This window comes from Thalassophryne amazonica, chromosome 6 (assembly GCF_902500255.1).
Source record: "Thalassophryne amazonica chromosome 6, fThaAma1.1, whole genome shotgun sequence".
In the NCBI taxonomy this organism is placed as follows: domain Eukaryota; kingdom Metazoa; phylum Chordata; class Actinopteri; order Batrachoidiformes; family Batrachoididae; genus Thalassophryne; species Thalassophryne amazonica.
The window spans coordinates 38,723,072-38,966,864 of record NC_047108.1 but is presented as its reverse complement, the minus strand read 5'-3'; the positions used below and the strand labels follow the sequence as shown (position 1 = coordinate 38,966,864).

At 43.0% G+C, this 243,793-nt stretch overlaps 4 protein-coding genes across 9 annotated transcripts in view; 2 read left to right on the top strand and 2 right to left on the bottom strand.

The window, feature by feature from the left end:
- Positions 1-3,781: 3,781 nt before the first annotated feature.
- LOC117512062 (zinc finger and BTB domain-containing protein 39) lies at positions 3,782-23,389 on the bottom strand. Its single transcript, XM_034172020.1, has 4 exons — positions 23,272-23,389; positions 16,069-17,347; positions 14,993-15,346; positions 3,782-5,044 (listed from the first exon to the last, which is right to left on the bottom strand). The coding sequence occupies exons 2-4, from the start codon at positions 17,308-17,310 to the stop codon at positions 4,064-4,066; spliced, it is 2,577 nt and encodes an 858-aa protein (XP_034027911.1). The 5' UTR covers positions 17,311-17,347; positions 23,272-23,389; the 3' UTR covers positions 3,782-4,063.
- Positions 23,390-40,680: 17,291 nt separating this feature from the next.
- Positions 40,681-151,836, bottom strand: agap2 (ArfGAP with GTPase domain, ankyrin repeat and PH domain 2). 5 transcript variants are annotated; one of them, XM_034172018.1, is made up of 19 exons: positions 151,538-151,830; positions 98,149-98,207; positions 87,894-87,981; positions 81,158-81,243; positions 80,910-81,045; positions 71,448-71,582; positions 71,240-71,361; positions 69,812-69,970; positions 69,613-69,687; positions 68,196-68,300; positions 60,044-60,224; positions 55,290-55,415; positions 55,041-55,175; positions 51,808-51,867; positions 51,264-51,415; positions 51,004-51,094; positions 50,639-50,861; positions 44,440-44,719; positions 40,681-41,327 (listed from the first exon to the last, which is right to left on the bottom strand). In XM_034172018.1, the coding sequence occupies exons 1-19, from the start codon at positions 151,698-151,700 to the stop codon at positions 41,121-41,123; spliced, it is 2,583 nt and encodes an 860-aa protein (XP_034027909.1). In that variant the 5' UTR covers positions 151,701-151,830; the 3' UTR covers positions 40,681-41,120. The 5 variants fall into 5 exon arrangements, with proteins under 5 accessions (XP_034027909.1, XP_034027906.1, XP_034027910.1 ...); XM_034172015.1 differs by lacking the exon at positions 151,538-151,830 and adding an exon at positions 106,128-108,125; XM_034172019.1 differs by lacking the exon at positions 51,808-51,867 and having other exon boundaries at positions 151,538-151,836.
- Positions 151,837-177,096: 25,260 nt separating this feature from the next.
- Positions 177,097-205,896, top strand: tspan31 (tetraspanin 31). Of its 2 annotated transcripts, XM_034172013.1 has the most exons (6): positions 177,097-177,274; positions 184,543-184,710; positions 184,898-184,978; positions 191,746-191,886; positions 199,516-199,626; positions 204,304-205,896. In XM_034172013.1, exons 1-6 carry the CDS (start codon positions 177,212-177,214, stop codon positions 204,376-204,378), a joined length of 639 nt encoding a protein of 212 aa, XP_034027904.1. In that variant the 5' UTR covers positions 177,097-177,211; the 3' UTR covers positions 204,379-205,896. The 2 variants fall into 2 exon arrangements, with proteins under 2 accessions (XP_034027904.1, XP_034027905.1); XM_034172014.1 differs by lacking the exons at positions 184,543-184,710; positions 184,898-184,978.
- Positions 205,897-239,157: 33,261 nt separating this feature from the next.
- The window catches only part of march9 (membrane-associated ring finger (C3HC4) 9), a 67,274-nt gene continuing 62,638 nt past the window's right edge, over positions 239,158-243,793 (top strand). The window contains exon 1 of the mRNA XM_034172012.1: positions 239,158-239,169. The gene's annotated coding sequence lies outside the window, so the exon portion shown is untranslated. The remainder of the gene's footprint in view (positions 239,170-243,793) is intronic.

Below are 243,793 nucleotides of genomic sequence, written 5' to 3'. Positions count from 1 at the left end.
CAAACAGACTGGACCTTGAAACCCCGCACAAAACTTACCGAATGACCAAAGATAGATGATGTTTTCCCAGGTGGCTTGCTTACATCATAATCAAATCAAAGATATGATGCAAAACAGGTTTTGTTCAATAGCTGAATATTCTGGCTTCACAAAACATAAACAAAAGAAATTCCACCAGTTTTATGACTGTGCCCCCAGACCAGTTACAAGAAAAATAATAATAACAATAATGGAATCACTCAGCATTGAGGGCAAAGCTAGTTTGGTCTATAAATATTTGGACAGTGAATTTTTGTTTCTTTATATATATATATATATATATATATATTTTTTTTTTTTTTTTTTTTTTTTTTCTGACATTTTACCTCTGTATAATTCAGCATTTCATTTCAAGCAGTTGTACAAAAATGTCACATTAATCATTTAAAAACTGCACTCATTCTTAGACACAGTCTATCTATTTTCAGAGCCCATAAATAACTGGACAAACTAAATCAGGGTTCTTTTTTATGCAAGTCATTTTTACAGCCAGTTCTCTTTAGACATCAGGGAATGTACACATATTTCAAAGTCACTGACTATTTCTCTGACTTAATTTATATCAAGCGACTGTGCAAGAAAGAATCAAGTGAGGAAAGCCACCTAGGCTTCTGCAGCTGACATTGGAGAAACTGAACATGCAACTTCATTCTGATGATGAATGGATGATTTTCTTCAAAAGAAGCCATGAAATGTCAGGTAAGTTTCCCTAAAGGTAAAACTGACCTAAAAGAAGGTAGAGCAGGGTGCTAAACGGGATAAGGAGTTGGGGTACAAATGCGTAGACTTAGTTTGTCTCCCAGTCACACTACCTGTTTGTGTCCTTGGACAAGATACTTCATCTGCATAGTTTCAGTCCACCCAGCTGTACTATAGCTCGGTACCAGCCTTGGCTAGGGAAGTAACCTGAGACAGACTGGCATCCCATCCAGGAAGAGTCACCGACTCATCTGCTTCACATTACAGACCCCAGAGATAAGTACACAGGCACCAAAGGGTCTCAGGCACCATACAGAACTTGACCTGATCGGTGTTCTTGTTTGAAAATCTTTCTCTGTTCTGCTCCAGTGGGAAGCTGTGACTGGTGATGCAACAGACAAAGACTGTACGATGCAGCTTGTCTGATCACAGACACAGAAGCCTTTCACTCCTTGGTGGCTTTTCCTCACTAGTCTTTTTGTTAATCAGTTTTGAGAACTGCCTAGTCCAGACAGATTTACCAAACAGTACCATACTTTTTACATTTCTCAATAAAGTTCAAGACGTGACTTGGAAATGTTCATGTGTCTTTCACCTGACTTGTCTCAAGAAAACTCTCTGTAAAAGTGATTGTAAGATTGTAAGATTATTTGTAAGAACAATAATCCTTATATTTAATTCATCCAATTACTTACGGGCCCTGAAAATGGAGACACTGTGTATGCAAATGATCACAGTTCCTAAATGATTAATGCAATATTTTTTGTTCAACCCCTTCAAGTAAAGCTAACGGTGGACAAGATGACCATATTTTAATTGTTTCATTTTAACTCTACTGTCACTGTCACTGTCCAAACAGTTAGGGATCTGACTGTATGGAATCATGTTGTTGTTTGAATTTCTAAAAATACAAATGACTCTGAAGTTAAGTGAGTTCTTACAGACCTTAACGAGCTGACGGACTCGATTAATTGAAAAGAACCATGGAGTCCAACAAAAGTTGCCACTGAAACAATGGAAGGGATATTTAAGTCCCCAAATAATCCAACAGAATGTAGGAAAACATGTCTGTTGTTCCCAACCAGCTGTTTCCAAAATATTAAGTGCAAACAATATCATTAATGGCACCAATTAATTGTAGTTTGTTTGAGGTAAGTTTCACAGAGCCAGAATGTTCAGCTCAGTGTTTCCTCTAGGATTTTCATTAGCAGCGGATGCAGGGCAGACTGCACTCTCCAACTCATGTACAACTAACTAATGTTTTTACACTATTGACGGTTCCCAGCATCACCTGTACTTGTCAGCAGAGGAACAATAGCTGTGGAAATGTGCATACGGCAGCCAGGGTTTTTGCATGACGCACCGCACATGTCCATGGTCATTTCACTTTTGATACAGCTGAACATTAGCGTGGAGACGGACATACGAGGGCTGTCAATAAAGTAACGGTCCTTTTTATTTTTTTCAAAAACTATATGGATTTCATTCATATGTTTTTACGTCAGACATGCTTGAACCCTCGTGCGCATGCGTGAGTTTTTCCACGCCTGTCGGTGACGTCATTCGCCTGTGAGCACTCCTTGTGGGAGGAGTCGTCCAGCCCCTCGTCGGAATTCCTTTGTCTGAGAAGTTGCTGAGAGACTGGCGCGTTGTTTGATCAGAATTTTTTCTAAACCTGTGAGACACATCGAAGTGGACACGGTTCGAAAAATTAAGCTGGTTTTCAGTGAAAATTTTAACAGCTGATGAGAGATTTTGAGGTGATTCTGTCGCTTTAAGGACTTTTCACGGTGCGACACGTCGCGCTGCGCTCTCAGGCGGCGTCATCAGCCTGTTTCAAGCTGAAAACCTCCACATTTCAGGCTCTATTGATCCAGGACGTCGTGAGAGAACAGAGAAGTTTCAGAAGAAGTCGGTTTCAGCATTTTATCCGGATATTCCACTGTTAAAGGAGATTTTTTTAATGAAAGACGTGCGGACGGATCCGCGCGTCGGGACGCAGCCGACGCGGTGCGGCGGCACAGGAAAAACACCTCCGTGTTGATAACCATTTGTAAAATCCAGGCAGCTTTTGATGGCTTTCAGTGGAGTGAGTATATGAGAAATTGTTTAACAGGCAGGACATGTTCCAACTTGTCCTTAAGGCTTCCAACAGAGGTGTTTTTCCTGTGGCGGAGCGTCGCGGCGGCTGCGTCCCGACGCGCGGACCCGTCCGCACGTCTTTCATTAAAAAAATCTCCTTTAACAGTGGAATATCCGGATAAAATGCTGAAACTGACTTCTTCTGAAACTTCTCTGTTCTCTCACGACGTCCTGGATCAATAGAGCCTGAAATGTGGAGGTTTTCAGCTTGAACAGGCTGACGACGCCGCCTGAGAGCGCTGCGCGACGTCTCGCACCGTGAAAAGTCCTTAAAGCGACAGTCTCACCTCAAAATCTCTCATCAGCCGTTAAAATTTTCACTGAAAACCAGCTTAATTTTTCGAACCGTGTCCACTTCGATGTGTCTCACAGGTTTAGAAAAAATTTTGATCAAACAAAGTGCCAGTCTCTCAGCAACTTCTCAGACAAAGGAATTCCGACGAGGGGCTGGACGACTCCTCCCACAAGGAGTGCTCACAGGCGAATGACGTCACCGACAGGCGTGGAAAAACTCACGCATGCGCACGAGGGTTCAAGCATGTCTGACGTAAAAACATATGAATGAAATCCATATAGTTTTTGAAAAAAATAAAAAGGACCGTTACTTTATTGACAGCCCTCGTATGCCAGGTTTTTGTGCATACGCAGCCTTTGTACATGAGGCCCTGTTGAATATTTAAATCGGAGAGTGAAATGTTAGAAAACCAGCACCATGGCAGCACTGAGCGGTGCCTGTTAGCTCTCCTCACTTACAAAATAGAGTGAGACTGACTCTGTCAGACACACAAGATGGAATATTTTATAGAAAACCTTACCAGGTGAACTGACAAATGTACTTCTGTAGAGTATTATGATCCTGGGTTTGTTTTGACGTCAGCGCGTGTGCTGATGAAGTATCTTTGTGCCCGCTCATCTTACAGAAACCAATGTGCACCTATCAACGGCAACAACAAAATGTTTCTTGAGGAAATGGCAGCTACTGAAATAAAATTATTTTGTGTCACATTTGTGATTATGTTTATGTGCACAGTAACTAAGCTGGGTGAACATCTGCTACTGGTGGTGATTCCACAAGTTCTGCCAGGTTGACTCAGTGAAAAGCTTTAACAGATAAAGCCCATGACATTCCGCAGTTCGTGGTCCACAGCAACCACACCCAGTGAGGGTGAAGAGGCGGAGCTGATCAGGTGTCCACAGCGGGCAGCGGTTCTTTAGAGTGGTCATTGTACATGAACGTCTGTTCGATGTTGAAGTCTGGGGGCAGATGGTCCTTGTGGATCTCCATATGTGACGACACTAGTTTCACTGTGGAGAAGTAAAGGCCGCAGATGGTGCAACGGTACATGAGCGCGCCGGCGTGCGTCTTCAGGTGGCAGATCATGGTGGAACGGCCGCGGAAGAAGCGCAGGCACACCTTACATTGGTAGGGCTTCTCCCCCGTGTGGATACGGAGGTGATAGGTGAATTCCCCTGAGTGGGCAAAACGTTTTCCACAGTAACGACACCGGTACCATTTCCCACGGGCGCCTTCTGATGTGGCACCTGTAGCCACGCCCCCATCCTGCACTGAATTCCCATTGGTCAGGACTCCCGAGGACAAGCTGTGGACTGGGCCTTGAAAATACTTGTCTGGTATGCTGAAGCCCATTCTGACACCCAAACCCAGATTGCTAATTTTAACGAGGCCTCCGATCTCATGAGGAGAAGAGGAGGAGCAGGAAGAGGCAGGGCACTCTGGAGACTGGTCAGGTTTCCGTTTGCCCAACCTGCTCTGGCTTCCAGCTCCTCCACCGGTGCTCAGAGACTCGGTGGTGTGCAGGCTGAGGTGGTACTGAAAGGCAGAGGAGGACTGGAACGTCTGAGGACACAGAAAGCAATGCAACTCCTCCACTCCTGCTCCTGCTGTGCCTCCTCCAACTTTAGACCTCAGGGCCGACTGCTCCCTCTCCTTAGCCGATGCCTCTTCAGCGTGCACAGTCATGTGCCTGTCCAGAAGGGAGCGCTCTACGAAGCAGTGGGCACAATGTGGGCAGGAGAACACAGGCACACAGAGGTGAGTGAGGGCGTGCCATAACAGGGAGCACAGGGACACCTGGGGAAGGCGGCACACACCACAGCTCAGGCTCCGAGGACACACGTGGCCCAGCATGTGGTCTCTGACAGACTGGAGAGGACGACCACACAGGAAAAAAAAATAAAATTAAAAATACATGTGCGAGAAACTCCTGCCAGCAACAGTGATATATTTTGTATTTCTAAGTCACTTTTTTTAATCCAAGGACAATTTGCATTTCATCATGTTTTGTGAAACAAACAATCCACAGATATAAAGCTACAGTATGTAAGATTTAGTGTCATCTAGTGGTGAGGTTGCAGATGGAATTATGCCGTTGCTAGTCATGATTTTGTTTCCCTTTACCTTCTCACGCTTTGGCGATGATGATTTGTGCACCCTTGCATTTTCTTGTAATAAAATATGTATGATCCTCCATTTTCCAAAAAAACAAAACAAAAAAAAAACCCCAAAACAAATAGAATTCTAAAACTTGCTAGGCTGCATTCCTTTTTTCCCAGTCTTCCAGCTGTGCTGCAAAATGCAAAAGGTGGCTCAAGTATGACCCTTTTAATCTACTGTATCAATATGGCTCTCCAACATGGCAGCCTCCATGAGGGTACCCACTCCCCGTGGATATGAAGGGCTCATTCTGAGCACATGAAAACACATCGATTCATTGTTGCAGGTGAATATGCATGAATTAATATTTACTTATGAACGCTACATTCCATTTACGCTAACCAACGCTCCTAAATCCTGCACACTGTAGCTTTATATTTCATATCACTAAAGGGACTCTGTGTTGTGGACGTGTCCCTGTGACATCACAGTAGTGGACAAAAATTAAAGAGGATCACATACCTGAAAGCATAAATGATGCTTGATATCTACTACATTCTATTGAAAAATGTGAAGATATTAAAGGATTAAACTTTATAGAAGGATTATATATTATACATTATATACAGACAGTGTTGCTACTGTTACTTTGAAAAGTTAAAAGTTATTAGTTACTTTTTACTTTTACTTCATTAGCAGCTGTGGACAACTTGTTGGCAGCTGCTGAATGTAACTAATAAAGTAACTAGTACTCTAACTTGGTTATTTTTAAGATTGAGTACTCAGAAAAATAACTATTAATTACTTTGCTGATTACTCAATTTTAAGAGTAACCAAGTTAGATTACTAGTCACTTTATTAGTTACATTACTTATTAGTTACAAGTTGTAGGCAGCTGCTAATGAAGTAAATGTATAAAGTAATTAAAAGTAACTTTTCAAAGTAAATGTGGCAACACTGTACATAGAGACTCAAAGTCCTATCCGGTGTCGCTGACTGAACGGTCCTGTTGTGTGTTGGGGGGGTTTGGCTGGACAAGGTTGGGTTGTTTTGTGTTTATTTTCCTTCCCAGGTGATTTGGGGCTGTTCTCTGAGGAAAACGTGCTGCAGAAGAGTCTCTCTCCTCTGTTACGATGATTGGCTGCACCTGTTGCATTCTCGTGCGGCTCTCTATCAGGACAATCCACGACACCTGTGATGTTCACGTGCAGATCTGAGGACTTCCAGCTAGTACCAATGTAGTGATGAAGAACTACATTTAAACCAGCAGTGAGTTGAATAAGATTGCCGGAGAATACGACCTTGGGACGACTGTGTGGGGACGCTGAGGGCCGTTTCAGAGTCTGACATCGCGCCTGTGAAGGAGGACGAGGGTGAGAGGCAAACGTTGTCAGCACACGACAGAGGTGAATATTCTGAAAAGTTTATCCATGAATGTAAATTGGCGTTTATACGCTGCTGTAAGTAATTATTGGTGTAAATTGGTTGGCGTGCTCCTCACGGCAGTGGCGTGCGGATTAATGATCCTCCACTAGCTGTGAGCAGCAGCCTCTTTGAACTAAGTTTGAAACCAGACCTAAACATGTAGCTGATAAGTTTGCCTCTAAACAATATTTCGTAGTAATAAGTGTTGAATAATCTCATCTCTGTTCCTCCTTCGCAGAGTACAGTCTGAGAAAGTCACCTGGGGGGGGGGGGGGGGGGGGGGGGGGGGGTGCTGGTGGAACTCCTGAGTCCTGAACGTTCGGACTCCGACTGTTGAGACGCTGAGAGAGCACGCCGCCTTTTCACCTCACCAGAACTTTAATTATTTAGTATTTCATGTATAGCACAAAGGGAGAAAAATAAATGTGTTTTCTTTTTGGAACTGCTTCTGATTATTTCATGCTGGGTTCAGTCAGATACTGGACCGCTCCTCAATCCGCGTCTTATCCATAACAGGTCCCCCCTAAAAATCAGTCTGCCTTGCCTTCACTGCACATGCGTCAGCTGCGGTTCACCGATTATCACCTCCTTTCTGCTTAAAACTGCACTCCAGTCATCATCTATCTCAGCAACAGATATCTGAAGCTTTTGTACAACAATCATCTCCACATAAATTCAGCATTATTTCATCATAAAAGACAGAGGAAGCGATCAGAGCGCCACAGCAACCAGATGAGCTGCTGCTGATACGCTCACTGCGACTGTCATTTCAAAGCTTCAGTAGGGACTCACCGATTATCATCTCGTTTTCTGCTTAAAACAGCCTTGTTTTTGCTTAAAACTGACTTAATAATCATAATCACATTATTCCCTTTGATCGCTTTGGGTGAAGAGAGTCTGACTCGGATGAGCTGCTGTGGTCTCAAATGACGCATGTGCAGTGGAGGCAGGGTGGACAGATTTTTAGGTGGAGACCGTTCGGTCTGCGACACCAGCTTTAAAATAAACATGTTTACTCCAAGAAGAAAATAGCAAACACTCATGCAGTGAAAGCCAACATTTGTGTGATTATATTACACTAGCTGAGTTACCTGTTCTACGCATGGGTAATAGAGAAGAATTTTAGCCATGTCATTGTATATTTCATGTCACTTTAGTTAAGGTGCAGTAAGTTGCACTGCATTGTGGGTATGTTGTCATTATTAATATTCATAGAGAAATTTGTGACATTCATGAGACTCAAGTGAATGATGATAAAAGGTGATAGCATGTCAATGCTCTGATGTGCTGTACACACGTACATTTTAACTGAAAACATGCACGCTTCAAGTGGCACACTGTGCACGCACTGGTCCATTCGGATTGTAATTAAAGTGCACCCTAGCCAGCCGCAACTACGTAGTAAGTAAAGTGTGATGCTTGCTACCTGACGTGAGTACCACGTGAACTGTGAAAATAAGGGCTCCAGTGAGCGGGTCATGATGTAATAAATAAGGCTGACTGTGTGTATGTATGTTTGCACACATATGCATTTAAGGGCCCCAGTGACCTCCCCCTTGGTGACCCCAGTCACTATAGCAAGTTTGGTGTCAACTGCTTGAGTACTGTGGTTGTACATAGCGAACACACACACGCACACACGTGGTCAGCTTTACATATTAGATTTTGTGAAAAATTTGAATAGTGTTTAGTATTTTTGGGTAAAACAGTCAATGTTATTATTTCAGTGGAATGTTAAGTAAATTGATTTTCTACCACATAAGACTGCAAACAGTCAACAGTTACTTTTTTCCTTGCAACTGCCTCCGTTTGCTCGGAGTCACCACAGTGGATCCGGTACAGATCCACATTAGGCCGGATGCCCATCCTGTCACATGTCACATATACAGTGCATCCAGAAAGTATTCACAACACTTCACTTTCCCACATTTTTTATGTTACAGCCTTATTTCAATATGGATGAAATTCACTTTTTTACCTTCAAAATGCTACACATGTACAAAAAGGTTTTTTTTTTTTTGTTTTTTTTAGATTTTTGCTAACTTATTAATAGTAATAATAATAATAATAATAATAATAATAATAATAATAATAATAATAATAATAATAATAAAAACTTAAGAACTCACACACACCTAAGTCTTTGCCATGAAGCTCAAAATTGTCTACATATAAGGTCCCACAGCTGACAGTGTATATCAGAGCACAAACCAAGCATGAAGTCAAAGGAATTATCTGTAGACCTCTGAGACAGGATTGTCTTGAGGCACAAATTTGGAGAAGGGTACAGAAACATTTCTGCTGCTTTGAAGGTCCCAATGATCACAGTGGCCTACATCATTTGAGGCACAAATTTGGGGAAGGGTACAGAAACATTTCTGCTGCTTTGAAGGTCCCAATGATCACAGTGGCCTACATCATCTATAAATGGAAGAAGTTCAAATCCACCAGGACTTTTCCTAGAGTTGGCTGCACATCTAAACTGTGTGATCGGAAGAGAAGGGCCTTACTCAGGGAGGTGACCAAGAACCCGATGGTCAGTCTGTCAGAACTCCAGCATTCCTGTGTGGAGAGAGGAGAACCTTCTAGAAGGACAACCATCTCTGCAGCAATCCACCAATCAGGCTTGTATGTTTGAGTGGCCAGACAGAAGCCACTCCTTAGTAAAAGGCACATGGCAGCCCACCTGGAGTTTGCCAAAAGGCACCTGAAGGACTCTCAGACCATGAGAAACAAAATTCTCTGGTTTGATGAGACAAAAATTGAACTCTTTGGTGTGAATGCCAGGCGTCATGTTTGGAGGAAACCAGGAACCATCCCTACAGTGAAGCATGGTGGTGGCAGCATCATGCTGCAGGGATGTTTTCAGCAGCAGGAAATGGGAGACTAGTCAGGATTGAGGGAAAGATGAATGCAGCAATGTACAGAGACATCCTGGATGAAAACCTGCTCCAGAGCGCTCTTGACCTCAGACTGGGCGACAGTTCATCTTTCAGCAGGACAATGACCCTAAGCACACAGCCAAGATATCAAGGAGCGGTTTCAGGACAACTCCGTGAATATCCTTGAGTGGCCCAGCCAGAGCCCAGACCTGAAACTGATTGAACATGTCTGGAGAGATCAGAAAATGGCTGTGCACCGATGCTCCCCATCCAACCTGATGGAGCTTGAGAGGTGCTGCAAAGAGGAATGGGCAAAACTGCCCAAAGACATGTACACCAAGCTTGTGGCATCATATTCAAGACGACTTGAGGCTGTAATTGCTGCCAAAAGTGCATCAACAAAGTACTGAGCAAAGGGTACATTGCCATGCTATGTATTTATGTACATGTGATTTCTTTTTTTTTGGGGGGGGGGGGGGGGGGGGGGGTTGTAAATTTGCAAAAAAAAAAATTCAAACACCTTTTTATCTTGTCATTATGGGGTGTTGTGAATAGAATTTTGAGGGGAAAAAATGAATTTACTCCATTTTGGAATAAGGCTGTAACATAAAATGTGGAAAAAGTGAGGAGCTGTGAATACTTTCTAGATGCACTGTACATGTACTGTACCATGAATTTAAGAAAAAAAAATTGCATTGTTAGATGCAATTGTGACCCATAATTATTTCAAAGCAAGTGTTGAATTGTTAAATATATACGCCGACTCAAATCTTACATCAAACCACACGTTTCTTAATTTGTCAGCGTACCACAGCTGCTGAAATGCAAGTATATTAGTGGTGGACATGACTAGATTATCACCATCATTTAGACAAGGTGTGAGATTCAGCCTGATATACTGGCATGAAACAAGTACAAATCTTTTCCATCCTGCAAATTTATATTAAAAATGGGCTAATGTTATTTTTGCTGCTCAAATTTGATTAGGATTTTATCTTAATAAAGACAGCAGTGTGGAGACGTAACAGCGGTGCAAAGATTGTCAGAAAACTCCAACTAAATAATTGTGCAGTTATTCTATTATTTGTAAAGTTTCATGTTGATTGTTGTAGTGAGAATTTTATAGTTTGTTAAAGTTTCATAAAACTTATGTCCATAAGTGATGGTGATGTCAAAATTAAGTAAACTTGTAGCACCATAATGTGGTCACCCTAAAAGGCACTTGTGGTGCTGTTGCCATCTAGCGTTACAATTTGCTTAATTGGACAGCGCAGTCTCGTTTGAGAGCGGGCGCTAAAGGGGCAAAATAAGACGCATATGACGTAATTTCTCTACTTCCGAGATCAGAAACACAACACTTTCTCTGAGTTTTTACATGCAAACAAAGTGAAAAAAATGCAAAGAAAAAGTGACGATGCAGTGGAAAGTGGACATGTGTTGCGGTTTGTTTATGACCTGGAGCTCATTTGCCTCGTCTTCCCTTCTTCACTGGGAGCCGAAAAAACTGCACTTTTCGCGACTGGTTCGGTGATTGCAGCCGAAAACAAAACAGTACACCATTTTCCCGTGTGAAGTTATGCTGTATATATATTGTGCAACGGGTGTGGCTGTCCCCATAAGTGGTCATATTATGCAGGGTTCAATTGAAACTGCGCTGCCCTATTTCTTGTTTTTTTTTTTTGTTTTATTTTGTCACTCCACAGCTGTGATTGCACACAAGCACCTCGACTTCTGTTTCAGAAATGTTTTTTCCTGCTCTTCCTCTCTGTACCTATGATGAGTCCACACCTTTCATGCTTCAAGTGTATGTTTGAATGCAGCGCCGCCGTTCGGCATAAGCAGACTACGCAGCCTGCGTGGGGCACCAACCATGTTGCACTAGTTTGCAGGACCTCCAATTGACAGAAAAATGTGTTGAAATTATTACATTATTACATTTCAAAATCAGTATGAATTATTTATGAATAGGCCCATCGTTTTTGTCTTTAAACATCGTGTAGGCCCCTACCCCATTACTTAATTGGGGCAAATAAACAGTTTTTTTTTTTGCCTAATATAAAGCCCCCATCCACCCCCGCCCCGATTCCCTGAAATGGTACAGCCCTGTTTGCGTCTTTCTCTGTTCGCTGTGTCGCCTAACCAGGGTTGCCAGATGTGACGATTTCCAGTCCAATAAATGCTCAAAAATGCATGGAGGCACTAAATCTTGCGCAATTTGAACTGAATTTTAAAATGTGTGTGGCAATTCTATATAAAAAACTCGTCTGGTGCCATATTTTTACCCTAAACAAACCAATTGGATGGGAAAACACCCAATCTGGCAACCCTGCGCCTAACTGACGTAGCACTGCTAGCCCACATTCAATTCTGACACGAGACGACAAGTTGCCACTATGCCACAATTAAACAATGAAGCGACAGCAGGAGTCTGGAGCTGAAAAATGGAGGAAAAAGAAACAAAAAGATGATGCCCGTGCATCCCTTGCTGGTAAGTACGTGTTAAAGGTTTAAATTGTTTTGATTACTTAATGTTCAGCTAGGTTGCGTTGGCTTTGCTGATTTGATGTAGCTTTAAACGCTAAACTAATCTGGATATTACAAGGCATGTGGCACGTTTGCAAATAGTTGGGCAGTGTAGTTTGAAGATTTTGAGTGCCTTATAAGTCAACAAAGTTCTAGTTAGCCGTCAGTGCACTACTTAGGTCCAAATCTATTCTGCCTGACAACATGATCAGACAGCAACTATAAATGTATTTAAATTTATAAATTTATACTTATTATAACATTGTAAATGTTCATTGCTATATGTGTATTGTGTAATGTGAATTTTAATAAATAGTAACGGTTTGAGTAGAACCTTTGTGTGTGTGTGTGTGTGTGGGGGGGGGGGGGGGTTCTCTTGTATGGGGGTGGGGGTCTCCCTAACCAGTTATGCTTAGGGCCTCCAAAACCTTAGCAGTGGCCCTGTTTGAATGTCAGCCTACAATAATTTACAACAGGCTACTGATCCTGGATTCTTTCAATTTGAAGACAGGACTGTCTGCAGGAGGGAACCTGATTCTACAAATATCTTAATTTAGAACTTATGGGACTCTAAAAATAGTTCCAGCTTAAAAAAATACACTTTCAGCCAGAAATCTGTGCTTGTTTCAGAGATATGCGTATCCAAAATTGGCTGCACAGGAACATATGTAATTCCTGAGTGTCAAAAACAGGCACAACACCCCTTTTTTAGGGCTCTGTCACACCTTGACGATTCAGCCAGCGTATACCGACCGTATTAAAAATGTTGGCATACGCTGACGTGTGTATAATAAATTATGCAGCTGTCACACTTTTACGATTTATCCACCGTATGCTGACAGTCCCGTTTCCACGGAGTGGTTTGGGTCGGTACTGCACGGTATGGTACGGATGGGAATAGTTGTCAGGCTTGGTTTGCATTTCCACCACCGGTGAACATTTAAATACTGATGAGCACATCATCAAGCCCGCGTACACTGTCACGAAACATCTCTTCTTCACCTGGAGGCAAAACAGTAATTTAACATTATTTTATTTTTGTCTTGGTGGATCACGGGATTTATTTTCATCGCGTGCAGAATGCTGGTGAGTGGACTGATGGCTGTGGTAAACGCTGCTGTGAATGAATGAATGAATGAAGCACGGTGACTCGACTTTTAAAGTGCCGGTCGCAGTCTGATCGGTTCCCGTCTGACTGATCAGACAGGGCAGCAATATAAGCAATATAAGTCTAGTAACCGTGGAAACCTTGGGGAATCCCCCTGGCAGATCTATGTGCAAGCATTCTATGGTGTGCCATGAATCATATGAATGCAGTGTGTGCACACAATTAAAATGAAATTGTCATTTCAGCACAAGAAATGCACTGAGGCGCCACAAAAGTTCAAGCCATGCAATGTGACACGATGGACGCGAATGAAGCGACGCGATGACCAATTAGGGACTGGAAATGTAGTGACATGGAGATGTCTGGAGTTTATACTTGATATGAACATGTCCTGTCTCTGGCAGCCAGCCTGTGAGCAGGACTTATGTCCCTTTTGTCCTTTATTTCACAATTATGACAGAGTTTGAGGGGAGAGCGAGCAGTAGCACCGCAGCAGCGGCAGCAGCCGTTTTTTTTTCCCCACGTGCGCACGCGAACGAATTGTCCGTGAAGATTATTTTATTTATTAACTACACAGATGTATAATAAAACAAATGGTGACTGGTTTATAACACAATTATGACAGAGTTGGAGAGAAGAGCGAGGAACTGCAGCGGCAACCTTTTTTTTTTAAATTGTTCACATGTGCGCGCGCGAATGGGACAGGAGGTCCTCAAACTGCATCCTGGAGAGGCGGAAGTACCGCTGAAAGCGGCCGTCATCCAGACGCAGCTCCTGCAGCAAATAAGGAAACTCCCCAAATTGGGAACGTCTCATGAGGATGTTGTGAACCCAGGGACGGCGCGCTGGCAACGTTTGTCAGCTTTCCACAACAAATGGAGCACAGCAACTCGCTCCGTGTGATCAAGGTCCACCATGTTGACTTGACTGACAACTGGAGCCGGTGAGCGGACTGGAAGCTCCTCCTATTTGATGACGCATTGGGGGGAATTTCTGCAGCGAAAGCAGAGTGACACACCGGGCAATGGTGGTGCGTCCATCGCCAGGCGAGAGACGCAAATTTGTGGCGTCACGTGTCGTGTGGTGTAAACGCGGCATAATGGTATGCTTCAGTGTCTCAAACATGGACGCTCGCAATAGTCAATGTAATATCTTCCATAGTTTGAGCATACACAAACTTTAAAGTTTAGTGTCACTGTCTGTTGTTTGACTATAGCCCAGGTCTGGGTGTCCATGACAACTGCCACAGAAAATTTCAGGCCTCTAAGTCCATTATTTGCCGAGATATTCTACTTTGAACATGGGTCCAGAAATGATGGCCATAATTTTTGCCTAAAAAAACGGCAGACCACATGCACATTAAATTGGCCATATCTCAGAAACTACTTGGCCTGCAGGCCTCAAACTTCAAATTTGTTGTTCTTAATAGTCTGGGAATATTTTATTAAAATTTAAAGAAAATCTGAGACAAAGTGCATGAGGCCCCTCAAATATTCGTTGAATTGACATGGAATGACCCGTAACAAAAAAGCTTGACAGAAAAGACACTCGCAGATGGCATTCAATATATCTTTTGGGAATACCATGAGAAACCTTTAATTTGTATCAGGATGTCTTATGATTTGAGTAAACTGTCACAAGTGCATAACCTCTTATGCAAAGTTACTGCATGTAGGTACGTGCACTGCATATTTATGCAAACACAATTAACCGATTCAATTCTTTTGACCTTACATCTGCAAAAAACAAGATAAAAATCCTGCAGACCGGAGTACTGACCTGGAAGTCTTTGCTGAGGGTTTTGTTGCACACTGCACACTGCAGCTCAGAACCTTGGCTGCTGCTGGTTAGCGCCACCTGGGGGATGGTATAAGTGGAAGCTGTCTGACGGTGGTGACAGAGTAGCTTCTTCTGACTACAGAACTGTAAGTGACACACGTCACAGGTGAAAAGCTGCACCCCGACATGGACGAGGGAGTGGGTGACACCAGCGTCTCTGTCTGGGAAGGAAGCCCCGCACACCCTGCAGAGACCTTGCTCTGTGAGGTGACTCTCCCCGTGTCTTCTGACGGCATCAGGCTTTGCTGGAAACAGCGCTGCACACACTTTACATGACACCATGCTGCCTGTCACCTGGAGGAGTGAACAAATTCATGCCTTTTACATGTTAACTGCTTATTTTTAGAGCCCAACCCATATAGAATCTTTTGGGGGCCGATACCAATACTGATATTTGGGACAAAAAAATGTATAATACCAATACATGCTGATATATACAAAAAAATGGAAATGAATCCTAAAATTTCATTATCAAACTCTTATGACAAACAAATGTAATTGAGGCTTGATGTTCACAGTCTAAACACGAAACGTACGCAACTTTGACGGCACCATGCTGCTTTCACTTGAACTGGTAGTCACTGCGTCCCATCACTCAGCATTTACATAAAACAAACTTCTCATCTATTTTAGCCACGCCTAGCTGGTGGCATAGTGACCACTTTCTTGTCACTGTATAATGCTCACTGATTGAACATGGCAGCTGGTCACTTTGTCACCATCTCTTGTAGCTAATGTGGCCAAGTGGTGATGAGGGTCCCAGGCTTGCTTGACAGCATTGTTTTCAATGCTGTCAAAACTGCTCTCTGCTGGACAAGGTAAATAATGACATCACTTCTAACATCCAAAGCCTTTTACTGCTTTGTTTATTCAGTAAAATAAAAGTTTTCATATAAGCAAAAATAATGCCAATACCGACATGTTCGTGAAAGGCTCATATTGGCTGATATTATCGGCCATCTGATAAATCGGTCGGGCTCTACTTATTTAATTGATGAAAACATTAAAAATACTACCTCGCTACTGGAGTTCCCTCTCTCGCCGTTCTCCACACATACAAGGTCATCTTCATCATCCTCTTCATCTCCCTCCTCTATGTAGTTCTCGTCATCGCTCAGCTCGATGATCTCACTTGCTAGTTGCCTCCACTGCTCCTCGTCTGCTCCCTCTAACGTCCTGCTGGTTTGAAGCACACCTCGTTCCTCCTCATTTTCTCCAAACATAAGTGAGCTGTCCTGCTCCGAATTCCCACCCTCCACTGCTCCCACCTGCAGGCTCTCCAGTGGCTCTCTTGATGATGAGGTAGGAGTGCATGCCTCAGTTCCAATCTGAGCTGAGGAGTCAGGGAAGGAGCAGGAGTCAGACGGTGCAGGGTCACTGCTCTGAGGCTCTGTGCCCCCTGTGCTCTCTGGACCTGTTGTTTGATCATTTCTGTCGCCTTCATTTCCCTCCTGTTTGTCTTCTTCCAGCTGTTGCTCAGTCTTCAGTTCGATCACAGCACCCGCGGGACGTACGCTGTCATTGTGACTGGCATGGCTGCTGGTTGAAATGCTGCGTCTCCGTGACAGCTGATCTGCTGTCATCAGTCCATAGCCCACAGCAGACCCGACATCTTCTGCCTTCAGATCCAGAGACAGAGGATCAGTGAAGCCTTCACAGTTCACTCTGGGTGTCCTGGCTTGAAAAAGCGGTGAGGGAGCAGCAGCAGGGGTCGGCGCAGCAGATGGACCAGCTGATGAAGACAGTGAGGAGCAGGAGGCAGCAGAGGAGCACACAGATGAAGCTGACACAGACACAGCCATGGTGGAAGCAGCAGGCACTGCGACCACGTTCGAGTCCAGAGGCAGCTCGTCAGCACTGTTCTTACAGTTTGCCGACACAGAGGCCTGCAGGTCAGGAAAAGTAGTGTGACAGGCCTTGACGAGTTCACTGACACCCAGCCGCTCTGCCAGCTCGTACAGCACCCCGACATCAATTAGATCAGTCAACACATCACCAGTGTACACAAACGTCAGCACCTTCTCAAAGTTGGCAGGGGAAATAAACTCCAAAGAGACCGCTGTGGGGGAGGTCGCCGGACCCTCGGCAAACAAATTACGGAAGTACGTCCCAGAGCAGGCCAGCACGGCACGGTGGGCTGCAAATGTACGGTTGCCAACTTGTAGCAGCACATCACAGTAGTGACGTGACTGGCGACAGCGGTTGAGCTCAGTAAGAAGGCTGGAGGCGTGTCCGGGACCCTGCAGCCGGATCCTCATTCCTGCTGATGCTGCTGATGTGCAGGTGACAGTCCAGCTGAAGAAACAGACAACACAATCACTACATCAGCACGTGCAAGATGAATGTTTGAGAAGCAAACTTTGGTTTTGAATATACATACTTTCTGATTTGTGCTTAACTTTAGCCTGCCATTGTCTTTCTCAAACATTTTCTTAACCCACCACAGTTAGAGTGCTCTTTCCCACAAATTACAATTAACTTTAATCAAATCTTTCATCCTAACAAAAAGAGGCCACTTTAACACTATTAAAAATTATCACTGTATCACTTCACTTCACTTTATTTGTGTCCCCCATGGGGCAATTAGTTTTGCAGCTTGAGAATACATTAAAAGCACATGACACACAGAACACATATCAGTACCATGGTGCAGCATCACAAACAATGAATGTGTCAATCATTCACAGTTATTGACTGGGTCAATTAGTCATGCAAATCAATTAATTCTAAGCAGCTTAATGTGCACACTGCAGGAGACCAATTACAGATTTATTTTTTACATCTGTCAACCATTCATGTACAAGATACCAGTTTGCAACCTATTACTACTAAACTCAGATTACATGCTACTGACCAAATTAAAACCTATTTAATGCATCCTGATTCCGATTTGATTTTTGGAACCACTTCATGCTACATTTTGCTTACTGACAAGTAGTTCTTAGACAACCCCTGCCAAAAATTATGGAATCACCGGCCTCGGAGGATGTTCATTCAGTTGTTTAATTTTGTAGAAAAAAAGCAGATCACAGACATGACACAAAACTAAAGTCATTTCAAATGGCAACTTTCTGGCTTTAAGAAACACTGTAAGAAATCAGGAAAAAAAATTGTGGCAGTCAGTAACGGTTACTTTTTTAGACCAAGCAGAGGGAAAAAAAAAATATGGAATCACTGAATTCTGAGGAATAAATTATGGAATCACCCTGTAAATTTTCATCCCCAAAACTAACACCTGCATCAAATCAGATCTGCTCGTTAGTCTGCATCTAAAAAGGAGTGATCACACCTTGGAGAGCTGTTGCACCAAGTGGACTGACATGAATCATGGCTCCAACACAAGAGATGTCAACTGAAACAAAGGAGAGGATTATCAATTATTTATCAATTATTTTTTTCCTCAGAATTGAGTGAGTCCATATTTTTTTCCCTCTGCTTGGTCTAAAAAAGTAACCGTTACTGACTGCCACAATTTTTTTTCCTGATTTTTTATAGTGTTTCTTAAAGCCAGAAAGTTGCCATTTGAAATGACTTTAGTTTTGTGTCATGTCTGTGATCTGCTTTTTTTCTACAAAATTAAACAACTTGAATGAACATCCTCCGAGGCCGGTGATTCCATAATTTTTGCCAGGGGTTGTATGTCCATACTCAGAATATTGTGGGATTTTTAGGATGTGTAACATGAAAGCAAACTCAACCACATTTAAGTGTTAAACGTCAACTACAAACCAATAATACACAATAATCACCTTTAAATAAATAAAAGGAGAAACTCATCCATATTCAAGAAGCTAGTTCAAGACTCTGTCTTTGAATCTGTATAGCGCACACAGTGTAAAATATAGGCCTAGAACACAAATCCATTTGGGCTGTGTCCAAGTCTTTGTCACTATCTTTAAAGACATGTGATCTGAGTCCAAAGGTGAGCACAGTGTAGGGATGGATACTGTTAAGATTTAACGGTATTACTATTCTTAACACTACTACTTAACGGACTGGTACTTTAACAGTATTCTTATAGGTACTTTTGCTTTGAGAAAGAGTGCCCTTCCACACACCACAATAACAAAGTATATCATTAAAAGTTACAGAGTTTAGCATTATTCTGATGAGATTAGTTTATATGAGGAGGTGAGTCATGTAATATTTACACTGAGAATAGCACAGGATAAGAGAGCTTGCTATAAATGACAAGAGTGAACAAACAACCCAGATGCATGGCCATTACATGCTCATTATTCATGTGATCCTATCACAATCCTGCAAATATTAATCATCCTACAAAATCCTACTACTTATCACAGAAAAATACACAGGTATCTTTCATTGTTTCAGCATCACCACCCTCCACACCAACAACTGTATGGTTGGGTGCACACAATAGATTAGGGTATGAACAAAATTTAATGGGCACGTTTGTTGTCAGAATCCCTCTAATTATCACTGACAGATTTTTTTTTTCTTCAAAGTTTAAATCCTGACGCGCTGATATAGCGTGTCCATAGAAAAGGAGGCTGTAGAGCACCAGTTAGTAGCACTCATTCATGTCCTGCACAGCAGCTTAATTAGCTGCTGTTCTACTAAACATCACATAGACCACATTATTAAGAAACACTAATTTATAGAGTTTTATTGTTTGTTTTAAAATGACACTGACTTCATCAGCACATATGTCTGTTGTGAAACAAGAGTTACTGAGAAGGACTTAAAAGCACCAACAGATAGCATGAACGGTGTGAGAGCGTTACTTGAGAATCATGTGCAGTGCAAAAATATATCTGAAGGTTAATGTCTGACGTTTTACGATGGTACAAGTCAAAATCTGTTGACTGAGCAACTCCACACATTCTGACATCTTCAGTGATGAAAATAAGTATTTGAACACCCTGCGATTTTGCAAGTTCTCCCACTTAGAAATCATGGAGGGGTCTGAATTTTCATCTTAGGTGCATGTCCACTGTGAGAGACATAATCTAAAAAAAAAAAAAAAAAAAAAAAAATCCAGAATCACAATGTATGATTTTTTTAATAATTTATTTGTATGCTACTGCTGCAAATAAGTATTTCAACACCTGAGAAAATCAATGTTAATATTTGGTACAGTAGCATTTGTTTGCAATTACAGAGGTCAAACGTTTCCTGTAGTTTTTCACCAGGTTTGCACACACTGCAGCAGGGATTTTGGTCCACTCCTCCACACAGATCTTCTCTAGATCAGCCAGGTTACTGGGCTGTTGCTAAGAAACATGGAGTTTGAGCTCCCAGATTTTCTATTGGGTTTAGGTCTGGAGACTGGCTAGGCCACTCCAGAACCTTGATATGCTTCTTACGGAGCCACTCCTTGGTTATCCTGGCTGTGTGCTTTGGGTAATTGTCATGTTGGAAGACCCATCCACGACCCATCTTCAATGCTGTAACTGAGGGAAGGAGGTTGTTCCCCAAAATCTTGCAATACATGGCCCCGGTCATCCTCTCCTTAATACAGTGCAGTCGTCCTGTCCCATGTGCAGAAAAACACCCCCAAAGCATGACGCTTCCACCCCCCATGCTTCACAGTAGGGACGGCGTTTTTGGGATGGTACTCAGCATTCTTCTTCCTCCAAACACGGTGAGTGGAATTAAGACCAAAAAGTTCTATTTTGGTCTCATCTGACCACATAACTTTCTCCCATGACTCCTCTGGATCATCCAAATGGTCACGGGCAAACTTAAGATGGGCCTGGACGTGTGCTGATTTAAGCAGGGGAACCTTCCGTGCCATGCATGATTTTAACCCATGTCGTCTTAGTGTATTACCCACAGTAACCTTGGAAACAGTGGTGCCAGCTCTCTTCAGGTCATTGGCCAGCTCCTCCCGATTCCTCACCTTTCTTAGGATCATTGATACACCACGAGGTGGGATCTTGCAGGGAGCCCCAGTCCAAGGGAGACTGACAGTCATGTTTAGCTTCTTCCATTTTCTAATAATTGCTCCAACACTTGAACTTTTTTCACCAAGCTGCTTGGCAATTGCCCCATAGCCCTTTCCAGCCTTGTGGAGGTCTACAATTTTGTCTCTGGTGTCTTTGGACAGCTCTTTGGTCTTAGCCATGTTAGCAGTTGGAGTCTTACGTGCTTCTAATTTATAATAATAAGTGGAGTGGAGGTGGACTTTTTAGAGGCGGACTAACAGGTCTTTGAGGGCCAGAATTTCTGGTGATTGGCAGGTATTGAAATACTTATTTGCAGCAGTAACATGCAAATAAATTACTAAAAAAAATCATACATTGTGATTTCCAGATTTATTTATTTTTTAGATTATGTCTCTCACAGTGGACATGCACCTAAGATGAAAATTTCAGACCCCTCCATGATTTTTAAGTGGGAGAACTTGCAAAATCGCAGGGTGTTCAAATACTTATTTTCCTCACTGTATGTCAGATTCTGACATCTTCTATTGAAAGCGATGATTGACATAACTGAAACAGAAAGCCCATGCTGTGTGCATTCATGTGGATGACAATGCTGCAAGCATTTAGGGGGGTGGGGGTGGTCATGCTCCTGGATAGAGTAGTGAAAATGCATGTACCATAATGCCTGAGCCTGTTGGTACTTTGGTCTTTAACAATTTAGTCCCTTTATTCATGGGCATTTTGTTGGTGAATCATGAAATTAACCAGGCACACGGCTCTGTTGCATTGAATGAATGGAAGTGTAAGTTGTGGAGAGGTTTCCTGGTGGGCAAACAGATCTGTGTAGACAAGGCAAGTGAGCATCACCTGGCAAAAATGACATAATAATGGAAGTTTCTGTGACAGCTGGAAATACCTAGGTGAACACTGCATCCTTTAATGCCTATTACTACTCTGCTGTGTGAAGACTGTCCACTGACCACTGTGCATGAGCCATGCACATAAAGTACAGCTGTTTCAGCTAGTGTGAGATGGTTCTCACCCACGTAGATGATCCCATCTGCCAGCATAATTTTTTTTTATATAAATTATAAGTTGTTCATCTGTTATGTGCACTATCTGTGTGCTGTGATGCAGGTGGAGTGATCCTTCTTTGTCTGTTATAAGGTTGGAGTCTGTGATTAATGTAAGTAATGCGTTTTAGTATCAAACCATAGGTTGGTATGCATCTTAATAATGTATTAAACAGACACATTTTTGTGTAAATGTTTAATGTCTGGAAAATGTCGCAATGAAAAATGAATCCTCCCCTGTTCATCCACCCAGTGTCCACACAGCCCCAGCAGTGGGAAGGACGTAAAGCAGCATTACAACATAGTACACACCAGAGATATTATAGTGGCATTTTTTCATTAGTTATTTTGTAATCAAGCGTCTTTCATGTTCCTATCTGCGATATTGTGCTTTGGTTTGCTCAAAGTGTTTGTATTGTGAACCTGCTTAAAGTACATCTGAGTGCTGTGCTCATAAAATACCGCATAGTCACTGTGATATACTTTAGATCTGATTATATGTGATCTAAGGTGCAAATCTTTTCTTGTGACCGATAAACAAAAACTGCCAGCTTTGCACCTGAACACACCTCATTTTTTAGATGAAGGCACCCCTGGGTGCATTGATGTCCCATGTGCACAAGTACATATATTATGCAGCGAAAATTGGCACTGGGGGTGAAAATGACAACTGTGTGTAGAAACTAAAAGTGACACGTGTTGTGTACTGCTTTGCTTATGGTGTGAAATTGGAAACATAATATGCCATCTATTTTTTTTAGCTGTTAGCAATAATTTTCCAATCGATAAACACTGATCATTTTGGTTCTAATTTTAAGCCTTTATTTACCACACTGATTTATTCTCCAAAATTTGAGACTTGTGTCATATTTCAGGTGATGTTTTGAGTCTAAACTACAATAATACATTAAACAAAAATTTTAATTGTTTTATCCACTAATTCTTTGTATCTGCTTTTAAAAACATAAATCAGCAGTACTGTGTGTTGTAGTTCTATTTGTTCTTACATATTTATTACAACCATTCAAATTCTTTGGAAAGGTTTTTTTTGTTTTGTTTTGACCATAAATAATAAAGAGATATTAAAGAGTGGAGCTGGTTGAAAGTGGTGCTGTGTTTAAATGTGAACGTAAACGGCAGCGATTGAAAGGGTGCTTTAAAAACTACCAACAACGAATTCAAACATTTTAATATTTACCCTACAAAAAGGTAAACCTGTGCCTAATGCACATCCCGTGTGTTCACTCTTACTCACCCGGTAGCAGAGGATTAAGTGGACAGAAACAGTTTTATTTTCACACACAACACGGCGCTCATCAGCTCACAAGGAATGTTTTCATTAGCATTTTGGTCGCACGTCGCATGTTGGTGACGTTTGTCAACAAAGCACAGCGCACGCGCCCCCTGCTGTGTGAACGCGTCAGTACATCAAAGAGTCTCAAACAAAGTGAAACGATTTTAAACTCACACGCGCTCATCTCCAACCGCTTATCACGATTTTAAACTACAACCCCAAATCAGAAAAAGGTATGGCGATATAGAAAATGGGTGGACGTATGATCCTTACAATTACTTTGACTAGTTCATTACAGACAGTGTGAATACAAGGTATTTGTGTGTGTGTGTGTGTGTGTGTGTGTGTGTGTGTGTGTGTGTGTGTGTGTGTGTGTGTGTGTGTGTGTGTGTGTGTGTGTGTGTGTGTGTGTGTGTGTGTGTGTGTGTGTGTGTGTGGTTAAATTCAATTCATTTGTTAATATACATATATTCCTACCTTTCAGACTTGTAAACCCCCCCCCAACAAACCTGGGCCAATTGAAATTTATTCTAAATATAACAATAAAATCACTTTTGGATCCAGTTTTCATTAGACAAGTCCATAAACGTTTCCAATTCAATGAATCTGTCTTGGACTTCATTTATATCAATCAATAATCAATAATCTGCTTCTTCTTTTGGCTGCTCCGTTAGGGGTCACCACAGCAGATCAGTCATTTCCATCTCACCCTGTCCTTTCTATCTTCCTCTGTCACACCATTCACCTCCATGTTCTCCATCACCACATCCATAAACCTCCTCTTTGGCCTCCCTCTTCTCCTCCTACCGGGTGGCTTCATCCTCAGCATCTTTCTCCCTATATAACCTGGGTCCCTCCTCTGCACATGTCCAAACCATCTCAATTGCACCTCTTTGACTTTGTCTCCAAACAGTCCCACTGAGCTGTCCCTCTGATATATTCATTCCTATTCCTGTCCATTCTCGTCACTCCCACAGAGAATGGTAACATCTTCAGCTCTGCCACCTCCAGCTCTGCCTCCTGTCTTTTTGTTAGTGGCACCGTTTCTAAACCATACAACATAGCTGGTCTCATTACTGTGTTGTAGACTTTCCTCTTCATTCTTGCAGATATTCTTCGGTCACAAATTACTGCTGCCACCTTTCTCCACCCACTGCCTGCACTCTCTTATTCACCTCTCTACCATTTTCATTTCATTTCATTTATATAGCGCCAAGTCACAACACAGTTGCCTCAAGGCGCTTCACACAAGTAAGGTCTAACCTTACCAACCCCTAGAGCAAGCACACAGGCAAAAGTGGTAAGGAAAAACTCCTTCTGATGATTTGAGGAAGAAACCTCAAGCAGACCAGACTCAAAGGGGTGACCCTCTGCTTGAGCCATGCTACCAACACAACTGACAAAACGAAAATCCAGGAAATTTTGGGAGTCCATGCTGAAAAAGCAACAGTCTCATGCCTGCAACAAAACTTGCAAGACAGACCAGAGACCAATACAGCAAAAGAGAAGGAAAACATCGAGTGGAAAGATGGAAACTGTTGTGTGGGCTGCTGAAGAGGAGGTACTGCTGGCCCACCACCACCAGATCGCGCCCTGCGTGAAGTGCGGGCTTCAAGCATGAGAGGGCGTCATAGCAACCGGGAGTGACAGCTGTCACTCGTTATCAGCACCAGCTGTCACTCATCCACATCACATCACCACCACCATAAAGGCCGGACTGCAACTCCACCTCCCCGCCGATAAATCAGCTATCAGAAGAGGTCATTTCTCTGCTGAACGTGAAACTGCATTATAGTCTGGACTCTTTTTGCAGCCGTATTCCTGTGGTGTTCCTAATCCGTTGGATTGGCGTTAGGTGTGATCAGCGACGGCTTCGCTCCACACTCCATCCAGATAAGTGGTTAGACAGGAGCTGCACGAGTGTGTGATTGGAGGTGGAGGTACTCCCTCCCAAAAGAATACAGACTGTGGGATTACTGAGTGTGCAAACTCACACTCATCAATACTGTTTTTCTGTTCTCTGCTAGCAGTACCAGGTCTGACAGTGGGAGACGGTGACCACCTGGGGACCCAGGACTTGGCGGCTCCGGTGTTCTTCAGATCCGTTGGCGGTGAAGGCCGTGTGGGATCCGGCTCAGCTCAGGACGGATGTCTCCTATCCTCAAGCCTGCCCACACGTCACTCAAATCTGTAATTCGGTGGTACCTAAACTGTGATTGTCTGTATTTCGTTGTGCACTACAACATTAAATTGTTAGTTTGGCTTATCCATTGCCCGTTCATTTAACGCCCCCTGTTGTGGGTCCGTGTTCCTACACCTTCACAACAGGATTTCTCGGCCGGCGTCATGGATCCCGAGGGGCGTCAACCATCGCTTGAACAGCCAATGGAAGGCGTCAGCAGGAGGTGTGTTAGGTGAGCTGCAGCAAATCTTAACCGCTTTCACTGCTCGGCTGGACTTAGTCACCGAGCAGAGTGTGATCCTCAATCGGAGGATGGAGGCTCTCACCGCCAAGGTGGAAGCGCAGGCCCAGGGCGCTGCTGCAGCACCTCCCCCTGCTGACCGGAGGCCTGAAACAGACATTCCGCTGGTCATTCAACGAACCCCCCCCACCGTCCCCTGAAGCATACATTAGCCCTCTGGAGCCGTATGGAGGTTGTGTCGAGACGTGCGCGGACTTCTTAATGCAGTGCTCGCTCGTCTTTTCACAGCGTCCCGTCATGTACGCGTCAGACGCTAGCCGGGTGGCTTACGTAATAAATCTGCTTCGAGGAGAGGCATGCGCCTGGGCTACAGCGCTCTGGGAGCAGGAATTCACGCTCCTAACGACATACGCCGGGTTTGTGAGGGAGTTCAGACAGGTGTTCGACCACCCTCATAGAGGCGAGACCACTTCAAGCGTGCTGCTGTCGATAAGACAGGGGTGTCGGACCGCGGCGAAGTATGCAGTTGACTTCCGCATCGCGGCAGCGTGAGCCGGCTGGAATGCTGTTGCGCTCCGCGCCGCCTTTGTAAACGGACTGTCTCTGGTCCTTAAGGAGCACCTGGTGGCGAAGGACGAGCCGCGGGATTTAGACGGGCTTATCGACCTAGTTATACGGTTAGACAACCGATTAACAGAACACCGACGGGAGCGAGATGAAGGGCGTGGTCAGGCACAAGCCGTCCCTCTTCCTCCCGGGTCCGAAAGGGAGCCGACTTCCCCACGCTCCACAGCCAGGGTACTCCACATGACGACAGCTCCCCCTGCTGACGTTGCTATGGAAACGAGCAGGGCCAAAAGGCGATCAGATCAGAGACAAAGGAGGCTGGTCCGTGGGGAGTGTTTTCACTGCAGCTCAACCGAGCACACGCAGAAAAACTGCCCCAAACGGTCAAAACAGCAGTACTTGTCCTTAGAGACTGGGCTAAGGGTGGGTCATAATACCTACGTGGGGATGCCCCGTAAATCTGCACGCATCCCAGTCACGATCCTGAGTGGGGATCTGACCCTTCACGCCCCAGCACTGGTAGACACGGGGTCAGAAGGGAATCTGCTGGACAGCACATCGGCAAGGGAAGTCGGGCTCCCTCTAGTGGCTCTACCTTCACCTTTGAAGGTACGGGCACTAGATGGCACCCTTCTTCTATTAATCACACACCAGACACAACCAGTGACATTGGTGGTGTCTGGTAATCACAGGGAGGAGATCGTGTTCTCCCGGGTGATTTTGGGTTATCCTTGGATAATAAAACACAATCCCCGGATTTTTGGCCGTCTGGGGTTGTGGCTCAGTGGAGCGAAACCTGCCACCGGGAGTGTCTCGGATCCTCGGTTCCGCCTGGTGTGACAGCTAGTGAGGAGGTTAAAATCCCCCCCAATCTGACGGCGGTGCCAAGTGAGTACCACGATCTTGCTGATGTTTTCAGCAAAGATCTGGCGCTCACCCTTCCCCCGCACCATCCGTACGATTGTGCAATTGATTTGATCCCGGGCGTTGAGTACCCATCCAGTAGGCTGTACAACCTCTCACGTCCGGAGCGAGAATCAATGGAGACCTACATCCGGGACTCATTAGCTGCTGGGCTGATCCGGAACTCCACCTCCCCGATGGGTGCTGGTTTCTTTTTTGTGGGCAAGAAAGACGGCGCACTCCGTCCATGCATTGATTACAGGGGGCTGAACGAGATCACGGTTCGCAACCGATACCCTCTGCCCCTGTTAGATTCAAAGTTCACACCCTTGCATGGAGCCCAAATATTCACGAAACTGGATCTTAGGAATGCGTACCACCTGGTTCGGATCCGGAAGGGAGACGAATGGAAGACAGCGTTTAACACCCCGTTAGGTCACTTTGAGTACCTGGTCATGCCGTTCAGCCTCACTAACGCCCCCGCGACGTTCCAAGCTTTGGTAAATGACATCTTGCGGGACTTCCTGCATCAGTTTGTCTTCGTATATCTGGATGATATACTCATCTTTTCCCCGGATCCTGAGACTCGTTGCGCATGTACGTCAGGTCCTGCAGCGGTTGTTGGAGAACCGGCTGTTTGTGAAGGGCGAGAAGTGTGAGTTCCACCGCACATCTTTGTCCTTCCTGGGGTTTATCATCTCCTCCAACTCCGTCGCCCCTGATCCGGCCAAGGTAGCGGCGGTGAGAGATTGGCCCCAACCTACAAACCGTAGGAAATTGCAGCAGTTCCTCGGTTTTGCTAATTTTTACTGGAGGTTCATCAAGGGCTATAGTCAGGTAGTTAGCCCCCTGACAGCCCTGACCTCCACTAAAGTCCCCTTCACTTGGTCGGATCGGTGCGAAGCCGCGTTTAGGGAGTTGAAACATCGGTTCTCGACTGCACCAGTTCTGGTGCAGCCCGATCCTACTCGCCAATTTATAGTTGAAGTGGATGCCTCTGACTCAGGGATAGGAGCTGTGCACAACAGAAACAGCACAAAAGAGCCAGACGTTTCCAAGAAGAACTCGAAAAGGAATACATCGACAAAGATGGATCAATGCAGTGGCTAAAAAATGGAAAACTTGGTTTTGATGGAGAAAGAATTCTGATTGGAGCACAAGATCAGGGACTTCTAACAAATGGCTTCAAAAAAATGGCAGGGATCTCACAGAATGATAAATGCCGATTCTGTCATACAGCTGTTGAGAGTGTAAACGATCTAACTTCAGCATGCCAGATCCTCATGGCAGATGGGCATTATACATCCAGACACAACAAGATCTGTCAATATCTCCACTGGAAGGTCTGCAAGGAACTGGAGATGGAAGTCAAAGAACATGTCTGGGAGCACGAGCCAGCACCAGTCTCATCCAACGGAAAAGTAACGGTCTTCTACGACAAAGAGATCCCAGCAGGAAGACACATTGAAGGAGGTGCAATCAAACCTAATATTGTCATCTGGAACAAGCAAGAGAAAACAGCCAAAATCATCGATGTGACAGTCCCCAATGACTACGGCCTGAATCGAGTGGAAAGGGGAAAGATCTCGAAATACCAAGACCTGAAAAATGACCTACGAACAACATGGTCATTGAAAGACATCAATATCATCCCAGTTGTGGTGGGAGCAACAGGCCTGATGAAGAAGAACCTGAAGAAATACCTTGAGGCAATCCCCGGTCACCCAAGTGCACATGAGGTGCAGTTGTCTGCAATTAAGGGAACGATCACCATCTTGAAGAGAGCCCTCGGATACAATGCCAGATCTGGTTAGGATAACTATAGAGCCTAGGGTGCAACTTTAGACCCCAGGTTTGGGGCCCATTGCATTCTACTAAAAAGACATCAAAGATAAATGAAAAAGCAAAAGTGGTAAGGAAAAACTCCTTCTGATGATTTGAGGAAGAAACATCAAGCAGACCAGACTCAAAGGGGTGACCCTCTGCTTGAGCCATGCTACCAACACAACTGACAAAACGAAAATCCAGGAAATTTTGGGAGTCCATGCTGAAAAAGCAACAGTCTCATGCCTGCAACAAAACTTGCAAGACAGACCAGAGACCAATACAGCAAAAGAGAAGGAAAACATCGAGTGGAATCTGTCACTCTTAATGCACATCTCACCGCTGTCACACTGTCCTTGTACATATCCTGCATTACCTTCACATACTTCTCTGCCACTCCAGACTTCCTCATACAATACCACAACTCTTCTCTTGGTACCCTGTCATAAGCTTTCTCTAAATCCTCAAACACACAATGTAACTTTTTTGACCTCTATATTTCTCTATCAGTACTCTCAGAGCAAACATTCCATCTGTAGTGCTCTTTCTAAGCATGAAACCATATTGCTGCTCACAGATCATCACCTGTTTTCAAAACCTGGCCTCTACTACTTTTTCACATAATAATTTCATGCTGTGGCTGATCAACTTTATGCCTCTGTAGTTATTGCAACTCTGCACATCACCCATGTTCTTAAATCTAGGAACCAGCAACACTTCATCTCTACTCCTCAGGCATCCTCTCACTTTCCAAGATTTTATTCAGCAATCTGGTTAGAAACTCCACTGCCATCTCTCCTAGATATTTTCATGCCTCTACTGGACTGTTATCTGGACAAACGGCTTTTCCACTCTTCATCCTCTTCATAGCTGCCCTCACTTCATCCTTACTAATCTGTTGCACTTCCTGATTTACTCTCGCCACATCATCCAGCCTTTTCTCTCACTTCTTTTCTTCATTCATCAGCTCCACAAAATATTCCCTCCACCTTCTCAACACACTCTCCTCGCTTCTCAGCACCTTACCATCTGCATCTGCATCTTTTACCACTCTAAGCTGCTGCACATCCTTTCTAGCTCAGCCCCTTTGTCTACCAATCGGTACAACTCCTTTTCTCCTTCTTTACTGTTCAACCTCTTGCACAGCTAGCTATATGTTTATCTGAACGACCATTTAATAAAAAGGAATGCTGATATTGCCAAGAAAGCCAGATATTTACGGAAACAAAATAAAATACAGAATACATGGGTTATGAACTGTAAAGTATACATTAAACTTAAAGGTACACCTGAGGAAGCTAAGGTATTAGTTATCAAAGACATAGAAGAACTGAATAAATATGAATGAGGATAAAACTGGCTTTTTTTTGTGCTGGTTTTGGGTTGATTGTGATTATTGATAAAAATCTATAGATAACATAATGACCATTGACAGTGATCAGTTTATTTCAGCCCAGGAGCTCGGTTTGGAAACATTTACTCACTGTAATTCTGCTTTCCGCGCCTTTGGACTTGAAATCGACCCTGACTCCTTTTTCACTGAAAAAATAGTATGACAATGTAATTATTTTACAGAACAACAACTCAAAGAGTATAAAATTAACAATGGGGCCTTTTCAATTATACATTTTAATAGTAGAAATCTTCTTCGGAAAATGTCCAGTATAAATGATTGTTTGTCAACATCCAAAAAAGCTCTTCAGTTATTGCAATCTCAGAAACATGGCTAACGGATGATAAAGATTTAGTACATCTGGACAGTTATGAACTGTTTCTAGTTAATAGGCAGAGGAAAAGGGGCGGAAGTGTAGCACTGTATGTAAGGTCTGATTATAACTGCAAACTTGTTAACAATGTCATTTACAGTGGACAATATTATGGAATGCGTTACTGTGGAAATCACAACCATGAATTCTAATAATATCATTGTTAGCTGCATATACAGAGCTCCTGGAGCAAACATTGATTCTTTTGAAGAAATAGTCATGCCAACATATAACAAAATCAATAGAAATAAGTATTTATTTGTCTGTGGAGATTTTAATGTTGATTTTTTGAATCCTCACAATCATCCACAAACCACCTCTTTCATAAATTCCTTATACTGTTTGGGATTATTTCCAACTATCACTCATCCAAGCAGAATCACTGTTAACTCTACAACCCTTATTGACAATATTCTATCTAATGCTATATCTGGTAATCTCACAGCAGGAATTTTGGTAAGTGATATTAGTGATCATTTGCCAGTTTTCACTGTGTTTGCATCACAGGGTCATAGTAGTAGTAATCACCAAAGTGAACTAAAAACCTTGAGGAGAACAGTAACACCTGTAATCATTGATAACTTTAGGGAGGAATTATTGCGCCAGAACTGGGACGAGGTGCATGTTGATGATGTTGATGAATCTTATAATGCTTTTATTTCAACTGTCTCCAGGTTATATGACAAACATTGTCCTCTTGTTCACAAAAGGCACAGATATTGTCACAAACCATGGATAACTAAGGGACTTCAGAATGCATGTAAAAAGAAGAACTTGTATAAACAATTTATAAAATTAAGAACAAAGGAAGCTGAAACTAAATAAAAAATATATAAGAATAAATTAATTAATATTATGAGATTTTCTAAGAAAAGATACTATCGTGAGTTACTGGATATAAATAGAAACAACATCAAAAACACATGGAATATTATAAATGAAATAATAAATAAGAGTAAAAATGTTAGAGATTATCCTTCATTTTTCATTTAAATAGTAACAATATGATTAATGACAACAAGTCTATTGCTAATGAATATTTTGTTAATGTTGGGAAAAATCTTGCTAGTAGTATTGACTCATTGAATAACAACTTCTGGGTCAATAATACATCATTTAATAAATCTATGTCAATGTTTATTGGTGGCACTGATGAGAGAGAAATAACTGATTTGGTGTATGGTTCCAAAAGTAAGAAATCGACTGATTTTAACAGTTTGGATATGGCTTTATTGAAAAAAAAATTATTGATTGTATAGTGAAACCTTTCAATTACATTTGCAATTTATCACTGAGCACTGGTACATTTCCCTCTCAAATGAAAATAGCCAAAGTAATACCTCTGTTTAAATCCGGTGATAAACACAGCTTTTCTATTTATAGACCCATTTCACTTTTGCCACAGTTTTCCAAAATTTTAGAAAAAATTTTTTGCTAAGAGACTGCAGGACTATTTATCAAAATACAACATACTCTGCGAAGAACAATACGGATTCAGAAAGTCTCGGACTACATCACTTGCTGTGATGGATTTGGTGGAAAATATAGCGACTGCAATTGATAAACAATACACAGTAAGCATTTTCTTTGATTTAAAGAAAGCATTTGACACAGTTAATCATGGAATACTATTATCTAAATTGCAGCAATACGGAATCAGAGGTCTTGCATATGATTGGATTAATAGTTATTTACATGGTAGATTTCAGTATGTTCACTTTAACAATATCGATTCTGAACTCCGGGAAATTACGTGCGGTGTGCCGCAGGGATCAGTATTGGGTCCATTGTTATTTTTACTGTATATTAATGATATAAACTGGGTGTCGAGATCACTGTGGTGTGTCCTCTTTGCTGATGACACAACTGTGTTTTGCAGTGGTGATAATGTCGAACAGCTTCTGGACATGGTGGAGAACGAATTGGGAAAGTTCAAGGCTTGGTTTGATGCTAATAAATTGTCACTCCACCTTGGGAAAACTAAATGTATTATATTTGGAAATAAACAATTACCTAAATTTAAAAATGTGACTATAAACAATACGGAAATTGAGGTAGTAACAGAGAATAAATTCCTTGGTGTTATAATTGACAATAAACTAAGTTGGAAAGTATATATAAACTATATTAAATCAAAAATGTCCAAATCTATTGCCATCTTGTATAAAGCCAAAGACACACTATCAGGGGAAGGGTTACTTACATTATACCATTCATTAATAGCACCATACATGACATATTGCAAGTGATACACCTCATCTGAATCTCCCCAAGTAACTGATTGATACAAAGTCATTCCAGCAGTACCCAAGGACTGGTTGAAGAGAACTAGTACCAAAGATATTGATTTGTTTCCTTAGTTCACTGATGTCACAACCACACAATGAGACAAGAACCAACAGAACCCTAAAGACTTGAACATGGTTTCTCTCGCAGATACTGGCAATGCCAAACCTTTCTGTCCAGAGACGTCATAACTCCAGAAGGCCTTATGAGGGTTTTTCATGCTTAAAGGCTGAGTATCCAGAATCATGAATGTCACACGTAGCAGCTGTACATGCCCACATTATGACATCACCTCCACCGTACCTCACAGATGAGGCAGATGCTTCTGACCTTGAGCAGTTCCTGTTTTTGTGGTTGCTAAATGGTTCACATCTTGCGGTAAAGCTGCATTTCATCTTGATTATTAACTTTGTCATATATATCATACCTCCTGTAAGGTGTTCTTGATCTGGCTAACACTCTTTATCTGTGGTATTCTTGGCCTTTTTATGCTGCTAAGTTCACCTGTGCATTTTTTAAGTTTTAATAATGATTTGCTATCTCTGATGGCTTTGGGTTGGTTGTTTTAGCCCAGCAGTGGGCAACAAGGGCCAATACACTGCAGGTTTTCCTTGCAACCAATCACCTCAGCAGGTGAGTTGCTGATGAGCTTCTCTCCTGAACATAAACACCTGATCATTCATCAAATGCTGAGGTGATTGGTAGTAATGAAAACCTGCAGAGTCTCTGTCCTTCATGGCACATGATTGCCCACCCGTTTTAGGCAGATGATGGCTTAAGCCCTGGTACCACCAAATAATGAAGGATGAATAATGACCCACGCAGCATGTTTTTTTTTTTCCTGTGAGATGGTTTATTCAACTATCGTGGGAGAATGGTGGCTCTGAGAGGCTCTCAGAGGCAGTATATTCGGTTAGCAAGTCTCATCTCTGAGCGTGGCACTAATTTCAAGATGTTCAAAATTTAGCTCAGTGTGGGGCAGTTTATGTGCGAGTTACTACGATGACTAACGAGGATTATAGAGGCATGTGTGTGGTATGGGTGAGGCTGCCAAAAGCCAATTATCTGAGTGCCTGGCAGCTATGAGGACCTGAGAGGCTATTTTTGGAGCGGCTGCCCTCTTGCACATACAATTCCACCTGCTTTGTGCGCCAGATGCTGTATATAATTTGGTTTTATTGTGGGAGGGCTGGTATTCATTGGTTTATATGCTGCCATGACCTACCGGAGAATTGGCAAGAGGGCTACTACCAGAACTACGACCCCTCACCTGTTCGTCATGATTAATGAGTTGGGCAAGGTGATACATTCTCAGACTGTGTTAACCCTTGAACTCAGATGTAAGTGGGATAACACATGTACGTCTCGCAAAGGAAGATGTTGGAGACCAGGGAATACTCATAAATTGGATTTGGTTGGTCAGAGGAGCTGCAAATGTGTTTTCGCTGCTCAACCCTAAACATGGCAGGCTTATCAGCCTCCGAAGGTCAAACAGCCCACTGTTTTCCTCCAGAAGAATTTCTACGGCCTTGGTGAACCATTCGGCTGCCCTCTTATCTTTTGCCCTCCCGGACAGTCAGTCTGATGTTGTCAATGCAACTCCAGACATTATGCACACACTGACAGAAACTGATAAAACTCATCTGACTGATACAAACTCATCTCATCTGCACTCATGAAACACGCCCCATCTCCCCCCCCCACCTCTACCACTCCCCCTTTCCTCCACCCTGCCGCTCTCCCCCAGCTCGCGGCTATTTGGGACACTGCTGCCCCCCATTGACATTGCCTCAATTCGGATGATGGACTGTCTTCAGGTTTAGCGCACATAAACAATCAAATGTATCTGTATGGGTTTTCTAATTCTGATGTGTGCCATTATTACGTTCAACTTGTAATAATTGTGGATTAATTGGATTTTTGTCTGAGGTGATTGGGTGGGAAGAAATTTCATTACACTTGTTGTAATGACAATAAATTTATCTATCTATATAAAATAATTATTTTGTAGCAGATGAATCATTTTCTGGCAAACATTGGATGTTGAAAACACCTCTAATCGCTTCTGGAATCACAGAAGACTGTTTCATCTGGATGGTTTTTTCCACTCTTTCCCGATCCATGAGGAACGTATTTTGGAACAAATTAAAGGTAACTATTTTTAATGTTTTTACAGCTTGGTAAAACAGTTGCATGTTCATTCCTAGCTGTAAAAGTATGTCTATAATAGATTTAATATCTTGTTAATGGATCAGATGAGCTCTGCTGTGTGTGCGCACTGATGGAATGACTGGCACCCAAGACGAGCATTTATGCAAAACGCGAGCTCGCAAAAGAGTGATTTTGCAGTGAATAAAGGACGACACAAAGTTAAAAGTTGGGTTATGGTGTATAAGTGGCTGTGTTAAACAAAGCTACGAAAGAAATAACGCTAGTGAAGCCATGAGAAGGAGCACAGAGCTGCAACACAGAACAAGAGCGCGCAAAAGAGGGATTTTGCAGACATAACACAAAGTTAAAAGTTGTATCACGGACTGTAAGCTGTGGAAGAAATAAAGAATTTTTTTTGTGGTCACAGAGAGCTGGGTGAATGCACAGAATGGTTGCATTTGACTCTGGAACATAGGTAGCAGCCTGCATGGTGCACAACCGGCCAGTGTCGTGCCAAAGTAGTTATCCCCATCAGAATTTATATGCAGGAACGTGCACTCACTCAGGGCAGCGTCTTTTTTGGACTGCATTTAAAAAATGTGACAACATCTTGAATGAATGCTGTGAATTGAAAACCCACACTTTAAAGGGACCAAGTGTGGGAGGGGTGGAAGTTTGACCCAAACCAATGCCTAAATGTGCATCATATGTGGCTTGACGTGAATCATACGACACGAGCCACTCGAGGTTGGACGGGGCTCAAATAACAGGTCTCTCGTGGCTCACTAGAGGCACATGCGAGGTACAGAGAGGCACATAGAGGTGCCTTAATAGTGGATACGTGATGGCTTAAAATGTGGATCATTCTTCAAATAATTGCTGACACACCCATGCATGGCTCATTATTCATGGATTATTATTCGGTTGGACCGAGGTTTTAGGGTCCTATTTCACTAGGCTGTGACAGCCTATGAACAGCAATTGTGAGGGATATCGCTTGATTTCATGTGATGTTTACTGTTGTGATGCTCTTCCCTTGCTTCACTTGCAGGGAGTTGCCAACATCGTACGTGGATTTTTAATTTTTCAAAGTTGGCGAGGCAACAAGGCTCCTCCCAGTGTGCACCCAGAGCCATCGCTGGTGTTGTGCAACTCTCTGAATGTACTCACTGTGACTCCTGACATGAGGGATTCATGAGAGAACTGTGGTGCTGGGCCACACACATGAGGTGCAGGGAGTACGCCACAGTAGCAGCAGAGATGATCTGAGAGGAACATCCGCTTCTGGAAGTTGCCGAGCTGCTGCCAGCCTGGCCACAGTTGCAACGGACACCAGTATTTCTGAACTTATGCATTTAATGTTTCTTTTTGTTTAGATGCACAATTCTGCAGGAGCAGAGTGCACAGCACTGTGTCGCTTTTAACTTTTTTATCTGGAGCTCTCTCTGTCTCTCCCTCTCCCCCCTCTCTCTCACGCCCTCTCTGAGGATGTGCGGTGGGAATTCTTTGAAGTGCTTATGAAGCAATTCAAAGCAATGAGCACAATGAGCATGAACAGGGATGAAATATGACGACATGCTTTAATTAAACTACACACACTGCTCAGATCCAGCTCCAACAGTGCACATATGTGTCATTAAATGGAGAAAATCTTTCTCTTAAAAGCCGTAATGGGGAAATGTGACATCATATGTCCATTAGAGCCAAAATGCAGGAGGACGGAAGCACTACTGGAGATTGCTGTGTCATGGAGAAGAAGCTATTCCAGCGCATGAGCGATCGTGGATCTCAGATCCGACGGCAAAAGGATCGTATAAGCGGTGAATTACATACTGTACATGGAAGATAGGACAGTAGATCCAACAAGGACATCATTCTGCAAGTCAGTGAGGGCGCTGTATGTGAATAATTATTATTGTTTAGATTTCCTTGTCCTTACTGGGTTCAATTTAAGGAATTTCCATAGTCTAGTCACAGGATAATAAGAGCTGAACACTTTGTAAGCAAACATGTCATTGTTTCAGTTGCGAGTGGCCACTTCAGTGAGAACCAATAGCAACAATGTCGCTCATTCGCGTGTTTGGTCACTAATTCGCATCTCCAACTGCTCTCCAACAGTTGCGCCCAGTGAGATAGGACGCTTACTTTACTGACAGTGACAGCTTTTTGGAGGTCATTGTGTCAGCAGCATCACATTCCAAATGTAGATGACATTTGTAATCAGATCCAGACCTTTTACCTGCTGACTTGCCAATGCAAAAGAGGGCACAGTGCTCCAACTCCTTCTTCCTTCCTAATGATGGAAGAAATACCCTCAATTTAAACCTGAAAGTTTCCATGTTGAGCTCAAATTGTTGTCTTAGTTTCTGTCATTATTTCTTTGTTCCTTTAAGTAATGTTAATACAGTTTAATTTTAATTGTTGCTTGGATCATATGAAAGGTGGTACCCAAATAATATTTAACTAGCGTGTTATCCGTGGGGATCCACAGGCTCTAGATTGGGTAGTGTTTATAAAATAGGTTGCTGACATTTTTCCAGGGTGGTAATAAATTAAGTAATTAAATTAATTTTTAGAATCCTGTTAATTATGCAATTTTTAATGTTAATTTACTGTCTTAATGTATTTATAAATTGTTTAGGTTCTTGATATCATATACACACTATTATTTTATTTTTACTTTTATTTTGTCATTTGATTTTTAAATGGACCACAATGTGTCATCCATGTATTTTTAATGTATTTACAATTATATTATGTACTTACATTGAACTTACTAAATAAAACCACTCACCACACTCACGCTTTTAATAAAAAGATGACTTACCGCCCCTTGCTGGAATGGTGTGTAATTCCAGATCCATTGTTCCATTTTCACGTTCATCCTTGACCCAAAATTCATAAGCATACCAAACGGCAAATGTCAGCTGTCCAGTTTCTCTGTGATTGAAGTTGCACGCACGCACACGTGCACAGCTGCTGTAAGCAGGCGCTTTTAATTTGACAAACAGAGATGATGGCAGAAGACATTAAAAACATTCCACATTTCATTAATGGTACCAACATCAGACTTAACTCACTCATGGTAACAGCAAGACAAGACTTAACTAAACTGACTAAACCAATTGAGCTACAAAAACACAATGAAAAAAATCAATAACATTAACAACACTGTTAAACTAACATGAACCATAATAACACCATTTAAATCCCCCAAATCTCAAACTTCCATGATGCATTGCAGCACAACGTCCATTGTTTACTGGTTAGCAACATTTCCTGTATATTTGTTTTGTGAATTGTTTTGTAATTTGTGTTAGTAGTGTCACGGCCCTCCCCTGCCTGTTGTGGGAGGCTCCCCACGGCAGGCAGGGGTGGGGCTGCTTGAGTGGTGGCATATTCACTCTCTCTGCTCTCTCCCCACCAGGTATTCCGTTTGGTTTGTCCTTCAGTTCATTTTTTGTTTTAGTTACTTTTGGTTTTCACACGCCAACACATTTGCACCTACATATTCATGCGCCTTCATGCACTGCATACACCACTGATTCTTACTTACATTTGCATGCCTTGTATTTATGTTGCATTTTATTATTATTGTTAAATAAGCTATTTTAATTGGCCTGAACCTTTTGAGTTATTTCCCCCTCCCAGCTAGTTTGTTTGGGTTGTGCCATAGAGCCAGGCTTGTTACACTTGTTACCCTCCCACAACAGGCAGGGGAGGGCCGTGACACCCCCCTCCTTAAAATGAGGGTACTACTCTCATCCAAACAGGCCTATGTACATAAGACCCAACCAAAATAATACCCAAATATTAAGTTAAATTAACTTTAAATCCCGGACGAGCCCCCACCTGTAACAAGCCTGGCTCGAAGGCAAGTCAAAACCCAAACAAACTAGCTGGGAGGGGGAAATAACTCAAAAGGTTCAGGCCAATTAAAATAGTTTATTTAACAAACAATAATAATAAAATGCAACATAAATACAAGGCATGCAAATGTAAGTAAGAATCAGTGGTGTATGCAGTGCATGAAGGCGCATGAATATGTAGGTGCAAATGTGTTGGCGTGTGAAAACCAAAAGTAACTAAAACAAAAAATGAACTGAAGACAAACCAAACGGGTTACCTGGTGGGGAGAGAGCAGAGAGAGTGAATGAGCACAGCACAAACAATTTAATAGCACAGGTGCCACCACTCAAGCAGCCCCACCCCTGCCTGCCATGGGGAGCCTCCCACAACAGGCAGGGGAGGGCCGTGACAGTAGCATGACCCAAGCAGAGGGTCACCGCTTTGAGTCTGGTCTGCTTGAGGTTTCTTCCTCAGAGGGAGTTTTTCCTTACCACTGTCACCTGTGTGCTTGCTCTGGGGGTTGGTAAGATTAGACCTTACTTGTGTAAAGTGCCTTAAGATAACTTTGTTGTGATTTTGCGCTATATAAATGAAACAAAATTGAAATTTAATTTCTCCAAAAATATTTGTCCTATCAACTTTCAATTTTCACAGCATTCATCTGTGACCCAGAATAAATAAGCATACCAAACGGAAAATGTCAGCTCTCCCTGGTTTTGCATGATTGATGCCATACGCATGCATACATGTACGCACGCACACACGCACACAGAGGACACTTGGCTATTATAATATATGTCATTACAGTATTGTGTGTCTATTTGTATTAGACTCCAGTAAAATGTAGTCGACAATACATTTTGATGTACTGATACATTGTGATTTGGCGCTATATAAATGAAAATAAATAGAAATTGATGTAGACCTGACATGAAGCAAACACAATTATGATAATACTAATTTAAAAAAAGGATTTTATTTTGATAACCACTTTTTCTTTTTGCTCATTTTGGGATTCACACATTGTGTCAAAAGTCATAATGACACCTGTAACCTCTTCATAGTTCACTGGAAACTCATCGAATAGATCTACACAACAGTAATATGAATGTTACATATGCTGATGCTGTCATGTAGTTTTTGGCTGTCCCCAAATCAAATGTTTATAGTACATATATGGAATCATCTGCTTATTGATTTATGTTCACGAAAAGTAAGAAATTATAAAAGACAATGGAAAAAAAAGTAATATATTTTCAAAACTACCAGTAAGAAATCACTTTAAAAAAATCCTTATTGTGACATTTCAGTTGTCTTCTTAACATATGCTTAACATGAAGTACATATGCAGTACAGGTACATTTACAGAATATTAAAATGCCATACGAGTATCTTTGATCAGTGAGAGTAACACTGACATATTTCAAACCATTCAGTTTTTTTTAGTCTAAGTAGAATACCATAATTATCTCAGTTAATTTCTTACTCAAACACATTTAATACTGGCCAAACTGAGCACAAATCTGCAACGGGCGCACACAGCTAACAACATGACATATCATAGGTTAATGTTTTATTCGTAAATCAAATAAAAATAACTGTTTTGGTCGCAAATCTGAATGACCTTTTGGATGCCTGGGTTCTCTCACCACAGTGGGCTCACAGCCACCCAGTGCTGATTGCTCTCTCCACTTTCACAAATTGTTGCTTTTTCATCATCACAGCTGGATTATTGCACTTCTTTTTGCAGGAAGTGAAATGAGAGCAGATAGGCTGTCTGCTCAAAAATGACAGATGAAAGCTACAGCGTTCTAACTTGAGTCATTTTTGAAATGAGGTGAACAGCAACATACTATTTCAGCAATATACCTGTCTCTGACAAACTGAGTGAATATTGCTTTTAAATTGCTTGATATGTTATTCAGTCTTTAGATTTAGTATCATTTTCTACAGTCCTGCTCAGAGCCGTGTGCCACCTCTGTCCTACACGGATTTCTGAACTACAAATGTCCTCAGGTTGCCACCAGCCCGTGTATGGTAGCTATGATACTCGTTTCCTGGAACTGGTCCGTCCCAGGCTGGCAGTGCTGGACCGGCGAGAGAGGACAGGTGTGGCGGCGGTGGGTGATGTCTCATTGGAACAGCCGTGCTGGAGCAGAATATCCATGCAGCCCTTGCTCCCGGTTTTTCTAGCCAACATCAGAGCGGTCTGGCCTTGGTTATCTTTCACTTTGACATCGATCCCGTACTGCAGAGAGTGAGATAGAACATAATATTTACTATAGTGGTGCTTTTTGGCTCATGAAAAATTATGTGTAAAGCAAATATGTGTGTATGTAACTGACAAATCAAAAATTTTGCTTTATGTTCATGTTTGTTTCTTGTATTGCTTTTGTGTTCATGTTTGATTTTTTGTGTTGCTTTATGTTCAGTGTTTGTTTTGTTTTTTGTTTTTTTTTGTATTGCTTTTTGTTAAGGTTTGGTTTTTTGTATTGCTTTTTATTCAGGTTTGGGTTTTGTATTGCTTTATGTTCATGTTTGTTTTTTTTTTTGTATTGCTTTATGTTCATGTTTGGTTTTTTGTATTGCTTTTTGTTCAGGTTTGAGTTTTGTATTGCTTTATGTTCATGTTTGGGTTTTTTTGTATTGCTTTATGTTCATGTTTGGTTTTTTGTATTGCTTTTTGTTCAGGTTTGAGTTTTGTATTGCTTTATGTTCATGTTTGTTTTTTTTTTGTATTGCTTTATGTTCATGTTTGGTTTTTTGTATTGCTTTTTGTTCAGGTTTGAGTTTTGTATTGCTTTATGTTCATGTTTGTTTTTTTTGTATTACTTTATGTTCATGTTTGTTTTTTTTGTATTGCTTTATGTTCATGTTTGGTTTTTTTGTATTACTTTATGTTCATGTTTGTTTTTTTGTATTGCTTTTTGTTCAGGTTTGAGTTTTGTATTGCTTTATGTTCATGTTTGTTTTTTTGTATTGCTTTTTGTTCAGGTTTGAGTTTTGTATTGCTTTATGTTCATGTTTGTTTTTTTGTATTGCTTTTTGTTCAGGTTTGAGTTTTGTATTGCTTTATGTTCATGTTTGTTTTTTTGCATTGCTTTTTGTTCAGGTTTGAGTTTTGTATTGCTTTATGTTCATGTTTGGTTTTTTTTTTGTATTGCTTTATGTTCATGTTTGTTTGTTTTTTTTGTATTGCTTTATGTTCATGTTTGGTTTTTTGTATTGCTTTTTGTTCAGGTTTGAGTTTTGTATTGCTTTATGTTCATGTTTGTTTGTTTTTTTTTGTATTGCTTTATGTTCATGTTTGTTTTTTTGTATTACTTTATGTTCATGTTTGTTTTTTTTGTATTGCTTTATGTTCATGTTTGTTTTTTTGTATTGCTTTATGTTCATGTTTGGTTTTTTGTATTACTTTATGTTCATGTTTGAGTTTTGTATTGCTTTATGTTCATGTTTGTTTTTTTGTATTGCTTTATGTTCATGTTTGTTTTTTTGTATTGCTTTATGTTCATGTTTGTTTTTTTGTATTGCTTTGTGCTCATGTTTGTTCTTATGCCCCACGTGGCGCTTGCCGTCAGTTCGTCTGTCCCTCGGTCCGTCTGTCCAGCCGCAATTCATTCGCCGCAACGTAGCTCGGCACCTGTTGCTTGCAAAAACTTCATATTTGGTGGGTACATGCCTTGGAGGAGTACTTCGCATGGTTCAAAGGCCAGTGACCTTGACCTACTTTTCAAGGTCTCCAGTGGTCACAACTGTAAAATCCTTCGCCGCAACGTAGCTTCGCATCTAAATAAATATTATGCCAATCTCCAGTTTTTTCATTGTATATCCCAGTTTACATCAAACACATAAGGCTTCAACCAAATACCCAGCCCATACCAGTATATATTACTGTACTTTGCATGGAAAATAATACTGCGCGCGGGGCATTTTGTGATGAATGTCTGTAGTTATGCATTGCTTTATGTTCATGTTTGTTTTTTCTATTGCTTTATGTTCATGCTTGGTTTTTGTGTTGCTTTATGTTAATGTTTGGTTTTTTGTATTATTTTTTGTTCATGTTTGGTTTTTTGTAATGCTTTATGTTCGTGTTTGTTTTTTGTGTTGCCTTATGTTAGGTCTTTTGTATTGCTTTATGTTCAGGTTTGGGTTTTGTATTGCTTCATGTTCATGTTTGCTTTTTTGTCTTGCTTTTGTTAATGTTTGTTTTTATGCCCCGCGGGTCATATAGCATCCAGGTTGTCCCTCTGTCCTTCCATCAGTTTGTCTGTCCGTCCGTCTGTCTGTCCGGCCGCAATTCGTTCGCCTCAACGTAGCTTGGCACCTATTGCTCGCAAAAACTTCATATTTGGTGGATACATGCCTTGGAGGATTACTTCGCATGGGTTCGAAGGCCGGTGACCTTGACCTACTTTTCAAGGTCACCAGTGGTCACAACTGTCAAATTCTTTGCCGCAACGTAGCGCCGAAGGATAATACTGCGTGGCGGGGCATTTCGTGATGAATGTCTTTAGTTTGTGTTGCTTTATGTTAGGTCTTTTGTATTGCTTTATGTTCATGTTTGGGTTTTTGTATTGCTTTTTGTTCATGTTTGTTTTTTTGTGTTGCTTTTTGTTCATGTTTGTTTTTTTGTGTTGCTTTATGTTCATGTTTGTATTTTCTTTTGTATTGCTTTGTGTTGATGTTTGTTTTTTACTGACCTCTGCCTGTTTTTGAAGTAAACCCCTTTTCTTATCCCATGCCTCTGTGTGAGTTCAGCATTTGTGTCCTATCTTTTTGTTACCAAGTTCACGACACAATTTGCATTTTCATTCACAGCCCCCACTTGCTCCTCTGCACGACAGGCATGATGGTCTGAAAATAAGGTGCGTTCAGACGCAGACAGGTGTTTTAAGTTTTACGCTGGATGCTCTTCCTTACGTTACTCCACATTTCATGGAGAATGGACAGGGTTAGCCTTGAACCAGGAAATTTAGGCTCTGCCCTGGTTACCAACCTCTGGTGGTCACCAACTTTCCTTGAATTACACATTTTAAATGTTTTATTCATTTTCTTTATTTTACACATGTCTCAATTCATTACTGAAAGACTGCTCAGTAATTTATTCTGTAACTACAAACTATTTCATGCGAATACACATAAAGGACTTACTTGATGCCACTTCCCCAATATTTGGTCAAAATAACACTTTTTTTGTCCAAAGGACTTCAAAATACATGTATGTATGTATGTGTGTGTGTGTGTGTGTGTGTGTGTGTGTGTGTGTGTGTGTGTGTGTGTGTGTGTGTGTGTGTGTGTGTGTGTGTGTGTGTGTGTGTAAAAAGCAGTGTCAACATGAACAAAAAGGAGAAACTCACCCAGACGAGCAGCTGGGTCATGACTACATCTCCAAGTTGACAAGCAGCGTGCAGGGCCGTACGAGGCAGAACGGGTGATGTGTCTGGATGAGCGTTGATCCGATCCTTGGTGCTGTGGGCCAGCAGTAGCAGCAGTCTGGGCAGATCTCTCTCAGTCACTGCAGACAGCAGCCACTTTGGCATGTTGTCTTCTAGCTGCTGATTGCCGCTGGCCGGGTGAAGAGCTGCCACAAATGCTCGTTGTTCATACTTTGCTCGAATCCACGATTCTCGTTCCTCTCTTATAATATAAACACACACACGACAACTGTCAATGAATAGAAAAAGAAATACAACAATATAAATGTGCTTAAAAGAAACTTATTCTTCCAAATCTTCCACATTCAACACACATGCACATCAGGGTCCACTGGGACCCCCACTGATAGATCTGGGATCCTTCGCCCAGTATATGAAGTCAACCATCACAGATCTAGGGGTTAAAGTGGGCACAGATTTGAAATTTGAATCGTCATATCAGGGCAGTTGTTAAATTGCACTTTTTCCACTTGAGACAGCTGATCAAAATAAAGCCAGTTATTTTGGGGCAACACTTTGAGACATTAATCCATGCCTTTGTTACTTCTTGGCTGGATTACTGTAATTCATTGCCCATCTTCAGATGGTGCAGAACGCTGCTGCACATCTTTTAACCGGCAAACATAAATATGAGCACACTTCCCCCATTTTAGCCTCACTACACTGGCTGCCCATACATTTTGGCTGGATGTCTAGAAACATCCTACTTTTAAACTCTGATAAGACTGAAATGATGGTTCTTGGTCCAGAGAGACATCAGCATCAATTTGACCAGCTAACGCTTAGCCTAAGCTCATGTGTCATACATCACACTGAAAAAGTGAGGAACCTTGAGGTAATTTTTGGTGCTACAATGTTCTTTGACTTCCACATTAGAGATATTATGAGGACTGCTTTCTTCCACCTTCAAAATATAGCGAAGATTCATCCCATCCTGTCTATGACTGATGCTGAGTGTTATGTGTCGGACGCAGCCCGGAGAACCGACCAGCGTTTGAAGGACCCAGTATAAAATAAGCAGAGCACGGTACAAAGGATAATAGAGTTTAATAAACATAACAGTGATGTGAAAAAATATAAAAGTGCGCGGTCTGGCGTGGTGGATTGCGGTGCGCTCCCAGCAGCGCTAACGGTCCGGAGCCAGAACCAATTCGGACCCAAGGACCCCGCCGACACCCCCCAGGTGGCCGCGACAAACCGAGTCTGTGAAAGAAGGAATCATTATGTGAGTCCACACTCAACACACAGAGAGAACGCTCAAAGGTGCACAAACAGCAAACACTTCCTGGCTTAATTACTAATCAGCTTCCCACCCTGCAGGCATGGAACACCCTGTTCACAAAACTCCACTGCAGAGGAAGCTGATTACACGACCAACATACAGCTCAATATAATAAGGTGTGAGGGACACCACATTTACTGACTGTATAAATATTAGTCACAAAATCTAACGTACCTCAGGAAGTGTGCTGACGAGCGTGAGACCTCACCCCCTCCTCTTTCACAGACCGTGCATCAAACCTGGACGTTCTCTGCATCCACTGATGATGAGATGGCTCCCGAGACGACGATCTCACCCGTCTGGTCACAAGGTCGAGTCTCTGGCAAATACACACTGTGTACTCCAGTCTTAAATGCCACCATGTTCCAATCCATTGTAGATGCACCACAGCTGTGAGTCCTGACGAGCCGCAGGTGATCAGCCTCAGGTGATCAGGGTGAGGTCCTGATAAACTCAGCTACACAGCCACTCAGTCCCAAATGCAAGCCACCTGGAAGGAAAAACAAAAGACAGGACAGAAAACAGAAACAAAAGGCAGCCAGGCCCCCCCAGCCACACAACACTGAGACCCTGGTTTGTGTGTTTGTCTCTTCTAGATTGGACTACTGGAATGTTCTATTTTCTGGTTTACCGCAGTACAGGATTAAGGGTCTCCAGTTGGTTCAAAATGCTGCTTCCAGACTTTTGACAGGAAGCAGAAAGTTTGACCACATTACACCCATTTTGGCATCTCTTCACTTCCTGTCTCAGTGAGATCAGATTTTAAGGTTCTGCTGCTAGTCTATAAAATTATTCACGGACGAGCCCCTCCCTACCTAGCTGACCTAATTAAATTTTACGTACCGGCCCGGGCTCTGCGTTCTCAGGATGCAGGACTACTTTGTGTCTCTAGGGTGAATAAAAAGTCTGCAGGACACAGTGCTTTCTCTTATCCTGCCCCTGTTCTGTGGAATGATATCCCTGCATCAATAAAACAGTCAGATTGTGTGGAGACTTTCAAGTCCAGCATACTGGCATAGTATGCTACTATGCTTTTTACCCTTTTAAATTCATTTTATTAGTAAACAGAGCGTGCCGCAGCCTCAACTTTATCTAAATTCTGGGTGTTTTAGTGAAGGTTAGGGCTAGTGGCCAGCGATCACCTTAGTATTTCTTCGTTTTTTCTTGTTGCTTAATGCTGACAAATTATACTGTTTCTTGTCTTTCTGATGCCTGATTCTGTTTTTTCGCTCTGTTTGAGGTGCGGCTCCATCCAGAGATAGGTGTGGTGTCTACTTCTGCAACCCTCCCATCCTGTACACTGGCAAAATTTCCTGCATATTCGTTTTGTAAATTGTTTTGTCAATTGTTTTGTCAATTGTGTTGGTAGCATGGCCCAAGCAGAGGGTCACCGCTTTGAGTCTGGGCTGCTTGAGGTTTTTTTCCCAAGTCATCAGAGGGAGTTTTTCCTTACCACTGTCACCTGTATGCTTGCTCTGGGGGTTGGTAAGGTTAGACCTTACTTGTGTGAAGCACCTCAAGCATAAAGCAAGAGGTCTAGAACGGAAATGGCATCGTTCAAAATTAGAAGTATTTCACCTTACGTGGTGTGATGCTATCTTAGACTATAAGCATGCATTATTGGCTACAAAGCGGACCTATTACTCTGATTTGATCAACAAAAACAAGCATAACTCAAAGTTCTTGTTCGACATGGTGGCAACACTTTTGCGTGGACAACCACCTGTAGTTCGCTCTCCTTTTACTGCACAAGATTTCCTGAATTACTTTGGGAAGAAAATAGAAGACATCAGGTTAAACATATCCCGGGATGCCTTAACCCAGCCACTACACCCTGCTATTGAGGTGGGCGCCACTACTGAGGTATTACCTAGATTTACAGAATTTGACAGTATCTCACTAGGCATGCTGACAAAACTCGTAATGTCAACAAAAAGCAGAACCTGTTTATTTGATCCTATACCAACAAAACTGTTTAAGGACCTGAGGCCCATGACTTAAGAAACCTAATCTTGACCCTAGTGTATTGACAAACTATCGGCCGATATCAAATCTATCATTTTTCAAGTGGTTACGCGGCAGCTCGTAGACTGAGAATAATCTTTTTGAGACACTGCAGTCTGCTTTTAGAAAATATCATTCCACAGAGAAGGCTCTCACTAAAGTGGTGAATGATCTTCTGCTTACAATGGTTCGGACACCACTACAGTTCTGTTGCTGTTAGATCTCAGTGCTGCATTTGATACAGTGGATTATCATATTCTACTTGATAGGCTGGAAAATCATTTTGGGATTACTGGGAGTGCCCTTGCATGGCTGATGTCATACTTGACCAGTCGTTCTCACTGTGTTTTGTACAGTAACACTACCTCTAACCTTAGTTACATGAAATTTGTGGTTCCACAGGGGTCTGTCTTAGGCCCCCTGTTTTTGTCCCTTTATATAGCACACCTTGGGCACATATTGCAGCGTTTTGGGGTTACCTTTCACTGCTATGCAGATGATACTCAGTTACACATGCCGATAACTGCTGGTAATCTCTTTCACATAAAATCCTTAGAAGATTGCCTTGCAGCAGTGAGAAGTTGGATGTCTAGAAACTTCCTACTTTTAAACTCTGATAAGACTGAAATGATGGTTCTTGGTCCAGTAAGACATCGGCATCAATTTGACCAGTTAACGCTCAGCCTTGGCTCGTGTGTCATACATCACACTGACAAAGGGAGGAACCTTGGGGTAATTTTACCTTTCACCTTAGGGACTACTTTGTGTCCCTAAGGTGAATAAGAAGTCTGTGGGTCACAGAGCTTTCTCTTATCATGCCCCTGTTCTGTGGAATGATCTCCCTGCGTCAATAAAACTGTCAGATTCTGTGGAGACTTTCAAGTCCAGACTTAAGACGCACTTATTTTCCCTTTCATATGGCTAGCATACTGGTACACTTTTGTTTTACGCTTTTTACTCTTTTAATTCATTTGTTAGTAATTGGAGCGGGCCGTGGCCTCAACTTTACCTAAATTCTGGGTCTTTTAGTGAAGTTTATGGCTAGTGGCCGGCGATCACCTTAGTATTTCTTTTAATTATTTTTGTTGTATTTTGTTTCCAATTTTATGTTTTTTTGTGAATTGTGTCTTTTATGATGTTTTTTTTATTTATTCTTCTGTACAATACTTTGGTCCAGTATGTTTTTTAAAAGTGCTTAACAAATAAAGTTTGTTGGTAAATATTCATTTGTAGTTTATAGAGTAGGGTCCTTAAGTATTTGGAAAGTGGCAGGATTTAGTTTTTTATGTTGACTCCGTACACCACCAATGGATTTGAAATAAAACAATTAAGATGTGCTTGTTGTGGAGATTGCTAAGTTGTTTAGCTTTAACTCAAGATGTTTAAGTAAAAAAAATCAAAATAACCATTTGGGAATTACAGCCATTTTTATAGAGGGTCCTCCCTTTTCAAAGCTCATAATAATTAGACAAACTAAGCACGAGGAACATTGTTAATGGAAATCATCAGTTTTACCGCCAGGTTTCCTGAGACATGTCAGGGGAATGACACATGAACAATGACTGAGTGACTGTGCAAGAAGACAAGTGAGGGAAGCCACCAAGCCAACCACATAGTATAGCTCTGTCAGACTAACAGGCGTCTGTGGCTTTGATTGTAAAACTGTGCTGAGTGCAAAGTATATCTGATGACTCACCAGTTGTACAGCTTCACGGTAGACTGGAACAAAGAAGGATTTTCTTAAAAGGAACATTTGAAATTTCAGCTCATTTGCCAGAAGGCACAAGGGAGGCTTGAACTTAGAATGGATGTGTTTTCTTATATGAAGATCCTTCTCTATTCCACTGCACCAAGAAGCTTTGCACTGACCACAGTTTCTCCAATCACTGCCACAAAATCCTAAGTCTCATTCAATTGTCACGGGTGATTTGATGGCTTCCCTCACTAGTTTCCTGATTGCACCGTCACCCAGATCTTGCGATCTGCCTGCTCCAGACAGATTCACCATATAGTGTCAGTTTATATTTCTTGATGTAAATGAAGTGTAAGATATATTCAGAGATGAAATGTTCATGTATCATCACCTGACCTATGTCAAGAAAACTGACTTTTAAAGTGATGCTTTGTATCAACAATACTTATACTGAGTTTGTCTAATTACTTATGCGCTCTGAATATGGAGGAACTATGTATATAAATGGCTGTAATTGCTTAATGTTTATTGCAGTATTTTTGTTAAAACCACAAATTAACGCTAAATACGGTTGTTCTCAAAAGTTTACATACCCTGGCAGTATATATACCTGGCAGATGTGCCTTCTGGCAATTTGTAGCTAAACTTTCAGGTTTTCTTTTTAAGAAAATCCTCCTCTGTACCACTTCATCATGAAGCTTCAATTTCTCTTGTCTGGTATAATGGCTTTTCTACCACCAACATGTGAATGCAGCATTACACATAACTTTAAAAGATTGGAGGTGATGGTCTAGTGGTTAAAGCGATGGGCTTGAGACCAGAGGATCCTAGGTTCAAATCCCAGCCTGACCGGTGTGTAGTGGGTGAATCGGGGTGAATATGAGGCACTGATGTGTAAAGCGGTTTGAGTGTCTGATGCAGATGAAAAAGTGCTATATAAATGCGGTCCATTTAATGAGCTTGTTTGTCAGTTTCTTTCATTCTCAAAATTGCATTTTACTACAGACAAATGTGATAGTGTATGTTTTTGTGTGTCTTTCGCACATTTTAAAATCAGGCTTCTGAGATGAAAATAAAGGTCCTTGTATCCTTGAATGTTCTGGATTTGTACATGAAGACTGTGGTCAGTGGGTGGTACTCACCGTGTTGCAGTAGGTGTGGGTTTGGTCCTGCCCTGGGTGCAGCTCTCCCAGATGCTGTTTGCCCGGTGGTTTCCGATGGCAGCCAGGACTTGTGTGAGCTCTCCAGGCCAGTCGTCCAGGTCCAGTGAGCGTACACGAGACAGATGGGTTCCCAGATTGCGGTGGATCCCTGAGCACTCAATGCAGATCAGTGCACCCAGGTTGAGACTGGCCCAAGTAGGATCTGCAGGGAAAAATGCACCAAAAACAGACTGCTGACAGGAAGAATGGTGGTATTAAAGACACATGACTGAAGAGCAGAACTAAGTGCACGTGTGGTTGTGAAATCAGAACTGTGCTGCAGAAGTTGACATGGTAGAACTCACTTGGTGCTTCGCAGTCCACACACAGACTGTTGCCCTTGGCGTTACGGATGGCCTGCAGGGCCACGGCCTCGCTCTGACTGCTCCTCCTGGCCTACACACATTCCAACACACAATCACTGATATTAGCAGGACACACAGAATTTAACCCTCAACCACGGCGCATGGGACAGAGACATTTATGACATGTACTGAACATGGTGCTTATTCCCACAAAACATGCAAATCCTTCTTCTAAGAGTACAAAACAAAAGTGAATTTACCTTGTTTCTGCCGCTTTCACATGACTGCAGACTCGCCAGGATCTGGCTCTCTATAGCCGACACCCAGGAGTCCCTCTCCTCCAGAGTCTGAGCCTCAAAGTGCCATGTCTGCCCGGTGAACGACACAATGATAAAATCTGCATTCTCCTCTTCTGCAAGGAGAAACAAAGTCCACTGAAAATGTGCATATATGCACACACACACACACACACACACACACACACACACACACACACACACACACACACACACACACACACACACACACACACACACACACACACACACACACACACACACACACACACACACAGGCAGAGAACTCATGGTGCAGCAACGTAATGAATGTTATTAATCTGTGGACAAGAAAAAATCAACAAAGAAACAAAAATGCGAACTTGATGGGAGGAAGAACTCTAAGTTACGTATATAATGAGTGCAATTCAGTGAAACAGTCAAGTTCAGGATGGAGGTAGGATGTGACAAAAACACAAAAAGAGAACGCATAAGACAGGGTTCCGGCTCCATCGTCCTTGTTTGTTACCTGTCTTATTAATGTTTCTCAAGCTACCAAAGCTCTTTAATTTCCACATTTTGCGTTTGGCTGCAAAGCGAAAGACAAACACAGGAGAAGGAAAAAGACAAACATAGAAAGTTAAGAATAGATTTCCAGAAAAAGAAAAACCCCTCCAGTTAACAAGGAGAAAAGTGTCAGGAGATAGTAACAATTTAAAAAACAACTGTGCAGGAATATCTACATTATTTAAATTTGTAAACAATGCTTTTTTTTTTTTTTTTTTGCTGCAAGTTTTTTACTGTAACATTTCCCCAGAGAATCATGTGAGAGGTCACTGCAGGAATCAGACACTCCTCTTACTTAAAAAAGCCCTGGAAATACACTCTTCCAAAACCAATATTTATGTTTTATTAATGCCTTTGCTTTCAAATAATTAATTATCTGACATGAAGGGCTTTGCCAGGATGTGGGTTTTAAACACTCTAAAGCTAAAGAACTGAGCTTCTTAAGAACCATGAAAGCTTTAATCTGGCCTGAAATAGGAAATATTATTTTGCAGTGGAGTTGTAGTAAAAGGTACATGAAGCAAATTTTTAATCTTTTCCATTCCGAGATCTACTTGTATGAGCTTTTCCTGTTTTTTTTGTTTGTTTTTTTTCTATTTCTTCACACTAGCTATTTTAATATACCCTTAAAGGAAGACCTGTACAGGTCATTTTCCATAGCTTGTAGTCACACATGCACATCTCCTGAATTTACAAATTTGAATGCTTTTATTGCAAAATAACCGCTGTAAAAATAATGTAGCGAAGTAGCTTATTTATAAAACCCAGTGAGCAAGTGCACAAGCAGGGTACATTTAACTTATTTGTTATGTGTCCTGCATAAAAGTTGCACAAATTAAAGTATTCCTCTAGCTGTTGCCAACTGCAACCTCAATTCCAATGAAGTTGGGACGTTGTGTAGAATGTAAATACAAAGCAGAATACAATAATAATTCAACTTATATTCAATTGAATACACCACAAAGACAAGATATTTAATGTTCAAACTAATGGCTTTTGCCTTACAATATAAAGCACCTTGGAGCAACTGTTTGTTGTGATTTGGTGCTATATAAAAAAAACTGATTTGATTTGATTTGATCAACTTTATTGTTTTTGTGCAAATATTTGCTCATTTTGAAATGGATGCCTGCAACACATTTCAAAAAAACTGGGACAGTGGCAACAAAAGACTGGAAAAGTTGATTTATGCTCAAAGAACACCAGTTTGGAACATTCCACAGGTGAACAGGTTAATTGGAAACAGGTGAGTGTCATGATTAAGTATAAAAGGAGCATCCCCAAAAGGTTCAGCTGTTCACAAGCAAAGATGGGGTGAGGATCACCACTTTGTGAACAACTGCATGAAAAAAAAAATAGTTCAACAGTTTAAGAACAATGTTTCTCAACATTCAATTGCAAGGAATTTAGGGGTTCCCTAACCCTAGCTGCAAGGTTTCCTATAGAGCTGTGCAAGCAGTGTTCTGACATTAGCAAATTAGCATTCTTAGCTAAAGTGGCGGCGCTGGGTTAAGCATTAACTACTTTGATTTGTGCAGCTTATATGCGGAATGCTAACAGAACTGTCGCCTCAGCTATGAGTGAAAAGATGATCCCATAAAATGAGTGCAAAATTGTGTGGACTTTCCAAACATTTGCATGTTGGTTTGGAGAAAGTTTTGCAGGTGATTTACTAAGATTAATTTTGCACATGACAGTGGGTGGTAAAATGACAGGCAGCAGTATGTAAATGAGGATTTTGTGTGTGTTAATGACTGTAAGCACAAAATGAAAGTCAATCAGCCACTTGCAGCACACAATAAGACAGACACACATTTTAACTGAAAATGTCATTTACTGTATATGTGCCAAATTGAAAAATGAATGTACCCTGAGAAGGATTCCACGGAAAACTGAGGTGTGTGGCACAAGACTGGATTCAGGAATTTATTGTCACCTTGCTGTAAATAGACTCAGCATCTGTTTCTTGAGTTTGGATACTGTGGTGAGCTAGGATATAGATACATTTATTATGATCATTATTAACATCATGATTAAACTGTTGGTTTAAGACACGGATCTTCAAATTCAAGTTCCCGTGATGGAGATGTTTTTCACAGCACGTGAACTGACTCCGGAATTAAATATATTCTCTTCACATTCATATAACTGGAGAGGATTTAATATAGTATGAGAATCACTTTTTGTATGCTATATTTGTAGCTGTTGCTTTCCACTTGTGCTGGCGTATGCTAACTGCTGTCAGCCACTGTGCATGGCCACTAGAAATTGATGTTTAATTGTGGCATTTTCTGTATTAACCCTCAGGGGTCCATGGGTTCAGTGATGAGTCTACATCAATAGTGTTTATGTTTCTGGACCTCTAAGGGTTAGAGAAAATTATAATGTGAAAATAAAGAAATGCATATCTAAACAGCTCACAGGGACAAAGTGAATCAGATTCATGCCTGTCTGCATTGCTCACACAACACTGGGCAGGTTAGCGCTAAGGTTTCAAATGTGTCTCAGCCTCCGAAAATGCTTTTAGCTTTGATAAATCATGCTGCGTGTGCAAACCTCACCTATGTGCATGTTCAACACCCATAATATTGTGAACTCGTGTATATTCATGAAGGTGAACGTGTTAAATGAACAATAATATATTTGTGCATTTGAAAGACGCTATCTTCAGTGTACACTGATAGTAAATCAGCATGCATTTTATAGGAATATTGTTTCTACATATTTTTACACACGCACTCCTTTTGTAAATCAGACATAGCAACCTTTGTACAACCTTTGTACAAACACTGAAAAAAGTTGGTAATTTTGATGATACAGTGTTATAATGTTCCATATAAGTCAGTTTGGGTGCAAGTGGCCGAAATAAATTTGCATTTGCAGAGAAGCCATAAATGAATAAATGGAGGTGCTCGTGCTCAGTCACCAGCTTCACAGATAACATGCAGTGTCGCTACACCATTTTTATGGCAGTTATTTTGCAGCAAAAATGTTCTAAGTTTTGAATTCTTGAGATGAAAAAGTGTGAGTGGAACTCATAAAAATAACCTGTACGTGTTCATTCACAACTTTGTAAAAATAGCTTCATTGCTTTCTTTTGTCTTTTAAACATGAATCAAAAAGCTATATTAATCAGAGTCCTATCGAATGTACTTCTAATGTATAAAACTAAAGCTGCAATCATTCTAACGTTACCTTCAGCTTGCCCAACAGCAGCGTCTCCTTTTTGATTCATGCTTTTCTTCCTCCTGTTCTTCTTCCTGTCACTCATGGGAGACGATTGGCCGGGATCTTTTGCAGCAAAAGGACTAGCTGTTCCTTCAAGGGCATCTGGCGTGTGGGTGTAGAATAATGAGTCATGTATGACAGCAGTTTACTGAAGTGAGCTACAGTATTGTCCAGCTGGTGGCGCTGGCTGGAATGTTTTCCTTCCTGCATACTTACCAACACTTTGTACTTTAGTGGACAGTGATGAGGGACAGTGCTGAAGTCCCCTGTCTCCTCCTTGAGGGGACAAACTACCAGACCTGTCATCAGCGACAGACAGCGTGGCTGGACACAACTGAGGAACTAAGAGGAAAAAGAACAGAGAGTGTGTGTATATTTATAAAACTAGGCAGAGACGTGTCTGTGTAAATTCATGTTAATTTATTGAGGTGAAAATGACTCATGCATGTTACAGTTTGCGCTCGCATCATCAGAAAATTATTTCTCATAGTCTCTCAAACACAGAGCTGCTCTGAGGAGAACCATGACAGAAGACCACAAAACCAGAAGACATGCTTTGGTCCCAGAATTTGTCTGGTAGTCTGCATGTGCCTCAGAATATTTTGTTTTATAATTTCTGTCAAGGAGGTTATGTTGTCATTTGTCTGTCTGTGTACATATGTCAAAGAGCAGTTGATTCAGTTTTGTTTTTGATCTGGATCAAGGGATAGATGTTGCCTACTGCTCTCTGGTCCTTGAGGTTTGATGTTTAATCCTGATTCTGCCTTTCATCTTACATTTTTGATGCAGATTCCTTTGTTCTTGTAATCAGGACTGTGGATTACTTCAGTATGCAGGATCAAAGAGTCAGATGTCTACCTTGACATCATAATCCAGCAATCACAACCTAAAATATTAATAACAATCAAAACTATTTTTTGACAGGTGTGGTCCTTATGGAGTGGATAAATGATCTGAATTTTGTTAGAGGCTTATTTGAAATTAAAAGGGACTGTCAGCACAACATAAAATTGTATTTGGAGGACAGTGGCTGGTCCTCCCACCTACTGATAACGTCTTTAGGGTGGTTGATGGTGAGATTGGCCATTTAGATGCTGTAAAACACCTGGAAAACAACTTGTGTTTGTGCACCACCACCTTCCATTAGAGGGCAGCACGTGTTATGAAAGAAATAAGGGAAAGCTATTTGGAGTCTCATCTCTGGAAAAGATGACACCACAAGAGAGCACCAAAGGTTTTGCATTTGGAGGGTAGAAACTAGTGAAGTGCTGAGGAGCTCCACGGGATATTCCACTTAAGTGGGCGAGTGGAAGCTCTGAATTGCAGTGGCTGTGCTCTCTGCGGTTTGCACACCTTGAAATGGCTAAAGCCTTGTGGTTGGAGGCACCTGCTTCTAGTCTGGTTGCCCCAGTGGCAGTTTCTGTGGCAGCTTTTGATGGTGTCAGATATCACCCTTGTCAATGATGTATTATGAGGCCTAGAAATTCTCGAGGTGTCTTATTTGTTGTCTCGGTGTACGCTTTGACCCAGTTGAGTGGCACATCTGTGTGGGCGACATTTTACCTGCAGCTTCACTTGTTGATTGATGACTACGCCTGAGGTGATATTCTACTGATCATGGGTGATTTCAAGGAGACCACTGACAATTACAGAGCAAATTAAAAAGACTGTATTGGTCCTTGTGGGTCAGTTAGTCCAGTGAAAACGGAACAGTGCTCCTTGACTTTGCAAAAAGTCAGGGGCTATGAGTTGCTGGATCACGGTTTGAACATCCAGAGCAGCACTGCTGGACATGGTATTCTAATGCCACTGTCGCTGACCGAACGGTCCCCCCTAACAATCGGTACCCTCCCACGCCCCCAGCCTTCACTGCACATACGTCATTTCGGACCACAGCAGCGCCATTTCTGATCGTCAGCAGCGGTATACCAATTATCACCTAATTTCTGCTTAAAACTTCACTCCAGTCATCATCTATCTCAGCGACAGATATCTGAAGCTTTTGTACAACAATCATTTCCACATAAATTCTGCATTATTTAATAATAAAAGACAGGGGACCAATCAGAGTGCCACAGCAGCACGTCTGAGTCTGACCTGCTGCTGTGGTGCCTACGTCATTTCGGAGCATCAGTAGCGATTCTCCGATTACCACCTCGTTTCTGCTTAAAATTGTCTTTAGAATGATTTAAGAGGTTTTAATTTGTCATCTGATGGTTAATAATCACATTATTCACTTTGATCACTTTGGATGTGGAGAGTCAGACTCAGATGTACTGCTGTAAATGACGGATGCGCAACAAAGGCAGGCCGGACCAGTTTTTAGGAGGGACCATTCAGTCGGTGACACCGGCAGTACTGCTAAGGAGACTGATCATGTTCTTGTGGGAAGACACATTTGTTCCAGCCTACCTATGACTGGATTTGAGGTCTGGGTCAGAAAATGTGACATTTGTGTGAAAAAAATCCTGTAGTTTCCACATGCACAAATCTTGTGAAAATATGGCAAAAAATTAAAGTCTGAAATTAGTCCTTTACTGTGTTTCTGAATGATTTATGCTCCAAAACATGCAGAAACACAGATATTTCTTCTGACAAAAATTTGGACGGATTCACGTGTAATCATCTGTAACTTGAAAAATATGTACTATGTGTTTTTCAAATTCTGATTATGTGTTTGTATTGTGTTCTACTTATATTAACAGTTTCTGAAATTTCATCTCAAATTTCTGTGATTGAGACAGAATGTTCCAGCAGAAGTCATGTGAATTTAGTTTGAATATAAAATCTTACAATAAGAAGAATTTTACTTGGTACTTCACTCCGCTCTGGTCGTCACCATAGCAACACGCAGATCAGCTGTGTTTTGACAGGTGAATGACAGAAACACGATAAAACATGGATTTCCAAGTGAATTTTAATATTTTTGACCAAAATAAAATGTTTGAAGAATGGAAAGAGGAGGAGAGCAGACAAGAAGAACAGCAAACCCAACAGCGTAAAGATTTAACATCGGACGAACTAGACAAGATTGAAGACGGGAAAGAAGAAGAGAACGGTTCTATCCTTGCAGGCAGCCGGAGCGCTCCGCATCAAAACAGCAAGCGTAGTTTCTGGACCTGTTGCCAGAGTTGGCTGCAGCTCCACAAAGCAGAGAGGGGGCAGTGTGAGTGGCCCGCTGCGGTGCTTAGCGAGCCCACAGACACGGTAAGCGCATCAGAGACAAAATATCTTGAGACTGGTATAAAATAGTCCCAAATACTTACGCATTTTTATCAAGTTCTGTTAACTTAAATAAATATTTGTGTGTTAGCTCACTGTGTGGGACCATGGTATAAGCAGATTAAACAATGAGAAGCCACATGCATTATACGGTTTGAATGCACTTCTGCGTCGTGCATTCAAACCGTATAATGCACAGCTTCTCGTTGTTTAATCCTTACACACATGCACACACACACACACACACACACACACACACACACACACACACACACACACACACACACACACACACACACACACACACACACACACACACACACACACACACACATATATATATACTGTATATATGGGCTACAACAAGTTTATATTATTTAGGCATAATATTTGATCACAGAAGAGATGTTTTTTTTTTTTTACAAAATTGTTACCATTTCTGCAAGGTAAACGCTTATCATACAACCTTTGTTCCTGTCAGCTGAATAAAACAGCTGAAGCTGCAGGAATAGGTTTTAATGGAGTTTCCAACACTTTAAATTAAAGGGTTTATAGGGATTTTATTCATATTGTGGAGTGACTTTTAGAAGCAGACAAGCCAAAGTGGAACAGGTCTAAACGTGGAGGACGCCCGCCTGGAGAATATTGCCAACTTTCTGAGGATGAAAAAAGGGCGTATCATTGGCATGCAACTCAGATTTGCAGAAGCAATGCAAACAAATCTAAAAACCTCAAGTCTGCAGCTTCTGTAGCAGAAACACCCTCCACAGAACAGCAGCCTATGAGGGGACAACCTCCCTTAAATAACACACCTATGAGTCCTCGCAGCCTCGGGAAGAGAAAGAGAAAGCTGGTTTCTGCCAACAGACTCCAGGAATCTATAGCTAAAGTGAGGCAGAAGGCTGCTGAAATAAGGTGGCAAGTGGAGTCTGCAGAACCACTGCCTGGTACCTCAACTTACAAGGGCAGCAGCAGTGGACAGGAACAGTCTACTATGCAAAATCACAAAGGCAGTCACGTACAGACACCTTCTTTAATTAGAAGACTAGTTGGTTTGATTCCATCAAATCCTCTGGACAGCTTGGATATGTTTTTTTCAGTATCTGCCTCACTCCAAAGTTCCAGACTCAGATTTGCTTTCAGTAAGCTATCAGTTTATGGGGACCCTGTAAACTTGTAAACGCTCCTCAATAAAAGTGCTGTAACGTTTTCTTTCTGAAAAATGAACATAACCACCATGGCATGTCAATAGAGGGCATTACAATGTGAAATTGCAGTCACACAGTCATACTGATGTCAGCCGCCATGCTCAAGTACAACTTAATGGTGATAACAAGGGTGAGACAGGTGCGACCCTCTTGTCCAATTGGGATAATACAGTCAGGGGGCTTCAAACGTATGGACCGTGGGCTGCTAAGGGTAATCATCCAGATATGAACTCACAGTATGGACTGTCAACTTTAACTTGGCTACATCTGGTACGATTGCAAATTACAACACTTTTTGTGTGTTATTCCAACCCCCCCCCCCTTTTTTTTTTTTAAAGATCCAAAACTAACCAGACTGTTGGCTAGTGAATTTCCTTGTCAGCAGTAGCAGTTGACTTTTGTGTCAGATGTCCTCTGGAGTAATTACACTCAAATTAAAGCTGACAATTTGTGTTGAGGGACCAAAGATAAACATACGTATTTTCAACATCCAAATGTTTGTGGTTCCAAATGTAAGACAAAATAGTTGCCAGAGAGTACCTGTATTGGTGCTATCAGCAGCAGTCAGCTCCTTACTCAGCCCATTAACTCCAGGAAGTGAACCAACGGGAACAGGCGAGGGGCACGAGGGGACAACTGCTCTGGGAGGACGTTTTCCAGGAACTTTGACAGTCACACGCAGCAGATCGATATCCTTCCCGTGGATATTCTGGATGTAGTCCTGCAACCAGCACAGTATCACACAGCTGACATCTTCACAGACAGGAAGATGAAAAGGTTATTAAAATCCTAGAAACAGGTTTGGACATTTAGTGTTTCCAGTGGTGTCTGTTTGCCAATAAGTGAGAGACCTCCATGAGAACCCCTTGTTTGTGTATCTGTCTGCGCTTACACCTGTCCTTCCAGTCAAACATACTTTCAGTGGATTTCCTTCATACTATGAAAACTTCTCATCTGTGCACGTAGGAGACAAAACATAACAGAAAAGATTTTGATAAAATTTCAGAAAAACCGCCCCTGTAATGGTCCTGTAATTCTGGAGTCAACTTTGGTGACGGACAGATGTCACAAGAGTTGTATCTTCTTCGTTGTGTACTTATGATGTATGATGCTGGTGCTAAATCGTGATCTTATACATGCTGTGTCAGAATTAGAATAAATGGCTGTTTGACAGGGATCACAGCAACATTTTAATGGGCTTCATTTATAGTTCAAATGATATTAATACTGATTCCTGTCATGATGTGCATTTATGACCATAAAACAATCAACTTGTATACTGTCACTTGTGATCAAGCGGCAAACCTCAATCACATATTTTGACCCCAAACCGTAAATGAAATATATTACAGTTCCTTGACTGGCGTGTGATCAAATGCCCAAATTCAAAGCAGAAATAAAACATGTTTACAGCCTAAAAACAGTTTTGGTCTCCATAGATAGTTTGCAGACATTAGACCTTGATTCTTACAATGTAGGGTTACACTGTTTTGAATTAAGGGCAAAGGTCAAACAGAGTTCCAGAAGGCATCTAAAATGGTCACCAGTGTGACTAACTTTTTAATTATTTTGTGACCTCCATCCATCCATCCATCCATCCATCCATCCATCCATTTTCTTCCTCTTTATCCGGAGTCGGGTCGCGGGGGCAGCAGCTCAAGCAAAGCCGCCCAGACCTCCCGATCCACACACACCTCCCCCAGCTCCTCCGGGGGAACCCCAAGGTGTTCCCAAGCCAGCCGAGAGATGTAGTCCCTCCAGCGTGTCCTGGGTCTTCCCCGGGGCCTCCTCCCAATGGGACGTGCCCGGAACACCTCTCCAGCGAGGCGTCCAGGGGGCATCTGGAAAAGATGCCCGAGCCACCTCAACTGACTCCTTTCGACGTGGAGGAGCAGCAGCTCGACTCCGAGCTCCTCCCGAGTGACCAAGCTCCACACCCTATCTCTAAGGGAGCGCCCAGCCACCCTGCGGAGGAAACTCATCTCGGCCGCTTGTACTCGCGATCTCGTTCTTTCGGTCATGAGCCAAATCTCATGACCATAGGTTAGGATGGAACGTATATCGATCGGTAAATCGAGAGCTTTGCCCTCCTACTCAGCTCTCTCTTGACCACAACGTTCCGATACAGCGACCGCATCACTGCAGATGCTGCACCGATCCGTCTATCGATCTTACGCTCCATCCATCCCTCACTCGTGAACAAGACCGCGAGATACTTAAACTCCTCCACTTGAGGCAAGGACACTCCACCGACCTGAAGAGGGCAAAGCACCTTTTTCCGGTCGAGAACCATGGCCTCGGATTTGGAGGTGCTGATTTTCATCCCGGACGCTTCACACTCGGGGGAGGACCAGTGTTCACTCAAAGCCTGCTCACAGGCGAATGACGCAACCAACAGGCGTGAAAAAACTCACGCATGCGCACGAAGGTTCAAGCTTGGCTGATGCAGTCACACGTGATTCAAATCCATAAGATTATTGCAAAAAATAAAAAGGTCCGTTACTTTTCTAACACACCTCGTATTCTGAAAAACGGCCCAAAAAATATCAAGTATACAGCCAGGGTGTGTAAACCTTTGAGCACAACTGTGTGTATATATATATATATATTAATTATTAAGATCCTGTTGTCTTATTTGAAATTTGTACATGTTCAGCGAAGCCCCTCTATTTTGTCCCGTTATAATTTCACAAAGACCACAATGGAAATAAGCGTTTATGCTTTATTGTGTCATCTGTGTATCACTCACTCTGTATGTTTATATTGATGTTGCAGAATAAACTCAGTCAATAAATCAATCATAAACAATATTTTATGTACATTTTAATGGCGTCTGCAGGAGGTCGTGTGTGTTTGCGCATATCTGAGCTTTTGAAAAGACGCATCTACATGCTGACGTCTGTGAGATTTCTTGTAAATCACTCCAGAGGTGTTGTTAGACTACAAAAACAGTGTTTTCTGTTTTAGAAGTGTTCATTTCTTGCTAGCTTTTACATAATATATGAGAAACATGTTAGATTTACACACAAACGCAGTGATTTCAGAGCGGGTTGAATTAGCAGCCAGACAGAGACTAGCCAATGACATCACAATGCCACTGTACTCTGATTAGCTGCCCCCCCCCCCCCCCAAAAAAAAAACCAAACAGATTTGCATGATTCATAGCATAAAAATAGGAAACAGAATGTGATCTTTTGACCTATTACAATAGGTCAAGGTCATCCATCTTTGAACTTTTCCAAGGTCTTGTCCCAAGAATGTTCCCAGTGAATTTAAAGACCCTGGCAAGTAGTAGGACTGGACTTCTATTGATCACAGACAAACGGACAAACACAAAGCCTTCTCAATATCCGATGCCCATATTTTGCTGGCCTCGGGTAAAAATGATTTAAATCAGTGAGTGAACAGCTAAAAAGTTACTCTCTAATTCTATCCTAATCTAAGTGTGATTGCTATCATTTGGTGATCAATAAACTATTTGAATTATCTGATTTTCCATGCCTGTGAAAACCTTGCTTCCAACACAAGATTTTGTTGGGCTGAATTCCTTGATCAAACTGACCAGAATATTTGTAAATCCACAATTCACACCTCATCTTAACCTCTTACAGTTCATCTAGTGTTGTGATAGAGAGATGAATTCATTCTGTTTTTATTAAAGTGTTCACAAGTTTAATTACCTCCACTGACAAAGTTGGAGGAGGTTACGTTTTGCCCCTGTTTGTTTGTGAACAACCTGGAGCCCACAATTTTTCATATATCGCTATGATTTTTTTTTTTTTTTTACTGTAGATTCATATGCTGATAGGTTATAGGTCAAAGGGCAAAGTCAGGAAAAATCTTGGAAAATTTGAAAAATCCCTATCATATAATATTGAACTAATTTTCAAAAATTCATAACTCTACCAAAAAAAAAAAAAAAAAAAAAAAAAAAAAATCAAATTTCTTTCATATTTGAGAGCGTTATGTAGGATGGTATCCTTTATCGACTGTCAAAGTTTGATCTGGATCTGATCCACATTACAAATTTTGTGGCCACTTAAATTTAACATTGAAAACCCCATTTAGTATACTAGCATGTTGCCTGTGGGGATCCACAGGCTCTAGATTGAGTAGTGTCTATCAAATAAGTAGCTGACATTTTTCAAAGGTGGTAGTAAATTATGAAAAGTTTCTATAATGAGCTGGAATGGAGTGTGAGTCCAGAATGTTTTTAGTACCTTAGACCTCAACAGCTTTTAGAAGAAGAATTCAAACCTTTTATTTCCTGTTAATTACATATTTCTAAATGTTAATTTACTGTCTTAATGTATTTATAAATTGTTTGGGTCCTTGTTATCATATACACACTATTATTATTATTATTATTATTATTATTATTATTATTATTACTTCTATTTTGCCTTTTGATTTTTAAATGGACCACAATTATGTTCTTACGATATTATGTACTAACTAAATAAACTCATGCACGCACACTTTTAATATATAGATGATTTACTGCCGCCTGCTAGAATGGCGTGAGAGTCCAAAATGTAAATATCAACGTCCATTGTTAAGGGCCCCTTCACACATAACATGAAAGACGTAGAAACTGGAAGAAAATCTGCGAACCAAACACAAAATGGGGAACCATCGTGCGCATGCATGAACACAGTGTGAGCAGCTGGGACATGTTGCACTACATCATGCTGCTGATGTGGAGAAAAATAAAATAAAAAACAGCTGTATAATTAGTGAATATCACTAGGATGATATAAATAATAAATAAAAATGGATGCAATACAGAACCCCGTGGTTAAATAACTCTGGTTAAATAAAAGATAAATGCCACTCACGAGATTCAAACCTGCAATTTACAAAAGCTCTGATTACCAGACAGAACATTTACCACTGCACTACAATTACTGTCTTATAACAGGAGGGTAAAATGGCTAAAATCAACAAAGAGACTAACACATTTAAAAAAAAAAAAGTGAAAATGCCGTGATAACTGACCAAATGGCGTTTGTTACAGCATATTTCTGCTGATATGTGACTGAAAGTGGTGCATTTGTCGCACTGTTGGCTTGTCATATAGTCCTACGGCGCACCGCTCATAGGACACGTGTGTCCTGTCAGACAGATGTGACATTCAGATCATCTGCTGTGTGTCCACATGAACTGATGGTTCGTTTCAGCTGGGACAGTCTGTCATTGTGCGTGCTGTGCGCTCTCTCCAGCCCGTCGCAAAAGCGATATATATTTTTATGTATTTCCACGTGAGGACAGCAAGCACACACATGCATCACAGTGGAGAGTTCGGTACGTGTTCTGCAGCTGTGACATGCACGCTTTTATTTTTACACACCCCCAAACAGTCACAATCCTGTATTATTGTGTGCCTGGAAAAGCTTTTACAAATGGTGGCGGAATACATCAAATGCACTAGCCTTCTCACTCATGGAAACAGCAACGTGACACTTAACTAAACAGACTAAAACATTTGAACTACAAAGACACAATAAATTAATACCAATAACAATGTTAAACTAACATGAACCACAAAAACATTTAACACCCCAAAACCCTGAACTCCCATGGTATATTGCAGCACAATGTCCATGGTTCGCTGTTGTTAGCTAATATAGCTAATTTCTCCAAAATACGAGGTCTGTTAGAAAACTATCCGACCTTTTAATTTTTTGCAAAAACTATATGGATTTGACTCATGTATGCTTGCATCAGCCAAGCTTGAACCTTCGTGCGCATGCGTGAGTTTCTTCACGTCTGTTGGTTGCGTCATTCGCCTGTGAGCACGCTTTGAGTGAGCAGTGGTCCACCCCCCTCGTTGGATTTTTATTGTGAGGAAAATGTCTGAATGATTTGGAGCTTTGCTGCATCAAATTTTTCCAGAAACTGTGAGAGACAGCCAGGTGGAAACCATTCGGAAGATTCAGACGGCTTTCAGGGACGATTCTATGGGGATCACACAGATTAAGGAGTGTTACAACCAGTTTAAAGATGGTGGACAATGGCGGAGGGCAGCCGCACTCCGAGCGGCGATTGACAGGCTGAAACGACCAGATCATTTCCAAACTGAACGCTGTGTTGATCTGGGATGTCATCTGACTACTACAGAAATGACAGAAGAGGTGGACATACCACTTTTTCGGCACATTCCACTGTTACGGGAGTTTTTGTCATGAAAAGACATGCGGAGGAATTTGCGCGTCGGGACGGAGCCGCTAATGGCGCGGGACAAAAAGCAACGCCGTGATGAAGCCTCACAGGACATGTTGTGGCATATCCAGCTCGTCCACAATTTCTCGGATAGTCACACGACTGAAAAGCCACCGAAAGCCGTCTGAGTCTTCCGAATGGTGCAAGAACTGGGCATGTTACAACATGTCCTGTGAGACCAACACGGAGGTGCTTTTGTCCCGCGCCATTAGCGGCTCCGTGGCGAATTCGGCAGCTCCTCTTTCCATGACAAAAACTCCTGTAACAGTGGAATGTGCCGAAAAAGTGGTAAACTGGTTGTAGCACTCCTTAATCTGTGTGATCCCCATAGAATCGTCCCTGAAAGCCGTCTGAATCTTCCGAATGGTTTCCACCTGGCTGTCTCTCACAGTTTCTGGAAAAATTTGATGCAGCAAAGCTCCAAATCATTCAGACATTTTGCTCACAATAAAAATCCGATGAGGGGGGTGGACCACTGCTCACTCAAAGCATGCTCACAGGCGAATGATGCAACCGACAGGCGTGAAAAAACTCACGCATGCGCATGAAGGTTCAAGCTTGGCTGATGCAAGCGCACATGATTCAAATCCATATAGTTTTTGCAAAAAATAAAAAGGTCGACTAGTTTTCTAACAGACCTCGTATATTAGTCCTATCAACTTTGTTGTGTGGGCCGCCAGAAGAGGAGGTACTGCTGGCCCACCACCAGAGGGCGCCCTGTCTGGAGTGCGGGCTCCAGGCACCAGAGGGCGCAGCCGCCTCACAGAAGCAGCCAGGGTGACAGCTGTCACGCATCACCTGCAACAGCTGTTACCAATCATCTGATCGGCAGGAGTATATCAGCAGGACGACGTCTCCACCTCTTTGCCGAGATATCGTTCTACCTGGAAGGTAATGTACCTCAGCTGACTGTTTTGACAGTATCCTTTGTGACTTTGTGCATTATATTGTGGACTGCTTTTCCAACGAGAGGTGGAGGTAGCTTTCCTGCCGTACTGATTCCTGGGTGCAAACGCATCCTCAGTTAATTGCTTTTTGTTCCTCGCCAGCAGTACCAGGTCCGACACGCGGAGGCAGTGGCCACCTGGGAGTTCGGGACTTGGCGGCTCCAGTATTCCCGGGGTCTGGTGGCGGAGGAAATCGTGTGGTTCCGGTTCTGCTTTGGACAGGCGTCTCCTATCTTCGAGCCTGCCCACACGACACCTTTGTGAATTGACTCTTGTCTATTGTTGCAATCTGTTGTATTTGTTGTGCACATTCACAACAGTAAAGTGTTGTTATTTGACCTATTCCATTGTCCGTTCATTTGCGCCCCCTGTTGTGGGTCCGTGTTCCTACACTTTCCCAACAAACTTTACGTTTTTGCAGCGTTCATCCTTGATCCAAAATACTTAAGTATACCAAACGGCAAATATCAGCTCTCCCCAGTTTCTCCGTGATCAAAGCCATACACATGCACATGCACACACACGTGCACAGAGGCCACTTGGCTCTTATAATGAAGATTTTACATTATATCTTAATCAAACATGCCCCAGTCACTCTCATGTTTGAAAGTGAGTTCCAGCTAGTATTAAAGATATTTCAGCAGCGGTCTTGAATCAAAATCAATTTCAATAGATCAAGGGTGATGTAAAAAGTACTTTGTAATAATACTGTATAATTCAGTGAAGATTTTACTTCTTTCAAGGAAGTTTTGTTTTATCTTGATAATGCAGTCGATCTGACCTTAACTGAGGGCAGAAATGATCAAAAGGTCAATTAAAAAAATGAAAAAGGTCAATTAGTTTTTGGGCCAAACGTGAAGGTCTGTTTTACTAATTCTCGGCTTTGGCAGTTTGCTTTCCAGCTGAATGAGATATGTTGATATGAATCAGATCTGATTCAGCTTGCTCCATAAATGCAGATTAACTGGATGTAAAGTCACCAAGCTACTGATAGCTGCTAAAAGTGCTCATCAGTGCTAACATCGGTCACATATCAAATTTAGTAACGTGAAAATGCCATGCGATCTAATTACTGGCGCAAAGATTTCTTACATGATATGATAGTACCATTAAGTGCACAGCAAGCCATATTATTACAGATATTTGTGATGCATTGCTCAGTCTTCCTCTCTGATAGCGGAGCTCTGAGGAAAGATCACTGGAAACCACACTGTTAGCAAAGAGAAAAACACTGTGAAATCTCATTATTTTTTAATTATTACAATGTATCGGGGTCACAAAATTTATTTTCATTTATTTAATTTGCGTTTGAGCAACTTTTATAGAAAAAGGGGTGGATGGATGGTCTTTGGCGGTGGCGGGGGTGGGAGGGAGAATTCACTTTAATGTGTTACAGAGCTATATGAGGTGAATACGGCTTGTGTTGCTGTTTAAATGTGGCCCCTCTGCCGTGAGAACTGTCTCATGTAGTTGCTGATGGTACGTTGTATTTCACTGCTGTATTGATTGTGGTGTTGTCTTACACTGGAGCTGGAGTGGTAAGACAACGTGCCATTGTTGGACAGGGTGACATATTTCTTCTTCCACTCTTTATTCAGAGAGCTCCCACTTCTCTTCCAGAGGATGCTCTGTCAATAAACAAAAACACAACCAAGGTCACTGCACTTGCAGCGAATAACTCTGTATCCTGACTGCCTAAATTTAGAATCGGCACAACAGAGTTCATCTTTCAAAGTATTGTAGAGTAAGACAAAGAGGGCTCAGACAGCAGTAGCTGAAAGCACTTGCACAGTATTAATAGAAAACCCTTGAGAAAGGTTGAAAAGATCTACAAAAAAATTCTGTACTGCTTATGTAAGAACAAAGAAATTACATTTTGTTCAGCTTCTTCCCAACTTGCTGTTTGAATTTGTACTAAATCCAGCTGATAAATCCACCAGAGCGTTCTAAAAATAAAACAACAAAATATTTCAAAAGCTAAAAGAATCATTCTGTTTACCCTAGAGAACGCCGCCTGTCCTGTCAAGTTTATCATTGCAGTTTTTTGCTTTTTTGCTTAAATAATAACAGTATTGTTATTGCCAGGGTTGGTGGCCAAGTGGTTAGTGCACATGGCTTCAGTGCGGAAGGTTCCCAGTCCAAACCTCACTCATGCCGCACTTCTCCATGTAATGTGGAGTTGCGTCAGGAAGGTCATCTGGTATAAAACTTGTGCCAGTTCATCATGCAGACCCACCTCGGATTTGCTGTGGCAACCTGAGCGCAAACAAGGGAGCAGCCAAAGGGACTTACTTACTATTAATAATATTGTTGTGGCTCTGTGCAATAATTATGCATGATGATGCGTATTATTGTGTGCCTGGAAAAGCTTTTACAAAGCAGACTGTCTCAGTAAATTGTTAAAGAAAACACTCAGATATCAGTACAGCACACAATAAATAATAGGTTACAACTGTTCTGATATCAAAGAAAATAACTTGTTCAGGTGGGCAGGTCATTTTAGTGCATGAACTCCTATCATCATTAACATGGACCACAAACAATCCTGTTCATTTATTAGACAAAGTTTCCTTTTTATGATGTTATTTCTCTTATAAATCTTTTTGTTATGCATACATTTGAGGACAGAGAGACTAGACATCAGTCTATCTGGATAAGATGCACTTCTAACAATGTGTGCATTAAATTAATAAAATGTGTGATCTGTTATGCTCATACAAATTCACAACTTCCTGAATGTGCTTCACAATAAAAGCATTATTATTATTATTATTATTATTATTATTATTATTATTATTATTATTATTATTATTATTATTATTATTAGGCCACTCGCTTGGTTGTTGGCATCACCACCAGTCAAAAATGAACGTATGGCTTTTGACACCTGGATCAATGGGTACATCAAGGAAAGGAAAGAACTTGGAATGTTAATCTGACCTGTTTAATAGGAGTTCCCCGTATGCTGCTCAGGTCACTCTTAGCATCAGCAGCTTTCTTATCCGAGTCCCGGTTCTGAAATTAATCCAACAGCAAGGACACATTTAAGAGAACGAAAGATTTCAACAGCCAGTGTGGAATGGAATGAAATGACAGTGAGAGATGACAGGAAATGAAAAGATCTGATGCAATAACTGACCTTGAAGAGAGAAGGTCTTCTGTGGGGGATGTTCTTCAGGGAGCGGGAGTTGATACTACTTCCCCCCTCTCCCACTGGGGCAACACGCAGCTCCCTGTGACCGACCACAGGGGTGGACGGAAGCGAGTAGGCGTAGCCACTACTGAGGCCATTACTGGCCTGAGAGGAGGAGGAGGGAGGGCAGCAGGGTCAGGAGGTCAGGAGAGATGGGAATGGAAGCGTGAGGAGATAGATGAAGAGAGAGAAAGTGGACCAAAAGTGCCACAATGAGATGAAATGGATTTACCGTCAAGGGTAAAACAGGTCTGATCAATGTGGCTAACGATCGACTGTGAATGTCTGAGGTGTCGATAGGTGTGAATATGATGCTCACAAGTTGAAATGGATGTAGAGGAAGTGATTGACTGTCCTGAAGATGCCACATAAAATGAAATTTCGTTGTAACATATTATTTTTACCCAATAAATCGTACAGATCAATGCGATTAACCACCAAAACTGTCTCAGTGGAGGACAGTGAGATCAGCTTTGTGTGTCTGTGTACATCAAATACTTCAATGATTTGAAAACTGTAGTCACTGTAGTACATCACCAAAGCTCATTATTTTGTCAATAAAACACGATCCAATTTTTTAATTCAGATTCAATTTTTTTATTCTTTTGGTCTGTATTTGTGGTCATACCTGTTTTGATTTATTTGAACATTTTACACAAATTCCAGCTTTACTTTAATAATTCTTTACTCTGGAGAACGACGCTGCTGTCACACCTGTCCAAGTTTGGTGCTGTTTGGCATGAAGCTACAACTTGAAGCATTTTGGCCGATTTCGCCAAGCAGCTCTTACCTAGCTGTGTTCTGTGGCCAGTGTCCCGAGCAGGCACACTGCTTGGCAAAAGTTGAGAAAAGTTTTGTTTTGTTTTTTCTGGAGCTTGCTGGATTCCCACCCACTGACACTTGGCACTGTCTACATTCAGCTCTAGACAGCCTGATAGAGACCAGGCACAACTTGATCGAGCACCAGATCCACACCAACTTCATATACACATTGCCCTCATATCTTGCCGTAGGGTAAGTTGTAGACTGTCATCTGCTTCATTCTACAGTATCCAGAGATAAGCACTGGCATCAGTGGGCTTCAGGATCTATATGATACTTATCTCAACTAGGAGTTGAGTTGACCAGCTTGTGCTGATCTATGCTGAGCACCATTCTGTCCCCCCAATCAGGAGACACATGAGCCATGCTGAGGCATTGGCAGGGAAAACTAGGTGCCCAACTCAGTTAGGTGTAACCCATAACCATTTGACACATTTTATACCTGAGAATCTCGCTGGATGAATTCTCCAAAATGGCATGTCCTTTCTTTAAAACATCGCACCTGTTCAGTCGAATGACCACGTTGCCTATTGAAGTATCACAAGATGTTACCTGTCCAGGGAATGATGCTGATCCAGGTGTGGAACCTCCAGAGTGACTTGGGGAGTTGGGAAGTGACTTGCAGGAGGCAAGCAGTGCTGCCTGCTTCTTCTGGGCTACAATCTTCTGGGCAGCTGTAAGGACAGCAAGCAGCCATTAAGCTAAGTAACCAATCATATGAGCCACTGCTGACTTTTCAACATGGTGACCTCTTACTCACCCTCTGAAAACACTCGATCAACGTTGAATCCATAAGTGGCACAGGTTTCATAGAACAGAGAGTGACGCACATCAATACACAGCTGCCTGGCTCGTTGGTCCTCAATCACACGAGGGTTGGTGCTACTGATTTTATCTGAATAAGAAAGTAAAATACAGAGATTTCTAAACTATGAGAGACTGCAAGTAATCATACACTGATTTATTCAGATTGGCTCATTGTCAGCAAAGATCTGAGCTAATGTCCAATATCTAATGTCCACGGCGGAAAATGTCACTGCAATGAGTCAGCATATGAATTCTAACTATAATAATGCACATTCAGCTAGGTTTATTATTTACATTCAGTGTCAGGGGTGCTTGAAGGTCAGAAGTTGGAACTATGAAATGTCAACATCCCACTGGAAATGCAATATCACCATAACTTCAGTAAGGATGTTCAGTTATCACCGGAATAATTTCAGTGATTCTATGGTACTGACTCATTCTTGTCATCAGGATGATCAACACAGTTCTGTCACACACACACACACACACACACACACACACACACACACACACACACACACACACACACACACACACACACACACACACACACACACACACACACACACACACACACACACACACACACTCATTTTCAACCACTTAGTCCATTTAAGGGTCATGGGGGGCTGGAGCCAATCCCAGCAGTCATAGAGCACGAAGCGGGTTACACCCAGGACAGGACGCCAGTCTGTCACAGGGCCACAAACAGACAAACAAACAGATTCACTCGCACACCTATGGACAATTTAAAGATTCCAATCCACCTAACCTGCATGTCTTTCAATGTAGGAGGAAACCGGAGCGCCCCGAGGAAACCCACGCAAACACGGGGAGAACATGCAAACTCCACACAGAAAGGCCACAGGTGGGAATTGAACCCATAACCTTCTCGCTGTGAGGCAACAGTACTAACCACTAAGCCACCGTGCATTTTGCAAAATATTGCAAAATATTGTACTCTGTATTTTAACCCCAGTACACAAAAAATATATAACTACCTTTATGTGAGCTGATTGTGTATGTCTGCAGCCGATTTCATATCCATTTCAACATTATTTTGAAAAGTACTCTTAAAGTATTAAAGTATATCTTAAAGTAAAACACTAACCCTAACCCTTTATGGTACATGACTCATTCATAGAAGTCTACTTCTGTCAAAAATCACCAACGATATAACTGAAAATCTTAGCGCCCCGTCACACATAACACAACGTTGGGTAAAAGACAGAAACTGGAAGAAACTGGAAACATTTCACCTGCTGTCAGGAGGGACGCACACTCGTGTTCGCGCGCACGAACACAATGCGAGCACGAGGAAAGTCACGCACACAGCAGCACCACAATTTATAATACTTCCTGTTATGAAGTGTGGACTAAGACTCGCCTAGTCGTACACCAGGAAGTAATGAAATGACGTGGATTAATGTTCACCCTTTTATGTTTTACATGAATTACCTGATGTGCTCCTCTCTTGAAGACATCAGCTGGGCTCTACGCATGTGAATCTTGTCACTGACAACAATTTGATACACATCTCCAGATACTACCAGCGATACTATACATGTAGTGATACATGATGATACTGACGATACAATGTGATACGATTCACCCCTATTCCCGATTTGATGTGATTTGATCTGTATTTGATGGCGATTCAATTCCTCACAATGTGATACGATGTGATTTGGTGTGATACGATTAAGGGTGGGTATGATAAGATTTTATCGATATTGATGCCATTATCAGTTGCGCTAATCGATCTGATTCTTTATTGATTCTCTTATCAATACCTCTTGTGAATTTTCTATGTACTAACAGTAGGCTTTACAGGTTTTCTATGTCAACAACATTTTATTGAGTCTGAAAGTGAATAAAATTTATCACTAGATCCTTGATCTCTGGACATAAATAAAAATCAATAAAATATATACATGGTCATTGGATCCTTGATGTACATGGTGGATCTCTGGACATAAATAGAAATGAACAAAATCTGTATTTTCTCAAAAGCATTTCCTTTCAGATTTTAATGACACAAATGTAACTCCATAGACTGTGAGCCCTTCAGCTGACTGCACATCAGGATTTAATTCATAAAAAAATGGGGGACATCTCATTTTGGGGGGAAAAACCCCCCTGTTTTGGTCAGTTGTAGTTCTATTGTTTGTATTATACAGTGGTGAGTCCAGCTAACCAAAAAGTCAGTTTCGATAACCGTTAATCCTCTAATTGAAAAGTTAACTTTTATAAAGCTAAGCTGATAAACCCCCCAAAATTTAGTGGAAGTTACAGCTAAAAGCTAAACTGATGACTTTCAGTATTGAATTCAGTACACTAGCAGCTACTGACACAACAACGAGTCAGCGCTTCTGTCTCAGATCAGCATTTTCTCAGCAAAAGAGACCTGGTGACCATAAAGAAAGGAAGAGAAAAAAGATAATTTCTCTTCACACCATACAGACTCGCCGGCATATCACACAAGTCATGCACAGGCAGACAGTTTTGACTTATAGTTAAAATTACTGGCCAGTAGACGGCAGTGTGAATACAATTGCTGCCACACATTCACTAAAAATGCAGAATCCACTTAACAAACCGAATTTTCAGTTTCGGCTTTTTTTTTTTAACAAATGAAAAAAATGACATACAACCCCAATTCCAATGAAGCTGGGACGTTGTGTGAAATGTAAATAAAAACAGAATACAATGATTTGCAGATCCTCTTCAACCTATATTCAGTTGAAAGTTGAATACACCACAAAGACATATTTAATGTTCAAACTGATAAACTTTATTGTTTTTGTGCAAATATTTGCTCATTTTGAAAAAAGCTGGGTGGTATGTTTACCACTGTGTTACATCACTTTTCATTCTAACAACACTCAATAAGCATTTGGGAACTGAGGACACTAATTGTTGAAGCTTTGTAGGTGGAATTCTTTCCCATTCTTGCTTGATGTACGAGTTCAGTTGTTCAACAGTCCAGGGTCTCTGTTGTCGTATTTTGCGCTTCATAATGTGCCACACATTTTCAATGGGCGAACAGGTCTGGACTGCAGGCAGGCCAGTCTAGTACCCGCACTGTTTTACTATGAAGCCACACTGTTGTAACACATGCAGAATGTTGCTTGGCATTGTCTTGCTGAAATAATTAGGGACATCCCTGAATAAGACATTGCTTGGATGGCAGTATGTGTTGCTCCAAAACCTGGATGTACCTTTCAGCATTGATGGTGCCATCACAGATATGTAAGTTGCCCATGTCTGGTAACTTTGCACTGGTAACAATCTGAATGGTCTTTTTCCTCTTTTGTCTGGAGGACATGACGTCCATGATTTTCAAAAACAATTTGAAATGTGGACTCATCAGATCACAGCACACGTTTCCACTTTGTGTCTGTCCATTTCAAATGAGCTTGGGCCCAGAGAAGGCGGCGGCGTTTATGGATGTTGTTGATGTATGGCTTTGGCTTTGCATGGAAGAGTTTATCTTGCACTTATTGATGTAGCGATGAACTGTGTTAACTGACAATGGTTTTCTGAAGTGTTCCTGAGCCCACAGTAAGATCCGTTACACAATGATGTCAGTTTTTAATGCAGTGCCGCCTGAGGAATCAAAGGTCACAGGAATTCAATGTTGGTTTTCGGTCTTGCCGCTTACGTGTAGAAAGTTCTCCAGATTCTCTGAATCTTCTGATTGTATTATGGACTGTAGATGATGGAATCCCTAAATTCCTTGCAATTGAATGTTGAGAAACATTGTTCTTAAACTGTTGGACTATTTTTTCATGCAGTTTTTCACAAAGTGGTGATCCGCACCCCATCTTTGCTTGTGAACAGCTGAGCCTTTTGGGAATGCTCTTTTTATATCCAATCATGACACTCACCTGTTTCCAATTAGGTGTTCTTTGAGCATTCATCAATTTTCCCAGTCTTTTGTTGCCCCGTCCCAACTTTTTTGAAATATGTTGCAGGCATCCATTTCAAAATGAGCAAATTTTAGCACAAAAACAAAAAAGTCTATCAGTTTGAACATTAAATATCTTGTCTTTGTGGTGTATTCAATTGAATATAGGTTGAAGAGGATTTGCAAATCATTGTATTCTGTTTTTATTTACATTTCACACAACGTCCCAACTTCATTGAAATTGGGGTTGTATTTACAAATACAGATTTATTTGTAAAAACCCACCACACATTTCAGTAAGTTGTGTGTTATACCGACCAACCAACCACTCATGTCAGGAAACGAATTTACCCATAATGCATTGTGGCATGTGTGTCTAAACTTTAAAACCATCAAGATTAGTGCATTACTTTAAAACTAAAACATAAAGCTGATATTTTCACTTTGTAAAACGACAGATGTGACATTAATTTCAATAACTTGTCCGGAATTAGTTTGTTTAAAATTATAAACCATAAGTCAAAACTGTCTGCCTGTGCATGATTTGTGTGATATGCCAGCAAGTCTGTATGGTGTGAAGAGAAATTATGTTTTCCCCCTCTCGCTCTCTTTCTTTCTCTTTGGCAGTCAGTGCTCCTTTGCCTGCAGAAGATAGAGCTGTACCACACATATAGCTGTCTGTCTGCTATAAATCATGTAACAGGCAGGTACTAAAATCTTTGATTTCAGACTTCACAAATGTTTTTAACTGTTAAGCTTTATTCACTATGCAAAAATATGTTAGTGGTCTAACAATGATCAGAACTAAATTTATCGGAAGCAAATTGATGATTGTGTCCCGAACCGTCCGTGATATATTCAATGTGCCTTGGAAAAAATCGATGCAAGCAGGCAGCGAGCGATGCAACACGATTCAACCTGTCAATTGAATCAATGCACACTTGCATCGCCCATGTTTGTATCTCGATACCGATTCATATCAATTAATCTCCACATGCCTACCAGTCTCCCGTCTCATGAGGAGTCGGCTCTCATCTCATGAAGACCTGGCTCTTGTGTCATGAACGCATCTCCCGGCAGGGCATGTCAAGCGCGCAGTGTTCCGCTGGTGACCACGTTCCAATGTGATATGTGTTTTAATTATTACAGTGTTGGAAATCCTGCAGTGACACGTGCCTTGTGGTGATTCTCAGCATAGCATGATTTTCATCAGCATTGCGGTGCACTGATACGGTGCGCTGATGCAGTGGTCAGCTGAAGCAATATGTTTTAATTTATTTCCACCTGAGGACAGCATGCCGACGTCTGTGCCTCACAGCAAAGATATGACAGGTCATATCCTACAAGCCAGCACAGGTGTTCCCCAGCAGTGACTTGCAGCACAGATATCTGAACAGCTGCACATCGCAGGGGGACATGCCCACCTTCTGTTGCTTTGTTCTGTGATTTTAATTTAATGTATGTATTATTAGTTTTTGTCCTACATTTGTCTGATGTCTGTGTCTGTAATGTAACACCTTGCGTGCACGGTCACGTCCAGCTGTCAGTCAGTTGGCAGTCAGCTGACAGACACTGTATGTCCACAGCAAAGCGAACAGACATGAATGAGTTCACACCTTTATCCTTATCCTTGTGTTTTATTTAATTTCCACTCTTTCTGTCTGTCATGTAAGCTACAGTTTACGTGATGGCAGGGACATGAGTCTGCCCGGCTGGCTGTGCTGCACATTCAGATGCTGGCCGGTCCTAATGAGGGTGTGAACGCCCGCACAAACATGTGCATTGCATATTCACCAGCTGAGCTGCAGTACACAGCGGCCAGCCTTCCAGCATCACACTGCGCTGGACAGCGACTGAACTGCGGGACCCCCAGCCACAGCTGATAATGTTGGATTCATGGTGTGTGTGTGTGTGTGGGGGGGGGTGCTCAGCACAGTCACAATCATGGGGCACTTAGACACTTTTCACAGACAGTTCAAATGTGGTCACCTGCTGTCTACTATCGTGCCAGCTGCATGAATAGCCACGCCTTTTCTAAGTGCCTGGCGAGTGGTGTTAGATGTTCTGCAAAATTTCTACTTTTGAATTTGAAATTAAGAGATAAAAAGATTTGAATTGATGCCAAAATGAGAGACAGTGCAACTAAAAAAAATGTGCAATAAAGTGAAGCTCTCTCCAGTTGTGGAAATGTTTTGAAAACATCAGTTTTGGAAACATCAGGAATCATCATCTCATTTACTTGGTCCGTCTGTATGTAGGTAATCACTGAAAATAATTTTAAAGAATTTGCTGGAGATATAGGATTTTGACCAAGGAAAAACAGAGCCGTTTTTGAGGTGGAGCCACATGCAAGCCCAGGATAGTTTTTGAATTATTGTTTCAGTGGTTTGCATGGTAACTGTACACTGGGGAAATACACCACTGTCACATCAGCACAGTTAAGGACAGACAAACAGAGGACTGCTGACCTCAGTGGTTGTATGCACTCATGTGTGCAGCACATTTGTAAGATAATTATGTGGGAAAACTCATTTCCCCAGATCCTTGAATGGACAATACATTACCTAACAATGTGGTCATGTATATTACAATAGCCAAGTGGCCTCTGTGTGCGTGTGTGTACCTTCGAACACAGACAAACAGGGGAGAGCTGACATTTGCTTTTGGTTTGCGTATGTATTTTAGGTCAAGCATGAACGCTGCCAAAATGGAACGTTGACAGAACTAACATTTTATGAAAAACTACAGATATTAGCTAACAACACTGAACAATGGATGTGGACCATTACATTCTGGACTCACACTCCATTCCAGCAGGAGGAGGTAATTAATTGATCTACATATTAATAACCAAGTAGCCTCTTTGTGCATGTATGCATGACTGTGTATGGCTTCGATTATGGATAAACTGGGGAGGGCTGACATTAGCTGTTTGGTATGCTTATATATCCGATTGAACATCTCTGGAGAGATCTGAAAATGGCTGGGCACGATGCTCCTCGTCCAACCTGATGGAGCTTGAGAGATGCTGTGAAAAGGAATGGCCAAAACTGCTCAAAGATAGGTGCATCAAGCTTGTGGCATCATATTCAGGAAGACTTGTAGTCTATGGGCCAAGAAGGTTTTTGGTACTTCTTAAGGTGATGAAATGACATTTAAAATCCAGCCTCAGTGTACCATTGCCTACACAAAAAATGTATTACAGCCATCCCAGGGTGGCAGCTGTAGCCAGGTGGGGGTCAATGAAGAATTACACAGAGGTCAAAATGTAAAAATGCTCCAATCATCAGTCATCACTCACTCATCTTCAACCTCTTATCCAGGTTCGGGTTGTGGGGGAAACAGCTCCAGCAGGGGACCCCAAACTTTCCTTTCCTGGGCCACATTAAAACCTTTGACTGGGGGATCCTGAGGCATTCCCAGGCCAGTGTGGAGATATAACCTCTTCACCTAGTCCTGGGTCTTTCTCTGCGTCTCCTCAAAGATAGACGTGCCTGGAATACCTCTCTAGGGAGGTGTCCAGGGGTGTCCTTACCAGATGCCCAAACCACGTCAGCTGGTTCCTTTCAACGCAAAGGAGCAGCAGCTCTACTCCGGGCTCCCCATGGATGACCGAGCTTCTCATCGTATCTCTAAGGGTGACACCAGCCACCCTCCTAAGGAAGCTGATTTTGGCCATTTGTACCCATGATCTAGTTCTTTCAGTCATCACCCAACCCTCATGACCATAGGTGAGAGTAGGAACAAAGATTGACCAGTAGATCAAGAGCTTCACCTTTTGGCTCAGTTCCCTTTTTGTCACAACAGTACAGTAGAGCGAATGCAGTATCGCCCGTGCTGTGCTGATTCTCTGGCCATTCTCACACTCCACTGTCCCCTCACTCGTGAACAAGACCCTGAGGTACTTGAACTCCTTCACTTGAGGCAGGACCTCACTCCCTATGCAGAGTAGGCAATCCATCGGTTTCCTGCAGAGAACCCCGGGCCTCAGATTTAGAGGTGCTGATCCTCATCCCAGCTGCTTCACACTCAGCTGCAAACTGATCCAGTGAGTGCTGGAGGTCACAGGTTGATGAAGCCAACCGGACCACATCAAAAAGCAACGATGCGACCCTGAGCCCACCAAACTGGAAACCCTCCTCCCTGCCGACTACGCCTCGATATCCTGTCAGGATTGGTGACAAGGCGCAGCCCTGGTGAAGGCCAACCCCTCACCGGAAATGAGAAACTTACTGCCGAGCACCCGAACACAGCTCTCTCTTTGTGAGTACAGAGATTGGATGGCCCTGAGAAGGGACTCCCTCACTCCATACTCCCGCAGCACCTCCCACAGTATCTGCTGGGTACCTGCTCATACACCTTCTCCAAGTCCACAAAACACATGTACTTGTAGACTGGATTTGCATACTCCCAGGAACCCTACAGGATCCTTGTGAGAATGAAGAGCTGGTCGGTTGTTCCACGACCAGGACGGAACCCGCATTGTTCCTCTTCAATTAGAGGTTCGATTATTGGCAACTATCATTAAAGTTGCTCGAATTTCAGTAAAAAATTATGCAAAGTATTGTTTGGGTTAATAGGGTTCTATAAAGGAAGAGTTTGCACCATCTGCCATGCTTAGTTATCATAACAATTATATGTCACATGTCATAGAATCCGGCAGCATGTTGGGTTTGTAGTTAGCACTATTGCTTCACAGCAAGGTTATGGGTTCGATTCCCACCTGTGGCCTTTCTGTGTGGAGTTTGCGTGTTCTCCATGTGTTTGCGTGGGTTCTCTCTGGTTGCTCCGGCTTCTTCCAACATCCAAAGGCGTGCGGGTTAGGTGAATTGGAAACTTTATAATTGTCCATTGGTGTGCATGCGGGTGTGAATGTGTTTGCTTGTCTATATGTGGCCCTGCGACAGACTGGCGATCTGTCCAGGGTGTACCAATTAGGTCATCATTGATGACTGGCTAATGGACTATTGCTGCCAAAGGTGCATCAACAAAATATCGAGCAAAGGGTGTGAATACTTCCGTACACGTGATTTCTTACTTTTTTATTTTTAATAAAACTGCAAAAAATTACCCCCCAAAAGACCCAAAACTTTTTTCTTATTTTCATTAAGGGGATGTTGTGAGTACAATTTTGAGAAAAAAAATTACTGCAGTTTGGAATCAGGCTGTAAAACAAAGTGTGGAAAAAGTGAAGTGCCATAAATACTTTCCAGATACAATGTAAATTGATCAACAAAATATTTGTGATTGATTGGTATGAATTACTTCAAAATGAAATCCCACAGAAGTCATATGATGAAGTCAAACACAGTGAAAAGCCCCATTACAGACATATATATTTACTTGTACATTTATTCGTGGTGGGACTTTAGACCACTTTTTGCTGCCCTATGACGCAGTTACTTTGTGCTTCCACACAATCATACTGCAAGGGCACTCAAATAAGTGCAATTATCATCTGTATTGACATGATGTGGGCGCTGGGTGTGAATATGGTGTACTGACCTTGAGTGCCGACCACGATGACTGGGATGTCTGTGCGGTGCGTGCTGAGCTGACTATACAGCTGATAGATCTCCTGGAAGCTGGCTTCATTCTCCAGACTGAAGACCAGGATCACTGCATCGACCCAACTGCTGAACTGTAGGAAAAGGACGACGAAGGATGATGTTAGAGTCACTGACCACAGTGTGTTGGATGATCAAACCTGGAGCTATTCCATCTGCATACAGCTTTCTCTTTGTAACACAGACCTGTGCATCAGGTGCTCCTGCTTCCTCCCGGATCAGTAGTAAATGATTCTGTCCGTCCACCAGTACTTCCTTTTTGTACCTACCACCTGAACACAACAACGACAGTCACATTATTCATCAGCACAGCTGGTGGCACCACAGCAGAGAGGAAACACATCACAGACCAGGCCAGCAATCTTAGATTCTCCCAACAGTTAAAGAATAATAGTACTAATACTTACATATGGGTAACTGATCCTATGTTTTAAAATGAAAGCTTTTCCTTACGGTGCTGCATCTGACATTATTTCTGTAATCTAAATATATTATATAAACTGCTTTTGGTTGCTTAATGTGATCATATTTATGTAGATTTAATTTTTTTATTTTCTCCTGTTTCTCAATAAGAAACAGAAGAAAATTATGTTATTTGGACACATTCTGGTCATGTGATTGTGATGTACATATTGAAGTCATGTTTCCCTTTTTTCAGTGTAGCAGCATGTTGGACCCTTCTTTTAGCCTCCCCAGGTGAAATTTGCTTCTGCAGCCAATCTACCTTCAAGACTTTTGCAAAAATTAGACTATTTAAAATTCAAGTGTACTTTGCATATTGAAACATTAAATTAAATGGACAATTGGTGCTATAAAGAGCACTTTATACAAATACTTCATGAGAAGTGTGTATAATATGAAACACTATTAAAAACAAATTATGGTTACATTGGTAGCTGTAGTGCTGTGCAAATGTTGTAGGGATGTTAACTGTGGTCAACACATTTGAAAAATGATGAAAAGCTTCCTTCATTCTTCAGCATCTTCTTCTTCTAATACAGTTGTGGTCAGATGTTTACATGCATTTGTCATGGGCATGAATGTCATGGTAATATTAGGCTGTTAATGATGTCCTTGAACTGTTCTTTTGCCAGGGTGAAATGATTGTACAGCATACATTAGAATTACAATTCCTTTATTGTCACTGAACAGCAGAGCACGAGGAAATTTGGATGCAACTCTTAATAAGTTAAAAATATAACGCAATGCTGAAATACCTTCAGCCGTATGAGCATTGTCTTCTTTATATTTTGCAGTTGTTTAATTGGTATCCCAGTGCAAACTATATATAGTAAAACTTACCTAAACTGTTATTGTATAAGCCGGGTACTTGCACTCAGGACAAAAGCAAATGTCCTAATGCTTTTGTATGGTTTTGCATGAAATAAACACCATATATAACAGATTTTGTATAACGGATTTTCGCTCACATCAGACAAAATGTCCCATCCGATCACAATGTATTCCATTAAAAGACCCTCGCATGTACTGGACAGAGCAGTCTGGACATGCCCAGTAACAGAGGTATGAAATTAAGCGCTGACACTCGCCGATTCAAGGAAAGTGGGTACCGTATTTCCGTGATTAATTTTTTTCAAACCGTGCTCAGACACTGCTCCTAAATGAGGCAGGGCCTAATTCAAGGCTGGTATGATTATTATTTCACATATATCTCTGGTTGTGGCGAACCAAACTGCTTTAGATCAGAGCCCTCTGCCTGGCTACAAACTCTCCCCGGAGCCTGATGTGCACCTGCTAAATGGAGGGCACCGCAAAGGGCTGTGATTTGCCACTTTTACGTTTTCGCTCCTAAATTCCCTGTCATATTTTAAAAGTTTTTTTCAGTGCACCAGCCAATTTCATTTCAATCATGGATCAAATATGTTTGCAAAGTCCGCAAATATGATCAACTTCACAACAAGCAGTCAGAAAAAGACACTAAATGACTTGCAATTCATGGAGGAAAATTGTACATACCATATTGTTGGTTTGGAGGTTGATGTTTGCATAAAGAAGTGGAGGTAATTGAGGGACAAATTAACCCAGAATAAGCCACTGTCTCTGCAGCAATTAGCATAAAGATGCGACAGAGAACTTTAAAGGGTCACGTGCACATCGACGTCATTGCATGGCCACAGAGTTATGGAGCTGGAGAAGCATAAATCAGTCTTTAGGATGTTAAGGTGCCATTCTACAGGAGACTTAGAAAAAATGGATTTTGTCTGTTTTGTACATACAGTATTGTGGATTTCGATTATAACGGACAAAATTCACTGGTTCACCTAAATCCATTATTTGAGTTTTACTGTATACGTGGTCTATTAGAAAAGAAACAGACCTTTTTATTTTTTTCAAAAACTATATGGATTTGAATCACGTGCGATTACATCAGATAAGCTTGAACCCTCGTGGGCATGCGTGAGTTTTTTCACGCCTGTCGGTTGCGTCATTTGCCTGTGGGCAGGCTTTGAGTGAGGAGTGGTCAACCCCTCCCATCTATTTTTTCATTGTTTAGGAATGGCTCAGAGACTGCCGCTTTGCTTGATCAAAATTTTTTCAGAAACTGTAAGGCACATCCAAGTGGACACCATTCGAGAAATTCAGCTGGTTTTCGGTGAAAATTTTAAGGGCTGATGAGAGATTATGGAGTGTTACTGTCGCTTTAAGGACAACCCACGGAGCCGGAGGGGGCGCCGCGCTCCGAGCTGCCATCGTCAGCCTGTTTCGAGCTGAAAACTTCCAAATATAAGCCTCTGTTGACCCAGGACGTCGTGAGAGAACAGAGAAGTTTCAGAAGAGGTCGGGATCAGCAGTTCATCCGGACATTCCACTGTTAAAGGAGATTTTGTAATGAAAGATGTGCGGACGGATTCGCACGTCAGCAGGCAGCCGCTCATGGCCTGGCGCCACAGAGAAACACCTCCGTGTTGATAACCATTCGTAAAATTCAGGAGGCTTTCGATGGTTTTCAGTCGAGTGAGTATCCGAGAAACTGTTTAACAGCTGGGCATGTTCAAACTTGTCCCGTAACGCTTCCAACGGATGAAAAAAAAGACGGGAGGGGTGGACCACTCCTCACTCAAAGGCGAATGACGCAACCAACAGGCGTGAAAAAACTCTCGCATGCCCACGAAGGTTCAAGTTTGTCTGATGTAATCGCACGTTATTCAAATCCATATAGTTTTTGAAAAAAATAATAAGGTCGGATACTTTTCTAATAGATCTCGTATATATAAAAAATAATTATAGATTTATTGTTATTTAAATATTTATTTTAATAATTAAGATCCTGCTGTCTTATGTACAATTTGTACATGTTCAATTAATTAATTTCACAAGGACCACAATGGGGTTTATGCTTTATTGTGTTACCCATGTATCATTGATACATTCACCTCCATATGTTTATATTGAGGTTGCAGAATAAACTCAATTAAACAATCATAAACAATATTTTATTTAAGTTTTTACAGCATGTGCATACATGAGCTTTTGAAAAGACTGGCAACTAGTTTTGAATTAGCAGGCAGTTAGCGTGCATGTTGACGTCCGCGAGATGTCTTCTAAATCACTCCAGAGGTGTTATCAGGTTACAAAAACAGTGTTTTCAGTTTTAGAAGTGTTTATTTGTCAATAGCTTTTACATCATATATGACAATGCGGTTATATTTACACAGAAACAAAACCGTTAGCAACTAGCTGGACGAAGCAGTGACGCTATCACGCTAACGCCCGCAAGATGTCTTGTAAATCAGTCCAGCGGTGTTATAAGGTTACAAAAACAGCGTTTTCAGTTTTAGAAGTGTTTATTTCTCTCCCGCTTTTACATATTATATAAGAAATGTGTTATATTTAACTAGAGATAAAGCTGTTTTGGAGTGCCAGAGAGACCAGCCAGTGACATCACGGTGGCGCTCTACTCTGATTGGCTGTCACCCCGTCCCCCCTCAAAACAAAAACTAATTTGCATGATTCATAGCATAAAAAAGAACAGAATGTGGCTTTTTAACCTCTTGAAATACCTCTTAAAATAGACCAAGGTTAGCCATCTTTGAACTTGTCCAAATTCTGTGTCCCAAGAATGTTCCCTGTGAATTTCAAGACCCTGGCAGTAATAGAACTGGACTTTTGCTGAGCACAGACAGATGGACGGACAGACTCAAAGCCTTCGCAATAATACAATAACATGCTTGGAGGGCGGTATGCATTTTCAGAGGCCCGATGTCCATGCCCAGTCGCCCAAAATGACTGGGCATGGACGTTGGGCCTCTGAAAATGCATACCACACGACAACAGCATGTTATTTGCATTATTATCACTTACTGAGATACACAACACATGGAATCACATTAACAATATTTCTTTTTAATCATTTCAAAACACACGACACCCAGCAAACACGCATATAAAAGTTGGCTCACTTTAACTTTTGTCGTGTTGGCTGGCGTGCACTGCTCTCCAAATTCGCCAGTGTGTCCTTTATCAAGCTGGCTGTGGCTGCTGTTCATTGTCATACTATCCATGATAAAATCATCTGGAATATCCATATTGGGACCAACACACACTTCTCACCTTTTCATCTTTTCCTCTGTGGACAGTTCTTGGGCTGCACGCCATGACATCATTTGTTTACGCACAGCGGGCGGGTATGCCGATACTCGTTCACTGCTTTGAGGGGGTATAGCCAGGTAGCGTTGATGTAAATCTACGCTACCGGCCTAGCAACGCCTCGATAAATTGATAATAATGCCTAATATTTTGATGGCCTCGGGTAAAAAGAGAAAGAATGATAAAAGTAAAGTAATACAGAAAAAATATAAAAGTAATATACAAATATATAAAAGTAATACACAAATTGTAAATGTATTGCAATTTTGGCAAACTGTGCAAGTATAGCAGACATTGGCAAGTAAATACACATTGTGGCCCACAATACCCTCATCATTAATGATTTAAAAAAACAAGAATTGGGTGCACAAGTTTGAATTTATTTTGAATCTTGCCTAATCCACAGGGTCAAAATTATACATACAGGCTGAAATATATGGGTGATTCTTTAACTACAGGCACTATTGGCCTTGTAAATGTAATTTCCACCACACCATTGCCTTACAATATAAAGCGCCTTGGGGCAACTGTTTGTTGTGATTTGGCACTATATACATGTGCTCTGATGTCACTGTTTATACAAACTGTTTAGGGACATTACAGTGTTGGGGTGGAAATTACGGCAATAGTGTGGGACAACTACATTTTGTTTAAAAAAATCACAACAGTTGTATGACACTGAATACCCCAATTATGTTTTGATTATTTTACTGATATTTTATTCAGAGATATTTTAAAACATTAGAAAAAATGTTTCTTTACCATTCATTTTTATCATTGAGATCAAAAGTCTGGGTGTGGGACAAGCACAAAACGGCAATATTTGCATATAATGATGCTGAAAAAAAGGTGAAAAAGTCATCATAGACTACTAGAACAAATTTCTTAACACACTTTCATTGTAAAGATAACTATAAAAGTGTGAAATTTCCCCTTTTTTCTGTTTTTCATACAATATGATCAAAGGACATAATAAGTGCCCGTAGTCTAAGAATCACCCATATACAAACATTGATTTAAATATTTTAATAAATGGCACTGAAGGTTCTACAATGTTTTTTAACATGACAAGGCCAAGGCGTAATTCCTCATTAGTAGTAGCTAATAGTAGTAGGAGGAGGAGGAGGAGTAACAGTTTCTCTTTGCCAGCATGAAAAGGGATGTGTTTGACAGCACTCAATGGACTGACCAATACTCAGAACAATGGGAAAGTCCAAGGAACTCAGTGAAGCTCTAAGAAGTAGAAATGTAGAGTTATACAAGTTGGGAAGGTCTCTTGCAGATCATCAGTTCAAACAACTGTTTGTAAGTAGTCGGATGTGTCACCACTTTGACAAGGTCTTGAATAAAACCCAAAGTGTCACCCTCAGATGAGAGGAAATTTTTTAGGATTTTCTGGAACAACCCAGCAGCCACTAGTGCTCAGGTCTGTCATGAACCGGAAACTACTGGAACACCAACGTCAGTGTCCACAGTGAAGCGGGTTTTACGTACATCGCCATGGACTGAGAGGGTGTTGATCAAGGAAGAAGCCCTTGCTTCAACATTGACACCTTCAAGGTAGAGTGAAATTTGCAGCTGCCCACGTCGGCTAGGTTTTATGGTCAGATGAGATACAGAACTATTTGGCCACAACAACTAGAGGTATGCTTGGAGGAGCAAAAATGAACACTGTACCTACCAACTGTCAAACATGGTGGTAGCATCATGCTCTGGGGCTGTTTTGCTGCCAATGGTACTGGTGCATTGCACAAAGTGGATGGAATAATGAAGGAGGACTATCACCTCCAAATTCCTCAATATCATCTCAAATCATCAACTACATGGTTGCACCTTAGCCACAATTGGGTATTCCAACAGGACAATGATCCCAAACACACATCTAAACTGGTTCTGGGTTGGAGGCTGGATTGCTGGTGGATTAAGAGCAGGTGAGGATGTCAGTAAGACAGACAATTTCTACACAGACATGTACTAATTCAGTGAAGTAAACTGTTACTTTCTAAATTATTTCACAGCAGCTATGTTCTAAAAGTGATAACATGGTCAGAATCCACAGTATTTTGTTGGAATTTTGTTGCAAAAGAAAAACAAAGTAAGAGAGATGGTCAAGGTAGGTACACAGTGTGTGAGTGCGTGTGTGCGTGGTCTCACGTTCACCTTCTTTCAAGAAATAAACCAAACATAATTTTAAGAACCACAAAATATTTTTCTCTCTAGATAAGAAACTAAATCTCTTACATCATTTATAAGTCAAACATTTTTACAAATGCAGGAAACCCATGGACAGTCATTTTCTTTTCAGATTTCTTACCGTCAGGCTTCTCAAGTGCAAGATAACTGCCTGTGATGTATTTGTTCACCAGCGCTGACCTTCCACTTTTAAGACTTCCCAGAATGCCCTGAAAAAAGATGGAGAATGAAATATTATAGCATAAAGTTGATTTTTGGGGTTTGGGTATATGCAGGATCACAGTAAAGTAACAAACACTGTGAAGTGAGTAAACACCAACCTTTGGGATGCACATCAGTTTGGCCTGTCTGGCATTCTGATTGATGGATAGTCAGTTTTAGTTCTGTGTATTAAGGTGGGCTCAGATTTCATGAATGGCCTACATTTTTGTGAGTGGTCTCACAGCAAGAACACCTTGCCTCAAGCCCAATGCCTTAACCACTAGACCATCACCTCCTCTCTCCAAATATCCCTTCTACAGGTTTCATTTGTATTGAACATCCATCCAGCCATCCATTTTCTATACCCGCTTACTCCAATTAAAGGTCACGGAGTGGGTGGATCCTAAAGTGCCTTTCACACCGCACGTGCGATCATTCTGCTGCATTCGCTCGTATTTTTTGCAAAAGTGGATGCGTCTTGACTCACAAAGGTGATCAGACCTTAAAGAAAATAGCACAGTGCTGTTTCATGTTTCTTTATAATTTAAGAAATATATTTCTTCACTTGTCCCACATGAGGAACATTTCAACATTTGTTTTGCAGAAAATCTTGTAAATACTGATGCACTTCAGAACTTTCAGTGATGGAGCTGAACACCAAAACCTGAAGTCCAGAAGGAAGAAGAGAACATCTCTGCTCTTCAAAATGTGAGGAAAGTGTCTCCAAAAACTCCACCAAGAGGTTTAAGCTGCAGAGGAGACCTTCATCTGGTAAATGTCCTGAGTCCAGCTCACCTGTCACCTCTGAAAACTCACACCTGCTGCTTCAAAATAAAACAAAGGCTTTTTAAAGAGCAACAATTTTATTATTTGAGATAGCGGTTTCCTTTTATATTTTAACATTAAATTAATGAATCATTAAACATGTCCATGAAGTCAAAGTTCAGTCAAGACACTTGCACAGGTAGAAGCCCCATCTCATTGTGTATATTTCAAAGCATTTACAATCACTAGAATAGCCATATTCATATTTTAGTAATTACTCTGTTCTGATTACCACATTACAAGCAATCACATAGTCAATGAGGATGTAATTAAACGTGGAAGTGACTAAATGTAAAATTACTTCATCATGAGGTTTATGTCACATTGATAAATCCTAATTAACAGACACACTGCAGTCATTGTTACTGTACATCGTCTCTTGTTGTGTTCATAACAAATATTTATATTTATTTACGGTGTCTTTTTTCCTAGTTGAAATGCAGATATGAATGAATGAATCTACCAGACTTAAAAATGTACACATTACTTTTCATACCACTTTATTTGTTGAATTCAATATCATGTTAATGAAGAAATAATCTAATCTGAAACAACAACAACGGACACGTTATGGTTTTAATTTACAGATAAACACCAAAGATGTCTAAAGAATTTTTTCTTACTTAAAGCTATTTTAGTTAAAAGTTGCTAATTTAAGAATCATGTTTTAACTTCAAAATGTACAGTAATCAGAAATTAATTAAGGTAAAAAGAAAAAAAAACATTTGTAAGGATTTACTTTATAAAACTGCTCTGTAAATTAGGAGTTCTGATGCTCCTCTGATGCATTTCTGCACTCTGTCATCTTATGCTTCATTTCTATTGGACACGCAAAGCTATGTCACAGCGCGCAGTGGTGAAAAATGAATTGGGTTGAACTTTGACAGCGGTGAGTTTGATATCAAGTGGTGGTGTGTGCTCCCGGCGGAGCATCGCGCAAGCTCGGTTCTCATTGAAAATAATGGTTTTTTAGAGAGATGTGCTCGCTTGGTGTGAAAGGCCCCTTATCCAACAATCTCAGGGTGTGACGTGGTGCACACTGGACAGGATGCCAGTCTGTTGCAGGGCCTGTGTTGAACACCCACAGAAAATCATGCATCCTGACTCCCTTGACCAAGATCAAACATGACAACTGGTGAAAAAAGGCACCAGCAATGTAACCAGAAATGGTTACTTTCACTTTTATGCACACGTTTGGTCTGAAGTAATAATTACACAGTACACATTCACTTCAAATTCAGAAGTGATTTATACTCTTCACTGAAATTGCCTGTCTGGCATATCATTCTAGAGAAACTTCTGTTTTCAATGCCCACAATTATCTGTTAACACCTGCATGTAGACATCACAACATGTACATATCAGCATAATAGGCGTGGGACCTCAGCCGAGTATTGGCTTGTTTTAATTTGACATTCTACTGGTAACATTCAGTAATAAACACCTTTTGCTGATGTTTCTCCATATGTCTGGGTAAGAGGTCTAAATTCAGAAAGATCTCTGTGAACCACAGGATTTGGATGAATGTAACAAAGAAAAAGCTGTTGGTTCAGATGCTGAATCATAAGGGCCGCTCAAAAATTTGAATATTGTGAAAAAAATTTTGTTAGTCAGTTATTTCCAAAAGTGATTTTTTTTTTTTAATAAATTCTAGTCTCATCTACTAACATAAACAACAGGTTGGTCATTGTTCGCAGTATCCTACAGCAACCTAAACTCCTGATGGACATTTATCATTAATGCAAGTACAACAGAGTTTTTCAAAGAGTCACACACACACACACACACACACACACACACCTTTAATCACTTATCCAAGATCAGGTTTACGTGGGAGGGCTGGAGCCTATCCCAGCAGTCATCTAGCACGAGGCGGGGTACACCCTGGACAGGACGCCAGTCTGTCACAGGGCCACATACAGACAAACAAACACATTCACACCCACACGCACACCAACGGACAATTTAAAGTTTCCTATCCACCTAACCTGCATGTCTTTGGATGTGGGAGGAAGCTGGGGCACCTGGGGGGAACCCACGCAAACATGGGAGAACATGGAAACTCCATACAGAAAGGCCACAGCTGGGAATCAAACCCCATGACCTTCTCTCTGTGAGGCAACAGTGTTAACCACCAATCCACCATGCTGCCTGCAAAGAGTTACCTATAAACTAAAATGTTTCAGGCTACAGGCTACAGCTCCACAAAATAGAGAAATAATGTATCTCAAAATATTTGAATACTTAATTTCAAATTTGAATACCTCATGGTGAGTTAAGCAGTATAAATATCATGAATATGTCAGTGAGCTTCAGAACACACAACCACAATCATGGGGAAGGCTGGTGACTTGACAGTTTTCCAGAAGACATTCACTGAAACCCACTGCAATCAGGGTAAGCCACAGGAGATCATTGCTGAAAGGGCTGGATAGAAGTGTTCTAAAATCTCCTGGTAGATGGCTGCATTGACTTTGGACTTTGGAAATGGCTGAAAGAGTGCTGTATCAAAACATATTCATGGAAAGTTGACTGTAAGGGAAACATACATTAGCAAAAGTTGCACAAGCAACAGGAATGACCACAACCTTGAGAAGATTTTCAAGCAACGCCAATTCAAGAAACAGGAGATGGACTACAAGTGTTGCATTCCTAGTGTCAATCCACTCCTGAACCAATGTCAGAAGTGTCTTATCTGGGTGAAGAAGAAAAGAACTGGAGTGTTGCTGTTTGTTTTATCAAGTCCAAAGTCAACGCAGCCAGGAGATTTTCGAACACTTCCATCTGCCTACAAGTTTTATATAGTTGCCGATTTCCTTTTCCAGTAGGACTTGGCACCTGCACACAATGCCAAAACTTAACTGCCTTGCTGACTATGGAATTACTGTACTTGACTGCCCCCGTAGACAATACCTCCGATTGGTCCAGTGAACCAATGGAAATAATTTGACAAGCTAATGCTTAACCTAGGCTCATGTGTCATACATCACACTGACAAAGTGAGGAACCTTAGGGTGATTTTTGATCCTATGCTGTCCTTTGACTACACATTAGGGGTATTACGAGGACTGCTTTCTTCTACCTTTGAAATATAATAAAGATCGTCCCATCTTGTTTATGGCTGATGCAGAGACCCTCTCCATGCATTTGTTTCTTCTAGATTGGACTACTGCAATGTTCTATTTTTTGGTTTTGTTGTGAAAGTGTTGGAACACGGACCCACAACAGGGGGCGCAAATGAACGGACAATGGAGGAAGTCAAATAGCACTTTTACTGTTGTGAAATAAGCACAACAAGCACGACAGATCACAATAGAAAATAATAAAGTCAATTCACAAAGGTGTCATGTGGGCAGGCTCGAAGATAGAAGACGTCTGTCCAAAGCAGAACCGGAACCACACGATTTCCTCCGCCACCGAACCCCGGGGATACTGGAGCCGCCAAGTCCCGAACTCCCAGGTGGCCACTGCCTCCGCTTGTCGGATCTGGTACTGCTGGTGAGGAACAAAAACAGTTAGATGTGGGTGCGTTTGCACCCAGCAACACGGATGGTGAAAAAAACCACCTCCACCTCTTGTCAGGAAAATGTGAGTACTTATCAAAAAAAGGGTTCAGTACAGTCTCCAGCTGCAAGTACTCACCAACCACTGTCAAAACACAAGCAACAAAGTCACTGTCTGAAAGACAACACAACGGCTGAGTTCGTTACCTCCTCGGTAGAACGATATCTCGGCAAAGAGGTGGAGATGACGTCTTGCTGATATACCGATGCAGATCAGATGAGTGGTGACAGCTGTCATAGGTGATGAGTGTCAGCTGTCACCCCGGCTGCTCCTGTGAGGCGGCAGCGCCCTCTGGTGCCTGGAGCCCGCACTCCAGGCAGGGTGCCCTCTGGTGGTGGTGGGCCAGCAGTACCTCCTCTTCAGCGGCCCACACAACAGGTTTAGCATGGTCCAGCATTAGGGGGCTCCAATTGGTTCAAAACACTGCCGCCAGACTCTTGACACGAAGCAGAAAGTTTGACCACATTACAAGCATTTTGGTGTCTCTGCACTGGCTTCCTGTCTCTGTGAGATGAGATTTTAAGGTTCCTCCCTACGAGGTCTGTCAATAAAGTATAGGTCCTTTTTATTTTTTTCAAAAACTATATGGATTTCATTCATATGTTTTTACATCAGACATGCTTGAACCCTCGTGCGCATGTGTGAGTTTTTCCACGCCTGTCGGTGACATCATTCGCCTTTGAGCACTCCTTGTGGGAGGAGTCGTCCAGCCCCTCGTCGGAATTCCTTTGTCTGAGAAGTTGCTGAGAGACTGGCGCTTTGTTTGATCAAAATTTTTTCTAAACCTGTGAGACACATCGAAGTGGACACGGTTCGAAAAATTAAGCTGGTTTTCGCTGAAACTTTTAACAGCTGATGAGAGATTTTGAGGTGATACTGTCACTTTAAGGACTTCCCACGGTGCGAGACGTCGTGCAGCGCTCTCAGGCGCCGTCGTCAGCCTGTTTCTAGCTGAAAACCTCCACATTTCAGGCTCTATTGATCCAGGACGTCGTGAGAGAACAGAGAAGTTTCAGAAGAAGTCGGTTTCAGCATTTTATCCGGATATTCCACTGTTAAAGGAGATTTTTTTAATGCAAGATGTGCGAACGGATTGCAGCGTCGGCTCGCAGCCGCTGCAACACTCCGCCACAGGAAAAACACCTCCGTTGGAAGCCTTAAGGACAAGTTGGAACATGTCTAGCTGTTAAACAATTTCTCATATACTCACTCCACTGAAAGCCATCAAAAGCCGCCTGGATTTTACAAATGGTTATCAACACGGAGGTGTTTTTCCTGTGCCGCTGCACCGCGCCGGCTGCGTCCTGACACGCGGACCCGTCCGCGCAAAGCGCCAGTCTCTCAGCAACTTCTCAGACAAAGGAATTCCGACGAGGGGCTGGATGACTCCTCCCACAAGGAGTGCTCACAGGCGAATGACGTCACCGACAGGCGTGGAAAAACTCATGCATGCGCACGAGGGTTCAAGCATGTCTGACGTAAAAACATATGAATGAAATCCATATAGTTTTTGAAAAAAATAAAAAGGACCTATACTTTATTGACAGCCCTCGTATTTTAGCGGACCTAGTCAACCCCTACGTACCGGCCCAGGCTGTGGATTCTCAGGGCGCAGAGCTACTTTGTGTCCCTAGGGTGAATAAACAGTCTGTGGGCCACAGAGCTTTCTCTTATCATGCCCCTGTTTTGTAGAATGATCTCCCTGTGTCAATAAAACAGTCAGATTCTGTAGAGACTTTCAAGTCCAGACTTAAGATACATTTATTTTCCCTTTCATATGGCTAGTATACTGGCATAGTATGTTACTATGCTTCCTACCCTTTTAAATTCATTTTATTAGTAAACAAAGCAGGTCTCAGCCTCAACGTTATCTAAAGTTTGGGTCTGTTAGTGAAAATTAGGGCTAGTGGCCGGCGATCACCTTAGTATTTCTTCTGCTTTCCCGTGGCTTAATGCTGAGGGATTATACCTTAAGTGTAGTTTTTCTGGCCGACTGATTCTGTTTTCTTTTTCTATCTGCCGAGACGCGGCTGGATCCATGTGCTGGATTGGATGATTTCTGTGGCAAACACAGGATGGACCCTGCTGTAGGAACAGTTCCAATGAGTGACTCAGTGTCCCCGATGGTGGACTGGACACCTGCATGGACTTTCATCAATTGTTGTTCTGTTGTGTTCTTTATTGTAAAGATTTTTGGTAGAATGGCCTAAGCAGAGGGGCACCCCTTTGAGTCTGGTCTGCTTGAAGTTTCTTCCTGAACTCATCAGAGGGACTTTTTCCTTACCATTGTCGCCTGTGTGCTTGCTCTTGGGGTTTGTAAGGTTAGACCTTAAGCACCTTGAGGCAACTTTGTTGTGATTTGGTGCTATATAAACTAAATAAACTGAACTGAAATGGAACATTTTAGATTATATGTAATGAGTTTAGAATACAAAAAAATCACTTTCTAAAAAAACTGACAAAAATATTGAACTTTTTTCAACTATATTCTAAGTTTTTGAGATGCACTTGCATATATTTATATTTTTAACGTAATATATTATACTATGCTCAACAGTACATGTGCTTCCAGGGAGGTTCTGTCAGCTGACACACACATGCACACCCTACTCAATTACTGAACTGGCTGTAGCAGCAACACAGCGGAAACAAAGCTGATACATGTTGTGCTGCAGCAACTCAGCAGCTCAGCCACCACATGCATATGCATATAACCAAGCCGTGTAAAACGGGTTCAGTCAGCTGGATGATTCTCTGTGGATGGTTCATGTTCAGCCATGTCTGTGTTGCCAACATGTATGACAGGATTGTCACTAGCCTACCGTGACCATCAGTAGGACAAGTAAATATACTACATGAAGATGACAGAAGGTTTGGGGTGTAACCACAAATTCAGGAACGCCTTTGAGGCCTTATTTGCACTCTCAAAGACCCTTTTGTTTAACATGTCATAATATGACAATTCATGTTTACTCACCTCCAGCAAAGTGGACATGTTTTTAACCCTGCCATTTTAATTGGTTCTCTGTCTGTATTTTAGAAGGATTATTCAAAAACCTGCTGAAGCAGGTTTAAATTTGTTTTGTTGGGAGGGGGGAGAGAAGCCATTAAATATACTGCATTTTCCTAAATCGAGGCCCCAGGATTTTTTTTTTTTTTAACACTTTCTGATTTAGAATTGTTATTCAAAAAAATGAATTCATTTAAAAAAAAATGCTGAACCTATTAAGCTTAGTGGATGGGAGGGACACTGGGCCAAGCTAAATCTCATTAAATTTTGGAGTGGATCCAGATAATGGACTGGCTGCAGAAGTTGTTTGTCAGCTGAAAAAGACATGAACAGATTTCCGTCACATTTAGTGGAGAGGTCAGCCTGTGGTCAAGGAAGAGTTTATTACATTTTGAGCCAGATGTAGACCCAGGATCATTCTGAATTCATATTTTTATTATATCTACCACTGATGTTAACAGTATTTATGTGTTGGTGAAACTGTGCCCCAACTGTACTTCAATTTGTTTAATTACAGATAAACAGAGGACTGGTGGGCTTTGGCTGAAGTATGCACTCTGGGTGCTTCCTAGTTTTCTAACTGAACTGATGTTATGTTCACATTACCAGATGAAGTGTCTCATTTTTTCCCCACCTGAGTGTCACAAGTCTGTAAAAATCCCATTTTCTTTGATGTCCTAGATCTAGTTTATGTCAGACTGTGTTGGTGTGTGTGTGTGTGTGTGTGCAAAGGGTTTTCTTTGAGCCCTTGCCACAGCTGTGAGAGTCTAGCGTCCACCCATAACTAGACAGGCAGTCATTAGTGTGCAAACCTGCACTCACCGGCCACTTTATTAGGTACACCTGTTCAACTGGTTGTTAACACACATAGCTACACAGCCAAAGGCCAGAGTACTTCAGAAAACTGCTGATCTACTGGGATTTTCACACACAACTATCTCTAGGGTGTACAGAGACTGGTTCAAAAAAGAGAAGGTATCCAGTGAACGTCAGCTGTATGGACAAAAATGCCTTGCTGATGTCCGATGTCAGAGGAGAATGGGCAGACTGGTTGAACGGGCAACTGAATGATGCCATCATGTCAATATGGTCCAACATCTCTGAGGAATATTTCCAACACCTTATTGAATCTATGCCACAAATAATTAAGGCTGTTCTGAAGTATAAAGGGGTGCAACCTATGAGCAAGGTGTACCTAATAAAGTGGCTGATGAATATACATCTAAAACCAAAACTACCTGCTCATCCACTCAAAAGGAAAAAAAAAAATCATGAGCTATCATCTTATCCCAAATGTTCATAGTTCATATTTTCATTCAGAACCAACATTTTCAGCAAATGTACAAATCAGTAGTAAAATGGCCCTTTTTCCCCCTAAACTTAAAGATCTGCTCCACAAAGTGTGTTTTTTGGAGGTGTTTCTTTTCACAGCACACTGTGTGACATATGCAATGTCACCATAATACTTTTCTCACAGTGTTCTAAGATAGAGGGCAGATTTCTTTGGAATAATAATAATAATAATAATAATAATAATAATAATAATAATAATAATAATAATAATAATAATAATAATAATAATAGAAAATTAGAAAAACAATGAATGCAACTGCTGAAATGTAAGAAAATCATGTTACTGTTAATGATGTTTATTTGATGCTTGATGACTTGAGGAGGAGACGGTGTTCCGGTTGGAAGCGAGGAAACAAATGGATATCTTTTTTTACAAGGAGCACATAATACAAGATTTATCTTCTTTCCGTTCCTTTTTGTTCATGTAAAATGGTTATGTAAGTAGGTAATGAATGAGTGAAATGACATGAATTAATAATAATAATAATAATAATAATAGAGTCCAACGATCACAATGACACATGGCTGATAAGACAACCAAGAGGTGAAAAACAGAGTCCCAGTAAAATAGACTACAATCAGCAATATTGGTCCCCACTCTTGGGGCCACCCTGTTATGTGAAAATGCTCCAAAATTTAGTGGCTTTTTCCTTGGTCCATGCCCCACCTCTCCACCAAAGTTTATAAAAATTGGTCTAGTAGTTTTTAAGAAATCCTGGTGTATGTCATGGTGTTTTTCAATATTTTCTATTTGGCAATGCCAAAGGCAGTAGGGGTGGGAGCAATATTGTAACAGATTTGTCTCAACCCTCTCCTTAAGGTTGATGAAAGCTATTTCATTATCAGCCATATGTTGATTAGTCTTAACTCCAACGATCCCTTAAACCAATTTGTGGATTTTAATGAAACTTCACACAATGGTGGCACAAAACATGAAAATATGAAGGAAGTTCAAGATCAACTTCAGTTTATTCTTTGGCTAAAGGGCAATTTGCGTGATGAAGACATGAAGGAATAAAGGCAAATAGTTGGTCTTCGAAGGGGTCATAATTACACTTTGGTTGTAGTTATCTCCACTTGCCTACAGGTAATGCATGATTATAGAGGATGAATGAACCCACCCATTCATCTCCACTTTTGCTGTTTACCACAGAGAATAATAATGTATAAACAGATCTGTTGGGCTCCACCAGTTTGTTAATTCAGGTATTTCATCACAAAAAATTTACGAGCACAGATATAAAATACATGCGTGCAGAGTGGTATAAATTTGAAAGCTTGCTGTCAGATCTCTAGTTTTGTTTTTGAGTCATTCTGCACATAAACCATCAAACAGACGCAGGTGTAAATGTGTTCTCTTCAGTGGAGGCAACGAAATCCAGTAACACAATCCAGTTCAGTTCAGTTCTGCTTTTTGTCTTACCAGTCTGAGCTCTGGGATGGATCTGCTCAAAGTCCACTCCTGGCTGTTGGAAATGTGTACTGCAAACAGAGACAAACAGTGAGTGAGTGATGACCCAGAGAGATTCATGTTTCTCAAGATGTTGAGTTAAAATGGCCTATAGGACAGCAGTAAATCACAGAGCTGCTGTTAATGAATTTAACCTTTCAAGTCTCAGCAGGAATCCAACAAAGTGCAGCTACACCTCTCCTTATCCACTTGACTCTCCTTGTCTCCTAACTGACTGACAGCTTTGTGGTAAGGACCATATACAACCCCTGGCAATAATTATGGAATCAGCGGCCTCGGAGGATGTTCATTCAGTTGTTTAATTTTGTAGGAAAAAAAGCAGCTCACAGACATGACACAAAACTAAAGTCATTTCAAATGGCAACTTTCTGGCTTTAAGAAACACTATAAGAAATCAAGAAAAAAAATTGTGGCAGTCAGTAATGGTTACTTTTTTAGACCAAGCGGAGGGAAAAAAAAAATGGAATCACTCAATTCTGAGGAATAAATTATGGAATCATGAAAAACAAAAGAACGCTCCAACACATCACTAGTATTTTGTTGCACCACCTCTGGCTTTTATAACAGCTTGCAGTCTCTGAGGCATGGACTTGATGAGTGACAAACAGTACTCTTCATCAATCTGGCTCCAACTTTCTCTGATTGCGAGGGAAAAAATATGGACTCACTCAATTCTGAGGAATAAATTATGGAATCACCCTGTAAATTTTCATCCCCAAAACTAACACCTGCTTCAAATCAGATCTGCTCGTTAGTCTGCATCTAAAAAGGAGTGCTCACACCTTGGAGAGCTGTTGCACCAAGTGGACTGACATGAATCATGGCTCCAACACGAGAGACCTCAATTGAAACAATGGAGAGGATTATCAAACTCTTAAAAGAGGGTAAAGCTGTTATGTGTCGGACGCAGCTCGGAGAACCGACCAGCGTTTGAAGGACCCAGTATGAAATAAGCAGAGCACGGTACAAAGGCTAACTGAATTTAATACATAACAGTGATCATAATAATAATAAAAGGTGCGGTCTGGCGTGGTGCGCTCCCAGCAGCGCTAATGGTCCAGAGCCAGAAGCTGTTTCGGACCCAAGGACCCCGCCGACACCCCCCAGGTGGCCGCAACAACCGAGTCTGTGAAAGAAGGAACCATTATGTGAGTCCACACTCTACACACAGAACACTTAAAGGTGTACAAACAGCAAACACTTCCTGGCTTGATTACTGATCAGCTTCCAACCTGCAGGCATGGAACATCCCGTTCACAAATCACCACCGCAGTGGAAGCTGATACATGACTAACATACAGCTCAATACAATAAGGTGTGAGGGACACCACATTTACTGACTGTATAACTGTTAGTCACAAAATCCAACGTACCTCAGGAAGTGTGCTGACGAGCGTGAGACCTCACCCTCTCCTCTTTCACAGACCGTGCATCAAACCTGGACATTCTCAGCGTCCGCTGCTGATGAGATGGCTCCCAAGACGACGATCTCACCCGTCTGGTCACAAGGTCGAGTCTCTGGCAAATGCACACTGTGCACTTCAGTCTTAAATGCCAACATACTCCAATCCCTCCAGATGCACCTCAGCTGTGAGTCCTGACGAGTCGCAGGTGATCAGGGTGAAGTCCTAACAGCCTCAGCAACACAGCCACTCAGTCCCAAATGCATGCCACCTGGGAGGAAACACAAAAGGCAAACAAACCGGCAGCCAGGCCCCCCCAGCCATACAACAAAAGCATCACACAATGTTGCAAAAGATGTTGGTTGTTCACAGTCAGCTGTGTCTAAACTCTGGACCAAATACAAACAACATGGGAAGGTTGTTAAAGGCAAACACACTGGTAGACCAAGGAAGACATCAAAGCGTCAAGACAGAAAACTTAAAGCAATATGTCTCAAAAATCGAAAATGCACAACAAAACAAATGAGGAACGAATGGGAGGAAACTGGAGTCAACGTCTGTGACCGAACTTTAAGAAACCACCTAAAGGAAATGGGATTTACATACAGAAAAGCTAAACGAAAGCCACCATTAACACCTACACAGAAAAAAAACAAGGTTACAATGGGCTAAAGAATAGCCCATTGTGGACTGTGGATGACTGGATGAAAGTCATATTCAGTGATGAATCTGGAATCTGCATTGGGCAAGGTGATGATGCTGGAACTTTTGTTTGGTGCCGTTCCAATGAGATTTATAAAGATGACTGCCTGAAGAGAACATGTAAATTTCCACAGTCATTGATGATATGGGGCTGCATGTCAGGTAAAGGCACTGGGGAGATGGCTGTCATTACATCATCAATAAATGCACAAGTTTACGTTGATATTTTGGACACTTTTCTTATCCCATCAATTGAAAGGATGTTTGAGGATGATGAAATCATTTTTCAAGATGATAATGCATCTTTCCATAGAGAAAAAACTGTGAAAACATTCCTTGCAAAAGGACACATAGGGTCAATGTCATGGCCTGCAAATAGACCGGATCTTAATCCAGTTGAAAATCTTTGGTGGAAGTTGAAGAAAATGGTCCATGACAAGACTCCAACCTGCAAAGCTGATCTGGCAACAGCAATCAGAGAAAGTTGGAGCCAGATTGATGAAGAGTACTGTTTGTCACTCATTAAGTCCATGCCTCAGAGACTGCAAGCTGTTATAAAAGCCAGAGGTGGTGCAACAAAATACTAATGATGTGTTGGAGCGTTCTTTTGTTTTTCATGATTCCATAATTTATTCCTCAGAATTGAGTGATTCCATATTTTTTCCCTCTGCTTGGTCTAAAAAAGTAACCGTTACTGACTGCCACAATTTTTTTTCCTGGTTTCTTATAGTGTTTCTTAAAGCCAGAAAGTTGCCATTTGAAATGACTAGTTTTGTGTCATGTCTGTGATCTGCTTTTTTTCTACAAAATTAAACAACTGAATGAACATCCTCCGAGGCCGGTGATTCCATACTTTTTGCCAGGGGTTGTATGTTCTGACTTTGGCAAGTTGTTATTTTAGCTGTCTATCAAATCATTAGAGTTAAAAGCAAATAATAAATATGAGCTCATTGTGCCGACCGTCAGCTTTAATCTGGCAGTAATTACAGCACCTATTGTATGTGTCCAGTTCCCCGTTCTTACTGAAACAAAAGTAAAGTTGGCCACTGTGCTGTTTCATGGTCAGGTGTGCCTTACTTCCTCATTATTTCACTGAACGTAAGAGGCGCAGAGTTCATATCAAGTATTTAATATACAGTAGTGTTCAGAATAATAGTAGTGCTATGTGACTAAAAAGATTAATCCAGGTTTTGAGTATATTTCTTGTTGTTACATGGGAAACAAGGTACCAGTTGATTCAGTAGATTCTCACAAATCCAACAAGACCAAGCATTCATGATATGCACATTGTTAAGCCGTGATCACAACCTGCCGTACTTGCACGTGCGTGCAGTCTACTTGCAAAAACGTGGGCTAAATTTGGAGATCCATACGTCGTAAGTACTGCCTCAGTAGGAATTTAGGAGCACGCAGACACATGCAGACACGCCATAGAGGTTTTAGTGCATGCAGAACATTCGCTGTGCTCAGGCTGCGGATTCACCAGCAGTACAGATGACGCACGTTGTGAGCACTACCTCAGTACGGATTCAAAGCAGCACATTTTCATTCAATTACTATTGAATTAACCAAATCCGTACGGAGGCAGTAGGCTACTCACCACATACTATGGAATTAAATTGTAGGTATCAGATCTTGAAGATTGTGATACACATAAACTTGGACTTTATTTCCAAACTTCAGCAACACAGACACTCCACACCTTCAGTCTGATAACTAGCTGTTAACAGTTACAGCTGATAACTAGCTGTAACTTTGAGGCAAGTAAACACTCGTACAACTGACCGCTGCAGTCTGGACATGCTCATGCATCGCCGACGCCGAAAAATACCTGCCGCTCTGGTCCCACTCATAACACACACATCAAAAGAAAACTGTCTTTATCCTTACACTCCTAGAGATGTGTGTTGAATGTACTCCCTCTCTCCTCTTGCTACTGCCTCCGTACATTTTCACAAAAACGTAGTGGCCGTGGCATCCGCAGAAAACATACGGCGAAAAAAAAAACGCACAGTGGGTTGTGACCGGCACTTTAAGGCTATGAAATTGGGCTATTAGTAAAAAAAAAAGTAGAAAAGGGGGTGTTAATTTTGTTGGTTTGGAGTCAAGATTTTGCTTGTTTACTAGTGTGCTTGGGGTCGTTGTCTTGTTGAAACACCCATTTCAAGGACATGTCCTCTTCAGCATAAGGCAACATGACCATGAGTATTTTGACATAAGCAAACTGATCCATGATACCTGGTATGCGATATATAGGCCCAACACCATAGTAGGAGAAACATGCCCATATCATGATGCTTGCACCACCATGCTTCACTGTCTTCACTGTGAACTGTGGCTTGAATTCAGAGTTTGGGGGTCATCTCACAAACTGTCTGTGGCCCTTGGACCCAAAAAGAACAATTTTACTCTCATCAGTCCACAAAATATTCCTCCATTTCTCTTTAGGCCAGTTGATGTGTTCTTTGGCAAATTGTAACCTCTTCTGCACGTCTTTTATTTAACAGAGGGACTTCTTGCAAATAAATTAGCTTCACACAGGCGTCTACTTACGGGTAACTCCAGACTGTCTTTGATCATATTGGAGCTGACCGCCTTTGCCATTCTGGTTATTCTTCTATCCATTTTGATGGTTGTTTTCTGTTTTCTTCCACGCGTCTCTGTTTTTTTTTTTTTTTTTTTTTTTTTTTTTTTTTTGTCGTCCATTTTAAAGCATTGGAGATCATTGTAGAATGAACAGCCTATACTTTTTTGCACTTGTGTATAAGTTTTCTCCTCTCCAATCAACATTTTAATCAAACTACGCTGTTCTTCTGAACAATGTCTTGAACATCCCATTTTCCTCAGGCTTTCAAAGAGAAAAGCATGTTCAACAGGTGCTGGCTTCATCCTTACATAGGGGACACCTGATTCACACCTGTTTGTTCCACAAAATTGATGAAATCACTGATTGAATGCCACACTACTATTATTGTGAACACCCCCTTTTCTACTTTTTTTTTTACTAATATCCCAATTTCATAGCCTTAAGAGTGTGCATATGAATGCTTGGTCTTGTTGGATTTGTGAGAATCTACTGAATCTACTGGTACGTTGTTTCCCATGTAACAATAAGAAATATACTCAAAACCTGGATTAATCTTTTTAGTCACATAGCACTACTATTATTCTGAACACTACTGTATATCTGGCTGTGAAAGACAAAAGCCACCAAATTGTCCAGTTATTTTTCATTATGTAAAAATCAGAGGCCACAAGCACAAACCTCTGCAAATCCTCTAGTTTTTGAAGTAGTTTTGCTCCAGTTAAAGCTGGCGTGCAGTGAACACATATGTTTTATAGTGTGTTATGATTGACAGTTAAAACATTTTTTTTAATTCTGTGTTTTGTCATTAGTACCCATAATACAACATATTACTGCACAACCATATACACATGAAATCACTGGAAGAATTCTGGTTTGTGTCACATATTCAGTGCTAATGACATGGCTATCCTGAGATCGTCAAACGCTGGAGGACTGTCTGTCTGCAAGGCACATTACAAATTTTGTTCAGTGCATTTCTGCTCAAATACTCAAGGAAAGAACAGAACTAACTCCAAACAAAGAGCTCACCACCAAACCAGAGCTCTGCATAGCCCAGCATAGCAATATGTTGCAATATAGGTCATGACAAAAGGCTGAATGTCCAAATGTCCAAATAAATATGGACCTAATTCTAAGTTGCAGTTGATATTCAAAGATTCGAGCTCGTTTGTAGAAGTGGACCAGGTCAGTCGTGAATGAAGCACACCCTCACAGTGTCGTGCACAGCTGTGCTCGTGTCACCACGCACTGTACTGTAAAAGTGGGTTGTCCCTTCACACACACACACACACACACACACACACACACACACACACACACACACACACACACACACACACACACACACACACACACACACACACAATGCAATGTGAACCTCCATCTGTAGCCTGGTGGAGAGAACAGAGCGGCTGGAGGGAGGCTGTGATGATTCATAGATGCGGTGTGTGACTGTGTGACAGCTCCAGCTTTGTTCTGAATTTATGGAACACTACAGCCGTACTACACACACACGCACGCACACACACACAGAGTGCATACACACAGTGCATACATTTTGGCCTGTCTGCCTTAAAGCTCTCATTGTGTGTTGGATCCTATCAGCAAGGTGCTGCTGCCAAAACTGATCCAACATCTATGCAGAAATCACACATGATCCCCAACAACATCCAACACACTCCAGCTGCTAATCAAGCTGCTTTTTTTCTTGACTTAATTCTTTTTGGAATTCAGTCAGAATCCTCCCTCTGTCAATGCACGGTCAGACGCACTTCCTCTTTCTCCTCCTCCTCCTCTTCCCACCCCACAGCCCTCCGTTTCATCAGACTCTGCCTCTGTGCAAGCAGCAGTTCTGCCGGTTGCCATGGCAACACTTCCTCCTGCCCTGAGTGTGTGTGTGCATGTGAATGTGTGTGTGGTCTCGCTACATGAGTGGGTCCTCAGTGTGCACGTGTGACAGCGTGAATAGACAATGAGCAAATGAACACACAACACACGCGTGTTTGTGAAAGAGGCGCAGTGTCGGCCGGCAACACGCTGCAAAGAATAGTAACTAGTAACCAGGCGGCGTAGAATCTCCCCACATGAGGCCGGGTGGAATTTAAAGTGTCAGATGATAAACAGGATTAGAGATGTTTCTGATTGGCTAGTGTGTGCTTGCAGATCTCCTGCTGGATGTGGCTGTCTTTTCCACTCGGACAGGTTCCCGCTCCTGGAGAGCAATATCAGCTGGAGCAGCCTCATTATGAGACGTGAACCCCCTGTGAGTGGGGTGTGGGTGTGGGTGTCAGCACAGAGATTAGCCCTGCAGCAGTGTGAAATAAACCCACGCTCTGAGGGGATTTACATAAAGACAGTCCATCATTATTCTGTTCCCACATCAAAGAACTTCCTTCTTCAGTTTACAGACATGCGTGGGTCCACAAGGATGTTCCTCAGCATGTGATCTATTGTGGGTGGAGTTATACGGCCCCACCCAGTACCAATTCAGATTAAACAGATGCCACGGCACACATGATGCTTCAGATATGAAGTAGTTTATAATCTTACATTGAAAGGAACAGGTCGCTTTCAGGGGCAGATCAAGTTTCAGGTGAAGGGGGCATGGGTGCTGCCAAAGATTTTGGGCCCCATGAAAAGAAATCTTACTGGGCCACCCCTCATATTATTTTGTCAGTATTATAATTGTATTAGGGGCCTCTCTGGGGCCCTGTCAATCATGGGCCCCTGGAATCCTTATTCTCTCCTTTTTGGCACCCCTGGAAGGGGGCTTGCGTTGGCTGGGTGTGCCTGTTTGCATTTTAAGACAATAGGGTTTTTGTTTTTGTTTGTTTGTTTGTTTTTGCTTTTTTACAATGCCTCATATTATACTGCACCTTTTCACTTAGTCACCTTGCTTTTTTGTGCGGTGGGGGAGGGGCAGTGTGTTAAACTGAATGATGTTACTGTGTACTGCCTTCGCAGTGGGTAGTTTTTGTACTGCTGTACTAGACTTGAATTGTCCCTCAGGAATAAATAAGTTTTGTTAAAAGCTAAATACTGACTCTCTACACAATTTTAATTTTAAACACTGGAAACCCTCTAATTCTCTATGCAGCAGTAGTTGTCAATCAGCATTTTCCCACATTTTATTACATCTTTGGTCAGTACCTCAAGGAAGGTGGGGTTACACCCCCCCACCCCACTAATCCCACCACTGGCTTTAGACTTCACAATTGCATGCGTATGTGACCTCCTACCTTCCTCCTCACTCGAGTCTCTCTGTATATACACGGGGGGCGCTGTGGAGGACGACCCCACTGTCCCCAAGCTGCTCTTTGTGAAAATGCCACTGATGAACTTGAGCATCTTCCTGTCCTTAGCAGAGCCTCGGTTTCCCTGCTGTGCTTCCCTGGCAAGGCCGATTTCTTCAGACAGGCTGTTCAGATCGCTGTTATCCAGCGTGCGACTTTTACCCTTTCGTGGAGGTTTGGAAACCTGGTTAGCATGAGCAGGCAGCGACGTGGAACCCGTCTTTAGCCGTTCCTTCCTGGGAAGGTCTATCATCATGGCAGCTACTCCACCTCCAATCTCAAGCATTGTTCTGGTCTCATCTTGCAGGTCGCGCCACGCGTCGGGCCTGCTAGCCTCGGCCCACGAGGCCCTACAGGGGCCTGGAGAGCGTGTAGACACACGGCAGTCTTTACGGTCGAGACTCTGGGCTGAAGTAGGACTGCGCTCTCTGCCTTCCCTGGAGTCTCGGCCGCGGGAAGCAGCGCTGCTGTGAGACTTCAGCAGACTCACAGGTCGCTGTCCCACTGGACGAATAGGGAGGCTGGTCCTGGTCGGGGTTCGGATGGAGTCCATCACCACCTCTGTGGGCGGCGTGGTCAGTGACGGCGGTCTGCATTGCTTTGCGTCTGGGGTGGAAAGTGTCTTCTCTGCTCTTGTTAAAGGGGCATCTGCAGACTCTGTCTTCTGAATCAGGGCTCTCTCAGAGGATAGGGGAATTGTGAGGTTGCAAGGTGGTTTGTCGCTTCCTTTACTTGGAAAGATGACAGTTTTGTCTTTCAAAGGGCTTAGAGATTTTCTTTCTCCATCTTTGAGTTCTGTAAACCTGATAGCCTTCACGGCAGCTGCAGCATCTTCAGTACTTTGTGGATGTCTTGGAAGCACACCACCTCCATTCTCAGCCCGTGCAGGAGCCTGACCTTCACCTTCAGCCTCCACTCTCGCCCTGACTCCTTCTCCTGGTCGTCCTCCTGGCTCTGTCCCTGGACCGCTTCCCGCCCCCTGGTTGCTGCTCTTTGCCTCTCCTCCATTCTCCTCCACAGCCTCTACCTTGACCAGGGTGAGGGAGATGAGGTAGGTGGTGCGTTGCTGCAGGGTGCTGCCTTCACTCATGTGGTCAGACTTCAGTAGAAACACGGTGGATGAATGAAACCAGGCACAGCCACATGAACAACCGACGGTTTGCAAACGAATCTGACAGCACCGCAGAGACAAAAAAACAGCACGCAGGGAGATTAAGTTTCTCCTTAGAAAATTCAGCAGGAGAGCAGCTGCTACCTTCACCCATCCCCAGAATCCTTAGTTCTTCCTTTCAGATTTTATTGTCATGCACTGGCTGTAATTTTCATTTTGGAATTCAGGTACAAAAAAAAAAAAATTCTCTACTGCTGACAACCTTCAGCACACTGTCAGCTCTTTTGTTCCTAGAAAATCCATCTTCTGCATCCGCCAGCAGCTACTCAAGCAAATAAATCGTCATTATTGTTCCCGATGCCTCGTTCCTGATTGCAATTATTTACTTGACCTGATTTTTACGTGCACCACCCCCCGTCTGACATGACCATCAGTCTGGATTCTTCACTCTTCTTGTTCCAGAGCAAAAATCATCATTCAGTTCAGCAAAACAACCTCCCCGCATTATACGTCATCAACAACGTGACAAAGAGCAGCTGTGAAATGAAAAAAAAAAAACAAAGATTCATTTTAAAGAATGATCACTGTCGCCCCCTAAAAGCAGCATGCACACCTGGAGCCGTGTGCAGTAGTCCAGTGCGTATCACAGCTTCTCATTCTGAGCTGCACATGTGTGACGACAGCAGCATCAATTCAGAGCGCACTGTGGCGGGAAGGACATGAAGACAATCAGGATGAGAAGCCAGCAGAAGCCCGGAAAGATACCTGCAGGTGCACGCGTGAGTCAGGGCGCGTCCTCGTGCTGAGTCCCAGATCGCCTGCATCCTCTGAGCACTGAGGGGGGCCACCGCTCAGACACAGGTTCAGCGTGCCTAAAGTGCACGTACATGCACAGCTCTTCTGGCTTCTTCACTGCATCTCCTGCTTCCTCTTCACGCCCCTCCTCATCTCAGTCCACACAATGCAGGAGCAGCCCGCATCCTTTGCCTCCTGTATTTTCTCTCTCTCTCCGTCTCTCCCCTCTGTCAGACTGTGCCGGGTCCCTGCTCTTTATTGCTCATCCCTCCCCTCTTTTGGTGGTGGTGGTGGCGGGGGAGTGCTGGTGATAAAGGAGAACTGCACACAGGCTGGAGTAAATGAAAGGAGACCACAGGAGGAAAGACCAGTGGTAGAGAGGACAGAAGAAGAGGTTAGTCAGGAGTGGAAAGCAGTAAAAAGGAGGGATGTATATTTGTAGGGAAAGAAGACACTCAGGAAAGAGTGATTTTTTTTTCCCCCCCTAAGTGCCTATTGTACTGCTTCCAGGATTGTATTATCAAATCCATCCATCTGTGTGCCTCCGTGTGGCTCCTCCTCAGTAGGAGGCTTGGCTTGTTTGTTGCTAAGGTGTTACAATCTTCCTGGCTCCTGTTGGCACAATCATCACTTCCCTGTCCTTTATTCCTCCTCCTCCTCCGGCATATTGTGTATGGCTGTCGCTCACTGGATGTCAGTGTATGGAAATGGTGTTTGTGTCTCAGTGTCACTGTGTGCATGTGTGAGGGGAAGGATTCTTATTGATCTGCAGCCTATTGGCTGCTTCAGCATGCGGTCATTAGCAGAAGAGGGTAAACTGTGGACTCACAGCATGTAATCAGCTGCTGCATGAAGGCCTGGGAACATACTGGACATCAAGAGCTGGGCCACAGAATGACAAAACTACCAGTTTAGCAGAGCTGATTTTGTGTTGTGCTGATACGTCCACATTATGTGGGGGAAAAATAAGGGTATTATTCAACAAGCTAAGACAATCAAGTACTGTATGTTAAACAGATATTAAAGTTTCCTCCAGAAATACCCCAAACAATTTGAGATAATGTAACCTCAAATAAATAAATTAATAAGGCAGCATGGTGGCCCAGTGGTTAGCGCTGTTACCTCACAGCCCAAAGGTCCTGGACTCGCTTCCCACCTGGTTTTCTGTGTGGAGTTGTTCTTCCCGTGTTCATGAGGGTTTCCTCCAGGTGCTTCGGCTTCCTCCCACTTCCAAAGACAAGCATGTTAGGTGAATTGGGAAGTTGAAATTGACCATAGGTGTGAATGTGTTTGCCTGTCTATATGTGGCCCTGTGATAGACTTGCATTATGTCCAAGGTGTACCTCACCTCTCAACCTATGAATGCTGGGCTAGGCTCAAAGTCCTCTGTGACCCCTAAAACTGTACGGCCTTTCAAATTTTTAATTTTTTTTTTTCTTTGGCACCACTATAATTTTATTAGCCTTTAAATAGGGGATTCATAATATGACATTGCAAATATGATGGAAAATTGCAATGTCTAGAAAAAATTAATAATTATTTCCCCTGAGGGGGGAAATTTAAAAACAACAGACAACGTTGAAGTATTTCTGGTAGTGAAAAATACAGCGATGTCATAGATCACATGGAGGCTTCCCCTGACTTGCAAGAGGGATGCTGGGAAGTACATGGTGACAGCCAATCAGAGTAGAGCTGCACAGTGATGTCTGCTGGCTGCTCTCTTGAATAAAATAATCCAACATGGAATAAAAAGTTCCGAAACTGCTGATTTCTATATGAATCTCTTTCTCATAGGGTTGGGTATCGAGAACCATTCTTTTGAGTATCATTAAGAAATGATTCGATCCACCGATATCAATAGCCTTTTTGCTTAATGATTCCCTTATTGGTCCTTCAGAGCAGCCGTTGTTTTTGAGGGTGTTTGTCGGGAAAATGATCATTCCTATACGTTGATTACAGACCCTGCAGCGGCTCTGTAATCAACTGCTTCTGCAGCGCGACACCACTTTGAAGCTTGAACCAATGAAGCAGTGCTTCGATTCACTGGCTCGTGGTTCTTTGATTCGCTGCTCTTCAGAAATGGCAAGTCCGTTTCTTAACCCCTCTCAAAGCCATTAAAATATCGTGAGTCATTTTTGTGTGGATTAAAGTTACTAACTGGGACTCATGTCTTGTTGCAGTCAAGAAATGACAATCGTCCTCCGTTCCGTTGGTACAGCTCCAAATGCTGCGCGGCTCTCTGCCGAGACAGAGTCCGGCCAGAATGAATAATTTCAAAACGAATTGCCGCTTTAAATAAAATGACACCTCTTACAAAAGTTGTAATAGAGACAATAAACTACAATTGGCTAAAATGTGTTTTTTTTTCCTCCCAAAATGAGACGTCCTGCATTCTTTATAAATCACTTCCTGACATGCAGCACAGCCAGCTGCAAGAGTTCAACTCAGATGTATGGAAAGACATTCATGTCAATAATGTCTGAAAGGAAATGCTTTTGACAAAAACTACAGATTTTGTTTATTTCTATTTATGTTCAGAGATCAAGGATCCACCATGTAGAGTTTATTATGTCCAAGGTTTAAGGATCCAGTAACCAATTTCATATTAATTTACTTTAAGACTCAATAAAATGTTGTTCATTTTCAATTTAATCAGCTTATAAAGCACCAAATCACAACAAAAGCCATCTCAAAGTGCCTCACATAGAACAATTCAACATAAAAAATTTAAATAAATAAATAAAAAACAAATACATGATTAAAAACAGAAGTAAAAGAATAAAACAGATAAAAATAAAAACTATTCATAAAAAAGAGAATAAAAATAGGCTTTAAGTCTTGACTTTAAAATGCCCATGGACTCTGACTGCCTCATGGTTGCAGGAAGACCATTCCACAGAGCGGGTGCACGATAAGAAAAAGCTCTTTGACCCACTGACATAGAAAATCTGTAAAGCCTACTTTTAGTACACAAAAAATTCACAAGAGGTATCGATAAGGGAATTGATAAGGAATCGGATTGATAAGCGGAATCGATAATGGCATCAATACTGATAAAATCTTATCGATACCCATCCCTACTCATATATTTTGTGAAAGTTAGCAAGAAATACATTCTTCTAAACCTAAAAACACTATTTTTAAAACCAGATAACACCTCTGAAGTGATCTACCAGAGATCTTATGAATGTTACGGCCCACGTACGCGCTTCACACAAGGTCAAAGGTAACTTCTGGTCATTTCAAAACCTCATGCATGTGCACATCCTCCTGCAGATGAAGTTAAAAAGAAACAAAACTTGATATGGAATCCCCCGCAACCAGCTAAATATGTTCTCAACATTAAAAGAAGATGTAATTTTGCAAAGATTTTATAATGCTCGGATTTCAGTAAAAACTAAATTTTGTCAGTTTTAATAGCAGATGAACATTTTCCAAGGTCAAATCCAGTGTTTTCCATTTCTTACCTAGACAGTCTGTCTGTCACAGCTTAGCAGACTGCACATGAAACAGAGAGATCCCACACTTGTGAATGTGAAACAATATGTTTTGTCAGTTTGACCAGAATGTGTCAAATGAGGCTTTTCAGCCGTATGTGAGACAAAAATTTGATCTTACTGTGGAAGATGATTATTTACTTTGGGGATTCAGAGTAATCATTCCAGAAAGTCTGCAACACAGGTTACTTTCAGAGCTACATGACAGCCACCGTGCCATGGAAAAAATGAAGTCCTTGGCTGGAAGCTTATTGTGGTGGCCTTAACTGGGTGAAAATATTGAGAATGAAGTAAATCAGTGTGATATCTGCAAACCTCAGCATAGTGTTCCAGCTACAGCACCAGTGCACACATGGAAGTGGGCATCAGGTCCATGGGAGAGAATACACTTGATTTTACAGAGTCCAAGAAGCAAATCTTCCTTGTGGTGATGGATGCGTTGGCCTGAAATGATCCATATGCAGACTACTACCACGTGCAAAACAATCAAAGTCTCGAGAAACCCGTTTTCCACTTTTGGGTTGCCTAAAGAGGTGATAACTGATAACGGACCTCAATTAATTGCAAGTGAATTTGAGACATTTCTGAAGCTGAATGCTGTTAAGTAAATCAAAACTCCATCCTACCACCCAGCCTCAAATGGATTGGCAGAGAGGCTGGTGCAAAACTTTAAAAAGTCCTTAGCCAAAAGTAGAGCACTTGATGGTATGTCTTTGCAACACTGTATTGCAAATTTCTTGTTTGGTTATTGAAATATGCCACATGTGACACTGGAAAAACACCAACAGAACTGTTTTTGAAAAGACAAGTCCACACCAGGTTATCTTTGCTGACACCAAATTTCTCTCAATTTATCCAGGATCCACATGTTCAGACACAGTCAAATGGGTAGACTCAGGAGTTTCTCTGTGGGATAAGCAGGGCTACAGGGGAAACTACAGGGGAGGAGAGAAATGGGTGAATGATGAAATTACCCAGGTTCTGGGTCCTGTTACGTATTTGGTGTCTGTAAATGGAACTTGTATCAAAAGACATGTGAATCAATTATTGGAGGAAAAGAGAAAGAATGTAAACTCAGAAAACATTGTCAATGATGTTGATGATTTTATTACATCCACCACGGACGTAATAAAATCATCTGCGTTTACTTATTTATTTATCATTTGTCTGTCTCTCTGTCTTTTAGCAGAATTACATCAAAACTACTGCACAGATTTTGATGAACCTTTCAGCACAGATAGATATTAGGCCATGGAAGACTCCATTACATTTTGGAGGTTTCATTTTATATAGGCTTTGAAGGATTATTGTTAGCAGGATTACATAGAAACTACTCCACAGATTTTGATGAAATTTTCAACACAGACGTATCAGGCAATGGAAGACTCCATTAAAAATTTTGGAGGCAATCTGGATCTAGATCCAGATTCTGCATCAAGATTTTCCTTTATATAGGCTTTGAAGGATTACTTCAAAACTACTTCACAGATTCTCAGCAAATTTGCACCACATATAGATATTAGAACATGGAAGCCTCCACTGAATTTTGGAGGTGATCCAGATCCAGATTGGTTGACATCAGAAATCTGTGATTGCTCTTGTCTTGCTTATGATTTTGACAATGGACTGAAAGAGTCAGAGGATGAAACTAAGGAAACTGTCAATGAAGAGACGATTGCGGTTTCCAGTAACGATGTTCCTCAGGGTTTGGTGGACACTAACCAAGCACTGGAAAATCCTGTGGGTACACAAAGAGTGGAGCACCCAAACAGGAAGGTGCGTTCTCCACAACAACACCTGGTCTTGTAAGGGAATGTTTTTGTGTGTGTGTGTGTGTGTGTGTGTGTGTGTGTGTGTGTGTGTGTGTGTGTGTGTGTGTGTGTGTGTGTGTGTGTGTGTGTGTGTGTGTGTGTGTGTGTGTGTGTGTGTGTGTGTGTGTGTGTGTAAAGAAATATATCAATTGTTTCATGTAATGGAAACTGCACATGTACGTGTAGGTACACAGGTTCAGTTTGAATCTACAGGGGATGACTGTCTGAGGGTGCAGTAACTTGTGGTTACCTGCAGGGGCGCTAAGCACCTCTATAAAAGGCTGTGACTGCCAACAGCACAGCGCAGAAGTAGGTGGCAGTCGATGAGACCATTTGGTTGTTTTGAAGCTTATAAATTAATGTTCGCTGTTCCACTGCAAGTTCATCGTTCTTCCTGGGAGTCCAAACATATTTCTGTTGGACACGACAATAGTCTCAATAAACTGGTGGACGACAGTACAAGAAAGTTTTGGGATCACTTTCCACTTGGCCTTTCTGTGTGGGGTTTGCATGTTCTGCCCGTGTTCACAGGGGTTCTTTCTGGGTGCTCCGGCTTCCTCCCCACATCTAAAGACATGCAGGTTAGGTGAACTGGAAACTTGAAATTGACCGTAGGTGTGAATGTGTTTGTCTGTATACGCTGTATGTGGCACTGTGACAGACCGCCGTCCTCTCCAGGGTGTACCCCACCTTATGCCCTATGACTGCTGTGATAGGCTCCAGCCCCCAGTGACCCTTGATTGGAGAAAGTAGGTATAAAAAATTAAAGAATGACAAATTAGCACGGAGAGGGTAAAAAAATCTGAAACTATTGTATCTCAGCAGGCAAAAGTACGTTGATCCAATTAATTAAATAGACGTCAAAAATATGTTGGATCTGAAAAATCGATTAACAAAGATATTCAGCGATGCAATATAATGTTCAGCTTATAATAAATTGTTGTGTGGGCCGCTGAAGAGGAGGTATTGCTGGCCCACCACCACAAGATGGCGCCCTGCTTGAAGTGCGGGCTTCAAGCACGAGAGGGCGTCAGAGCGACCGGGAGTGACAGCTGTCACTCATCATCCGTACCAGCTGTCACTCATCCACTACTCATCACCACCACCATAAAGGCCGGACTGCAACTCCACCTCCCCGCCGAGAAATCAGCTACCATTCAGGTAATATTCTCTGCTGTACTTAACACTGACTAATAGTCTGAACTTCTTTGCAGCCGTTTTCCTGTGGGTGTTGCCTTATCTGTGGGATTGGCGTTTGGTGTGATCAGTGACGGCTTCGCTTCACACCCCAACCAGATAAGTGGTTAGACAGGAGCTGCACGAGTGTGTGATTGGAGGTGGAGGTTTTCCCTCCTAACTGTATACAGACTGTGGGATTACTGAGTGTGCGAACTCACACTCATCAGGACTGTCTCTGTTCTCTGCCAGCAGTACCGGGTCTGACTGCTGAAGACAGTGGCCACCTGGGGCGCAGGGCTTGGCGGCTCCGGTGTTCTTCAGCTCCGTTGGTGGTGGAAGCTGTGTGGGATCCGGCTCTTCTCTCGCCAGACGTCTTCTATCGTCGAGCCTGCCCACACGTCACCTGGTGTATAATTGACAGTCCACCATATTGTTATTGTCTGTACGTCGTTGTGCGATTCACAACATTAAATTGTTACTTTTGGCTTATCCATTGTCCGTTCATTAACGCCCCCTGTTGTGGGTCCGTGTCACGACACTTTCACAACAGGATTTCTCGGCCAGCGTCATGGATCCCGAGGGGCGTCAACCATTGCTTGAACAGCCAATGGAAGAGCGAGGTGCACACACGCCAGCAGGAGGCGTGTTGGGTGAGCTGCAGCACATCTTAACCGCCTTTACCGCTCGGTTGGACTTAGTTACCGAGCAGAGCATTATTCTCAATCGTAGGATGGAGGCTCTCACCACCCAGGTGGAAGCGCATGCTCAGGCCGCTGCTGCAGCACCTCCTCCTGCTGACCGTGTGCCAGAGACAGACATTCCGCTGGTCGTTCAACGAACCCCCCCACCTTCCCCTGAAGCATACATAAGCCCTCCGGAGCCGTACGGAGGCTGTGTGGAGACGTGCGCGGACTTCTTGATGCAGTGCTCGCTCGTCTTTTCACAGTGTCCCGGATGGCTTATAAATTTGCTTCAAGGAGAGGCACGCGACTGGGCTACGGCGCTCTGGGAGCAGAATTCACGGCTCCTAACGGTTTACACTGAGTTTGTGAGGGAGTTCCGACAGGTGTTCGACCACCCTCATAGAAGCGAGACCGCTTCAAGCATGCTGCTGTCGATACGGCAGGGGCGTCGGAGCACAGCGAAGTATGCAGTCGACTTCCGCATCGCGGCAGCGCGAGCCAGCTGGAATGCTGTTGCGCTCCACGCCGCCTTTGTAAACGGACTGTCTCTGGTCCTTAAGGAGCACCTGGTGGCGAAGGACGAGCCGCGGGATTTAGATGGGCTTATCGACCTGGTTATACGGTTAGACAACCGATTAACAGAACACCGACGGGAGCGAGACGAAGGGTGTGGTCAGGCACAAGCCGTCCCTCTTCCTCCCGGGTCCGAAAGGGAGCCGACTTCCCCTGGCAGCGACTTTCCCTCCGCTGCCAGGGCTCTCCACGTGACGACAGCTCCCCCTGCTGACGTTGCTAGGGAAACGAGCAGGGCCAAAGAGCGATCAGATCAGAGACAAAGGAGGCTGATCCGTGGAGAGTGTTTTCTCTGCAGCTCTACCAAGCACACACAGAGAGAATGCCCCAAACGGTCAAAACAGCAGCACTCGTCCTTAGAGACTGGGCTAAGGGTGGGTCACAACACCCACGTGGGGAGACCCCGACGATCTGCACGTATCCCAGTCATGATCCTGAGTGGGGATCTAACCCTTCACGCCCCAGCACTGGTGGACACGGGGTCGGAGGGGAATCTGCTGGATAGCAGATGGGCAAAGGAGGTTGGGCTCCCTCTAGTGGCCTTACCGTCACCATTGTCGGTGCGGGCACTAGATGGCACCCTTCTTCCACTAATCACACACCAGACACAGCCAGTGACATTGGTGATGTCTGGGAATCACAGGGAGGAGATTGTGTTTTATGTAACACCTTCTACATCCCGAGTGATTTTGGGTTTTCCATGGGTGTTAAAACACAATCCCCGGATTGATTGGCCGTCTGGGGTTGTGGTTCAGTGGAGCAAAACCTGCCACCGGGAGTGTTTAGGATCCTCGGTTCCACCCGGTGTGACAGCTAAGGAGGAGGTTTTAGTCCCTCCCAATCTGGCGGCGGTGCCAGCCAAGTACCACGACCTTGCTGACGTCTTCAGCAAGGATCTGGCACTCACGCTGCCCCCGCACCGTCCGTACGATTGTGCCATTGATTTGATACCGGGCGCTGAGTACCCGTCCAGCAGGCTGTACAACCTCTCACGTCCGGAACGCAAATCAATGGAGACCTACATCCGGGACTCGTTAGCTGCCGGGTTGATCCGGAACTCCACCTCCCCGATGGGTGCTGGTTTCTTTTTTGTGGGCAAGAAGGACGGCGGACTCCATCCATGCATTGATTACGGAGGGCTGAACGAGATCACGGTTCGCAACCGATACCCGTTACCTCTGTTGGATTCAGTGTTCACGCCCCTGCATGGAGCCCAAATTTTCACGAAATTAGATCTTAGGAATGCTTATCACCTGATTCAGATCCGGGAGGGAGACGAGTGGAAGACGGCATTTAACACCCCGTTAGGTCACTTTGAGTACCTGGTCATGCCGTTCGGCCTCACCAATGCTCCCGCGACGTTCCAAGCATTGGTTAATGACGTCTTGCGGGACTTCCTGCATCGGTTTGTCTTCGTATATCTAGACGATATACTCATCTTTTCTCCGGATCCTGAGACCCATGTCAAGCATGTACGTCAGGTCCTACAGCGGTTGTTGGAGAACCGGCTGTTTGTGAAGGGCGAGAAGTGTGAGTTTCACCGCACTTCTTTGTCTTTCCTGGGGTTCATAATCTCTTCCAACTCCGTCGCCCCTGATCCGGCCAAGGTTGCGGCAGTGAGAGATTGACCCCAACCAACGAACCGTAGGAAACTACAACAGTTCCTCGGTTTTGCAAATTTCTACCGGAGGTTCATCAAGGGCTACAGTTAGGTAGTTAGCCCCTGACAGCCCTGACCTCCACAAAAGTCCCCTTCACCTGCTCGGATCGGTGCGAAGCCGCGTTTAGGGAGTTGAAACGCCGGTTCTCGACTGCACCGGTTCTGGTGCAGCCCGATCCCAAGCGCCAGTTCATAGTTGAAGTGGACGCCTCTGACTCAGGGATAGGAGCCGTGCTATCCCAGAGTGGGGAGTCCGACAAGGTTCTCCATCCATGTGCCTACTTTTCCCGCAGGTTGACCCCAGCTGAACGGAACTATGACATCGGCAATCGGGAACTTCTTGAGGTGAAGGAGGCTCTTGAGGAGTGGAGACACCTGTTGGAGGGAGCATCGGTACCATTTACGGTTTTCACGGACCATCGGAACCTGGAGTACATCCGGACCGCGAAGCGTCTGAACCCCAGGCAAGCCCGCTGGTCGCTGTTCTTCGAGCGTTTTGACTTCCGGATCACCTACCACCCCGGAACAAAAAACCAATGATCTGACACCCTGTCCCGGGTGCATGAAGAGGAGGTCAAGACCGAGCCGTCAGACCCCCCTGACACCATCATCCCCGAGTCCACTGTCGTGGCCACCCTTACCTGGGACGTGGAGAAGACCGTCCAGGAGGCCCTGACATGGAGCCCGGACTCGGGGACAGGTCCGAAGGACAAGTTGTACGTCCCACCAGAGGCCAGGGCTGCGGTCCTTGACTTCTGTCACGGTTCCAAGCTCTCCTGTCATCCAGGGGTGCGAAGGACTGTGGCAGTGGTCCGGCAGCGCTTCTGGTGGGCGTCTATGGAAGCCGATGTCCGGGAGTATGTCCAGGCCTGCACCACCTGTGCCAGGGGCAAAGCCGACCACCACAAGGCCCAAGGCCTCCTCCAGCCTCTGCCCGTGCCTCGTCGCCCCTGGTCTCATATTGGCCTGGACTTTGTCACGGGCCTCCCGCCGTCCCAGGGCAACACCACCATCTTAACGATAGTGGACTGGTTCTCCAAGGCGGCCCACTTCGTGGCCCTCCCAAAGCTCCCGACGGCCCAGGAGACTGCAGACCTCCTGGTCCACCACGTCGTGCGTCTGCATGGGATTCCATCAGACATTGTCTCGGATCGTGGCCCTCAGTTCTCCTCCCAGGTCTGGAGGAGTTTCTGCAGGGAACTGGGGGCCACCGTCAGTCTCTCGTCTGGGTACCACCCCCAGACCAACGGGCAGGCAGAGCGGACGAACCAGGAACTGGAGCAGGCCCTCCACTGCGTGACCTCCGCGCACCCGACGGCCTGGAGTGACCATCTGGCCTGGATCGAGTACGCTCATAATAGCCAAGTCTCATCTGCCACCGGCCTCTCCCCGTTTGAGGTGTGTTTGGGGTACCAGTCCCCATTGTTTCCGCTAGTGGAGGGAGAGGTCGGGGTGCCCTCGGTCCAGGCCCATCTGAGGAAGTGCCGTCGGGTGTGGTGTACCGCCCGCTCTGCCCTGCTCAGAGCCCGGACGAGGGCTAAGGCCCATGCAGACCGCCGGCGTTCCCCGGCCCCTGCATACCAGCCCGGGCAGGAGGTCTGGCTATCCACTAAGGACATCCCCCTGCAGGTGGAATCCCACAAACTCAAGGACAGGTACATCGGACCATTTCCCATACTCATAGTCCTCAGTCCGGCCGCAGTGAAGCTGAAGCTGCCAGCTTCACTGCGGATACACCCCGTGTTTCATGTGTCAAGACTCAAGCCCTGCCATACCTCACCACTGTGTGCCCCGGGACCAGCGCCGCCTCCTGCCCGGATCATCGACGGGGAGCCCACGTGGACAGTACGCCAGCTCCTGGACGTCCGTCGAAAGGGCCGGGGGTTCCAGTATCTGGTGGACTGGGAGGGTTATGGCCCCGAAGAGCGCTCCTGGGTGAAGAGGAGCTTCATCCTGGATCCGGCCCTCCTGGCCGACTTCTACACCCATCACCCGGACAAGCCTGGTCGGGCGCCAGGAGGCGCCCATTGAGGGGGGGGTCCTGTTGTGTGGGCCGCTGAAGAGGAGGTATTGCTGGCCCACCACCACAAGATGGCGCCCTGCTTGAAGTGCGGGCTTCAAGCACGAGAGGGCGTCGGAGCGACCGGGAGTGACAGCTGTCACTCATCATCCGTACCAGCTGTCACTCATCCACTACTCATCACCACCACCATAAAGGCCGGACTGCAGCTCCACCTCCCCGCCGAGAAATCAGCTACCATTCAGGTAATATTCTCTGCTGTACTTAACACTGACTAATAGTCTGAACTTCTTTGCAGCCGTTTTCCTGTGGGTGTTGCCTTATCTGTGGGATTGGCGTTTGGTGTGATCAGCGACGGCTTCGCTTCACACCCCAACCAGATAAGTGGTTAGACAGGAGCTGCACGAGTGTGTGATTGGAGGTGGAGGTTTTCCCTCCTAACTGTATACAGACTGTGGGATTACTGAGTGTGCGAACTCACACTCATCAGGACTGTCTCTGTTCTGTGCCAGCAGTACCGGGTCTGACTGCTGAAGACAGCGGCCACCTGGGGCGCAGGGCTTGGCGGCTCCGGTGTTCTTCAGCTCCGTTGGTGGTGGAAGCTGTGTGGGATCCTGCTCTTCTCTCGCTAGGCGTCTTCTATCGTCGAGCCTGCCCACACGTCACCTCGTGTATAATTAACAGTCCACCATATTGTTATTGTCTGTACGTCGTTGTGCGATTCACAACATTAAATTGTTACTTTTGGCTTATTCATTGTCCGTTCATTAATGCCCCCTGTTGTGGGTCCATGTCACGACACTTTCACAACATAAATGTTAAAATGAATAAGTAGCTTGCCTGCTGCTTTGTGCAAATAAATACATACACTTCCTATGGGTTTATGACAGAAATTAAAAATAGATCAAAATACACGTGAAGAACCTAACCATATTTCAATGTCATATTCAGGCATTGTTACAACATCAAGAGATTGATGTTGGAGTGACACTGATATCATATTGATTGATGCCAAATGTAATATATCGGTAACCAAAAACATTGTTTGTACAATGTCACCGTGTCCACAAAGATTTTCTTCTGTTTACTTCTCATCCTTAGCAGTGGTTTCAATATTTGATGGTAAGTCATCAAAAGTATACGAGATGTTGATAATAGTCCCAGTTGACTGAGGAGATTGAGCCACGCCTGTTATGTTCTCAGTGTAGAGCTAAACATCACAACTACGAGTATGTCACGGTAAAACCACATAGTTAACATATTAGAGAAGTACAAACTTGTAGGAGTTTGATGTTACAGTATATCTAATTTCTGGGCCAGCGACATGCCAACTAAACTAAATAGTTGTATAAACTGCAATTGTAGTTACTAGACTACACTACACTTTAAGTCATTTCTTGATGGGAATCCATTATTACCTTTAACAACTAAATGCAAATACATCTATTTTTCAAACAGTTTATACACTGGCATGGCAGAACTTTGGATAGTTTTCTCCTTTTACCCAAAATATGCCCATTAGGTTAATCTCTGACTCTAAATTAACTGTAGGTGTGAACATGAGAGTGGGTTTTTGTCAGTCTGTATGTGTTCGCTCTATGGTGGACTACCAGTCTGTGCACGGTGCACCCCACCTCTCACACCGCTCAAATGTCCCCTTAAGCCCTAATGTGATAAGTGGTTGAAAATGGGTGGATGGATGGGTTGGCTAATGTGCTGTAATAGTGCTGTTGATTTGGATTTGTGGAATTTGTATCACATCCACAAAGTTGATGCAAGTCCCCTCCCCACCTTTTTTTTTTTTTTTGCTAACCTCCTACATTGACAGAACAGAAATGTGAGAGCACATAACAGATATGGAGACATGCATCAACATTTTTGATTGTTTTGGGGATGATGGTGAATCTGGAAAACCTCAAGGTCAGTTTAATCTGCCACTCACTCATTCAGAGCGACTTTGCTTCAGCTGAGCGATAGATGGAGACGGGTCATGTCTTGTTCCAAATTTCCTCCCTCAGTTTTGCAACTACAATTGCCACTTTTTTGTCAGTGTAACTGGACTTGCTGAAGGCGGCACGGTGGCTTAGTGCTTAGCACCGTCGCCTCACAGCAAGAAGATCATGGGATCGCTTCCCATCTAGGGCCTTTCTGTACTGAATTTGCATGTTCATTGCATGGGTTCCTTCCGGGTGTTCCAGCTTCCTCCCACTTCCAAAGACATGCAGGTTAGGTGAATTAAACTGACGGTAGGTGTGCATGCAGGTGTGAATGTGTTTGTGTGTATGTGTGGCCCTGCGATGGACTGGCGTCCTGTCCAGGGTGTACCCTGCATTTCGTGATGGCATCACAAAAAGTAAATTCATTTATGGTTTGTGATATTGTTACAAAAATATGGCGCTTCTTTTTGATGGGAGAACTAATTCATTTCATGACGGGAGCACAAAATATGGAGTGACGCATGGGGTCTGGAGGGTTATGGTTAGGGTTCGAGGAAGGGGAAGGGACAGGGTTAGAAATAGTAAGATAAATAAATAACATGTCATGAAAATGTCACTCATTTCGTGACAGCAGCACGAAAAAAAGCTTGAAACGCGAACTATGTTGACATTTTATAACCAAACTGTTCATAAGTAATCATGTGGAGGGAAGGGGGTACCGAAGGGGTAAACACTTGCATTTTGCTAATGTTTGAGACGTAGCAACTGGCACAGTGTGACTTCAGATGTACTCAATATTCCATTCAAGGGATCCTGTCATCTGGACTAAACAATGCGGTCAGCGGTTATGCGTCACAACAGGCATCTGACTGCATAATGTGAAACCTTGTGTCAGTACGCCAACGCCGTTGGAAATAGAATTTCTCAACACATATTTTTCTCTTTGTTCTGATTAAGGTTAGCTTTAGAGCTGAGGTTACCAATAATTAGAATCATATTTAGGGACTGTGGTATGTTAATGTCTGCATCACAATTTGATGCATACCTGTTGTGTGGGCCGCTGAAGAGGAGGTACTGCTGGCCCACCACCACCAGAGGGCGCCCTGTCTGGAGTGCGGGCTCCAGGCACCAGAGGGCGCTGCCGCCTCACAGGAGCAGCTGGGGTGACAGCTGTCACTTATCGCCTACGACAGCTGTCACCAATCATCTGATCAGCAGTGGTATATCAGCAAGACGACATCTCCACCTCTTTGCCGAGATATCGCTCTACCTAGGAGGTACAGTACTCAGCCGACTGTGTTGTCTTTTTGACATTAACACTTTGTTACTTTTGTGCGTTAAATAGCAGACATTCTTCCGACGAGAGGTGGAGGTGGTTTTCCCGCCATACGGGCTGCTGGGTGCAAACGCACCCACATTTAACTTTTTTTGTTCCTCGCCAGCAGTACCAGATCCGACACGCGGAGGCAGTGGCCACCTGGGAGTTCGGGACTTGGCGGCTCCAGTATTCCCGGGGTTCGGTGGCGGAGGAAATCGTGTGGTTCCGGTTCTGCTTTGGACAGACGTCTCTTATCTTCGAGCCTGCCCACGTGACACATTTTGTGAATTGACTTCTTTGTCTATTGTTGTAATCTGTTGTGTTTGTTGTGCTTATTCACAACAGTAAAGTGTTGTTATTTGACTTCCTCCATTGTCCGTTCATTTGCGCCCCCTGTTGTGGGTCCGTGTTCCTACACTTTCACAACAGGATATCTCGGCCAGCGTCATGGACTCCGAGGGGCGTCACCCGGCTGTTGAACGACCAATGGGAGAGCAGGGAGCGCAGGCGTCTGCAGGAGACGTGATTGGTGAGCTGCAGCACATTCTCACCGCCTTTACGGCTCGGTTGGATCAAATGACTGAGCAAAACATCCTCCTGAACCGCAGGGTGGAGGCTCTCTCCGCACAGATGGCGGCGAGCGCTCAGGGCGCTGCTGCAGCTCGTCCTCCTGCCGACCCTGTGCAGGATATAAACGTTCCAGTGGTGGTTCAACAACCCCTCCCACCATCCCCTGAAGCATACATAAGCCCTCCTGAGCCATACGGAGGTTGTGTGGAGACGTGCGCGGATTTTCTTATGCAGTGTTCGCTCGTCTTCGCACAACGTCCCGTCATGTACGCGTCAGATGCTAGTAAAATAGCTTATGTGATTGCTCTGCTTCGGGGTAAAGCACGCGCCTGGGCTACTGCGCTCTGGGAACAGAACTCACGGTTGTTATCAGCATACACTGGGTTTGTGGGGGAGTTCAGAACAGTGTTTGATCACCCTAACAGAGGAGAGACCGCTTCAACCGTGCTGCTGTCAATGAGACGGACGCGAGAGCGCAGCCGCTTATGCAGTCAACTTCCGCATCGCGGCTGCGAGGTCCGGCTGGAATAACGTTGCGCTCCGCGCCGCCTTCATAAACGACTGTCGTTGGTTCTGAAGGAGCAGCTGGTAGCTAAGGAGCAACCGCGGGATTTAGATGGGCTTATCGATCTCGTTATACGGTTAGACAATCGGTTGGAGGAACGCCGTTGGGAGCGAGGCGAAGGACGTGACCGGATACGCGCCGCCCCTCTCCCTTCCGGGTTCGAAAAGGGGCCGCCCTCCCCACGCTCCACACCCGCAGCGCTTTGTGGGGCAACAGCTCCCCCTGCTGACGTTGTTAGGGAAACGCACAGGGCCAAAATGGGGAGGCTGATCCGTGGAGAGTGTTTTCTCTGCAGCTCAACTGAGCACACACAGAGAAACTGCCCCAAATGGCCAAAACGACAACACTCGCCCTTAGAGACTGGGCTAAGGGGGGGTCAAAACATTCAAGTGAGACACACACAAATTGCCACACGACTCCCAGTCACAATCCTGAGCGGGGATTTAACCCTTCAAGCCCGAGCACTGGTGGACACGGGGTCAGAAGGGAATCTGCTAGACAGCAGATGGGCAAGGGAGGTAGGGCTCCCTCTGGTGGCGCTTCCGTCGCCGTTGCAGGTGCGGGCACTAGATGGCACCCTCCTCCCTTTACTCACACACAAGACACAACCAGTAACTCTGGTGGTGTCTGGAAACCACCGGGAGGAGATTGAGTTTTTTGTAACTCCTTCTACCTCCCGCGTGATTTTGGGCATCCCATGGATGTTGAAGCACAATCCCCGGATTGATTGGCCGTCTGGGGTGGTGGTTCAGTGGAGCGAAACCTGCCATCGGGGGTGTTTAGGATCCTCGGTTCCTCCCGGTTCACAGGCTAAGGAGGAGGTCAAAGTCCCTCCCAATCTGACGGCAGTGCCGGTTGAGTACCACGATCTTGCTGACGTCTTCAGTAAGGATCTGGCACTCACCCTTCCCCCGCACCGTCCGTACGATTGTGCCATTGATTTGGTTCCAGGCGCTGAGTTCCCGTCCAGCAGCCTGTACAACCTCTCACGACCTGAGTGCGAATCAATGGAGACCTACATCCGGGACTCATTAGCTGCTGGGCTGATCCGGAACTCCACCTCCCCGATGGGGGCAGGTTTCTTTTTTGTGGGCAAGAAAGATGGCGGACTTCGTCCATGTATTGATTACAGGGGGCTGAATGAGATTACGGTTCGCAACCGATACCTGTTGCCATTGTTAGATTCCGTGTTCACCCCCCTGCATGGAGCCAAAATCTTTACTAAGCTGGATCTTAGAAATGCGTATCACCTGGTTCGGATCCGGAAGGGAGACAAATGGTAGACGGCATTTAACACCCCATTAGGTCACTTTGAGTACCTGGTCATGCCGTTCGGCCTCACCAACGCCCCCGCGACGTTCCAAGCCTTGGTTAACGACGTCTTGCGGGACTTCCTGCACCGATTCATCTTCATATATCTGGACGATATTCTCATCTTTTCTCCGGATCCTGAGACCCATGTCCAGCATGTACATCAGGTCCTGCAGCGGTTGTTAGAGAACCGACTGTTTGTGAAGGGCGAGAAGTGCGAGTTTCACCACACGTCTTTGTCCTTCCTGGGGTTTATCATCTCCTCTAACTCCGTCACCCCTGATCCGGCCAAGGTTGCGGCGGTGAGAGATTGGCCCCAACCAACAAGCCGTAGGAAGCTGCAACAGTTCCTCGGCTTCGCTAATTTCTATAGGAGGTTCATTAAGGGCTACAGTCAGGTAGTTAGCCCCCTGACAGCCCTGACCTCTCCTAAAGTCCCCTTCACCTGGTCGGATCGGTGCGAAGCCGCGTTCAAGGAGTTGAAACGATGGTTCTCTACTGCGCCAGTTTTGGTGCAGCCTGACCCTAGCCGCCAGTTCATGGTTGAAGTGGACGCCTCTGACTCAGGGATAGGAGCCGTGCTGTCCCAGAGCGGAGAGACCGATAAGGTACTTCACCCGTGTGCCTACTTTTCACGCAGGTTGACCCCGGCTGAACGGAACTATGACGTCGGCAATCGAGAACTCCTTGCGGTGAAAGAGGCTCTTGAAGAGTGGAGACATCTGTTGGAGGGAACGTCCGTGCCATTCACGGTTTTCACTGACCACCGGAACCTGGAGTATATCAGGACCGCCAAGCGGCTGAACCCCAGGCAAGCCCGCTGGTCACTGTTCTTCGGCCGTTTTGACTTCCGGATCACCTACTGCCCCGGGACCAAAAACCAGAGATCGAGTATGCCCATAACAGCCAGGTGTCTTCAGCCACCGGCCTCTCCCCTTTTGAGGTGTGTCTGGGGTATCAGCCCCCGTTGTTTCCGGTGGTTGAGGGAGAGGTCGGTGTGCCCTCGGTCCAGGCCCACCTGCGGAAGTGCCGTCGGGTGTGGCGCACCGCCCGTTCTGCTTTGCTAAAGGCCCGGACGAGGGCAAAAGCCCATGCAGACCGTCGGCGGACCCCGGCCCCTGCGTATCGGCCAGGGCAGGAGGTGTGGTTGTCCACAAAGGACATTCCCCTGAAAGTGGACTCCCCCAAACTACAGGACCGTTACATCGGTCCCTTCAAAATCCTTAAGGTCATCAGTCCAGCCGCAGTGAGGCTTCAGCTTCCGGCCTCACTGCGGATCCATCCTGTTTTCCATGTGTCCCGGATAAAGCCGCGTCACACCTCACCCCTCTGTGCTCCGGGTCCGGCGCCACCTCCTGCCCGGATCATCGATGGCGAGCCGGCTTGGACTGTGCGCCGGCTCTTGGATGTCCGTAGGATGGGCCGGGGCTTCCAGTATTTGGTGGACTGGGAGGGGTATGGACCCGAAGAACGCTCCTGGGTGAAGAGGAGCTTCATCCTGGACCCGGCCCTCCTGGCCGATTTCTACCGCCGCCACCCGGACAAGCCTGGTCGGGCGCCAGGAGGCGCCCGTTGAGGGGGGGGGTCCTGTTGTGTGGGCCGCTGAAGAGGCGGTACTGCTGGCCCACCACCACCAGAGGGCGCCCTGTCTGGAGTGCGGGCTCCAGGCACCAGAGGGCGCTGCCGCCTCACAGGAGCCTACGACAGCTGTCACCAATCATCTGATCAGCAGTGGTATATCAGCAAGACGACATCTCCACCTCTTTGCCGAGATATCGCTCTACCTAGGAGGTACAGTACTCAGCCGACTGTGTTGTCTTTTTGACATTAACACTTTGTTACTTTTGTGCGTTAAATAGCAGACATTCTTCCGACGAGAGGTGGAGGTGGTTTTCCCGCCATACGGGTTGCTGGGTGCAAACGCACCCACATTTAACTGTTTTTGTTCCTCGCCAGCAGTACCAGATCCGACACGCGGAGGCAGTGGCCACCTGGGAGTTCGGGACTTGGCGGCTCCAGTATTCCCGGGGTTCGGTGGCGGAGGAAATCATGTGGTTCCGGTTCTGCTTTGGACAGACGTCTCTTATCTTCGAGCCTGCCCACGTGACACATTTTGTGAATTGACTTCTTTGTCTATTGTTGTAATCTGTTGTGTTTGTTGTGCTTATTCACAACAGTAAAGTGTTGTTATTTGACTTCCTCCATTGTCCGTTCATTTGCGCCCCCTGTTGTGGGTCCGTGTTCCTACACTTTCCCAACACATACCGACTAGAACCTGATGATGTGTGAATTCCAAAAATGATAACAATCAACAATAAATAAATAAAATGAACAAAACAACAAGCAACTGCTGCAGAAACGCTGTGTGCATCAATAACATCCTGCAGTAAATATGATTACACAGCCATGGTTTGAATTATTAGCGGGTGTAATTTCATGTTAATTACTCTCTGATTAAAAAAAAATCCTTGATGTGAAATCAGACGATGCCCATCACACAGTGCACCACTTTCAGCCTCCCACCATCCTCTCATAATACACGGTCTGACCGTCCACCTGCTCATTTCACTGCCCCCCCTCCCTCACACAGCCAGTGAGAGGCCAATAACTACTCACACTGAATGCAAAAGACTTCTGACAGCTGCCTTTGGCTCAAGGGGAAACACACAACCTGAGACAAAACCACAACTGCAGCCTCCAAAACACAAGCACTGCATATTAAGCAACAGATAGGCAGGCCAAGCACAACAGTGCTCCAAACCTAGAGAGAGAGTATGTGTCTGTGTGATGGCACGACACGCCCATGTGAGTCCAAAGTGCATGTGAGGTTGCTGCAGCTTACTGTGCTGCACTGTGAATCTAATTATTGTGAAGGAGACACCCACTAGGAGGCAGAAAGCAGCATGTCTGCAGGCTTTTTACAAACACGCTCCCTCTTCTTTCTCTACATGACAGTTGATGGAAAGACTCACACACGTGCACATTTCTGTTGACACCCACTGCTGGGTGCTGTCAGATGGACAGTAGCCATGAGGGCAGCGGTCATGCCGGGTGATTTTTCATTTCTTCTTGACTGCGAGCTGTCCTCGCCTCCCTCTGCAGCCCGCCACGCCAGCCGTTGCTCACATTTAAACGGCTTCGTTCAGATCCCTGGAGCATCTTACGCCCCTTTTTCCCCTCCAGATGTTATCACTTTTTTTTTACTGCTTTTCTTTGGAACATTTAATTGACTTAAACAGAGGCGGGTCTCACTTTAACACCAGTGAGCTGTAAACTCACAGATCCAGAGCCTGTGGAGGAGAGCCAGTGTTCTGATCCTCACCACAGTGCTGCTGACACGCTGCTCCTCAATATGCAGTCAGAATGAGTGGAACTGCTGTTAGAAAACAAACAAACCTCAGCCTACATGCAATTTATGTTTCACAAATCACAGCCTTGGTTACAGGTTCTGCATTCATTTACTCAGTGCACGAGCCTCCCTTAACTCATATATTCTGATGGCTCCCATAGGAGGGGTGGACAGATCCATTGCTAGAGGAGTGACTGGGTGGAGAAACTGTAGTAGAATTAAAGATTAATTTACCTTATGCAAACAAAAAACACGCTGAAGCACTCTAAAACCATAGTTATACTTTAGCCCGGGTACTTCACGGTTTGCACACACATTCAGTGGCGTTTCTTGGTGTAGGCAGCCTAGATAGGTGCCCAGGGTGTCATCCCACCACACAGTAAATTTGTCAGAGTAAAATTTACTCTGCTGGGATAACATTTGGTCCCAGTCCAAATAGCGTTAAATATACTCTATCACAGTGCAAAATCAACTCTATCACAGTGTAAAATCAACTCTTATGATTTGACAAGATGATAGAGCTGATTTCACTCTATAATAGAGTGTATTTTACTCTATTTAGACTGGGAACTAATGTTATCCCGGCAGAAGTATATTTTACTCAGCAAACTTTACTGTGTACTACCATCCGTTATTGCAAAGAAAGTGTAACAATCACATGACCTACTATATATGGGCTGCGCTATTAATCACAATCACAGTGTCATCTCGGCATCAGCATCTCTGGCTATATTATATTATAATTGTGAAAGGGTGTGACTGAAGTGAATAAATAAATGATTTATCTTCACACGCTGCACTATATTCGACACACTGTGTGCTGTACATTTCATGCAAGTTTGGTGAGAAAGATGTCTCAGTGTGGAGTTTACTGCCTTCAACATGTGAAGCCTCAATGTTCTGCTTTTTTCTTTCTTTTTTGTTAAATGTTCCACTCTGCTGAACATTGAATGAGTGCATTAGTCAAACGGCTGCTGATCACTTTTCTCAATAAATCGCAATAAAGTAATTTTACAATGAAGGCAGCAGTACAAGAACTGTCACGAAAAATGTGATTTTGTTGTGAGAACAGCGGACTCTTGCACTGAAACGTGCACAGTAGGGTGGTCCTTATTTTGCAAAGTTTTGAAATTTAATACTTTGACCCCCTGAATTGGTTCCAGTTGATGAGAAAACATGCTGTGTAAAATTTTGTTTGTACAAACTAATTTTTAGAGGTTGCTCAAAAGCATTGGAATTTTGCTATTTTCATGCTATACAACGCGATACAAACTAAAGCTTGAAAATCACCTGTGGAGACCATCTAGAATTTCTAAGTGAGCGCCAGGAGGATTCATCAGGACTTTTATGTTGTTTACAGTGTTGCCACAGTTACTTTGAAAAGCTACTTTACTAGTTACTTTTTGAGTTATTTTATACAGTTTATTACTTTATACTTTATATACTTATGCTTTATATACTTTAGTTACTTCATAATTTTAGCCTATCCCATTTTGTAGTTATTTCATACACTTACTTCATTAGCAGCTTTATGCAATTACTTTATTAGCAGCTGCCTACAACTTGTAACTAATAAGTATTGTAACTAATAAGGTAACTAGTAATCTAACTTGGTTACTCTTAAGACTGAGTAATCAGAAAAGTAACCCTGATATAAAAGGTGGAAATTGCTACATCACACAGCAATACCACCCATTTATTTTATACTTTGACCTGCTACATAAATATGTTAAAATACACTTAAACATAGTTTTGTTGATTAATCTTTGATAACAAGGTAGAATTGCAAGACCATATTGCAATCACAATATTTCCCACAATATGATTTTTAATACTCAAATCAGGGAGCTCTAACCTGAATTGAATTCAAACACATTAAGCAGAATTGTGTTGTAGTGTTTGTCATCCACAGCCTGAGATTATGTCCTTCATACAGGGTGTTCAACTGCCTATGAACACACTTAGAGGAGGTGATGATCTGGTGGTTAAAGCATTGGGCTTGAGACCAGCAGATCCTCCATTCAAATCCCAGCCTGACTGGAAAATCACTAAGGGCCCTTGAGCAAGGTCCTTAATCCCCTAGTTGCTCCGGGTGTGTAGTGAGCGCCTTGTATGGAAGCAGCCTCACATCGGGGTGAATGTGAGGCATTAGTGTCTAACACACTTTGAGCATCTGATGCAGATGGAAAAGCGCTATATAAATGCAGTCCATTTACTTAAGCCGGTTATTCATTCATTATCTAAAGCTGCTTAATGTCAGGTTTTAGCCCTGGACCTGCCCAGAATCTGGTTTTGTCCCCCAGTCTCTGTCCATTTCCCTGTCTTGGTCCTTCTGTTTAGGTCTGAATGTTTGTTTTCTGTTTCTTCCACTTTGGTCTTGGTTTTATGATCTGTTACGCTTCAGCCATGTTAAGTTCTGTCCTAGTTTAGTCTCAGCTTTTTATTTAGTCATACTGTGTTATCACATTAGGTTTTGAGGATTATGTCACACATCAGCCACCTATTGAGTTCTAGTTTAGTCTTTGTCTTATTTTCTGGTTATTCAGTCACTCTGTTTTCAGCACATTAGTCGCTCAGGTTTTTCTGTACACTCCTGCCACATGTTGAGTTCTTCTCTAGTTTAGATCCAGCCTTTAATTTTCTGTTCTGTTTCTGCCTTTTCATTTGTTGATTCTGTTTCTCACTTTTGGATTTTAGGAATTGTTTAACATTTGTTCTGTCACATTCCTCTTTTTGCTGCTTTTGTCTGCCACGCCCACCTGTCACTCCACTCTTGTCTCACTCAGCCACGTCTTCTTTCCTGCACCTGCATCTCATCATGCCCTGAGTATCCTCTGCTTTTAAACCCCTTGTCTTCCACAGCTCACTGCTAGTTCGTTGTGCATATTGCCTCATTCCAAGCCTCTCGTGTTTTCTGCCATAGTCTGATTTCTTGCCGTGTATGACCTTCACCTGTTTTGACCTTGCCTTTTGCCTGAGCCAGTTAACCTGCTTCTCTGTGCCTGAACCCTGCTTGTTTTTTGACTCTGCTTTTGCCTCCTCCGATACACCTGTTTGCCCGTGCTGGAACTCTGCTTGTTACTCACCACGCCACCGCCTCACGACTGTCTGTACCTCCGCCTGCCTGCTTGTGACCCTGTGTATGGACCAGAGCCTGTTTTTTGAATTAAACCTTTTTCTAAATCTGTCCTCTGAGCCATGAGTCTGCATTTGTGTCCACCTGCCTGTCGTGCCAAGTCCTCACAGTTCCTGACAATTTAATTACAGGTCGCGTGCAGCTGGAGCCTATCTCAGCGCTCATAGTCTATCTGTCACATAGACAAACAAACATATTTGGCACTCACATCTCCGGTCAGATTAAAGTTTCCAGTTCACCTAGCCTGCATGTTTTTGAAGTGGGAGGAAATTGGAGCACCCGGAGGGAACCCACACAAACACGAGGAAAACATACAGAAACTCCACACAGAAAAGACCAGGTGGGAAGGGATCCCAGAACCCTCTTGCTGTGAGGCCACGCTGCTAACCACTAAATCACCATAATTATTAAACAGAAAGTTCAGTTTTTTTTTCTTTAGTTTTATTTGTGGGGTTTTTTTGTTTGTTTTTTTTTTTGCGTCTGTGTACTTTTAATGAACCTGTCAGATCTGCAAATATTACTTGATGAGAAGATTTTATCAGTCCCTCCAGGCTTTTATGGTCGTTTTTGAATTGTTTGGGCCTAAAATGTCTGACATCCTGGGGGGTTTTCTTAAAAAATGAATTACAGTTAATGTTGTAGTAAATGCTTTTTTCACTGAAGTTGCAGGAAAGTGAAAATTGCATAAATAGTGGTGAATATTATTATTTTTGTTAATTTTATACAATGCATTCAAAATGATCCCCAAGTACTATGAGTACTATGCAGAGTACAGAGTTATAAACACTTCATTAACTGGTGTTCTTCAGGGATATGTTCTGGCTCCTACACTGTTCAATGCTTGCATGAACTGGTTGCCGGGTAGGGTTTTGGGCATTGACTTAGGTGTCTTCTCCGAGCTCCTCCCGAGTGACCGAGCTCCTCACCCGATCTCTAAGGGAGTGCCCAGCCACCCTGCAGAGGAAACTCATCTCGGCCGCTTGTACTCGCGATCTCATTCTTTCGGTCATGAGCCAAATCTCATGACCATAGGTTAGGATCAGAACGTAGATCGATCGGTAAATCGAGAGCTTTGCCCCCCTACTCAGCTCTCTCTTCACCACGATGGTCCGATACAGCGACCGCATCACTGCAGATACTGCACCGATCCGTCTATCGATCTCACGCTCCATCCGTCCCTCACTCGTAAACAAGACGCCGAGATACTTAAACTCCTCCACTTGAGGCAAGGACACTCCACCGACCTGAAGAGGGCAAAGCAGCTTTTTCCGATCGAGAACCATGGCCTCGGATTTGGAGGTGTTGATTTTCATCCCGGACGCTTCACACTCGGCTGCAAACTACCCCAGTGCACGCTGAAGGTCCTGACTTGACGAAGCCAACAGAACCACATCGTCCACAAACAGCAAATACGAGATTCTGTGGTTCCCAAACCAGACCCCCTCTACACCCTGGCTGCGCCTAGAAATTCTGTCCATAAAAATAATGCACAGAACCGGTGACAAAGGCGGAGGCCAACATGCACTGGAAACAGGTTTGACTTACTACCGGCAATGCGAACCAAGCTCCTGCTGCGGTCGTACAGGGACCGGATAGCCCTTAGCAAAGGACCCTGGACCCTGTACTCCCGGAGCACCCCCTACAGGGTGCCCCGAGGGACACGGTCGAACGCCTTCTCCAGATCCACAAAACACGTGGACTGGTTTGGCGAACTCCCATGAACCCTCGAGCACCCGATGGAGCATGTAGAGCTGGTCCAGTGTGCCGTGACCAGGACGAAAACCACACTACTCCTCCTGAATCCGAGGTTCGACCATCGGTTGAATTCTCCTCTCCAGTACTCTGGAATAGACCTTACCGGGGAGGCTGAGGAGTGTGATCCCCCTAGAGTTGGAACACATCCTCTGGTCCCCCTTCTTAAACAGAGGGACCACCACCCTGGTCTGCCAATCCAGAGGCACTGTCCCCGATCGCCACAAGATGTTGCAGAGGCATGTCAGCCAAGACAGTCCCACAACATCCAGAGACTTAAGGTACTCAGGACGAATTTCATCCACCCCAGGAGCCCTGCCACCGAGGAGCTTTCTAACCACCTCGGTGACTTCGGCCTGGGTAATGGATGAGTCCGCCTCTGAGTCCCCAGTCTCTGCTTCCTCTTCAGAAGACGTGACGATGGGATTGAGGAGATCCTCGAAGTATTCCTTCCACCGCCTGACAACATCCCCAGTCAGGGTCAACAGCTCCCCACCCGCACCGTAAACACTACTGGTGGAGAGCTGCTTCCGCCTCCTGAGGCATCGGACGGTTTGCCAGAATCTCTTCGAGGCCGACCGATAGACCTCCTCCATGGCCTCCCCGAACTCCTCCCAGACCCGAGTTTTTTTGCCTCTGCGACCGCACGGGCTGCGGCACGCTTGGGCTGCCAGTACCGGTCAGCTGCCTCTGGGGTCCCACCTACCAACAAAGATAAGTAGGACTCCTTCTTCAGCTTGATGGCATCCCTTACTTCTGGCATCCACCACCAGGTTCGGGGATTGCCGCCGCGACAGGCACCAGAGACCTTGCGACCACAGCTACGAGTGGCCGCATCGACAATGGAGGTGGAGAACATGGTCCACTCGGACTCCATGTCTCCAACCTCCTCCGGGATCTGGGAGAAGCTCTCCCGGAGGTGGGAGTTGAAGACCTCGCTGAAAGAGGGTTCTGCCAGTCGTTCCCAGCAGACCCTCACGATACGTTTGGGCCTGCCAGGTCTGACCGGCTTCCTCCCCTCCCAGCGGATCCAACTCACCACCAGGTGGTGATCAGTCGACAGCTCTGCCCCCTCTTCACTCAAGTGAAGAGGGGGCAGAGGGGGCATTTGTACGACTACAAATTCGATCATCAACCTCCGGCTCAGGATGTCCTGGTGCCATGTGCACTTATGGACACCCTTGTGCTCGAACATGGTGTTCGTGATGGACAAACTGTGACTAGCACAGAAGTCCAACAACTGAACACCACTTGGGTTCAGATCGGGGAGGCCGTTCTTCCCGATCACCCCCCTCCAGGTCTCACTGTCGCCGCCCACGTGGGTGTTGAAATCCCCCAGGAGAACAATGAAGTCCCCAGTTGGTGCGCTATCTAGTACCCCTCTCAGGGACTCCAGGAAGGTCGTGTACTCTGCACTGCCGCTCGGCCCGTAGGCCGAGACAACAGTGAGAGACCTGTCCCTGACCCGAAGGCGTAGGGACGTGACCCTCTCGTTCACTGGGTGAACTCCAACACATGGCGACTGAGCTGGGGAGCAACAAGCAATGCAACCCCAGCTCTCCGCCTCTCCCCGTGGGCAACGCATGAAAAATGAAGCGTCCAGCTCCTCTCCAGGAGTTGGGTACCAGAGCCCAAGCTGTGTGTGGAGGTGAGCCCAACTATCTTTAGTCGGTATCTCTCAACCTCCCGCACAAGCTCAGTCTCCTTCCCCCCCACCGAGGTGACATTCCACATCCCAACAGCCAGGGGCTGTGAGCATGGACCAGGCCGCTGGGACACTCAACCTCGACCGCCACCCAATCCTCTCTGCACCCGATCCCCATGGCCCCCTCTGCAGGTGGTGAACCCACAGGAGGGTGGGCCCACGTCGCTCTTTTGAGCTGAGCCTGGCCGGGCCCCATGGGCTAAGGCCTGACCACCAGGCGCTCGCGCGCGAGCCCCAACCCCAGGCCTGGCACCAGGGTGGGGCCCCGGCTCTGCCATACCGGGTGACGTCTCGGTCCTTGATTTTTTACTGGTCATGGAGGTTCTGAACTGCCCTTAGTCTGACCCGTCACCTAGGACCAGTTTGCCTTGGGAGACCCTACAAGGGGCACAAAGCCCCCGACAACATAGCTCCTAGGATCATCCGGGTACGCAAACTCCCCCACCACGATAAGGTGGCAGCTAGAGGGGGAGTGGCCTCCATCATCCATAAATGAAAGAACTTCAAATCCACCAGGACTCTTCCTAGAGCTGGCCGACCGTCTAAACTGAGCAATCAAGGGGAGAAGGGCCTTCGTCAGGAAGGTGACCAAGAACCTGATAGTCACTCTGTCAGAGCTCCAGCATTCTTCTGTGGAGAGAGGGGAACCTTCCAGAAGGACAACCATCTCTGCAGCAATCCACCAATCAGGCCTGTATGGTAGAGTGGCCAGATGGAAGCCACTCCTTAGTAAAAGCCACATGGCAGCCCACCTGGAGTTTACCAAAAAGCACCTGATGGACTCTTAAAGAAACAAAATTCTCTGGTTTGATGAGACAAAGACTGAACTCTTTGGCGTGAATGCCAGGCATCATGTTTGAAGGAGAGCAGCACCATCCCTACAGTGAAACATGGTGGCAGCATCATGCTGCGGGGATGTTTTTCAGTGGCAAGCACTGGGAGACTAGTCAGGACTGAGAGAAAGATGAATGCAGCAATGTACAGAGACATCCTGGATGAAAACCTGCTCCAGTTTGCAAACAGAAAGTATAAAAATGAGCTATTAAAACAAGGAAGAAAGCTGAAGGGCTCAGATGTATATTTGAATGAGCATCTGACAAAAAACAAATGCTGATATGGCAAGAAAGGCTCAACTGCTTAAGAAACAAGGGAAGATTCAAAACACTTGGGCACAAAATTGCAAAGTCTTCATTAAACTCAACAGGACACCAGAAGGTGCCAGGGTGATAGTCATCCGTGACATCAATGAACTGGACAAATACAACTGAAGAAAAAGTAAAACAAGGAAATGAACAAAATCTGTGAACAGAATACACAATTATGACAGAACTAATCAGACTCCAATATGTCCATTTGGAGATAATGAACAACAACAAACAACAAACATCATGGATAGTCAGTGGCGGCACCACGGGGGGGCTGGGGGGGCTTAAGCCCCTTCAATATTGAGCCAAGCCCCCCCTCAGCACCCGCAATAATTCTGCCAATATTGTGAATAGCGACTGACATATTTGTGGATCTCAACTGCAGTTTTGCACCGAGAATGTCTCAATATTGCATAACTGAGGAACTAAGGTTTATTCCATGCATTGTCTTGAGCACCATTTCAGCTAATTCAGTTTGTATACCTATGTGCAAGTTTACTGAACTTGCAATCATTCTAAGTGATGTGTGTGTGCATTGATACCACATTTTAGAGGGGCACGGGTGACTAAAACATATACCTTGGTATTTATAAAGCAATTTACTATATATGATTCATTTCAACGGAGCCCCTCCAACTTTTACCCCTTTTACCCAGAAGTTTGTACGCCAATTTTCATAATATAAAAGAATACCTGAGACATTTTAATAATCCATTTAATATCATAGCTGTGTCAGAAACCTGGATCAGTGAGGAGAAGGGAGCAAATTTTGAGATGGAGGGATATGAATTTAACTATGTGAACAGAAAGAATAAAAATGGAGGAGGGTTGGCAATACATGAGGATAAAAGTCTAAGGTACAGTAGTGTTCAGAATAATAGTAGTGCTATGTGACTAAAAAGATTAATCCAGGCTTATTGTTACATTGGAAACAAGGCACCAGTAGATTCAGTAGATTCTCACAAATCCAACAAGACCAAGCATTCATGATATGCACACTCTTAAGGCTATGAAGTTGGGCTATTAGTAAAAAAAAAAAAGTAGAAAAGGGGGTGTTCACAATAATATTAGCATCTGCTGTTGACGCTACAAACTCAAAACTATTATGTTCAAACTGCTTTTTTAGCAATCCTGTGAATCACTAAACTAGTATTTAGTTGTATAACCACAGTTTTTCATGATTTCTTCACATCTGCGAGGCATTAATTTTGTTGGTTTGGAGCCAAGATTTTGCTCGTTTACTAGTGTGCTTGGGGTCATTGTCTTGTTGAAACACCCATTTCAAGGGCATGTCCTCTTCAGCATAAGGCAACATGACCTCTTCAAGTATTTTGACATATCCAAACTGATCCATGATACCTGGTATGCGATATATAGGCCCAACACCATAGTAGGAGAAACATGCCCATATCATGATGCTTGCATCACCATGCTTCACTGTCTTCACTGTGAACTGTGGCTTGAATTCAGAGTTTGGGGGTCGTCTCACAAACTTTCTGCGGCCCTTGGACCCAAAAAGAACAATTTTACTCTCATCAGTCCACAAAATATTCCTTCATTTCTCTTTAGGCCAGTTGATGTGTTCTTTGGCAAATTGTAACCTCTGCTGCACATGTCTTTTATTTAACAGAGGGACTTTGCGGGGGATTCTTGCACATAAATTAGCTTCACACAGGCGTCTTCTAACTGTCACAGCACTTACAGGTAACTCCAGACTGTCTTTGATCATCCTGGAGCTGATCAATGGGTGAGCCTTTGCCATTCTTGTTACTTTTCTATCCATTTTGATGGTTGTTTTCCGTTTTCTTCCACGTCTCTGTTTTTTTTTTTTTTTTTTTTTTTGTCCATTTAAAAGCATTGGAGATCATTGTAGATGAACAGCCTATAATTTTTTGCACCTGTGTATAGGTTTTCCCCTCTCCAATCAACTTTTAATCAAACTATGCTGTTCTTCTAAACAATGTCATGAATGTCCCATTTTCCTCAGGCTTTCAAAGAGAAAAGCATGTTCAACAGGTGCTGGCTTCATCCTTAAATAGGGAACACCTGATTCATACCTGTTTGTTCCACAAAATTGACAAACTCACTGACTGAATGCCACACTACTATTATTGTGAACACCCCCTTTTCTACTTTTTTTACTAATAGCCAATTTCATAGCCTTAAGAGTGTGCATATCATGAATGCTTGGTCTTGTTGGATTTGTGAGAATCTGCTGAATCTATTGGTACCTTGTTTCCCATCTAACTATAAGAACTATACTCAAAACCTTGATTAATCTTTTTAGTCACATAGCACTACTATTATTCTGAACACTACTGTATAAAATCGTTGAATGTATGACAGTAACTGTTGATGAACTATTGGAGTGTATTACAGTAGAAATTTATTTTGACAATTCAAAAAATGTTGTTGTGAGTTGTGTGTACAGAGCACCAGGATCAGATATGGAAAGCTTTAAAAACTGGATGGAAAGTATGTTCACCAAATATACAGAAAAAGATATGTTCATATGTGATTTTAATATTAATCTTCTAAACACCAAAAAACATAACATGACAGGAATTTATCAATTCAGTGTATAGCATGGGTTTATATCCAAGAATTACTAAGCCAAGCTGAATTACTTCATATTGTGCCATCCTAATTGACAATATATTCACAAACATTATGGAAAACAGCATAAAGTGTGGGCTTCTGGTAACTGATATTAGTGACCATTTACCTATCTTGGTGGTATATTATTGTTCCAGGCAGAGGAAAGATGTAAAGAAATTACAAATATAAAAGAGTAAAAACAGAGGAAGCAATGCAATCTCTAAACAAAGTTTTAATCGCACAGAACTGGAAGACAGTACATGAGGCAAAAGATATCAATATAGCCTATGATGAATTTCTCAATGTATTTAATCTTTTATATAATAAAAACTGTCCTGTAAAATGATACAATAATGACCATAAATACAACAACAGTACAAGCACAACCTTCCTAAAAGCAGCTGATGAAAAAGAAATCATAGACATAGTAAGAAATTTCAAAGATAAACCATCCACTTGATTGGAATGGCATAGACATGAATACAGTAAAATACTAAAGGAACTGCGAAGCCACTAATCCATATTTGCAACCTGTCTTTTTAATCTGGTGAATTCCCCAACAAAATGAAAGTAGCAAAAGTAATACCATTGTTTAAATCTGGAAATAGACACCATTTCACGAACTATAGGCCTGTTTCTTTGCTCTCCCAATTCTCCAAGATACTAGAAAAACTTTTTAATTACAGACTGGATATATTTATTGAAAAACATCATTTGTGACTGAGAATCAACATGGATTCCGAGCAGGCAGATCAGCAGCACTGGCAGTCATACAACTAATAGAAGAAATCACAAATAATGTTGACAATAGAAAACTTGCTTTGGGTGTATTCCTTGATTTAAGCAAAGCTTTTGACACTATTGATAATAAAGTATTATTAGACAAAATAGAGAAGTATGATATTAGAGGGATTGGGTTGAGCTGGCTGAGGAGCTATCTAAGAAACAGGAAAAAATATGTACAAATGGGTGAACACAATTCACACTACATGGATATCACTTGTGGGGTACCACAAGGGTCAATATTAGGACCTAAGCTGTTTATTTTATACATCAATGATATATGTAATGTTTCAAAGTTATTGAGATTTGTACTGTTTGCAGATGATACAAATATTCTTTGTTCTGGTGGGAGCTTGCAGCAGATTTTGGAGCTGATCACGACAGAAATGAATGAAGTAAAATTATGGTTTGACAAAAACAAATTATCATTGAATTTAGAGAAAACAAAGATGATGTTGTTTGGAAGAAATTCCACAAATGTTCTAGTAGACCTGATTAGAAGCAATACACCCATAAAAAGAGTATACCAAAATAAATTTCTTGGAGTGATCATAGACAGCAAAATCAGCTGGAAACCTCATGTAACGCATGTTAGATAAAAACTGGCAAAATGCACTGCAATTCTGGAGAGGACAACATACACACTGGACTATAAAGCATTACACCGACTCTACTGTTCATTATTTTTACCATATCTGTTTTACTGTGTGGAAGTATGGGGAAACAGCTACAAAAGCACCCTGCAGCCACTATGCATACTACAGAAAAGACCAATAATGATAATAAATAAAGAGAAATACAGAGAACATACCAGCCCACTATTTGTAAAATCAAACGTCTTGAAGTTTGTTGATTTGGTCGCCGCGATGCTCCGCCACAGGAAAAACACCTCAGTTGGAAGCCTTAAGGACAAGTTGGAACATGTCCAGCTGTTAAACAATTTCTCATATACTCACTCCACTGAAAGCCATCAAAAGCCGCCTGGATTTTACAAATGGTTATCAACACGGAGGTGTTTTTCCTGTGCCGCCGCACCGCGCCGGCTGCGTCCCGACGCGCGGACCCGTTTGCACGGACCCGTCCGCACGGACCCGTCCGCACGGACCCGTCCGCACGTCTTTCATTAAAAAAATCTCCTTTAACAGTGGAATATCCGGATAAAATGCTGAAACCGACTTCTTCTGAAACTTCTCTGTTCTCTCACGACGTCCTGGATCAATAGAGCCTGAAATGTGGAGGTTTTCAGCTTGAAACAGGCTGACGACGGCACCTGGGAGCGCTGCGTGACGTCTCGCTCCATGGGAAGTCCTTAAAGCGACAGTATCACCTCAAAATCTTTCATCAGCCGTTAAAATTTTCACCGAAAACCAGCTTAATTTTTCGAACCGTGTCCACTTCGATGTGTCTCATAGGTTTAGAAAAAATTTTGATCAAACAAAGCGCCAGTCTCTCAGCAACTTCTCAGACAAAGGAATTCCGACGAGAGGCTGGACGACTCCTCCCACAAGGAGTGCTCACAGGCGAATGACGTCACCGACAGGCGTGGAAAAACTCACGCATGCGCACGAGGGTTCAAGCATGTCTGACATAAAAACATATGAATGAAATCCATATAGTTTTTGAAAAAAATAAAAAGGACCTATACTTTATTGACAGCCCTCGTATACATATACCTACATACCTACACATACATATACATACATATATACATACACACAAACATACATACACACACACACACACACAGACACACACACACACACACACACACACATATATATATATATATATATATATATATATATATATATATATATATATATATATATATATACACACATACATACATACATATACATACATATACATACACACATACATACATACACACACACACACACACACACACACACACACACACACACACACACACACACACATATATGTATATATATATATATATATATATATATATATATATATATATATACATACACACACACATACATGCACCTACATAAATATACTTACACCTTCATACATTCAAATATACACATACGTACCCATTTCTAATTTAAACAGTCCCTATAAATCAAATCATATTTTTACCTTATGATACCTAGACATGATGTTCTTTTTGAGTAGTTTCTTGAATCGTACTAAGTTACCACACATTCTAATCTCTGCTGAACATTCCTTCCATTTCTTCACCCCAACCACAGACACACAAAAACCCTTTATATTTGTTCTTACTGATGGTTTCATAAAAAGTGCACAACCTCTTAAACTATAACTGGGTTCCCTCAATCTGAACAGATTCTGGACACGTCTCAGTAAGGCTTGGTTTTTCGCACAAAACAAAGTTTGAATTGTGATATAATCGACCAAATCTCTGAATTTTAATAAATTTAAAGACACAAATAAAGAATGTTTATTGCATGATAATTTATTGATAACTCGTATGGCTCGTTTTTGCAAAAGAAATATTGGATTGATGTTTGATTTGTAGGTGTTTCCCCACGACTCAACACAGTATGTCATATATGGTACCATCAGAGAATGATATAAGGTAAGTAACCCTTCTTGCGGCAGTGCATCTTTGGCTTTATACAGAATGGCAATAGTTTTTGACAATTTCGATTTGACATAATTTATATGTGATTTCCAGCTAAGTTTATTATCAATTACAACACCTAAAAATTTGTTCTCTTTTACTAGCTCAATTTCCTTATTGTTTATTGTTAAATTTTTACATTTGGGTGCCTGTTTATTTCCAAATATAACACATTTAGTTTTCCCAAGGTGGAGTGACAACTTATTAGCGTTAAACCAAGCCTTAAACTTTTCCAGTTCTTTCTCCACCATGTCCAGAAGCTGTTCAAGATTATCACCACTGCAAAACTGTGGTATCATCTGCAAAAAGAACACATCTCAGTAATCTCGACACCCAACTTATATCATTTCTATACAATATAAACAACAAAGGACACAACACTGAACCCTGCGGCACCCCACATGTGACTTCCCTGAGCTCAGAGTTTGTATTATTAAATTGAATATACTGAAATCTGCCATGTAAATAACTAGTTATCCATTCATATGCCAGACCTTTGATACCGTATTTCTGCAGTTTAGTTAATAATATTCCATGGTTAATCATGTCAAACGCTTTCTGCAAATCATAAAAAACACCTACTGTGTATTGTTTATTGTCAATTGCAGTTGCTATATTTTCAACAAAGTCCATCAAAGCCTGTGATGTAGTTCGAAACTTTCTGAATCCATATTGTTATTCACTTATTATGTCCTGCTTCAATAAATAATCATTCAATCTTTTAGCAAATTTTTTTCCAAAATTTTGGAAAATTGTGGCAGGAGTGATATAGGTCTACGAGGTCTGATAGAAAAGTATCCGACCTTTTTATTTTTTTCAAAAACCATATGGATTTGAATCACGTGTGATTGCATCAGCCAAGCTTGAACCTTCGTGCGCATGCGTGAGTTTTTTCACGCCTGTTGGTTGCGTCATTTGCCTGTAAGCAGGCTTTGTGTGAGCAGTGGTCCACCCCTTTGTTGATCCGGGATGTCGTCTGACTTACACAAAAATGGCAGGAGACATGGACATCAATACTTTTTCGGCACATTCCACTGTTACAAGAGTTTTTTTCATGGAAAGAAAAGCGGACGGATGCGCCACCGTGCCGTTCATGGCGCAGCACAAAACCACCTCCGTGTTGGTCTCACAGGACGGCTTTCAGACGGCTGTCGGTGGGTCAGTCGTGTGACTAACCGCTAAATTGTGGATGAGCCTGGACATGCCAGAACATGTCCTGTGAGGCTTTATTATGGTGTTGCTTTGCGCCATGCGGCTCCACAGCGACGCACGGAATTCCTCCGCACGTCTGTCTCAATGTGCCAAAAAAGTGCTGATGTCCACGTCTTCCGCAATTCCTGTGCTAGTCAGAGGACGTCACGGATAAAACACAGCGTCCAGTTTGGAAATGAACGGCACATTCCACTCTTACAGGAGTTTTTGTCATGGAAAGAGGAGCGGAGGAATTCCGCGCGTCGCGGCGGTGCCGCATGACGCAAAGCAACGCCGTGATGAAGCCTCACAGGACATGTTCTGGCATGTCCAGGCTCATCCACAATTTCTCGGTTAGTCACACGACTGAAAACCCACCGACAGCCGTCTGAAAGCCATCTCAAAGCTGTCCTGTGAGACCAACACGGAGGTGGTTTAATGAACGGCACGGTGGCGCATCCGTCCACTTTTCTTTCCATGAAAAAAACTCCTGTAACAGTGGAATGTGCCGAAAAAGTGCTGATGTCCACGTCTCCTGCCATTTTTGTGTAAGTCAGACGATGTCCCGGATCAACAAAGCCTTCACGTTGGAAATTATCTGGTTGTTTCAGCCTGTCGATCGGCGCTCGGAGCGCGGCGCGCTCTCAGCAGCTGTGGGTGGTCTTTAAACTGGCTGGAGCACTCCTTAATCTGTGTAATTCCCATAAAATCGTCCCTCAAAGCCATTTGAATTTTCCGAATGGTGTCCACCTGGAGGTCTCTCACAGTTTCTGAAAAAAATTGATGCAGCAAAGCTCCAAATCGTTCAGACATTTATTTGCAATAAAAATCCGACGAGAGGGGTGGACCAGTGCTCACACAAAGCCTGCTCACAGGCGAATGACGCAACCGACAGGCGTGAAAAAACTCACGGATGTGCACGAAGGTTCAAGCTTGGCTGATGCAATCACACGTGATTCAAATCCATATGGTTTTTGAAAAAAATTAAAGGTCGGATACTTTTCTAACAGACCTCATATAATTAGAAAAGGTATGTTTGTCACCAGTTTTAAACAGAGGTATTACTTTGGCTATTTTCATTTGAGAGGGAAATTTACCAGTACTTAGAGACATATTGCAAATGTAACTGAACGGTTTAAAGGAATAAAGCCATATCCAAATTATTGAAATCAGTCGATTTCTTACTTTTTGAATCATGAACTAGATCAAGTATTTCCCTTTCATCAGTACCACCAATAAACACTGAAACAGACTTGTTAAATGTTGAATTATTTACCAAGAAGTTATTAGTCGATGAATCAATTTTACTTGCAAGATTTTTACCCACATTAACGAAGTATTTGTTAAAGTGGTCAGCAATGGACTTGTTGTTATCAATCGTGATGTTGTTATTAATATGAAAAAATGAAGGATAATCTCTAGTAGTTCTATTCTTATTTATTATTTCATTTAAAATGCTCCATGTATTTTTGATGTTATTTCTACTTTTGACAAGTAACTGACTGTAATATCTTTTCTTACTGAGTCTCATGACGTTGGTTAACTTATTCTTATATGTTTTATATTTACTTTCAGCTTCCTTAGTTCGTAGATTTATAAATTGTTTATACAGTGAGTTTTTCTTTTTACATGCCCTCTGAAGTCCCTTAGTTATCCATGGTTTATTGCTGTATTGACTTTTGTACACTTTGTCAACAAGAGGACAGTGTTTGTCATATAACCTGGAAATAATGGAAATAAAAGCATCATATGACTTGTCAACATCAACAACAAAAACATCTGACCTGTTCTGACTTGATAAATCCTCCCTTAAATTTTCAGTTGATTCAGGTATTACTTTTTACTTTTTACTTCGATACTTATAACAGCCCTCCAATGCAAAAACTGAGAAAACAGGCAAATGATCAGTAATATCACTGACCAGTAGTCCCGCACTAAGATTACCGGATACAGCATTGGTTAAAATATTGTCGATAAGAGTTGTTGAGTCCATAGTTATTCTGCTAGGATGAAAGCTGGTTGGAAACAGTCCCAGACAGTACAAGGTGTTTATAAATTAGGTGATTTGTGGATTATTGTGAGGATTTTAAAAATCTATATTGAAATCACCACAGACAAATAAGTGTTTATTTCTGTTAATTTTGTTATACATTCCCAAGACAATGTCTTCAAAGGTGTCAATATTTGCCCCAGGAGCTCTGTAAATGCAACTAACAACCATGTTTTTGGAGTTTATAAATGTAATTTCTACGGTAACGCATTCCATGATGTTGTCCAATGCAACGCCTCCGCCCCTTCTCGTCTGCCTGTTAACCAGGAACAGTTCATATCCATCAAGATATACCAGATCTTTATTATCCTCAGTTAACCATGTTTTAGAAATTGCAATAACTGAAAAACTTTTTTTGGATGTTTTCAAACAATCATTAATACTGGACATATTATGAGGAAAAACTTCTACTGTTGAAATGTATAATTGAAAAATCTTCATCTTTGATTTTATAATCTTTGAATTGTTCTTCTGTGAAATATTTGCACTGTCGCACGATATTCTCACAAAAAAAGGAATCTGGATCATTATCAGATTCGAAGGGGCGGTTAGCAGAATTATTATAATTAAATGTTTCTAGGCAGAGCTCCTGGCCAGAAATAAACAGATCATTTTCCTTGGTCATTATATTCCTCTTGTCTCCGGGTGTAGATGATGTGGATGAGTGGGTTGCTCCAGTCTGTCTCATGGTGCTGTGTTGTGTTTGAGTCCTCATACCTCAATAAGGTATGAGGTAATCAATTTGTCCTTTATAATTTTATCACTAATCATGCATATTCCATGGAACTGACCTTGATGGGTTTTTAGTTTTTTTTGTACTTGTAACAGGTCTGGATGCAGCAGCCTCTGTCATGGTTCATTCCACATACCTTTGTTTCTTCACAAAGAAAAACAAGGAAGTGAGTCTGGTGACGTGCAGCTTAAGGTGTTGCGTAGGGGAAATGTTATGACTGCTTAAATTCGCAGGAAACAATGATAATTGGTCAACTTTGTACAAAACTTCCAGTGATTAGACATGACTGTACATTTGCGAAGAACTCACAGATACTGGTTGAATTTGCGTTAATTGTTGCGATCGCAGCATTGCAACTTCCTGGAGAGACATGTTGCATTAGTGTAAAGATTTGGGTGTAGTGAAATTATAATGGCATTTGTGCATGCGTGCGTGTGGCAGGGGGTGGGGGACTGCAGGTGGAGTTGAGAGAATAGAGATCTTGTGGTGTGTGTGTGTGTGTGTGTGTGTGTGTGTGTGTGTGTGTGTGTGTGTGTGTGTGTGTGTGTGTGTGTGTGTGTGTGTGTGTGTGTGTGTGTGTGTGTGTGTGTGTGTGTGTGTTGGGGAGGAGCTTGCTTGGTTTAAAATCTTGCCTAGGGTGCCAGAATGGTCACACCACCAACTGACAACCCCAGTTTGATTCACTGGGCCCTATCTTGACAGTCTGTGGTGCAGCTGCTATAATCTGTGGAGCAGATGCTTTTGGGTCACGTCAGAATCACAAGCAGCACAAAATTTGCGTACAAGGTTGTAGGTCGTAACGGATGCACTCAAGGCCCACTCAGTTCACTGAATACTTATAAGTACTGAGAGACTGTATTGTGAAAATCAGTACAGCTTCTTTGCATCCTATGTAGATTTTCTCAAAGCTTTGGAAAGATAGAGAATTTGCAGGATTCCCGTGCTAGTTGCTGAACCCTACAGCACTGGCACGTCTTCCCAATGAATTCTGCCATTCCTCAGGGATGTGTTCAGGCTCCTGGGCTTTTCAGTGCTCACGTGGTCTTGGTGTGAGGTAAGGTCATGGAGTCCAGTGACTCGGATGCTGAATGTTGAATGAAGGTTCACTGACCTTCATCTGCAGATGATGATGTGATTTTGTCTAATCAATGAATGTCTATTTGTCTATCTGTCACATAGACAAACAAACATATTTGGCACACACATCTCCGGTCAGATTAAAGTTTCTAATTCACCTAGCCGGCATGTTTTTGAAGTGGGAGGAAGTCGGAGCACCCGGAGGGAACCCACACAAACACGAGGAGAACATACAGAAACTCCACACAGAAAGGACCAGGTGGGAAGAGATCCCACAACCCTCTTGCTGTGATTACATGCTGCTAACCACTAAACTACCATAATTATTAAACAGAAAGTTCAATTTTTTCCTCTTTAGTTTTATTTGTGGGGGTTTTTTTGTGTACTTTTAATGAGCCTCTCAGATCTGCAAATATTACGTGATGAGAAGATTTTATCAGTCCCTCCAGGCTTTTATGGTCGTTTTTGAATTGTTTGGGCCTAAAATGTCTGATATCCTGGTGGGTTTTCTTAAAAAATAAATTACAGTTAATACTGTAGTTAATGTTTTTTTCATTGAGGTTGCAGGAAAGTGAAAATTGCATAAATAGTGGTGAATATTATTATTTTTGTTAATTTTATAAAATGCATTCAAAATGATCCCCAAGTAAAAATAAAAAATACATAAACATACTAAACAGCAAATGTCAGCTCTTCACAGTTTGCATGTGATCAAAACTGCACACACGCATGCACATACATAGCTTTTTGTCTTTTCTGCAATCTGCTGTAAGCAGGTGCTTTTAATTTGACAGAGACTGTGGCAGAAGACATTGAAAGCACTACATACTTCACTTATGATACCAACATGACACTTAAGTCACTCATGGTAAGAGCAACATAAGACTTATCTAAAGTGACGAAACCAATTGAACTACAAAAAAAAAAAAAAAAAAAAAAAACAATAACACTGTTAAACTAACATGAACCACAATAACTACATTTAAAACCTCAAAACCCCAAACTCTCATGGTGCATTGCAGCACAATGTCTATTGTTTACTGGTTACCTAAAATTGCTAATTTCTCCAAAAATATTTGTCCTACCAACTTTCCGTTTTCACAGTGTTCATCCTTGACCCAAAATACATAAGCATACCAAACAGTAAATGTTAGCTCTCCCCAGTTTTTGTGTGATCGAAACCACACACACACACACACACACACACACACACACACACACACACACACACACACACACACACACACACACACACACACACACACACACACACACACACACACACACACACACACACAGAGGCTACTTGTCTATTATAATATAGATGGAAAGAGTCTGCAAACTATTGCTTTTGCACTAGTCATGTTCAGATAATCTCTGCCCTATAATCCATTAGCCCAATCATCCCTGCAGTATAAATTCTTCCCAGTATCCACACCACAGTTTCCAAACTGACTTTGTGCTGATATTGTGCCATAGTTGTCTCACCTTGTCTAATTGCAAAGTCACCGGTAGATCAGTGACTTTTTTTTTTTTTTTTATTTAAATAGGGGTTTTCTTTTCCCTTTAGATATAATGTGTTATTCCCAACCTTTTCCAATGTATTAAATAAAAGGGGGCACTAGGCACATTAAGAAGGCCAGCCAATCACTCTCCGTTTAATGTGCAATTTATGGTCACCATTTATCCAGACCTCAACCCAAAATTGCACTGAGGCAAGAATCACGAGGAAACTCACACACATATGAGCAGAACATGCAAATTAATCCTGACAGATCCAACCAGCCACAGAAGTGGCCTGAGGCCCATTGGTGCTGGAGCTTATTTGCACCTGCTGTAGCGTGAAGCAGACAAGAGTCTATGACTGCTCCTGGACGGCCATGTTAGGTTCCCCAACTCTGGCCAGTAGCCACTTACAGCTGAATGGACTAAGACAGTACTACAGAACCCAGTATGAGAACTAGAGTCCACACTCCCAGTGCTGCCTACTAAACGTGAATGTCCCTTCATGGACAGCGACATGACACCACTTAACCGGGCAAAATATTGCTGAACTGCCCGGATGCAAATGTTTTATGATATGCGAGTGAACACACATAGAAAAAAGCTTGCAAAATGCCTGCTAAAATATCGTTTAACCTGGATATCGAGCCAGTAAAATTAATTTACATTAAATTTTGTAAGGAAAGTATTAAACTTACCCTGACACCCACACATTCCCAAATATTAGTGTTGAAAGTTCCAAGGATCTGATCTGTTCCAGCAGCAGCAGAACGTCTGCTCGCTGAGACGTCCTGCTGCTGACAGCTCCTCAATCAGGGCTGCTAATTTGTGGCCCGTTGGCCACATTTGGCCCATTCTCCTTTTGTCCGGACAAGGGCGGACAGAGTTAAAATTTGAATTTAAAAAAATTGGTGTCCTAAGATCTTCCAGCAGTAACTGGACGGATTCTGACAAAAAATATGTGCATTCAACTGTGCTAATACAAAAATCTATTGTTTTCACCCATGCAGTTAGCAGCAGGGAGGCTAGTGATGCTCAAACTGAGTGATCTAGTCTGTGGATATTCTTTAATATGTTCATCTTTATATATGATATACCCATTCAGCGGTAAAAGTGATACTTTTGTCATGTACTGTATGTTATCTAGTGAATTTATTTATTAATTTGTAAAGCAATGATCAAGCTTTGCAGAGCTGTGGTAGGATCACAAAAATAATGAGCACATTATTTTAGGGTTTGAAAACACCTGTCATTTTTCTACACCATGAACCTTGCAGTTTGAGGATTTTATTTTGTCAGCAGAAAATAATTCCAGACAAAGAAGAGGAGTGCTACAGTAATGGTGTGACAGATTAACAAGAAGATGTGGGAAGTAGCAATATAAGGAAATGATGTAAAACAGATCAGCTTCATATGTAAAAGCCCTGTTTGTCTGAAAGGAAGTGGCTTTGAGGGCAGTTGCAGATTGGCAGACAGGAAGTAGGCCGCACAGCAGGTCTCATCCTGCTGCCATGGCGATGGCTGCTGAGGGATGTTGTCATTGACTGTCTGTGTCCAAAGGCAAAGCGCTGAATAAAAGCCACTGCTCACCAGCGGCCAGGAGGCAAATTTTACAGTTCAACTCAGAGTGACACAGGAAGCTCAGATGATAACATCTCTTACATACACATCGTGTTTTCCCACAAATCTAACGTCAAGGTGAAACAACCTCAGCACTGAAGCTTCACACAGGAGTGTGACGCTTTTTCCTGTTTATTATTACGCACAGAATTTTGACAGGTGCTAAAGTCAAACTCTGCTAATGTTTAAAAAAACAAAAAAACAAAACAAAACAGCAGAGTCATGCAGAAATACTCTGAGGTCCATATGCTTTTGGAAATTGCCTCTTCTTTTTTGGGGGGGCTATTAGAGCTGAAAGCCAAGAATGAATATGAGCTCAAAGACTCCTGGTTTTAACTTGTAATTACATACAAATTAGGGGACAGTGTTGCAATTACAGCAATTCTTGTGTGTGGACCTCCAATTTTAAGGGATGAAAACAAATGGGGCTGAGTGCTGTCATGACTAGTTGTGTGTCATTCCCACATTAGTTCACTGCGTTTTACACGTCACTTGGATTTCAGTGAAATCAATCACTGAGAAAAGTAACAAATACAGCAGGCCGTTGTCAAAAGCTGAGTGCATCAAGGAGCCTAGTGAGGGAAGCCACCAAGGCATGTACACTGAAAAAAAGAGAATAGTTGAACCAACTTAAATGAATTGTTTCAATTAGTAACACCAGAATGATTTAAGTTGTTTGAATTTCAGTTAGTAAGATAGATCAACTCTAACTTTCAAACAAAAGTTCAAGCAACTTAATTCATTCAGATTTTACCAATTGAAACAATTTTGCTTTATGTTAACATACACTAAAAAAAGAACCAACTTAAATTAACTGTTTCAATTGGTAAACCTGAATGAATTAAGTTGTTTGAACTTAAGTTTGCAAGTTAGATCAACTCTAACTTGCAAACTTAGGTTAAAAAAAACTTAATTCATTCAGGTTTACCAATTGTAATGCTTTTGAAAGTTGGTTCAACTATTCTCTTTTTTTCCAATGTAGCACAAGAAAGCCATTCCTAAAAATAAACCATAAGATTGCCAGAAAGCAGGCAACAACAGGCAGCAGCGTTGAAGAAAAACAAGCTCACCTTGAATACTGTGGAGGCAAACTTTGAGGCCTGAACGCAGCTGTGGATCACCAACTCTTTCAAGTTGCTTGGACAGTCTGTTGATTGCACTCTGGACAGACTCGTGTCTCTTGATCTCTGCTTTTATTGCGGTTGAGTTGACCGATTTGCTGTTGCTGTTCATCCTGACATGTGACGCTGTAGTAAACTGAAGCAAAGCGCCTGCTTCAGCCCATTTGATCTCCTGGCTGCTTGCTCCAGAGATGAACACCAATTCAAGGCACACACCAAAAAAAAACCCAAAAAACAGTGTCAGGGTGTTTCTCTCTCTCTCTCGTTTGCTCTCCTGACCACAAAACTCTGCTCACGACAAACTGTCTCAGTTTCCTCTGCACATTTGAACTGAAATACTTCCTGATTTCATACTATGTTCTTACACAGCAGCACCGCCGGCTCTTCCTCCGAGTTTTCACTGTGCTTTCACCAGCAAATTAATATTTTGCACTGCATTGACAGTTGATGCATTTAGGCTGACAATTAGAGGAGAGAAGAATTTTACCTGTGAAGTATTTTATACCAGATGTCCTGTAAGCAAACATCTGCAGAAGATGTTTAAATGTGTGATGTTTCTTAGTTGTGTGAGTAACAGAGTAAAACACAGAGCGACAGCGGCTCACAATGAGTTTTTTGTTTGCCAAGGCTCATTCTTTCATCTGTATTTCCACTCAGAACAGCAGCAGGATGTCACAGATTGGTTTTGCCTCTGAATTTAGTTTACAGCATGCAGCCTATTAACCCTGAAGGAGCATTTGCCTTATCTTATTCCTTGCACTCTGGAAAACATTGGATATAGTTATTAGCATTTTTATATTGCATATTTATATAACGGCTGAGTGGATCCTTGTCATTTGATTGGTGGGTTGTATGTCACTTGACATGGATTATTCGTACCATTTGCCGCTGTGTTTCATTTATCGTGCAATAGTTATTTTTAGTGTGCAATTTTGGTGCTATATGAAATGTGCAATTGCATGCCCCGACCACCGCGCGCGCTCACACTATCGGGGGCGGTGTTTAACAGGTATGACAGAAAATTGATAATGTAATCTTTGCCTTTTTTCTCCCTAATTTTTGGTCTTCATTCTCCAAATCAAAGATGGCCACCATCCGCCATATTGTAAACTGGTGTTTCAATGGTTAGTACAAACAATTGCCCACCCTCCCCAAAGTCACGAAAGTCCTGATCTCAAAATGACCCATCTAATGAAATTTGCATATATTCATGATTTCAGCAACAGTTGTGGAGGATTACATGTTAACTTAGGTTCTTATGCTTCATTTCTGTCATGAAATCCATTTACTCACAAAACCTGGGGCACGTTCAGAGTAAACGAAGCACTCCAAGACCCTTTGAATATTCAGTTGTACTGCCTGTGCACCTTAATTACTCATCCGACTCTGCATATTCCCCGATCTCACTTTCATTGTCACTGCTCTCACCATTGCTATCATCTGGGCAGTCAGAAAGTTTGAGCTTCTTGGGCAAGGCAGAGCTGGTGTGGCACACTGGTTTGCACTTCCCATTTATGATTTCCCACCCATGGCCAATTGACTGATGCTCTTCTAAGTTGTAATGGAGTTGGCAGTAGCTGATGAAGTTAGTTCTTCCCACATGTTGATTCAATGTGTTATCATCGGGTGAAAGACGGGCTGTACTCTTTCTTCATTTTATACCACTTGGAAGCTCTGGCCTGTCCACAAGCACCATCTGCATTCTCATCATAGACCTTTGAAAGGACAAATGCTTTCACATCAGCTTTGATATCGTCCTGTAATTCAAGACTTCCCAACTTGCCCATGAAGCTCTCTAGTGTCTGGATCATTCACACACTCTACAGCAGTTTCCTTTTCCTATGACCATAGAAACCCGATGTGTGATCACTACCTTTTATCACATGGAGAGATATTATAATATTTGCGACATCCTCAGAGCATGGCATGACAAGTGACTAAACCATCCTTGTGTTTATTCAGCAGATCACCATGAAGTTGATGTGAGACAAACACAGAGACTAACCACCAGATCAGTCCCATATCCAAAAGGCTGATGTAGTCCTATGGTTTCTCAGGAACTGGGTGTAGCTTGAATTTGTACAACAGCTTGCTCTTACAGGTTTTTTTTTTGCATTGAGCCATCTACACTGTAGACTGACAGGCACTCCTCAGTAACTGGCCATTCTAGAACTGACTCAAGTTTGAACATACCTGATCCCTCTGTAAGGTCTATCAAGGTAGCCAACCCAGACTTCTCCATCTGGGCCACTTTCATGGGTGTACCAGATGGGCTACAGACATGGTCTCTTGCAAAATTCAGTCTTTAATTCCTGTGAATTGTTGCAGTGAGAGGCTGGGCCTTCGTAAAAACATGCTCCATTAGATCACAACTCTATATAACTCACCAAAGGCCACAGTCACAACTAATGAGATTACCACTCAAAGTTTCACATTGGAAAGAGGGACGGGACAAGGCTGCCACCACCGCCACTCACCATTATTATTCGCAATATTTATTGAACCACTTGCGGCTGCAATACGTCAGAACACTAAGCTCAAGGATATCAACTCCTCAATGTCTGACCATAAAATCAATTTATATGCTGATGATATCATACTATATCTCCAAGAACCCTCAAAATCACTACAAGAACTATTTAAACTGATTACTACTTTCTCACAACTATCAGATTACTCTATTAATTGGTCAAAATCAATGATACTTCCTTTAACAGAGGATTCATGGAATCCTTCACCCCAAGATCCACACTATACCTTTCCCACTGGCAAAATGAAGTACCTAGGCATAAACATCTCTTCTAAATTAAGAGAGCAGGCCCATTTGAACTTCACCCTACTCACTGACAAAATCTGTAACGATTTGAAACGATGGAACAACCTCCCCATCTCCTTATTAGGACATATAGCAACTATCAAAATGAAAATATTACCACAAATTAATTACCTCCTTTCAAGAATTCCATTCAAACCCACAGTCAAATGGTTTCAGTCTTTAGATTCGGCCATTTCAAAGTTTTACTGGAAAAATAAAAAAGCTAAAATTAGTCTAGCTACTTTTCAGAAAAATAAATCTCAAGGGGGTCTAGAGGCACCACATTTTCTACACTACTATCTGGCTAACCAGATACAATACTTGATCAGATGGATTCATCCCAATCCAGTCCACAGCTCCTAGATTGATTTAGAACTGTTAGACTGTAACAACATCAAACTCTTAGATTTACCCCTTTATTACTACTTCCATTAAACGCCATGAATGTTTTAAAAATCCATTGATTTCTTCCACTCTGACTGCCTGGTGGAAAACTTTAGAAATTACAAACTTACTAATGGAAATCTGTATAGAGGCTCCTATTTGGTACAACCCGGACTTCAAGATCAATAAAGCAACTCTTCATGTCAGCACATGGGAACAGAAAGGAATCATACACCTTCATCAACTATTTCAAAATAACAGATGCAGAGGTTTGGAGTTATAGGAGGAAATTTTATTCATTACCATCAAGTAAAGTATGCTGTGATGTCAAAATTTCAGATGCATCAGTGCCCACCAGAACCACCCACATTAGTGACAGACATCAAGAACCTCTTCCCAATAAAGGTATATAAGTTAACCCAGGTTAAAATGGGGGGTGGACTTCCTCCTCACCTCTGACCCTGACCACTGGACACACATTTCTAAAAAACACATTTTCAATGACAAAAAATACCAACTTAAAACTCATCCAATACAAAATTCTTCATAGAACACACATTACACAATATAAGATGTATAAAATGGGCTTCTCAGACTCTGATGTTTGCTCACAGTGTGAGCTAAACACCATCAATACCTATTTTCATGCCCTTTGGCTCTGCTCACCTGTCCAGTGTTTTTGGTCAAAAGTCAGTAAAAAAATTGGCCTCCATCTCAGGATATAGAATTCCCTTATCCCCTAAATTATGTTTACTTGTATGAAGGGTCAAAGTTTTTTCTGTAATACTTCCATGTCCTTCTTGATATGAGGCAGCTCCCCGCAACTTTCAAAGAGTAGCTCTGTAGCTTAGTGGTAAAGTCTTTGACTGGAAATCAGAGGTTTTGAAAGGTGTGAGTTCGTGTCCCAGGTAGTGAGGTTTTTTCTTTTTTTTATTATTCCACATAAACAGCACAATGTGGTCCCACAGGTACCAGCTGGTTCCACATAGGCAGCGTCATGTGGTGCACCTGTTACTGTTCCTGCTCGACAGACGTGCACGAACTTTCACACCGGGTTCGTGCACTCTATGGAGTCGGACAGCAGGTTCCCATTGTGCACAGCAGCAGGGAAATGGGAGCGTCCGGAGCCAAAGCGGTGCAAAGCGCATCTGAAGGAGACAACGCAGGAGACAACTGCCAAACCTCTCACACATTGCTTCTGTTCTGTGCACCTCAGCAAGCAGGGGCGCCTGCCTGCAGCTGCAGGGAGCTCCAATTTGCCAATTCCACACCCAGTGATATGATAACCGCTTTGCGGCACAGATGATTTTTTTTTCAAGTGCTCATGCTGCCCTCCCATATGTCACAAAAAAATGCCGCCCCGGGTGACTGCCCAGTTCGCCTGTGCCAAAAACCGCTACTGTGTAACTGAATGAGCATTCGGGTGAAATGAATGTTGACTGTTGCATGCATTGTAATACATAATTATTGTAGTCTTTTACAAAAATCGTATTTCTTTAAACTTTTAAAATTCTGCCTGTTGGGATCTGAAGAGAATCTGTACATTTTAAAACCCTTGTCATGTCTATGTGTGCATCCAAATGCACAACAACCCGGTGTCACCGACCGAATTGTTCCCCCTCAAAATTGGTCCGCAAAATCGGTCCACCCTGCCTTCACTGCGCATGCGTCATTTCTGAGCGTCATCAGCGATTCATCTATTCTCACCTTGTTTCTGCTTAAAACTGCACTCCAGTCATCATCTGTCTCAGCGAAAGATATCTGAAGCTTTTGTACAACAATCATTCCCATATAAATTCTGCATTATTTCATAATAAAAGGGGGGGGGGGGGCATCGGAGCACCACAGCAGCACATCTGAGTCTGATGTGCTGCTACTGCACGTGTGTCATTTTGGATCGTCAGTAATGATTCACCAATTATCACCTCATTTCTGCTTAAAATGGACTTTCTGTTGGGAAAGTGTAGTGACACGGACCCACAACAGGGGGCGTAAATGAATGGACAATGGAGGAAGTCAAATATGAACACTTTACTGTTGTGAATCGCACAACTCAACACAGCAGATTACAGAATAGGTGCAAAAATCAATTAACAAAGGTGTCGTGTGGGCAGGCTCGAGGATAGAAGACGTCTGTCCTGAGAAGAACCGGAACCACACGATTTCCTCCGCCACTGAACCTGGAAAATACTGGAGCTGCCAAGTTCCGAGTCCCCAGGTGGCCACTGTCTCCGCGTGTCGGATCTGGTACTGCTGGCGAGGAACAGAAACAATCAGATGTGGGTGTGTGAACACCCAGTTACACTTATGGTGGATATTCCACCTCCACCTCTAACACAGTAAGAGACTGAGGGCTACTTAGTTGGACGTGCATCACTCGTCACGTTTCCCCACACTTAGCGTCCCGTTAACAGTAGGCTCCTCAGGAACTCCTGCAACAACTCAGAGAATTACGTGTTTTTTTTTAGAACAACAGCTGAGAGTATTACCTCCGTAGGTAGATGATATCTCGGCAACGAGGTGGAGATGACGTCCGGTCTTTATGGAGTGAGATGATGTAGAGTAGATGGGTGACAGCTGTCAAGAGATAATGAGTGACAGCTGTCACCCCCAGTGGTGTCCGTGGCGGCAGCGCCCTCTCGTGCCTGAAGCCCGCACTTCAGGCAGGGCGCCCTCTGGTGGTGGGCCAGCAGTACCTCCTCTTCTGGCGGCCCACACAACAGGACCCCCCCCCCAACGGGCGCCTCCTGGCGCCCGACCAGGCTTATCCGGGTGACGGCGGTAGAAATCGGCCAGGAGGGCTGGATCCAGGATGAAGCTCCTCTTCACCCAGGAGCGTTCTTTGGGTCCATACCCCTCCCAGTCCACCAAATACTGGAACCCCCGGCCCATCCGACGGACGTCCAAGCCGGCTCCCCGTTGATGATCCGGGCAGGAGGCGGCGCCGGTCCAGGAGCACAGAGGGGTGAGGTGTGGTGAGGTTTGATCCTTGACACATGAAAAACCGGGTGGATCCGGACTGAGGATTTTGAGGATTTTGTATGGTCCAATATACATGTCCTTGAGCTTCGGGGAGTCCACCTGGAGGGGGATGTCTTTCGTGGATAGCCACACCTCCTGCCCGGGCTGGTAAGCAGGGGCCGGGGATCTCCGGCGGTCTGCATGGGTCTTTGCCCTCGTCCGGGCCTTCAACAAGGCAGAACGGGTGGAGCGCCACACCCGATGGCACTTCCGCAGGTGGGCCTGGGCCGAGGGCACACCGACCTCTCCCTCCACCATGGGAAACAATGGGGGCTGATACCCCAAACACACCTCAAATGGGGAGAGGCCGGTGGCAGAGGACACCTGGCTGTTATGCGCATACTCGATCCAGGCCAGATGTTCACTCCAGGCCGTCGGGTGTGCGGACGTCACACAGCGCAGGGCTTGCTCCAATTCCTGATTGGCCCGTTCTGCCTGTCCATTGGTCTGTGGGTGATACCCGGACGAGAGGCTCACAGTGGCCCCCAGTTCCCGGCAGAAGCTCCTCCAGACGTGTGAGGAGAACTGGGGACCATGATCAGAGACGATGTCGGTAGGTATCCCATGCAGACGGACGACGTGGTGGACCAGGAGGTCTGCAGTCTCCTGGGCCGTGGGGAGCTTTGGGAGGGCCACGAAGTGGGCCGCCTTGGAGAATCGGTCCACTATCGTGAAGATGGTAGTCATGCCCTGGGACGGCGGGAGGCCCGTGACAAAATCCAGACCGATGTGGGACCAGGGGCGATGAGGCACAGGAAGTGGCTGAAGAAGTCCCTGTGCCTTCTGGTGGTCTGCCTTGCCCCTGGCACAGGTGGTGCAGGCCTGGATATATTCCCGGACGTCGGCCTCCAGGGACACCCACCAGAAGCGCTGCCGGACCACTGCCACGGTCCTTCGCACCCCCGGATGACAGGAGAGCTTAAAACCGTGACAGAAATCCAAGACAGCAGCCCTGGCCTCTGGTGGGACGTATAGCTTGTTCTTCGGCCCAGTTCCGGGGTCCGGGGTCCGGGCTCCGTGCCAGGGCCTCCCGGACGGTCTTTTCCACGTCCCAGGTGAGGGTGGCCACGATAGTGGACTCCAGAATGATGGGCTCCGGTGGATCCGACAGCTCAGTCTTGACTTCATCTTCATGCACCCGGGACAATGCAGCCGATCTCTGGTTCTTGGTCCCGGGGCGGTAGGTGATTCAGAAGTCAAAACGCCCGAACAACAGTGACCAGCGGGCTTGCCTGGGGTTCAGCCGCTTGGCGGTCCTGATATACTCCAGGTTCCGATGGTCAGTGAAAATTGTGAAAGGCACAGACGCTCCCTCCAACAGGTGTCTCCACTCCTCAAGAGCCTCTTTCACCGCAAGGAGCTCCCAATTGCCCATGTCATAGTTCCGTTCTGCCGGGGTCAACCTGCGGGAAAAATAGGCACATGGATGAAGAACCTTATCGGTCTCTCCGCTCTGGGATAGCACGGCTCCTATCCCTGAGTCAGAGGCATCCACTTCAACCACAAACTGGCGGCTAGGATCGGGCTGCACCAGAACGGGTGCAGTCGAGAACCGCCGTTTCAACTCCTTGAACGCGGCACCGCACCGATCCGACCAGGTGAAGGGGACTTTCAGAGAGGTCAGGGCTGTCAGGGGGCTAACTACCTGACTATAGCCCTTAATGAACCTCCTGTAGAAATTTGCGAAGCCGAGGAACTGTTGCAGCTTCCTACGGCTTGTTGGTTGGGGCCAATCTCTCACCGCCGCAACCTTGGCCGGCTCAGGGGCGACGGAGATGGAGGACATGATAAATCCCAGGAAGGACAAAGAAGTGCGGTGGAACTCGCACTTCTCGCCCTTCACAAACAGCCGGTTCTCCAACAACTGCTGCAGAACCTGACGTACATGTCGGACATGAGTCTCAGGGTCCGGAGAAAAGATAAGAATATCGTCCAGATATACGAAGACGAATCGGTGCAGGAAGTCCGGCAAGACGTCATTAACCAAAGCTTGGAACGTCGCGGGGGCGTTAGTGAGGCCAAACGGCATGACCAGGTACTCAAAGTGACCTAACGGGGTGTTAAATGCCGTCTTCCACTCATCTCCCTTCCGGACCCGAACCAGGTGGTATGCATTTCTAAGGTCCAATTTGGTAAAGATCTTGGCTCCATGCAGGGGGGTGAACACCGAATCTAATAAGGGCAATGGGTATCGGTTGCGAACCGTGATCTCGTTCAGCCCCCTGTAATCAATGCATGGACGAAGTCCGCCATCTTTCTTGCCAACAAAAAAGAAACCTGCTCCCATCGGGGAGGTGGAATTCCGGATCAGCCTGGCAGCTAAGGAGTCCCGGATGTAGGTCTCCATTGATTCGCGCTCAGGTTGTGAGAGGTTGTACAGCCTGCTGGACGGGAACTCCACACCTGGAATCAAATCAATGGCGCAATCGTACGGACGGTGTGGGGGAAGGGTGAGTGCCAGATCCTTGCTGAAAACGTCAACAAGATCGTGGTACTCAACCGGCACCGTTGACAGACTGGGAGGGATTTTGACCTCCTCCTTAGCCTGTGAACCGGGAGGAACCGAGGATCCTAAACACACCCGATGGCAGGTCTTGCTCCACTGTACCACTACCCCGGACGGCCAATCAATCCGGGGATTGTGCTTTAACATCCACGGGAACCCCAAAATCACGCGGGAGGTAGAAGAAGTCACAAAAAACTCAATCTCCTCCCGGTGATTGCCAGACACCACCAGGGTTACTGGTAGTGTCTTGTGTGTGATCAAAGGGAGAAGGGTGCCATCTAGTGCCCGCACCTGCAATGGCGAAGGGAGCGCCACCAGAGGGAGCCCTACCTCCCTAGCCCATCTGCTGTCTAGCAGATTCCCTTCTGACCCCGTGCCCACCAGTGCTGGGGCCTGAAGGGTTAAATCCCCGCTAAGGATTGTAACTGGGAGTCGTGTGGAAATATGTGTGTGTCCCACGTGAATGTCTTGGCCCAGTATAACGAGATCGACAAGCCCATCTAAATCCCGCGGTTCTTCCTTAGCCACCAGGTGCTCCTTCAGGACCGACGACAGTCCGTTTATGAAGGTGGCGCGGAGCGCAGCGTTATTCCAGCCGGATCTCGCAGCCGCAATGCGGAAGTCGACTGCATAAGCGGCTGCGCTCCGACGCCCCTGTCTCATTGACAGCAGCACTGTCGAAGCGGTCTCTCCTCTATTAGGGTGATCAAACACTGTTTTGAACTCCCTCACAAACCCAGCGTACTTGAGAAGGAGCCGTGAATTTTGCTCCCAAAGCGCCGTAGCCCAAGCACGTGCCTCTCCTCGAAGCAGGTTAATCACATAAGCTGCTTTACTAGCATCAGACGCGTACATCACGGGACGTTGTGCAAAGACAAGCTAACACTGCATAAGAAAGTCCACGCACGTCTCCACACAACCCCCGTACGGCTCTGGGGGGCTTATGTATGCTTCAGGGGATGGTGGGAGGGGTCGTTGAACGACCAGTGGAACGTCGATATCCCGCACAGGGTCGGCAGGAGGAGAAGCTGCAGCAGTGCCCTGAGCGCGCGATTCCACCTGAGCGGTGAGAGCCTCCATCCTACGGTTAAGGATGACGTTTTGCTCGGTCATCTGATCCAACCGAGCAGTAAAGGCGGTGAGGATTTGCTGCAACTCACCAACCACGCCTCCTGCAGACGCCTGTGCACCCTGCTCTTCCATTGGCCATTCAACGGCCGGGTGACGTCCCTCGGGATCCATGATGCTGGCCGAGATATCCTGTTGGGAAAGTGTAGTGACACGGACCCACAACAGGGGGCGTAAATGAACGGACAATGGAGGAAGTCAAATATGAACACTTTACTGTTGTGAATCGCACAACTCAACACAGCAGATTACAGAATAGGTGCAAAAATCAATTAACAAAGGTGTCGTGTGGGCAGGCTCGAGGATAGAAGACGTCTGTCCTGAGAAGAACCGGAACCACACGATTTCCTCCACCACCGAACCTGGAAAATACTGGAGCCGCCAAGTTCCGAGTCCCCAGGTGGCCACCGTCTCCGCGTGTTGGATCTGGTACTGCTGGCGAGGAACAGAAACAATCAGATGTGGGTGTGTGAACACCCAGTTACACTTATGGTGGATATGCCACCTCCACCTCTAACACAGTAAGAGACTGAGGGCTACTTAGTTGGACATGCGTCACTCGTCACGTTTCCCCACACTTAGCGTCCCGTTAACAGTAGGCTCCTCAGGAACTCCTGCAACAACTCAGAGAATTACGTGTTTTTTTTTAGAACAACAACAGCTGAGAGTATTACCTCCGTAGGTTGATGATATCTCGGCAACGAGGTGGAGATGACGTCCGGTCTTTATGGAGTGAGATGATGTAGCGTAGATGGGTGACAACTGTCAAGAGATAATGAGTGACAGCTGTCACCCCCAGCGGTGTCCGTGGCGGCAGCGCCCTCTCGTGCCTGAAGCCCGCACTTCAGGCAGGGCGCCCTCTGGTGGTGGGCCAGCAGTACCTCCTCTTCTGGCGGCCCACACAACACTTTCGAATGATTTAAGAGGTTTTACTTTGTCATGTGATGGCATAATCGCATGATTCCTTTTGACTGTTTTGGGTGTAGAGAGTCAGACTCAGAGTCAGACTCACACACGTGCAGTGAAGGCAGGGTGGGCTGATTTATAGAGGAGACCGTTCAGTCAGCGACACCGGCACTTTCAGTGAATAAATAAACTCGAGTCGATATACACACAGATAGCTTAAAAGCAAATGCGAATTTGGCTCCAAGATGGCCCACGAGTCACGTGACTGTGTTTTTTTTTCGGCGCGCCATGCCGCTATTCTCTCTGTATAAATGGACTCTAGGATGAATGAAGGCCAAACACGCCCCAGAGCTTAAGTTCCCAAACAAATAATACTATGGCTAACAGGATAACTTTGGGGGTTTTTGGTTTGTTTGTTTGTTTGTTTATTTGTGTAAGAGATATTTTTGTGCACTAGATGGTGGTTTTCATAATGTATAGCTTGTGTGTGGACAATAAAATGCATAACTGTGTAATAAATAATGTAATATGTATTATCATATACCTATAAATGATACGTAAATATGATTGGATAAAACACTAAAGAATAAATAGCAATACACCTTTTTCGTGGACGGGTAACGGGTAACATCCTTTTTGCGGTCAGAGGAACTGTGAAATACTGGTGAGTCACTATTAATAATTTCTTACGTGTCCAACCTCGTAGGTTGATCGTTAAAATTAAATTTGGTAGTTCTAAAAGCCATCATAATTATTTATAGGAAAACGTTCTATTTTTTTTCTACTAAGGTTTGAACTTTGAGTGTTTACACAGGAGAGAAAAGTGAGAAAATGTTAATGCCTGTTTGAGAAAAGTGTATAAAGTGTGTAGTGAGGGGTTTTACAGCCTTAAAACATCTATAATAATTGTAAAAAATAACGCTGACTACTTCAAGGATTTCGCCTATCGCGGGTTATTTTTAGAACGTAACTCCCTTTTGCGGCCTCGCTGTTTCGCAGATTTTTTTAGTGCAATTTTGCATGCTTCTTCTTCTTTTTTTTTCTTTTTTTTTTTAAACAGTGCATTGTGTTTTGCGTCCTTATCAGGCGGGCCGGTTGCAGCAACGGCTGGCATCACCGCGATTGCTCTCAGTGCCTCCGATGTGCTACAGCGGGCCACTCACACCACCCCCTTGTCTGCTGTGCCGAGCTGCATCCAACTCCAGCACCAGGTCCAGAGACTACGCTCGTTTTGATGCGCAGCACCCGCTGCATGGTCTCGGTAACCGCAGCCGCAGAGCTCCATGGCCATGACTTGGATTCTTTGCGGGTCCCGCATCTGTACACTCGGAGGCAGTGAGCAAAGGGAGAGCACGTGCATTGTGTTCTGCGTGCATTTATCATTTATAGGTATATGATAAAATCGTTATGAAGTTGTTTTTCCAATGAATATTGCTTTATACACCCTGAAGAAAACCATACACCCTGAGTGCCAAATCACAACGTTGCCTCAAGGCGCTTCACACAAGTAAGGTCTAACCCTACCAACCCCCAGAGCAAGCACACAGGCGACAGTGGTAAGAAAAATCTCCCTCTGATGATTTGAGGAAGAAACATTATGCAGACCAGACTCAAAGGGGTGACCGTCTGCTTGGGCCATGCTACCGACACAATAGACAATACAGGAAACTATACAGGAAATTTTGGGAAAACACAGTGCGAGCACGTGGAAAGTCACACACACACAGCAGCGGAGCAAAAAATTAATAAAACACCACAATTTATAATACTCAATTCCTGTTTTAAAGAGTGGAGTTAGCCTCCACCTAGACATACATCGGGAAGTAATGAAATGACGTGGATTACTGTTCTTGCTTTTATGTTTTACATGAATTACCTGATGCGCCCCTCTCATGAAGACATCAGCCGGGCTCTCGTCTCTTGAAGAGTCGGCTCTCTTGTCACAAATGCATCAGCCGGCATGATGTGTCTAGCAAGCAGTGTTCCGCTGGTGACCGCATTGGAAATGTGATATGTGTTTTAATTATTATAATGTGGAGAAATCCTGCAGTGACACGCGCCTCGTGGCTGCAGGTCTTTGTCCATGGTCATCGCTGCTGTGAGGAAAAAAATAAAAACCACACACCATAAAAAACACCACAATTTATTGAATCCCTCTTATCGAACAGACAAAATTAAATTAAATTAATTAATTAATTAAATGTATTAATACAAGTATGATCCTTTTGTTCTGTAGATGACCCATGGTCATAGATGTACAGTCATGAAATAACATGAATGAAGCAGTGCGCGCTTATCAAGTCCACATCTGCTGACCCGGCGTGCCCAGCTAGCCACGTGCGTGTGTCCAGCGAGTGGCGGGCTGATGGAGAGATGCCGTGTCATGTGGACCGTAGCTCACGTGGGTGACGTGACATTCAGATCGCCAGTTGAGTGTTCACATGATCAGACGTTCCTTTTCACATGAGACAGTCTGCCGGTGTTCACGCCAAGTGGCCGCACCAGCCTGTTTTTCTGTATTTCCACATGAGGACAGCCGGCACAAGCACAAATAGCTCCGCCTTTTCTAAGTGTCCAGCAAGCAGTGTTGGATGTTCATGTGTGACACCTGGAATTTAGCTATCACCTACTGAGAGGGGGGGTCGAATGAGCACTCGCAGGGCACTCTCTGTCTTTTGGCAACTGCAGTGCGTAAATGGTTGTGACAACAGGTGTACGAAGCGTTAGAGGCGACTCTGACTTTTCACAAAAGGCGTTTTGACTCCTCCTTCGTGCGCCATTCTGCTTCAATCGTGTGAAGGGGCCCTTCAATTTGCACACAGTGGTCTTTTATAGCGATACATACTGAACAGAAATATAAATCTAACAATCTTGATTTTGTTTCCATTTTTCATAAGCTGAACTCAAAGGTCTAAAACATTTTCTATAGATACAAAAGACCTATTTCTCTCAAATATTGTTCACAAATCTGTCTAAATATGTGTTATTGAGCACTTCTCCTTTGCCGAGTTAATCCATCCCACCTCACAGGTGTGGCATATCAAAATGCTGATTAAACAGCATGATTACTCCACAGGTGTGCCTTAGGCTGGCCACAATAAAAGGCCATTTAGTCAGTAGGTCATGTAATCTTATTGGGCCTCATGTATCAATGTTGCGCACTTGTGGCGGAAATTTACGGCGTAAAGTTGAAATACACCAAAGTCACCGTGACATGTATCAAGCAGTGCGCACCTGCCCATTTCTGGCGTACGCCTGACGTGATCTTGATAAATGCGGCGGGTGGAAACGATCGTAATTATAATAAACACGCCCATAAATATTCAGACTCCGCTTCAGACACACCCTCATTTTACGACATAGAAGTCGGGAAGACGGCAATGAAAAAGAACTCCACCAATCACGACGTGTGCCAATAGAGCGTCAAAAGCGGCTGTTGTATCAATTGTTTTGTAGTATATAATCAATAAAGTGTTACAGTGGTCCCTCATTAATCGCTGGAGTTACGTTCTAAAAATAGCCCGAAATACGCGAAACCGCGACGTAGTCAGATTTATTTTTTACAATTATTATAGACGTTTCAAAGCTGTAAAACCCCTCACTACACAGTTTATACACTTTCTCAATCAGGCATGAACATTTTCTCACTTTTCTCTCGTGTGTAAACACTCTCAAAGTTCAAACCTTAGTAGGAAAATAATACCAAACTGTTTTCAGGCCCAAACATTTGTTTGAGAAATAAAAATAGAACGTTTTCCTACAAATAATTATGATGGCATTTAGAACTAACAAATTAATTTTAACGATCAACGAACGAGGTCGGACACATAAGAAATTATTAATAGTGACTGACCAGTATTTCACAGATCGGGCCTCTGCGTCCTGACGCCGCGCCTTTTCCCACTCACACCTGGCTGCAGGTGTGTGTTTCCGTGTGACAAACACAGTTATGAGTAGTTGTTGGCGCTCTTTTCTCTTCTGGGCAACAAGATTCTTATAAACAGATACGCAGAACACAGAACACTGTAAAAAAAAAAAAAGGCAACAAAATTGGACTAAATACTCCACGAGAGTCCGAGGCCACGACAGGTGAACGGCGTTATAGCGAGGGACCACTGTATTCTCTTTTCACGTCAATAATTCAAAACAAAATCAAATCAAATCAAATCAAATCAATTTATTTATATAGCGCCAAATCACAACAAACAGTTGCCCCAAAGCGCTAATAATTCTTGACATGTGGATATTTGCTCCCTCAATTAATAAGACACGCCTAATCTGTCAGATTTCTTTATTTTTTAAATGTATTTCTGTATTTATTTTATTGTGATAACCGAATGGAGACGACAAAACCTGGCTGCAGCACGGGCGAATTAAGGGAATGACGAAACTACAGTTGTTATTATCAATTTCATTGTCTAAAACGATCACACCACATGAAGTTAAGCTCAGCGCTGCTCTGGCTCCAGGCTCGAAGTCTGGAGAAAAAGGCGAGCAGCACTTTCCCTCCTGTCAGCGCTGTGACCACGGATCGTGCTCCATAACAATCCCGCAAAGGCGGGATTTGTATTAATTATTATGTAATATAATCAGGAAAGTGTCATTTATGTAACATATGCATTGATTTGTATAATGGCACTGTTTATCATGTTGATCATCTTCATTTTTATGTGGATTCCAGCGCTGGTTCATTTTGGTGTATAATTTACGCCACCTCTCGACCTGGTGTATATTTTCAGCACAGCGTACGCCAACGACCACATTGATAAATGCCAAATAGCGCAGCCGTTTTGGCGTACACCCCATATATGCTCAAATATCGCCGTACGCAACGTTGATACATGAGGCCCATTGTGTTTGTATGTGATGCCATAATTGGTTTTATAAATAAAATTCATGATGATTTGCAAAATATTATTAAAAATGCATAAACCTTGTTCTCCTCATACTCTTTCTCTCTGGCCTCCAACGGTCATGACTGACCATGGCTAAGTATATCTGCCATTATTTTTCTAAACTGACTGAGCAGCACCTCTTGTGGCTCTACAGGCCGATGCGAGAGTGGCAGTCACGGTCCCATAGGTCACATCTGTGTGTAGAGTCTGGTCTGTTGGCTGTCCTTTCCTTTCTGCAAGCTCGCCTGTCTGCTGCCACAGCAGACAACTTGTCTTCACCAGTCTGCAGCTGCCTATGGAGTGTGTCTCTCCAGCTGGTGTGGTCTGTTGCGAGATCCTCCAAGGAGTTGGTGTCGATGTCTAGCACCTTCATGTCTCTCTTGTACACATCCTTGTACCTCACCTGAGGGTGGACAATGCTTCTCTGTCCCATGGCAAGCTCTCCGTAGAGGATGTCTTTTGGGATTCGGCCATCCTCCATACAGCGAACATGACCTAGCCAGCACAGCCGACGTTGTCTCAGCAGGGTGTATATCGTGGGAAGGCCAACGCGAGATAGAACGCCAACATTGGTCACCTTGTCTACCCAGGAGATGCTGAGTATTCGTCGGACTCTTCTGAGATGGAAGGAGTTGAGCCTTTTCTCATGGCAGGCATATGTGGTCTCTTGTCTCACTGCTGTAAAGCAAGGTGCTGAGGACACAGGCATTGTACACAGCCATTTTTGTCCTCAAGGTCAACCTGGTGTTTGTCCACACTCTTGATGTGAGGCGAGCAAGTGTTGTGGCTGCTTTCCCAATCCTCTTGTGAATCTCAGCATCAAGGGAGAGGTTATCAGTGATGGAGGATCCACGGTACGTGAACTGGTGAACAACACTGGGCTCATAGTCATCGATGGTGATCGATGGATGATGATGGTGCAGGTGTGTCTTTGCCCAAGACGTTAGTTTTCTTCAGACTGATGGTCAGCGCAAAGTCCTTGCTGGCCTGGGAGAAGTGGTGCATCAGCAGCTGCAGTTCCCGTTGGGTGTGTGTCGCCACTGCGGCATCATCAGTGAACAGCATATCTCTGATGAGGGCTTCATGAACCTTTGTCCTCGCTTTCAGGCGGGCAAGATTAAAGAGCCTGCCATCTGATCTGGTCTGCAGGTAGATTCCCTCTATTGCTGTGCCAAATATGTGCATCAAGAGGAGCGTAAAGAAGATCCCAAAGAGAGTTGGAGTGAGCACGCAGCCTTGTATGACCCCCCTGCTTATGTTGAAGGGCTCGGAGAGGATGCTGTTGAACTGCATAGTCCCCTTCATGTTGGAATGGAAGGACTCAATTAAGGTCTTCACGAACCTTTGTCCTCGCTTTTAGGCTGGCAAGATTAAAGAGCCTGCCATCTGATCTGGTCTGCAGGTAGATTCCCTCTTGTGCTGTGCCAAATATATGCCTCAAGAGGAGCGTGAAGAAGATCCCAAAGAGAGTTGGAGTGAGCATGCAGCCTTGTTTGACCCCCCTGGTTATGCTGAAGGGTTCGGAGAGTTTGCTGTTGAACTGCACAGTCCCCTTCATGTTGGAATGGAAGGACTCAATTAAGCTGTGCAGTCTTGGGGCACAGCCAATCTTTCTGAGAACTTTGAAAAGACCATCTCTGCTGACAAGGTCGAAGGCCTTGGTGAGGTCGATGAATGCGATGTACAGGGGCATCCGCTGCTCTCTACACTTCTCTTGGAGTTGATGAAGTGAGAAGACCATGTCTACCATGTACCTTTCCACTCAACTGCCACACTGTGATTCCGGGTAGACATGCTCAGCCAGCCTCTACAGGGGGACCCGAGCATAGACTTTGCCTTTGATGCTAAGTAGGAAGATGCCTCTGTAGCTGTTACATTTGCTCCTCTCACCCTTGTTTTTATATAGGGTAACGATCTTGGCATCTCTCGTGTCCTGCAGCACAGCTCCCTCTCTCCAGCCCTTGCAGAGGACCTCCTTCAGAGGCTGCAGTAGAGTAGTCTTGCAGTGCTTGATGAGGTCTGGGGGAATACTGTCAATGCCTGGTGCCTTTCCTGTTGCCAAACTACCAATGGCTTTGCTGAGCTCATCCACGGTTGTCTCTGCATCAAGCTCTTCCATGATTGGCATGCACTCAATGGCATCGAGGGCTGAGGGGCGCCACTGTGTTTTCTCTGGAGTAAAGGTCTGAATAATGTTCCACCCATCTATCTATCTGCTGGCCTTGGTCGGTGATGATTTCCCCAGTGGCGGATCTAAGGGGAGCCGTCTTGCTCTGCGTTGATCCCAGTGCCTTCTTGATGCCAATGTACATCCCTCTGATGAAGCCTGCTGCAGCAGCTGTCTGGGTCTTCTCACTGAGCTCTATCCAGTACTCGTTGGCACAGCGCCTGGCAGTGTGCTGGACCGTGCTTCTGGCAGCCCTGAGCATCTGCAGGTTCCTCTCAGAGGGTGACCGCTTGTACTCTGCGAGTGCAGTGCACTTGGCATCCATAATGGAGGCCATCACTAATGCCTTCACCTCAAACCAGTCATGTGACTTCGAGATTTTCTTTCCAAAGATAGCCAGGACGGTGCAGTAGATTGTGTCTTGCAGAGTTTCTCATCTCTCTGTGACAGTGTCTCTGGGTTGCAATGCACCGTACTCCTTCTGAAATGCCTTTGCAAATTGATATATAAGATCTGGTTGGGTTATCTTGCTGATTCCAATGTGTGGGATCCCGGGTTCTTTGCATGGTGGAACTTTTTGGGTTGCAGTCTAATCTTGCAGCATCCAAGGGAGTGGCCTGAGGGTGTGTGAAGAACATTCTTGATGGTGGCCCGCCTAACCAGGATCAAATCCAGCTGGTGCCAGTGCTTTGAGCGTGGGTGACTCCGGGAGCTCTTGTGTTGAGGCTGTGTCTTAAAGAAGGAGTTTGTGATGCACAGGTTGTGAAAGGCACAGGACTCAAGCAGTCGCTGTCCGTTCTCATTCAGTTTTCCAACTTCAAACGGACTAAGGCAAGAGGGCCATGGGTCAATGTCTGCACCCACTCTGGCATTGAACTCACTCAGGAGAACAAGTTGTTCGGTACTGGGGATATTCCTGATGATAGATGCGAGGTTCTCATAGAATTTGTCCTTGGCATCCGGAGTGGCGGACAGCGTCAGGGCGTACACACTGACAAGGGTGACGGGGCCTTCGTTGGTGTTAAAACTGAGAGTTAGGAGTCACTTAGAGCCGCCACTGCTTGGTTCTACCATATTCAGCAAGTTGTTCTTTACTGCAAATCCTACTTCATCCTCTCTGGGCTCGTTAGAGCTCTTCCCTTGCTAGAAAAATGTGTAGTCCCTCTCCTTCAATGTGCCTGTATCAGCTAGGAGAATACCTTTTTCTTCTCATGTTTTTGTCCAAATTTTCTGAAAATGTATTAATTGTGATGGCTATTTCAATCGCTAATATTCATGTACAGCGGCTTTTATTAAAACTGGGCACTTCCTGGTTTGGCAATTTTGACCAATCAGGAGGCAGCATTTTCAGGCTCGTTCACACACAAATATATGCTGATAACCAAGATGGCGACAGACATGTTGGTAGCCGGCCCATTAACGAGTGAAGAAATCAAATGTTTTATTCACTTTGTTAATGGGGTTGTTGATGACGTCAAATTGAACTTATTTAACGCAACAACGGTGGCCAAAGATTTGTCCTGTGCTGAGATTTTGAAACAATTTGACAGTGAAAAGGCCTACATTGCAACTGACTTTGTGGCACTTATGGACTCGAGTACTACTACCAGTACCACAGAGCATATGAGCACTGACACTCCAATACCAAACCAAACAGTTTTCATTGGCAATGCTTCCAAAAATTCACTGATAAAGGAAAGCTTGAACAAGCAGAAAGAAAGCAAAAGAAAGTGAATGATGAAGAAAAAACAAAAAACAAACCTGTACTGGAAGGTGAGTTATTTGTAATTAATCAAAGATATTTTGTGTTCTTGCATGCTTGACTGATATAAATGAAATTAATTATGTGATAGGGCCTTCAAGAAAAGCCTGATTCCACACCATGATCCATCACGTCACCCATGGATGGAAAAGGGAGGAGACCGATCTAGCCATTGACTGGATGGATCTGGCACCAGCAGCAGAAAGTGCACTTGAAGAGGCATTCTGCCATTGCAAGCAATCAAAGTGCAAGCCAGAGGATACTGATGCTCTGGTCAAAGGCAAAAACTGTGACAACATGGAACCTATACTAGTAAATGCAAATGAAGATGCAAATAATCTAATTGATGATTCTGATGAGGAGGAGGCAGGCGAGAAGATTTTGATAAAGAGGAGCAGTAAATAATGGGTTGGGCTTAACTGCACCTTGCTCAGTGTTTGCATATTCAATTGGTCAATCAAAGAAGAGCCACAAGTACATTGTATTCTTGTCTGCTGTTATGAATTTGGGTTCTTCCAGATATTAATTGTGTTGCAAAACATGTATGTTAATGGAAATGTATATTTTTATCTGTAATTGTAGTGCATGCACAATCCTGAAAGTAAATGAACATAATGCATGTGATGCCGTGCATGGTCAGTTGAAAACATCAATGACAGCTGTTGCTATTACACAGATGAACAGTTCAATCAGACCATTAAAACAGATAATAAATTATCAATAATTCATTTCAACAGCAGAAGTCTGTATGCAAACTTTAATAACATCAAGAAATATTTAAGTCAATTTAAAAAACCGTTCAATATAATTGCTATATCAGAAACATGGATCAACACAGATAAAGGAATGGATTTTGAATTGGATGAATATGAATTTAATTGTGTAAACAGAAAGAATAAGAGTGGAGGAGGAGTGGCTGTGTATGTGAATAAGAACATGGATTATAAAGTAATAGAAAATATGACAGTTGTGATTGATAACTTATTAGAATGTATAACTATTGAAATATGTGAAGGAAAAAATAAAAATGTAATAGTTAGCTGTATATATAGAACACCAAGTATTGAAGCATTCACTGACTGTATGGGAGAAATGTTCTCAAAAACCAATCAAAAAGTTGGTGACAGTTGTGGTGACTTAAATATTGATTTGCTTAATCCAAACAGGCATAAAATAACAGATGAATTTATCAGTACAATGTACAGCATGAGTTTATATCCAAAAATCACTAGGCCAAGTAGAATTACATCCCATTGTGCCACCTTAATCGATAATATATTCACCATTGATATTGAAAACAATACAGTGAGTGGATTACTAATCAATGACATCAGTGACCACTTACCAGTTTTCATTGTTTATAATAGAAACCACTGGAGGAATCAGCCAGAGGAAAAACTAAAATACAGGCAAGCGTGAACAGAGGAAAAGATGAATACACTTAAGTATGATTTACGGGTGCAAAACTGGGAAGAGGTATACAGTGACGGTGATGTTGATAGAGCATATGGAGCTTTTTAAAAATATTTACATCACTATATGAAAAAAATTGTCCAATAAAACAATACGGTAGAAAACAAAAATTCAAAGATCGGCCATGGTTGATGAAAGGATTACAAAATGCATGTAAAAAGAAAAATACTCTATATAAAGAATTCATAAAACTAAGGAGGCAGAAAATAGATATAAGAAATATAAAAATAAGTTAACTATTAAGTTATAAGGGTATGTAGGAAGGAATACTATAGTAAGATATTATATAATAACAAAAATAATATCAAAGGAATATGGGATATATTAAATAGCATTATTAAAAATGGTACAAAACAGCAGAGCTATCCTCAGTATTTCATTGATAACAATATCAGAAAGGAGAATATGGATGAGGTGGTTAATGGCTTTAATATTTTTTTGTAAATGTTGGACCTAACTTGGCAGAAAAGATTCCTGATTCATTGTTATCTGAGGACTGTGTTATGTGTCGGACGCAGCTCGGAGAACCGACCAGCGTTTGAAGGACCCAGTATGAAATAAGCAGAGCACGGTACAAAGGCTAACAATTTAATACATAACAGTGATACAAAAAATAACAAAAGAAAGTGCGGTCTGGCGTGGTGCGCTCCCAGCAGCGCTAACGGTCCGGAGCCAGAAGCTGTTCGGACCCAAGGACCCCGCCGACACCCCCCAGGTGGCCGCAACAAACCGAGTCTGTGAAAGAAGGAACCATTATGTGAGTCCACACTCTACACACAGAGAGAACACTTAAAGGTGTACAAACAGCAAACACTTCCTGGCTTGATTACTAATCAGCTTCCCACCCTGCAGGCATGGAACATCCAGTTCACAAAACTCCACTGCAGTGGAAGCCGATACATGACTAACATACAGCTCAATATAATAAGGTGTGAGGGACACCACATTTACTGACTGTATAAATGTTAGTCACAAAATCCAACGTACCTCAGGAAGTGTGCTGACGAGCGTGAGACCTCACCCCCTCCTCTTTCACAGACCGTGCATCAAACCCTGGACGTTCTCTGCATCCACTGATGATGAGATGGCTCCCGAGACGACGATCTCACCCGTCTGGTCACAAGGTCGAGTCTCTGGCAAATACACACTGTAGACTCCAGTCTTAAATGCCACCATGTTCCAATCCATATAGATGCACCTCAGCTGTGAGTCCTGACGAGCCGCAGGTGATCAGGGTGAGGTCCTGATAACCTCAGCAACACAGCCACTCAGTCCCAAATGCAAGCCACCTGGAAGGAAAAACAAAAGACAGAAACAAAAAGGCAGCCAGGCCCCCCAGCCATACAACAGTCTGGAATGATAATCTTATAGAGAGGAATCCCTGTTCAATGTTCCTCACAGCAGTGGAAGAAAAAGAAATCATAGATATTGTTAACAATTGCAAATACAAAACATCTACTGATTTAAATGAAATTGACATGATAGTTCTAAAACAGGTCATTGAAGGGATTTCAGAACCATTAACATATATTTGTAATTTGTCATTTCAAACTGGTAAATTTCCCAATGAAATGAAAATAGCCAAAGTTGTACCAATGTATAAGACTGGGGATAGACACCACTTCACAAATTATAGGCCTGTTTCTTTGCTTCCACAATTTTCCAAAATATTAGAAAAATTATTCAACAATAGATTAGATAAATTCATAAACAAACATAAATTACTTATTGACAGTCAGTATGGATTTAGAGCAAATAGTTCAACATCACTGGCATTAATAGAATCAGTTGAGGAGATCACAAATGCCATAGATAATAAATTACATTCAGTTGGAATATTCATAGACCTTAAAAAAGCTTTTGACACAATCAATCATGATATATTAATCAATAAACTTGAACGGTATGGGATCAGGGGATTAGTGTTGCACTGGGTGACAAGTTATTTGAGTAACAGAAAACAATTTGTGAAGTTGGGGGAATATACATCATCATGCTTCGACATTGCTTGTGGTGTCCCACAGGGGTCAGTATTGGGTCCGAAACTCTTTTTACTTTATATAAATGATATTTTTAATGTGTCCAAGATATTAAAAATAGTATTATTTGCAGATGACACAAGTATTTTTTGTTCTTGGGGGGGGGGGGGGGATTTGCAGAAACTACTAAGGAACATCACTACAAAAAATGGAAAGCTGAAAATGTGGTTTGACAGAAACAAATTATCATTAAACTTAAGTAAAACAAAATATATGTTATTTGGCAATTGTAATAAAGACATACAAGTACAGTTACAAGTACAGGGGGTGGATATTGAAAGAGTATATGAAACTAAGTTTCTTGGGGTAATAATTGATGATAAAATAAAATGGGAGTCTCATATAAAACATATACATAGCAAACTGTTGAGAAGCATTACAGTTCTGAACAAAGTTAAATACATTCTGGACCACAACTCACTCCGCATTCTCTATTGCTCACTGATCGTACCATATTTACACTATTGTGCAGAGGTCTGGGGCAATAATTATAAATGTACAACACAACCATTATTCATACTGCAGAAAAGAGCTATAAGAATAATTCATAATACTGGTTATAGAGACCACACAAATTCACTATTCTTAAAATCAAAAATTTTAAAATTTACTGATCTGGTTCATTTGCAATCAGTACAAATCGTGTATAAAGCAATAAACAATTTACTTCCTGGAAATATTAAAAACATGTTCTTTAATAGAGTAGGGGATTATAATCTGAGGGGGGAGTTTAACTTAAAACATCAGTGGGCACGTACAACATTAAAAGGTTTTTGTATTTCTGTTTGTGGAGTGAGGATGTGGAACAGATTGAGGGTGGAGCTCAAGCAATGTCCAAGCATGAACCAGTTTAAGCAGCGGTATAGGTACATGGTTTTTTTCTAGGTATAAGGAGGAGGAAGGGTGTTGAGGGTTAGGGTGTTTTGTTGATCATTGTTTAGTTGTGTGCACTTTGTTTTTCTATCTTGTAAATATGTAGTATAAAATCACACGCATTGCATATGTATGTAGGTATGTGTATATATGTATGTATCTACACTAGAGATGTTTATGATGACGGGACTTGAGATTGTGTTGTGTTAAATGTGTTTGTAGCATGGCCCAAGCAGAGCGTCACCCCTTAGAGTCTGGTCTGCTTGAGGTTTCTTCCTCAATACATCAGAGGGAGTTTTTCCTTACCACTGTCGCCTGTGTGCTTGCTCTGGAGGTTGGTAATGAGTATATATGTATGTTTGCATGTATATAAGGGGTGGGCGTTTATAAGCTTTGCTTCTGCTCACCCCTTTTTGGTCACACATGTCACTGTGGAATTGTCTTGTGTATCAGTTTTTTGTTACTGTTGTTTGTGTGCCAAATAAATTCATTCATTCATTCATTCAAGTAGCAGCGGCTCTACTCTGAGTCCCTCCTGCATAGTCGAGCTCCTCACCCTGTCCCTGAGTGTAAGACCAGATACCCAATGGAGGAATCTCATTTTCACCACTTGTATCCATAACCTTGTCCTTTTGATCATTACCCAAAGCTCATGGCCATAGGTGAGGATAGGAGCATAAATTAACTGGTAAATTAGCTCTTTTTCAAAATGATGGTCCAGTACAGCAGATATAGTGCAGATCCATCTGTTGACGTCACACTCCATCTTTCTCCCACTTGTGAACTAGACTTCAAGATACTTGAACTCCTCCACTTGGGGAAATAACTCTCCCCTGACCCTGAGGGGACAATCCAATCTTTTCCATAAGATGACCATGGTCTTACATTCGGAGATACTGATCCTTATCCCAGTCACTTCACACTCAGCCTCAAACCTGCCCAGTGCACGTTGGAGGTCACTGTCTGATCAAGCCAACAAAACATTTTCGAAAAGCAGTGATGCCATTCTGAGGTAACCAAACTGGGCACCCCAGTCCCCGACTGCGTTTTGAAATCCTATGAACATCACAAAAGAAACGCGGCAGGACAATGACGTTTCTCTCAGAATGTTTCTGATGATTTTGAATGCTTTGTTGCTGATGAAGGAACATTCTTAGTCCATATAAATAATGCTTGAAGGATTGTGTGACCGTGTGAGTCTTTACCTTTGGGAGCTGATTCTAAAAGTCTTCATACAACATTAATCTGCGTTAAAAACAACATCATATTCCAAAGTATTCCAGGAAACTGATGAAGGGATATGAATTAAGGAGTTGACTAAAAATATAAATCTTCCATTTGCAAACCGGACCACAATGGAAGCAAGTGTTTTTTGCTTTCTTGTGGTATCCGTGTATTTTAATGGGCAATTACGTGTGTATTTTGTAAATTTTACTAAATAAATCAATCAATGAAACCAGTTTCTTTAGAAAAGTTTTTTCATATTTGCTATACGTTGGCTAATGTCGTGTCGCAGTGACGTCACCAGCCACGCCCTCCCCACTGACTGAAATCATTTCTGCTCTGATCGGCTACGAGCGCTCTTAAAAAGAAGAAAGATATCAGCTGTTTTTCTGTTTTATCGTTTAACTTATTGTCATTAGGAATATCGAATATGGTCTGTGGCGGTTTCACGTGCTCCAAAAATGCGCTGGCCTCCCTGAATGTGGTTTATATGGTGAGTATATAAAATTATTTTTAAGTGTGAACTCGCTAAATTCATCCAGCAGGCTAGCTACCAGCTATAGCTTCTGAATGAATTAGCGTCACCGTGTTAGCGTTATGCTAGCTTGCTGACCACCCTCACACTACGTTTTTTTTTTTTTTTACTTTTCATTCTTCTCTGTGTTTTGCAGTCGTCTCTTGGTATGTGTTCGATTCTGTATCTTGTTTCGTCTTTATAGTTTCGTTCTAGTCTTTTTGCTAGCGTTAGCTGGCCAGCCCTTCGTGTTAGCTTGTAGGCCGGCTGGCACAGTGAAAAGATAGATTTTAGTTTTTCTTTTTCGGTATGTATGCAATGGTGTGACATGTCCCTGGTGCGTCTGTGAACAGATGTTTGCTTGTTTGTGTGTGTCATGTGAGTTTGTGTAATCTCATTGTGGCTTCAGCTAAACTCAATTCTTGACTGGCCAGAAAAATGAGCACTCTGCCCAACAGGCCAGTACAAAAGTCATGTACCACGCCAACTAACAAAATAATATTTAACTTTTGTTGACAGTTATTCACAGAGGCTGAGGATTAATTTCTTTGACGCAGAAATAAATCAGTTTATAGTGAATTTTGTGGTAATGTCTTTGATTGTTTTAAATTAAAGCATGTTTCTAATCTTATTTTATTGCACATGTCACTCTATATAATACTTACAATACTTATCTCTTACAGCCAGAGTGTACCTAAATCAAACAAAAAGAGACTAGGCCCTCAACAATACTGTTTAGACTCATCATATCCTTATTTTGTCCAGAGAGCCACACTAACTTATTGTTATTATTATTAATTGTCAGGCCACTGTAGCCCTTTGTTGAAGAGACAATTTAAGTTGCACAATTATTCACATTTTCCCCTACTTTAATAGTAATGCCGATAAATGCTTTAGTAAAAATTTACTCCCATGGCCATGTCTGAAGCATTGTTTTCTTGCAATCGCAGTAAATGTATTCAGATATTACATTCACATGTGGAAAAACAATAACTAGGGAAAATAAGACACTAGTCTTGAGGTATTGAGAGTTTTCCTTGTATATTTGATCATCAATTGCATTTTTTATTATTGATGTGATTTTTTTAAACTGGACCACCAAAGTTAGAAATAATAATCCTAAACCGTTACATATACATAATGTAGTTGTTTTATGTTCAAGCACAAAATGTGACTGAGGAGGAGAAAAAAGAGGAAACAAACTCTATAGTCAGAATAAAAATACAAGCTGCTGATTTTTATTTTTCAAAATTATTAGGCTGCAGTTCTGAGTTTCATTTATTTTAAAGTAAGTTACCGCTTATTATTTTCAAAAATCACAAGTCAAAACAGTCTGCATTGCTCAGTTTTTCCTCCACGTTTGTGTATTTTTTCCTTCTTTGTAAGAGTTTGGTTTTTGTGTTTCTACTAAAAAGTTTAAAAAAACCAAAATGTTAACACTTTTCCTTATAGCAGTTCTTTAATTTCAGAAATGGAACAGAAACAACCACAAATGAACAAAAAGTAAGGACTGTATGTAAAATGAAGATGAAAATAAAAATGTTACATTCCCAGTTTCTCCACTCACACCCACAGAAGCCAAACATTCTTCCAAAGTTGTCTTGGTGGCTTCCCTCACTTGTCTTCTTCCAGCATGGATATTTAGTTTTTTGAGAACTGCCTACCTGACACAGATTTACCGTAAAGTACCACACTGTTTATATTTCTGAATGATTGAAGTAAATAAAGTCTAAGAAATATTCAGTGAGTTGGAAATGCCCATGTATTCATCTTCTGACATTTCCCAAGAAAACTGGCTGTAAATATTATTAACTGATTCTTCCATTAACAATAAACTGCCCTGTCCCAACCTTTTTTCTTGGAAAATGCTGCATGCCTCAATTGTAGGAATGGATATATATTAACAAAAATAAATATAAAGCTGATCTCACAAAACATGAAATATGTTGGTTTCATACAGTCTGCAGTTACAGAAATAGAAGACAACGTAAATGTCAGGATCATTACGTGTCCATCACCACCACATTTTGAAAAAATATGACCACAGGCCATGCATTATTTATGTTTTGTGTCTTTTAGTGACGTGTTTTTTTTGTTTTGTTTTTTATTTTTAATTAAGGCAATAAGTGCCTCCCTGTATTACAGCAGATGAACTGTTTCATATATATACGAGGTCTATTAGATAAGAAACCAACACTTTTATTTTTTTTTTTAACTATATGGATTTGAATGACGTACGGTTACACCAGTCATGCTTGAACCCTTGTGCGCATGCATGAGTTTTTTCACGCGTGTCGGTGACGTCATTTCCCTGTGGGCAGGCCTTGAATGAGATGTGGTTCAGCCCTCTCGGCTGAATTCCTTTGTTTCACACGCTGCTCGAGACGGCGCGCGTTGCTTTATCAAAATTTTTTCTGGACCTGTGAGGAATATCCGAGTGGACACTATTCGAGAAATTTAGCTGATATCCGAGTGGACACTATTCGAGAAATTTAGCTGGTTTTCAGTGAAAAGTTTAACGGCTGATGAGAGATTATGGGGTGTTTCTGTCGCTGTAAGGACTTCCCACGAAGCGGGACGTCGCGCAGCGCTTCCAGGCGCCGTCGTCGGCCTGTTTCGACCTGAAAACATCCTAATTTAAGGCTTAATTCACCCAGGACGTCGTGAGAGAACAGAGAAGATTCAGAAGAGGCCGGCATGAGGACTTTATGCGGACATTCCACTGTTTAAGGACATTTTGTAATGAAAGATGTGCGCGCAAATTCGCCGAGTCATTTCCGTGACGACTCGGCGAATCTGTGTGCGCCGCGAAGGAAAAACACCTCCGTGTTGAAAATCATTTGTAAAATTCAGGCGGCTTTTGATGGCTTTCAACAAGTGAGTAACTGAGAAATTGTTTAACAACTTGGGCATGTTCCAACTGTTTTTCCTGTTGCGACCCCCCGCGGTCGGGTCCGGCCTGACATGCGAATCTGCCCGCACGTTCTTTCATTACAAAATGTCCGTTAACAATGGAATGTCTGAATAAACTCCTCATGCCGACTTCTTCTGAGAGTTCTCTGTTCTCTGACGACTTACTGGGTCAACAGAGCCTGAAATGTGGACGTTTTCAACTTGAAACGACGAGACGCTGCCGCCTCGAAGCGCAGATCGCCGTTGGGCGCCATGGGCCGTCCTTAAAGCGACACTACCAGACCAAAATCTCTCATCAGCCGTTAAAATTTTTACCGAAAACCAGCTGAATTTATCGAATGGTGTCCACTCAGTTGTGCCTTACAGTTTTGAAAAAATTTTTATCAAACAAAGCAGTAGTCTCTGAGCCATTCCTAAACAATGAAAAAACGACGAGAGGGTGGGCAACTCCTCACTCAAAGACTGCCCACAGGCGAATGACGTGTGTGTGTATATACATACATACATGAGGTCTGTTAGAAAAGTATCAAACTTTTTTATTTTTTTTTTTCAAAAACCTGATGGATTTGAATCACGTGTGCTTGCATGAGCAAACCTTGAACCTTTGTGCGCATGCGTGAACTTTTTCACGCCTGTCGATTGCATCATTTCCTGGTAAGCAGCCTTTGTGTGAGGTGTGTGTCGTGTGCTCGGCGTTTTTTCATTCCAAGGAAAAAGACGGAACGACTGGAGCAGCGCCGCATCAAATTTTGTCAAACTGGGCGACAGCCAGGTGGAAACCATTCGGATTATTAAGACGGCTTTCGGTGACGATCCTATGGGCATCACACAGATTAAGGAGCGGTACAAAAGACGTCCGCACAATGGTGGAGAGCGAGCCGTGCTCCGGGCGGCCATCAACATGCTGAAATGACCAGATCATTTCCAAAGTGAACGCTGTGGTGATGCGGGACTGTCGTGTGACTATCTGAGAAATTGCAGAAGTGGTGGACATCAGCACTTTTTCGGAACATTCCACTGTGATAGAAGATTTGGCCATGAAAAGAGCGGCGGTGAAAATCATGCCGATGGCTTCGACACAAAGCTGACGGCGGAGCAAAAGCGCCTTTGTGTTGAAGTCTCACAGGACATGTTGTTGACAATTTCTCGGATAGTCACGCGACTGAAAAGTCACCGAAAGCCGTCTGAATCATCCGAATGGTTTCCACCTGGGTGGCGCCCAGTTTCTGGTAAAAATTTGATGCGGCGCTGCTCCAGTCGTTCCGTCTTTATCCCTGGAATGAAAAAACGCCGAGCGCACGATACACAAGGCTGCTTACCAGAAAATTATGCAATCGACAGGCGTAAAAAAAGTTCACGTATGCGCACGAAGGTTCAAGGTTTGCTCATGCAAGCACACGTGATTCAAATCCATCAGGTTTTTGAAAAAAAAAAAAAGGTCCGATACTTTTCTAACAGACCTCGTATATATGTGTGTGTGTGTGTCACATTATTTGCCTGATCATAAAGATTCCAAAAAAAGGTATAGTTTGGACAATCTGTGACTGATTGTTATGAGGTAAAAGCAGCAAGAATGGTGACAAAGGTCAGTTTCAGTTTGTACAGGGGTCAAAAGTTAAAGTTGCTGTATTTGTGCTGAATTCGATGCTTGTGTCACCATTTGAAGGATTGTTTCAGTCATCTGCTGCACTAATAAGCCAACAGAGCATGAAGCAGCTGCTGTCTGTTAGTTTAAACGTGTATATAAGGCAACCCGAGTTAAAGGAGAAATTCTGCTTTTAACAACCTGGACCTTATTTCTGGCATAAAATACGGTTCTTTACCCACAATACAAGTTTGGTGTGATTAGAAGTCCATAGTTCAAATGACATGTTCAGTTAAAATCTGGAGCGGAGCAAACATTTTTCTTCTGCTACTAAGGTGTATGAGAACATTTTGTGGTACACAGCACAAACTTCTGGACAGGAGGAACCTAGCAGTCAGTGTGACTCGCTAATTTGAAAATGCAGCTCTTTGAACCAGATGTGTGGTGCTGTGACATGTCAATCATCTATGTCTAATCAGATTTCAGGAGAGTCCAGTGAAACCCCGGCCTCTGCTGTAGCTCCACCCATGCCAGGAAGTGTTTGTCATTTGAACATTTCCTGTTTCACTGTGACTGATAAATTGGCACTTCCTGTTTGAGTGTGAGCTTGCCACTGAGTTCCAGCGAGATTCCATGAGATCCCGTCTGTCGATCCAGATGTGTCGTCATGATGACGCCGCGTGGAAGCAACTCGGTGTCGAGACAAGCAGCTCGACACCACAACAGAGCGAGGGATGCAAAGGACGAAGCAAATTGGACAGCAAAAATTAAACATATTTAGTTTTGGTTTGCGTCCTGTGCTCGACGCAGGGCAAGTCAGAGCAAAGCGAAGTTACTCGATGTGACTGGAAGCCACACCCTCACAAGACAACGTTACCCGACGCCAATGTATGATTCCTACGGTCTGTGTTCCATTGTTCCTGAAGTATAAACCATGCAGGATTGTTTTTATACAGTGTACACAGTGCAGTAAAACTACATGCTCAAAAAAAGAGCACAGAAAAAAATGCTTTCTCATCACAATGTTAAATAAAGGACTAACAAGGACATAAGTCCTGCTCACAAACTGATTGCCAGACACAGGACATGTCCACATCAACTATAACTCCAGACATCTCCACATTTACTCACTGAGGTTCGTTTGTGCTTGCACGCATCTCGTGGTCAAAGGAGGAAAGATAAACTATAACAGAACTCAGAGCACAGACCTGCAGCTCAGCACAAGAACAAATATAAACTGGAAGAGAAATCAAAGTGCACAGTCTGACTGCAGCCAAACTGTGCACATTGATTTCTCTGTGCAGAGAACCTGCAGGCTGCGTTCTCACCTCCTTTCTGCCCCCCTGCTGCGCGCACCTGATGCAGATATTCCTGCGTCGTTATGAGGCCACAGGAAGCAACTCGAAGCAGGTCCAGTGTGGTTGAGTTTGAGGGAAGAGCAGCAGCAGACTCCCCCCCCCCCCAAGTGCACGAATCGTCACAGCAACACGCTCCGTGTGTGAGAGTCATAAAACGCAGGGAAGACGAAGACAGCACACTGGAAATTGTTTTTCCCTTATTTATTCCTTGCGCCAGTGCTAGTGCAGTATAAAATTACATGCACCGCTCAAATAATACGTGCACAAACTAGCACATGCACATACTATTTCAAGCCCTGGTGGTGCTTCTGGAATCAGGCTAGCTGGAACAGTAGTAGTAGTAGTAGTATGTGCAAAATGTCTTCAAAAGTAGATCTTTTCTCTCTAAGGGGGGTTGGGTGGGGCTGGTCTCACCCAGCTGCCTACGCCCATGTCACAGAAAGTCAGTCTGTGAGCCTCAAGGAAATCCACACATGGATGAACTTGTTTGCTTATGTGCAAAGTGCTATAGTAAGAAGAATCCAGCATGTGCCATCCAGGATAGACACATGTGGTGCATATTTGAAAGAAAGGAGAATGAAACATATTTTTGAAGTTTTTACCCCACGGGTGCTGCATATTATTTTTTCCAATGGCACTGAGGTCTGAAACGGAAAATGCACAGCTGATGATGTATGTGACTAAAAGGTGTATTGCGTATTTAATGTGAAGCAGTGTGATGATGATGTACTTTTAAAACATTTGTGCTCTGTGCTGAATGCAGGCACTATGCTGCGTGTCCCTGCTCGCTCCGACACTACACATATGAGATTAGGTTAGAGGGAATTGTGCATGGATTTATCATTCTATCACGGGGGGAAAAACCTTTCTGCCACCCCAGGAACATCACTTAAATACGTTGATTTTTGGCCAAATTTTGTTTTAAATATGGCTGAAAATCATGTAAGATGTGGGCATGGGGCACTAATTCGAGAGTACCGTTTACTCACCAATGCGGCATTACTGTCGAGCCCTGGTTTTAGCATCACTATATTTAAAAATGACTAGGTTGTGTTAAGTGTAGCAATATATTACTACACATCAGCTAATTTGGACCATCTGTCTATTTTAACATCTTCACCAGCCAGCCGGCCATGTGTTTCAAGAAGTTAAGTGAAGACTGTGACAGGCCGTTGCTGATATATTAATTGAAACATCAGGTTTTTTTTATTTTTATGAGAAGGTGTTCATGATAATAACTCAACAGCATCACCTTGATAATTTAGAAGACATGAAATCATGTAATTCTGTAATGACTTGTGTCTGCAGGGTAAATGGTGGACTGAGACATGGTCTATCAGATCTCAGCTTTCTCTGCTCACTCATTTATTTCTTGATCTCTGCACCTTCAGCTAGTGGGACTCCTGCTAGTCATAGTAGCAGCATGGGGCAAAGGGTTTGGCTTGGTATCGAGTATCCACATCATCGGAGGGGTCATTGCAGTTGGCGTCTTCCTGTTGCTTATTGCCATTGTGGGTCTCATTGGAGCAATACACCATCACCAAGTCATGCTCTTCTTTGTATCCTTTGTTTTCATTGCACATCGGCTCACCACGGCTAATGATGCTGGAGTTTTAAATGATGTCTCAGCAGCTATCGGACCATCTGCTCTTACGATGCACTGGGAATCGTGGTTTAATATCATTGATATGTTGTGAATGTTTGCCGTACTTATGCACAGTTGTTTCTTTAACCTCTTGCTCCTAGTACATGGTCATTCTTTTTGTTGTTTTCCTGTTTCAATTTGGAGTCTCCAGTTCTTGCTTGGCAATGAATCGTGGGCAGCAGGTAAGCAAATTTTATTCAATGGGCAGTTTATTCCAGAGCAATTTCAAGGCATTTGGGGGACCTGAGCAAAATGGACTTGGAGGTTCCTCCCCACCCCATCCACCCAAAGCCTACATGAACCACAGCATAGACACACCGTTTAGGCTCGCACTTTATATCAATGAAATATTTCTTTGACAGTGCATTTGAGCCTTTGCAAAAGTCCCACCACCATCCCATAACAACTGACGTATAAGAAAGTGAAAATTGTGTGGCAACTGCAAAATCGAAAATACTTAACACTTCCCCAAAACAGTGCAAGGGAAACTGAACACTGTTTGTGCTCATGGAATTTACCAGCCATGATCTGAAAAGCTTCTCACCATTTTCATGGTTCTTCTGTAATTGTCTTTTTTGAAACTTTAAGGTGGATTTTCAGAATTTGGGGGGAATTCAATATCTGTGATTTTCACTGGTCCTTTTCTAATAATTTAACAGCACACAGTATCAGTTAGGACTCTTGGCCACTACTCAGGGGTCATCAGCTATAATTCAGAACTTGTGGTATAGACTCAGTTTGTGTTGAGGCCATGGTGCCACTGGATGCAGTCTCAAATATGTTTTTTTTTTTTCCCATTTGTTAAAAAAAAAAAAAAAAGGGCTTTTGCAAAACTGAAAATTCTGTTTATTTTATTATATTTACAAATACACATTTATTTGTAACAACCAACAGACACGTGACAGTAACTTGTCTTTTTTATAGAACCAACTACCCAGTGATCAGGAGGCTCAATTTCCCATAATGCCTTTTGGCATCTGTGAGTTTTAATGCTCAGACATTTAGAATAAGCGCATTACTTTAAAACTAAAAGATATTTGTGATATTTTCACTTAGTAAAAAATGACAGTTAACATTATTATCAATAAACCGGCATTAGTTTAGTTTTTAAATCAAAACCATAAGTCAAACCTGCTTCTGCCTTACGTCTGGACCATTGTATGCTGTGAATGTAAATGACTCTTCCTTCTTACAGCAGTGGGCAGGGCGCACAAAGACAGGAGCGCTGACTCATTGTGTTGGGTTTGTGACGCTTTTGGTTCTACTAAGAAGCATCGGCGGTGCTTAAGATCAAAACTGGCTTGTCAGTAGCCGACAGTGTACCGCTGTAGCTTCCACTAAATTTTTTTTATCAGTTTACCATTATAAAAGTTAACTTTTCAGTTAGCGGATGAGCGGACCCCTGACGACTTATTGTACTTCTGTACAGACTCCCGCCTGCTTTCCTCAGTCCAATGAAAAATTGAAAAAACAATTTCTGGGGGAAAACATGTATCTTGAAGACTACAAAAAGAAGACAACTGCTGCCTTGTTTGTTGATCATATATAACCCCAATTCCAATGAAGTTGGGACGTTGTGTAAAATGTAAATAAAAACAATACAATGATTTGAAAATCCTCTTCAACCTATATTCAATTGAATACACCACAAAGACGAGATATTTAATGTTCAAACTGATAGACTTTTTTGTTTTAGTGCAAATATTTGCTCACATATTTGCTTCACCGTCTTTGGACGGTTTTCCGTCTTTTTGTAGATTCTTGCCGTCTGAAAGAAATGACAGAACATTATTTTTTCAGGGCTGCGAAAACTCCGCGGAGCCATGAAATTCTGTGGATTTCATCATGGGGGGGGGAGTGTTTAACTCTGTACTTGTGATAGTCACTGAGTTTTTAAAATGTCTATCGTAAAGTGTTCTTTTTTTTAGGACATCGTGGACACTGATCTGTGTGTTAGATACAGATCAGTGTCCTCGGATCCGCTGAGTTTTGAGGAGAAAAAAGCCTGGCTGTTGTGACAGTTGTCGTAAAGCGGGACTGGTTGGTTGCTGCCGTGACGCTTAAGCTAAACGTAGCATGTGGACATCGCAAACCTCTATCTGCAAATTTTCCTCGGATTTCAATTTTCATTTCACAGCCCAGTTTTTTATTTCTTCAAATCGACAAACTAATATTTTGTCGTAAAATGCCCAAATTCCTTTGAAATTAATCATGATAAAGTGGTTTGTTTACCGGTGAAGGAGACCGCCATTTTGGTATATGGACAATAGTTCAAGGTGCATTCTCATTGGTCGAAAAATGAGGCCTCGCTCTCACTGCCTCCGATGCGCTTACCGAGCCCGCAGACTCGGTAAGCGCCGCAGTTGGCCACTCACCCCCCCTGTCTGCTGTGTGGCGCTGCGGCCAACTCCAGCAACACTTCTGTTTTGATGCAGCGCGCTCCAGCAGACTGCAAGGATAGACTTCTTGTGGAAAAATGCGCAGCGCTGCAGGGTCTCAGTAACCGCAGCCGAGGTAACTGTTGCTGTCTTGAATATTATAGATGAATCACATTGCTGTCTTTTTTTTTCTTCTTCTTCTTTTCCTAAGCATCCATATGCTCATTTTGAAATGGATGCCTGCAACACTTCAAATAGTTGGGACTGGGCAAAAAAAGACTGGGAAAGTTGATGAATACTCAAAGAACACCTAATTGGAAACAGGTGAGTGTTATGATTGGGTATAAAAGGAGCATCCCCAAAAGGCTCCGCTGTTCACAAGCAAAGATGGGGCGAGGATCACCACTTTGTGAACAACTGTGTGAGGGGAAAAAAAGTCCAACAGTTTAAGAACAATGTTTCTCAACGTTCATTTGCAAGGAATTTAGGGATTCCGTTGTCTACAGTCATAATATAATCAGAAGATTAAGTGCAAGTTAAAACTCTAACATGCAAAGCGAAAGGCATACATCAACATTATCCAGAAACGCCACGCCTTCTCCGGGCCCGAGCTCATTTGAAATGAACAGACGCAAATTGGAAAAGTATGCTGTGGTCTGATGAGTCCACACTTCAAATTGTTTTTGGAAATCATGGACATTGTGTCCTCTGGACAAAGGAGGAAAAAGACCATCCAGATTAACAGTGTAAAGTTCAAAAGCCAGCATCTGTGATGATATGGGGGTGTGTTAGAGTCCATGACATGGGCAACTTACACATCTGTGATGGCACCATCAATGCTGAAAGGTACATCTTGGTTTTGGAGCAACACATGCTGCCATCTAAGCAACATCTTTTTCAGGGACGTCCCTGCTTATTTCAACAAGACAATGCCAAGCCACATTCTGCATGTGTTACAACAGTGTGGAAGGGTGCAGGTACTAGACTGGCCTGCCTGCAGTCCAGACCTGTCACCCATTGAAAATGTGTGGCACATTATGAAGCTCAAAATACAACAACGGAGACCCCGGGCTGTTGAACAACTGAAGTCGTACATCGAGTAAGAATGGGAAAGAATTCCACCTACAAAGCTTCAACAATTAGTGTCCTCAGTTCCCAAATGCTTATTGAGTGTTGTTAGAAGGAAAGGTGATGTAACACAGTGGTAAACATACCACTGTCCCAGCTTTTTTGAAACGTGTTGCAGGCATCATTTCAAAATGAGCAAATATTTGCACAAAACAATAAAGTTTATCAGTTTGAACATTAAATATCTTGTGTTTGTTGTGTATTCAATCGAATATAGGTTGAAGAGGATTTGCAAATCGTATACTGTTTTTATTTATATTTTACACAACCTCCCAACTTAATTGGAATTGGGGTTGTACAACAGATGCGCTTGATTTTATAATATTTTTAAAATTTGTTTTCATTTATATAGTGCCAAATCACAACAGAGTTGCCTCAAAGCGCTTCACACAGGTAAGGTGTAACCTTACCAACCCCCCAGAGCAACAGCGGTAAGGAAAAACTCCCTCTGAGGAAGAAACCTGAAGCAGTCCAGACTCAAAGGGGTGACCCTCTGCTTGGGCCATCCTACAAACATAAATTACAGAACAATTCACGGACGAATATACAAGAAATGCTATTGGCGCACAGGACAGGAGGATCGCCACCACAAATACAACTCCCATCTCTGGATGGAGCTACACCTTAAACAGAGAGAAAAAACAGAATTAGGCATCAGAAAGACAAAAGAATACTGGATAATTTGCGAGCATTAATCAACAAGAAAAACAGACAAATACTAAGGTGATCGCCGGCCACTAGCCCTAAACTTCACTAAAAGACCCAGAATTTAGGTAAAGTTGAGGCCGCAGCCCGCTCCAGTTACTGAATTAAAAGAGTAAAAAGCGTAAAACAAAACTGTACCAGTATGCTAGCCATATGAAAGGGAAAATAAGTGCGTCTTAAGTCTGGACTTGAAAATCTCCACAGAATCTGACTGTTTTATTGACGCAGGGAGATCATTCCACAGAACGGGCACGATAAGAGAAAGCTCTGTGACCCGCAGACTTCTTATTCACCTTAGGGATACAAAGTAGTCCTGCACCCTGAGAACGTAAAGCCCGGGCCGGTACGTAAGGTTTAATTAGGTCAGCTAGGTAGGGAGGTGCCAGTCCATGAATAATTTTATAGGTTAGTAGCAGAACCTTAAAATCTGATCTCACTGGGACAGGAAGCCAGTGAAGGGATGCCAAAATGAATGTAATGTGGTCGAACTTTCTGCTTTGTGTCAAAAGTCTGGCTGCAGCATTTTGAACCAATTGGAGACCCCTAATGCTAGACTGCGGTAAACCAGAAAATAGAACATTGCAGTAGTCCAATTTAGAAGAGATAAATGCATGGATCAGGGTCTCGGCATCAGCCATAGACAGGATGGGACGAATCTTCGCTATATTTTGCAGGTGGAAGAAAGCAGTCCTAGTAATATTTCTAATGTGGAGGCCAAAGGACAACGAAGGATCAAAAATTACCCCAGGGTTCCTCACTTTGTCAGTGTGATGTATGACACACAAGCCGAGGCTGAACGTTAACTGGTCAAATTGATGCAGATGTCTCACTGGACCAAGAACCATCATTTCAGTCTTATCAGAGTTTAAAAGTAGGAAGTTTCTAGACATCCAACTTCTCACTGCTGCAAGGCAATCTTCTAAGGATTTTATGTGAACGAGATTACCAGCAGTTATCGGCATGTATAACTGAGTATCATCTGCACAGCAGTGAGACGTAATCCCAAAACGCCACAATATGTGCCCAAGGGGTGCTATATAAAGGGAGAAAAGCAGGGGGCCTAAGACAGACCCCTGTGAAACTCCAAATTTCATATCACTAACGTTAGAGGTAGTGTTACTGTACAAAACAGTGAGAACGACTGGTCAAGTATGACATCAGCCATGCAAGGGCACTCCCCGTAATCCCAAAATGATTAGTAGAATATGATGATCCACAGTATCAAATGCAGCACTGAGATCTAACAGCAACAGAACCGTAGTGGTGTCCGAATCCTTTGTAAGCAGATGATCATTCACCACTTTAGTGAGAGCCGTCTCTGTGGAATGATCTTTTCTAAAAGCAGACTGCAGTGGTTCAAAGAGATTATTCTCAGTAAGATAGTCTACGAGCTGCTGCAACATCACTTTTTCCATAATTTTAGAGAAAAATTATAGATTTGATATCAGCCGATAGTTTGTCAGTACACTAGAGTCAAGATTAGGTTTCTTAAGTAATGGTTTAATCACTGCAGATTTGAAACATTTAGGAACAGATCCAGAAGTTAAAGAAAGATTAATCATATCCAGCACAGTTGGCCCAAGAGTGGGCCACAGGTTCTTAAACATTTTTGTTGGTATAGGATCAAATAAACAGGTTGTGCTTTTTGTTGACATTACGAGTTTTGTCAGCATGCCTAGTGAGATACTATCAAATTCTGTAAATATAAGTAATACCGCGGTAGTGGCGCCCACCTCAATAGCAGAGTGTAGTGGCTGGGTTAAGGCATGTCGGAGTATGTTTAACCTGATGTCTTCTATTTTCTTCCCAAAGTAATCCAGGAAATCTTGTGCTGTAAAAGGAGAGTGAACTACAGGTGGTTGTCCATGCATAAGTGCTGCCACCGTGTCGAACAAGAACTTTGAGTTCTGCTTGTTTTTGTTGATCAAATCAGAGTAGTAAGTCCGCTTTATAGCCAATAATGTATGCCTATAGTCTAAGATAGCATCACACCACGCAAGGTGAAATACTTCTAATTTTGAACGACGCCATTTCCGTTCTAGACCTCTTGCTTTATGCTTGAGGTCATGCAGATAATCATTGAACCAAGGTGATTGTGATTTGGGGGAGCGTGGTTTTAACATGGGGTGCAATCATGTCGAGTGTAGTTTTGAGCACTGAGTTTAAACTGTCCACAAGTCTGTCTACTGACTGGGTAATTGTCAGATGTGAAGCTAAGACATCAGGCAGTCTAGGTTTGAGTTCAGTCTTAGTTGAGGAGTTGATGAATCGCCGTAATGATATAAGGTTGTTGTTCCACTAAACACAGCAGCGAAACTGTAAACTTAATAAGTGAGTGATCAGAGACCACTGATGTAAGAGGCATGATGTCAATATTTGTGACAGCAATACCACGTGCGAGAACCAGATCCAGGGTATTTCCACTAATGTGCGTCGAATCCCGAATGCATTGCCGAAATCCTAATGCATCCACAATTTCCATAAATGATTTGCAGAGGGGTTCAGAAGGCTTATTTATATGAATGTTAAAGTCACCAATGATCAGAATTTATCTACACTAGTTGACAAGTTAGAGATGAACGCACCAAATTCATCTAAGAATTCAGAATGTGCAATGTGTAATATCCTGAGCAGAGAATCAGATGCTCAAAACGAGTGATATTTGTAACCCCCAACAGCTAATAAGCTAAACCTAGATTTATAAATAAAATGATATGGTTCTCTGTTTGCTTTTCCAGGTGACACTGTTAAACTCTACTTGGGGAATGTTGAACAACAAAACCAAGACGGACTTGGAGAAGCAACTGGACTGCTGTGGCCTGTTTAATGTCACTGACAGCCATGCACAGTTTGATCAGGATTTGCAAAACTGCCAAGCTGTAAGGCTCAAATGTTACGTGTGTGTGTGCGCGCGCGTGTGTGTGTGCGTCCAAAAAACAAGTATCTTCCAGAAACACTGCTTGAAAAGCACATGACTACATGAAATTCTGAACAATTAACCCTCTGAGGTCCAGGGTATAATTTTGGTTTGGTTTGGCTTTACCTTTAGAATTTACCTTTTTTAAAAAGTAGTTACCTTGTTTGGTGTCATTTTTTTTTTCTTTCAACACAACCTCACCTGTGTGACTTTACAGTTTTTCTTTCATTCTGATATACTGTATAAACACAGTGGACCTAAATTCAAGCAAAAACAAAATCTCAGTCTGAAAAGTTTGTTTTTTTTTGACTGTGAAAATCACAAACAAGTTTAAACGAACCATTTTTAGAACTTAAAATATAAATTGTAAAATTCAATAACATATTGACACTGCTTGTGTCACGGTATAAAATGAATGCATTTGTGGTCGGAATGTTCAAGAATTGCAACAACACGGTCTTATACCAGTGATCAGTTTTTCTATGGGTGGAGTAGTATTGAATCAGCTCGTCGGACAGGTCGTCGCCACCCATGGTCTTATTGTAGGCCACTGTTGGTGTAGGACAGGGAATGTCTTTCACAGTCCAGCGTCCATCATTTCCATGCTTCACCCTTCTCCACACCGTCTCACCTGAAAATGCAGACACACACACAGACAGCTCCTGTGTACAGTCACATAACAAAAACAAGAGGCCCCTCTCTGATCCATCTCACAGATCCTCTTGCACAGTTTTTGGTGCGAGCATTTGCCCTCCCTCTGGGGCATCCTTTTCTATTGTTCCTATAGGAGCCACATGCTTCAAACCTCATTTTGGCCATGTCCATGAACAGTTTGGGATTGGTATAAAAATTGTTGCCACCATTCTTTCATTGGTGGTAATAAACCTGGCAGGCACTGAGGAGATCATCATAAAGAGGCCTGACTCTAAGTTTGTCATGACCTGGTGCTCCCTTTTTATTCATTTTTTACATCCTCATCCCGATCACTGATGTGGATTTTCCAAAATGTGGATCCAAACCAGTCTCTTGTCATGACATTTGCTGGAAGCGGCACAGACAAAATTTGTTTCCAGTAGTCCTGTAGACTTGGCAGCAACACCAAACATATACATCATAAGCCCAAAATCTTCCATCTCAATATCAGTCCATTTGTACTTTTTCCCTGATTCCTTGTTTTTTTGCGGCATTTTTATTTGTATTTCTGCAGATTGTCCTAACTGTGTCAGGGGCAAAAAAAAAAAAAAAAAAAACAGAAAAACATCTTTTGGACTTTGGGAGCAAAGTGTCTCTACTTGGGCTCCTGGTGTTCTCCATGACTGCAACCTGCTTAGCATCCTCCTCTGTCTTCTTGGAGTCAGATTTGGAGTGGGCTCTGCTGTGCGACCGGAGACCTGGAAGCAGAGGTGTGCGGTCCGATCCTCTGTGCTGACCTTTGTGGAGCACACATCTGTGCATCCACCTGCTCTTGTTGCTTGTCCAAAACAGTAGAGGGATCATCGATTTTATCATCAGAATCCTCACTGTTTTGTTAAGTCGTACATTTTTCTACCAATAGTTGTGGTCCCCCCCCCCGTAATTGCTCTGGCCAGCGAGGCTAAAAGGAGATGGACAAACCCCCGTTCGCACGCGTCCTGCTCGAAACACGGTCCACACATTACCATAATATTCAGGAGAAAGCATGGTGAAAATGATTAATCATGATTTAAGTTTTACTGGCCCTATTATCAAAATTTAAAAACTGGTATATAGTTTGAAGTCCATACTTTCAACACACATTCAAACAGAGACTCAGAGTGTGGTGGATTTGATGGGACGAGCATGTAATTCAGTCATGTCTGATGAATCTGTGCGTCAGATGACTCCAGAGAGTTGAGAAATGTTTTATTATTAAATCTGCTCCTGTACATAAATATAATCAATCACTCACTTACATTTTGGCTCTAGAAAGCTGAGTTGAAGCCCACACGTCAGCTGGCTGCAGCACACAAATGTTTTCGAAAGGTGGGATTAGTTGCTATTGAAGATCCAAGGTGGTTCAACGGTGTTATGGATACAGTGAAGTGTGACACCAGCCTTTGCTCCCAAACTTGACTTACATTTTTAGATATTTCTAAAACCATTTGTAGCTCTCTTGTAATTCTGCGTCACTGAAAAAGTCACTACATATTTAACCAAATAATTCTAAATGAGGGCACTTCTTGTAGTTTCCACAATACAGGTTGATATATAATATGTTTTATTATTATATGGTTACAATGCTACATGCGCACTGATTGGCTAATTTCCGGTCTGATATTTTCTCATGTCAGACCTTCACCGTGGCAGTTGGTCCGGATCCCGTATCACATTTGCAACTTTGTTTACAATTTTCACGGCACAAAACAAAAAGCGAACAAAGAAATTATGAGCGACGAAGAGGACAATTCTCGATCGAATTTTATTGCACTGACGAGTTTTAATTGGAGGAATTATCAGCAATTGAGCTTGAAGTGCACATGCAAAATGAAGGCCAACAAGATGAAAGCACAGGTCCTAAAGCCATATATAATAAACAAATTATTAACCTCGCTGCGCTCTGTCCGTAATGTCAACAGCCTCAGTCCGATATTTTCCCGTACAGACCTTGTGCTCTGTTAATAATCCTTTTAGGGATGTGAATCTTACAGCAACTCATGATTCAATTCTATTGTGATTCTTGGGGTGACAATTTGATTCAGAATCGATTTTTGATTGAAACAGGTCTGAGAAATAGTTATATTACTAAAAAATGCTTATGTTTAAGAAAATGCAGTTTTACAAGGTTAATCAAGTGATTCTAAAGATGTAAATTCTCTGCTTTGCTCGTTCAGAGTTGGCTGGCAGTTTAGTGAAGTGATGGAGTGTGCGCTGGTCAGTAGTTGGCAGAGACCGCTGCTCCGCTTAGCTCCGGGTGATGGCATCGCATATGGGCTTGCGAATTTGAAGTGTTTCCGAAGTACTTGACTTTTATTTTGCAGATTTTGCACACTGCATAAGTCATGTCAAGCTCCTTCTTACACAGCAAATAATAAAATCCAAAATGCCCCCAAACATTTGCCTTCAGCAAAGACGGTGCTGGCTGAATTAGCTCTTTGTCTGCCATGCTAACCTGCAGCTCGTGAATGTTTGAAGCACGCCGGACCCTCCCCTTTGTCCCCGTTATCTGACAAACAGTACACGCAGCGAGTAAGCAAGAAAATGTTTAAAAAAAATTGCTTTTTAAAAATCGATCCTTGGACATTTTGGATCAATTCAGATTAAGAATTGATTAAGAATACTCGTTTCAGATGAGTATCCGGTATGGATAAAGCATTTTTGCTGCGCACAAGCATGATCTGAATAAAACTCATCAATATCTGTGCTCGTGCTGAAGGAAAATTCTCATTGGCTAACTGACTGTCTTCATGCTCTGTGATTGGCCAGTCACACACAGCGCCCACCCCTTCCTACACAGACACGTCTCACAGCAACTTCTCACACACACAGACAGGATCTCTCTCTGTTTGGCTGGATTCTGCCTCACATTGCTCTGTCAGTACTCTTTAAAAGTTTTCTTCAGCTCACCTCTTTTTTGGTTTGTCTTACAGTAGTGTTCAGAATAATAGGAGTGCTATGTGACTAAAAAGATTAATCCAGGTTTTGAGTATATTTCTTATTGTTACATGGGAAACAAGGTACCAGTAGATTCTCACAAATCCAACAAGACCAAGCATTCATGCACACTCTTAAGGCTATGAAATTGGGCTATTAGTAAAAAAAAAAAAAAAAAAGTAGAAAAGGGGGTGTTCACAATAATAGTAGCATCTGCTGTTGATGCTACAAACTCAAAACTGTTATGTTCAAACTGCTTTTTTAGCAATCCTGTGAATCACTAAACTAGTATTTAGTTGTATAACCACAGTTTTTCATGATTTCTTCACATCTGCGAGGCATTAATTTTGTTGGTTTGGGACCAAGATTTTGCTCGTTTACTAGTGTGCTTTGGGTCATTGTCTTGTTGAAACACCCATTTCAAGGGCATGTCCTCTTCAGCATAAGGCAACATGACCTCTTCAAGCATTTTGACATATCCAGACTGATCCATGATACCTGGTATGCGATATATAGGCCCAACACCATAGTAGGAGAAATGTGCCCATATCATGATGCTTGCACCACCATGATTCATTGTCTTCACTGTGAACTGTGGTTTGCATTCAGAGTTTGGGGGTCGTCTCACAAACTGTCTGTGGCCCTTGGACCCAAAAAGAACATATAGCTGAACACACAAAGTAGCCTATATTATTTTTATTGTATATGGCTGCCTGAATTATCTGACACTTTCTCACTGCAGTTCATAAAAATAAATTGGTCAGTCGAACAACCTCTCTCTTTCCCTCTCGCACAGAGACACACACCTTAATCAATATTGTTTAACTTTGTGTGAAAAAAAAATGCCAAGAACGTTAGGTAGTAAAAATCAGTTTTATCATAAAATTTAAAAAAAAGAAAGTTGTGTTGAGTATGACAACTCTTGTTCATGCATACTTAGTAGTTTATAATTTCCTACTACACAGAAGGTCAATTCTGAGGCTGTTATTCATTTTACACTTAAGAATATTCATGTTCTGAGTTTATAAAAAACTTGTTCTGCAAATAGTTCTCTTGCTTTTGTGATCAAAAACATTGATTTGAATCTCAATTTTGAGGCTGTTCTGTCAATTTTCAAACAAACAATAAATATAGCAACTTCTGATCAATCCATATCAATTTCAGACTTAAAATGTACTGATTTAAGCCCCAGCCATTTTGTTAAACCACGCCCACTTCCGGTTTAGGCCCCACCCACTACAAGTACAGATACAGATCATTTAGATCAGTGGTTCCCAAACTTTTTCAAGACAAGTACCCCTTTGGGCATTTGAGCTTCAGTCATGTACCCCCTGTCACCGGTGGACTTGACATTTAAGTTTTATCAACCACATAAAATTACATCATATATACCACAATATACAGACACATTTCTGTGTATCATTTATTAGAATAACAAATGTTTTATTAACTTCAAATTTAGTGGGCTGAACCTTTGAGGCACTTATTAACAAAACCTACTGAAGCCTCATTTCAGTATCTGCCTTAATTAAAACAATTTAAACCACAATGTGAACAATTATAATGCAATGGAAAACTCCAATGTTTAATGTGAAGCGTGGGTTTGACTGGATGCACACAGCTCAGTAATGTTAGGCTCAATGCGTGAAAGACTGAGTCTCAAGTCATTTTCAACATTAAGTCTGGCTCTGTATTTTGTTTTCATGTTCGTCAGTGTGGAAAATCCACTTTCACACAAATACATAGTTGCGAATGGCATGAGAGTCTTAATAGTGCGCTTTGCAAGTGCAGGTTGCTCCATGCGCAGGCCAATTCAAAAGTCAGTCAGTGTCTTCTGATTAAATTCTGCTTTTAGTGATCCATCTGTTGCAATGTCAATAAGGCTCTCCTGTTCCGCTGTTGATAAAGACGTCATGGCACCAAATGGATGATGTATCCACTTGTTTGACCCGTCTACCTCAGGAAAATGTCTGCGCAGCTCTGCAGACAGTGCGCCTTCATCTCTGCTTTCACGCAGCCTCTCAGTCTGAGTTCATTTGAGCACAAAAACTCATGTAACACTGGGAAAACTTTGGTATTGTTTGACTCAAGAGAATTTATCCATAGTTTTACCTTTTTGATCATGGCCTCAATTTTATCTTGAACATTGAATATTGTTGCAGTTAGCCCTTGTAATCCAAGATTTAATTCATTCAGACGTGAAAAAATGTCACAAAGATAAGCCAGACTAGTGAGAAATTCTTCGTTGTGCAAATGTTCTGACAGGGCAAAATCATGTTTACTGAAGAAAACTTTAAGTTCATCTCTCAACTCAAAAGCGAGTTAATACCCTGCCTCTTGAAAGCCAGCGCACCTCTGTGTGTAATAACAGCGTCTCATACTCACTGCCCATTTCATTACACAACACAGCAAACAAGCGCGAGTTCATGGGCCTGGCTTTCACAAAGTTGACCATCTTTATGGTGATGTCCAAAACATTCTTGAGGTGAGCAGGTATTCCCTTTGCGGCCAGCGCCTCACGGTGGATGCTGCAGTGTACCCATGTGGCATCTGGTGCCACTGCTTGAATGCGTGTCACCACACCCCCGTGTCTACCTGTCATTGCCCGTGCGCCATCTGTGCATATGCCCACACACCTATCCCACATTAGCCTGTTTGTGTTCACAAAGTTATCCAGCTTTTGAAAAATGTCAAGTGCAGTGGTCCTTTCCTCAAGAGGTTTACAAAAGAGCATGTCCTCTGTTACTGTCCCTTCATGTATGTAACGCACGTATACAAGGAGGTGTGCAAGGCCAGCAACATCTGTGGAATCATCCAGCTGTAGAGCGTAATACTCGCTGCCTCTTACCCGTTGAAGAAACTGTTTCAAAACGTCCTCAGCCATAGCACTGATGCGTCGAGAAACTGTGTTGTTCGATGACGGGATCGTCCGTATAGTCTTTTTTGCCTTTTCCCCCTACATAGCTCCAGCCATATCTGAGGCAGCAGGGAGTATTAAATCCTCCACTATAGTGTGTGGCTTGTTAGTTTTAGCAACTCTATAGCTGACCATGTATGATGCTCGCAGCCGGTTCCTGTTGGCAGTGTCTGTCTCTGCAATACAACTTTTACTTGCAGATAATAGTTTCAGCTGACGCTAAAAGTATTCACGTGGTTTATTTTTCAAATGGGGATGACTGGTCTCTAAGTGCCTGCACAATAGTGATGGCTTCATTATATTTTGCGATACAACTTTTGCACAATTAACACACTGAGGACGAAGAAATCCACCCGTGTTAACACATGTGAAAACAAGAGCAATGTAGTTATATTTGCGATTCTTTGTCTTATTCTCTCGATTAAATAGTCTTTGGTCTTGATTAAATAGTCTGCTGTCTCACACTGCGATGCTCTGCGTTGCTGTCACCGCTGTCCTCTTTGATGCTACTGGCTACGCTAGCTTGACTCTCGCTAGCCACACAAACATCAGGGTCATCGATCAGACCTGAGTCTGTCATAGTCGCTGTAGTTGGACAATCAACTGGACTGTTATCGCTAGCACCAACAGGCTGACTAGTTGTGGCAGGTGTCTTGGCACTGGGCTGTTTTCTTCCCGTTAGCCACTTGTCCATATTGGCGCTCGTGCAGCGGGCTCATGGGGCGGCTAAGTGAGCTGCGCTGGCATGGCAACAGGTGTCAATCACCCAGATAGTCACACCCATCTGTTGCAATAAATTGACTCAACACTAGATGGTAGCATTTACACACATCTATAATAGTATTGTTTCAGACAGCTTATCACAATTACAGCGTTATGACATTTTTTTTTTTCTTTTTTTGCTCATTGCCCCGCATACCCCCCCACAGACACTCACGTTCCCCCGGGGGTACGCGTACCACCATTTGGGAACCACTGATTTAGATGCTTGAACAGATACAGATAGTGGTGTACTCGCTCATCCCTAGTAATGACTGTTCCTCTTTTTGCCATCTTTCACTCTAGTTATGCAGAACGAAAGGTTACTGTTACACCTGTGGGGATAAGATGCTGCAACATGCAACGGAAGCTCTGAAGATCCTCGGGGGTGTGGGGCTTTTCTTCAGTTTTACAGAGGTGAGTGTCTGATCCCCAAACCTCCATCTACCCCTTCCAGCGACAATCAATCTGTGTCAGATTGTACCTGAAGGACAAAATTTGCTCACTTGAGTCCTTGTAAGCCCCTGTCACACATAGCAAGAATGTGCAGGAACTAGAGCTGGGCAACGATTAAAACATTTTAATCGCATGAGTTCCATGATTAATCACATTGTTATGCGCAAAATCCAAAAATGAATTCAAAAGTAGTGTATAGCACAATTTTATTTTAATTGTTCTGCCATATGAACAAAAGTGCCATAACGTTTGTTCTGCAAACACTTAACAGCATTGTGTTTATGCGGTTGCAGTTAACAGGGTTCTCAGCAAGATTTTTTTTTTTCAGCGTAATGGGATGGAAAAATCACCTTTAAAAGCCGGGGGTTCGGGATGCTTAGGTCCTCCCACCCCCTGAGGCATTTGCATTATGGGCTTATAAAGGACCTTCTTTGTAGTTGTTTGAAGTCCATATGGAAGAAGAGAACATCTCTGTTTCAAAATGTGAGGAAAGTGTTTCCAAAAATGCCACCAATTTGAGGTTGAAGCTGCAGAGGAGACCTTCATCTGGTTAAATGTGCTGAGAGTCCAGCTCACCTGTTGTCTCTGCAAACTCACACCTGCTGCTACGCTTATATATAAAACAAAAGCTCTTTAAACAGTAACTATTTAAAAAAAAAAAAAAAACCTTTTCCTTATTTTAACATTAAATGAATGAAATTTTGGGTGGGTGGTGCAGCGCGGGCCATCCGTGCAAGTTAAATCTTTCCTCATATGCATGGGAACCATAATAGCACTGCCGAACCTGCAAGCTAAAACGCGCAACGTCATTGGTTACTTTTTCTACAACAGCAGACTTTCAGCCAATCAGAATCTCTGTAAATCTGAAGTCACTGAAAATACCCAGACGTGGACATTTTGAGTTTCTGCAAGTTTGTTCTGTCAAGCTGCGTCTGTAACATGGCCAAAATTCCGGAGAGAGAGGATGAAGCCTGCGTTAAAGACATCGATGGTGTAAAAAAAAAAAAAAATAGGTTTGGACCAGGAGGAGGAGGACATGGACAAAGACAAGACTCTGTGAATTCGTCCACAAGGTTGAGGTCCCCGGTAAAGCTCTCTGCATGTTATGTTTGGATTTCATCAACAAAACTTTGGAAGAACACTGCAAGATGAAGAAACATGTCACCAAAGTTACTATTAAATGGGCTAATCCGCCAGAAGAGCATGGAAGAGGCGCAGAGTGAGCCCCAAAGCAGCCCACAGCACTTGTACCGGTAAGGGGGAGTGCTTTTAAAATGTGTTTACAGTCACTGAAATTTTTAATTGTGGCACAGTTATTTATAATGTGCACGTACTGAAGTGAAATTCAGGCCTGCAAAACCAGTTTTTGTATACAGATTTTCATCAAAATGTGTTTCCACATTCCGTTTATTTCGTCATATAAAACCACGAACTTAAGAAAAAACATGTATTTTATGGCTTTATTTTGACACAAAACGCAGCTTTTCTCAAAACGTCACTTGACCATGTGAAGAAAACAAAAGAACCCTTCTTTTGTGGCATATAACGGCAGCTGGCATGCTTCTTGTTGCATTGCTGCCTTCTGCTGCATCAGTCCATTATAGCAGGACTAAATCCTCTCGATGAGTGCAGTGTCTTACAAGAAAAAAAGCAAACGCTTTCCCCTCTCACTTGACCTTATGGCTAAAATACTTCTACAGAAACCTCTTTCAGGCTTTACAATTGATTTCCTTCAGTTTGTGCTCTTTAGTAGATGAACCATTCAAAAATGACGATGTATTTTGCCTGCATGCTGAAATTGTCCTGCATCAATTTTATTTTTATTTTGATGAATTTCATAGACTGCAGTACAGCCGGTGCACTGGATATGTGATTTTTAATGATACTACACTGTATGTGCCTGTGGGGTGTTCCTGCTGACTGACATAAGTAGTTGGGGTGCAAACTCATCATGAGAAATCCTAATGAACAAACACACTGCAGTCATTGTTACATCATCTCCTGTTGTGTTGATAATATTTATATTTATTTACGGCGTCCTTTTTCCTCATTGAAATGCAGATATGAATTAATGAATCTACCAGACTTAAAAATGTACACATTCATTTTTGTGCTATTTTCTCTAATAAAAAATGTCCAAGGGTCATCAGGTGAGAAATCACCTGAAACAACAACAGATGAGTTATGGTTTTAATTTACAAACATCAAAGATTTCTAAAGAATCTTCACTTTAAAAAAAAAACAAAAAAAAAACTTAACTATTTTAATTACTAGTTATTTAATGTAAGAAAAAAAACAAGGATTTTCTTGAATAAACTACTGGGTATAAATTAGGAGTTCTGACATTCCTGACACACATCTACACTACTCTGTGTTTTGGCCTCATGCCTCTTTTCTTTTGGCTTTAATTTGAGGTTGTAACAAAGATTAATAAACAAAAAAAAAACTATGGCTTTACTTCACACAGTTTGGTGCTCAAATGCATGCAATAGTGTTTTAGAGGGTTATAAATTTAAAAATCTTCTGGGAGAAGCTGACCCCACTCTCCCCTAGCCTGCAGCGCTCAGCATGTCGTTTGCTACAGGAGAACTTTAGCAGCTGTAGGAGAACCTTTCCCCCAGCGCTCGGTGCGGCGCACACTGCAGGAGAACTTTAGCTTAACTTTGTGTGGGCTCTCGCAGATGGCTGTCAGATCATTTTGGAACTGAAATCAGACACTTTTCGGATGTGCGCCGATTCGTTATTCTAACGCCATTCTGCATGATTCTGGTTGTGTGATGGGGGTTATTACCATTGCAAATGGGATTTTGTGACACATTGAATAAGGCATTAAGTTCACATGTCTGTACATTTGCGCAAGCAGTAATTTCTCCCTCCATGGCTTTGAGGAGGTGTTTACAAATTGCATTGGAAGTGACAGGAAATGGGCTCCAGTCCCAAACCACAAAGTGTAAAAAGTGTTTCTACACCAAAGATGTCATCTTTACTACTGAAACCGAATGATCAACAGCAAATAATGGTTATTATTTATATTGAAAATCAGTGAGTTAAAAGGCAGAATAGCCTTGCACCAAGAAGATCATGAGTTCAGTTAAAAAAAAAAAGAAGAAAAAAGCCAGTTCCTTCCAGTTTAGAGTTGAAATGGAAAAAATAGCTGAGATTGCTTGTCTTGTCTCCCACCCCGCTAAAATTTTCAGCTCACTCTAGCCACCAGGCTGTTCTGAATTGTGAAGTATTGCTATGGTTTGAATTTCATGTGCACAGAGATTGTCTGCCGCCCCTAATTAAGACCTGCTCCCCAGTGCACATGCCCACACCCCAGTTAAAGCAAAACTGCAGTTATTGGGGGTGCAGTTCAAACCATGGCCATACTTGCTGTTCAGAATGACAACTCGTCAAAGCTGAAAATTTAAAGACTGCCTCAGCTCAGTAGGACGAGTGGGGTCTGTAGACCTGGACCCTCATTTATTGTTCATAGGCACAGGTTTGTAAAACCATGTGCACTAACGTTTCTACACAGAGTGGAAATTTACCAAGTTAACGTGCTTAAGAATGTGTGTAAATATGTGCTCAGCATCTAGTGTTGAGTTTGAGGGCATTAATGAATGCATATGATCATGTACAGTACGTCCAGAAAGTATTCAAGGCTCTTCATTTTTCCACATTTTATATCACAGCCTTATTCCAAAATGGATGAAATTCTTTTTTTTTCCTTTTTTTTTCCCCTCAAAATTCTACACACAACACCCCATAACAGCTGCGCAGGACTCTGCTGCTGCCTACACTCACTCTGCCTTAATTCGGATGACAGACTGCTCCAAAGTTTAGCGCACACAAACAATACTAAGTGTATATGTGCGGTTGTTTTAATTCTGATGTGTGCCATTATTACGTTCAACTAGTAATAATTGTTGTATTTTGTCTGAGGTAATTGGGTGTGAAGATAATTTTGTTGCACTTCTAAGTGTAATGACAATAAATGATCATCATCATAATGACAGTGAAAAAACTAAGAAATCATGTGTGCATAAGTATGCACACCCTGTGGTGGTGGTGGTGTCCACTTTCACCCACGTTAGGCTACAGAGTCTGAAGATAAGCACCGGCCTACATGGGACTTACTTTGTCTTCTTTCTATGATGTGGGTTGTGTAGTCACCAGCAATGTTTGAAAACCTGATTTGGGACCTTTGTGTGACCTGGTAATTCTTTTTGTCCATTTCTTTTCACTTTTTTTTTTAATAAAAGGATATGACAATAGTTAAACACTTGTTTATAAAAAGAAAAAAGCTGATATGCACTGTGTGGCTCATCTCCAGTGAGTCTTTTGACACCTTGTAACTGGAGGGCTGTGCACACTGACAGGTTTTGCTGTTTTAATCCAGACTGCTTAGCAGAAAACACACTTAAATAAACAAACTATTGGACCACCTCGCCTCTGTGAGTGTGTGCATGGACAGACAGGTGCTTGGGGAAAGATTAAAATTACATATTTTGAGAAATTGTCATTCAGGAATCGAAGGACTGCTGCTTTTCTTTCTTGCTACTCTTCCCCCCCCCCCCCCCCCCCCTCTCTAAATGAGGTGAGTAAAGGGCAGGAGGTGATCACATCATCTGAGCTCTGTTCTGTCCTTCACAGATCCTGGGAGTGTGGCTCGCTGTACGCTATAGGAATCAGAAGGATCCACGAGCAAACCCAAGTGCTTTCCTATAGTCTGTCCCACGCAGACAGCTGTAGCCACAGTTCCACACTGGTACACACAGAACCACGCTCATTTAGAGGCACACACTCAGGCATACGAACTGAGAGAATCTCAACACCCTCACATCAGACTTGAAGCACCAGTTAACTACAGCCACCTGTCAGCTGTCCACATTCACCACAGCTCCATCTGGAAGACCTGAATACTTGTGTATGAAAGGATGACTTGGAATACCAACAAGTCACACTTGTTGGTATGGCGACCCAGCCTTGATTTGAGTACCAGATTTCCAGATTGAGGCTTATGTCACAAGCGATGAGACATCTCTGCATGTGTCCCACGGCTGCACAGACAAACAACCTCTTTGTCGATTGCCTTCCACCCACCATGACTGTGTGTCATGTACAACAAGCAACTCGTATGCACCTTGAATTTTTCCTGTCATCTGATGTAGTGCTGCTGTTTACGACATGTACATTAGCCTGGTCAGTGCTGTCAGTGACGTGTAGAGCTGTTTACTCGTAACATGTCAGTCAGGAGGTTCTTACTGGATGTGGTGTGAAGTCATTTTTGAAAAGTCTGTCCTTTTACTTGTCGGGATGTAATGAGTTTAGCAAGTAGGAATAGATTTTGGTTAAGGTAGCTGCTAGTCAATGGGGTTCAAATATTTATGAACCGAAACTGAGCCACGTCACCTTTGAACAGTCACAGTTGGAGTGCTGATGGACTGCAGCCTTGATGTTGTACATAGATTTCCTCAGTGGGTTTGCCATTTTTTTGCCCCTTCAGTGGGGCTTTGCCTGCCTAGATGATGGTGTTGGTCTCTGAAGGCCTCAATAATACACCCTCTCTGTATTTAATGTTGCTCTGTGTTGCACAGTGACGTTTATTATAGATTCCAGTAGTTTATGTACCATTACCTCCTACTTAACTGGAAGAAACATGAATTTTTTTTAAAAGTGGTTTAGATTTGGCCAAATGCAAGCTTAATATGTTGGATTTTTGTGTTTTTAATTTCAGTGTTGATTGTGTAAATATGCTCAGTGTTTTGCAATTCATTTCTAAATGAACTTTTAATGACTATAAATTCGTGCAGTTATGTTGGCACGTTGTGCTCTGTATTCTGATTAATTATTTCAGTTTAACAGGTAAATGCTTTGTAAAAACTTGTTTATCTTTTTGGGTTCTATTTAAGTTAAACTTGATGCACAATAGGCAAAAGTGTTGTAGTTGACGTGTTTATTCTCAAACATAAAATTCACTGCTCTTTCACCATCTTTTCAGTCGCTTTTAACTTAAAAAGAAAAACTAATTATGTCTTACTTGAAGTTGTCATCGACGCTGATGCAGATTCCCTGCAGCTGGTTTGGAGTTATCGCTGGTGTAAACAAATATTCTCACTGGTCGTAAAATATTATGCCATATATAAATACATGATACACTTTGAATCTGTGTGACCTTCTTACTCAAGTGTGTCCTGGATTTTGAGAGATCATTTTCCGAATAATAAAACCTGAAATCGCGGTGTGTTTAGAGTGGTCTTAATCACTTTTGTAGTCTTTAGTTCTGAGGCAGCGGATGTTCCTCACGGCTCTGCAGTGATGCTCCGTTTCACCACATGATGGCAGCACCGAGTCTTTACGGCTACCATTGTTGGAGACTGGTAAAATACAAGGAGTTTCCATTCAGACGTGGCATTTTTCACCTATTAATATTGACATCCACCGTAACACATTTGTAAAATAATGCAGATGGTCTTTGATTCCCAGTGATTCATTCTCTAATCCCTTTAGTTGGGATGTGCTCAGGAATGTGGAGAACATACAAAGCACAGGGACATCTCGAGCACAGATTGATGGGGGAGCAGAGATGAAACAGTGAAGTGATGAGCCAAGGTTGACCTGGTTAAGCACAAACTGCCTGTTCTCACCCTAATAGACCATGGTGGACTGTCCCCATCATCAGTGACCCTCCTTTACAAAAGGCATGACCTAGTCTGGTGCTGAATGCACCCTGTCAGCAGCACCTGCTTGTTCATTTTCCTGACATGTAGGAACATTTATGTAAGTGAAATACAAACCTAAGGGCTTTGAGACTTCAGCGGTTCTGTTGGAACCTGCATATTGCTGTCAGCGTGGTCTCCTGAGGGCCCCGTGCCAGTTCCCTCCCTGTGATGCACGCCCATATGCCGAGTGTATTAACTTGGAGAAGCTGCGGAGAGTTGCACCAACAGGGACGGCCATCTGTCCTTTCAGATATAGCATGGGCTGTGCAGGAAACACCAACAGAGGATCTTCAAACATTTGGTCTTTGTATAGCACTGTGGCAAACGCTTTTATATGGACACGTGCTCCAGGTACAACTGATTTTTTTTAGTGTAAGACCAACTGAATTGGGTGCTGATCATAGGATATGTTTTTAAACACCAGCTGCATCCTGTATGGTGGTTTGGTCCATTGCAGGATTGCACTGTGTGTGTGTGTGTGAGATTTCTAACAGGCCTGGATCTGGATCTAGATTCTTCTCACAGCACTGCTAAGACAAACAAGAAAGCAAATCATTCTCATCAGTAAGGGAAGACAAACAGGTCAATACAGTCTATCAATAATGAAACAGAGCAGGGATGCATATTGGTAGTCTGGATGGATGGGCAGTACAGGTGGTGCTGCACTCTTAAAGGGATATGTCATTTTTGCTTTCTCCTTCACATAATGTAAGAGGTTTTCATCATTAAATCAGGTCAGATGTTTGCAGAGTCAGATTAACAACAGGTTAGTGACATATCACTAATGTACCACTGGTAGTATATTTAGATCACACGTCAAATTCGAGGTTCGTGGGCCAAATACAGCCTCATTCATTTTAGATATTGCCCTACTTTAAGGCACTAAATCAGATGACTAACATGAGCAAAGTGTTTGCATTACATCCATTCAGCATTAACTCTTTTATTGGTGTATTAATCTTTGCTTTTCCTTTGGTTTAGAATAAATATATTTTCCGTGTATCATGCTGGCTGTGCAGATCAGATGTACTGTATCTTCAGCAAACGTTTGTGTGTCCCTTTTGAAAGATGTGTGAGCTATTACCTACTGCAACCACCAGGAGGAAACATGTTTGTGTATTTGTCTGTCTACACAACTCAAAAGAGAAACAAAATTTGATGGACGGATGGTCTTTAGATGAGTGAAAAATGGACTAAATTTCAATGCAGATCTTGAGCTGATTGTGTAACATTGATTGTCCAACATTTTTTTTTAAATTGAATGAGCTTTCTAGTTTGAGATGGAATTGCACTTTGCTTAGTTATTCTCTTAAGCATGTGGTTTGGACGTGTGCAGAGGAGGGACCCAGGGTATGTAGGGAGAAATCTGCTGAGGATGGAGCCACCAGGTATCAGGAGAAGAGGGAGGCTGGAGAGGAGGTTTATGGATGTGCTGAGGGAGGACATGTAGGTGGTTGGTGTGACAGAGGAAGATTCAGAGGACAGGGTGAGATGGAAACGATTGATCTGCTGTGGTGACCCCTAACGGGAGGAGCTGAAAAACAAAGGAAATGTTCCATTAATTACTGAATGCTCAAAATATGCCTGTGTTTGCAAACCTGGTAAAACTTGAATAATTTATTCTGAATTCCTACTAAATTTACAGATACAAAAAGTATTTCACTATCATTTATATTTATGTGTGGTGATCCGCTAGCAGCTTGTTGAATAGATCAACAAGCTGCCGAGATGTGTGGTACTGGGGTGAACGTCTTCAGGCGGGTTGGAGATGCTGTTCTCCAACAAGGCAAACCGTTTGGGGTGCATTTCTCATGAGAAATATCCAAGTTCTCTCTGTTAAATAATGCATTCTGTTTATTGGTACTTTTTATGTTTAATTAATTAGTTATTAATGTAGAAATTAACACTGCATAAGCATTTATAGTAGTTATTTGTAATAAGATTACATAATCAGATTTACTGCTTTTCTTTTCATGTGTGCTTTGTTTAATATTAAAATGTATGCAAATGCATAATGTGATCAGTTGATATTATGTATTCAAACTGCATTATTTTCTGGAAATAAAAAATGTGTGTGCGTGCGTTGGTGTGGTTGCTGAAAGGCCTGTGAGAAAGATAAGATAAAAAACAATCTAGGGCCGACCCAGGGGTGCCCACCCATGTCCTTAGTCTTTCAAGTCAGACACCATGATCAACTGTATCACAAGCTGCAGACACAAGTAAAAAAGTACAAGTACTGTATCTCTGTTCAATAAAATATCATTTGAGACTCTAAGAAGAGCTGGTTCAGTAGAGTGCAAGTGATGGAACCCATATCAAAATTTGTCAAGAATATTGTACTCAGCTAAAACCTTATTGAGCTCTTTGGCCACTGAAATAATGACATATTTTAGGTTTTCCAGATGTGATTGCCTGCATAGATGGAACATATTCTGGTGAAGGCGCCTTCAGAAATGAGGACTTTGTAAAGAGAACATGATTTCACAGTATTAATGTGCTGGTAGGCCTCCAGCATTCAAAATGAATGATACATAATGACAACAATAGTAGTGGCAGTAGTAGTTTATAATAACAGATAATGATAATAAATCTTTATTCACAGAAATCATTCTGGATAAATGCATTTCAAAGTGCTTTTATACGTACACCATTTATATCAAATACCACAGGTTTAAAACACTTATACAATAGAAAATCAATATAATAAATACACATTAACAATGGAACCCACAAAGTTTATATAAAACAAAATAGATGTTAGTTGTAAACTGAACAAGAAGCGAGTTTTAAAACTGGATTTGAAAGCCTCAAGAGAACTTGACCTTCTCCCCTCTGTTGTCACATTATTCCACAAGACTGAAACGTGATAAGAAGAGGTTCTTCATCCTGCCGACATCTTAACCATCAGAACACAGAGTTGAAGTCTGCATAATGAGACAGCAGGGAATTCAATGAAACGTAAGGAAGTTCCATGACATAGGACAGTGCACAACCTTTTAGTATTTTATGGAGGAGCAACAAAAAATTTAAATCTGCACTCACACTCACAGACAGCCAATGAAGGGAGGGCATTATGTGCACCATGCAGTTAAATTTCCGAGTTCTAGTTTCCACTTCCGCAGCCATGTTCACTGTCAGTGTTAATTTAACACTGGTGATTTCACTGTTAAACTCTTAGTTCCATCTGCGCTAAACTACTGAATGGAACTTTAATGTTTTCAACATTTTTTAAAATCATTTAACCACATACAGCAACACATCCAGGTACAGGTGCTATCAAAATAAATACAAAAATAGTTAAGCTATCAGATTTACATAAATTTACTGTTGTGAAAGTGTAGGTACACGGACCCACAACAGGGGGCGCTAATGAACGGACAATGGAGGAAGTCAAATCACAAAGCTTTACTGTTGTGAACACGCACAACAAACACAACAGATTACAATTATAGCGGTAAGCCGAATTCCAATGGTGTCGTGTGGGCAGGCTCGACGATAGGAGACGTCTGTCCGAGTCGAACCGGAACCACCCGATTTCCTCTGCCACCGAACCCCGGGAATACTGGAGCCGCCAAGTCCCGAACTCCCAGGTGGCCACTGCCTCCGCTCGTCGGATCCGGTACTGCTGGCAAGGAACAGAAACAGTCAGGTGTGGGTGCGGCCGCACCCAGCAACACACGGGGTGGAAACACCACCTCCACCTCTACTCAAAATAGTACTGTAGGATTGGAATGTGAGTACTTATCCTACTTCGTCCAATACGGTCTTCAGCTGACCTAAGCACAAGCAACACAGTATTAATTCTCAGAATAATACAACTGGCTGAGTTCGTTACCTCCTTAGTAGAGCGATATCTCGGCAATGAGGTGGAGATGCCGTCCTGCTGATATACCTCCCTGGTGATTGATATCAGCTGTCTCAGGTGATGGGTGACAGCTGTCACCCTGGCTGCTCCTGTGAGGCGGCAGCGCCCTCCGATGTCTGGAGCTCGCACTCCAGACAGGGCGCCCTCTGGTGGTGGTGGGCCAGCAGTACCGCCTCTTCAGCGGCCCACACAACAGGACCCCCCCCCCCCTCAACGGGCGCCTCCTGGCGCCCGACCAGGCTTGTCCGGGTGGCGGTGGTAGAAGTCGGCCAGGAGGGCCGGGTCCAGGATGAAGCTCCTCTTCACCCAGGAGTGTTCTTCGGGACCGTACCCCTCCCAGTCCACCAGATATTGAAAACCCCGGCCCATCCGTCGGACGTCCAGTAGCCGGCGCACAGTCCAAGCCGGCTCGCCGTCGATGATCCGGGCAGGAGGTGGTGCCGGACCCGGAGTGCAGAGGGGTGAGGTGTGATGCGGTTTGATTCTCGAGACATGGAATACTGGATGAATCCGCAGTGAGGCCGGGAGCTTAAGCCTCACTGCGGCGGGATTGATGATCTGGAGGATCTTAAACGGTCCTATGTACCGGTCCTGTAGTTTAGGGGAGGCCACTTGCAGTGGAATGTCTTTGGTGGACAACCACACCTCCTGCCCAGGACGATACGTAGGAGCCGGGGTCCGCCGCCGGTCTGCATGGGTCTTCGCCCTCCTCCGGGCCTTCAACAAAGCAGAACGGGCGGCACGCCACACCCGACGGCACTTCCGCAGGTGGGCCTGGACCGAGGGCACACTGACCTCTCCCTCAACCACCGGAAACAATGGGGGTTGATACCCCAAACACACCTTAAAAGGGGAGAGGCCGGTGGCTGATGACACTTGACTGTTGTGGGCGTACTCGATCCAGGCCAGATGAGTACTCCAGGCCGCCGGGTGCGCGGCTGTCACACAACGTAGCGTCTGCTCCATCTCCTGATTGGCCCGTTCTGCTTGCCCGTTGGTCTGGGGGTGATACCCGGACGAGAGACTGACCGTGGCCCCCAGTTCCCGGCAGAAGCTCCTCCAGACGTGCGAGGAGAACTGGGGACCGCGATCGGAGACAATGTCTGATGGTATCCCATGCAGCCGGACGACGTGGTGGACCAGGAGGTCCGCTGTCTCCTGGGCCGTTGGGAGCTTCGGGAGGGCCACGAAGTGGGCCGCCTTGGAGAATCGGTCCACTATCGTGAGGATGACGGTGTTTCCCTGGGACGGCGGGAGGCCCGTGACAAAATCCAGGCCGATGTGGGACCAGGGGCGATGAGGTACAGGCAGCGGCTGTAGCAAACCCGAGGCCTTGTGGTGGTCGGCTTTGCCCCTGGCGCAGGTGGTACAGGCCTGGATATAATCCCGGACGTCGGTCTCCAGGGACGCCCACCAGAAACGCTGCCGGACGACTGCCACGGTTCTTCGCACTCCAGGATGACAGGAGAGCTTGGAACCGTGACAGAAGTCCAGGACCGCAGCCCTTGCCTCTGGTGGGACGTAAAGTCTGTTCTTCGGCCCGGTTCCGGGGTCCGGGTTTCGTGCCAGGGCCTCCCGGACGGTCTTCTCCACGTCCCAGGTGAGGGTGGCCACGATAGTGGACTCCGGGATGATGGGATCCGGGGGATCCGACGACTCCGTTCTGACTTCATCTTCATGTACCCGGGACAAAGCATCCGATCGTTGGTTTTTGGTCCCGGGACGGTAGGTGATCCGGAAGTCAAAACGGCCGAAGAACAGTGACCAGCGGGCTTGCCTGGGATTCAGCCGCTTGGCGGTCCTGATAAACCGTGAGTGGCACGGACGTTCCCTCCAACAGATGTCTCCACTCCTCAAGGGCCTCTTTCACCGCAAGGAGTTCTCGATTGCCGACGTCATAGTTCCGTTCGGCCGGGGTCAACCTGCGGGAAAAATAGGCACACGGGTGAAGGACCTTATCGGTCTTCCCGCTCTGGGATAGCACGGCTCCTATCCCTGAGTCCGAGGCGTCCACTTCAACCACTAACTGGCGACTAGGATCGGGCTGCACCAGAACGGGTGCAGACGAGAAGCGCCGTTTCAACTCCTTGAACGCGGCATCGCAACGATCCGACCAGGTGAAGGGAACTTTTGGCGAGGTTAGGGCTGTCAGGGGGCTAACTACCTGACTGTAGCCCTTAATGAACCTCCTGTAGAAATTAGCAAAGCCGAGGAACTGTTGCAGTTTCCTACGGCTTGTGGGTTGGGGCCAGTCTCTCACCGCCGCAACCTTGGCCGGATCAGGAGCGACGGAGTTGGAGGAGATAATGAACCCCAGGAAGGACAAAGAAGTGCGGTGGAACTCACACTTCTTGCCCTTCACAAACAGTCGGTTCTCCAACAACCGCTGCAGGACCTGACGGACATGCTTCACATGGGTCTCAGGGTCCGGAGAAAAGATGAGTATATCGTCTAGGTATACGAAGACGAACCGGTGCAGGAAATCCCGCAAGACATCATTAACCAACGCTTGGAAAGTCGCGGGAGCGTTTGTGAGACCGAACGGCATGACCAGGTACTCAAAGTGACCCAAGGGGGTGTTAAATGCCGTCTTCCACTCGTCTCCCTTCCGGATCCGAACCAGGTGATACGCATTCCTAAGATCAAGTTTGGTGAACATCTTAGCTCCATGCAGGGGCGTGAACACCGAATCTAATAGGGGCAACGGGTATCGGTTGCGAACCGTAATGTCGTTCAGTCCCCTATAATCAATGCATGGACGAAGTCCGCCGTCTTTTTTACCCACAAAAAAGAAACCCGCACCCATCGGGGAGGTGGAATTCCGGATCAACCCGGCGACTAACGAGTCCCGGATGTAGGTTTCCATTGATTCGCGCTCAGGCCGTGAGAGGTTGTACAGCCTGCTGGACGGGAACTCACTGCCCGGAACCAAATCAATGGCACAATCATAAGGACGGTGGGGGGGAAGGGTGAGCGCCAGATCCTTGCTGAACACGTCGACAAGGTCATGGTACTTCACCGGCACCATCCCCAGATTGGGCGGGACTCTGACCTCCTCCTTAGCCTGGGAGCCGGGAGGAACCAAGGAACCTAAACATACCCGATGGCAGGTCTCGCTCCACTGAACCACTACCCCGGACGGCCAATCGATCCGGGGATTGTGTTTCAACATCCAGGGAAACCCCAAAATCACACGGGAGGTAGCAGGAGTCACAAAAAACTCGATCTCCTCCCGGTGATTTCCGGACACCACCAGAGTTACAGGTGGTGTCTTATGAGTGATTGGAGGGAGTAGGGAGCCATCTAGTGCTCGCACCTGTACAGGCGAGGTAAGCGCCACCAGAGGGAGCCCTATCTCCCTGGCCCATCTGCTGTCCAACAGATTCCCTTCAGAGCCCGTGTCCACCAGTGCTGGGGCCTTCAGGGTTGATTCCTCATAGAGGATTGTAACTGGGAGTCGTGTGGCAATGTGGGTGTGTCCCACGTGAATGTCTCGGTCCACCCTTAGCCCAGTCTCTAGGGGCGGGCGTTGGTGTTTAACCGCTCGGGGCAGTTTCTCACTTGGTGCTCTGTCGAGCCACAATTAAAACATACTCCGTGGACCTGCCTCCTCTGTGTATCTGGTGCCCTAAATGTTGCCCTGCTCGTGTCCATAGCTTCGTCAGCAGGGGGAGCTGTAGCCACACGGAGCGCCGGAACCGTGGAGCGTGGGGAAGGCGGGACGCGGTCGGAACCGGAAGGGAGAGGGACGGCGCGTGCCCGGCCACGCCCTTCGTCTCGTTCCCGACGACGTTCTTCTAACCGATTGTCTAACCGTATGACCAGATCGATAAGCCCATCTAAATCCCGCGGTTCGTCCTTAGCCACCAGGTGCTCCTTAAGAACCAAAGACAGTCTATTTACAAAGGCGGCGCGGAGGGCAGTGCTATTCCAGCCGGACCTCGCAGCCGCGATGCGGAAGTCGACTGCATAGGCCGCTGCGCTCCGATGCCCCTGTCTCATTGACAGTAGCACTGTTGAAGCGGTTTCTCCTCTATTAGGGTGATCGAACACAGTTCTGAACTCCCTCACAAACCCATCATATGTCTGAAGGAGCCGTGAGTTCTGCTCCCAGAGCGCTGTAGCCCAAGCGCGTGCCTCACCGCGAAGCAGATTTATGACATAAGCTACCCTGCTAGCATCGGTCGCGTACATAACAGGACGCTGTGCGAAGACGAGCGAACACTGCATAAGGAAATCCACGCACGTCTCCACACAGCCTCCGTACGGCTCGGGGGGGCTTATGTATGCTTCCGGGGAAGGAGGGAGGGGTCGTTGAACGACCAGTGGAACGTCAATGTTACGCACAGGATCTACAGGAGGGAGAGCCACAGCGGCGCCCACCTGTGCGGCGAGAGCCTCCACCCTGCGGTTCAGGAGGACGTTCTGCTCGGTCATCAAATCTAACCGAGTCGTGAAAGCGGTGAGGATCCGCTGCAACTCACCGATTACCCCTCCTGCGGACGCCTGCGCGTCCTGTTCTTCCATTGGCCGTTCAACAGCCGGTTGACGCCCCTCGGGATCCATGACGCTGGCCGAGATATCCTGTTGTGAAAGTGTAGGTACACGGACCCACAACAGGGGGCGCTAATGAACGGACAATGGAGGAAGTCAAATCACAAAGCTTTACTGTTGTGAACACGCACAACAAACACAACAGATTACAATTATAGCGGTAAGCCGAATTCCAATGGTGTCGTGTGGGCAGGCTCGACGATAGGAGACGTCTGTCCGAGTCGAACCGGAACCACCCGATTTCCTCTGCCACCGAACCCCGGGAATACTGGAGCCGCCAAGTCCCGAACTCCCAGGTGGCCACTGCCTCCGCTCGTCGGATCCGGTACTGCTGGCAAGGAACAGAAACAGTCAGGTGTGGGTGCGGCCGCACCCAGCAACACACGGGGTGGAAACACCACCTCCACCTCTACTCAAAATAGTACTGTAGGATTGGAATGTGAGTACTTATCGTACTTCGTCCAATACGGTCTTCAGCTGACCTAAGCACAAGCAACACAGTATTAATTCTCAGAATAATACAACTGGCTGAGTTCGTTACCTCCTTAGTAGAGCGATATCTCGGCAATGAGGTGGAGATGCCGTCCTGCTGATATACCTCCCTGGTGATTGATATCAGCTGTCTCAGGTGATGGGTGACAGCTGTCACCCTGGCTGCTCCTGTGAGGCGGCAGCGCCCTCCGATGTCTGGAGCCCGCACTCCAGACAGGGCGCCCTCTGGTGGTGGTGGGCCAGCAGTACCTCCTCTTCAGCGGCCCACACAACATTTACAATCTATGATGACTTGTTTAATTGTGCTTTAGTCTGGACTAATTTTACCCTCAACAAGCTTTCCAAATCAAAGGTCAGCTGTACATTTTCCTCTTTTCTGATCCATTTTTAATCAGCGTGCACACGTAAAAACTATTATGATGGCAGTGAAAGCAGAAAAGTATCAAATCACAGCCTTTTGCTGTGTCTGATTTATCAGGTGCGCGTCCAGGCTGCGGGACCGAGTCTGAGCACAGTGTGAAAAAATAAATAGTCGGTCTTTTAAAGTGTATCAAAAAAATAAAAGTATCCCAAGTGTTATCCCAACTCCCCAGGATATGGTGCAATGGTGCCAGGGTCCATTTCTTTGGGCGAGTCTGTTTCAGCATCATCTGGAGACTCAAAGCAGAAGTTCAACTTTGCGCATTTGATATGGGGTGGTTTAAGGAAATCTTGTTTAGCAATAGAAGTATCAATAAATCTGAGACCCAGGGCATGATGTCAGTATTTGCATAAACATAAGATGGACATTCTTTAAGGAGATTAGAAAAATTAAAGGCAGAAATAATGTATCACTAAGCAATATTGACGGGCGCACTGATAACGCTGAAATTGGTGGACTTTTTAGTAATAAATATAAAAATTTGTATAACAGTGTCCCATATGACCATTGTGAAATGAATGATATATACCAGAAAATTTCAAACAGAATTAATAAAGGTATTGAAGTTGAGTATAAAATCTCCGTACATGAAGTTTCCAGTACACTTCATCAATTGAAACATGGTAAAGCTGATGGAGAGGAAGGTATGTACAGTAGTCAGATCATATAATATATGCTCCACACAGATTTACTGTCATCTTGAAAGCAGTTCGTGTCATTTCCTTGAGCAGTATTCTTGCAAAAATTGTTGAGAACACCGGCCTGCTTGATGAGGACGCAGAGCACAATGGCGCTGTAAAAAAAAAAAAAAAAAAGCGTGCAAAATTGGATTAAAAAAAATCAGCGAAACTGCGAGGCACTATATTTTCCAGTATTTCTTTTTCTTTCTTTTTTATTTTTATTTTTGATAACTCTCACATCCGAGGGGGCGAGGTTGATGACGTGAGGGGGCGTCGCCCCCAAACGCCCCCTCGTGGCGCCGGGTCCGAGGTGCAGGACGACTTTGTGTCCCTAGGGTGAATAAAAAGTCTGCAGGTCATAGAGCTTTCTCTTAACATGCCCCTGTTCTGTGGAATGATCTCCCCGTGTCAAAACAGTCAGATTCTATCGAGACTTTCAAGTCCAGACTTAAGACACATTTATTTTCCCTTTCGTATGGCTAGCATACTGGCATAGTATGTTACTATGCTTTTTACCCTTTTAAATTCATTTTATTAGTAAACAGAGTGGGTCGCGGCCTAAACTTTATCTAAGGTGTGGGTCTTTTAGTGAAGCTTAGGGCTAGTGGCCAGCGATCACCTTAGTATTTTTCTGCTTTCCTGTTGCTTAATGCTAAGTGTTGTTTTTCTGATCAACTGATTCTGTTTTCTTTTTTCTCTCTGTCCGAGATGTGGCTGGATCCACATGCTGAATTGGATGATTTCTGTGGCAAACGCAGGATGGACCCTGCAGTTGGAACAGATTCAACGATTGGCTCGATGACCCCCTCCCCCGATGGTGAACTAGACCCCTGCATGGACTCTCGTCAATTGTTGTTGTGCTGTGTTCTGTATTGTAAACCTTTTTGGTAGCGTGGCCCAAGTAGAGGGTCACCCCTTTGAGTCTGGTCTGCTTGAGGTTTCTTACTCAACATCATCAGAGGGAGTGTTTCTTTACTACTGTCACCTGTGTGCTTGCTTGGGGTGGTTGGTAAGGTTAGGCCTTACTCGTGTGAAGAGCCTGGAGGCAGATTGTTGTGATTTGATGCTATATAAGCTCAAATAAACTGAATTGAATTAATAGTGTATTATATACACTGTAGGTGTAAGAAGGCTCTGCTACAGTGAGATACTATCGTAAATGATGGTCTCATTAGCATTCACCACCAACCCCCCCACCACACAGCACCATCATAAAATAACCCACCCACACATGTTCCATCCTGTAATCATAAATTAGGTACATTTTCAGAACAGTCTATTCCTGTGGCGTTCGCAGACTGATAATGCTAATGTGCTTCAGTCATAACACCGTGTGTGTCACAGTGGAAAGAAAAAGAAAGAAAAAAAATCAGCACTTGTTTTGTGTGATTGACTGGTATAAAGTCTGACCAGAGAAGACAGTTCATCTGCTGTTGCGTCCTTTGACACTTACTCATTGCAGCATTACAGATTTCTCAATTGCGAAAACACTAAACCCTATTGTCTGAACCAAATGCTCAGTTGCCTGAACCCACTGGTTGAATCAGTCACTCTTTTGACAAAACCATAAGCACTTTTCACCTGTTTAGACACAACTTGCCAACACATTTTCATTGTGATGCACCTGTGTTGCATAATGGTGAGCACAGGTGGCAAAGTTCAAATACAATTAAAGCACTGGTGTCACCGACTGAACACAACAACTCAAAATTGATCACACTTGCGGCCCATGATGTGAGGGAACATATGTATATGGCAGTTCAGAGAGCACTGGTTAGTGAGGCACTAGAATGGATAGAAATCTGAGAGGTGGAGTTGGTGTGAGAGGTGGTCGAGGTGGTCAGCAAAGACAAAGAACAGTAATATCTGATGAAATCAGAGCTCCTGTGATTGACCATGTTCTTGTCCACGGTATGAGCATGAAAGAGGCCGGACAAAGGGTCCAACCAAACATCAGTAGATTCAATGTGTCCACCAGAATCTGAAGATTTAGAGAAGAACAGATAATTACCTTTTCTGACATTATAGTATGTAAATGCTGACAGGAATTACTGTATGACTATACTATATACTATACCACAATATACTGTAAGTAAATACACGTTTCAGTACATCACTGTGCCAGTGTACTGTAGTATTGTAATGGAGGGTTAGTCTGTTTTTGGCCTTGTGTTCCATGTATATTTTTGTACTTTATTTTTATGTAGGCTTATTGTATACAAGCGCTAAATGCACATGATTTCTGTTTGTTTTTGTTCTCTACAAGTGCTACATGTAAATGTACAGGACTTCTGTTTTATGCACTTTTTTACTATGTACAAGTGCTAAATGCACAGGGGTTTTTTGGGGGTTTTTTTTTTGTTTTGCAACATGCATTTAGCCTACAGTGAACAATAAACATTTATTTCTTCAGCTTCATGTCCTGAGCATTGTATTTTCTATTTTTCTACAACCCTAATTCCAATTAAGTTGGGACGTTGTGTAAAATGTAAATAAAACAGAATACAATGATTTGCAAATCCTCTTCAACCTATATTCACTTGAATACACCACAAAGACAAGATATTTAATGTTCAAACTGATAAACCTTGTTTTTGTGCAAATATTTGCTCATTTTGAAATGGATGCGTGCAACGCGTTTCAAAAAAAAGCTGGGACAGTGGTATGTTTACCACTGTGTTACATCACCTTTCCTTCTAACAACACTCAATAAGCATTTGGGAACTGAGGACACTAATTGTTGAAGCTTTGTAGGTGGAATTTTTTCACATTTTGTGTTTGATATACAACTTCAGTTGTTCAACAGTCCGGGGTCTCCATTGTCGTATTTTGCATTTCATAATGCGCCACACATTTTCAATGGGCAACAGGTCTGGACTGCAGGCAGGCCAGTCTAGTACCTGCACTCTTTTACTACGAAGCCACGCTATTGTAACACATGCAAAATGTGGCTTGGCATTGTCTTGCTGAAATAAGCAGGGACGTCCCTGAAAAAAACACTGCTTGGATGGCAGCATGTGTTGCTCCAAAACCGGGATGTACCTTTTAGCATTGATAGTGCCATCACAGATGTGTAAGTTGCCCATGCCATGGGCACTAACACACCCCCATACCATCGCAGATGTGTAAGTTGCCCATGCCATGGGCACTAACACACCCCCATACCATCACAGATGCTGGCTTTGGAACTTGGCACAGGTAACAATCTGGATGGTCTTTTTCTGCTTTTGTTCGGAGGACACAATGTCCATGATTTTCCAAAAACAATTAGAAATGTGGACTCATCACACACAGCACACTTTTCCACTTTGCGTCTGGCCATTTCAAATAATCTCAGGCCCAGAGAAGGCGGCAGCGTTTCTGGATGTTTTTGATGTATGACTTTCGCTTTGCATGGTAGAGTTTTAACTTACACTTGCAGATGTAGCGGCGAACTGTGTTAACTGACAATGGTTTTCTGAAGTGTTGCTGAGCTCACGTGGTAAGACCCTTTACACAATGATGTCAATTTTTAATGCAGTGCCGTCTGAGGGATTGAAGGTCACATGCGTGCAATGTTGGTTTTCGGCCTTGCCACTTACGTGTGGAAAGTTCTCCAGATTTCTGGATCTTCTGATTATATTATGGACTATAGATGATGGAATCCCTAAATTCCTTGCAACTGAACATTGGGAAACATTGCTCTTAAACTGCTGGACTGTTTTTGCATGCAGTTGTTCACAAAGTGGTGATTCTCGCCCAATCTTTGCTTGTGAACGGCTGAACTTTTGAGGATGCTCCTTTTATAACCATTCATGACACTCACCTGTTTTCAGTTAGGTGTTCTTTGAGCACTGATCAACTTTCCCAGTCTTTTGTTGCCCCGTCCCAACTTTTTTGAAGCTTGTTGCAGGCATCCATTTCAAAATTAGCAAATATTTGTACAAAAACAATAAAGTTTATCAGTTTGAACATTTAATATCTTGTCTCTGTGTGTATTCAGTTGAATATAGGTTGAAGAGGATTTGCAAATCATTGTATTCTGTTTTTATTTGCATTTTACACAACGTCCCAACTTCATTGGAATTGGGGTTGTATGTAATGTTTTTAGAGACTGCTCAGTAATGTTTTTAATTTTGATTGATTCGGGGCACGATTTGACAACATAGTTCAGTTTGGAGCATAGATTGAACTGTTTTGAGGTGAAAGTTTGGTTTTGCAAGAAGAGTCTGGGGTTTTGTGAATGTAGCTTGAAAACTGGGTTTTGTGTTCACAGTTTAGAGAAAAGGAGAGCAGCTTCAAGAAATGTGTGTTAGCAATTGAGAAAACTGTAAAAAGGGCGTCACGGAACAGAGAGATGTCCGAGGTGTAGAATGGCATCTCAAATCAAGACTTGTGCCAAAAATCGAACCCATATCTGTAGGCAAGTGTGAAAAATCAATCAAGATCCATGTGATGAGGGATTTAGTGGGAAGTGTTGCTGTGTTGGAAAATGCAGAGTGAGGCCAACAATGAGAGAGAGAGGGAGAGAGAGAGAAGTTGAATTTTAAAACACAGCTTTATTTATAACAATTGAGTTACATCACTTTCATCATGGGTTTTTATTTTTGTATGTCTGCATCCACCAACATGGACACCGCCGACAGACGTCAGAAATGTCCACCAGAATTTTCCAACTCTGCACGCCCCACTGAAGTCCATGTGGCAGACAGGGAGAAGACCCTTCCTGCCACCTCCCCATCAGGACAGCCTCACTCTTCTCCCAGTTGACTTTTGCAGAGGTTCCTGTCTCATAGAGCCATAAGTTGTCTTGGCCATCAATGTTATCAACGTCTGCCTGATTTGTGACAAAAACAGTGATGTCATCTGCATAAGCAGAGAGCATCAGAGGAGAAGACACTTGAAAACCCGGCAAAACGAGGTCAGACAGCTTGGTCCTAATGCGACATAAGAGTGGCTCAATGGCTAAGGAATACAGCTGACCTGAGATGGGGCAGCCCTGTCTTATACCCCACATTATTGGGACTGGGCAAATCAACCCTCCCCCAACCCTAACCAAACAAGAAGCCCCGTTATACAAAACCCCAACAAATGAAATAAACCCTTTACCAAAACCAAACGCCCTCAGAGTGGTAAACAAAAACCCGTGATCAACCCAGTCAAAAGCTTTCTCCTGATCAAGTGACACAAACCCACAAACCAAATCCCCAGTATAACACAAATCAAACAAATCCCTCATCAAAAAGGTTGTCCATAATGCAACCCCAATTCCAATGAAGTTGGGACATTGTGTGAAATGTAAATAAAAACAGAATACGAGGTCTGTGAGAAAAGTATCCGACCTTTTATTTTATGCAAAAAATGTATGGATTTGATTGATAGGTTTTTACATCAGCCAAGCTTGAACCTTCGTGCGCATGCGTGAGTTTTTCCATGCCTGTCGGTTGCGTCATTCGCCTGTGGGCAGGCTTTGAGTGAGCACTGGTCCACCCCTCTCGTCGTTGTTTCATTGCGAGGAAATGGCGGAATGATTTGGGCTTTTTTTCCATCAGAATTTTTCCAGAAATTGTTAGAGACAGGCAGCTGGAAACCATTAGAAAAATTTATCTGGCTTTCGGTGAAAATTTTACGGGCTTCACAGAGAATAAGGAGTGTTACTACAGCTTTAAGGATGGCCCACAATGGTGCACGGCTCGCCGCGCTCCGAGCCGCCATCGAGAGGCAGAAACCACCACATCATTTCTAAACGGATCGCTGTGTGGAGCCGGGACCGTCGTGTGCAATTTCTCTGGTTATCACAAGAGCTGGACATCAGCCATTTTCTGGCAGATTTCACTTTTAACAAGAGATTTTGTCATGGAAAGCCGCGCGGAGGCTTCGCGCGTCACGACCGATTCGCTGATGAAGTGAGACAAAGGAACACCTCCCTTTCGGAGTGTTAAAGGACAAGTTGGGACATGCCTATCTCGGCTTTCAGGGTGGAGATCATCCAATGGAGAACTCATTGCAGGTGAAAAAGAACCAGAACCCAGAAAACAACACATACCCATTGAGTGGGAGAGACACAAAGTGTCCCGAAATCCCACTCCCAGCAACTAATCCAGTCCCACGAGTCTAGGAACCAGAGATTAAATGAACTTGGTAGAGGCTTTAAAGAATCAATTAGCATACCAATGTGAATACCAGGGGAGAGCTTAAGTGGGGTACTCAGGTGCGTGATCCAAAAACTTCCCTCCAAAATTGCAAAAACCAACAAATTTCCCCAGAAAAATCCAGAACGGAACCAGTCAAGAACCAATGAGAGGACTCTGCTACCATATGAAAGGAGTTCCTTTCCACCACGTGACAATGTTTCTCCAAACAGGATCCAAAAAAAGGAATAATGTAGCTCCACTTTAAGCACAAGGTAAACATTAATTTCATGAGAAGTGTACATGAAGCACTTAAATGCTTAATTCAAAAACACAATAAGTAATGCACCCAATAGCATGACTTGTTAACCGGCCTCAGAAAAGAGATCCCATCAGCTAACAAGTTAATCTTGGAAACCATTTCTCTCAAAAAATAGAGGATCTGCCCAGGAAAATTCAAAACAATGTTAGAACAGAAAACAGGGAACCAAAGCAGGGACTCAGTCAGTGCTTGTATTGAGATAATTCCCACATGCAGACCATCATTCCCCAGAGAGGACCTGAAGACAGAATTAAGTCTGCAGCTCCTCAAAAGATACATGGCAAATAATAAATTTGAAAGGAGCATACATGAAAAACATCTCAGGTTCAGACATGGTGCTTTCAACAGATTTCCAACAACGTCAGAGGCATGGAAACAGATCAGCATAAACCAGATGAAAAACAAAAAGTCACTAACCGTCCCACAGGCACAGTTCTCTGAGGTTGTCTTCAGGACAGACGCTGGAGCAGGAGGCGGGCTGTGCACCGAGACGACATCAACTTCAGGCGGCGGACTGCGCGCCGGGGTGACATCAACTTCAGGCAGCGGGCCGCGCACCAAGACGACACCAACTTCAGGAGGCGGGCCGCGCGCCAAGACGACACCAACTTCAGGCGGTGGGCCACGCGCCAAGACGACACCAACTTCAGGCAGTGGGCCGCACGCCAAGACAACATCAACTTCAGGCAGCAACCACACACCAAGACGAAACCAACTTCAGGCAGCGGACCGCGCACTGCAACCGAGGCTGGGCTCCAGGGTGATGTGACTTCTCCCGATGGCTCTATTTGCGATCTCGGAGGCGTGTGATCAACTGATCTTGGAAGAGTGAACTAATAACTCAAAGCTGGGGCAGAAAGAGAACAACAGAAAGGGGAAAAAATGGGCTCAATGCCCTGATGAGGCCAAAATCATGACAGTGCCCATGGCATGGGCAACTTACACATCTGTGATGGCACCATCAATGCTGGCATTGTCTTGCTTATTTCAGCAAGACAATGCCAAGCCACATTCTGCACGTGTTACAACAGCGGGACTTCATAGTAAAAGAGTGCGAGTACTAGATTGGCCTGCCTGCAGTCCAGACCTGTTACCCATTGAAAATGTGTGGCGCATTATGACAAGCAAAATATGACAATGGAGACCCCGGACTGTTGAACAACTGAAGTTGTACATCAAGCAAGAATGGGAAAGAATTCCACCTACAAAGCTTAAACAATTAGTGTCAATCAATCAATCAATCAATTTTTTTATATAGCGCCAAATCACAACAAACAGTTGCCCCAAGGCACTTTATATTGTAAGGCAAGGCCATACAATAATTATGTAAAACCCCAACGGTCAAAACGACCCCCTGTGAGCAAGCACTTGGCTACAGTGGGAAGGAAAAACTCCCTTTTAACAGGAAGAAACCTCCAGCAGAACCAGGCTCAGGGAGGGGCAGTCTTCTGCTGGGACTGGTTGTCCTCAGTCCTCAGTTCCCAAATGCTTATTGAGTGTTGTTAGAAGGAAAGGTGATGTAACACAGTGGTAAACATACCACTGTCCCAGCTTTTTTGAAATGTGTTACAGGCATCCATTTCAAAATAAGCAAATATTTGCACAAAAACAATAAAGTTTATCAGTTTGAATATTAAAAATCTGGTCTTTGTGGTGTATTCATTTGAATATAGGTTGAAGAGAATTTGCAAATTATTGTATTCTGTTTTTATTTACACTTTACACAACATCCCAACTTCATTGGAATTGGGGTTGTAGTCCTATCGAGCACACAATAAGACTGGTCCTTGTGAACTACAAGGTCCAGAACATTTTTCAAACTGTTCGCCAGTACCCTAGAAAAAATTTTGTAATCTGCACAGAGAAGAGCAACTAGTCTCCAGTTCTGCAATAGAGTAAGATCCTCTTTCTTTGGCAGGAAAGACAGAACAGCACAGCGACAAGAGGTGGGCAGGCAGTCCACCGCAATACCCACAACACCTCCAGAAGATCAGCACCGAGAAAGGACCAGAATTGTACATAAAAATCCACTGGCAGTGCGTCAATCCCCTGAGCCTTCCAAGATGCCATATGCTGCATCGCCATTGTCAGTTCACCCAGCGTGATGTGGGAGTCCAAGGCTGCTCGCTCTGAAGCCACCAGCTGGGGGAGATCTCTCGGAAGTTCAGCCACACAGGCCCCCTCACAGTCCGCAGCTCTATAGAGAGCGGAGTAGAAGTCCATAGCATGTCTCCGCATCTCTGCTGAATCACTAGTCATCTGTCCATCAGGAAGGTGAAGACAGCTCTTCACCTTCTGATGGGAGGTCTTCCTCTCCAGGTTGAAGAAGAAGGAACTGGGTGCATCCATGTCTTTGATGTTAACAAAGCGAGCCATCACTATCACCCCTTTCACCCTTTCCTGTACCAGGGCATCCAGCTCCGCCCTCTTCCCCTGCAGCAGACCATGATGGTCGGAAGCTCCAACTGTAAGCAGGTTGGCCTGGATGGCCATAATGTCCCTCTCAAGTGTTGCCATGGCTGCCTTAACCCTAGTTGTAGAGTAGGAAGTGTATTTCTGACACAAGCAGAAACATCAGCGTTGAACGCAGAAGACACAGTGCGTTTGTGCGGACATGCAAGACGCTTATGACAGACATCCCCACATTCAAAACACTTCATGCTTCCTGAACTGGCATAAATCATGTAAAAAGAGTCTTCATGTTTAACTCTGAAGGACACCTCCAGAGTCTGGGTCGGACAGTTCAGGAACATGAACACCTGATGACGGAAAGACTGAACGTGGTGAAGTTTCTCGCTCTTACAGCCCAGTCCAGTCGTCTTAAAACCACAGGCAAACTTGTCGAACCTTTGCAGCCCCCGACCGAGAGCCTCATTTGAAACAAATGGAGGAGCCCCGGAAATAATAACTTTAGTTGACAGAGCATAAAGAGAAGACTGCAGGTAAGAATCATTCAGATAAACCCCTCTTTCAACCAGCTGAGTGGAGAAACGCTCCTCCGACAGAAAAACCACCACAGCTCTGGGCATACTGGATGCAAATGTTAAATTCTCATGTCCGACCTGTTCACCCACAGTCATCCTCCACAGACACAGCCAGGTCAGGGACCACCCTCACCCCGTGATGGAGCAAGAGGGCCGGCGGTGGCCCAGACGCCATCTGCGCCAAAATCCTCCACAAAACCCACATAAAACCACACCCAAACCAGTCCAAACGACAAAAAACAACCAACAAACAAACCGAAAATTAACAAAAACCATGTCGATATGAAAACACACCCACCTTCCTTATGTAGCTGATGAAGCAGTGCTTTTTCTTCCCTGTTTATCAAATATTCGGCAATATCAGCAGCTATGCACGGTAGCCACAGTTTCAGACCCTGGACCCCATCCAGCCATCCTGTAGTTGTCTTCCAAGGGTCCAAAATTTGCTTGCCTCCAATTATCAACAAGGAAATGTAGCATTATTTTTTTTTGCAACTTCTGTCTCTTCTTCCTTTGTCCAAAAATATGATAAATTCTGCATCGATACAGCGTATGTAATGGGTCTATACGTTCTTCCTTACATGTTGGCCTATGACCATCCACAGTCCTGGATGTCACAGGCAGTCCTCAACTACTGCAAAAATGCTTCAAGTTGTCAACTTTTCAAAGTTTGAAGTGGTCTAAATCATAATTTTCCATATTGCTTTCTGCCATCTTGAACTGTTGTTTGGGTGCCAAAACATTTCCTGTTTCCCAGAATGCCCTGTGCACCCCAAGATGTGCAGTTCACTTATTAAGACACAGATCTACTTCCTCACCAGAACCTCTCACTTCTGTGTCCACCATCTAAATGGCAATGTGCCAAAGTCACACACACAACCCTCTGAGAGGGAATAACAGAGGACACTGTGATTGGTGTCATTCATGGTGTGCCAAAAACACACCTGTGATTCGTGAAGTGACTAAATGCAGTGTCTTTGCACCCTGCACCCTGCTTTATGCTCACCTTAGAAGTTGTGATAGTAAAAATGAAGTTTGACACACCCCAAATGCATGTGCACTAGGTCCTTTAGACTGTGCGCTACAGCTTGTCAAGATAGGGCCCCATGCCTTGTTTACATTACAGAATAATACTCAAAACAGCAGTGTATCTGGAATTGAAAAATTACAATAATACAGTTCCATTGCAACCTAAAACCACACTTTTCTGAATGACACAGATAAGTACTATCATTTCACAAAAGAAACATTCCTGTAAAATGTATTAACACTGATAGATGTCTGCCTTTGGACCCGGCTCCATTTCTGTCAGTCACCTGCTGCAGCATTTCATTCCATGACATTCATTTCTTGTAGGTGCAGAATGTTGACAAGCAAGAATGGAATTGTTGCTGACAAAAGTAAATAACATTCAAAATGAAAGTTATCACATTAGGCCTACTGCATCATTAAATTCTGTTCGAACAAACTATAAGCAATCCAAAAACAGATTCATATTCAGACTGTTGCAAGACAAAGCTAGATGGTACGAATACCTTCCTTTCATCTAATTGTAATTTATCATTAGCAATTAGCTACTTCAACTAGCTAGCTTAGCCTATTCTGCATAATGGCTCTCACTGTTGTGGCAACAGCTGTCCTATGAACTAACCATACATCTAATTTTGTAAATTTCTTCCATAATGACAGCTTGATATACACTCACTGGCCATTTTATTGGGTACACCTCTTCAATTGCTTGTTAACACAAGTAACCTTTCAGTCAGTCACTTGGAAGCCACTCAGTGCATTTAGGCATCTAGATGTGGTGAAGACCACTTGCTGAAGATTAATCAGAATGGGGAAGAAAGGGAATCTAAGTGACTTTGAAAGTGGCATGCTTGTTGGTTCCAGACCGGCACACACGACCATCTCTAAGGGCCCCTTCACACATAATACGATTGAAGCCGACTAGCGCACGAAGGAGGAATTGCATGCCATTCGTGAAAAATTGACGCTGCCTCTAACGTTTTGTACACCTGTTGCTACAACTATGCACGCACACCAGCAGCTGAAAGACAGAGTGTGCCCTATGAGAGCCCATTTGATCCCTTTCACAGCAGGTGTCGGCCAAATTCCAAGTGACACACACAAACATCCAACACTGCTCACGGAGCACTTAGGAAATGTGTGGCCATTCGCGCTGTCAGCACAAAAATAGTGTTGCAGCTGACCACTTTCGTGCTGGATGTGAAATTTGTCTAAGTGCACCCATGACTGTAGCATTGCTATGTACACATCTGGCATGCCAGAGTGTCGGTTCCCCCCACAACACATGAGGTGTGCGTGTGTTGTGTGTGCCCCTAGCTCCCCCAGAGCACGTGTAGCGTGTGCACACAGCACAGCGACGCTCCTCTCATCTGATCACAGACTGACACCTTGGTCTATGCGCTGAACGGACAGGGGGTGTGGCTGGCTGCCAACAGCAGCAGCTTTTGACATCTGTGGTCCTGGACGTCACAGCTTCAGAACACATACCGTGTTTTGACAGACAGGACCTTACAACTGTCCACTATGACGCACGTGTGTGTTTGCTGTCCTCACGTGGAAATACATAAAACATATCTTTTGCGACAGGCTGGAGAGTGTGCACAGCATGCACACTGACAGGCTGTACCAGCTGAAACGGACCATCAGTTCATGTGGACACGCAGTAGGCAATCTGAATGTCATGTCTGTCTGACAGGACACGTGCACGGGCCTGGCCCGACGCATGTCCTATGACCAGCACGCCACAGGTGACAAGCCAACAGAGCCACAAATATGCCACTTTCAGACACATATCACAAAAAATACACCATAACAAATACTGTTTTGTCAGTTATTACGGTGCTTTTTTTTGGTCATACATTTTGTCTACATCATCTAATTTTTTCTAAAAACACATTTATCTCCTTGTTGATTTTAGGCATTTTTTGCTTGTGTTATAGGACAGTGATGGTAGTCCAGTGGTAAAGTTTCTGTCTGTTAATCAGAGCTTTTATAAATTGCAGGTTCGAATCTTGCGGGTGGCATGTATTTTTTGTTTCTCCATAGCAATGCATGATGTGTTTCCACACATTTCAGCTGTTTTTTTCTTTTTTGTTTTTCCTCCACATCAGCGGCGCGATATGGTGCAACATGTTCCAGCTGGTTTTTATTTTTATTTTTTACACAGCAGCTGTGCGGTGTGCTTCCACACATTCCTGCTGCTCACACTGTGTTCTTGCACGTGCATGAGCATGCATGAAACCATCGCTGGTGTGTCGTGCACGCCTGTGCGACTGTGTCCCTCACAACAGCAGGTGGAATGTTTCATGGTTCCCCATTTTGTGTTTGGTTTGCGGATTTTCTTCCGGTTTCTGTGTCTTTCCTGTTAGGTGTGAAGGGACCCTAAGGTTTACAGAGAAAGGTCTGAAAAATATCCAGTAGCAGCAATTGTGTGGATGAAGATGCCTTGTTGATGTCCGAGGTCAGAGGGGAATAGGCATGTTGGTTGAAAGGGTGACTGCGTAATGCCGTCATGTCAGTATGGACCAAAATCTCTGAGAAATGTTTCCAACAGCTTGTTGAATCTCTGCCACAAAGAATTAAGGCAGTTATGAAGGCAAAAGAGGGTCCAACCCAGTGTACCTAATAAAGTGGCCAGTGAATGTAGATTGCAGTTATTTATAAGACTACTGGTAATTCCAACTACATTCCAAAGGATTTATTGTAATAATTGTAAATGTAAACATTATCTCGTGGCTGTGCTTGCAAACTGCTATGTCACAGTCCATACAGTGGCAGTGGCTTTCATCTTAGCTCACCATAATCTAATTTATTAGACGTCTGTTTGCTTCTTTTAGTAACTGTTGCAAAAACAGATTTAATAGGAAGATGAAAGACAACACTAACCAGAACAAATACAGTATATATACTGTATTTATACAGTCCAACTGTATTTGTACGTCCCACTATGTCATCACGGGCTCATCATGGGCATTTAATGTCATGGTAACTTTAGGCTTATAATGATGTCTTTGGACTGTTCTTTTGCAAGAGTGTAATGATTGTACAACATACTTCCTTAATGACTTTTAAAAAATAATGATAAAAAGAATTGGGTGCACAACTTTGAATTTTTTTTATCTTCTCTAAACCACACAGGGTCAAAATTATACATACAGGATCAAATATATACATATATACACCCCCCCCCCCCCCCACTAACATTTCATTAAATGCCCCTTAGCAAGTTGCACCTCAGCCAGATGCTTCTGATAACCACCAACAAGTTTCTGGCATAATGCTGGCTGGATATTTGACCACTCTTCTTGGTAGAATTGGTAGTATTTATTTACGAGGTCTATTAGATAATAAACCGACCTTTTTATTTTTTCAAAAACTATATGGATTTGAATGACGTATGATTACACCAATCATGCTTGAACCCTCGTGCGCATCCGTGAGTTTTTTCACGCGTCGGTGACGTCATTTCCCTGTGGGCAGGCCTTGAGTGAGATGTGGTCCCGCCCTCTCGGCTGAATTCCTTTGTTTCACACGCTGCTCGAGACGGCGCGCGTTGCTTTATCAAAATTTTTTCTGGACCTGTGAGGAATATCCGAGTGGACACTATTCGAGAAATTAAGCTGGTTTTCTGTGAAAAGTTTAACGGCTGATGAGAGATTGTGGGGTGTTTCTGTCACTGTAAGGACTTCCCACGGAGCGGGACGTCATGCAGCGGCCTGTTTCGACCTGAAAACATCCTAATTTAAGGCTTAATTCACCCAGGATGTCGTGAGAGAACATAGAAGATTCAGAAGAGGCCGACATGAGGACTTTATGCGGACATTCCACTGTTGAAGGACATTTTTTAATGAAAGACGTGCGCGCAAATTCGCCGAGTCGTTTCCGTGACGACTCGGCAAATCTGTGTGCGCCGCGACAGGAAAAACACCTCTGTGTTGAAAACCATTTGTAAAATTCAGGCGGCTTTTGATGGCTTTCAACAAGTGAGTAACTGAGTGTCATGGTCTGGCCCTCTTGGGGCCAGCTGTTATGATTTTGGACCTTTTTTTTTTCCATATTCTGAGCATTTGTACCATGTCTTATTATCATTGTCATGTTCATGTTATGTTTGCTTTTGTTTCATTTATTCTCTGTGTATATTTTCTTTGCCACATATTTTGTTTTGCTTTATTGTTTATTATTTGCTTTCACTCTTGGTCCCTTAGTTACTTTAGTCTTAGTTTCATTGTTTATCACATTTATTATATTATGCTTTAGTCACAGGGTTTTGTTATTATTTATCGTCAGTGTTTTTTATCTGATTATGTTCCATTTGTTATGTATTGCACTTTCTGTTTATCAGTTATCTTGTTTCATTAATTGCATTATTCTGTAGTCATCAGGTTTGTTTATTCTCTGTTTATCAGTAGTTTATTTTGGCTCTTCTCTTTTGTGATTTCAGTTATGTCCAGTTTTGTTTTCAGTTCTCATGTTCATGCTCTGTCCTGGTTATGGTTGTATTTAATCTGTCCATGGTTTCTGTTTTTGCCTCATCTTCTTTGTTTGCCCCTACACCAGCTCTTGTGTCCTCGTCTGTGACTATGACTCTTTCTGTTTTGTTTCTGTTCACTCACACTCTTGCACCTGCTCCCGTGTCTTTGTCTATTACATCACGCCACTTTGCTCACTCCCTTCCTCAGACTTTTGCCCTGTCTTACTCTTTAGCCACACCCCTTCTAGATTGTTCCTCAGGTGCACCTCGTTTACACCACCTGTCCCTCACTTCTCCCTAATTAGTCCACAAGTATTTAAACTCCACAGTCCTTCACTTCTTCGCCAGATTGTAGTCTTTGTACTCTTTCCAGCGCCCATCACAGTCCTGTTTTTGTCTTGCCGTGTTCTGAACTTTGCTCTGTACCTCGACCACGCCTTTTGCTTCATCCCGGATGTCTGAGTTTGCTCGTGCCTCTGAACCCTGCTCGTTTGTGACTGCGTCTCAGCCTGATCCTGCTTGTACCTCTGCCATGCTGACTGACTACATGTGTACCGAAACCAAGCCTGGAATAAAGACCATGATTTCTCCCACACCAAAGCCTTGTCTGGGGGTTTGCATTGCGGGTCCAGCCACTCCTGGTGACAGGCTCCCTCCCGCCCTGACACTGAGAAATTGTTTAACAGCTTGGGCATGTTCCAACTTGCCCGTTAAGGTTTCCAACGGAGGTGTTTTTCCTGTCGCGACCCCCCGCGGTCGGGTCCGGCCCGACATGCGATTCTGCCTGCACGTTCTTTCATTACAAAATGTCCGTTAACAATGGAATGTCCGAATAAACTCCTCATGCGGACTTCTTCTGAAAGTTCTCTGTTCTCTGACGACTTACTGGGTCAACAGAGCCTGAAATGTGAAAGTTTTCAACTTGAAACGGCAAGACACTGCCGCCTTGACGTAACCGACAGGCGTGAAAAAACTCTCGCATGCCCACGAGGGTTCAAGCATGTCTGATGTAATCACACATGATTCAAATTCATATGTTTTTTGAAAAAAATAATAAGGTTGGATACTTTTCTAATAGACCTTGTAAACTGGTTTTCTGGCACAGACCTGGCTTTTAACTCTAGTCCACAAATTTTCCAAAGGGTTGAAGTCGGGGCTTTGGGAAAGTCATTCCAGAAGCTGGAGCCCCTGTCACACATAGCAAGAATGTGCAGGAACCAGGCCGACACAGCAAATATGGTCATAATCCAGACACAGTCGGGAGGAAAACAGGCGTGGTCAGCCGTGTGTCATGTCAAATTATTCATTCTTGCCTTACAGATAGCCTGCCTAGGACTTTTGCAACTAGACTCTGATAACATTCATTCTTAGGGAGAGTTTTGGTCATGAAGGAGAGACGGGGCGTTTTATCGGTGCAGCTGCAAAAACAAGGTTACATAAAAAACAACAGAGTCTAGGCTATCTCTAAGGCAAGAATGAATAATTTGACATGACACATGTCAGAACGCATCCAGACTGCCTCGTGCACACCTGCAGGATGCCGCCCAAACATATTTCAGACAGCAGTCAGATGGCACAGACTGCTGTCAGACAGCTCCGACATTGGAGCTGTCACTCACTCACTCACTCACTCACTCACTCACTCACTCACTCACTCACTCACTCACTCACCCACGCAATCAAATCTCCGCTCGTCCTCACATTCCCAGCGCTAAACTGACCTCTCATCAGGAGAAGGGTGCGCTGGCAGGTGTGTGCATCTCACGTAACGGAGTGTGCGTGTGTATGTGCGTAGAACAGGTGATCAAAACATCAAAACAGTGTGGCCAAAATGTTGGCTCAGCTGCGTGTATGTGTGTTCATAATGGCTGTGCCAGCTGCTCTGTGCGCATGCGTGTGCAAGCATAGGAGCTGTCTATCCAGAGAGCACACAAAAAGGCTCACAACTGTCAGCGATCACTTGCTGTTGTACAGTCCGGTGAAAAATCCCTTTAGGTGTTTGATCAGTATATGCTTGCATTGCTAGATTTTATTTGTCTGGCTGGACTCAATAACTGCTGCTGAAATATGTTGGCAGTGCGCCAACTTCCCACATGTGTGCAACATTCTTCAGACGCAGCCAGCAAACTTTTCCTTCTCTTTTTTAAACTCTTTTTTGTAGTCATTTCACTTGATACACATCTTAACACAACTGTGGTTGGATTATCAGTGCGGGATGGTGCGTCACATGGGATTTATTTATGACAGAATTGGATTATGCATTTGTCAGATGATCGACGTTGTCAGCATACAGTGCAGCTCAGTGAATGGGACTTCACCAGGTGTCTGCACTGTGCTGTGGAAAGCAGGGTACCAGAGGTGAGTTGCATGCTTATTTATGTTGTCATGGGCTGGGAAAACATTTCCATGTCATACTTGCTACAGACTTAGGAGGTGAACATGTACGTGCATTACAGAGGCAACATCCCATTCAGTTGCGTTGCGGGGTGCTCTGATGTGCACACAGTGCCACATACATGTTATTACATATCAACATTTCCTTTGCCCTCCCTGGCCGGGGTCCAGTGGAGGTGGACAAACATGGCACAACATGTTGGCAGGCTTTGCAATGACCGATCGATCTCAGAGCTCAATCAACCGTGATCAGATTGTTTCAGATGCTGTTTTGATGCTGTCAGAATACGTAGACGGCATCAGATGACACACAAATTGCACAGAGACCGCCGTCAGATCTTGATGGCGCCAAGAATGTTTTGAACACACTCGGGACAGCTGAGTGAACAGGACCAAATATGTAGATGCTCACAGACTGCTGTCCGTTGGTCTTCGGACCGCACCTCAATATTTCCTGACGTGTCATTCTGATGCCATTGGGCCTCAATCAGTGTATGTTTGATGGGGGTATTAATGTTAGCCTGCTTTATCCAACTCACAACCAGTTTTGATGTGTGCTTGGATGAATGAATGAATGAATGAATGAATGAAAACTGTTTATTTCGAACATTTGATACAACAACAATTACAAGATAGATCAGTAAAGACAAAACAAAAAAGTTCCTACTGTGTACCCAACATGTCCGAAAAGGGGTAGGGTGAAGCATCAGCTTATTTATCCCTACCCCTTCTTCCCCACAACCAGTGATACCCTTTGCCACATATACACATAGATTCCTACACACCTAAACCAATATCAATATATATATATATATATATATATATATATATATATATATATATATATATATATATATACATATATACACATACATATATACATACACACATCAGCATACATACACATATACACACATATACATATATACATATATACACATATATATACACAAACATAAATATACACCTACACATACCTACTTACATACAAAATACTATATATTTACAAGCCGAAGCAAAAAACAAAAACACTCTAACCCTCATTACCCTTCCTCCTCCCTATACCCAGAAAAAACCATATTTTTGTACTGCTGTTTGAACTGGTTCATGCTTGGACATTGCTTGAGCCCCACTCCCAATCTGTTCCACATCCTCACCCCACAGACAGAAATACAGAAACCTTTTAATGTTGTTCGTGCCCACTGATGCTTTAAATTAAATTTCCCCCTCAGACTGTAATCCCCTGATCTGTTAAAAACATATTTTTAATATTTGCTGGAAGTAAATTGTTTATTGCTTTATACACAATTTGTACTGTTTGAAAATGAACCAAGTCTGTGAATTTTAAGAATTTGGATTGTAAAAATAGTGGATTTGTATGATCTCTATAGCCAGTATTATGAATAATTCTTATAGCTCTTTTCTGCATTACTGATAGTGATTGTGTTGTACCTTTATAAGTATTACCCCATACCTCTGCACAGTACTGTAAATATGGTAAAACCAGTGAGCAGTAAAGAATGCAGAGTGAGTTGTGGTCCAGAATATGTTTCGCTTTGTTTAGAACTGAAATGCTTCTTGACAGTTTACTTTGTATATATTTTATATGAGTCTTCCAGTTTATCTTATCATCTATTATCACCCCCAGAAACTTATTTTCATGTACCCTTTCAATATCTACCCCCTCGACTTGTAACTGAACCTGTATGTCTGTATACAATAGCCAATAACATGTATTTTGTTTTACTTAAGTTTAATGATAATTTGTTTCTGTCAAACCATATTTTCAATTTTCCCATTTCTATACTGATCCTCCTCAGTAACTCCTGCAAATCCCCCCCTGAACAAAAAATGCTTGTGTCATCTGCAAATAATACTATTTTAATATTTTGGAAACATTGACAATATCATTTATATAAATTAGAAACAGTTTTGGACCCAATACTGACCCCTGTGGGACGCCACAAGCATTGTCCAAGCATGATGATGTATATTCCCCCAACTTCACAAACTGTTTTCTGTTACTTAAGTAGCTTCTCACCCAGTGCAACACCAACCCCCTAATCCCATACTGTTCAAGTTTATTGATTAATATGTCATGATTGATTGTATCAAAAGCCTTTTTAAGGTCTATAAATATTCCAACTGAATGTAATTTGTGGTCTATGGCGTTTGTAATCTCCTCAACTGATTCTATTAATGCAAGTGATGTTGAACTATGTGCTCTGAATCCATATTGACTATCAGTAAGTAATTTATGTTTATTTATGAATTTGTCTAATCTATTATTGAATAACTTTTCTAATAATTTGGAAAATTGTGGAAGCAAAGAAACAGGTCTATAATTTGTGAAGTGGTGTCTATCCCCAGTCTTATACAGCGGCACAACCTTAGCTATTTTCATTTGATTGGGAAATTTACCGGTTTGAAATGACAAGTTACAGATGTATGTTAATGGTTCTACAATCCATTCAATGACCTGTTTTACCACCACCATATCAATTTCATTTAAATCGGTAGATGTTTTATATTTACAATTATTCACAATGTCTATAATTTCTTTTCCATCCACTGCTGTGAGGAACATTGAACAGGGATTCTTTCTATGAGATTATTATCCCAATCCTCAGGTTGGGAATCGGGAATTTTTTCTGCCAAGCTTGGTCCAATATTTACAAAAAAATTATTAAAACCGTTGACTACCTCATCCTTATTTTCCTTCTTGACATTATTATCAATGAAATACTGAGGGTAACTCTGTTTTTTATTACCATTTTTGATAATGCTATTTAATATATCCCATATTCCTTTAATATTGTTTTTGTTATTATATAATATGTTACTATAATATTCCTTCCTACATACCCGTATAATATTAGTTAATCTATTTTTGTATTTCTTATATCTATTTTCTGCCTCTTTAGTCTTTAGTTTTATGAATTCTCTATACAGTGTATTTTTCTTATTACATGCATTTCGTAACCCTTTCGTCATCCATGGTCGAGCTTGGATTTTTTGTTTTCTGTAGTCTTGTTTAATTGTACAATTTTTATCATATAATGATGTAAATATTTGTAAAAAAGTTTCATATGCACTATCAACATCACTTTCACTGTATACCTTTTCCCAGTTTTGCTCCTGTAATCCTTCTTTAGTGTGTTCATGTTTTCCTCTGTCCGCACTCGCCTGTATTTTATTTTCTCCTCTGGCTGATTCCGCCGATGGTTTCTATTATAAACGATGAAAACTGGTAGATGATCACTAATGTCATTGATTAATAATCCACTCACAGTGTTATTCTCAATATCATTGCTGAATATATTATCAATTAAGGTAGCACTATGGGATGTAATTCTGCTTGGCCTGGTGATTTTTGGATATAAACTCATACTGTACATTATACTGATAAATTCATCTGTTATTTTATGCTTATTTGGATTGAGCAGATCAATATTTAAGTCACCACAAATGAACACAGTTTTAGTTTTTGAGAACATTTTTCCCATACAGTCAGTGAATGTTTCAATACTAGATCCTGGTGCTCTATATATACAGCTGACTAATACATTTTTGCTTTTTTTCTTCACATATTTCAATAGTTATACATTCTAATAAGTTATCAATCACAGTTGTCATATTGTCTACTATTTTATAATCCATGTTCTTATCCACATACACAGCCACTCCTCCTCCACTCTTATTTTTTCTGTTTACACAATTAAATTAATATCCATCCAGTTCAAAATCCATTCCTTTATCTTCATTGATCCATGTTTCTGATATAGCAATTATGTTAAATATTTTTTTAAACTGACTTAAATATTCTTTAATGTTGTTAAAGTTTGCATATAGACTTCTGCTGTTGAAATTGATTATTGATAATTTGTTATCCGTTCTAATGATCCGATTAAACTGTTCATCTGTATAATAGCAACAACTGTCATTGATATTTGAGAAGAAATTATTGTCCGGGTCTATATCGTGCTCCAAGTCCAGTACATTGTGGTCTGTGTATTTAAATGTTCTCAGTTCTACTTTTCCATGATCAGCAATCCTTTGAGTTATATCCTTCTTGTCTCCAGATGTAGATGAATAGGTAGTAGATGAATAGGTTCCTCTGGTCTGTGTCATGGTGTTGTGATGTGTTTGTGTCCTCATACCTTATTGGTCGTATTTGTCCAGTTCCTCGATGTTCCTGATTACCATAACCTTCGCTTGTTCTGGTGTTCCATTCAATTTGATAAATGTTTTGCAGTTGGATGTCCATGTCTGTTGAATTTTTCCCTGCTGTTTTAAGAAACGAGCTTTCCTGGCGATGTCTGCGTTTCTTTTGGTCAGATGTTCATTGATGAATACGTTTGTTCCTTTAAGTTTCCGTCCCTGTTTTAACAATGCCATTTTATGTTTTCTGTTGACAAACCTCATTATAACTGCTCGCTTGTCTCCATCCTCTCTCCTGGGCAGGGGGTGGCACGCTTCAATGTTATTACAGTTCATTTGAATACCTTTAGATTGCAGGAAGTCAGCCACCTGTTGTTCCACTGAGCTGGCCTCCTGCTCGCTGGCCTCCCCTCCGCTGTCTTCTGACACCGCCCGTGCGTAGGATCGAGGTTTAATATGAATTCCTGTAATAATAACGTCGTTCATCCTTGTGTACTGTTCCAACTCCGCAACACGGTTCTCCAGGTGCACCAGATGCCTGTCTTTCTCGGCATTCTGGATCCGGAGAGCCTTCACTTCTTCCACCAGCTCCATAATGGATTTCTGCTGCATTTTAACCACAGAGATTTCCTCAGACAAAAAGTCCAGGGACTTCTTGATATCGTCTCCCTCCTCCGCCGTCAGTGCCTTCTTCGGACCCATGGTCAGATAACTCCGCGCTGGTGCCTCGGGCCTCGGTAAAGCCGCGCCGGTGGATGTGCGCTGACGCCTCGGGAGACAGTCCAGGGTCCCGTACACAGAAAGGCAGGCCGCGTAGTAATGGAAATATTCGCACAAAAACAAAAAATTTATTAGTTTGAACATTAAATATCATGTCTTTGTGGTGTATTCAATTGAATATAGGTTGAAGAGGATTTGCAAATCATTGTATTCTGTTTTATCTACATTTTACAAAACATCCCAACTTCATTGGAATTGGGGTTGTATTACAGTGTTCTTTTCTGTGACGTTCTGTGCTATGGTATACCATATTCGTTTGCTGTACAGTATTATATTATGCTATCCCATGCTACATTATAGTGTTTGATATAATACTACAACAGGCTATATTGCAGTGTTCTGTGCTATGTAATTCTACACTATAATATACCATAATGTACAATGCTATGTTATGCTACCATATCATATGACTCCTGCATTTTTGTACTATTTATCATACATGTTTGTCCCATACATTTTGTGCTATTGCCTGCCTCCATTAGATTTTTATAAAAATGCTTCCTTGATACGAGGAAGCTCAATCCAGCAGCTGCAGTGTTTGCATGGATATCTTTAGTGTCTGTTGGTCTGTCTGATGATAAATTAGACAAGATTTTATTCAAAATGCTTTCAAAAAATTTATGGATTGACAGACCTGTGCTAAACACACACAGCTAAGCTCAGGGGCGTGTCAGTGACCTACCAGCTGGCCGGAGTGAGATGGCGGGTCTCACTGCTCTCTGGATTCTGCTCCGGGAAGCAACACATGTCTAATTTTAAGTAGAATATCAAATGATGTGGCTCTATTTCAGTGTCAAATCAAACAAATAATGAATGTTTTTGACTTGTGCAATGGAAAGAATATTTTCATTTGTTGAAAGATGAATGTATCATTCAACTCAGCTCACCTTGTTGTTATCAAGCAAATATTCGTTCCATTGCACGAACAGAAAACCTTCGTTCTATACTTTACTATACTATAGCTTTTTTTGCATATGCCTATACTACACTTCCTGTACAGTACTGTATCAACAATTATATTTTATTAAAAAAATATTGCTGATCTCAAGCGGGATTGATTCCGTGAGTATTGGCTGATTCAGTGGTTAGCACTGATGCCTCACAGCAAGAAGGTTGTAGGATCGCTTCTTGTCCTTTCTGTGTTTCTGTGTTTTTCTATGTGGAGTTTACATATTCTCCCCGTGTCTATATGGGTTTCCTCCAGGTGCTCTGGTTTCCTCCCACAATAAAAAACATACATATTTTTCAGGTTCTGCTCCTTTCACTGCCCCTGACAAAGACAACGTTTCTACATCTGGAGTTGGTCACCGGGGGCCGGACTGTGGCTGCCCACTGCTCCTAGTGGATGGACTGTTTCTAACTGTAATTAGGATGAGTTAAATGCAGAGGACAAATATCATTGTATGTATAAATGTACAATGACAACAAAGGCTCTTCTTCTTCTTAACATTAGAACAAAAAGATTGGTATGAGTATGCTTTTGTATTCATTAATAACAGTTTTATGATAATAATATGTCAGCTGCGAGTTCTTCCTTCTGTTGTTTCGACTGCTATTAGCTTCTTCTTCTTCTTCTTCTTTTAAAGAAAGTCCAGGGTCTCCATTGTTGTATTTTGCGCTTCATAATGCACCACACATTTTCAATGGGCGACAGGTCTGGACTGCAGGCAGGCCAGTCTAGTACCCGCACTCCTTTACTATGAAGCCACACTGTTGTAACATGTGCAGAATGTCGCTTGGCATTGTCTTGCTGAAATAAGCAGGGACGTCCCTGAAAAAGACATTGCTTGGATGGCAGCATGTGTTGCTCCAAAACCTGGATGTACCTTTCAGCATTGATGGTGACATCACAGATGCGTAAGTTGCCCATGTCATGGGCACTAACACCCCCATACCATCACAGATGCTGGCTTTTGAACTTTGCGCTGGTAACAATCTGGATGGTCTTTTTCCTCTTTTGTCTGGAGGACACACTTCCATGATTTCCAAAAACAATTTGAAATGTGGACTCATCAGACCACAGCACACTTTTCCACTTTGCGTCTGTCCATTTCAAATGAGTTCGAGCCCAGAGAAGGCGCAGGTGTTTCTGGATGTTTTTGATGTATGACTTTTGCTTTGCATGGTAGAGTTTTAACTTGCACTTGTAGATGTAGCGACAAACTGTGTTAACTGACAATGGTTTTCTGAAGTGTTCCTGAGCCCACGTGTTTTATTTACATTTTACACAACGTCCCAGCTTCATTGAAATTGAGGTTGTACATCAAAATACAGCAGTTTTACAAATTCAACTGTTAACTTTTTTTTAACTTAAAATGTAGATGTAATGTATGAATGTAATCTAGATGTGTAGTTTGGGTGTAGATTCAGTTCAATTTGTTTGGACAATACCAAATCTTACCCAACTCATGAGGATGCACCGTAGTGGGTGACAGTGGTGAGGAAAACTCTCATGCAGTTTATTTGTTTGTTTGTTTCTTTCTTTTTAATGAAATTAAGAAACCCCAAGCAGACCAGTCTAAGCAGGGTGACCATCTGCTATGACCGCACTAACAAGACTAAACACAACACACAATACATATTTGACAGAACATGCAAGAACAAAATTCAGTTCAAATTCAGTTCAATTTATTTCATTTATATAGCACCAAATCACAACAAAGTTGCCTCATGGTGCTTCACACAAGTAAGGTCTAACCTTACCAACCCCTAGAGCAAGGAGACAGGCAGCAGTGGTAAGGAAAAACTACCTTTTTTTTTATTTAGTGAGAGCCGTCTCTGTGGAATGATATTTTCTAAAAGCAGACTGCAGTGGCTCAAAAAGATTATTCTCAGTAAGGTGGTCCACAAGGTGCTGTGAAACCACTTTTTCCAGAATTTTTGAGCAAAATGATACATTTGATATCTGCCTATAGTTTTTCAATACACTAGGGTCAAGATTAGATTTCTTAAGTAATGGTTGCAAGTTGCAACTAATAGAAAAAACACATATGAGTCATTATTGGCAATGATGGAATAACTGAGTAGACAACAACAAGGTGCAGATGAGAAGCCCAGAGAAAAAGGCTGCCTTAGTAAGTCTGTGAGTCAGTGTCTGCTCTGTGCTCCATCCAGATGGCTCTGTCGAGCTAATACTGTACAAAGATGTAAAATTGCAGCTTGCAAAGTTAAACTATTTAATATAATCATAGGAACATGATGTGCCCTCAAATATAAGGAGAAGACACAATTTACTTACAAAGATTATTGTGCTGTTTTCTTTGTCTTAATCGGTTCAAGTTTGTATCTTCTTTATATCCTTTTAAAGATTTTTTTTAAGATATAAAGAAGTTAACTTCAAAATTTCAAACAGACTAGATAAAACGTTAAAGTGTGTTTTGAAGTTTTTTGATTGCGTAAAGCACTTGATGTTGTTGCTGTGGACTAGCTAGCACGGGAAGCCTTTGTAGTAACTGGACAACAATAGCTAGCTGGCTAAAACACCAATTACCGTTAAGTAGTACAGTTTTGGTCAGAGGTTTACATACCCTTATCATGGGCCTGAATGCGATGGTAATTTTGGGCTTTTAATGATGTATTTGAACTGTTCATTTTCCAGGGTGGAATGATTGTGCAGCATACATCATTAATGACTTTAAAAAATAAGAATTCAGTGCACAAGTTTGAATTTATTTTGGATCTTCTGTAACAGGGTCAAAGAGGGTCAAAATTATACATACAGGCTCAAATACACATATATTCACTTAAATCTTTTCATAAGCGAGGCTGAAAGTTCTACAATGTCTTTTAATGTGACAAGGCCAAGGCCTATTAACTCCTCATTAGTGATCATCACTGACTACAACTGGTAGTTTCTCGTTGCCAGCATATGAAGGATGTGTTTGGCAGCACTTATTCGACTGACCAATACTCAGAACAATGGAAAAGTCCAAAGAAGTCAGTGAAGAGCCAAGAAGTCATTTCTAAACAACTACAGATTCCAAGATCATCAGTTCAAACAATTTTGCATAAGTACAAGTTAATCAGATGCGTCACCACTTGGCCAAGGTCTGGAAGAAGACCCAAAGTTTCACCCTCAGATGAGAGGAAATTGGTCAGGATGTTCAAGAACAACTCATGAACCACCAAGGCTCAGGTCTGTCATGACCTGAAAACTGCTGTGATTTACATTGCCATGGACTGAGAGGGTGCTAACCAACAAAGACGTCCCTGCTCCAAAACTGACACCTTCAAGCTAGAGTGAAATTTGCAGCTGCCCACATGGACAAGGTTTTCTGTTCAGACGAGATAAAGACTGAGCTATTTGGCCACAATGATACAAGGTGTGTTTGGAGGAGTAAAGGTGAGAACACTGCACCAAATGTCAAGCATGGTGGTGATAGCACCATGCTCTGGGGCTGTTTTGTTGCCAGTGGTACTGGCAGCATTGCACAAAGTGGATGGAATAATGAAGGAGGACTAACTCCAAATTCTTCAACATCACCTCAAATCAACAGCTAGATGGTTGAAGCTTGGCCACAACTGGTTGTCCAAGTGTCTGTATCAGTGATAGCAGCCCTGTATTTATTTGGTATCAGATCAATACCAAATTTTGCAGTATCGCACACCAATACCATTCTGCCTTCCCTTCAGGTTGCCATGTGCTATTGTCACTCTTCTGTTTGGACTTGCCACAGGTTATTACACACTTACACTGGTTATTTTGCCATCAGGCTCCAGACTGCTGATGGCACAGTAGAGGATATGCTATTAAACTGTCTTGTAGACGTCTGACTTGCTTGACACAATAGTTAATTTCTTTGATGATTTGAAAGTATCTGCAGAGAGAGAGAGAGAGAGAGAGAGAGAGAGAGAGAGAGAGAGAGAGAGAGAGAGAGAGAGAGAGAGAGATTGACACAAAGAAACAGTCAAGAAGGTGGTGTGGGGAGTCTGAATGCTGAATCTGTGTATGGTCATCATTGTTCCCCACCATGATTTTTTGGAAATTTCTCTTTCCACTGTTCTGTCTGCAGCATTTGCTGCATTTTGCTTCAGAAATGTATGTGAAGAGATCACTCTGGTTCTTCTTTCTTTCTTGAGGTCATCTTGGTGCCTAATATGTGTGAACTTGACTGTGATGCTGGTGGCATTTTCATGTTCAAGGAAATGCTTTATTTTT

Excerpts from the sequence above, each read along its gene's own strand:
- LOC117512062 (XM_034172020.1), bottom strand. The coding sequence starts at position 17,310 with ATGAGGATCCGGCTGCAGGGTCCCGGACACGCCTCCAGCCTTCTTACT. Across the intron at positions 15,347-16,068 it reads GAGGGAACTCCAGTAGCGAG|GTGACAGGCAGCATGGTGTC; the intron begins GTAGTATTTTTA and ends TCACTCCTCCAG. Across the intron at positions 5,045-14,992 it reads CCCTCAGCAAAGACTTCCAG|TCTGTCAGAGACCACATGCT; the intron begins GTCAGTACTCCG and ends CGTCCTCTCCAG.
- agap2 (XM_034172015.1), bottom strand. The coding sequence starts at position 107,271 with ATGAGTGAAGGCAGCACCCTGCAGCAACGCACCACCTACCTCATCTCC. Across the intron at positions 69,688-69,811 it reads GAAGACCTTCTCTCTTCAAG|AACCGGGACTCGGATAAGAA; the intron begins GTCAGTTATTGC and ends GATTAATTTCAG. Across the intron at positions 51,868-55,040 it reads TGCTGTTGGGCAAGCTGAAG|CCAAACGCAAAATGTGGAAA; the intron begins GTAACGTTAGAA and ends TTCGCTTTGCAG.
- tspan31 (XM_034172013.1), top strand. The coding sequence starts at position 177,212 with ATGGTCTGTGGCGGTTTCACGTGCTCCAAAAATGCGCTGGCCTCCCTG. Across the intron at positions 177,275-184,542 it reads CCCTGAATGTGGTTTATATG|CTAGTGGGACTCCTGCTAGT; the intron begins GTGAGTATATAA and ends CTGCACCTTCAG. Across the intron at positions 184,711-184,897 it reads ACCAAGTCATGCTCTTCTTT|TACATGGTCATTCTTTTTGT; the intron begins GTATCCTTTGTT and ends TCTTGCTCCTAG.